At 48.2% G+C, this 284894-nt stretch overlaps 7 protein-coding genes and 1 pseudogene across 12 annotated transcripts in view; 5 read left to right on the forward strand and 3 right to left on the reverse strand.

Moving 5' to 3' along the window:
• Nucleotides 1-14662: 14662 nt before the first annotated feature.
• On the reverse strand, nucleotides 14663-15140 carry LOC136119086 (large ribosomal subunit protein uL11-like; annotated as a pseudogene).
• A 13548-nt stretch (nucleotides 15141-28688) lies between these two features.
• On the forward strand, nucleotides 28689-80027 carry ARID3B (AT-rich interaction domain 3B). Of its 2 annotated transcripts, XM_065872282.1 has the most exons (9): nucleotides 28689-28780; nucleotides 31367-32013; nucleotides 60533-60604; nucleotides 60818-60890; nucleotides 73526-73709; nucleotides 74960-75234; nucleotides 75353-75607; nucleotides 77013-77111; nucleotides 79864-80027. In XM_065872282.1, exons 2-9 carry the CDS (start codon nucleotides 31444-31446, stop codon nucleotides 80025-80027), a joined length of 1692 nt encoding a protein of 563 aa, XP_065728354.1. In that variant the 5' UTR covers nucleotides 28689-28780; nucleotides 31367-31443. The 2 variants fall into 2 exon arrangements, with proteins under 2 accessions (XP_065728354.1, XP_065728353.1); XM_065872281.1 differs by lacking the exon at nucleotides 28689-28780 and having other exon boundaries at nucleotides 31444-32013; nucleotides 77010-77111.
• Nucleotides 80028-100844: 20817 nt separating this feature from the next.
• Nucleotides 100845-115359, forward strand: CLK3 (CDC like kinase 3). Of its 3 annotated transcripts, none has more exons than XM_065872374.1 (13): nucleotides 100845-101123; nucleotides 104747-104898; nucleotides 105599-105815; nucleotides 107700-107796; nucleotides 108074-108140; nucleotides 110419-110535; nucleotides 111186-111352; nucleotides 112618-112712; nucleotides 112804-112933; nucleotides 113187-113269; nucleotides 113839-113918; nucleotides 114110-114200; nucleotides 114868-115359. In XM_065872374.1, the coding sequence occupies exons 2-13, from the start codon at nucleotides 104747-104749 to the stop codon at nucleotides 115042-115044; spliced, it is 1473 nt and encodes a 490-aa protein (XP_065728446.1). In that variant the 5' UTR covers nucleotides 100845-101123; the 3' UTR covers nucleotides 115045-115359. The 3 variants fall into 3 exon arrangements, with proteins under 3 accessions (XP_065728446.1, XP_065728447.1, XP_065728448.1); XM_065872375.1 differs by having other exon boundaries at nucleotides 101094-101166; XM_065872376.1 differs by lacking the exons at nucleotides 100845-101123; nucleotides 108074-108140 and having other exon boundaries at nucleotides 110421-110535; nucleotides 114868-115044.
• Nucleotides 115360-115688: 329 nt separating this feature from the next.
• On the reverse strand, nucleotides 115689-165581 carry EDC3 (enhancer of mRNA decapping 3). Of its 2 annotated transcripts, none has more exons than XM_065872075.1 (7): nucleotides 165507-165581; nucleotides 150579-150789; nucleotides 147335-147651; nucleotides 137758-138093; nucleotides 124439-124592; nucleotides 120570-120787; nucleotides 115689-118112 (listed from the first exon to the last, which is right to left on the reverse strand). In XM_065872075.1, the coding sequence occupies exons 2-7, from the start codon at nucleotides 150740-150742 to the stop codon at nucleotides 117778-117780; spliced, it is 1524 nt and encodes a 507-aa protein (XP_065728147.1). In that variant the 5' UTR covers nucleotides 150743-150789; nucleotides 165507-165581; the 3' UTR covers nucleotides 115689-117777. The 2 variants fall into 2 exon arrangements, with proteins under 2 accessions (XP_065728147.1, XP_065728148.1); XM_065872076.1 differs by lacking the exon at nucleotides 165507-165581 and having other exon boundaries at nucleotides 117778-118112; nucleotides 147335-147427; nucleotides 147536-147651; nucleotides 150579-150742.
• Nucleotides 165582-197267: 31686 nt separating this feature from the next.
• Nucleotides 197268-204142, reverse strand: CYP1A1 (cytochrome P450 family 1 subfamily A member 1). Of its 2 annotated transcripts, XM_065900279.1 has the most exons (7): nucleotides 204035-204142; nucleotides 200344-201208; nucleotides 199662-199788; nucleotides 199484-199573; nucleotides 199267-199390; nucleotides 199035-199121; nucleotides 197268-198871 (listed from the first exon to the last, which is right to left on the reverse strand). In XM_065900279.1, the coding sequence occupies exons 2-7, from the start codon at nucleotides 201178-201180 to the stop codon at nucleotides 198586-198588; spliced, it is 1551 nt and encodes a 516-aa protein (XP_065756351.1). In that variant the 5' UTR covers nucleotides 201181-201208; nucleotides 204035-204142; the 3' UTR covers nucleotides 197268-198585. The 2 variants fall into 2 exon arrangements, with proteins under 2 accessions (XP_065756351.1, XP_065756356.1); XM_065900284.1 differs by lacking the exons at nucleotides 199035-199121; nucleotides 204035-204142 and having other exon boundaries at nucleotides 198586-198871; nucleotides 200344-201180.
• Nucleotides 204143-216805: 12663 nt separating this feature from the next.
• LOC136117874 (cytochrome P450 1A2) lies at nucleotides 216806-223502 on the forward strand. Its single transcript, XM_065870833.1, has 7 exons — nucleotides 216806-216881; nucleotides 218165-219004; nucleotides 219587-219707; nucleotides 220178-220267; nucleotides 220544-220667; nucleotides 221820-221906; nucleotides 222841-223502. Exons 2-7 carry the CDS (start codon nucleotides 218174-218176, stop codon nucleotides 223136-223138), a joined length of 1551 nt encoding a protein of 516 aa, XP_065726905.1. The 5' UTR covers nucleotides 216806-216881; nucleotides 218165-218173; the 3' UTR covers nucleotides 223139-223502.
• Nucleotides 223503-251670: 28168 nt separating this feature from the next.
• On the forward strand, nucleotides 251671-268918 carry CSK (C-terminal Src kinase). The gene is made up of 13 exons (XM_065900872.1): nucleotides 251671-252328; nucleotides 264198-264277; nucleotides 264622-264735; nucleotides 264840-264952; nucleotides 265301-265520; nucleotides 266331-266424; nucleotides 266610-266675; nucleotides 266764-266863; nucleotides 266953-267043; nucleotides 267534-267607; nucleotides 267694-267889; nucleotides 267998-268084; nucleotides 268331-268918. The coding sequence occupies exons 2-13, from the start codon at nucleotides 264263-264265 to the stop codon at nucleotides 268511-268513; spliced, it is 1353 nt and encodes a 450-aa protein (XP_065756944.1). The 5' UTR covers nucleotides 251671-252328; nucleotides 264198-264262; the 3' UTR covers nucleotides 268514-268918.
• A 5573-nt stretch (nucleotides 268919-274491) lies between these two features.
• Nucleotides 274492-284894, forward strand: part of LMAN1L (lectin, mannose binding 1 like) — an 11204-nt gene continuing 801 nt past the window's right edge. The window contains 13 exon segments of the mRNA XM_065871745.1: nucleotides 274492-274610; nucleotides 277196-277354; nucleotides 277450-277571; nucleotides 277663-277721; nucleotides 279131-279230; nucleotides 279598-279718; nucleotides 280302-280311; nucleotides 280313-280352; nucleotides 280978-281110; nucleotides 281419-281570; nucleotides 282530-282690; nucleotides 283615-283738; nucleotides 284393-284520. Coding sequence (XP_065727817.1) covers nucleotides 274586-274610; nucleotides 277196-277354; nucleotides 277450-277571; nucleotides 277663-277721; nucleotides 279131-279230; nucleotides 279598-279718; nucleotides 280302-280311; nucleotides 280313-280352; nucleotides 280978-281110; nucleotides 281419-281570; nucleotides 282530-282690; nucleotides 283615-283738; nucleotides 284393-284520 — 1334 coding nt within the window. The 5' untranslated portion in view covers nucleotides 274492-274585.

The raw sequence follows: 284894 nt of genomic DNA on the forward strand, positions 1-284894 counted from the left end.
TCCACCAGAATGAACTTTTATTACCTTCATCAGATCATGTTACTCCTCAGGAATCACTTTTCTTCTCACTCACAGTTAAAACCAAAGTCCTCACTATGCCCCAACACAACTACCCCTTACTCACTCACTGGGCTTCTTGCTCTTCCTCTGATCATATAACACACCAAGCATGCTCCTGCCCTTACGTTTGCTATCTCCTCTGACTGGAATGCATGGATCCCTCCTCACAGCGATACTCAAATGTCACCACATCACCTTATCACCCTAAATAGAAAAGCAACCCTCCTCCCAGCATTCTATATCCCTCTCAACTGGATTCTTTTTTTTTTTTTTTGGCGATAGCATTTAACACCATCTGATATATTACATATTTACTTGTGTTATGTATTATATATTTGTTTATTACCTGTCTCCCCCTACTAGAATGCAAACTGCAAAAGGCAAGGACCTTGTCTGTTTTGTTCACAGTTGTATCCCCAGCATCTAGAATAGTGCTTAGCATGTAGTAGGTGGTCAACAAAAGTATATGTTGGATAAAGAGATGAAACAAGATCTGAACAATGAACAGGCATTGAATGCCTTCATTGTTTCATTCTTGGGTATGTCACACAAAGGTCAACTTTACAAATTTATGTAAAATTAATAAAATTCCTATATAATCCCCACATATTTCTTTTTAATTGGATTAAATTATCCTAAAATTCATTTGGAAAGAATAAAGTACCTGTGAATAGCCATTAAATGTAGGAAGAAGTACGCTAAAGGTGCACTTGGCTTACCAGATATCAGAAGACACTATAAAGTTACCATAAAAAAATCCATATGATAGGGATAGACAAATGAACCAGTGTAACAGACTAGAAAATCCAGGAACAGATATCTGATTATAAGAATATAACATATGAAAGATGAATTTTTAATTCAGTGACAAAATGATGATTAAATAATAAACAGTGCTGGGCTTCCCTGGTGGCGCAGTGGTTGAGAGTCCGCCTGCCGATGCAGGGGACGCGGGTTCGTGCCCCGGTCCGGGAAGATCCCACATGCCGCGGAGAGGCTGGGCCCGTGAGTCATGGCCGTTGAGCCTGCGCGTCCGGAGCCTGTGCTCCGTAACGGGAGAGGCCACAGCAGTGAAAGGCCCATGTACCGCAAAAAAAAAAATAATAAACAGTGCTGATACTATTTACCAGCAAAAAAAACTAGACCCCCATTTTATACCATTTACAAAAATAAGTGTCAAGTAGAGTGTAAGAGCTCAAGAGGAGTGAAGGGAGAGCCCATGGTGGGGAGAGGAATACCAGACGTAGTCAGGAGTGAGGTACTGGAGTCCAAGCATGAGGAAGGTTTCTACAGGGCAATGGGGATGTGGCAGCAGCCCAGCTGGGAATGTCAGAGCCCAAGCCAGGTGAGGAGAGAGCTCATGAAGGGGCTGGACGGTGGTGACACAGAAGATACAAAGGGATTGATCAAATAAGTAAATGTCTTTAGGATAATGGGAGCCACTATCAAAAATGAAAGGACAAACAATAAAGTCCTACTGTATAGCACAGGGAACTATATTAAATATCCTGTGATAAACCATAATAGAGAAGAATATGAAAAAGAATGTATATTTATGTATAACTGAGTCACTTTGCTGTACAGCAGAAATTAACACAACATTGTAAATCAAATATACTTCAATAAAATTTTTTTTAATGAAAGGACAAATATTTTAATGGAGAAACTAGAAAAACCCTGTGGTGTTGGATTGGAATTGGAATGGTTTTCATTTAATACAAATAGGTAACAATGTATGTGTATGTATGTGTATATAAAACATTTTCCCTAGGTTTATCCACAGAGAGGGACTGGGGGTGGCAACGTCCCAAAGCAAGGAGCCCACTTAGCAACCAGATCTTAGATTCTGAGTGCTAAGAAATCTGGCGGAGACCATCATCGTAAAACGAATCAAGTAAACAAAGTTAACATCACAAGGAATGCAACACATTGAAATTGTGCACCCCCCGATAGGATGCAGTAGGAAGAACACAGCATCCCTTGCACGATATTCTTGCCAAAATGCATCACTTGAATCTAGACATCAGACAAACCCCGATCAAGGGCCATTCTACAAAATAACTGGCCTGTTATCATCAAAAGTGGTCACGAAGGTCAAGGAAAGACTGAGGAAATGTTCCAGACTAAAGGTAACTAAAGAGGGATGAAAAATCAAAAGCAAGGTATGATCCTGGGTTGGATTCTTTTGCAAGGACATTGTTGGGACAATTGTCAAAACTTGAATGGGCTCTGTAGGTTAGATTGTAGTGAAGTATCATTGTCAATGTGCCGGTTCGAATGGTTGTGTTGTACTTCTTGCAGTAGAATATTGTGGTTTGTAGGAAATACACACCATAAAGTACAGGGCATATTGCTGGCAACATACTCTTAAATAGCTCAGGACAAACAAAGTTCTGTGTGCTAGTCTTGTAATTTTTCTGTCAGTTTAAAATTAGCTCAAAATTAAAAGAAAGGAAAAATATCTTGTCTTAACCCCTGATCCAATGGGGGGTAAAGAGAAATGTAAAACAAAACTGCACAGGGGGCTTCCCTAGTGGCACAGTGGTTGAGAGTCTGCCTGCCAGTGCAGGGGACACGGGTTCGTGCCCCGGTCCGGGAGGATCCCACATGCTGCGGAGCAGCTGGGCCCGTGGGCCGTGGCCGCTGGGCCTGCGCGTCCAGAGTCTGTGCTCCACAGCGGGAGGGGCCACAACGGTGAGAGGCCCGCGTACCGCAAAAACAAAAACAAAACTGCACAGGTACAATTTTTTAAAAATATTTATTTGGTTGCACCCAGTCTTGGTTGCGGCAGGCAGGCTCCTTAGCTGTGACATGCAAACTCTTGGTTGCAACATGCATGTGGGATCTAGTTCCCTGACAAGAGATCGAACGTGGGCTCCCTGCCTTGGGAGCGCGGGGTCCTAACCACTGCGCCACCAGGGAAGTCCCCAAGGTACAATCTGAATTTACGTTTTTGTGTACCTGTATACATACTTCAATACAAAATAATTGTAAACTAGAAAGAATGATTTGATGTATTTCTAGAAAGAAAGGAGTGTTGGGCACGGAGAGTCAATCTATGATCACCGATACCCATAATCTAGATTACCCATTCTAGCAGAATCCCAGACACCTGTGGCACACCACTGTTATATTGATCCAATGCATGTTCTGCATCCCGGAGAGCAGCACCCCATCTTTGCAGAGTATTGCCTCTGCTCCAGCTGTGCCTTCAGCAGGCTGCCCCAAGCATCTTCTTGCATCAGGCACAGCGTAGGACATGACCATTAATACCACGGTCATGGGCTAACCCTCATAGCTCCTTTGCTGCCACGTGGGCCCTGATCTGATACAGTTATGTGGGATCCTAGGACAGTGGATCAAATCCTCGATAAGCCCTGGTTAGTGGCGCTGGCTGAGACCCTGTGGGAAGTAAAGGCAAACCCATACCTGGAATACATGTCTGTTCCTGTGAGGATGAGCCACTGGCCCTTCTGGGATGGACGGGATGCAATGTGCTCTGGGCCTGCTTTACGCCTCACTCAAAGCTGTCTGCCTTTTTTTTTTTTTTTTTACCATAGACTGGAGCTGTATCCCTGGGTGTATAATGTGCTGACACTAAAACCTGAAGAGGCCCACCAGGCGGTGTGCTTCCTTCTGTGGTACATGTAAGATGCCAATAATTTGTCTTTTATTTTGGAGGAGAGTCATCACGCCCTTGATGACTGGATTCTTAAAAATTTTATACACGTAGAAGACCGTGAATCTTCACAGCTCCCTCTGGAGTGCATGTGTCTTACCAAGGCCTCCAGGGTACTATCCACTCTTGTTCATCTGGCCTATCATAATGCCATAATGTGATGCATCTGTGTGATGCTCTGCAGTATCTCCTGATATTCGAATCTCTTCAGGCTATATTATAACATAGGGTAAGAGACATAACCCTGGGGGAAAACACTAAGTGTATATACTTGTCCATTCCATATAAATGCAATTGTTTTGTCTTTTTTTTTTTTCTGATTGGCCAAATCAACGGTTGCATAGCACACACCTGAGGCCAATGTAATACGCTCTAGTAAATTTACCACCTCTGGTACAGCAGCTGCAATCAGGGCTGTAGTACCTGGTTGAGTTCGTGGTAGTCTATGGTCACCCTCTAGGATTCATCTAGGCTCTGCAGGGGTAAGAATGGTGAATTAAACAGATATGATGGAAAACCAGCATCCCTGCATCCTTTGTATGCTTAAGAATGGAACTAATCCCCACTCTCATCACTCTTCTGTGTTGACCCTCAGGAGAACGCCAGTCTCAATTATACACACAGGGAAATGACGCTTGAGTGGGTCCAAGAACCCAGTAGACCCAATGTAAGTCAAACCTAAGACAGGATGTCACTTATTACCTGGCCTCTATGTGCCTCCCCAGCCCTAATGGGGAGGGGGAAGATAATACTTGAGATCTCCATTATCAATGTGAACACAGACCCTGTGTCCAACAGACCTTGATATGCTGTATTCCCCCTTTCCCAGTGCAGTTACACAAGTAAATGGCCATAGGTCTCTTTGGGAAAAGACTGGTGGAATCATGTATTCTTGCTACAGTGTTGAGGGTCCTTCCTCCTAGGGACTCACTACCTCTTCAGTCATGGTCTGAAAATTGGCTCAAGTCTGGACACTGGGCAAGGGATTGCAACTTTTTCTTGTGGCTATTGCCTTTAGTCTTCCAGCCATCTCTCCTTAATTTCTTCAGCTGGTATAAGCTGGTGCAGGAGGTAGTACCCTTGAAAATTGCCCATCTATTCTGCCTCTAGGGATGCTTTGCTCTATTAACCATCTCCATAACTCTCTGGGCCAGGTTCTCCTGACTGCCACTCCAATCTTACCAGCCATTATGATAATTGCTATTCCCTAGTTTCTGGAAGTTAAGCACTGTTGCTTGGCCTTTATTGTTTCAGGGTCCAATGATTCCCATTGCTATCGGTGAACCAAGTTCTGTAACAATACCTTCGGGACTTCCCTGGTGGTGCAGTGGTTGAGAGTCCGCCTGCCGGTGCAGGGGACACGGGTTCGTGCCCCGGTCCGGGAAGATCCCACATGCCGCGGAGCGGCTGGGCCCGTGAGCCATGGCCGCTGAGCCTGCGCGTCCAGAGCCTGTGCTCCGCAACGGGAGAGGCCACAACAGTGAGAGGCCCGTGTACCGCAAAAAAAAAAAAAGAATCCGCCTGCCATTGCAGGGGACATGGGTTCGAGCCCTGGTCTAGGAAGATCCCACATGCTGCAGAGCAACTAAGTCCGTGCGCCACAACTGCTGAGCCTGCGCGCCTAGAGCCCGTGCTCTGCAACAAGAGAAGGCACCGTAATGAGAAGCCCACGCGCCGCAACGAAGAGTAGCCCCCGCTCGTGGCAACTAGAGAAAGCCCGCGCACAGCAATGAAGACCCAGTGCAGCCAAAAATAAATAAATTAAGAAGCAAACCAGGGCTTCCCTGGTGGCGCTGTGGTTGAGAGTCCGCCTGCCGATGCAGGGGACGCAGGTTCGTGTCCCAGCCTACGAAGATATCACATGCCGCGAAGCGGCTAGGCCCGTGAGCCATGGCCACTGAGCCTGCGCGTCCGGAGCCTGTGCCCCGCAACGGGAGGGGCCACAACAGTGAGAGGCCCGCGTGTTGCAAAACAAAAAACCAATTTCTTCTTTCATCAGCCCTGGTATACAGAGGAGAGCTACCACTTAACTTTTTAAGAGATTCTGGTAGCCTCTCACCAGCAAATTTTTTATGGCCTTGGTAAATAATGTGTCTTTGGGTTCTTTTCATAGAACATAATTATCTGGCAGGTCTAGTTATCCATAGTCTATTCAGCATTCTCACTTATCTGAGCCTTTTAACCCAACCTCCATCAACTTCCACAGCACTCCTAACTTTAAGCTTCCTTTAGCATGGGTCATCGCTTTTTCCATGCTTCTAGGATCCATCCTAGTGGTGAGTTTGCACCATCTCCTGGTTTTTGCCAGGACATTGAATCTTGTAACTCAAGAGAGGGATCCCAAGTCAATGAACTCTTCCATTTCCAATTTTATGTTGCTTCCCCCTTCATCAAGTACTGTCAGAATCCAGTTCCATATCTATCCTCTCTGGCTCCCGGGTACATGCTGGCTAGACCTTGCTGTTCCTATGGGTCACGATTCCTTTCTTCCCTTATCAGGCTCAGCACTTCCATAGCTCGGTTATGCTGCCGCTAACCTAGTATAGGCCAAGTGGCTAGGAAGGGAGTAGGGGCAGATCATGACAGGGGTACTCGCTGCTTTGTGAGGGAGGGGCATCTGTACTGTCTCTCAGCAGAAAGGGAATGTTGGCTCTTACTAGAGAGAAGTGGGCCACTTCTGCAGGCTCAGAAGATTCAAAGGAATTCGTGGAGTTAAAATCTTTAGGGACATCCACCTTGATATCTCCATTCCATGTGCCAGAATTTCAGGTTTTTCCAACCAGGATCCTGACTTTAGCATGATGTGCACATCCAGTTGGATTAACAATAGCCATCCAATCCATCATCCATATAGCACTATTCCCTCCACACATCTCAAGCATCTGGTACATTGTGCCCTCTATTCCATTGGACAGAGCATTCCATTCTATCATTTCACCCTCCCAATTCACCCCTGGTTGTGCTCCACCTACCTCCAGTAATGGGGTCCTCCTTGTCAGATGGGTGGTCATCAGTTTCCAAAACCCCATCTTGTCATCAGCTTTCTCATCCACTTCTGGTACCAACTGTCAAAGGTCAAGTTCTCAAGAAAGAGATGCTGAGATAGAGTTTGGGGTGTAAAATGCTTATTAGAGATCTACACCTGTGAAAGGAAGGGAGTGAGAGCAGGATTGGCAGAGGGAAAGTCAACCTGTGCTGCAGACTCAGAAGAGTCTCAGCCAATCAGCAGCTCACTCTGGAGCGAGAAATCCCATCAGATTTGTCTAGCATCAAGTCTAAATTGTTGGACCTTTATACCCCTACTTTGCTCAGTCACTAGACTCAGGCTGCCCAGGAAGGGGGTGACCTCAGGCAAGGCGGCCGTCTGTAGGCTCTGAGAGAATTAACAGCTGGAGACTCTCTGCTGACCACTCTCGCTGCAGCTGGGCAGCAGGTCCTTCCTCGCAGGGCGATCTGGACAACACACCACCATGCATGCCACAATAATATACATACATAAAATTGCATAAATCCCAAGTGAACTCACCCAGGTGACCATCACCCAGCTCAAGAAACAGAAATTTCCAGCACAACAGAAGCCCCATTTATCTCTCCTTTCAGTCAGTCTCTCCCCCAAGGTAGCCACTGTCCTTCTATCACCATAGACTCATTTATCTGCCTTTTGTTTTTTTAAGTGTGGTCATACACGTAACATAAAATTTACCATCTTAACCATTTTTAAGTGTATAGTTCAGTAGGGTTCAGTACATTCACAGTCTTGTGCAACCAATCTCCAGAACTCTTCATCTTCCCGAACTAAAACAACCGATTAAACAACTCCCCATTCCTCCCTCCCCCGCAGCCCCTGGCAACCACCATTCTACTTACTGCTTCAATGACTTTAATTACTTTAGACCTCATGTAAGTGGAATCATATAGTATTTGTCTTTTTGTGATTGGCTTATTTCACTTAGCATAATATCCTCAAAGTTCATCCATGTTGTAGCATATGTCAGAATTTCCTTCCGTTTTAAGCCTGAGTGATTTCATTGTATGTGGACACCACATTTTGTTTATCCATTTCTCTGTTACTAGACCCTTGGGTTGCTTCCACCTTTTGGCTGTTGTGAATAACACTGCTATGAGTATGAGTGTACTCATTTACCTGTGTTTGAGCTTTATATAAATGCAATGAGTTACAGCATGTGTATCCTTTTGTGGCTGGTTTCTTTCTCTTGACATTATGTGTGTGAAGTTCATCTATTTTGTTGTGTATAGTAATAATTTCTTCTCTCTCAGTGATATATAGTATTTTGTTGTATGATCACAACTCAATTTTCTTATCCATTCTACCACTGATGGACACTTAGGTTGTTTCCAGGTCTTAGCTATTATGAAAAGCACTGCTATTCACGTTCTTATTCGTGTCTTCTACCGTACACATGTATGCCTGTCTGAGGACACATACCTAAGAGTTAAATCGCCGAGTCATAGACATATTTAGTTTTACTAGGTACTGCCAAATAGTTTTCCAAGTGGCTGTACCAGTTTACCCTTTTAGAAGCACTGAATGAGTGTTCCACTTGTTTCACATCCTCAGCAGCACTTGATATCATCAGTCATTTTAATTTTAGCCATTCTCATTGGCATAAAGTGGTATCTCATTGTGGTTTTAATTTGCATTTCCCTGATGACTAATGAGGCTGAAAACTTTTCATGTTTGTCAGTCAATTGCATATCCTCATTTGTGAAGTATTCATGTACTTTGCCCTTTTCTTAATCGAGTTGTCTAGTTTTGTTCTTACTGATTTTTTGTATAGTAGCATGTGTGTATATTTTTCAAAGGGCGTTTAATTCTCCACTGCAGATGGCATGGGTTTGCTCTAGAACCCCAAGGACCCTTCTTGGCTTGCCACAAATTACATGATTACAGCATCTTCTCCCATCTTCCCCCCACCCCCACCCCATGCATGTATACGTATTGGGGTGTGTGTGTGTATGCACGTGCCCTTGGTGTCTGTTGTCAGATATATGTATTGCATATACATATATGCAATATATGGCTTGCCTTTTTGCTCACTTAATGGAGTCTTTGATGAATAATAATTCTTCATTTTAATAAGCTTGAATTATCAGTTTTTTCTTTATGCTTAGTGGTCTCTGTGTTCCTCTTACAATTTATTTTTTAAATATATACATAAGAATAAACATGTCTTTACTGAAATAAAAATATACATTTGTGACCCACCTAAGGTTAAATTGTGTAACATCATTCCTTCTCACACAGCATGACGTTGCTAACCCACAACCCTGCCTTTGTATCAGCAGTTCTGGAATCAGCAGCGTGTCAGGGACCAATGCAAAAATTCCTTCTCCTCTTTCCCACCAGAGCCCCGATTTTGTTCAGGTGCCGCCTCCCTCCATGTAGCCCTGTGCTTCAAGGGGAGATGGCCCCACTCCGAGCTCCAGGAGGGGCATCGTGATTGCTTAATCAAATCATGGCTCCACATACCTCCTGCCATGGACATGGGAGGCTAAGGAAATGTGAGGGGCTCCTGGGAAAGTAATTTTTGCTCCCTTCAGAGAGAACAGGAGAAGTTGGCCCATTTCATACATTGGCTGTTATGGAGCCTGAGGGCAAATCCCATACACTGAGCATAGAGATTTGCCTCAATGAACCCGGGCCTTTGATGACTTCAAGTGCCATTGTTCATGCTATGCCTGAAGAACAACCTGCCATCTACATTTCCTTATGACTGAAGCCGTTTTGAATCAGGGTTCCAGGCCCTTTCAACTGAAAGTACCTAGTGACCTTGGGTGAACGAAGGAATGTGGACATCCTTGGCGGATTGTGTGTGCAGGGCCAGTTTCGTGGGTTAGTGGCTTCTGCTGTCACATGAAGCCCCATGCTCAGTAGGATCCCCTGCTTGGTATAATGTTCTGCTGTTACTGTTTTGAAATTCTTAATAACTTATGAACAAGGGGCCCTGAATTTTCTTTTCACAATGGGCCCCCCAAATTATGTAGCTGGTCCTGGTAATGTGACATTTCTCATCTCTTTGTTTTTCTTTATTTGCCCTCTCAATCTTTGAATCTTCACAGCTTCATCTTCAAGACTCTAGTCTAGATACCTCATCTGCATAACCCACCAGCTTAACTAAAATGAGGAGGTTGGACCATTCATCAGCTGATCCCTAAGGAGACTACCAGCACTGCTAAGAATTCAGCTTCCCCCATCCCATTTTTTTAAGCAACGACTTTTCAGTATCCCAAAAGTGACTTTTACAAGGCAAAATCCAAGCCCCCTTGCCTGGCATTCCGTATCCTTTTCTTTTCTTTAAATTTAATTTTATGTATCTATTTATTTATTTATTTTTATTTTTTTTGGCTGTGCCATGTGGCTTGTGGGATCCTAGTTCCCTGACCAGGGATCGAACCCAGGTCCCCTGCAGTGGAAGCTCGGAGTCCGAATCACTGGACCGCCAGGGAAGTCTCATCGGTACCTTTTTCAAAATCAAAAGATTTTGTCTTTTTCTCGTGTCACTCTTTCAACCTCAACCTCTATTACTCTCCAGTAGGAATCACCCACTTCAGCCAAAATGAAAATAATAATAATAATGAAAATAATGTATTCACACATAAACAATGCAATAATGACAACAGACTGTATTTATACATATTACAACATTTGATCCTCACCATAAGTCTGTGAGATATAATTTTGAAATAATTACTCTGCACCTTTATTCTATTACAAATACAATTTGATGATCAGCACTATATTTAGAAGTCACAAACTTAATAAGTGTAGTTAGTTACTGGTCACTTTTACAAACGTTTTATTTTTAAAGAATTTCAGACTTACAGAACGGATGCATGAAATGTACAAAGACCTCCCATATACCTTTTATTCAGATTCTCAAAATGTTAACGTTTTACCACATTTGCTTTATTGTTCTTTCTTTCTTTCTCTCTCTCACATATATATGTATGTACGTTTATGTGTATATAAGTATATACATATATATATATATAATATATAACTACTTCCTGAACCATTTGACCATTTGAGAGTAAATTGCAGATATGATGCCCTTTCACCCCTAAACACTTGAGTGTATGTTTCCTAAAACAAGGACATTCTCTTATATAACAATAGCACAATTATAAAATCATAAAAATATCATTGTGACAATAATACCATCTAACCTACAGACTTCATTCAGATATCATTAATTGTCTCAATAATGTCCTTTGTAGCAACGAGGAAAATAGTATTTTTCTGGTTCAGAATCCGATCCAGGGTTACATATTGCATTTAGTTGACTAGTCCCTTTAGTCCCTTCAGTCTAGATTCATTCCTCAGTCTTTCTTTGCCTTTCATTACCTTGTCACTTGAAGAATACAGGCAAGATACTTTGTATAAAGTCCTTCAATTTAAGTTTATCTGTTTTTTCCTCATGATTAAGTTCAGGCTATGCATTTTTGGCAGGAATATCACAAAAATGATGCTGTGTTTTTCTCAGTTCATGAAATCAGGAGGCACAAGGTATCTATCTGTCCCATTACTGGTGATGTTATTTAACTTTTGATCCTGGGGAGATATTTTTATACTATACCTTATTCCTCATAAAACTAGTTTCAGTATCCCTTGATGCTAAAGTTAATAATTCCTTGCATTGAAAAAGTATACATGACCCAATGGTTAAAAAAAATCCAAATAACACACATACTTAATATACAGTGAATATAGTAAATAGTACTGTGAAAAGTAAGTCTTCTGATTTCAGATCCTCAGATTCCCTCCTCCTGTTACCTTTTTGTGTATGTGTCCTGTGGCAGAGACAACGTCAACATGACATTGAAACCCATTTTATTTTCTTCTTCCTGGGCATGAAGAATGACAATATTTCCTACCCTGCCTTGTAGTGGGGCAGGGCTCATGAGACTAGTTCTACTTCAAGAACTACAAACAGAAGTGATATGTGCCCTGCTGAGCCAAAGCATTTAGTGCCAATGTGTGACTCTCCAGCTCTCTCTCCCCATGCTGCAGCAATTGTGGAGGCCATGCCTTTAGGTGAGGAAGCCACAAGATGGAAACAGCCTGGATCCCTGAGTTACCACATGGGGAACAGCTGCCCTAAAAGAGTTGCCTGTCTCTCAATGGACACGTGTATGCACCAGAAATATAAACCTTTCCTGTGGTAAACAACTGAGATTTCAAGTTTAACATGTTGCTACAACATAATTTAGTCTATTCCAATAAAATTACTCTGGAAATGTTTCTCATGTATTAAAAAACATGTAATTATGTGTAATTTTATTGTATGTAAATAGGTACATTATGAAATGTTCTGTATCTTCCTTAACAACATCTTTGAGATATTTCTACATCAGAATTTTTAGCTCATTCTTCTTAAGAGTTGGAAAGTGCTCTATTGCAGGAATGTACTTCAATATACATTTAGAAGATTAATTTCTTAAATAGGTACTACATATATATATATAGTTTAAAATTAAAACAGTTCAAAAGAGTATATGTGAAAAATTCTCCCTCCCACAGCTTCCCTGTGCCAACAAATTTCCCTCCAAAGGTAATGAATATTTTCTGTTCCATCTGTATACTTCCAGAGATATGTATAGATAAGATGCTTAAATGAACCTCACTTAGTCTCAGATTTGGCTGAGACCCCAAAACAATAAGGTCATATTCAAAGTTAGATGCAAATTCACCAACACAGGATTTGCAGAGGGAGAGTGTAGAAAACCAGTTTTTTACTCTTAGTTCACCACCTACCTCCAGCTTACAAAAGGCATTGGAGAGGCTGAAAAAAAAGATAGGAGAGTCAAGGTTTTCAGAGGAAGCTGTTGTACTTTGTACTGAGTCATTGCCACCATCCTCAACCTCATCCTGAGGTGTGTATGCCCTTTGCCTCACTCACACTGATGTAAGGAATTTTGCTGGGAACACACAGCAATATGTAATATTGCTTCCAATCTGAGAGACATGGTGGCTGATGTCTGAGTTACATTTGGGATATATAAAAGGTAAAGGACTGGCTCAGGCATCCTGTGGGGTAGAGATGAGTCTATGGTTTGGAATATAACAGAACTGCCAACAATAGGTCAAGTGAGCATGTTTTCTCTAGTCCAAATGTGGTACATACATGCAAGAGTTCTGGAGAAGCATTGTCTTGGATCCTGCTCAAGAAAGCTGCCAAAAGAAGTGAGTGGACTTCAGCAGAAGGAAGGTGCAGTCGTATCACCAGATGCCTGGGGTCTCAAGAAAGAATTGTAAACAAACAACCACAAAAGCAATGTACTCATCTATGCAAAAGAAAGTACAGAGATGAGATCCCCAAAGATGGAATGATGGAGCTTTAAAGAACTCAGACATACAACCTGCAAAACAAAAGAGTAAGCCTTAGACCTCTGTGAACCCCAGAGAATGTAGATGCCATTCATGACAGTACTGGTCAAGTACAAACATTACAGTCTCCCTTGTGACTTCCTCCATATGTTCCAACCTTAACAGGCTTCATGGTTGTGTAAGTTATTCGTTGAAAATGGCACCTGACTGTAGGTGCTAATGGGGGCTGAAATCCAGCCTGCTTTCCACTCTCCAAACCATATGCCCTGGCACGGGGTTGTGTCTACTTGGAGGAAGAGTTGCCTTTTTCTACTTCACACAGAGGTGCAGTTCTCTCACCATGGGGTTGCATTCACCCAGAAGGGGGAACATTTTCTAATCTATCCAAAGACACCAGACGAACTAGCAGCCACCCAGCTTGGAAGGATTAGAGACAGTAGCAACAAGATGAGGAAAGTGGAAGCATTGAATGAAAAAAGAATGAAACTTGATCGCACACTCCTTCTCCATAGGAGATGACTCACATCCTAGAGGCCCACGCTGGGAGAGAGGAAGAAGCCTCAGTCTTAAATCAGTTTTAGAGTGATGACTATTAGAGGGGGCTGGGCATTTCTGTTACTTAACTGATGTTGTTTGGGAGACTAGCATTTCAGGAGGAATTTTAATACATAAGCGTAATTAGCAAAGTTGATGGATTTGACCAAGGTGAAAGGGGCAAGGGAAAACCAGCCATAGAGAATAAACTAAAGGGCCAGTGGAAGACAAAAATTAAGATGCTTTCTGATTTACACCCTGTAATGGAGACCTCTAGCTCCCTACTTATATACATTCTGTCCTTTACAATTTGATATAACCTCTAGACTAAATTCTCTCTAATGGGATGTAAGATGGATTAAGGTGTAATCGATGGGTGCCACTTCCAGGACTGCTCCCCCCATACCCACACACAATGAAACTCTTTCTTTCCTCTCCTCCCAGCTGGATGCAAGTGGTAACAGAGCCATGAAAGATGACAGACAGAGGAATCTTGGTCCATGAATGACAGGGAGGATGAGAGCTGCCCCACCAAGCTGAACACCTGTTCAAGACTGCTAGGTGAGCAGAATCTAAACTTCTATTTTGTTAATTCGTTGCATTTTAGGTTTGCTTGTATTAAAGGAATCACAATTCTTTCAAATCTAGAAAGAAAAACAAACACACAAAATTATTTATTTAAGAAATTATTTGTTTCCAGGCAAGGGAGAACTGTAAGGAGACAGATAATCTCTGTGAACAAAGTAAAAGATAGGGTTCATATAGGGCTTGAGGGAAATGTGGGGTTTAGGTTAAATATGAATGATTGGCTATGACTGGCTCAAAATGGAGTGGGGTTAGTCGTTGATTAGGTGGATTTCAAGAGCAGACCTATTGTAGCAGGGTTTGGTTGTCTGTGGGTGATTCAGCCCAAGACTGATATTGAATGGTCTTTCCTTTTCCCGTTTAAATACCTGAGGACATGAGTAACGTTCTTCAGGCAAGAGTAGAATTTTCTTCTTTTTGGTTGTCAAATAACCCTTTATTTTTCTTTGCAGTTCTTAACTAGTTGGGCATTCCACTGCACCACTGTTGATGTCATCTATGATGTCGTGAGGGTGGCGGCCATCAACATTGCAGCCCACAGACTGGGTGGCGCCCAGGATCTCTTTAATGGTTCCAGAGAGTTCTCTAGCTAAAGATCGATACCGCATCTGTCAGGCAATGTTGACAATCTCATCAAAAGTGATGTTTCCACTGTGCTTAATGTTTTTCTGCTTCCTTCTGTCTCTTGGCCGTTCCTTGGGGCCTTGATGATCAATCCTCAACCCGGGCTTGTCTGTTCTGAATGGTCAGTTTCACAGTAAGCCTCAGACCCTTCCAATCACCAGTTGCCTTGGCGATGTCATCACCAACCTTTTTTGGAGACAGACCCAGGGGGCCAGTCTTGGGGGCCAGGGCAGATGTGGCACCGACTTCCCCGCTGGTGCACCTCAGGTGCACGACTTTGATCTTGTTGGGGTCAAACTTAGGCAACATGGTGGCAGCTGGTGTCGGATGAACCCGGATTCGGGACAACTGAAGAAAGTTGCACCTTGGCCTCCTCTGAGCCAAAAGCTGGAAGTCTTTTTTTTTTTTTTTTTTTTAATTTTTCTTGAAGTATAGTTGATTTACAATGCTGTGTTAGTTTCAGGTGTACAGCAAAGTGATTCAGTTATACATATACATGTATCCGCTCTTTTTTAGATTCTTTTCCCATATCGGCCATTACAGAGTATTGAGTAGGGTTCCCTTGCGCTATATAGTAGGTCCTTGTTAGTTATCTATTTTATATATAGCAGTGTGTATATGTCAATCCCAATCTCCCAATTTATCTCTCCCCCCACCCTCACCCTGGGTTAACCATAAGTTTGTTTTCTACATATGTAACACTATTTCTGTTTTGTAGGTAAGTTCATTTGTACCCTTTTTTTAGATTCTACATATAAGTGATATCATATGATATCTGTCTTTCTCTGTCTGACTTACTTCACTCCGTGTGACAATCTCTAGGTCCAAGCATGTTGCTGTAAATGGCATTATTTCGTTCTTTTTTATGGCTGAGTAATATTCCATTGTATATATGTACCATATCTTCTATATCCATTCCTCTGTTGATGGACATTTAGGTTGCTTCCATATCCTGGCTATTGTAAATAGTGCTGCAATGAACATTGGGGTGCATGTATCTTTTTGAATTATGGTTTTCTCTGGTTATATGCCCAGAAGTGGGATTGCTGGATCATATGGTAGCTCTGTTTTTAGCTTTTTAAGCAACCTCCATACTGTTCTCCACAGTGCTGTACAATTTACATTCCCATCAAGTGTAGGAGGGTTCCCTATTCTCCACACCCACTCCAGCATTTATTGTTTGTAGACTGATAATGGCCATTCTGACCAGTGTAAGGTGATACCTCATTGCAGTTGTTTTTTTGTTTGTTTGGTTTTGGTTTTTTTTGCAGCTGTTTTTTAAAATAAATTTATTTATTTTAGTTTTGGCTGCATTGGGTCTTTGCTGCTGTGCGTGGGCTTTTCTCTAGTTGTGGTTCTCGGGGACTGCTCTTTGTTGTGATGTGCAGGCTTCTCATTGCGGTGGCTTCTCTAGCTGCGGAGCACGGGCTCTAGGCGCACGGGCTTCAGTAGTTGTGGCTTGCGGGCTTATTTGCTCCGCAGCATGTGGGATCTTCCCGCGCCAGGGCTCGAACCCATGTCCCCTGCATTGGCAGGTGGATTCTTGACCACTGTGCCACCAGGGAAGCCCCTCATTGCAGTTTTGATCTGCACTTCTCTAGTAATTAGTGATGTTGAGCATCTTTTCTTGTGCTTTTTAGCCATCTGTACGTCTTCTTTGGAGAAACGTCTATTTAGATCTTCTGCCTATTTTTTGATTGGGTTTCTTTTCTTTTTTTTTTTTTTGATATTGAGATGCATGAGCTCTTCATATATTTTGGAGATTAATCCCTTGTTGGTTGCTTCGTTTGCAAATATTTTCTCCCATTCTGAGTGTTGTCCTTTCGTTTTGCTTATGGTTTCGTTTGCTGTGCAAAAGATTTTAAGTTTAATTAGTTCCCACTTGTTTAGTTTTGGTTTTATTTTCATTACTCTAGGAGGTGGATTGAAAAAGATCTTGCTATGATTTATGTCAAAGAGTGTTCTGCCTGTGTTTTCCTCTAAGACTTTAATAGTATCCAGCCTTACATTTAGGCCTTTAATCCATTTTGAGTTTATTTTTATGTATGGTGTTAGGGAGTGTTCTAATTTCATTCGTTTACATGTAGCTGTCCAGTTTTCCCAGCACCGCTTAAGAGACGGTCTTTTCTCCATTGTATATTCTTGCCTTCTTTGTCATAGATTAGGTAACCATAGGTTCGTGAGTTTATCTCTGGACTTTCTATCCTGTTCCATTGATCTATATTTCTGCTTTTGTGCCAGTACCATACTGCTTTTTTTTTGTTTTTTTAATTTTATTTATTTATTTTTGGCTGCGTTGGGTCTTCGTTGCTGTGCGAGCTTTCTCTAGTTGTGGCGAGCAGGGGCTACTCTTCATTGTGGTGCACAGGCTTCTCATTGAGGTGGCTTTTGTTGAGGAGCACAGGCACTAGGCACACGGGCTTCAGTAGTTGTGGCACGTGGACTCAGTAGTTGTGGCTCATGGGCTGTAGAGCGCAGGCTCAGTAGTTGTGGCGCACGGGCTTAGTTGCTCCGCAGCATGTGGGATCTTCCTGCACCAGGGCTCGAACCCGTAACCCCTGTATTGGCAGGCGTATTCTTAACCACTGAGCCACCAGGAAAGCCCCATACTGTTTTGATTACTGTAGCTTTGTAGTGTAAAGAGTGGAATTTTCCAGTCTCAGCTCCTTTTTGGTCCTCATTGACAGATCATGGAAGAGGCTATTAAATATTGTGTAGAACAAGAATGGGCAATTTTTTAAAAAGGTACAAATGAACTTATTTACAAAACAGAAAGAGACTCACAGACATAGAAAACAAAAGTATGGTTACCCAAGGGAAAGGGGGGTGGGGAGTGATATATTAAGAGGTTGGGATTAACATACACACACTACTATATATAAAATAGATAACCAACAATGACTTACTGTATAGCACAGGGAACTATACTCAATATTTTGTAAAACTGATAATAGAAAAGAATCTGAAAAAGAATATACATATATACATGTATAACTGAATCACTCTGCTGTACACCTGAAACTAACACATTGTAAATCAACTATACTCCAATTTTAAAAAGGATATTAAAAAAAGAATGTTAAAATAATATGTGCACAGATAGGATAGGACACATTTTAGTAAAAATCAGAAAAAAAGAATGGGCAATTATTTTTCCTGCAAAGGACCAGAAGGTAAATATTTTAGGCTTTGCAAGCCATCCGGTCTCCATTGCAGGTACTCAGCTCTGCTGTTATAGCACAGAAGCATCATGGACAATATGTAAACACATAAGTGTGGTCATGTTCAAATAAAACTTTATTTACAAAAACAGGTAGTTGGCCAGATTTGATCCACAGGTCATAGTTTGCTGACCCCTAGTCTAGAATTCTAGATCTGATCGATCTAGGTTAGATATGGTTTTGGTTTTCCCTGCTGGGTGAAGTGGTGGTTGTAGTGATCATCATGATTCCATTTTGGTTTTGATCCAGGATCATCTGTTGCCCTATCTGATGGGGCAGCCACCACATAGCAGAGTTTAATTCCGACACCAACTGCATAGAATACGACTGCAACATAAATAGACAACTAGTAGAATAAGGAGGGACTGGAAAGTTCACCGAAGTCATAATTCACATTTTCACAGATTAAACCGCCAGATAAGATCTTCTTCTTCTTTTTTTAAAAAATATTTATTTATTTATTTTTATTTTGGTTGCGCTGGGTCTTAGTTGTGGCACTCGGGATCTTTGCTGAGGCATGCGGGATCTTTAGTTTTAGCATGTGGGATCTTTCTTTCTTTCTTTTTTTTTTTTTAGTTGCGGCATGCAGTCTTCTTAGTTGCAGCATGCATGCGGGATCTAGTTCCCCGACCAGGATAGAACCCAGGCCCCCTGCATTGGGAGAGCAGAGTCTTACTCACTGGACCACCAGAGAAGTCCCAAGATCCTCTTCTTGACCTAAGTTATGGTAATAAGACAAGGAGTATAGACCAGTTTGTTACCTTCTGAAATTTTTTGAAGTTTCTCTCACTTTTTTGATAATGTTAAAAGCTGTCTGAGAGAACTTTGGGAATATAAGTTGCTTCAAAGCAAATAGATCTGAAGTTTCTGAGGGAACTGTATTGCCAAAAAACCCCACAAGCCTGGCCTGAATAAATAAGTAAAGTCATAAAACAACACTTGGGTCTCCAACCCTGCACCATCAGGAAGCAGGCTGTCAAAGCTGTATAGTCCCCAAGGAAGGCATGCTCCCATTTCACGTACAGCCAGGGAGAAAAATGGCTGAGGGAGGACTTGCCAGAGGGCAGAACCAGGGTAGAAGGAAAACAATGACAAGAGAATTCTTCTTCAAGAGCAAAATTGGGTCTAATCTGAGAACTTCCTTCACTGCCCAGAAAGGGTGTCTTTTTCTACCCGCCCCCATTTAACTTTCTGTTTTCATTGAAGTATAATTGACCTACAACACTGTGTTAGTTCCAGGTGCACAACATGGTGATTTGATATTTCTATACATTACGAGATGATCACCACAATAAGTCTAGTTACTATCTGTCACCATGCAAAGATATTACATAATTATTGACTATACTCTCCCTGCTGTTCATTTTCTCTGTGACTCATTTATTTTGTAACTGAAAGATTGTACCTCTTAATCTCACCACCCATTTCATTTATTCCCCCCACCCCACCCCCCGGCAACCACCTGTTTGCTCTCAGTATCTATGAGTCTGTTTCCATTTTGTTGTTTGTTCATTTGTTGTGTTATTTTTTAGATTCCATATATAAGTGAGATCATACAGTATTTGTCTTCCTCTGATTTATTTCACTTAGCACTATACCCTCTAAGTCCATTCATGCTGTTACAAATGGCAAGATTTCATTATTTTTTAGGCCGACTAACATTACATTGTGTGTGTTTATGTGGGAGGAGATATATATGGATAGATAGATAGATAGATAGATAGATAGATATAGACAAATAGATCCAAAACACGACTCAGCAAAATAGTTTATTTCTCATTCACCTAATAGTCCTGAACAGATATGATTGATTTACAATGTTGTGTTAGTTGTCTTTTGATAATACCTATTCTGACAGGTATGAGGTGATACCTCAGTGTGGGTTTTTTTTTTTTAACTATTAAACTCATGGTGGTTTTGATTTGCATTTCCTTAATGATTGAGCATCTTTTCATGTGTTTCATCCAGGCTAATTAGAAAAGACTGTGATCCAGATATTGATATGAAATTCAATAATTGAATGGGACTTTTGTCTTCTCCCTTGGGGGAAGGGTGAATATATTTGGTGACCAGAGAGGCTGACTGTAACAGAGACCTTGTCTGTCTACCGAGAGCTATTAGTCTCTGGGACTACTAGAGTAGTTTCCCATATTCCCATTCAATTTGGGTGTAGCCATATGACCAAATTTTCTCCAATGTAATGTGAGTGGAAGCAATATCTACCGCTTTCTGGGGATGGTAGACCACAAGATGAACAGATCCAAGGACCCTGAATGACAGCAATGTAGGAAAGCTTCCTCCCTGACCTGAATATCTGTCCAGGACTATTAGGTGAGCGAGAAATAAACTATTTTGCCGAGTCGTGTTTTGGATCTATTTGTTGCAGTAGTTTAGCCTGCATTAACTGATATACACCCCATGAGTCATGCTTGTTCAACATAATGATTATATATATGCATCCTCTTTAAACATAATTATTAATAGTATCAAACTAAACATCCTGTAACGAGCCTTGCTTTTTTCATTTAATGTCTCAGAAAGTGTTCCATATTAGTACATTAAAAACTTCATTTTTATATTCTTTCCTTTTTGCTTTTTGACAGCTTAAGTACAATGTTACTTAACCAGTTCCCTACTAATGGACATCTAGGCTTTTTCTAACCTATAGCTAGTGTTCTATGTTGCAGTTCTTTCAGCTGGTACTCTGCAAATGCAAGGCACAGTTCAGCTTCAGGTCCAGCAGTGTCTGGTTTTACTCTCTGAATTAGGACTTTACTTGGTTTCTTTTAGACAAATTACAAAGCTAATATTTGACCATACTGATTCTCTGTGGCGTACTGTTGTAAAATTCAAATGGTTACAAATTCAAATACTTACATTGATGGGAAGAATATAGCACGGTGGTTAGCAGCACGAATTACAGTCAGACAGCCCTGGGTTCAAATCCCAGCTCTGCTACGTGTAACATGTAACTTAACCTTGGGCAAGTTGCTTAACTACTATAAGCATTAGTTTTCTTACCAGTAAAATGGGGGTTATTTTGAGGATTAAACGATAATGTAAGGGAAGTGCCTAGCGCATGATAACCATCAGTTAATAAGCACTGTAGAATTTTCCTTAATGTACAATTTTTTTCTAACTACCAAAGCAAGCAAAAATTAAACCTGAGTCTAAGGTTAGGACATGTATCATAACTATCTTTATTGTTAAGATGGGAAATTGTTTTTTAAAAGATTACATCATTTTTTCTTTTTCAAAATGATTCTATTTTACATACTTTTCTGTAACTTGCTAGTCTCTTTTTCAATTCTACAACTGACAACTTCCTATGTCAGCAGAAATGTACTGACTTCATTCTTTTTAAAGACTGTAATTTGTGGGGTGGGGGATGATTCATTTTTATTGAGGAGAGAGCCCTCAAATCTTGTGACTATTCATTTGAATTTTGTATCAAACTGTCAGGGTTAGATTGTATTGGGTCCAGGCTGATTCTGTATTGCAGGTTCAGGAAATTCAGTCATTGCAGATGCCATAATTAATGTTAAAGCAAACAACACAGAGGCTTCATCGAGTTGGGGAGTGAGAGGGAAGTAGCTACAGAAAACATACACAAACGTAAATGCCATTCTCCTAGCACTTGAATTCCAGAAGTGAAACTGTCCATATTAGGAAATGACTGGTTGCTCGATGACCACAGTGTTAAGCTAAGTATTTTGCCCTATTTATTGTGAGGGTAGGAGGAGGCATGAAAGGGAATTGGTCAGGAGGACATTATTAGTAAATCAGTTTTAGTAAAACTAACAATCTTATAACCACTCTATTCTCTTCCAACCTAATCTCAGTGCAGTTATAGGCATTATCAAATCAAACTTTCACTTTAAGTGGAGAGACTGAAAACCGAGCTCAGTTCTTTTTTTTTTTTTTTTTTTTTTTTTGCGTTACGCGGGCCTCTCACTGTTGTGGCCCCTCCCATTGCGGAGCACAGCCTCCGGACGCGCAGGCTCAGCGGCCATGGCTCACGGGCCCAGCCGCTCCGCGGCATGTGGGATCTTCCCGGAGCGGGGCACGAACCCGTGTCCCCTGCATCGGCAGGCGGACTCCCAACCACTGCGCCACCAGGGAAGCCCCCGAGCTCAGTTCTTTAAGACGAAGTTTCTGAAACAGATTCCCAAATGGGGTTATCTCCTATTCCCTGAAATTGCAGCAGAGTTAAGAACCTGTGTTAAGATTGGTTTGAATCCATCAAAGCCTTCAACATGTGCTCTTGCCATAAAGTAGCAAACGAAGGCATGGAGAACAGACAACCTTTTCAACTTCTCTGGCACTGAATATATTTCACCTTAATAAAATGTCAGGAACTCCCATTAAACTATACTTGGTTTCCTTTAGCTCAGATTCAGGATTAACTAGCATTAAGCTTGCAACAGAAACACAAGTGTGGGAGCAATAAAGACATGATGAACCCGGTGCCCAAACATCACAAAAGCAAGTGCTCCCCTCCCTATATTTGGGAAATTTCTTTTCCACCGAAGTTTCTTCAGTATACCTTGCATCTTCTGAGCTCATGTTTCCAAGATCCTTGCCTAGTCTCCTCCATAACATCTGTACACTTGTCTTGACTTTTTTTCTTTTAACATGGAAAGGACAAGAGTCCTGGCCAACCTTGACAATAGAAAAATGTATATTACTATTCTTGAGAACTCAACCTTCAGTGCAGGTGCTTGGGAGTAAAGATTTTTGATGGACTAAAGCCCCCGGGCATGTGTAGGTGTCTGTGGACACATTTACAGGAACCAGTTGAACCCACAATTCTCCCAGCCAACCAGCCTCACTGGCCGGCCAACTTCAGCTTGGGCACCCTCTCCTCTTAGTCTCACCAGCACTTGATGGTGTCTGGTTTATAACAGCTCTGTCGGATGGGGGGGCCACATGGCTCCCAAAGAGCCCTGACGAGAGGCACAGACCTGAGACCAGATGTCTCGTTCTAGGACAGATGGCTTGAACGGCCTCCTGTTCCCTTTTGCTCTGCAAGTCTACAGGACTGCTGAGTGCCAGGGCCACCACAGAAATCTGGGTGGAGCTTTGCAAAGACAGCTTTCAATTCAGTGTCAACAAGAGCGAAATGATCCAATGTTTTCAAAGATGAACCAATTGCCTTAGTGGTCTGACCTCTTCTATTCCCAGGTGAGGGAAAGAACAACATAGTCCAGTTCACCAAAATGTTGGCAAATCCCAGAATCACAGGGTTGGAAAGGACCTTCGTGGTGAGAGCAGGCTGAAAGGGAATGTGGCAAGAGAGCTGCTTCCTGAAGGGGAAGGCTGGCTGCCCCCGCCAGGAGTCCTCAATAACCAGGTGCTGGCAGTTCCTCAGCGCTGCCTGGCTCGTGGAGGCTGACACATCACAACTCGAGACACCAGACACCAAATACCAACTATCTGGTTTAAAAGATGAACAACAACAAAAATACAAACAGTTCTGTGAAATAAGGGACCCAGGAGTCAGCCTGATGGGCATATGTCCCTCTGTAGGAAAACACATTGGAAGCCCAATCAGGCTGCAGGTAACGTTACTGGTACATCCACCACCACGACAGCAAGGTCCCCTCATGAGTGTGTGGACTGGATATACCTGCCTTCAGCCCCCTGGCCTTGGACTGTCACATTCTTTCCTTACACACAGTTAATACCATTTACTCTTCAGAGGCTTTACATGTGCTAATTGAGGTTCCTGAGGCTATACCTTGATCTCAGAACAAGAAGAATCTTAATCTATCTGTTACATTTTAATTTCCTATTACAGTAAAATGTATAGTAACTGCCTCACTGCCCTTCTTCTGCCTTACCTGAAAAACCTCTTGTAGGGCCAATGCAAGTCGAAAACGTAATCACTGTTAATTTCAATGGGAAAACATTTTATACGTTTCAAGTCCCCAAACTGAGATCCATTCATGTGAAAACACCAGATCTCTTTAAGACGGACACAATTACATCAATAATTAACATTGCTTATCATAAACACATAAAGGCATTTTCTCTTCATTAATTATTACTAATTACACTATTATTCTATCATATGGCCATTTACCTGTTGTTTCTTAGCTTTTATGCCCTGTACTATTTTTTTTTTTAATTTTATTTATTTTTTTAATTTATATTTGACTGTGTTGGGTCTTCGTTTCTGTGCGAGGGCTTTCTCTAGTTGTGGCAAGTGTGGGCCTCTCACTATCGCGGCCTCTCTTGTTGCGGAGCACAGGCTCCAGACACGCAGGCTCAGTAATTGTGGCTTATGGGGCCAGCTGCTCCACGGCATGTGGGATCTTCCCAGACCAGGGCTCGAACCCATGTCCCCTGCATTGGCAGGCAGATTCTCAACCACTGCGCCACCAGGGAAGCCCTGCCCTGTACTATTTAAGACTAAATTTATAACAAAACATACATACAAATGATACCCAATATTTATACAATTCAACTTTTATTTTTAACAAGAGAAATAAAATCAATGAAAACCATGCAAATGATATCACCTTTATCGAACAGTTGAAATAAAAGAGACATGATGTAAGATTATCCCTGCTATATTTAAGCAAAACACTAAGAAATGTGATGGGAGAACCTAAGGTAACATGGGCCAGCTATGTGAAGAAGATACACAGTGACTCTCTTCTTCAGCTCTAAGAATTACACCAAGTAAATCCAACCTGATAGATGCAAAGAAATGCCTTGGGTATCAGTTATCTTTTATTGCAAAACAAACCACCTCAAAAGTTATTGGTTTAACTTTAAAACAATCAACCTAATTTTTCACTGGTCTATGGGTTTGTCGATGGGCTTCTTCTGGTCTGGGCCAACAAAGCTGGGCCTAGATGGTCTACAATGGCCTGGCTCACATGTCTGATGGTTGGCAGGCTAGTTGGTCTATGGAGCCACACTCATATGTCTGGCAGTTGCTTAGATGTCAGTTGGGGTGATGACCACATGTCTTTCATCATTCATCAGGTTAGCCAGGAGTTTTTCACAAGGTGGTGGAAGAGTTCTCAGCAGCAAGACAGAGCAAGCTATAATTGTAAGCACTTTTCAAGACTTCTAGTATCAGAAGACTGCTAATATCCCATAAACAAAGCAAGTCACATAGCCAAGCCTAGATTCATAAAATGGAGAAACAGACTCCACCTCTCGATGGGAGAAGTTGAAAATCCTATGGCTATTCTGTTCAATGTACCACACCTTGGAAGCCAAAGTAGCGAGATTAAATGATATTCCTTGTAACCAGAATGGGTGAATATCTCAGGATTTAAACACATTACTATGAAAGGGGAGGGAGGTGTTTCTGTTTCAACTACTGAGGTTATCTAGTAAGGCTGCCCTCTTGGGTCCTCTACTACATGTGAGGCAAGGAAATAAAACCAAAGAGGTAGGCAGAGGCTAGGGCTCTGCAGGCCACATGATGGAATTTAGGTCTTGATCCCAAGAGTAATGGGAAGCCATAGAGCATTTTAAGGAGAGAGATAAGATCACTTGGGCTGCAAAGAGGGCAGTAATTCTAGAAGCTTTGCCAGGAAGGGGAATCTTGAGATAAGGCTTTAGTCACAGAATATGAGGTCAAAGGAAAGGGTTTTTTTTTGTTTTGTTTTTTCAAAGCAAAAGATGGTTGAAACTGATGGAAGGATCCAATACTGCAAGAGGTTAAAGGGAGAACCCTGAGAATTGGGAAAGGAAACTTAAGCACGCATGGAAAGTTTGGTTTAAAAAAATTATCATACAATTGATTGTATTTTTCTTATACAGTTCTATGGACTTTAACACATGTATAGACTCATGTAACTACCACCACAGTCAGAATACAGAAGAGTTCCATCACCCCAAAACCCTTCTTTTTGCTATCCCTTTATAGTCACTCCTCCATCCCTAATTCCTGGCAACCACTGACTTATTCTCCATCACTATAGTTTTAATATTTTCAAGATTTTCATTTTGAGACTAGCTTCCTTCATTCAGCATAATGCCTTTATTGTTATGTTGTTATAACACCAAGTTGTTGGGTGTATCAATACTTCTTTCCTTTTTATTGCTAAGTAGTATTCCATTGGGGTCAGCTTCTGATAGAATTCCCCAGGTAGTAGTGATATCACTATTCTACCAGTTACTTGGGGCAAAAACCTTGATCACCCTTGACTCTCTTCTCTAACCTATACATAATCCATTAGTAAATCCTGTGGCTTTACTTTCAAAATACACCTGAAATCTGACCAGTTCTTCCCACCTCCAATGCTGTCATCTAGTTCAGGCCACCATCACCTTCTGCCAGGACTAGTGCTTCCACTCTTACTTCACTACCCTCATTGTCTATTCTCCGTACGACAGCTAGAATGAAACTTTTATTTTTTCATTGATTTATTTTTGGCCATGTGGCATGCGGGATCTTAGTTCCCCAACCAGGGATCAAACCCATCCCCCCTGCAGTGGAAGCTCCGAGCCCTAACCACTGGACTGCCAGGGAATTCCCTCAAATGAAACTTTTAGAGACAAATCTGATCAAGTTAGTCTTGTGCTCAAAACTCTTCAGTGGTTTAAGTGGTAACGATCCGAAGTTGCCACCATGGCCTACAAAGTCCCACATGACTGGGCCCCTGGCTACCTCTCTGATGTCATCTTCTACCACTCTCCCCCCACTCACTCTGTATCAGCTATAGTGGTCTCCTTGCTAATTCTATAGCATGTCAAGCACGCTCCTGCCTCAGAGCATTTGAATTTGCTGTCTCCTCTGTCTGGAACATGCTTTCCCTAGTTATCCACATGGCTTACCCCCATCAAGTCAGTTCCAGTTTCTGCTTAAGTGTCCCTTATCAATGAGTCTTTCTCTGACTAATGTCTAAAATGGCAGCCACCTGAGACCAATGTCTAACCCTTACCCTGCTTTGTTCTTCTTAGAATACATATATATATACACATATGTATAAAAACAAATATATATGTATTGTTTTTCTGTCTCCCCACATTAGGAAGATCCTTGAAGACAAGGAATTTTTTTTGTTTATTGCTGAACAAGCACCTAGATGAGTACATGAGTGCCTCATCTGGCATACAGTGGGAGTTCAATGAATTTTTTTTTTTTGGCCGCACCGCACAGCATGAAGGATCTTAGTTCCCCGACCAGGGATGGAACCCGTGCCCTCTGCAGTGGAAGCATGGATTCTTAACCACTGGACTGCCAGCGAAGTCCCTCAATGAATAGTTTTGATTGAGTAACTTATAGGAGGAAAGGACAGATGGGAACATATGTAGATTTCTAGATTTTAGGGCATTCTACATTTTCTATTACTTATACAGTAAGATAATCAGGGGAAGGGGTACGGGAAGCATAGGGGATTAGAGACTTGCCGATAGTGGAGGGCAGGTTAACTAGAAAAATATAATCAGATTTCCAGACACTGTTCAAAGCCCATTTAAGGCTAACATTATTATATTTAGTGATGCCAATCTATTCAGCAGGACAATTTACTATGACAAGGTACAGGCATTGAGAAGCATGTTAGTCCACCCGGGGTGGAGGACATAGTTGGGGAAAAGAGGAGTGTTGGGGCAGGCTTAAGAGTAAGTAAGAGGGGGATTGTAATGATGTACCATTGAATCTAAGATGGATAAGGAGGGAACTGAAGAATGAGAATTAAGTAGAAGCTTTCAACAGATTGGAGGTTCTGATAAAGTAAAAAAGACAGTTATGGTGAAGTTCTTAAGCAGTCAAGCTAAAGGTTATCAGGCTGTAGTTGGACAGAGGGATGTTCAAACTACTGATTCATAACAAGATAGGGTTTCTAGGGACAAGGTACAGGTTTTTGACTGGGATTGGGAGGTTGATGTAAGGGATGAGGCCTGCATGTTAAAATGAGTTGTCCACAGTGACTCTGAATTTATCAAGATGGAAGATGGTTAGAGAAGAGAAAGTAAGACAAGGACCTGGATGCACATATTAGCAGATCATCTCTACAGAGGCGGTTAAATGGGCGGCAAAGTCTTACAAGTAAGCGTCAGAGAAGCAAGGGTTTTTACAAGAGGTGACAGTATATGGCACCTTGCCCCCACTTTTGGAACCTGGGAAGCGAGAATACTGACCCATGTGAGGGAGCTCCAGGGGACGCAGCATTCTCAGAGAACAGAGAAAAGCTGATCTGGAAGCGGGAATCTCAGAGGAAGATCGGTTTGAAGGTAGGAGGTTGGGGAGGCGACCGAAGCAGCAGAAAACCCTGACACTCCTTGTCCTTTATTTACCTTCCTCCCAACCTACCGCCCGCCCACGCTACACCAACCTCCACAACTAGAAAACACTCAGAAAATAGTGTAAGCAGACCGGCTCTTTTCAACTCCCCGCGGAAGTACTCACACCGGAACTCCTCCATGTCTGCGCTTCCCCATTGGCGGAAGCTTCCGCCAGCTTCTACTCACTTCCGCCCACGACTCAGTTGGGCGGGGCTTTCCCTAGAAGTCACTTCCGCCCGACCCCGCCCCTCGTTCCCTTTTTGGCCGTTTCCGGCCTCAGGCCCCGCCCCATAGCGTGTGACCCCGCCCCCTTCCCGCCCCGGGCCGGCAACCCGGCCCCGCGGCGCCGCTTCCGGTGCGGGCCCCGCCCCGGCTGTGGCCCCCGGCTGCGGAGAAGTCCGAAACGCAGCTGCCGCGCCGGGGCCTGAGTGGCTGCCTCTTCCACCGCTGGCGGATCCGGAGCGCCCCGTACAGGTAAGCCGCGCGGTGCCCAGCTCCCTCAGCCTTGGCGGGAGCGAGGGCTGTGGCAGGTGGAGGGGACGGCGTAGTAGGAGAGGCAGGTGTGTAGGGGAAGACGTGAAGACGCGGGCCAGTGGAGCACGGGGGCCAAGGAGGAAAAGTGAGAGCGCTGGGAGGAGCCCGGAGGCGCCCTCGCCCATTAGGGTGATATGAGATAAAGGGATGGGAAGAGTTAGGGGCCCCTGGGAACTGAGAGGGCTAGAATAGGTGGGGTTGGGACAATCTAAGAAGAGCCGGCGGATTGGCTGGGAGGGCTCAGTAGAGGTAAAAGTGATAGAGTTGGGTTGTGGGGGTATAAAGAATTTCGGGGGGTGGAGGTGTGGGGCTTAAAGGGGGCTGAGGCCAGAGGGATCCGGCAGCGAAGGTAGAGGGAATGGTGGGCGAGGCCGGCTTCAAAGCTGCAAGGAGTCCGTTGCGCCGGGCTTAGAGGTTCGGGAACTTTAGGAGAAATGAGGGAGGGAGCCGTGTGAAAAGATGGAGTGGATTTAGATTTCTGAGACCCAAGTTTTCTAAAAGTAGGCAGGTGGTATTGTTGTTTGGATCAACTAGCTGCTTAGGGACAGGGGAAAGATAGGCTCTTTGGGGGAGGGTGTGTGTATCGAGTTGTAGAACTGAGTCATCTCAGTCTTAACTAAAGAGGCTGTGAGACACCACCCCCTCTGCTGGGGACAGCATACAGAGAAGATGGTGCCACAAGATGAGAAGCAGTTGTTCAATGACTGGCAGGACTTGCATGAAAAATTATCCCGCTTGTGATTGATTGATGTTATAATGTTGTAAGGAGAATTAAAATGACCACCGAATTATTTTCTTTATTCTTTGGTTTACTTTTCTTTGACGCAAATTGTTTTTATTTTAAATGAACACTTTTGGCAACTGGATTTAATGTGGGTGTAAATCTTTGCATGCTTTGTTACACTATAAAAAGGGCTATAGCAGAATGAAAGTATTGCTTCCGGCATAACTCACTTTCTAAAGTGCCAAGAGAGGAAGTAAAGGGAGTAAGAGGCAAATTGGAATTTGAATCTTTCACAGAATGCAAAAGACAAAAGCAGTGCTTCTAAGATTAAACAGAAAATGAGAATTTTTAAATTTCTACTTTTTTGCCTAACTTTAAAAGTCCTACCATTTTTCTCTAACCCGGTTTTTTAAAAATGCCTAAATCCAAACAGTTTTTATTGCTAGGAGTGTGATTACTTCCCCATGAATTTTTGAAGATACCTAGATATTTAAGATTTTGGGTTTTTTTTTTTTTAATTTTTCTACCCAGTCCTAAAACAGTGGAACAACGCAAATATCAAGTCCCAACCTGTGCAGTGCAGCTTCTTCTTTCATGTGATGACAACGTTGTACGCCACGTTGCAAGTCCTGTTAACCTAAAATTTGCCCATGCATAGTAATCCATTCAGTTATGGAGACTTGCTGAGGAAGCGTAACTCAAGTGAGGTTTGCTGGGGATGGGGGCCTGGAAAGGAGGAAGGGAAGGGGGGTTGGTTAGAGGAGGAGAGGGTGTGAAAGGGGTGTGTGTTTGGAGACTGATTGGTAAGAATGCTGATAAACCTGCCCCCAGAATACTTTTGGCCTGAAAGCCTTTTCTTTTTGTATTCGTCATAGAATGTCATAGAAGTGAATCAGAAAGAAAGGGGATGTGAAGAGATTTACTAGGCTGTTTATAAAAAGAAGCTTTGCCTCCTTTACGCAATATTGATACCTGTTTCCAATTAATTACCTTAAAAATCTCCAGAGGAATTCCCCCCTGTTTGTTTTTTGAGTGCCCATTGCAATTTGAAACTCTTGCCTCCTTGCGTGTTTCCTTCTCTCATGTTGTTGAAATTGGATTCTTTTTGAGGCTATAATGTCTGGTTAGCATTGGCTCAGCCCACTCAAAAAGCAGGCTTGGCAGTTTGATCTGGGAAATTTTAAAAGTTTAAACCTAAGAGCAGTTTGCTAGGTTCTGCTTTTCTATGAGAGAAATCTTGCCATCTGCCTGTTAGCTCTGTGTCTTGCTTAGATGGTAATACCTTTCTCTGATGGGCCTGGGAACCTAAGCAATATTCTCTTTCTTGTAGGCAGGCCCTTCTTTCCCTTTTTTTAAATTATGGTTTTCATACTCGCAACCTCTGTACAGTGTAAACCCAGTTGCTTTTTCAGTAATAAACAGATTAATGTTTGATAATGTTGAGGAAGAGAGATCAGAACACAGATGTTTGCAGACTCAATGTCATCTGGATTTACTTCGTTTTAAACCCACAGTAGTCCACTGCAGCTGAGATTCATCCTGTATTTCTCCTCTTAAATCCTGTTCCTCTTCTGCATACTTTTCCTTACCCAACTCCCACCACCCCCTACCCTGCCCTACCCCCACCTCAAACTCCCACCACTTACTCATCTTAAAACTCAGGTTTACGGGCATATGTTTAATGCTCAGAACTCATACCCTTTACTGGAGAAAAGAAAACCTTTTTATACCTGCTTTACATTGTTGGTTTTTTCTTCCTTTTTCTTTTCTCCTTCTTTGTGGTTTCTATTAATCACTTAGAGGTTTACACCCAGTGTGCCTGCCGGGCTGTGCCCAGGTTCAGAGCCATGCCAATCGGTGGGTGAAGCTTGAGGCAGTGATGGAGCCACTGCAGCCTCAGCAGAAGCAGCAGCCGCCGCCGCAGCAGCCACCGCCGCCGCCACAGCCACCACACCTGGCTCCTCTGCAGATGGATGCCAGAGAGAAGCAGGTTCAGCAGATGAGAGAAACCCCGTTCTTGTATGCCCAGAAGCTGGTCACACAGCAGACTCACCTTTCTGCCACACCTGGGAGGCCTTCTGGCAGCCCTGCCCTGGGTCCCTTAGCCAGAGTTCCACCAGCCCCAGCAGTGGCCCGAGTGTTTGAACGGAGCAAGGTGAACTCAGAGCCTGTGAAAGAGGAAGGAGGTTTGGAAGATGAGGGTGGGGATGATGAAGTTGCAGAGGTGGCTGAGAAAGAGACCCAGGCTGCTTCAAAATATTTTCACGTGCAGAAGGTGGCTCGCCAAGACCCCAGAGCCGCACCCGTATCTGGTCTGCTTCCAGCACCAGAGCTCCCACCACATGGACAGCAAGCTAAAGAAGACCATACCAAAGATGCTCCTAAGGCCTCAGCTTCAGTCTCCACAGCAGGGCAGCCGGGCTGGAATCTGGATGAGCGGCTCAAGCAGGTCAGTCTTTCTGGTATGGGGGCATTATTCGTTCTCCCTAAAGACTAGCCAGGGAGAGGTACTGGACTGCCAGGGTCTGTGCCAGTCTGTGCCTTCTCAGCCTACTTCAGTGACCAGCAGCCTAGACGTGAATAGACTGAGTTTTTTCCTCATAGTTGTTTTCTTGATTAGAGCGGTGAAATGTGTGAGTTGCTCCTAATATAGATTGTTCCAAGTTTAATATGGAAGACCAAGTACAGTCTTCTTTTGTTCAAAGGAAGAATGAGGTTGCAGCAGTGTTACGAGGGATATCTAAAAATGAGACGTGTGGCTCTAATTTCAGTTTTTCTAATAGTAGTTTGATAAGAGAACAGTCTTGCCTAGCACAGTGTCTTAGCTCCAGGCTAACCCAGGATCATGCTTTTTAAGGTCAGTTTTGTTGTTTTGCTCCTAAACATAACTGATGAGAACCTTTTGCATTGTGTATATTTTCCAGCAAAGAGTCTTTAGACATGATTTCATTTCACCCTTATATCACCTCCTTTGAAACAGGGCAGGGTAGACCTCACAATTCCCTTTTTATTTTTTTACTTTTTTTTTGCTGTGCTCTGCGGCTTGCAGGATCTTAGTTCCCTGACCAGGGATTGAACCCAGGCAGTGAAAGTGCAGACTCCTAACCACTAGACCTCCAGGGAATCCCTCACAATTCCCTTTTGAGCCAAGGCAAGCTTCAGTGATTCCCAAACATGGCAGAGCATCAGAGTCATCTAGGGAGTTTTTAAAAATATAGATTCCAGGGTCCTAATGAATTATCCTAGGGGGTAGGGCCTAAGGAATCTGTGCTCTTTGCCTTCTAATTCTTCTTGTGTTTCTGCCTTGCCATGCCGCTTTTCTTCACCCAAAGAATGGGACTGATGATCAGTTCTTCCAGGCTAAGTGACTTGTTGGTGATTAGGCAGGGAGTTCATAATAAAGCTGGTAATATTTGGGTACTCCCCATAAGCACATACACTCCATGTGGTCCAGTGGTGCTGTTGAGAAATTAGTTGTGAAGGGCTATGGACTTACACAGGGCATCCGAGAAGTCATATGAGAAAGGTCCTTTGCAAACTGAAAACTCAGCATCTTTCTGTCAAGGCGCCCTGCCTATGCAGTTGTTTGCAGTAGATCCAAGAGCCAGCAAGGTGGGGTTCAAATCCCATCTCTTCCATCTATTACCCTTGTGATCCTTTGGTAGGGCTCAATTCCTTTGAGCCCTCTGTGAAATCAAGATAACGAAGCCTGCCTCCAAGGATGTTGTGAGGATTAACAGAACCAGCATGTGGTGGGTAGTAGTGCTCCAGGTGCTCTTTCATGCAAACAGTGCCATCCTCTGCTGCATCCACACAGACATGCTCGGAAGCAGGGGAGACGCTGAGATGCACAGAGGTTTTCCCTCAGATCACCAGGGAGGTAGTGGCAGAGCTCGGACTAGGATCAGAGAATGCCAGCTTCCCCGACAGCAGCAGCCTGGCCGCCAGCCCAGATCCGCCTCCCGGCTGATTGCTTTGGTTTAGCAAAACATCTGTGACTTGCCGGCAGCCCCCGCACTGCTGTGTGGTTGGCAGAGTTCCATGCTGGCCGCTGAGTCAGCTCCTAGTGGGATCCCGCCCTGACAGCACTGGGAAAGTTCAGGCCCGAGGTGGCTGGGCTGCCCCCGCCTTGGCAGCTGGCCAGCCTCTGCGTGTGTGCGGTCGTTCCTAGAAAGTACAGCCTCGTGCGAGGAACAAGTGGAGCTCCAGAGCCTGTCTGTCTTCAGGAAGTGCAGCAGGTGTTGAGGTCAAGCCATTAGAGCTTTGAAAAAAGACACTCTGCAGAAGTGGCGTGTGTGTGCACACACGTGTGCGCCATGCAGGCACCCAACACTGGTTCTAGACAGCATCAGCCCCGTAGCTCACAGCTCAGTGCTTGGGAGGCTGGCTGTTGGTTTCTGAAACCCTTTAAGTTCATTTTAAGTTTCCGAGGCATACTCACTAATTATAGACTGCCTGGCAGAGCACCTGCCAGAATGTTTTTAAATGCCAGCATAGCTGAGGCCTAATCTCGCACCCTAAATTTACCCTCCCCCTGGATTTGGTGATCAAGAGCTGGGTTAGGGGGTCACTGGGTAACAATGACTTTAAACCTTAGATGTGTACCTTCTTTTCTCCTTTTGAATTTAAGTTTTCAAGATTGATTTGGTCTGTGCCCTCCTCCTTTATCTAATCCTTCTCCTAACAGTGGTAAATAATGTGCTTGGGGATTTTTTAAATGTTTTAGTTGTGCTTTGGAAGGGGGACTAAAAAAAATATATCCTAACGGAGAGCCTTTAGAAACTACTACAAACTGTGAGACTAGCTTTTCTTAAAAATTATTCAAAGTCTTTTGTTTCTTATGCAGTTAACTTACAGAGAGCAGAAAAAGATCTTATTAATGGGTGACGGTGTCCATTTTGTTCTTTTACATAACAAACTTTTATCGAGGCTTCTTTAGGCCAGGTCTCTGCTCCAGGGGCTAAGGCATGCTTCTCCCTTGAAGAGCTCACCAGCTAGGTTTAGCAGAGGCAGTGTGGGAACTCAAGGGGGATTGAGTCTTGGGTTGCAACAATTCTGCTCTGTCCTGACTCAGTTAAAGCCCAACTGTCCAGTCTGAGCTATGCTGCAGATATTTTAAAACAGAGTTTTGTTTCAGATATTCATACACCAAGATGAAGTTGATTTTGTCTACAGCATAGCTAACATAGCTTGGTAAATCAACAGAAATACTCAAAAGTATTTACAAGATTTGGGGCTGGTGTGGGGGCCGCAGCGGGCATCTGCCAACTGCAAAGCAAAATTTGGAACACTTAAGGGCTCCACAGATTATCTTTTGTTTCTGATATCACATTCTTATAACATGTAAAGTCAAAATTATTTCATGTTTTCTCCTTGAAGAAACTCTTAGAAAGTAATTTGCTTCTCAAGGCCTGGATTGTTAGAGTGTGGCATCCTCTGACACCAGAGTGATGGGAAGATGGATAATGCCATTGAGCCAAGCTTCTAAAACCCATCAGATTTCGATGGGCAGAGTAAGTAATTGTAAAACAAGACAGCAGAGAGCTGAGTGTCCCTTCTCTCAAGGGAGATCAGTAGAAGCCTGTCAACATACAACCAGCTAGGGGTGTTGCTGGCCTGTTAGGGGTGGTCTTCTGTCCTGGAAAGAGAGCAGTTCAGGCAGTGCCGGCTTTGTCTGTCTTGAGCCCATTAATGGAGCCAGTTTTCCAGAAGGGCATAGACTCCTTCCCATAGGATAGGAAGGAAGATGAATGATGGCTTAATGGGCATATGAGAGCCAGAGAGTGTGTCTGATTTTTCTGTATATGTTGGCAGTCTCTTGGATTACTGAGTGTGAGAAGGAGGAAGGTTGACTGACTGCTTGGTCTCCAGAATCCATTACCAAGAGTTCCTCTAGGTAGTGAGGTGTGGTCTCTCGGGCTAGGCCTACTTTTCTGGGTACGCACTGCATGTCTTTGGAACATTTGATGCTTTTAGTAAAGATTGTGCAGACTATTACCTGAAAATAAATAAGATCATGAGCTTTCTCCACTTTCTTTGTAGGTCACTTTGCATGGCCTTAGCTCCGATATTCATAGTGGAATCCATCTAGATCAGTGTTTCTCAATTGGAGGTGATCTCCCCAACCCCTCCTTCTCACAAGGGATGTTTGGCAAAGTCGAGAGATATGTTTAGTTGTCATGACTGGGGCAGGTGGAGCTGTACTGCTGACATCGCGTGGGTGGAGGCCAGGGATACTACTAAACGTCCTGCAATGCACAGGACAGTCCCCCACAACAAAGAATTATCTGGCCCCCAAATGTCAGTAGCGCCAAGGTTGAGAAACCCTGCTTTAGACTGTGTAATTGGAACGAGAACATATGCTGTGCTTTCAGACACTGCCCTAGACTCTTCCTTTGTGTTTTGGTCCTGGGAACTGAAGTGTTTGGCAACCTTGAGTTTTCTTCACTTCTGTTTTCAGTATCCGTGCTGAGTTTGTGTCTTCTGTCGTCATCTGGGTGAGCAGACTGTCCATCACTTGGGGGAGGATTGGGACCTAGAACTTGCGCTCTCTTATTTGGCTCTGTCAGTGGCTCTTCAGCCTGGTGTTCCATGATATCTAAGATGTCAGTGGTGATTTGTGAGAGCGCTCGGTCGCCCTTCTAGACTTTAACCCCAAAAGGTCAAGGCATAAATACTCAGCAAACTTGTTATGTAGTAAAAGATGTAATTATTAAGTCAGCATTGGTTTTGGAGCCAAAAGATGTGGATTTAGATCCTAACTCCACCATTTGCTTGCTATAGTGCTTGGCACAGATGTCCTACCCTACCTTTCTGAGCCCATGCATACATCTCTCCCAGAGGATGATAATCCTCTCTTGCCATCCTCAGGGAGCAATTTTAAAGATATTACAAAGATGGAAGAAGAAAATGAGTGTGAAAGATCTTTGTAAAATTTATACCATTAGGCAAAGATTAGGTTGAATTGTCATTAGCACCTAAATACTTTTTGTAGCTGTAATTTTTCAATTTTTACTATCTTTGTAGGGTAAGATGTTCCATAAATCTTAGTGCTCTAAAGCAAGTCCTTTTCAAATTTTCTAGAACTGTGACCAAACTCTAGTATTCTAGGGTTCTCTGAAGCATTTCAGGATTATGTGAGTTAAAGCCATTGCACTCTTGAAGCTGCTTCTTTCCATATTAAAATAGGGATATTTCTCCTTTAGGTAGAAGTAAGCTTTGTTTATGTTGAATTCTTATAAATACATGATTAGGGACTTAACTTGGGTCTTTATCTTTCTTAGCAAAGACTAATCCCTCCATGTGTGTCCCAGATCCCATCCCCTCCTAATTTTCAGGGGCCTGCTTCATCAGTGAACCCATTTCCCTGACTCTTGGAACTCTCTTCTGAAGTTCATTCCACACTAACACATGTTCTGCTATCCCCAAATTAAAAAAAAAAAAGTCTCCTTTTAATCAGTAAATCTGCCTGATTTGATTGCTACCAGGAAATGAGAAGTCACTTTTTATTTTTTTTATTTTAATTTTATTTTTTTTGGCCATGACACTTGGCTTGTGGGATCTTAGTTCCCTGACCAGGGATCAAACCTGGACCTTCTGCAGTGAAAGTGTGGAGTCCTAACCACTGGACTGCCAGGAAATTCCCGAGAAATCACTTTTTAAAAATTTTCCCTTGACTGCACGTCTCTTTCCAACATGTGCTGTAGTCCTGACTATCCACGCACTTACCACAACAAAGCCTCTCGGAAATCGTTTGCACTCCGTACCTCCACTTTGTCACCTTCTGCTCACCCTCAACACACTTCAGTCTGGCCTCTCTCTCTTCCATATCCCTGAAGTTCCTCTTGGTAAGGCCTCCTAGTGATCACCATGTTTCCAAGCCCCGCCTGCTCTCACCTCATTTGATTTCTCTGTAGTATTGAATTCAGTAGACACCTCTCCTTGAAACATTTCCGTTTCTTCCTTTCTGTAGCCTCTCCATTGGCTTATTTTCTTTAACCTCTTTCTCTTCTTCTATCTAACCTCTAGAACTCAGAACTCAGTTTTAAACCCTCTTCTTTATATGCTTTCCCTGGGCAATTTCTTTAAGTACTATCCACAAGCCACTGACTCAATGTGCATTGTTTGAGCCCATGTTTCCATTCTGAGTTCAATGGATATATTCCCAACTACCTTCTTGGGATGTTTTACTTAGATGTTTTACTGGCACCTCACGTTTAATACATGTAACTCTTAATTTCCAACCTACTCCCACGCAATTATTTCCTCTATTTTCCTTCTCTGTAAAGGGCATTTCTACCCACTTGGTCATTCATATCAGAAACCTTAGAGCTGACTATCTTTGTATACCTCCTACTCTGTCACTCCATCTGGTAATGCCCAGGTTATCACCAATTCTTATCAGTTCTTCCATCTAAATATCTAGAATCCTGCCACTTCTCTTCTCCACCATCACCTACTTGACCCACGCTTCTTACCTACTGTTGTAACTATCAACAAGTTTCTGTGTCTTCCCTCCTCCATTCTCATTCTCCACACAGCAGCTAGAGTGATCTTCTAAAAACCAGATCAGATTATGTCACTACTTTAGTGCCCTCGAAGTTTGTCATCAGTTGCTCTAATTGTAAAACCCCAAATCTGCATAATCTGATCCCTGCCTGCTTCTCCAGCCTTATTTTTGCCAGTATCCTGACCTGTCACTGTATTCCAGTCACCCTGGCCTTTGCAATGCTAGTCGTTCTGCCTAAAACACTCCTTCAGGCTCTTACCCCAGCTTCCGTTTTCACCTTAAACATCACTTTCTCAGAGGCACTGTCTTAATCTTTAGTGTAGGTCATGTTACAGGCGTACCTTGGAGATACGGCGGATTCGGTTGTGTATATCACAATAAAGGAAGTCACATGAATTTTTTGGTTTCCCAGTGCATATAAAAGTTATGTTTACATTATACTGTAGTCTAGTAAGTGTGCAATAGCATTATATCTAGAAAAACAGTGTACATACCTTAATTTAAAAATGCTTTATGGATAAAGCATACTAACCATTATCTGAGCCTTCAGCAAATTGTAATCTTTTTGTGATAGTAACATCAGAGATCACTGATCACAGATCACCATAACAAATATAATAATAATGAAAAAGTTTGAAATATTTCAAGAATTACCAAAATGTGACACAGAGACATGAAAGTGAGCAGATGCTACTGGAAAAATAGCACCAATAGGTGTGCTCCAGGGAGGTCCGCTCGGTGCTTTGTGACGGCCTAGAGGGGTGGGACAAGGAGGGTGGGAGGGAGGCTCAAGAGGGAGGGGATGTGGGGATGTATGTATACTTATAGCTGATTCACTTCGTTGTACAGCAGAAACTAACACAACATTGTAAAACAAGTATACTCCAATAAAGATAAAAATTTTAAAAACTGGTGTGCTCAACGCAGGGTTATCACAAACCTTCAGTTTCTAAAAACAATGGAGTACCTGCAAAGCGCAGTAAAGCAAAGCACAATAAAATGAGGTATGCCTGTATATGTTGTCACTGAACATTATACTTTGTGTGGTTTGTTTGTTATGAGTCCTGTAATAGATGGTAAGCTCTAAGAGGACGGGGACCTTGTCTGTTTTGCTTATCATTGTGTCCCAGCACCCAGCAGAATAATGTCAGATAATAGGCGCTGCATAAATATTTGTTTCCTCTGCTTTCTTTTAATTTGCCCTGGTTGGTTTTTTTTTTTTATGTGAAGAGCACCATTTCATTTCTTTAAAAAAATGCTTTTTTATTTTAAGAGCAGTTTTAGGTCACAGCAAAATTGAGCAGAAACTGCAGTGATTTCCCATATACTCTCTGCCCCCACACATGCACTGCCTCCCCACTATCAAAATCTGCACCAGAGTGCTGCATTTGTTATAGTCGATGAACCAACACTGAACCATCATTATCACCCAAAGTCCATAGTTTACATTGGGGTTCACTCTGTGGGTTTTGACAAATGTACAATGACATGAATCTACCGTTATAGTAACATACAGAGCAGTTTGGTTGCCCTAAACATCCTCTGTGCTCCAGCTATTCATACCAACCTTTTCAGATTGGCTTCTTTCACTTAGTAATATGCACTTCAGTTTCCTCCATGTCTTTTCATGGCTTGATAGCTCATTTCTTTTTAGCACCAAATAATATTCCGTTGTCTGGATGTGCCACAGTCTGTTTATCCATTCAGCTACTGAAGGACATTTTGGTTGCTTCTAAGTTTTGGCATGTATGAATAAAGCTACCATAAACATCTGTGTACAGGTTTTTGTTAGACATAAGTTTTGAACCCATTTGTGTAAATAACAAGGAACATGATTTCTGGATTGTATTCAAAGAGTATGTTTCGTTTTATAAGAAACTGTCAAACTGTCTTACAGAGTGGCTGTACCATTTTGCATTCCTACCAACAGTGAATGAGAGTTCCTGTTACTCCACATCCTTGCCAGCATGTCGTGGTGTTAGTGTTGGGGATTTTGGTCATTTTGTTTAAATTGAATTTTCATTGAGATAATTGTATATTCACGTGCAGTTCTAAGAAATAATTTAGAGAGATTCCTGTACACTTTGTCCAGTTTTCCCCCAATGGTAACATTTCATAAAACTGTAGTATACTGTGACAGCCTGGATATTGACATTGATATGATCCACTGATCTTATTTAGATTTCGTAAGTTTTACTTGTACTCTGTGTGTCTGTCCTGTTTTTAAGCCTATTTAGTTGTATGTTTAACACATCTGAAATTCTTTTTACTTAACAAATGCGTTTGAAGCTGCAGATTTCTCTCAAAGTTGCTCTTTTGCTGTATCCCACAAGTTTTGATATGCAGTGCTTCCATTAGTTAGTACTAAACGTTTCAAAATTTCAGTTGTGATTGATTCTTTAACCCACGAGTTGTTCGAAAGTATTTTTTAGTTTTCAAATACGTAGGTTTTATCTTTTTAAAAAACATTATGGCTTATAATTAAGCTCTAACCATCGTTGTTAGAGAACTGGTGCATTATCAGTTTTCTGGGATTTGTTGTGATATCCTTTGTGTTGGCCTTGTGTATGATTAGTTTCTATAAATTCTCCATATGTGCTCGGAAAGAATGTATATTCTATATTTAATAGAGGTGGGGTTGTATAGCTGTATGTTGGATCAAGCTTTTTAATTGTGTTATTCAGATCTTCCTTATCCTTACTAAGTTTGTGTGATCACTTTCAGAAAGAGGTGAATTTAAATATTCCGGTGTAAGACTGGCTTTCTTTCTTTCTTTTTTTTTTTTTTTTTTTTTTTTTTTTTGCAGTACGCGGGCCTCTCACTGTTGTGGCCTCTCCCGTTGTGGAGCACAGGCTCCGGACGCGCAGGCTCAGCAGCCATGGCTCACGGGCCCAGCCGCTCCACGGCATGTGGGATCTTCCCGGACTGGGGCATGAACCCATGTCCCCTGCCTCGGCAGGTGGACTCTCAACCACTGCGCCACCAGGGAAACCCGTGACTGGCTTTCTTTTGATTAGTATTAGTGCATTTTTTCCTTGTACATTCCAGTCTTTATATTTTGAGACCACATACAAAAGACCTATAATCTGTCTTTTTTATTAGGTTAGTTTAATTTAATCCATGTAGTTATTAGAACTGGTGATACATTTGGACCTATTTCTGCCCTCTAACTTTGGATTTCCAGTTTAACCATACTTTTTCTTTGCTTCTTGTTTTCTCCTTTCCTGTCTTTTGTTCGCTTGATTGAATATTCTTTTCTTTTTATTTTAAATTAATGAATTTATTTATTTTTGGCTGTGTCGGGTCTTCGTTGCCGTGCGCAGGCTTTCTCTAGTTGGGGCGAGCGGGGGCTACTCTTCTTTGTGGTGCACAGGCTTCTCACTGTGGTGGCTTCTCTTGTTGCGGAGCACAGGCTCTAGGTGCACGGGCTTCAGTAGTTGTGGCACGCAGGCTCAGTAGTTGTGTCTCACAGACTCTAGAGTGCAGGCTGAGTTGTTGTGGTGCAGCAGGCTTAGTTGTTCCACAGCATGTGGGATCCTCCTGAACCAGGGCTCGAACCCGTGTCCCCTGCATTGGCAGGTGGATTCTTAACCACTGTCTTTTTCTCCTTTACTGGCTTAGAAGTTCTATTCTTTTGTTGATTAGATTTAGACTTTCATTACTGACTTTTATACTGCTTTCTTTTTTATTAATTAATTAATTTATTTATTTATTTGGCTGCACGGGGTCTTAATTGTGGCACTCGGGTTCTTTGTTGCTGTGTGTGGGATCTTCGTTACGGCATGTGGAATCTTTAGTTGCAGCACGTAGGATCCAGTTCCCTGACCAGGGATTGAACGCAGGCCCCCTGCATTGGGAGTGTGGAGTTTTAACCACTGGACCACCAGGGAAGTCCCCTACACTACTTTTAAACAATATTAGGATCTCAGAAATTCTAATGTAGCTTCTGCCTCTCCACTTCCATCATCTAATATTCCAATTTGTTTTACCCCCACCCCCAAATTAGGGTTTTTTTTTTTCCCCTACCAGTCAATAGTTATTTAAACTTCCCAACAAGTTTATCCATCTTTTTTTTCACCATTACTTCTTATATCCCATTCTTTCCCTTTGGGTTCAGTCTTCCTTTTTTAGTAACTCTTTTAGCAGAGATTTGTATATAGTAAACTCAGTCTTGGTATGCCTGAAAAATTTTTTTTAAATGTATGTCTTTCTTGGGACTTCCCTGGTGGTGCAATGGTTAAGAATCTGCCTGCCAGTGCAGGGGACACAGGTTCAGTCCCTTGTCTGGGAAGATCCCACGTGTCACGGAGCAGCTTAGGCCGTGTGCCACAACTACTGAGCCTGTGCTCTAGAGCCTGCGAGCCACAACTCCTGAGCCCACGTGCCTAGAGCCCGTGCTCCGCAACAGCAGAAGCCACTGCAATGAGAAACCCGTGCACCACAACGAAGGGTAGCCCCTGCTTGCCACAACTAGAGAAAGCTCTTGAGCAGCAACAAAGACCCAGTGCAGCCAATAAATAAAACTAATAGAAAATAAAAATAAATGTATGTCTTTCTTTATCTTGCCCTTATTCTTGTACAATTGTTCACAGCTTTAGATTCTAGATTGACCATTATTCATCTTAACGCTTTGAGGATATGATCCCATTTGTCTCCTAGCAACTATTTTTGCTGTTGAGAAGTCTATTATCAGTTTAATTGTCACTGTTGTGAATCTTTTTTTCCTCTTTCGTGGCTTTAAAATTTTTACTGACTCTGCTATTTTGCACTTGTACTAGTGTTCTGGGTTTGAACATATTTTTATTTACCCCACTTGGGCCTTGATCTGCTCCTTCAACCTGGTTTGTGTCATTTTTTTTTCTTGGCTGCTATTTTTCCTTGACCACTATTCCTTTTTTTTTCTTTTTAAAAAGTATTTATTTATTTGGCTGTGTTGGGCCTTAGTTGCGGCACATGGGCTCTTCATTGCGGCACGCAGGCCTCTCTCTAGTTGTGGTGTGTGCGGTCTCCAGAGTGCGTGGGCTCAGGAGTTGCACCCTGTGGGCTTAGTTGTCCCGCAGCATGTGGGATCTTAGTTCCCTGACCAGGGATCAAACCCATGTCCCCTGCACTGGAAGGCGGACTCTTAACCACTGGACCACCAGGGAAGTCCCTTGACCACTATTGTAATAGAAGTATTTGAACCTTCTCATTTAGCCTTATTTGTATCCTTTCTTTTATAACCTTATCTCTTTATGTCTTTCTCCTGCATTCTGGAATATTTTCACATTCTGTTTTCCAGTTTCTAATTCTCTCTTCAGCTCTGTCTATACTACTTAATCACTTTAAAAAAAGTTTATCTTAATATTGTGTTTTAATATCAGTTCTTTTTTAGTTTTAAAAAATCTGCCTCTTCTTACCATGTGGTTTCTATTTCTTCCTTTAGCTCTTTGAACATCTTTAACTTTTTTTTTTTTTTTTTTTGCGGTACGCAGGCCTCTCACTGTTGTGGCCCCTCCCATTGTGGAGCACAGGCTCCGGACGTGCAGGCTCCGTGGGCATGGCCCACGGGCCCAGCCGCTCTGTGGCATGTGGGATCTTCCCGGACTGGGGCACAAACTCGTGTCCCCTGCATCGGCAGGGGGACTCTCAACCACTGCGCCACCAGGGAAGCCCTGAACATCTTTAACTTTTAAAAAACTTTATATGGACTTGTTAAAACTCTTTATTATGGGAATTTCATCTATACAAAAGAAGAGAATGGTAACGAACCACCTGTGTCCTTTGCCCAGCTTTTAGCAGTTACCAACCAACATTCTGCCATTGTTTAAACATGCTTGTTTTTGTTTTTTTTTAATAAATTTATTTAATTTATTTATTTATTTTTGGCTGTGTCGGGTCTTTGTTGCTGTGCGCGGGCTTTCTCTAGTTGCGGCGAGCAGGGGCTATTCTTCATTGCAGTGCACAGGCTTCTCGTCGCGGTGGCTTCTCTTGTTGCAGAGCACGGGCTCTAGGTGCGTGGGCTTCGGTAGTTGTAGCATGTGGGCTCAGTAGTTATGGCTTGCGGGCTCTAGAGCACAGGCTCTGTAGTTGTGGCACACGGGCTTAGTTGCTCCACGGCATGTCGGATCTTGCCAGACCATGGCTCAAACCTGTGTCCCCTGCATTGGCAGGTGGATTCTTAACCACTGAGCCACCAGGGAAGCCCTAAACATGCTTGTTTTTTATTTATTTATTTATTTTATTTTTTGCGGTACACGGGCCTCGCACTGTTGTGACCTCTCCCGTTGCGGAGCACAGGCTCCAGACGCCCAGGCTCAGCGGCCATGGCTCACGGGCCCAGCCACTCCGCGGCATGTGGGATCCTCCCGGACCAGGGCACAAATCTGTGTCCCCTGCATTGGCAGGTGGACTCTCAACCACTGCGCCACCAGGGAAGCCCCAACATGCTTGTTTTAAAGATGCTTTTAGAATGTCTGTATGTGTATAGGTGAGTCACTTTGCTGTACAGTAGAGATTGGCACAACATTGTAAATCAACTATACTTTGATAAAAAAAACATTAAAGGTGCTTTTCGATTATTTTATTATTACCTCTAATTCTTGGGGTGCAAGTTTTCCTTGTGTCATGTTACTCTCCCCTTTGATGGTTTGTTTCCTCTTGCAGTGGTTTGTTTTTGTTTCTGTTTTTCAGTGTAATCCTATTTTGAGTTGGGATTTGTTTCCATGGGAGTCCCATGTGTTTTGGATTATGGAAGCATTCCTAAGGGGAGCTTTGTTTTCTCCCCTGCTGGGGCCCTACAAGTTTAGCTGGTTGCCATTGGTTTGGGGTATGAATTTGGAGTTTACATTTGTACCTGGTGAGAGCCTGGGTTTCCATTTCTTATGGACCCTCTTTTTCCATGTGGACCCTAGCAGATGGCAATGTTCGTCACTTCTTCTCCAGGTTGGTGGGCAGTTTTTTAGGCCCTAGTTCATGGGAGGGTGGAAGCGTAGTCCTTCCTGGCCTCTGGCTTTATGCATTTATCTCAGCTCTGGTTCCTGGCATGCAGGAGGCCTGCAGCCTGGACTCTTCTCCCGTAGGGGTGATTAAATCCCCAGTACTCAGCCCTCAGCTGTTAAAAACTATATCTAGGTCCCTTTTCCCTTGAGCCCTTCAGCTTCGGTGCCTGCTCACTGCTCTCTGATTCCTTCCTTTTTGTTTCTGGCACTGTGCGCTCTTGGTTTCAAGCTTAGCTATGTGTGTAAGGGGTGTGGAGTGTTAAATTTTATCTAGCATGTCTATGAGGTTTTCTTTGGAGACGGGGAGGTGGTAGAGTTGCTCCACATCAGACTATCCTCGCTCATGATTCTGTTTGCTACTTTGGTTTTTTGCTTGTTTGTTTTTGATTTTTAATAGCTTGGACTTTTTAAAATCTCTCCTGTGCTGGATATTTGCCTTATTTCAATGAGTTGTGTGAAGTAAGCCCTGATATTATCCCCCCTTTACATGTTTGTTTTATTTTACAGATGAGGAAAGAAGGGTGAAATGGGCTGCTTGTGATCTTGGAGTTGGGAAGCTGGGCTATGAACACAGGTGGTCCGACTTCTGCCTCCATGCCTCTCCTCTTCCTATTCCAGAGAGAGCAGGGCAAGGATACTCTTTTCTCAGTGGTTTCATTACTCTAAAAGTAACTTTATTTTTTCTGATTTTCCAAGTAATTCACACTCATTTTAGAGAATATAAAAATTTGTAAAGAAGAAAATATAATCACCACAACCATTATAACTTAGGTATAAATGTAAACATTTTCTTGTATTTCCTTTGTGTTTTGTTTTAAATGCCTATTACAGGCATATTTTTCTGGTTTTATTTTTGTGCCCAACCTTTATTACCTAACAGCCCATGAGCAATTTTTATAAAATGTTTATTATTTTAAAGTGTTATTTTAAAATAGTTTAATTTTTAAAAAACATATTACCGAAGTTATATTGACTCAAATAATTTTTAAAGTACAGAAATGTGTAAAGTAAAGGTCGGCCTTACTTTCCACAGGTCATTGTTGTTAACAGTTTGGCCTATACCTTTTTAGAGCTTTTTCTCTTCACAAATACATTTGCTTGTTTTTAACAACTTACTTTTTATTCAGGAGTTTTACAACTTTTTTACTCAGTATTATGACTGTACTTTGATGCGTGTTTATAAAGATTTATTTATTAATGTTTTTATAATCATATCTCAAAATTATATAAGTAATGTGAATAGATGCTCATGAAAAATTGAAACAATATAGGAAAATACAGAGTGAAAACTTATAGTTTTAAAACATATTGTAGTGTTCTGTTGCCTACTCTGCTCCCTCCCATCCCAGAGAAGGCCACAGTTTGGCATGAATCAGCTTCTGTGGCTGTTTCTGTATATTTACCTATTTAATGTGTAGTCACAGAATGTGTGAGAGTATGTGTGTTTAGTATAAATACAAACTATCTTTGTAGATGCCGTTTGACCCTTTGCCCTTCTGTCTTTATTTCTGTGGTAGGATAGATTATTCTAGAAGTTGAATTTGCTGCATCAGAGGGTATATGTATATTACTATCTTTTCATATGTTTATTTGCCTTTTGTATTTGTTCTGTGACTTACCCTGCTTGTAGCCTTTGCCCATTTTTCTTTCTTTTTTTAACTGTGAAAAGCACATGAGATTTACTCTAACAAATTTTTAAGTGTATAGTTCACAGTATTAACTGTAAGCATAAGGTTGTACAGTAGATCTTTAGAACTTTTCCATTTTGCATGACTGAAACTTATACCCATTGAACAGCAGCTTCCCATTTCCCATTCTTCTCCCCTCAGCCCCTGGCAACCACCATTATACTTACTGCTTCAGTGAGTTTAGCTACTTTAGATACTTCATATAAATGGGAGTGGCTTATTTCACTTTGTTTACATTTATTTAAATTTTTATTGACATGTTTACATTATTTAGCATAATGCCCTCCAGGTTCATCCATGTTATCACATATTGCAGAATGTCCTTTTTTGTGACTGAATAATATTCCATAGTGTGTATAAACCACGTTTTCTTTATCCATTCATCCATTGATGGACGCTTAGGTTGATTCTGTATCTTGATTATTGTGAATGGTGCTGCAATGAGCATGAGAGTACAGATATCTCTTCAAGATCCTGACTCCAGTTCTTTTGATTAAATACCCAGAAGTGAATATTGCTGTATCATATGGTAGTTCTATTTTTTATTTTTTCAGAAATCTCTATACTCTTTCCCACCAACAGTGTACAAGGATTCCAGTTTCTCCACATCCTCTTCAATACTTGTTAATTTCTGGCTTTTTGGTTGTTTGTTTTTTATAATGGCCATCCTAGCAGATGCAAGGTGATATCTTGTGCTTTCAGTTTGCATTTCCCTGATGATTAGTGATGTTAAGCATCTTTTCATATACATATTGGCTATTTATGTGTCTTCTTTGGACAAATATCTATTCAAGTCTTTTGCCCACTTTTTACTTGGGTTATTGGTTTTGGAGGAGTTGTCAAGTTGTAGGAGTTCCTTATATCTTTTGGATATTAATCCCTTATCAGTTGTATGGTTTGCAGATATTTTATCCCACTCTCTAGGTTTCCTTTTCACTCTGTCTCCTTTATCTCCTTTACTGTGCAAAAGCTCTTTACTTTGATGTAGTCCCATTTGTCTATTTTTGCTTTTGTTGGCTGTACTTTTGGTGTCATATCTAAGAGATCGTTGCCAAAACTAATGTCATGAAGCTTTCATCCTATATTTTCTTCCAGGAGCTTTACAGTTTCAGGTCTTACATCTAAGTCTTTAATCTTTTTTTTTTTTTTAAGATTTTTTGATGTGGACCATTTTTTTAAGTCTTTATTGAATTTGTTACAATATTGCTTCTGTTTTATATGTTGGTTTTTTGGCCGTGAGGCATGTGGGATCTTAGCTCCCCGACCAGGGATCAAACCCACACCCCACACGTTGGAAGGCAAGGTCTTAATCACTGGACCGCCAGGAAAGTCCCAAGTCTTTAATCATTTTGACTTGATTTTTTATGTGTGGTGTAAAATAGGATCCATTTTCATTCTTTGCATGTGGATATCCAGTCTTCCCAACACCATTTGTTGAAGAGACTGTCATTTCCCCATTGCGTATTCTTGGCATCCTGTCAAAGATCAGCTGACTGTATGTACGTAGGTTTATTGCTGGGTTCCGTATGCTATTCCATTGGTCTATTTGTCTGTCTTTATGCCAATACCATGCTGTTTTGATTACTGTAGCTTTGTAATATGCTTTGAAATCAGAACGTGTGAGGCATCAGATTTGTTCATCTTTCTCAAGATTGTTTTAGCTATTGGGGATCCTTTATGGTTCCATAAGAATTTTAGAATTGTTTTTTCTCTTTCTGTTAAGAAGTGCCCTTGGGATTTTGGTAGGGATTGCATTGAATCTATAGATCAGTTTTGGGTAGCATGGATATTCTAACAATATTCAGTTCCTCCAATCTATGAACACAGGATGTCTTTCCATTTATCTGTATCTTCTTTGTTTTCTTTCAGTAATGTTTTGTAGTTTTCAGTGTACAAATCTTCCATTTCCTAAGTTAGATTTATTCCTAGGTATTTTGTTCTATTTGATTCTATTGTAAATGGGATTGTTTTTCCTAATTTTCTTCTCAGGTTGTTTGTTGTTAATGTACAGAAACAAAACTGATTTTTGTATGTTGATTTTGTATCCTGTAACTTTCTGGAATTCGTTTATTAGATCTAACAGTTTGTGTGTATGTTGTGTGTGTGTAATCTTTAAAGTTTTCTACATATAAGAGCATATCATCTGCCAACAGAGGTAATTTTATTTTTTCCTTTCCAGTTTGGATGCTTTTTTACTTCTTTTTTTGCCTAATTGCTCTAGCTAGGGCTTCCAGTACTATGTTGAATAGAAGTGGTAAGAGTAGGCATCCTTGCCTTGTTCCTGTTCTTAGAGGAAGAGCTTTTAGTTTTTCACCATTGAGTATGATGTTAGCTGAAGACTTTTCATACATGGCCTTTAAAATGTTGAGGCCATGCATTCGTTTCCTGGTTTGTTGAGTATTTTTATCATGGAAGGGTGTTAAATTTTGTCAGATTCTTTTTCTGCATCTATTGAGATAATTGTGATTTTTATCCTTTGTTCTGTTAATGTGGTATAGCACATTGATTGATTTTTGTATGTTGAATCATCCTTGCATCCCAGGGATCAGTCCTGCTTGGTCATGGTATATGATCCTTTTAATGTGCTCTCAAATGTGGTTTGCTAATAGTTTATTAAGGATTTTACATCTGTATTCATCGGGTAGTTTTCTTGTAGTGGCATTTTTTGGCTTTGGTATCAGGGTAGTGCTGGCCTCATAAAATAAGTTTAGAAGTATTCCCTCCTCTTCAATTTTTGGGAAGAGTTTGGGAAGGATTGGTGTTTTAATTCTTTAAATGTTTGGCAGAATTTACTTGTGAAGCCATCTGTTCCAGGGCTTTTCTTTGTTGTGGGGTTTTTGATTACTGATTCAGTCTCCTTACTAGTTATAGGTCTCTTCAGATTTTCTGTTTCTTCATGATTCGGTCTTGGTAGGTTGTAAGTTTCTGAGAATTATCCATTTCTTCTAGACTATCCAGTTTGCTTGCATATAATTGTTCACAGTAGTCTCTTATAATCCTTTTTATTTCTGTGGCATTGTTGTAATGTTTCCTCTTTCATTTCCGAATTTGTCTTCTCTTTTTTATCTTAGTTTAGCTAAAGGTTTGTCAATTTTGTTCATCTCTTCAAACAACCAACTGTTAGTTTCGTTGATGTTTTTCTGTTCTCTGTTTTGTTTATTTCTGCTCTAATCTTTATTATTTCCTTCCTTCTGCTAACTTTGGGCTTAGTTTGTTCTTCTTTTTCTAGTTCCTTGAAGTATAGTTAGGTTGTTTATTTGACATCTTTCTTGTTTTTTAATGTAGACTTTTATTACTACTATAAACTTCTCTCCTAATACTGCTTTTGCTGCATTCCATGAGTTTTGGTATGTTGTGTTTTTGTTGCCTTTACCTGGCTTTCTATTCTGTTATCCTTTTCTTATTGATATGTAGTAGCTCTTTTGCATAGATCCTTGTCTTTGTGTTTCAAGTATTTTTCACACTTGTTGGTCTTTCAACTTGATTGTAGTTCTTTCATCAGGTAGTTTAAATTTTAAATTTTTGATGTTGCTAAATCTATTGATTTTTTTCCCTTGATGGTTTCTGTCATACTTAAAAAGGCCCTCCCATCCCCAATATTATAAAATATATATAGTTATTATTTTATGGTTGTATTTTTTATATGTAGATATTAACTGCATCTTGAATTAATGGGAAGGATGTGAAGTAGGGATCAAACTCCTTTAAAAGGCAGTGTTAAATGGCTGCAGTGTTCTGTCATGTGGATAGCACCTTCATGTGTTGCCTGTGCCCTTATTGTCACACCTTTAGGCTATTGTAAGTTTTTCCTATTATTAAAAATACAATCGTACTATATTTCTAGTTGCTTCTTTCAGGTAGATTCATAGAACAGAATTACAAGATCAGGAGAGACTAAGAAAGTAAGGCAGTTACAAGCAGGGAGTTGAAGGTGCACTGCCTGCATTTGATTCTCAACTTGACACTCTTGGATCACTTTGCAGCCTTCTTCAGGTCACTTCCTTGTGTGTTCCTTGTTCCTTGGTTTTCTCATCTGAAAAATGAGGGTAATAATAGTACCCAGCTCAGAGCATTGTGCTGAGGTTTTAACTGTTTAATGCACATAAAAACACGGGATAGGTCCTGGCACGTGGTTAAGTATTCAGTTATTACTGGTTGTTGCTGCTGCTGTTGTTTTTATTGTGATGGGTATTTTAAGGCAAGTGACTTTCAGAAAAGGTCATGGTATTTTAATATTTCCCTATGGGAATATAGGAGATCCCATTGCCCCAATCCTTGTTATCATTGAATATTGTCATTTTTGTAAAGCTTTTCTAATTTTACGTATGAATAACGGGCTCCTTCTTTGCCAGCCCGGGGAGGGGGTGCACTCTCCTCTGTGTATCCTCTTGAACCTCAACATTAAACTGTTTTCTTTAGGAAATGGCTTATATTGCCTTCTAGATCCCTTTTATGGAGTTGTATTTTAGAACTTGAAGTCCACCTGCTTTTCAGTATGTGATTTTTTTTTTCCCCCCCAAATTCATCAGTCAGCCCGCAGCAGTTCTCCTAAGTTCATTCCTGTGGCTTGTTCTTCAGGTACTGATATTTATTTGAGCCCCTACCATCTGCCAGGCCCTGTGCCAGGTGCACAAGCCTCACAGAGGAGTAAGTTACTGTCTCTGTATGAGAGAGACTTAGCCTGGGTGAGGCAGCGGGCAGCAGAGGGGCAGCTGGCCTCAGAGTTGGAATGTGTATACCGTAGTGCTGTCCCCCAGGGTGTGGGGCTGTGGGGTTGGGAGAAGCCCTAGGAGATGCTCTCAAAGTTGTAAACGGGGCTGACTCGAAACACAAAGTGCACCTGTGTGTTCTGCCTGAGGAGACCTTCTCTGTGGAATCCCACACTTGAAAAATTATTTCTACTTTATAAAATAATTCATCATAGCATTTTTTTTTTTTTTCGGTACGTGGGCCTCTCACTGTTGTGGCCTCTCCCGTTGCGGGGCACAGGCTCCGGACGCGCAGGCTCAGCGGCCATGGCTCACTCACCCAGCCGCTCCGTGGCATGTGGGATCCTCCCGGACCGGGGCACGAACCCGCGTCCTCTGCATCGGCAGGCGGACTCTCAACCGCTGCGCCACCAGGGAAGCACCATCATAGCATTTTTAAAAAACGTGTTCCCCGGTCCGGGAGGATCCCACATGCCGCGGAGCGGCTGGGCCCGTGAGCCATGGCCGCTGAGCCTGTGCGTCTGGAGCCTGTGCCCCGCAACGGGAGAGGCCACAACAGTGAGAGGCCCACGTACCGAAAAAAAAAAAAAAAAGTGTCCTTCCTATACATTTAAAATATGTAGTTTGAAGAAAAAAGTTTGATGACACTTTTCTGAAGCACCAACTTCTGGCAGGTTTCTTGACTTCTGTTCTCAGACGAAGGTCAGATGAGGTGTTCTCCCACTCAGCTCAGCTGTGGCTGAGCTGAGCTCTCCAGCTCTGGCTTTCTGAGCTCTGTGGTGTGAAGTGATGTCAGCAACCATTATGGATGTTCATGTGGTAGGTAGTTCACGGGCTGTAATAAGCAGTGCTGCCAGCTCGAATTCTGCAGATAAAAGGAGCTGGGACTTTCCTCTGTGGCGCTCAGACTTAGACTTGGCTGGGCCACTTCACTCTTTGGCATAGAGGTGTCCTCATCACCAACAGTGCATTTTAGTTTTTCTTCCTCCTTTTGTAGAAACACCCCATTTCTGGGCAGTCTTCTTGATTATTGCATGGAGTGATTATATGCCTAGATGGAAAGGTTGGACTGCCACCCTCTCTCCCCTCCCCCACCCTTCCTCCTTTCTACTGCTTAATCAGAAAAGTGTCCCTTGGCTCTTTCCAAGCCACCGAGTTTGAATTGATCTTTGTTGCTTGTAAGAGGTGGGGAGGCACTTTCTGGTTCCTGCTAAAGTTACCTGACAGCGGAAGGTGTGCATCTGATAATTATAACTCTAGTGCTTCCAAGGCCTGAGCGATTGAGCTAAGAGCAGTAATCCTGATCTTATCAGGAGGGTTTTGTAGTCCAACAGTGTTGCTTATAACAGTATCTGTTTTACTTCCTGGGGCTCCCCTCTCCTTTTAGGATTCTCCTATAATCCTGCCCATTACCCCCTTGTGCATGTCTCATTACCTCCTGGGATCAGTTAAAACTGGGGGGGAGGGCAGAGATGTTTTTCTTTTCTTCCTCCTGAGATCTGGAAATTGGACTTTTAACATTACAACATCATCAACCCGCCCAGTAGTAGGATAGTCACAAATGTGGTATAGATAATACCTACAGAGCCACAGGTGTAGCCAAAGAAAAGGTAGTTTATGTGTTGCTTATTAAAAAAATTATAACAATACTAACAACAGCACTATTCAGCCTGAATACTTTTGTTACACATCGTATTTCAAAGTTATTAACTGATATCCATGAGCTTGGGATCAGCCCTTTGAAGTCTAGTGATTTAGCTAATGACTGCTTTGAGGTTCAAGTCCCAGGAATTTGCCCAGATCCGAACCTTGGGTGGGATACAGAATCTATTAGATTCTGGAGAGTAGACGGAAAGGAAACACATGAATGTTTGTGTCTTCAGAGAACACTCAAAAATCTCTATAAAAGTTGTGGTGTGTGTGATGGTGTTCTAAGGATGGGGCAGTTTCTGAGAGGTTTCAGAATATGGGGAGCTCAAGTGAAGAGTTAGTAGCTTAGCCTCTGCGCTTTAAACCTGAAGGAAGGGGTTAACTCTTGCCTTGGGGAGGAGTGAGGAATGGGAACTAAAATTGCTTTGGACATCTGAGCTGTGCTTTAATAAGATATTCCAGGTGGTCAAGGAGTAATCCTAAAATAGCCTAGATACTTAATTGCTTTTAAAGTCAGGCGCTCCTGTCTCTGGGGAGGTACAGCTCTAAGGAATGCAGTACTGGCTCCTAAGATCTTAGAGGCGTGGTCTGGTTGGGCTTTTTTTTTCAAATCCCAGTAAAAAAGCCCAAGGTACCTTTCTTGGGTCAGGAGATGCTGGTTAAATGCCTCTCTTCTCACTGGAAGTTTGGCAATGAGCCTTTGGCTCTTGCTGCTGCCAGCTGCCATAACCTGGCGTCCTCCAGGTCTGTGGGATTGTTCTTGTCACCCCCGACGCAACCCCGGAGACAGTGGTCTGTTTTCATTAGTGCTCAAAGACCTCCTGCTTGATCCCCTGCCCAGCGTCTCTCCATTTTCATCAGAACATACCTTTCTCATGATAAGATTCAGATTCATCCTTCTCTTTCTCTTTCATCCCCTCAGTCCAGATCCGGTTGATTCTCTGACTTGGCTGCTTCTTAAGACAGTCATTTCTCCCTGGTTCTACTGCTTTCCCCACCCCCAACCCAGATTATCAGCGTGGGCTACTGCATAGCTGGCCAGCCCCAGTTCTGGCTTTCCCTCTCAAATCTTCCATACCGTTTACAAAAGTAATATGTTAACGTCGTAAATCATTACTGAGGAGCATTAAAAATATATTTTATTAAATGAAGAGTCATATTGCTCTCATATTGTGATTGTGTCAGTTCACTAAATTATTCTGTAATTTCAATGCAGTCCGAATTTTCTTTGTTGCAGGGGGTGGGGAAGAAGCCAGTGATGGGTCTTGACAAATGATTCAGACGTTAATCTAGAAAAAATAAACAGTTTTTTAAATCATCTCTCTCTCCCTCTCCATTAGACTATAACTTCCAAGAAGTCAGAGGTTCTTATCTGTCTTGTTCTTTTTCCCTCAGAACCTTTCACAGTATCTAGTATATCCTAGTGATCAGATGTTTGTATGTGAATGAATGTAATGAAAAAATTGAAAAGTGAAAATCCCCCAGGATTCCAATCCGATTGGGGCCTGTATACATTTGTATGTGTATATTATGTATTTTCCAACAAAAATGGGTCATTAAAATCATCTAAAGCACTGATTTAATCATTTATTTTTCTGTTCAGAAAACATCCACCGCCTCCCCCCTCTTCACAGTTCAGAGTTTAAATTTCCTCCTGGTATTCAAGGCATTTCACAGCCCGTTTCCACGTTAACTATTCAGACTTGCATCCTCCCTGCCAAAACATGCCTTGTTTATCCCCCACTCCATGCTCATTGAGACTGTAAATCTCTCAGCCCATTCTTCCAGGCCAGCTTCATCTCCACCTCTGGGCCGCCTCCTTTCTTCCACCTCCTGGGCACTTTGTGTTTTGGTACTTTGACTTGCTCTATTAAGTGCTGTGTGTGTTCAGCTTGTTTTTCCAACTCTGTGGTAAAACTCCTGGTGGTGGGAACCACTTTTTGGGGAGAGTGGGTAATTCTTCTCAGCAGCTTGCACAATGCTCTAACTGGGGTGGGTTCTCAGGAAATCAGCGTTGAATGAATTTATCCTAGGCTCTTTGCTTCTCAGGACAGAAAGGGCCCCTAGGGGCCCTCTCATCCAGTCCTATCTCATGTTGGAATCCACACCATGACATCCCAGACAGATGGTCATCTAGGGACAGGAAGCTGCCCACCTCCTGCGAAGTCCCACTCCATTATTGGGCAGTTCTGATAGTTAGAAGTCTTTCTTCTAATCGACCTGAAATCTTCTCCCTGTTAACTTTTGCTCAGTGACTCTAGTTCTGCCCTCTGGGGCTTTAGAGAAAAAAGGAAAAGGGGAAAAAAAAAAAAAGACAACCCTGCTTCCTCTTCTACAAGGCAGCCTTTTAGATTTTCAAGGGTAGTGACTACATTTCCCCTTCCAGGGTTGAGGTGTTGAGGAAGCACTATTTAAATTTTGAGTTGCAGTCAGATTAGACTTTGATTTGTTGTTTTTTCAAGGCCTTTTATTTGCATGCTGGCCGTGCTAGGTGCCATATTCTTCTAGTCCCCTCAGAGGCATAACCCACTTGTCTGTCTGTCTGTCTGTCTGTCTCTCTCCTGAGAGGAATGTGGGGGCTTCTCTTAGCCAGGATGTTCTGTTTTGGAGGTAGTGGTAAAAGGTTAGCAGTTTTTGTTTTTGTTTTTCTTTGCTGTACGCGGACCTCTCACTGTTGTGGCCTCTCCCGTTGCGGAGCACAGGCTCAGTGGCCGTGGCTCACGGGCCCAGCCGCTACGCAGCATGTGGGATCTTCCCGGACCGGGGCACAAACCCGTGTCCCCTGCATCGGCAGGCGGACTCTCAACCACTACGCCACCAGGGAAGCCCAAAGGTTAGCAGTTCTTATTCCAGTAGCCCCAGATAAGTCTCCTGGGCAGATGCTGTGTGAGGGCTGGTGTTCTGTTTGGCTGCACCTCCCAGATGAAGCCAGTGAGAAAAACCAAGGAGCAAAAGAATCTCCCATTGATAGAGCCGTCCAAGGCCAAGACTTGGCATTTGTAGACATTCTGTGTACAGAGGACATTATTCTTCTTTTCCTCCCTTTCTCCCTTCCTGATGTCCCCACCCAGAACAGTAGTTCTTTCCATCCACGAGGCAGGGTGGTATAACAGAGAGCCAGGCAGACCTGGGTTTTAATGCTGACGCAACCACTTGGGAGCTCTGAGACTGTAGGAAAGGTAACTAACCTACTCTTTGAGCCTTTGTTTTCCTATCTCCAAATAAGCACCTCTACATTGTAGAATTAAGGGAGAAAATGCTTGGGAAGCTCCCAGTCTAGTCCTTGTTACACAGAAGATGCACAAACACTAGCTTCCTGCTCCGCTTTCTTCTTTCCCCAGCCTTCTTTCACTACCAATTTTGAGAGATTTATAGGCAAAACACCCGGTGGCCTCCCTGGGGAAAATGAGCTGAATGTGGGTATGGTAGCCAAAGCTAGCCTTGGGTGGGTATTTGGGAACAAACTGTCAGTTTCCTGTGAGCTCCTGGTGAGATCAAAGCCGTTAAATCTAGCTCTCAAGTAGGAGAGGCTGAGAAGGTGGTAAATGGCAGTGAGCGGCCGCTCTGGCTACTGTTGATCCCACACGTTTCTCAGCTGTTGAATGCTGCTGCCTGCTGCCCACAGGGAACAAAGCCTCTTCCCCCGGCTGGTGGACTTGCACATGGCGACCCTTCAACTGAAACGCTTGTCTTGGGGATCCCTCTTGATCTCTAAACTGTTGAGTGGGGTGCGTTTTCCCCACACTTGCTTCTACCCCTCCCTCCTTTCCTCCACCACTACAGTCTCAATCAGGCACATTCTACATTCAAGAAATTCAATCATTTCTGAGCTGATAACTTTCTAGCAGGCACGCCCACACCCCGCTGATAGGCCAAGAAACCTGCACATAAACTTGAAGTGCATAAGTGAGCTGTGTTTTACAGCAGTTGATCAGAGTTAAGAGCCAAGAAAATAACTGCTGAAGCCTGTAATCCTCCCAATGAAAGGAGGAGGGGAAAATAGGAGTTGTGGGGTTGGAGGTCCCATGGGGGAGCCCATCCCTGTCTCTGAGCAGATGTGTCAGTCTTTTTGTGTGCTGGGGGCTGGGGATACCCTGACAGGATGCTTACAGACTGGGGACACAAGCAGGAGCACAATAACCAGAACATGAGGTGACACAGCCCAGAGGAGAAAGACACTGGTGGGCAGAGAGGCTGCACGGAGGAAACAGCATTCCAGCTAGACGGTGACGGGTGCGCAGGGCTTAGGAACTACTCTCACCTCAGCCAGAAAATCCTGTGAATCAGGGTTGAAGTTTAATTGCCTCAAAACAAAGTAATGCAAAGAGAGTGGACATTTCCCCATCAGCCCCATCTGAATGTTTTAAATTGTATAATGGCCCAATTTTGCCTTGGACAAAAGAAAACACCTCCACTCCTGGGCAGCTCTTTTCCTGTGTTTTCTTTAAATAGTAGCTGACACTCCTATCTGTGTAATGGGTCACACAGTGGGATTGCTCAAAGAATGTCGTGTCCTATTTCCGTCCTGTTCTGACAAGTCTCCCTGTCCTCTGTGGTCACTGACGTAGTGCGTGTCAAGCTAAAATCCTGTCTCTAAGCAGATTTTGAATCTGAGTGGTTCTTACTTAGTGGGCCGTGGCTAGTACGGTCTGACCATCCCACTGCTCGGACTCTGCTGAGATTTGGGCAGAGCTGGTGAAAGCCACGGGGCCACGACGACCCCCATCCCCACCCTACAAGGCATTCTCCTCCGTTCCGGAGCTGAGCCCTCACACTCGGGTGTTCATTTTCACACGTAGTCGTACCCGTGGTGGCACTGGCACTGGTGTGCTTGTTTTTACACTCCCTTACTGCTGTGGAAAGCCCTGTCTGAGATTCTAGGCTGTGGATTCCATCCTCCCCACCCAACTGAGTGTTAAATAGTTTCTGAGTGAGCATTCAGAATGCCTAGAAGTTACTGTGATTAGGAAAAAACTGTGTTTTCATCCCTCTTGGTGACCGATAAAGAATCCTCCTGTGAACAGAATCAGCTTCAGATCTCCAGCTAGAGAGTTGGGAATTGAGCTGCCACAGTAAACAGCTGACATAACAGAAGCAGCAATGATCCCCCATTAAATGTCTTTCAGCTGATAGGGGCCCCAGGGATAATTGACTTTCCAGCAGGAATTACTGGCTCAAACAAAATCACTGGGCATTAGGGTGACCTACTGCAGCCTTTGAAAGGGGACTGTAACTCTGTCTGGTTTTGCTGAGCTGACAGGCATAATTCATCTTGATTATTCATTGTGCTAGTTGCCAGCAGATGACACCAGATTTCTGTTGACTGTAATTACGTGGGGGTGGGTTTTAGCTTTTTTTTTTTTTTTTTTTTTTTTTTTTTAAATAGTGTTCCTCCTGCTTGGTTGTTGGCCTCCCTGAGCTGAAGGTGCTATAGGAAGATTTCTACAGCATCTGCCTGGGGAGATGATGTGTGCACAGTCAGATAGCATTTCCTGAGCACTTCCGTACACACGTCTTTTACTAGATAAGCAGGGAAACAATTTGATGTAGCCTGTTTCGTGTCAGCTGACAGGGTGTCACTTCTCCTTGGTTATACTTACCTGTGTGTGCGCTAAATTGCTGCTTTCAGAAAGTGGGTCTACATCTCAGAGCCCACTTTGAGTAGGGGAAGCAAAGTATGGCCCCAGAATTTAACTGAATAACCTGAATACCCTCCTGCTTTCAGGCAAGCTTTACTAAAGAGAGAGGACGGAATTAGAGCACGCTTTCATTTACTGGCATGATTTTACGAGATCCTTAAGCAATCCAAAGAATGTCCTCCCAAGAAACCTGCTCCCCAACCCCAGATGTCTCTCCCCAGCCACTTACACACCCCAGCCAGCTGTGTGGCACACGTGTGTGCTTGTGCCTATGGGCACCTTTGCTCCTGGGGGAGAAATGAGAGAGTGATGGTCTCAGTGTGTCCATTCCCATCCCTGGGTCCTCCACTGACAGGTGGGATGAGGTGAACAGGCGACTTCTGCTCTGACATTTCATACTCCCCACTAGCAGAGGGCCTTTTGGACTCTTCTGTATGATATATATGTCTGGGTTTTTTTTGTTGTTGTTGTTGTTGTTTGCGGTACGCGGGCCTCTCGCTGTTGTGGCCTCTCCCGTTGCGGAGCACGGGCTCCGGACGGGCAGGCTCCAGCAGCCATGGCTCACGGGCCCAGCCGCTCCGCGGCATGTGGGATCTTCCCAGACCAGGGCACAAACACGCGTCCCCTGCATCGGCAGGCGGACTCTCAACCACTGCGCCACCAGGGAAGCCCTGTCTCTGTATTTTTTGAAGAGCTGCTTAATTGGTTCAAAAAAAAGGTTAATGCCTTTTAACAGTGATTATAGTTCATCAGGTATTCACTGGAGCCTTATAAGTGTCAGGCAGTGTGCTGCGTGCTAAAGGTACAAAGGTGAATAAGACACTGCTCTCAAGGAGCCTACAATATGTGGGGATGACAAATAATTCCAAAATAATATGTGAAATTCTAAGCTCGAAATGTACAGAGAGTCCTTCCAGAGTACTTGTGCAGCTGGGTGTGAAGGGAAGGCTTCCCATAGAAGATGATGCCTGATCTGAGAAATGAGAGTTGCCCAACTGAATAAAAGTGGGAAGCAGATTTCAAGAACATAAACGAAAGCATATTTGCCATTTCCTCCTGTTCAGTTGAATGGTGTTGGTTTGACCTAATCAAGTGAATTAGGTTTAGGTTTTCATTACTTCTCTAATGAAAATGAACTTCACCCTAGTGTCACAGAGTCTCTGTGCCTTGGGAATAATCTCAGGCCCTGAGGGCCCTCATATCACTAGGCAGTTCTAATCGCTAGAGTTAGGCTTTCTGGTGGTGAGGCTTGGCTGAGAGACCACAGGATCTTCGAGATCTTCGAGATCTTTGTCTTGCTCCCTTTGACCCTTTATCTTCCACTTAGAGTGTTGTGTGGGAGGCCAGGCTAGGTATCTTCACAACATACCATATAATGTACAAACACATCATAAAACATACAAACATATGCCATATAGAACCTGCAGGAAAGTGGTGCATCTCAGAGTGATGGCTCCCAGAAGATGAGCTAGGTTTGAGCAGGCTCTCAGAAAACTGGGCCTTTGTGTCCTCCTTCTCCAAGATTATCAGGTATAAGTAACACCCACCCCCCTCCAACAAATGGAGATGATTCTTCCACGTGACTCCCTCTGGTTTTGGAACCATAATTGAAAGCATAACAATAAGATGTCCCTGTTAGGGTGGCAGGGACAGTTACTCGAGCCGTCAGTCTTTCAGTGTGAGCCAGGAAAGCACAGTTGCTAAGGGTTCTCATCTGCACCCTAAACGATTGCCTTCCCCTCTCTCACTCTCTTCCTACTCCCTTCTGAACGCTGTGCTTTGTTCCCCTTTAGAATGGTGGTTTGGCCTGGAGTGATGATGCAGATGGAGGCCGGGGAAGAGAGATCTCCCGTGATTTTGCCAAGGTCTGTAATGTTTCCTTTGTGATAACGAAAGGGGCAGTTCTGCAGTGGGTCGTTTTATCTGATCCCCAAGGAATAAGGATAGAGGTGGCCTATGAGTCACATTTGTAGTCATTCAGATAGATGGTTGTGTATCACTGGTGTAAGACTTCCTGCATAAGATGGAATTTTTCACTGTGGTGTTTTTTTTCTCCCCTGGGGGCTTTGGGATTGCAGCTGTATGAACTGGACAGTGATCCAGAAAGGAAAGAGTTCCTGGATGACCTCTTCGTCTTTATGCAGAAGAGAGGTGAGTGTTCAGTCTACTCATCGTTTCAATTCACTGAATATTTACTGAGTGCCTACTGTGTGCAGGTCACTGTTAGCCATCCTCCCTGCAGAGTGCCAGCATCTTAGCCCAGGAGGACGAGAGCCACTTACTGCCAGTTGGTCCCATACTTATCAGAATAATAGACAACCAGGTTGAAGGGGGCAAAGAGGGCCTGGGTAGAAAATGAATGGAATGATCATCCAGATTTGGTCCTGCTTTATTTTTGTCACTGTTCTGATTAACTGGTCTCTGGAGTCATTTCAAATTCAATTATACTTTTTTCTTAGCCTTATAGCAGTCCTGGATGTCACTTAAACTGGTATATGGGGCTTCCTGCTGTTGCGTCTAGCTTAATAGAGTCTTAGGAGGGCCAGTGAAAGAATAGAGGCCCTTCAGGATTTGTTGGGAGGATCTGAAATGATCCACGAAAAGGAAAAGCTAACTCTTTTTTTCTTATCCATTGGCTCTTTGATTTTTGCATTCACTGGCTTGGTTGGGGTGTTCCTGCAGTTTAAGTATAGGGCACATGGGCATCTGCCTTAAAATGCACCTTCCCACTTCCCTGTCCTTCTCTCCTTCTCACTCTTACCCACCCACCCACCCCCAGCCATCTCCTCTTTGGACGATGGCATGTCTGAGTCTTGAGCCCAGTGACTCAACTTCCTGGCTTTGTATCCTGTCACAGCAATGGGTTCACCAGCTGGGTCAGCCCTCAGGAAGCATGGGCAGAACCCCAGCCTCTCTAGGAGATGATCCTCTGCAACCTGTGTAGCTCCATCTTCTTCACCTCAGGACAAAGCTGTAAGGGAGAGCTGCTCCTGCCAGCATGTTCCCTGGGATACTGCCTGATCATGTATCCCTTGGTTTCTGTGTCAGCTCCTTTATTGAGACCTGGGAATGAAATCCTCCTCTTTATCCTGGGCTGAGCTATAATGACAGCCCCCAGCAACTAAATATGCTGAGTTAACTCCTCTCCCTCCCTCTTCCTCTCCCCACCAGCCCCATCCCTCTTTCTCTCCCCCTCCTTCCCCTTCCTTTACCTTCCAAAGCCTTATTGCCTTCTTAGTAGCTCGCCTATTATTGCTGGTTTGCTTACAAAGGCAATCGAAAGTTTTGAGTCTCCGTTTTCCCCCATCCCCAAGCCTATCAAAGCAGTCTAAGCAGCTCTAATTAGTTTACTCCTCCAACTGTTATCTGGAGCTGCATGTGTCAGTAAAAAACAAGAATATAATCCCGAAAGATAATGTAACTGGCAGCAATGAAACTCCCTGGTTGCCCTGAGAGAGAGAAATCCACTTAATACTTTGGTCTCCCCCTCCAATTACCTTTTAATTATTTACAAGCTCCACAAGCCCAGCTGGTGCAAACCCGGGAGCTGATCTCATCTCAGAGGGGCTGCTATAACAATATAGATTTTAATCAGCAGTGTGGCTCCACTGCTTTATAGTCTATTGATACTTTATTGTTTTTCTCCCTTCCCAAAAGGATTTTTAGTTATATCAGCCTAGCCAAGAGTGAAGATCAGTAATTGTTTGTTTATTTCTATATGTCCCCACTAGACGAGGCGCTCCTTGAGGACAGCCACTTTGTCATTTCTCCAAGTCCCCAGTGCTAGCACAGGGCCAGACCTGGAGGCGGGTGCTGCTCAGGACGTGTTCGCTGTAGGAGCAGTCCTGTTGGTTTTCCTAACTCAGCTGCCCCACGCAGGGAAGCTGAGCTTCCCCTCCCCCACCTCACTCCCACCCACAGTTAGACAGCGGCCCGTGATTGGAGGTCAGCAGTAGAGAGCAGTGTGTGCTGAGCGTCCCACTATTGCACAGCGCTGGGGCTACCAGACTGCCACCTAGTCTATTCCACCCAAAGCAGGAGTAAGAAACTCTCTTTGATCATGTCAGTTTATGGTTATTCAGGCCCTGAGTAAATCTTTTTTCTGTCTTCAGCACTTATGTTAGGTATTTCACTATTTGCTGGCATCAGCAGTAGAAGGGAGATAGTCAAGTCAGTTTTGCTACTTGTTAATTACTCTAGTATAAGGTTTCTCAGCTCCAGCATATTGACTTTGGGGATTGGATAGTCCTTTGTTGGGGGTGGCACCCCCCAGTCTTGATAACCAAAAATGTCTGCAGATATTGTAAATGTCCCCTGGGAGACAAAACTGTCCCCCTGATGAGAACCACTGCCATAGAAGGATAGGAAAGAAGGTGAAGATCAAAAATTTCCTCTGCAGAGAAACTCTTCAGGGAAATCATCTTATCTCCACTCAGGTAGCAATGTTGAGGGCGGCAGGGCCTGTGTCGGGCAATAGGATGAACTCCCCGTCCGTGGCTGAATGCCAAAGGAATGGGTGCTGGGGCCCTATCCTAGGCTGGAGTGTAGGGACCTGAGAGCTGCTGTAGCTCCAGCATAGGGAGAGTGGAGGCAGAAACGCGGGGCACGCGTGGTGTACGTGGTCCAGGCACGGCTGAAAGAACCCTTGTCTGTGGCCTGGATGAATCAGCTGGCACCAGACTGTGAAGAGCCGTGTTTGGCCAAGAAGTTAGCACTCCTGTCTGTGACATAGCTGAGTTATTGAAGTTAACATATGAGAAGTATCGCCAGAGCTGTGCTTTCAGGAGGTTTGCTGTGGCAAACAGTGTATAGTTGGGCTGAAGAGGGAAGGCTGAGGCAGGGAGACTGTGGAGGTTGTTCCCTTTAAAATCACAGTGTTCTCCTCCCTGGAAAACTCACGGTTGATGGTCTAAATTAGAATGGGCAGTTCAAGGGGACTGGGGGCAGTTTGCGCTTCTAACCATGGGAAGCTTGCTGTCTTTACTCTTCGCAGAATGGGGAGACCGAGGGCCCCCGGACATTTGCGACTTATTTGTCACTCCCAAATTGAAGTGTCTGGGGCACTCAGGAGCCCAATCTTGTTAGCTGGCTGGGTGCAAGGAAAAGCCTCACAGACCCTGGCAGTGGGTCAGCAGCTCATCCTCCAGAGCTAATATGAAGGGTAAGCAGTAGATTTCAAAGGAACCACTGAAAGCAACCTGAGTTTGAAAGGCCCGGTGACGCCCACCTGGGCTGTGAGTGGGCCGGGCAGCTTTGACGTGGAAGGCTCCACTGCAGAGGAAGTGGACCGGGCTCCAAGGGTGGCAGGACACAGCAGGCGGCCCCAAATGACTGCAGCTGCAGGTGATAAAACGGCTGTCCAGTGGGAGAGGGGCCCAGCCGTAACCGCTGCTTTGTGCTGGGTCTCTCTGGCTTGTTAACATGTTCGGGTGAATTGACTACAGCAGATGGGCCTTTCAGCTCGAGGCACCTTGGTTTCTAGGCCAGACCGGGTGACTTGCACCTCGCGACCCCTCCCCCACCCGCAGAACAACCCGGCCCAGAAGGCGCCTGAGAAGAGGCCGAGGCAGTGCCCAGTCGGGCTCCCTGTGTCCTGCCTGCCTCAGGAACGGCTGCTGCAGCCTGTCGGGAGGCATGCGGAGGGGGAAAGAGCTCTGGACTGAGGAGTGTGAAGCCAGTGCTGACATCCCACCCTTTTCCACGATCCTGAGCAAATCCTTCCTCTTCTGGGGGCCACAGTTTCCTTATCTATAAAATGCGCAGGTTCAGTTAGAATCAATCTGGAAGTTTCTTCCAAGTTCTCTGTTCTTTGTTATGTGTCCCTGATTGTGTCTGTTGCGCTACAAAACAGATAATGAGCCACCCTAGATAATCAAAATAGAAGAAAAGCCCCTTGAGCAATTTTCTGTCAAAATAATTGTGTAAAAACTACACCAGGGACCCCCAGAACCAAATGCTTCACTCCTTTCCTTGGTGAATCATGTGTTCCTTTGGCTGACTGAAGACAAACTGAATTAAACAAGTTTCCTTTGATTGTGCTTCCCCGACAAATGTTTCTGTAGAAAGATGGGTTAGATCTCAGAACACCCATGCCTCTTTTTCCTCACCTTTTACCATGTGCACGGGCACGTTTTTGCGTGCCCGTGCACACACACACACACACACACACACACACACACACACCCCTTTCTTTGTCCAAAAAACAAAGCCAAACATTTGTAAATAAAATTCTTTGTCTAATTTAACTCACGGTGGGTGATTCCTGAAGTATCATTCCCTGGTAGATTTTCCAGGGGGTACGGAGAGGGGGCGGTGCTAGTTTGGAAGTCTCATAAGCAAAGGCTTGTAAACAATTCCATTCTTCCTTCATCACTAAGGAAGAAGAGCTTGTTCTCTTGTTCCCCAGGCAGTGAAACAGAAGTGTGGTTTCATCAAAGAGGAGGGAGATGATTTTGCTGTTAATTTTATTATTGTTACCCCATGTACTTTACAGAACCCTTTCAACCCACTATCTGATCTGCTGCTCCCCACAGCCCCAGCTCTGTGGGGTGGAGAGAGCAAAGGTTATCACGTTAGCCATGAAGACCTGAGGCTACAGAGCCAATTTAGCACTTGGTCTCCTAATCCCCAGGCCAGGACTTTTTCTCCTCGCCTGCACTGCCCTTGAGAAACTTGGCCCCTGGCACCAGCAGCTCCATCACTTCCCACTGGGGCAGTGGACAAGCCTCATCTCTCCTTCAGCCTTCTGAGCCCCAGAGACAGTGGCCCGCCTCCACAGGTCGGTCTCCAGTAGGGTCTGACAGCATCTAACTGATTAACACGAGGTAGAACTCTTCATGCAAGAAGAGTCTTCATCTCAGGGTAAGGCGGCTTATCTCTCAGGGAAGGGCAGGTGTGACAGTTCACAGTGGCTGGCACAGAAGCTGCCATCTGTCAAGGCAGGTTGGGGTTGGGGGCACGGGAGACAGAAGCCCTAACGGTAGCATCTTGCGCACACCCGGAGTGCCCACAAGCAAGGATCTCCCCTCCAGCCCCCGTCCCAGCTCGGCACACCAGGCTAAGGACCTGCTTGGTCATGTGGAAGACAAGTTTTGTCAAGACCTCACCGGAGAACTGCCGTCCCTCCCCCACCAGTTCTGTTCAGGGCTGCAAACTGACCTTGGTTTTCCCAAATGGATTGTTGGATCTGTTTTTGATGTGTATATACAAAGAATTTACTGTGGGAAAAGGGCTTGGTCTGCCTCGAAGTGCAATTTGAGTGTTTTTCCTTCTGTTGTGTGCTTATCTATCCATCTCAGGCAAGGAAATGTTCGTGACATATATTGCTTTGCCTTTTGGTGGAGGGAGTTTCTTGTATATTCTTTGTATCTTGCTGTAAATGGTCTGTGCCATGGCCACTCTTCCTGATAGACTAAAATATGTTTGTCTTTGTCAGATAAAATAGGCTTCGGGGCTTCATATTCTAACTTTACCCACAAATGAAAGTCCAAAATGCAAATCTTTGTCTTAGGCCAGATCCTTTTCTCTCCCCAGGTGATACAACCGCTGTTCAAGTACTGGGGTTCCCCCCCCCCGACTTTTAATAGTCATTTAAATACCTTATAAGTACCCAGTTATCCATGATAATGAGAAGAGACCCTGGTTTTTGAAAGGTGTGATTAATTTGAATAGCTCACTTTTGTCTTTAAATTCAACCTCTTCCCCTTCAAGGTCATTTATTGGTACTTCTAGCACTTCGTAAAATGGGGTTGATAGTTTTGCCTCCTTTTTTCCAAGGTGAGCCAATATTCAATAAATCGTCCTAAGGTTGGCGTAGGGAAAGTTTGAAGGGAGAGTTTGACCCAGTTACACTGTGGGAAAATCTACTAGGTCTTGAGAGGGAGGGGCATGGATTGGCAATGGAAGCTCAGACACCCATGCACTGCTCAGGCCAGAACACCCCTGAGTTGTTGCACCTCTCCCCGGCCAGCCTTCCACCCCCTCTCCTGGAGACTCGGGCCAGGTCTGTTGACCAGCAGCAGGCGAAGCAGAGATGACCCGACGGTCCACCTCCTTCTAACTCCTTAGCCTGCTTCTCTGAATGTAGTTTTTATGGAAGGAAACAGCACAGCCATAACCATAATTTTATTTTATTATTGGCCACAGTGCACATACTGTTGAACTTCACCTAAAGCAATTAGTCTGCACTAGAGTATCAAGAAGGGTAATGGGTTTAAAATTAGCCTCTCAGGTTCGGTGCCTCCAGAACTCCCATGCATTGCTGGTGGGAATATAAATGGGCATAACCACTGGAAATCTGTTTGGTAATATTTACTAAAGCTAAACATATGCCAACCCTATTACCCAGCAATTTCCCTTCTAGGTGTATCCCCAGTAGAAATGAGAGCTTACGTTCACTGAAAGACACATGCGAGAATTTTCGTAGCAACACCATTCATTATAGCCAAAGAGTGGAAAGAACTCAAATTTCCATTGGTAGTAGAATGTATGACTGAATGCTGGCATAGTCCTGTAGTGGAATACCGCACAGCGATAACGAAGAATGAATTCTTGCTGTACCCAACTGGGATGACTCTCACAGGCCTAACGTGGAACAAAAGAAGCCAGACACAGAAGACTGTATACTGCATTCTTCCATTTATGTAAAGTTCAAGAAGTCACCTATAGTGATACATGTCAGGATAATAGTTATCTCCTGTCGGGGGGGATAGGGGATGGATATTGATTGGGAATGGTAATGGAAGAGTTTTCTGGGGCGCTGGAAACGTTCTGTATTTTGATCTGAGGAGTGGATACAGGGGTATGCACAGCAGTAAAGATCTGGTGGGCTGTATACTTAAGATTAGTGCACTAGGCTCTGTCAGTTAGACACCCCCCTCAGTGGGAAATCGGAGGTAGAGGGCTGAAGCACGCGTGTTGGTATTAGGATATTTGCGCATCCTTGCCTCTGCCCTGACCTGTGGAACAGTCATCTACTCACTGCATGGCACACCACCAGAGCCTGCTGCCCAGTTTCCCGGTGGGAGGTATTTTCTACATGAACAAGTCAGGGGGAAAAAAATCACCAGTCATTCCTCTGCTTGTTGCTGGGGAGCAGGACTGGAGCAGGGCGGGAATTAATATGCAGAGGAATAAGCAGGAGGCCTGCCTGCCTGTCTGCCTATGCACATTCCCTGCTTAACGTGGGACTTAACTCTTCTAGGCTCCCTGGTCAGCCGCCCAGCTCTCTTGACAGGCTATGGAAATGATTAATGATCTTGTTCAAAGTCAGGAAAAAGCAGCGAGGGTCCTTGGCAGGGCCACGCCCTGGGTCCTGGGCCCTCACCCCTGACCATTAGGCAGGAAGGCAGCCATGCGACTCTGTCTTGGGTCCCTGCCCCCTGATTGCTTCTGGTCTTGACTGGAATGTGCCCATTCTCTGTGGTGGGGAGGAAGTGGCCCTCCCCCCAACATTCCTGCCATCTCCCATCTTTGTCTCTAGTGCCAGAGGAGGCTGTCTCCCCGCTCTGCCCTCACCCCCACTAAGCTCTGTCTCCACGGTCTGAGTGCTGGGCAGACGAAGACGAGCCAAGTGCCAGGGAGCAGCTTTTGTTCAGCTCCATCTTCTCTGAAAGCTCCCGATCACGGCTTTGGCCTGCGAGCGCCAGTGCCCAGCGGCATTCCCACCTCCAAGGGTTAAAGCCCCAGGAGCCCCCACAGCTTCCCTGGGTCCCGGCCTCATAAAAGCCTTTTCCACATCTCCCTCGGGCTGCCTCAGGCTCCCCCGCTGAAATCTGATAAGGGGCCTCTTTGTTGGAACTGTCAGTCTCCTTTATTGAGGAGGGAACTGGAGACCAGCGGCATTTCTTGGGGTACAGATAAGGCCCTGGATTGCTGTCAGAGGGAGCATGATTAATTACCCTCAATCCTAGCTCCTGCTTTGATAGCAGTGACTGACAGTCCACAGGCTTCCCCATCAGGTGCTCCCGCCCCCTCTGGGAGGTGTGATGGGGGCGGAGATTCGGCCTCCTGCAGGGGCAACACTGGTGACCCACCAAGAGCTCCCTGCAGTGGCTGCTGGCCTCCTTCCTGGTTCTCTGCAGGTTGCATTTGCATTTATTGTGGACTGAGGCCTGTCCCCTCTCAGGTGAAGAGCCTCTTTAGAGGAAGATGTAATCCAGCCCAGAGAATAGGCCAGAGACTCCCCCACTTCCCCACAAGGCTAGAGAAAGAGCCATTGCTTATGGACTTGAACTTCACAGACCTGGTCCTAAGCCACACAGGAGCCCTTCATTGGAGAAGATCCCAAACCATCCATCTCAAGGTCACCTGGCAACATTATTTTGTAATTCAGGCAAGCTCCTAAAATCAAGTTACCTCCCTTGGTAGTAGTCACAACTATCAATTTTTTAAAATTAAATTTAATTAAAATTTTTTATACAGCAGGTTCTTATTAGTTGTCCATTTTATACATATTGGTGTATATATGTCCATCCCAATCTCCCAATTCATCGCACCACCACCACCACCACCCCCCCAAACTATCAATTTTTGTTTTTAAGTTTTTATTCATAGACTCATAGGACTTTAGAACTGGAAGTCATCTGGAAGCAAATTCCTTGCTTCAGACTGACAGGGAAACTGAGGCCTGAATATTGTCGATTCCCCCCCCCATCCCCACCCCCAGCGTGATGTATTGGTTTTCTTTCTTGTTCAGGTAGGGAAACTCAGCTAAAAGGCCTTCTCCCCTTCTCTTCATAGTTGAGTCTCCTTGGGACAAGGGAGGTGGCTACCAGGCCCACTAAGCACAGAGTAGACTGCAGAGAGAGACCAGCCTGAGGGCCCTGCCTCTCTCTTAGTTGTCAAAAGAATGGAAGCCAAGGCAGGTTTTGTGTCTGGATTGGCTGCATAATGTGAGAAAACCATGATGTCATCTAGAGCTGGGTCTCAGAATAGCTTCAGCTTTGTTTCTGAGGGTACTGAGGGGCCCGCCTGCACTGGGAGCTACTTTTAGCAGTTTCGTGGAGGACCAGCCATGAGGAAGAAAATGCCCATTCCCCTTACCCACTGATCCTGGAACCGGGGTGCCTGGCCAGGCCATAGGGGCCCTGATGAGAGAAGTTATGACCCCCCACATGCCTAGAGTGGGGCTGGGTTACAGAGCAGCCCTGGCCTGTGTTTTCTCTCCAGCGGTGCTGGGAAGAGGTCACTCTGGGGACTTGAAATGCCACTTTGCTCCTTCCTTGTCTTCTCAGGTCCAGTATCTACCTGTTTCCCTTGCCCCTGAGCAGTTCCCAGCCTAATGCAGCCACTCTGTGTGTGACTATAAAAAAGGCTAATTTTTAATGAAATTTCTACATCTATGACATTGTTGTCTTTGAAAGAAGCCATCTCAAATGACTAGCCATTTAGTCTAGTGACTACTCTGGGCAAATCTATAATTCCTCTCTGGGGAGCTGCCTTCAGAGGCAGTTTGAGCCACACTAGATAATCTGTCATGGTTTATGGCCACACCTCATCTTCACACAAAATCAGTATAAACAGCCTGGTCACTTCATCCTATTTTCCTGGCTTGTTTCCATGAATGACCATTTCTAAAAGTAAAACGCACCCTTTACATTTGAAGATTTACCGCCCTTGGAGAGAATCAAATGAGAATAGTGTAAACTCTGAAAGCTCTTCACAAACGGAGCGGTAGCTGGCTCTCCAAGGTGACAGTTCTGAAGGACAGCACTCCCCTGGCTGGGCATGCCCTGCTTGGCGGTCACTCACTCAGCCACGCCTGTTCTGTGGGCATCACAAACCCAGCCCGCTTGCCCTCTTTAACACCTGTCTCCCCTTCTCTTTGGCCCCACTGAATGAAGTCATGGTTTCTTTACCTTCTCGGAATCCCCAGCTCTCCATCCATGCCTGTGCCGCCAGTCCTCTTATTGTATGACTCAGACACAAAGGGCTTAACCACTCTGGGCCTCGGTTCCCCAGTCTGTTTAATAAGGGTCGTGACCCCCCTAATGAACCTGCCAGGACCTGAGAGGAGAGGGTGACTTCTGTTCAGGGCTGTCAGCAATTAGACGCTTCGAGTTAGTGACAGACCCTGGTGGGCACACCACAGCAGGAAGGAAGGAAATGCGTTTAATATTCCCAGTTGGGTTAACACAGAGCTGGTTGCTTTGACTCTGAGAAGCAGGTTGGTTGGTTGGTTGGTTGGTTTAATCTGCATGGTAGTTTAGCTTATTAAACATTCTAATATTCAAGACATGATGAAGGAGAAACAATCCCTGCCTTCATTGAGCTTACAATCCTCCTGGGATACCAGACGAACATACGTGAGACAAGTGGAACTATTTGCTGAACTTGTAGTGGTTATAATAGAAATTCTGAGAGGAAAGAAATCCATGTGAACTGGGGTAGTTGGAAATTTCTTCCTGGAGGGAGTGAACGTTGAAGGCCAGTGTAGAGAGGATTTGAGCGCAGACGGGTCATTTTAGGCTTGATGAGGAGGGACAGTAAAAACAAAAAGTAGAGGAGAGAGGAGCTTGGCTTTAGGGGTGAGGGTGAGAAGACCCAACTGATTGGAGTGAGAGTGAGTTGTTGGGACACGCTTAAAATACATCGTACGTAATCTTCTAAGGAGTGTTGGGGAACCCGAGTCATGCGATTGAACATGTGAGGTGGACTGGGTCGGCAATAAGAGTCATTGTGGGTTTTTAAACTAGGAAGCGAGTAATGGCGTGAAAGTGGTGTTTTCATTAGATGGTCTGGCAGCAGCGTGCAGGTTGAGCATGTGGATTCAAAGCTGCTAGGGGCATCTGACGGTGAGCCGGTGAGGGCCTGGCCCAGGGTGGTGGCTGAGGGCTGGAGAGGAAGATGGCTTTGAGAGGGGCCTCAAAGCAGTAATCGGTGAGCCTCCCGACAGCCTAAAGGTGGGTGAGAGAGGAGGGAGAGGAGCCATTGCTGCCTCGGAGGTTCCTACCCAAGACCTCAAAGAATGATGGTGCTGCTGGAAGAAGAGGAAGTGATGGGAAAAGGGAGCTGACCTAGGGGATGAAGGTGAGCTCACTGTGGACATCTGACCTGGAAGTGAACAGGTCACATGTGTAAAGATGTTCTGGAAGCTTCTGGAATTGAGAGCTTCGGGGACTTGTGTGAGGGGGCCTCGGGAGTGGTCCTCCCAGACTCTCCAGGTGATGCCCTGAGGGTATGAACTCACCAAGGCCATGAGCGTGCTCGGGCAGACAGGCCTGCAAAGAAGGGAGACCTTAGCCCTGTCCTGCCAGGAGACCAGTTCTGCGGCATGAGACTCCTGTGCTTGTGACAGGAATAAGGTCTACTGTCCAGAGCAGCACGGGGAGAGGTAGTTAACCAGCGCGCGAGCTGTCGTGCCAGCAGTCCTCTGATATTTTACCGGTGAATCTTTGAACTTAACTTATGGCCCCTTTGTCCTTGACCCTCCAAAGACCAGCTGGTCAATACAAAGGTCTTCAAGACCTCTAGCTCCCTCCCCACACTGAGAAAAGAGGCCCAGTCCCACCATAGCAGTGCCACGTGTTCGTGCTCACGCTACTTCCTCCTCATAAACGTGGCACCCTTCACTCCACTCTGGCTTGAATTACTCTATAAAAGAGTTGGTGAGGCCAGTGTTCTAGAGCTGAGAAGAAAATGCCATTCCTTCAGGGGGAAGAAGCAGGAGGAGCTGAAACAAACAGCCCTTCTCTAATCAAGCTGGCATAACTCCACCAGGCAGGCAGTGAGACCTCAACAAGCCTTGGGGGGGGGGGGCGGTGCGGCCGCGGCACAGGAGGAACAGCCGGTGTACAGTAAAAGGACTTGCCATCAAAAGGCAACAAGTCTCATACCCTGCCCTGGACGGTGACCCTTCCTGCTGGAATTCTCCCCTCTGACCTCCAGATCATTAATCCCGAGGCTGCCAAGTGACAGTCATCCATCACGCCTCCTGACGAGCATCCCAGCCGCCCGAGAAAGGAGCCTGGCCCCGCCCTCCCTGCCGTCCCCCGGTGCTCATTAGTGGGCCTTCCTGCTCGGTGCCAGGTTTCCTAATCAAGTCCCTGGCTCCTCTCACTTCCCTTCGGGGCCAGTGGGCGGAAGCGGCTCTGACCCTCCCTCTTTCAGAGGCCAGGGAGGGGTTGGAGTGAATTGTTGAGTGGCTTTTCATCCCCCTGGAGACCTGTGTGCCCAGCAGCTCCTTTGACATGGTGGGTACACAGGAGAGAAAAAACCATTTCTCTGCCCTGTAGCAGGAGAAGAGATGAAGAGAAAACAGGCAGTATGCAAATAAAAACACGGTTATAAACTGCACTGAGAGCTGCAGAAGAGAAGCCAAGGAAGCTCTCCAGGTGGACAATGGGGCAGGACCTCACCTGTCTTGGGAGTCAGGGAAAGACTTCCCTGAGGAGGCAGCTGAACAGCTTCTGAAGGCTCCAGAGGACTGAGTTGCCAAGTCATTAGGAAAGAATCTGGAATCATACTGCTAGCAAAAAAAAAAAAAAAATCTTTGAAGTCATTTAGTCTGGCCCTCTTATTTACAGGTGGGAAACAGACCCAGAGACGCTGTGTGTTTTACCCAAGGCCACACAGCCTGTGAGTTGGACCTATCTTTCTGTTCTTCCTAAGGAGAACTGGCAGCTAGTCTGATAGCTTCCAGGCTTTGAGAGTTCGAGTCAAATTATACTTGTAAGCAGATTTATGAACATATTTCCAACTCTGCAAAAGGGTGGGCATCCACAGATGTCTTCTTTCTCTGCATGGTAATGACGCAACCCTCTGTTTCTCTCTTTGCACAATCACAGGGACCCCCATCAACCGAATCCCCATCATGGCCAAGCAGATCCTGGACCTGTATATGCTGTATAAGCTGGTGACGGAGAAGGGGGGCCTGGTGGAGATCATCAACAAGAAGATCTGGAGGGAGATCACCAAAGGCCTGAACCTGCCCACGTCCATCACCAGCGCCGCCTTCACCCTGAGGACCCAGTGAGTGGCCAGAGCCTTGGGGAAAGGAAGCTAAGGCTGGAGAAAGGGGATGCTTTAACCTAGAGGAGAGGAAGGAAGGAAATTCCACTGTATAGTGAACAAGATGGGCGGAATTCCTGAAAGGGCCTGGAGCTTTCTGAGATGAATCCCTCCCTAACCTAAGTAATCCTGAGAGCGCCCCTTCCCAAGCATCTCCTGTGTGCTGCTGCCTCACCGTTCTGTTTCATTCACACCTCACCAGCAACCCCGTCAGGAAGGTTTTTGCCCCTGTTTCCCAGACAGCAAGAACTAAGTCTCAGAGGTTAGATCGTTTGGTCAGAGCCATACCAGCTAGTAAGTGGTCAGGCTGAAGAGTCACGCCTGGGCTTCTGTCTCTGAAATCCACGCCTTTTCCAGGACGTCATCTCCCACACAGCACCCCTACCGTAAGCCTGGCCCTTCCTACCTGACAGCTTGCCCAGCAACAGCGGACCCAGAGGAAGGCAGGCACTGGGATCCCACTGGGATCGGCCACCTGTTTTTCTACCCATTTGAGTTAATTATAAGGGTGATAGAAGCAGTGAGAACAGGAGGAGCACTGGCGAATCAGGGCCAGAGGGGAATCTGTTCTTTCGGAACTCTGGACGTTGTTCTGTGAAAAATACGGAAAGATCAGCCATGTATAGGTTAGGTGACATGTTAAGGCCTTGTCGAAACTGTTCCAGGAGAAGTTGGGAACAGAGCAATATCCAGCATAGCAGTCCTTCTCCCAAGGTTCTTGGGTAGCGAATTGCTTCTTGGGGCATCTGACACAAAGAGGGACAGCACTTCTAGGTCCACACACAGTGGGAAGAATTGCTCCTGTCTGACCAGCCTGACTCAGAATGGTTAGGAGATCAAGGAGCCAGAAAGACATTGCAAAACATGGCATTTCTCATTTCTCCCAGGACACTAGAAAGGCGCCACAAAAACGTGAAACGTTAGCGAAAGTATCTATCTCCGTAGTGAACCGCGCCTCCACTTTGAGCTGCGTTTAGAATTGGGTAGCAGTTAGAGGGCCTGGGGTGGGGCATCGCTGTCCGGGAGGTTCCTCTTCCATCTTCTTCGTCCTCATCCTCTTCCATCACAAAGGAGCAGGTTGTGCTCCTTTGTCCTAGAGGACAGAGCCTGCCCCACAGAGCCCGCTTCCAGAGGCCCATCGACTTAAACTGGGCAGCCCTTGTGCCATATTTTGGATGACTCTGGAAGCTTCCTTCCTTCCTTCCCTCCAGGTATATGAAGTATCTCTACGCCTACGAGTGCGAGAAGAAAGCCTTGAGCTCCCCGGCCGAGCTCCAGGCAGCCATTGACGGCAACCGGAGGGAGGGCCGCCGGCCCAGCTACAGCTCCTCCCTCTTTGGCTACTCGCCCGCTGCTGCCTCTGCCGCTGGGGCCCCTGCCCTCCTCTCCCCACCCAAGATCCGCTTCCCCATCCTCGGGCTGGGCTCCGGCAGTGGCACCAATGCCAGTGGCCCTCGGATATCCCCAGCAACCACTCTCAGGAAAGGTCTGCAGGGCCCTTGTGAGGAGGAAGGGCAGGGAGGAAGGGCGCCAAGTTCCCTGGGTCCAAGACCCAGGTGGGAGGGTGGGTTATGGGTTGGGTCCAGCTCTGGTGCCGTTGTCAGGTGATGGAGTCCCAGTGACAACCGTGCCCGTGCCAAATCGCCTGGCTGTGCCCGTGACCTTGGCCAGCCAGCAGGCCGGTACCCGGACGGCCACGCTGGAGCAGCTGCGGGAGCGGCTGGAGTCGGGGGAGCCGCCTGAGAAGAAGGCATCCAGGCTGTCAGAGGAGGAGCAGCGCCTGGTGCAGCAGGCCTTCCAGCGCAACTTCTTCAGCATGGCACGGCAGCTGCCCATGAAGATCAGGATCAACGGCAGGGGTGAGCGCCGGGCCCGGGCGCCAAACCCCGGCTCCATTCGAGGGCCCGTTTACGTCCCGGGGACTGGGGTGGAGCCCCTCCAGGTTCTGCCCCCCTGGCCCCCAGAAGGATCTAGAGGCCAAAGGGCCACCTGAGGCTTTGGTGGCCACGGAGGTCTCAGTTCAGCAAAGCTGAAGTCATTTTGCAGGGGACCTGCAGTTGCCCTGTTCTCTAGCAAAGAGGAGAAGCAGTTGTTCAAGGAGGAGCAGGAGGCCTTGAGGGACAGCTGCCGTGTCTTCCCTGTCCCCTCCTGCCTTTTGATCTGTCTCAATTAAAGGGCTCGCCCTTCACCCCAGTGCCTCACCATCTGGGAGAAAGACAGCACCTCCTTTCCGGAGGCTCAGTGAGGGGCCAGAGCTGCCTCAGGCCAGGCTGCCAGTGACCCCCGGGAGAGAGGGGAGGAGGAAATACAAGTTTGGCAGCATAACTGGCATCTTTTCCCTTCCCCTCCACATTTTTCAGGTGCCCCACCTTCTCCCCGCCCCCTCCCCCACACCCCTCCCCCCCGCAGCCACGCACTCCACATCCCTTGTTCCCCTTTTCCCCTTTCCCCCTCACACACATTTTCTTTGCCATTCTTGACTCTATCTCAGAGCAAACATGAGCGGGCTCGTGTTGGGAAGAAATCAGGTGTGAAGAGAGCTGTGCATGTTCCCAGGCAGCCCCTCCCCGTCCCACTCCCCCCTGGCGAGGAGCCGAAGGGAACTGGAGGTGACAGCCCGGACAGCAGGGCTCTGCCCTCTTGACCCACTCAGGCCAGGTGCCCCCGGCCCTGCACAAGCCACAGGCTAATAGATGAGGCAGCTCATCTGGAAGAATTCTTGGCTCTCAACATCATGAAAGGGCAGAGTCTCGGGTGAGCCAGGCAGAGGCCCTGTATGCCAGCGCCTGCAGCCTTCCACAAACCACGGAGGGCTCAGATTGAGAGGGAGTGCCAGGTGCTGGGCAGGTAGACCCTCTCCTTGAGGACCTCCCAGCCTGGTTAAGGGGAGGAGGAAGCAAGCCAAATCCTCAGAGGAAGGGGCTGGGTCTTAGTGACCTCTGACGCCCCACCCGGTGGGTAGTGGGTGCTCAGGGTTTGCTGAATCGTGTTGAAAGCATCAGTGCGCAGCTGCGAGCTGAGGTCAGCCTCCTTGCCTATGTGATGCCTCTTCTCTGAGAGCAGAGGGAGTTGGGAAGGTGAAGTGGTTCAGTGGAGAAAGCAAGCCGTAGGACGTTCACCAGCCTGGTTCTCCTGCCACACCTTACACTCGGCAGAAGGTTATCCAGGTGCTTTCTAACTCTGGGAGGGTGGGAGAGCCTTGAAGGGAACGACAGAAATGCCGGAGGGCTTGACTGGGCCTGCTGTCTCCCTTGTCCCCAGCAGAGGACAGAGCAGAGGCCTCGGCTGCAGCAGTGAACCTGACCACGAGCAGCATTGGGAGCATCAACATGTCTGTGGACATCGACGGCACCACTTATGCAGGTGAGGCTCTTGGGGCTCTGAAGGAGGCGGCAGGGTGGCAGCCACCCTCAGTACAGCTCCCTGCAAGACCCCCTTGTCCCCTTCTGTCTGAACATCTTCCCAGGGGTGGCTTCCTTTCAAGGTTCCAAAGGTAAAGTCGTTTTTCCGGATGAGGAGGGCTGAGGATGGCTAATAGGATGACAGATCCCCCTCCACCATTTTTTTTTTTTTTTTTGCGGTATGCAGGCCTCTCACCGTTGTGGCCTTTGCCGTCGCGGAGCACAGGCTCCGGATGCGCAGGCTCAGCGGCCATGGCTCACGGGCCCAGTCGCTCCGGGGCACGTGGGATCTTCCCGGACCGGGGCACAAACCCGTGTCCCCTGCATCGGCAGGCGGACTGTGAACCACTGCGCCACCAGGGAAGCCCCACCACCACCACCTTTGACAAAGTGATGGAGACCCCTTGTCTAACCCTTTTTCGACCAATGGTTGGCTCGTTATTTGAAAAAGTCATTTAACGTAAAGAATCATAATCAACTCTATCCACACCTTTAACATTGTATTATAAGTTAAGTCAGTGTCCACCATTACAGTCTTTCAATGCACGTGTCTCCTTTCTTTGACTGGTTCAGCTCTTCTCTTCCTGGACATGATCTGTCATGGTCCAAGAACTGACACAGGCAAAGGAATCTGAGCACAGCAGAATCAGCCTATATTTTCATGATTTTCCCCCCAGTCTTTTACAGTTGTCTCTTCCCAGATCTAATTTGGTTGGTTGGTTGGTTTAGCACCTTTACGAAGACTTGACAAGGTGTTCAACTTAGTTTTCATAGAAACAGCAATCCGTTTCCCACTCCCATTTTGTTAGTGTAGAGATGAGTTTGGGGATAAAGCCAGCTGACTGGTTGTTGTTTTGTTTTTTTTTTTTTGGCTGCATTGGGTCTTTGTTGCTGCGCACGGGCTTCCTCTAGTTGCGGCAAGCGGGCTTCCTCTAGTTGCGGCAAGCAGGGGCTACTCTTCGTTGCGGTGCGCGGGCTTCTCGTTGCAGTGGCTTCTCTTGTTGCGGAGCACGGGCTCTAGGCCCGCGGGCTTCAGTAGTTGCAGCGCGTGGGCTTCAGTAGTTGCAGCACACGGGCTTCAGTAGTTGTGGTGTGTGGGCTCAGTAGTTGTTTGCTCCACGGCATGTGGGATCTTCCCAGAGTAGGGATTGAACCTGTGTCCCCTGCATTGGCAGGCGGATTCTTGACCACTGTACCACCAGGTAAGTCCCTCCAGCTGACTCTTGTTAAGCACAGCTTGATGAGTGGGGGCCCCAGAGCACGGGCACACTGGCCAGTGGCCTCCTGCTGGGAGCCTGGGCATCAGTCACCTGTGTTAGAGGGGGCATGGGGAGGTGCCCAGTGGAGGGGGGTTAGAGCTGCACCTTCTATCAAAACCAGGGGCATTTCCACAGGGCATGCTTTGAGTGCTCCTGCTCTGGGGACTGGGGCCAAGGCCGCTCTGGATCTCTGCCGGGCCGCTTGCTGGGGGCGTCACGCTTGGGGCCAGGGAAGGGGCAGAGTTCCTGGAAGCAGCCTGCAGAGAAGCAGGGATGCCAAGTTGCCTAGCCACTCACCACAGAGTCAGTGCTTCAGAGACCACGCCACGTTCAAAGGTCTCTGCCTAACACAGACCCCTCAAGGAGACTGGGCGAGCCGGCGGCTAGGGCCTGGATGCCCTTTGCCTTCTGGTGGTGCCGTGTGGTCGAGGAGGTTTGGGGGTTGGGAGTGGGTCTGTGTGGAAAGCAGGGAAGGGGGAGATCAGTGCCTGGCTCTCCATCTCCTCTCATCCTTTCTCAGGAGAGAGGAGGATATGCCTCCTCTCCCTCAGCATGGGGAGCAGTCAGAAGAGAGTTGAAGGCTCCCCAAACCTCACCTGCCTCAATCCTGTCCCACCTGTGTCCTTTCTCAGTGGCTGTGCAGTCACCCAGGCCCAGAGCTTGGAAGTCATTCCTGAGAGCCCCTCAGTCCCATCACCCCCCAGAGCTCAGCAGACGCCAGTGCTCTGCTGCGTCCCCGCTGCATGGCCCTGGTTCAGACCTCTCTTCTCCCCTGTTAGAGTAGCTCTGACTTGCAGGCTTCCATCCACCCACATCCTCCCAGCCCCACAGAGAGCTCTGAAATGCCCGTCTCGTGATGTCTGTCCCCTTCTTCCCCTTAAAACTTCAGGGGCTTCACAAGCCCCGCAGGGTACGACCCCGGCAGCCTAGAGACACGCAGGCCTCCATCTCCTGGCGCTGCCACCTCTCCAGCCTCCTGTGCCGCACGCCTGCCTTCAGCTCCCCCCGGGCCTCCCGCGCTGCTGCACCAGCCTCCAGCACGTTCGCCGCCTCTCTCTGTTCTTTGTTCTCTCAGATTTCCTCTGCCTGCCACACCGTCTCCTCCTCGTCGTGTGGCCACTTTTCCTAAAAAGTCCAGGCGTGCTCTCCCACCAGAGCTTCTCCTGACCCACTTTCCCCTGCCCTCCAAAGCCGCCTTTTTTCCCCACAACACACTGGGTACACTTCACCTAGAGCCTTTGTGACATTTCAGCAGAATGACTCTGCCCGTCCCCCTCACCAGCCTGTAGGCACCTGCAGGCAGGGCAGTGTCGGCACCTGGCGCAGCGTCCAGCATGGACCCTCCTCTCCCAGAGTTAGGCGGCAGTAGATACAGTGGAGTGAACTGAACCCCTGAACCTGTCCCTCCTCTCCCAGTGTGCTCACACTTGCTTCTCCCCACCCCCACTCGCTCAGGTGTGCTGTTTGCCCAGAAGCCTGTGGTCCACCTCATCGCAGGATCCGCTCCCCAGAGCATCGGCAGCAGCGCCAGCAGCAGCAGCAGTTCTCACTGCTCGCCAAGTCCTACCTCGTCCCGGGGCACCCCCAGTGCAGAGCCCTCCACCAGCTGGTCCCTCTGAGGGGCAGGACCCAGCTCCCAACTGCCTCCACCCTCCCCTCGAGAGTGGAGGAAGCTGATGCACAGAATTTACCTCATCTCATGGAGCCCACATCAAACACCATTTGGCCAGATGTTGAGAGTTTGGACCTGTCCGTCTGTCCAGGCTCCATCAGGTCCTGCTGTACTCTAGAGGCAAGGAGAGGCTGGAGGGGCCTGACGGGGCAGCGTTGTCCAATCAGGGATTGTCCTGGAGAGCTGGGCGGGGTCTGTGGGCGTCCAGCTTCCTCCAGGGCTCCCAGGCCACCTCCCATCCCGGGCACAGTGTATTGACAATCTGTAAGCTGACACAGGGCTGGAGGCCCTCCACATCCCTTCCCCTTTAATTTATTTCCCTTCCCCTGCCTTCTGCCGTGACCCCAGGGTCACTGGTCTCTTCCCCTGCTCAGTCCCCCAGTCTTTGACTCCAGTGTGGGGCTGCTAGGAGCCAAGAGCATGTCTTTGTGGCCCTTCTCTGCTGAGCATGGCATGGGGTCCTCCCAACCCACCTTGCGTCCCATGTTTGGTTCTTGGGGTGTGGGTCTCTCAAATTCAAGTCTTGAAGCAGTCCTCAGGGCCCCATATCCCCCTTTTAATGGTCCCAAGACAGGGATCATGAGGGCAGTCCTCAGGACCCAGGGCCTGCTGGGCATCTGCTGAGGGAGAGGCAGAGCCTCAGGGGCTGCCCAGGCAGGCCCTGGCACCCACTCCACTGACCCTTTTCTGACCCTGCCAGACCTCACGTCCCCACTCATCCCTGTTGGCCAGCTCTCCCAGGAAACAGCCCACTTGTCCCTTGGGCCCCTCTTCTTCTCGTGGGGCCCAAACCTGCCAATGTCAGGTTCACTGAAATACCTCAGATTTGTAACTGTTGATGTTTGATTCTTCAGGAAGTATTTGCATCTCTGAAATCTTTTTTATATGTGTTTGCTGACTTTTGTGTTTTTTTTTACTTAAAAATTTTTATTGTTGTTATTGTAGCACCAAAGAAATGAAAACAGATCACCCCAAAAGCCGAGCAAATGATTTGGTACCCCAGCCCCTCCGGCCCTTCCCTAAGACCCCAGTGAGGGTGCGAGCGAGGCAGCAGGAAAGATGACTCAGGGATCACAGTGGCAGGAGGAGGTGGAACGGAGAGGCCCGCTCTCACGCAGGTTGGATCGTGAAACCACACCGGTTCTCAAGATGGCCCTTGACCCATTTCCCACCAGAGCAGGGCAGTCCCAAACCCCAGCGCCCAGTTCACCAGGGTCGGGGCAGGGCATCTTCCCTTCACTCAACATTCCCACCTCAGGGCAGGAGTGGGCTGTGGAGGCCATGGACCTTGGAGAAGTTGAGCTGCCCCAGAGGGTGAGGAGATGCTGAAAGAGCTCTGTCTCTCCTCTTGGACCCTGGGGTGGAGTGGGCTGTTCCTGTGTCATAAAGAAGAGGTGATTCTCACACAAGGCTCGCCTCTCAATCGAGTAAGCCCTGCAGTGTTCAGTGGAACCCCACCTGCTGTGACATCGTCGCGCTGTGGTGGTGGGAGACCATGGTGGCACAAGCCCACGCACGACCAACGCTCAGTCCATCTAGGAAAGGAAAGGGAAATCATATGCTTGAGCATAAAACACGTACCTCAGCCCAGTGAGCTGCAGCCGCCCTGACTGCGTCTTCTCTCCCTTCCCTAGCCCTCCACACTGTCTCACACTCACACATACTCACACACAGCCCCATCCATTGGGGGCTGACCCTCTCCTGGCCTCACCAGGGCCTGTCAGAGAAGGGCGTCTGAGGTCTGTGTCAGGGAGGAGCCCGGCTGGCTGGCGCTGGGCCCACTTGAAGGCGTCGCAGACATTTGGCCAGTGTGTCTTTCTCAGGGCTTTGGTCACAAAGGATGGACTCTTCTCACCTGGAGGACACAGGGGTGGTGCACTGTGTCTTCCTGGTTGTTGGATCCTCTCCCTTTCCTCAGGCAGCTTGCCCAGCTTGCCCTCTCAGCAAGCCCTCGCTGCCCTCAAGGGCAACAGCAGGGTCTCAGCCTGAAAGCCCGAGGGTGGGAGCGCCGGCAGGTGCCCCCAGAATGGGGCCCTGGGCCAAGAGGAGCTCTCCTGACGTTGCAGGCCTGAGGTCACATGGCAGCCATTGGCCAGGGCCGCTCCGTCCCCTCCCCCTCCCCATCTTACTTGTATTTAACCAGGAAAAAATGTGATAGCACATGGGTAGCCTAGGCAGTGGATAAATACCTCAGAAGTCCCCTTGCAGCAAGTGTCTGTATATGTTGTGGTCATTTTCTATCTTACATGTTCTCGAATGTTTATATTTCAATAAACCTCTACCTCTTCACACAAGCAGGTCTCGCGGGCGCTTTCGGTGACTCTTTCATTAGACAGTACTAGGGAAGAGGCGAGGACCTTCAGAATGAAAGGGGCTAAGTGAACTACTCCTCTGATTCCTTGATTTTTTCCTAACCCTTCTCTTCGCTGCTCACCCATCGTTTTCCCAAAGCGCTTACTCTCAGCCTGTCTTCTGTATTAGCTGGGCACTGCTGACATTGCATGATCACCAAAACCGACTCCCCTGGTGTCACGTCAGGGTCCCAGCAGGCACAGGGCCAGGGGTCTCCTCCATGAGCAAGCCCTCTTTGAGCTCCTGCTGAATAAGTACAGACCCCACGCTCACAGAGCTCACACTCTTGTCTGGGAGGCACACACGACTCTAGACAAAAACCAAGTCTTTAGAATACAGCATGACTGGGACCAGTGGGGTAGATAAATGCTGGAGCAGCTCACTAGGGAATCTCTGGAAGGCTTCCCAGCAGCGGACATTTCAGCTAGAAGAATGAGGTGGCCAACTGGAGACGTGAGGAAGAGCAGAGGAAGTGATACATGTGGAAGCTCGGTGGCATCAAAGGACCTGGCGTTGGGGAACTGTGGGCAGTGCCTAGGGTTGGGGGGTGCTGGAAAAAAGTGTGGCTGGGGCCAGGATGGAGCCCAGGCTAAGGAATTTGGGCACCATCCTCTGAGCATCGGGACCCTGCTGTCATGTTTTAAGGAGGACGTAGGCTTAGAAAGAGGCTTTTCTAGAAGGGTGATCTGGAGCTGGGAGACATTCTAGGCATGGACACCCTGGGACACTGCCACTGAAACAGGCCTATACCCAGACTGCTCAGCCTTTTTCTCTGCCACGATATGCATCGTATGGGCACAACCTGGTTTTGGCAAAACCAAAAGAAATGGGCAGAGGGGTAAAGCACTGGGTGGGTTTGTGATTGCCCATCTCCATCCATGACAACATACACATCGCCTGTCTGCAACCTCTGAGGCATGGGGAAGGGGGTGTCTCTCTGCCATTTTGAAGTGCTAGAAAGTGAGGGTGACACTGGGACAGTCTTGAACCTCTCACTGACTTTTTAAAATCTTTTGAAAGAAATAACCAACCCTTTAGTACTTTAATTACTAAACCAATAGTTGGGATCACACGTCACAACCTTCTGTGACACACCAGGAGGCTGCCACATGGAGATTCAGTGGGCCTGGTATGGGAGGAGGCCCAGAGATGAGGAGAAGCAGGGTCCAGAGACATTTGAGTTAGAAGTATGGAGTGGATGTGAGGGGACGCTGAGGGAGAAGTGGCAGCTGAATAAGCCTCCTGATAGAGATGGAGAATCTGAGAAGACCAAGGCACTGAGCCACTGCAATTCCATCCCACTTTAAATTAACAGAAAAAAATACAGGAGAATATCTAAGACCTCGAGAAAAGGAAGAATTCCTCAGACTAGACCCTCCGAGAAAAGTTCATCAAAAGATACCATAAGATAAAAAGACAAACTGGGAGGAGGTGCTTGTAACACACAACTAGTCAGAATTTCTTTTCTTTTTTTTTTAAAATGCTTATTGGTTTTTTTTGTTTTTTTTTTTTGTTTTTTTTGCGTTACGCGGGCCTCTCACTGTTGTGGCCTCTCCCATTGCGGAGCACAGGCTCCGGACGCGCAGGCTCAGCGGCCATTAAATGCTTATTGTTAAGACAAAAGCAAAAAGAAGGATTGAGGAGAGGGGGCAAAGTCATGAACAGGTGTTTGGCAGAAGAGGAAATAAAATGGTCCTCATTAGTAATCAGGGAAATGCACAAAAATCCATTCCACACCATCAGATTGGCACAAACTGTAGTCTTAAAATACCAGGCCTTGGTGAGGATGGGCAGCAATGGGAACTCTCACAGATTGCTGGGGGGCGGGGGTAAATTAGCCTAACTCTGGAAAACACTTTGGCTGTACCTAGTAAAGTGGAACGTGCCCATGCCCTGGGGCCCAGCAATTCTGCTCTCAGGTTTGTACCCCAGAGGAACTCTGAACGTGTGCCCCAGGACATGGGATGGCACTGATGGTAATCAGGAGACTGTGAAATTACCAATTACTGAACACTGGTGTATGCCAGGTGTGGTTTAAGTTCTTTGCATGAATTAACTCGTTTGCTCCTCTACACATTTATGAGTTTGGAGGCGCAGAGAGGTTGAGTGAGTAGCATGAGGTCCCAGAGCTGTGAGAAGAGCAGTCGGTGGCTACGGAGTCCAGGATCTGCCCGAACCACGAGCGAGGCAAAGCACTCTGTGCTCAGTGTCTCATTTAATACTGCACCCATAGACCTGTGAGGCAGAGACTTCGTTCATTTTACAGATGAAGAAACTGAAGAGCAGAAATGTGCACGAGGTCACAAACGTAGTGAATGGCAGGGCTGGGAACGGACTCTAATGCAGCTGTCCAACTTCTCCCGCAGATGCCTCTTTTCAATTAGGGCAGAGGTAACCCGGCGCGGTTACGAGAGGGAGGCAGGACGCGGGGAGGGGAGTCTGATTATCCCACGTCTCGGCTCTGGCCCCACCCGACCCCCCAAGCCTCGCACAGCAGGGGGGGTCACCTGAGGGACGTGAGCATCTCCGGGACCAGCTTGCCCAGCCACGAGCCGCAGCTTCCCCCACCTCATTGGCCAGGGCTGGGCATGTGCCCTCCGCGCAGCCAATGGGGCGAGCGGGGGGTGGGGGACGGCTGGGAAGGGCCTGGGGCCGCGCGGCGCTTGGAGGGTCGGTCCGGCGCCGGCAGCGTCTCTGCCCGCCTCCCTATGAAATGAAGTGCCGGTTAACGCCCGGAAAGGAGGGGGAGTTGGTGGCTTGGGACTTATGAAAGAGAAGGTTTGTAATCACCACCGGAAGGAAAGGGAGAAGGAACCGACCAGACCAGCAGGACTGAGAAGAGTGGGAGCCCCTGCTGCGCTTGTAGACAGTGAGTACAAACCCCGTCAGCAGCTGGGACACAGGGACACACAAGAAGGCAAGGGGGTGGTGGGGTGGCCTTCTGTGCCAGGGGAACAAACCAGAGCCGGGTCTGAGATAAGCCGGTGGAGGGCAATGCTCCGCCTACCCGGAGGGCCTTTGGGACAGGGTGGGCAGCCATCTGGTTTGGAGGCATTCCCTCGTAAGGGACCCAAATCGCTCAGGCCCATATGAACAGACAGGAGGGGTATTTATTCTCCGACACCAGGGTATGTGGAGGAGCCCAAGGGCAATGGGACCTGGGGCTGGCCTCAGGAAGGGTCTGGAACCCAGAAGCGCTGCCCGTGGAAGGTATTCCTCCCCTCCTGAAGACCAGCTCAGCCTGACGCCTGAGCTACAGAGCAAGGTGAGATGACCATCCCAAAGGTCAAGTTTATGTCTTCTGCATGCATGAGACCCCCTGGGCTGAACCAAAATCTCTCCATCCCAATTTCAGTTTCTGGGAATCGTCAGCTCCATTTACTCTTACTGAAATACACCTTTTTCCGCAGAGAAAAACGGCGGTTGACAGCTCCCCAGTTTTATGTGTCCAGTTTTCAGCCCAGGAAAGATTACTCTTTTGTCCTAAGTCCAGTGACCCCCAGGAAGGAGACCATTGGTTCAGTTGGGTTCAGCACCCAGTGCTGGACCAATCAGTTGAGAACTTGGCAGCCCCCACAGTAGCCTGTATATGGCAGGGAGGGCAGAGAACATTTTGTGGAGGACGATGCTGGAGAAACAATCCCGAAGATGTTCTGTCCCATTGCCCTGCCAGAGTCCCCCTCTGCAAAACCCTGCTTCACTTAAGGCAGTAGATGGGGGGAGCGTTCAGTGACAGCATCGAGGATGGTTCTGGGGGGCATGTGGCCCAGCTGACAGAGCTCTGTAGGGGAAGGAAGCACAGAGGAGGGTGGGGAGGGAAGTTCAGAAAAAGAAAAATGGCCCGTTGACCTTGAGGGGGGATGTCAACCCTAAGCCGGCCTGGCCTGTGGCCATTAAAGATGGTCCTGCTATCAAGCTCAGAATAGGCAGTGTGAAATGAGAAACCACCTTTCTGGGACAGGTTAGGGAACCAGGGGGCTTAGCTGCTGTTTTGCTGTGTGACCTAGGGCAAGTTACTGCCCTTCTCTGGGCAGTTTCCTGTCTGTGAAATGGAAACTGTAGAGTGATTTGAATGAAGCACAAGTGAAATGAAAACTCACTTTGAAAAGCCTAAAGCCCAGTGCCTAAGGCCTTCACCAGTAAGACAGAGCAGAGGGTCCCAGCCATCACTCTGCTGGCACTGGGGCAATGAGTGGGCCAACCAAGCCCCACGAGGACCCCAGCATCCCCACTTGGCCACTCCCTGCCCAGCTCTACTCTGAGCCACAGGGTCCCCCTGGGAAAGAGCCAGGTGGCCTCAACCACTGAGAGTCAGGAACCCTGTGCCGGCGTGAGCATTTCAGGCCCTGTGGCAGGTGGGGGACAAGGACAGCCTCTTACTGCAGCCACCTGCAATAGGCCTGAGAGACTTTGGCCTTGGGGGCTAAAGGCATAGCTACAGGGGCCTCCCCTCTCCCCAAGAGTCTATTTCCCCACGTGGTTTCCCGAGGCCTATCGATCCAGGCCCTCTGTGCCAGGACTGCCCGGCTCCCTGGGGCTGGGCCAGGGGCTGACCTCAGTCTCTTGTGCTGCGGAGCGAGGCTGTGAATCTGTTCCCTCGTGGCTCTGGGCCTCAGTCTCCACGCCACCTTTCTTCCCCAGCCTGGGCACTGCCCCTGGCTGCTTCTCAGATGCTCCTTTCCTCTGGTTCCAGGGCTGTGGCTACGATCTGGAAGCAGATGAGGCAGAGGCTGACCCCCACAGAGGGCGCAGAGGCAGGGCAGGTACCAGGTATGCGGTAGCTCCAGCTCTGCCGGGGAAGGGTGGGCAGTTGAGGAATCCAGGAGAACCAGCAAAGGTCCAGGCTGGAGGGACCCTTCGAGCCTCTGTTTCCCCCTCCAACTTGTGGATGGGGAGACGAAGGCAGAGAGAGAAACTGGGCCTGGGTCCCACAGGGAGGCAGGGGTCACTCTGCCTGTCCCTCTGGAGAATCCCCAAATGCTACCTTCAGGATTTGAGAGGCGGATGGAGGCTCCTGTCCTCCCAGCGCTGGAGCCCTTGATGCTCGGAGCTGCACCAGCTCCTGTTCCCTGTGGAGACAGTTCCCAGCCTGAGGGTCCACTGACAGATCTGCCCCGCTTCCCTCGGGATCCCCAGAGAGCAGCTGAGGCAAAAGACAGGATCCCCCACCCTGTCCAGCTCCTCCACGTAGGGTCATAAAGATGAGGCCCTTGGTCAGAGTGAAACAGGATCCAAGCACTAACAGTATTCAAGCTCCTGGTTGTGGGCATTGCCTATCACTGGTGGCTGCACATTATATCAGATTGTTTCCTGAACTTAATAAGAAGTGTAGACAATGCCTTGTTGGTGGAACAGTGGATAGACTTTGTGACTGAAGCCCCATACACAGTTGGTCTTGGGCACATCTCTGTGGTTTTATGGCTTTAATACTGACTCACCCAAACTGGACCCCAGGTATCAGGAAGCTTAGGGGGACTGGAAGCAGGCACTGTGCTCCATGCACTGTCTCGTGTAATCCTCACATCGTCCTTTGAGGTAGGCACTGTCAGTACCCCCATTTTGCAGATGAGGAAACTGAGGCTAAGGCTCACCTAGTTGGTTGGTGGAGAAGCTGACTCCAGCACAGGACTTTTCAGCTCTGAAGGCCACTCTCCTTCAATCTCTGACGCCAGGCCCAGGAACCCAGACATCCTGACTCCCTGTGCCCCCAGAACCCACCTAGCCACGCTCCCTCCTGCTTCTTCCCCTAGATTCCCCTCTTCAGAGAGGAGAAGGCAGACAGGGCGATACATCAGGCCCCAGGCCCGGCACTATCCCCCGAGGGGATGAGAGGGCTCACTTAACAGCATGTCCCCAAACGCCCCCTGCCACCTGCCCCAGATTCTCAGGGGGAAGAGCTGTGGGGCCTGGTGAACACCTCTGTGAGGGAGGGGGGTTTCTCCCCCAGAGCCCCTCAGATCTGGGTGCCCCTCACCCCCCATGGTCCTCACTTTCCCACCAGCTCCTGCTCCAGCCTCAGCTTCTCAGCAAGGCTCTCTGCCACCTTGAAGGGGAGTGGGGAGAGGCAGTGAGCACATTCGAGGGCTTCAGCCCTGTCGGAAAGGGGGCAGTGAGGGCTTGGGAGGGACTTGACTAGGGAGTCGAGGAAGGGAAAGCCAGTGGCCACAGTGTGACCAGGAATGGGCAGGGGAGACTGTGGGTCCCTCGTTGGGCATGCAGGCCTGGCAGCGGTACAGAGGTGGGGGTGAGTTGAGGCCCTGGTTCTGGGCACCCTCCAGGGCTAGCTGCTGAGCCTCCAGCTCTGAGGCTTGAGCTTTCAGAACGTCCCAGGCTTTCTCGAGCTTAGGCCGCATCTGGGTCAGCTCGGAGCCCACCTCCTGCAGCGAAGTCTGCAGGAACTGGGGGTGGGGGGACGGTCGTTGACTCCTATCTCAATCTGGTGCTTCCCCAAGGACATCACCCCACTCCATTCTCACAGGGGCCTGCCTGGGACTACGCCTTGACCCAGAGCAGGGACAGCTGACTATCAGGTGCTGGGAGAAGCTGATGGAACAGCACTAGGGGGAAGGAGCAAGATGGCCTCTTTCTTCTCCTCCTAATTTTTAGGTGACTAAAAATTTCCCTCAGTCCAGAAATACTGATGGGTGAAACTCCCTCAGTGCTCCCTGTATGACTAATTCCTTCCAGCCTGAGAGCTTCCTGAGGGCAGGCCCCGGTCTCCAAATCCCCCTCTGTCTCCAGATCCTCCCCTCTCTCCCTGCACTGGGTCCCTGTGCACCAGGCCGGGCCCACAGAGCCTTGACCGTGATGCACTTGCTTTGTGTTGACTCGTGAGCCCACCCTGCCAAGAAGTGAGTGCCTGGTCCCCACCCAGGGCCACCCCGAGACCATGCAAGAGCAGGGCAGCCTGGGGTCCAGCCTGCAGTGGGTCTAGGCTCAGCTCTCAGCCCTCAGAGGAGACATCCTGATCCCGATTCACTGGTTCCAACAAGCTTTCCCCTCCCCGCCTCCGGAGTTCACCCTAGCTTCACCTCTCCAGGTGGCCTCGGCCTCAGTTTCCTGGTCACAAGGACCCAGCGTGGTCTTAGAGGGCCCGGTCCACATAGCTGCATCCTCTGCCTTGGAGGCCCTGTCCCCAGCCCTGAGGGAGGGCAGCCAGGACCAACCCAGGCCAGCTCTCACCTCCCAGTGGGGCTGCGGTGACTCTGCCCCTGCCTGCTCCCAAGCTTTCCCCTCTGCCCCTGGGGGGGCCCCCCTGGACACCCCTTAGGTTTCTCTGCAGGCCTCGGCTCTGGCAGCACCTGGGGCAGGCCTTGCCCACATCCCATTCTGAATGTCATTAGCCCCACCAAGGACAGTGGGCCACTCCACTGGGACACAGGCCCTAAAGATCTGGAGAGTATGACCCAGGGACAGCAACCTAATGGGTAAACCAAATAGGGTCATAGTATCACTGAGGGTCAAGAACCCCTCCTGAGTCCTGCCGACACCAGTCCCAGTGCACAGACGGGGACCTGAGCCCAGAGTCAGCAGAGGGTTTGTCCAAGGCCACCTGGCCACAACCCCATCTCTGTTTTCTTGGAAACCCTGCTGCCTGGGAGGCCCAGGGAGGATTCCACAGCGGCCTCCCCTGCAGACTGTGGGACTGGAGGCTGAGGGGAGTGGGCTTGACTGGTGCCCACTCAGTAAATGCCAGTCTGGTCCCCACAGAGAAGCCAAGCTGGGCCCAGACCTCTACAGGGGGCTGGGGATGGGGTGGAGCCCACCTTGCATGCACAGACTCGTAGCCTGCCTGGGGTCTCTGCCGGGGCCCACACCTATGGGAAGAGGGCGGGTGCCTAGGACTCGGGAACACCTGGGCGGCTGGCCTTCCTTCTCAGCCGGCTGGACTGTCCAGGTTCTCGTGTCCCTGTCCTGGCGTGTGGGCAGGCCCGGGCCACACTCACCCGAGGGCACCAACCCTTGCCCCTAGTAGCTCACGCTGCAGGTTCCGGTGCCAGCTGCACCCTGAGTCCTGCTCCTGCCCCCAGGCATCCAGCTCAGACTGGAGTGAGAGGCCCTTGTCCATTTGTGGACAGAAGGGCTGCCTTAGCCCAAGAGGCCCCACACCCTGGACCTGAGCCCCCAGGTCCTACAGGGGCCAGGACATGGAGTTTGGGACCCATTATACAGACAGGGAAGCTGAGGCCCCATGAGGGGAAGGGGCTAGTGCCTGTGACAGAGCCCGGGCTGCTTACTTTTTTGCACTAGGTCCCTGGTTTCAGGCTTGGGGAAAACTCTAGGGTCATCAGGAAGGGCTTCTGGGGGGCCCTGACCCAAGGTGGGCCCCAACTCCCCCAACCCCCGGCAGCCCCTAGCTCCTCCCACCTTCCACCTCTGGATCCTGGCAGTCATCTGGTGGTTTTTTCTCTCCAGAACCTGCGTCTTGCTCCTGTCACTGGCCAAAGCCAGGCAGTGAAGCACAGATTGCAGCCCCATCTGTGGGGAGCCCCACCCCCATCCTCTCATGCCCACAGACACCCCCACACAGGCTCTTGAGTCTGGGCAGGGCCCCGCCTGCAGAGAGGAGCCCGATTTCCAGCCTGGACCCCAGTCCGCCTCCCTCACCCGAGGTGCCTGGGGGCTCACTGAGCGGCCCCTCCCGTAGACACTCCAGCCCCTCTGCAGCTGTGCCAGGGTCCTGGGATTAAGGGAGGGGAAAAACAAGACAAAGAACAGCTGGGTCCCCAAGATCCCAAGTCACACCGAACCCACCCAACAAGAAGGTAGCAGGAAGCAAATTGGAGGTTGTTGTGGATTGAACTGTGTCCCCCACAAAAATAGGTATGTTTGCATTCTAACCTCCCATACCCCAGAATGGGACTTTATTTGGAGACAGGGTCTTTACAGAAGTAAATTTAAAATGAGCTCATTAGAGTGGGCCTTAATTCAGTATAACTGGTGTCTTTATAAATAGGGGAAACTTGAACACAGAAACATACACACAGGGAGAGTCCTTTGTGAATATGAAGGCAGAGACTGGGGTGATGCAAATGTCCAAGACTGTCAGCAACCACCAGAAGCTGGGGGAGAGGCAGGAACAGATGCTCTCTCACAGCCCTCAGAAGGAACCAACCCTGCCGACATCTTGATCTCAGACTCCAGCCTCCAGAACTTTGAGACAGTAAGTTTCTGTTGGTTAAGCCCCCCATTTTGTGGTCCTTGGTTATGGCAGCCCTAGCAAACTAACACAGAGGGTGAATGAGATCAAACCCCCATGGCAGCTCTTTGGCCCCAAAGGGACCCTAATTCAGAAGGGAGACTTTTGCCTGAAAGCGGCCAGGCCTCCAGCAGCATGAAGTGTGTAACGATAGCAGCTAACATTTCACGACTACGTGCCACGTGTCCAGCACAGCACTGAGCTTCTTACATGCTTGTCCAGTTTAACCCTCACAGCCAGCTGCTGGGGGAGGAAAGCTGTTACTGTTCTTGGTTTTTACAGATGAGGGCCAGAGAAATGGAGTAATTTGCCCAAGGGCACACAGCTAGTATAATGTGGAGTCAGTGGTCAGGCTCCAGAGCCCACAGTCTTAACCACTATTCTGGGGACAGTGAAGCCCACAGAATCCTGGGATTGAAGAGGAAGAAAGACTGAGGTAGAGACCCAGAGAGGGTCAGGGTGGAAGGAGCCTGAGGTGGGGGATGGGACTAGCGGTGCAGAGTGCTGGAGGCCCTGGGTGCCCCTCACGTCCCCTGCAGCCAGATGTTGATGCAGCATCAGACCCTATCCAGCTGCTGCCCCCTCTCCCTGCTGTGTTTGGCCCATTGGCTGCTCTACACAGGACCCCTGCCCATGATGTAGGGCCAACTTCTAGGTCACCTTCCCTGGACAAGCACAGGGCCTGGGGCACCCATTCACTCACAGGTGAGTCCTAGTCCTGGGAGGAGCTCCCAGGGACTGGAAAGAGGGAGATAGGGCAGGGCAGTCCCTGAGGGGCACGGAGCTGGGAGACCCTAGAGCTGGGGCTCACATCTGCCCTAGTTACGGGCCAACTGCATGGTGTTTGCATACGGCTCCCCTGGCACCACCTCCTGCCTTCCCGGAGCCTGAATCTGACCAGAGGGCCTGGCCCTTGGTCACTGAGTGCCCTACCTTCTCGCTGACATGATCCACTGCACACCCCATAAAGAACAGAGTCCCTCCAGGCCCCAGGGAGACAATCTCCGACCCTCAAGAGTCTGGGTTGAGAAACAGACAAAAACGAGATTTTCTGTGCAAATGTGCAGTTGCAGACTGTTACTGCAAATTTGCTTCCTTGAGGAACTAACAGCCCTCTCAGAGCCCAGCTCTGGACCCCAGTTTGAGGTTCACCAGTTTAGACCAACTCCACCTTCTGTGAGGCCTGGGCCAGCTAAGCACTGCTGCTGAGACCCCTCTCCCTGTGCTTCCAGCCATAGCAACAGATCACCTCTGGTTGGGGTCCTGCTGCACAGCGTGGACCCCGTCCAGGTCCTTACAGCTCTCCATCACTGTGGCTCCGAGCCATCTCCTCGGTGTCTGTATCTATTTCTCTGTCTCTGTGTGGGCACATCTGGGAGCATGTGCACGTGTCTCTGGGTGAGTGTCTGATGTATATCTTGGTGTGTGTGTGTGTCCAACTGTCTGTCTGCCCGTGCACACAGGCATTTGGCCAGGAGACTAAGGGAGGGTGCTGGCCAGCAGAAGGCCTCCTCCAGGAGGAGCTAGAGGTGAAGTCGGGTGGACAGGGCCTGGGACCCCCGAGCCCTTGCTGTGGCCCCCACACTTCACAGCAACTCCTCACCTCCTCCACTTCTCATTTGGGTCAGGGACTATTCACAACACCCCCGCCTCCATGCCTCTCCTCTCTGGGCCTTTGCATGAGCTCTTCCCTCTTGTTGAAATGCCCTTTTTTCTTTTGTTCCTTGAAGATGCCTGTTCATCCCTCAGCGAAAATTTCGAGGCTCAGAAGCCCCCTCTCTGGGGAGGACTCTGCTATCTGCCGCCCCGCCCATAGCTTTTATAGTGCCTCTCCCCTCATTAGGCACATTAAATTATAATTGCCTGCTTGATTCTCCCCCCCCACCCCCAATACCAGAAGCATTTGGGGACAGGGAGTGGTCAGCTCCTACTTCGGTTCTACTGTGTACAGAAGAGGGCCAGACATGTAGTTGGTGGTTTGTAAATGCATGCTGAATGAATGAGTGGAGAATGACGGAGCATGAGGAAGAGGCAGACGGGAAAGAAGTGGAGGACAAAGCCGGGACATCCTAAGAAGGGGGAAGAGATTCATTGGCATGCAGGAGGAAGGACAGGGCGGTGGGGAAGAGAACGGGGAGGGAGAGGAAAGGGGTGGACAGAATGCACTAACTTGGGGAGGTCAGGCCTCATTCTGCTTCTGAAGTCTCTGTAGTTCTTCCTCTGAATTTCAGAGCAACTGCTACCTGGTGCCAGCATGCCTTCCAGTACTCAGCCACCTTCTCATGAAGCCTGGCATGTGATTCTTTCTCCTCCAGCTCTTTCCCGAGGGGCACTGGTACCTCGTGGACCTTGAATGTGCTACTAGAAATGGGGTGGTCTGGGCACAGCATGGACCTCAGATCACCCGCACCTTTTTTCATACATTTTCAATGACTCTTTTCCAAGTTGCATGGGTGTCCTCACTATGTCCTGATGGCAGGGATGGGGACTGGGCGAGAGGACGCCCCTTCACGGCTCCCTGTACACATAAAACCCTCTGTCCTGAGCACTTCCACTCCCAAGCATCCTGACTTGAGCTCAGCAACTAAGGTTATCTCACCTCCCCTGAGCCTGGCCCTGGGCCAGCAGGAGGGGCTCAGCCATGTGTCAGGGAGACAGGACTTGTTGAAGCTGACATATTTCCCACATGCTCCCATAAATGAGCCAGAATGTGACAACCAGGCGTGTTGATACCTGGGGAAGGGAGTCTGGCCTTGGCCACATGATTTAGGGATTGGGGTTTGGGGCTCCTCTCCTTTACTGGCTGTGACAGAGGCTGGCCCACCTCCTGCCCAGAGGCCATCTCACCCAGTGTGAGAAAGGGACCCCCCCCCCCCAGCCCAGCTTGAGCACTGAGGGGTGGGCCCGAGCAGCCATTTACCAGGCCTCCTGGCCCAGGGCTGCCAGCACCGACTTCTCCCCGAGCAGCCAGACGCGCTCTGCCTCCAGGGCCTGCACGTGGCACTCCAACACCGTCTTCTCTCCTTGCAGCTGCTGCAGCTGCTCCAAGCAGGCCCCTAGCTGCTGGTGGCTCTGGCCCAGCTCTTCTGAGTCTCTTGTTCACCTGTGAAGACCCCGCTCCATCCTGAGTCATGGCTCAGCCACCCCTGGCTGGGATCTGTCTGCTTGAGCTAGCCCGTGGGTCTTTACCCACGCAGCTCCCTCCTCCCGAGTTCCTGACCTCCGCATCCTCTGAGAGTCAACCCTTCCAGAAGCCCTTCTCTGACCACCCCAGCCCACAGAGGCTTCTCAGAACTCCAGGCTTCAACTCTGGACCAAATGATTTGAGGCTGGACAGTCCCTGGCTTCCCACCAGCAGAGGGTGCTGTTTTGGTGGACAAGGATGTGAACTGTGCTCACTGGAGTTGGGCTGTGTGGGGGCCCTGCTCCAAGCTGTCCCTCCTGGTCGTTCTCTTTTCCATGGTGTCCTTAGGGCCACTCAACCTCAGAATCCCCCAAGGACAGGGCTCAGGTTCCCCTGCTTCTCTGCTCCCTGGCACAGGTGGGCATAGCCTGGCTCATTTGGTACCCTGCAGGACTGACCATTTCCCTGTCTTGACCCACCTGGGTGAGCATCAGCAGCCGTTCCTGCAGGAAGGTTGTATCCTGAGCCTGTGCAGGGGTCTCAGCTACCGCCATCGAGAATCCACCTGGGCCCTGAAGCGCCTGGGCCCTGTTGCCATCCCAGCTCTGCTCCTGGCCTTGCAGGCCTGGCACCAGCATCTCCTGCAGGTATCCTCAGTCTAGGGGGCTCCTCCTAATCTTCAGACCACACTGTTATGACCCTGAACAAGCTTTTCCCTAACCATCTGGACTGTTTTCCCATCTGAACCGTGAGAGGAGTCAGCTGGATGATCGCAGGGTCTTCCCAAGTGTTTGGGAGAGGGGCGTCCCTCTTGGGCGGAACAGAAGCCCCTGCACTGGCCTCCTTCCCCAGCTACTGCTCCAAGAATGAAGACACGCGAGTGAAGTGTAGGGAGGGCCGAATGCGCAGGAGGGCCAGTGTTCAGGGCCCTGTCATGCACCCACGTGGATGGGGGGTTCTGGTCATCCCTACCTCAGGGGGCCCCAGGCTGAGCTCTGGGCCAAGAGACTGTCGGCCCATCTGGTCCAAACACTGCTGGGCCTTTTCCACTTCTGTCTGCAGTAAGTAGCAGGATCATGGGGGCAGAAGGGACTGTCTGCCCGTCCTCTGCCCCTCCCCCATCTCTAAGCACCCTCACTTGTCTTCTGCGTCCTGGTCTGGCCTCCTCCACTCCTTCTGTCTCTGGGAACCCCACAGCCTCTCCTGCTCCAGGCAGGCCACAGAGCATTTCACCTGCTGGGGGGAGAGCTGAAGGTAGCACAAGCCCCTGGAGAGGGCTGGCCCAGCCTCACGACACACATCCCCCACCCCCGGCAGGGCAGCATCTGCAGCCCCTGATAAAGCAGGCTCACTCCACAAGGCCCTGCCTGCTCCACCAGCTGTGATAAGCCCAGCTGGGGGCCCAGCATGGACCTGGAGCTGCACAGCTATTATCACTACCGGCTCTAGATGTAAAACCCTCCACCTCCAGCTGGACACAAGACACATCACCTTCTCCAGCCCAGCTCCTGATGGCTTTGGAGCTCCAAGCAAGAGTACAGGGGCTGGGACTTCCCTGGTGGCGCAGTGGTTAAGAATCCTCCTGCCAATGCAGGGGACACAGGTTCGAGCCCTGGTCCGCGAAGATTCCACATGTCGTGGAGTAACTAAGCCCATGCGCCACAGCTACTGAAGCCCGTGTGCCTAGAGCCCGTGCTCTGCAGCAAGAGAAGCCACCGCAGTGAGAAGTCGGCGCACTGCAACGAAGAGCAGCCCCCGCTCGCCGCAACTAGAGAAAGCCCGCCGGTGGCAACGAAGACCCAACACAGCCAAAAATAAGTAAATAAATATATTTTAAAAAAACAAACAAAAACAAGAGTACAGGGGCTGCTGCTGTGGAATGCTGGAGAGTGGGCAGGCATGTCAACTGGGTTCCCAGGGTCCTCCCTGGCTGGTAGGGAGCAGTGGCTCTAGGAGGGTCAGCTGTGGGCTGAGACCACCAGGTCACATAAAGGCTTAGGTATCTAGGCCATCACAGGGTGGCACTGTCCACACTCTCACATGCGGCAGGGATGCTGGGTACCTCCCCTAGAAGCCTCAGTGTGCATAACCCTCCCTCCCTCCCTGGGGACTGAAGCTTCACCAGGGGTGATGGGCTTCTGAGGAAACTCCTCTGTCCACTGAGCTAAAACCAGCCACCTCCTTCCCTCTTATTCTACTTGGGAGGGGAAGGGCAGAGGTTCCCTGGTCCTTCCTTTGCCTCTATCCACTGCTCCCAGCCACACCAGGCAATGCACTGCACACCTCCAGGGGGTGCCATTCACAGAGATGACACTTTCAACATGGTAGCCCTGTTGGGGACTCACGGGGAGAGGACCAGAGCCTCACTTTCTGCTTCGGAGCCAGCAGCTCACACTGGGTCCTGCCGAGTCCCAGCCTGCGTCCCTGCTTCTGCAGCACCTGTGCTTGCTCAGACAGGGCCTCCAGGGCTGCCCGCAGGCGGCCAGCCAGCTCAGCCCGCTGCTACCTGCTCTCTGCCAGCCACACCCGCAGGTTCTTCTCTGACCACTCCCAGCCTCCCTCAGAGGCCCCGTCAGAGCACCTGCCAGGAAAAGGGCAGTCAGGCTTCGGCCCAGGCCCCAGGGACTGCCATGCCCAGCTTCCCCACACTCCCCTGCATCCTTCAGTGGGGCTCAGTGGGTAAGCGCAGTCCAGTAGCTAGGGGTGATGGGAGTGCCAGGAACAGCAGGCAGCACCAGGCGTCAGGCCCATGGGGCTCTGACTCGGTGGGTCCTGACAGCAGGATAGAGGGGAGACCCTGGAGCTGGGGCACGCCTGCCCTCCCAGAGCACCAGCCTCTGAGGCCTTGCCTCAGATGTGGAAACAGGTCCTGGGGCTGAGTGGGCACTTAAACCCTTCAACCCCAAACTTTTGCCCAGGATTCTCCCTGGTGATTCGGATTTCAAATAAACACCAGCCTCAACCTCGCTAAACAGTTCTGAGTTCCAACAGATTCCATGATCTGTGGGTGCTATGGCCCAGCTACTTGCTGAACAAACACGGGTTCATTTGATCCTCCCGGGTTTGAGGTGGGGGGACTGAAGTTCAGAGGGGAAATCAGTTGCCCCGAGTCACGCAGGTAGTCAGTCCACTGCAAACTGGGCCCACATGCCTCCATCCTGCTGCTCTCCTTCCCAGTGTGGGAGCCTAGAAATGGCCGGGGCCAGGGAACATCTGGGGAGACGCTGTATTTTAGCTCTGATGTAGAGGGTCAGAAGCCCTCAAATCACATCACTGCTCCAGCACCTCTCTGGCTTTCAGAGCTTCAGCTGTAAGGTGGGGGCCCTGACCCGTAACTGACCTGCCTACTCCTCACATTCCCAGACCCGTCCCTGCTCAGGATTGTAGCACCACCCACCAGGCCCTCTCCCTTCTGGACACCTTGAGTCTCTCCTCTCCCCTGACTCCAGGCTCAGGTTACTGTAGCTCCCTCCTGAGCTGTCTCCCTCCATTTTACCAGCACACAAGGCCTCTCCAAAATGGACCGTGAGGACCAGTCCCTGCCCCCCTCCTTCCACACCCTGCATAGCACCCACAATTTCACACTGGCTGGGTGCTCTGTCTTTCCCACTTAGAGGCAGGGGTTCGCTATGGGCAGCCCCCAGCCCTTACTGAGACTCTGAGCTTGCCTGGCTTGGTTTGCTGGGGGCGCTCATGGTCTACCGGAGTGGGGAGTGGTACAGGTCAGGCTGTTGAGCTTGTGGAGCCAGCGCAGAGGGAAGCACAGCCACCAAGTGCCATGGCAGCAGAGAGAAGGGAGTCTGACCCTTCCTTGGGGCTCCCAGAAAGGCTTTCCAGGGTGACCCTTGGGCTAAGGCCTGAAGGTGAGTTAACTGCCCTGGAAAGGGCAAAGATGGATGTGGCAGATAGAAGAGAGCAAGGGCAGGAGGACAAGGAGGGGATCAGAGAAGGTGGGGCCTGGGGGGAGAGGTGAGCTGAGCCAAGAGCACAGGGGGGCAAAAGGGAGATCAAGGGGGCCATAGTTGCTGTGGGGCTCAGGTGGCTGGTGGCAGGGCACAGGGCAGAGGCATCTCCTTGGTGTCCTCAACCAGCACAGAAAAGACTTGGCGGGCACATGGGTTGAGGCCCAGAGAAAGAGCGTGGACCTGAGGGGCGGAGGATGTGAGCAAACCTTCTCTGAAGGTGGTCCAGGCCCTTGACCTCCCCAGCCACCAGTTGCCAAGGTCTCAGCCATCCAGCACTGGAGGAATGAGGGAGGTGGGGTGGGGTGAACTGGGGGTGGGGGAGTTACCCATACTTCACTTTTCTCAAGTGCCTCTCTTCTAGGTGTGAGTTCTTTTAGGAACAAAGAGACAAAAGAATGAGGCTCTAAGGTAGAATTTCAGGCAGGACAGCCGCTGGACTGAAGATTTTAGAGGGGGAGCTGGGAGATGCGCCTATCCTACTTCTAAAAAAGAAAGCTCCGCTTCTTTACTGGGAGGCGGGGACTCCTGTGTTCTCGATGCTGGGAGGGCTAGCGGGAAGAGGGCCCGACTTACCCCCTCAGAGCCTGGCGCCCAGGTCAGGGCTAGGGACAGGAGCCTCTCTGAGCTCCTCCACCCTCAGCTGCTGACGCGATCGCGGCTTCCAGGAGCCATGGAAACTGCGGGCAACACCAAGCGGTGGGAGGAGGAGACACCAGAGTCCTCCCACCTCGTCTGAGTGGATGAAACCCATAGATGAAACTCGGCTGGTACGGCTGCGGGCCATAGGCCAAGCTTTCGGGCCCAGGAAAGAATGGCAACTCAGAAGCTCCGACCCTTGAGGCAGGAGCCTAAAGGGGCGGAATCTAGGGGTACAAACAGCCGGGCTCTTGGTCATCAACTCCACACTAGAAGCGGCTGCTGAATTTCTATACTGGGGGGGGGGGGGAATGGGTGCATTTGGTTGGAGGGGGACCGGGAGCCGGTTTTGAGGCTGCAGTAGTGTAGCAAACATCCCGTTTTTACCTAACTTCTGTTGTTTATTTCCGGTAGGGGTGGTGGAACTAACGGAGATTTCGGGGGAACCAAGCACCCGCTCAAGCCACGCCGTCAGACCCCAGTTTAAGGGGGAGCCAGAGGCTAGAGACTGGAGAGCCCTCCCTAACTCCCGAGGGGGCGGCTCCGCTCAGACAGCGCCTGGGTGGCTGGGAGGTGACGACTCGCAACAGGGGCGTGCCCAGCCTCATTGGGGAGGGGCCGGGGGCGGGGCCGGGGAGAGGGATGGCTGGCGGCCAGGCCCCGCGGTGCTGTCCCGGGGAGGGGTGGGGTCTGGAGGGCTGCTCTGTCCCCGGCGTGGCGCGAGGGCAGTTAGAGGACGCTCCCACCCGCTTTGCTAGGCGACGCCAACTAGAGCCCGGGGGCGGGGAGTGTGGGGACCTCACAAACAGTGAAGTCTTCCAAAGGACCCGACCTAGGTTTTCTCATCTGGAAACAGGGCCTCGTTATTCCGCTCTGACCACGCGCGGGGCAAGTAGGTGGGCGGGGCTTTGGTGAGCCCACGCTCGCGGCCTGGGCATAGGGGTCGCCGAGTGACTCCGGGGAGAAATGGCAGCCGGGTCAGCCCGCGGCGGGGCACAGGGCTTTTGTTTGGCGGGGGTTTACAAACTGAGAAACAATGCTGGTCCGCTTAGTGCCGTCCTCCAAGGATGCTCAAGGGAAAGGAGACACCCCCCCCTCCTCTCTTCCAGACCCCATCCCTCCAGAGACCCCGCCTACGTGACTCTCCGGTATCTTCTCAGAAACTGCTGTGCACCTACGGCTTGCCGCCACGGCTTAAAAAAACCTCCACACAAAGAGAATAAGGTCTCATTTGCTTCTTCCACGTAACTGGGAGTCGGGACAGCCTTCCCGAGCCTTCCGTGATCTTTAGCGCCCTCCTGGGCCCCGGAGCCAGGCGGGCGTGAAGGCCCGCCAGGTTTTCACTGGGGCGACAGCGAAACAATGCCCTCCTCCCGGCACGCAGGAAAGGGACAGACAGGCACAGGCGGGGCTGGGGCTCCACCTTTGGGCTTCCGGCGCCGTCGGCGGGGACACCCCCGTCGCCTCTTTGGGGCCTACGTGCGACGCGACACGGGGGTAGGCGGGCCGCGACCGGGGACTTCCTCTCGGCCCTCCCGGAACCAGGCTCCGCAGTTGCCTCACCGACCTGCGCTGAGAAGGCGGGTCCTCCAGAGCCTTCGAGTCGAAGGCTAGAGCGGCCAGGCCGCCGAGCCGGGTCGAGCCCGGGCTGGCGACGGCTGCGTCACGCGAGGGGCGGGGCTGCCACGGGCGGAGGCCGGAGCCGGAAGCGGAAGAGGCGCTCGGAGCGGGGAGTGGGGCCTAGCTGCAGCCGGAGCCTGGGAGACGGTGAGTATGGGGTCCGGGGCCGCGACGGGAGCGGTGGCGGGCGGTGAGTCGGAGGGGTGGGCGCGCTGAGTGTGGATCCCAGGGCTCCCGGTTCGATCTCGGGCTACTCTTTCGTTTTCTTATCGGTCTACTTCAGGCCGCGGACCCGACCTCTCACCCCTGACCCGTCGCTTTTCCCCCAGAGGGCGGTCACCGCAGACCCCGACCTCTCGATCCCGCGTGTCGGAGTCCGAGCCTAAGAGGCCTCTGAGGCCCCTGCAGGGATACTGTTTGGGCCCTGCACCTGCCCGCGGAATGGGATCGGGGTCCTACCTGGGATAACCTGGAGGGGCTTTCAGACCCCTACCCTATCCCCGGATCGAGGCTTAGTTCGCACACTCCTCTTCCCCGCGCGGCTTGGAGTTTGATTCCGGCCCAAGCTGGCCTTCCCCTCCCCTCCCTCCCCCTCCCCCAGGTCTCCCTTCGCCTCCACTGGCGGCGGTTACGGGGGACGGGGCTCTGAGATCTCTGGAGAGGCGTCAGGAGGGGACGCGAGCGAGGACCTCAGGTCCCCTGCGTGTTTTGTTGTGATGCTGGATCCGCTCCAGCCCGGAGGAGGGGCCAGGCCAAGCTGACAGTACAGATGCCCGGGCTGCTCCTCGGTCCGGGAATCTCTGTCCTTTAGTTCCGGGTGCGGGTGTCCTGGTGTGGAGCTGGGGTGGGAATCGCCTGAGCCAGGGCTCCGTCGAGGCGGAGTTGGCGGCCTTCCAGCTTCCCTCCTCCATGCCCTTGAAAAGGAGGAGCGTTTCACCCGATGGTGGCGGCTTGCAAGGTGGCAGGTTTGAGGTTGCAGCGGTGGGGCAGCGTCAGCCAAAAATAACCATGGGGCGCTGGGGTGGCTGGAATCCGGGAGGGCAGCCACTGACCTGGCTGGCTGCTCTTCTTGTCAGCCCAGTTCTCTGGCCAGGACCAGCAAATGAGAAGACGACTAGGCCCGTGCTCAGAGAAAAGCTGGCATCCTCCGCCTGGTTTCCTTCACCTTACCTTTTTCTTCATTGTGCAGAGGCAGAGCCTTCCAGAGCATATCTTAACAACCTGTTTTCTGAGGTCTCAGAGAATCAGAGATAATTGATGAGAAATGGGCCCTAGAGCCCTAGCTGGGAAGATAATGAGGAGCATCTGGTATTCCCAATATTTCACTTGCCTAGAATGTGTTAAAGGAGAAGTTATATCCTCTATGATTGCTTTGTGTGTGATGTCTTTATAGCTTTCATACTTATCATCTCCTTTGCCAAGTTGGCTGGGAGGTCGTGTCATCTCCATTTTCCAGGTATGGTAACCAAGGCCCAGTGTATAAGGTCACGAGGCCAGTAAGGCAGCACTGGGATTTCGTTCAGGGTTTTCTGCCCGGATCTCTCTCTCCTCTGGTCCCTTGGAAGGGACTTAAAAATGTCCTTAATACCCTTAGGGCATTTAACACAGACCCCGAGTTGTTTCCTGGAACCTTTTTTTTTTTTTGCGGTACGTGGGCTTCTCACCGTTGTGGCCTCTCCCGTTGTGGAGCACAGGCTCTGGATGCGCAGGCTCAGTGGCCATGGCTCACGGGCCCAGCCACTCCACGGCATGTGGGATCTTCCCGGACTGGGGCACGAACCCGTGTCCCCTGCATCGGCAGGCGGACTCTCAACCACTGTGCCACCAGGGAAGCCCCCTGGAACCTTTTTAATGTTGTTGATGAAAAGCTGCCTTCAGTACCTCTTGTGGGCCCAGACCTGTGCTAGGCCTTTGACCTAAAGGCATGTACTAGGCATGTTACTTAAAGGAGTGATATAATTTAATCTGCACAGAGTCCTGTAAGAGATTATTATCCCCTTGTTGCAAGAGGAAGTTGAAGGTTAGACTTGTTTAATAACTTGCTTAAAGGCACAAGCTAGAAGTGGCAGTGCCAGGATTCAGATTGACATCTGAAGCTGTGCTTTTTCCAGTTGCATGAGCATATATAAGAATCTTCTAGGTCCCAGGAGAGAGTCTTTGGCCTGCTGTAGACTAGACCATGTCTTCCAGGTCTGGTGCTTTGCCCAGTGAGGATGGGCAGGGCCTTTGTCCTGGCCATTGGAACATCTTCCTTGTCACTTACTGAGATGTGAGATACTGCCTTCATTCCATCGCTTAGGCACCTGACCCAGCCATAATTGCAGGGAAACAGTGAAATATTAGTCAAAACAGAACAGCTCTTGAGGAGCTGTTACAGAGTATTTATCTCCAAGGGTTGCTGTGGCCTGGGCTTCCAGGTAGAGGGCAGAAGACAGCTGCTAGCGGGGAGATTGAGGGCAGTGACTTTCTCAGGATTGCAGACAAGCTCCCAGGGGTTTTGTCAGATATGCCTCACTGACCTGCTCGTTGAAGGAGAGCCATTCCATTCTGTTCTCCTCCAGACAGACCCTTCTTACAGGATGAGACAGCCTCAGTGGATTTGTCCAAAATGTGCTTGATCAGGCAAGCCTAGGACTGACCATTGGTTGGCTATGGCCAAGTGAAAGGTTGGGAGGAAGGCTGGCTACGGTCTCTGGCCCAGCCCTCCTGTGGAGGCAGTGTCAGGGTTTGGGGTTTGGGTGAAACAGGGAGCTGGCCTCACATAGCCATCTTTCTCAGCTGATGGCTGATCCAACCTGGCAATTTTCTGTGGTGGGTGTAAGCCCCTACTGAACCAGGAATAGTGAGATGGGGCCCTTTTGGCCTGCCTCCCCGAGCCCAAAGCCTGCCAGACAGCCAGCCTTCTGACTTCTCCTGAGATGGGCACAGAAGAGGATACTGGAGCAGGGAATCTAGAAGAGGGCACAGTAATGGTACTGTTGGAGGTGAGGCACTGCCTGGCATGGCACCAGTGGCAGGGGGTCTGCGGGTGCTAAATAGGCCTCGGGCAAGTGACTTGGTTGCTCTGAAGACCCTGGCATCTTTACAGATACTAGGACTGACTGTAGACCAACAAGGGCTGGATAGATCCCCATGTCTGCTTGGCCAGACCCTCGGGTAGGCTAGGGAATGTTTGTGGGACCCTCTTTGTCCAAGGGCTGGTCTTCTCGATTCTGCTTGTGGCTCCTCACACTGATTTGTGGTCCTTGAGCAGAGTACAGTTCAGGGCCTCAGCCAGGCAACTTGGCTTCTCAAACTCGAGGGCCTTCACCCCTTGCTCCTGTGTGTTGGCTCCCTGCCGGCAGCCTTTTGACTCTGGCCTCTGGCTCGACAGAACAGGCACTTCATAGGACCCTACAGACAGGCAGGAGGGAATTGAGCACAGGAGGCTCCCTTTCTTCTTGGCCTTGGTCTCCTGTGATGGTGCTCACCAGCCCCTCCCTGCATTCTGCCTCGGCACCTGTCCTGGCTCTCCAGGTTCCCTGAGTGCTCAGGCCACCAGGCCAATGACGCTGTGCTGGGGAGGCAGCTGCTTGTTTGTTCTCTGGTGAAGGGTGTTACCCATTGTCTGCTGTTTGACCAGTGTGACCTCAGAGTTCTTCACTTCATAAACCCCTGGGAGGGGCTGCCCCCAGACAGAACAATGGGCCTCTTCTTCAGGAGCCTAGGCTGCCTGGGCAGCCGTGTGGCTGGCTGCGTGCTTAGCAGGGCGTTTATTTCTCGTGGCCTAGATGCACCACTGTAAGCGATACCGCTCCCCCGAGCCAGACCCGTACCTGAGCTACCGGTGGAAGAGGAGGAGGTCTTACAGTCGGGAGCACGAGGGGAGACTGCGATACCCCGCTCGAAGGGAGCCTCCGCCCCGGAGATCTCGGTCTAGAAGGTGAGAGGGAACTAGGTCGGAAGAAAGGATTCCTTTCCACTTCCGGGCTAGGGAGACAGCCTGGAGGCTTGTGGCAGCCCTGGGCCTCTTCAGGTGACTGCCGCCTCTGCCCGGCTGCACATTGATCACTGCCCTGTCCTCTTCAGGCTCTTCCCCTGATCCCCCTGCAATTCCCCTGCATTCCCAGGCCTCAGTTCACCACCATCCATGCCACCCCTTCTTTCTCTATCCTTGAGTCTTCCTTCTCCTGACACATTCCCCCGTTTTCTAGGCCAGCATCTCCCCTGCTAACCTCTGAGCCTTCCTCATTTTGGATTGGGAACATAACCTCAGCCCTTTCCAGATATTGGTGCCTGGTCTTATCTCAGTCCCCAGACCAAAATAACAGTCTCTGCAGGTCACAGAGAGCTCTGGGATGGGGGACCCTCAGAGGTCCTCCACCATGCTCACCTTTCCCAGTGCTCTGCCTCCTGTGGCGCTGGAGGGGTGCTGTCAGGAGCTGGGGTTCTGGAGGTTGGATTTCACACACACATGCCCACCCCCCCAGCCCCCGCACTTCCCCTAGTCTGGACGCCTCTGCTCCCACAGGCTACCCTCGTGAGCCCTTTGCAGGGGCCCCACCACATGAGTCTTGATTAGTAGCAGGAGCCCGGTTGGTGGGAGGAAGCTCTGACCAGTGTCCCTATCCCGGTCTTGGCAGCCATGACCGCCTGCCCTACCAGAGGAGATACCGGGAGCACCGTGACAGTGACACGTACCGGTGTGAAGAGCGGAGCCCATCCTTTGGAGAGGACTACTATGGATCTTCACGTTGCCATCATCGTCGGCGGTCGCGGGAAAGGGAGCCATACCGGACCCGCAAGCATGCCCACCACTGCCACAAACGCCGCACCAGGTCTTGTAGCAGCGCCTCCTCGGTGAGTGGTGGCCAGAGTGTGCTGGCTGGGGCTTAAAGGCCTCGTCTCTTTCTAGCCTTCTCTCAGGCTGGCTGGTCTGGGTGAGTACTGCCAGCCCTGCGCACGTGCATTTGGTGTGCCTGCATGTGTGTGTGTATGTGTTGTCTGGTCCAGGTGCAGGGCTGGGCAGGGGCCCGGCTCCTCTATCTTCTGGCCCATGGGCAGTGGCAACTTAAGGGCTCTGGTTCCGGCGCTGGCTGGTCCCCAGCCTATCTGTGTCTCCACACCGCTCCAGGACAGGCCACATGCGCAAGTAGCCAGAGACACTTCTTCAGAATCCTTAATAGGGTTGCTGGTACGTGGTCTGGGGCTGTATGGCCTGGTCTTCCCCACCCAGAGATTGCCCCCCACACACAGCTGAGTGCTCCGACTGGTATGGACTGCATCCACCTCTGCAGTCTCTTCTCCGTGCCCCTCACCAAAGGCCTGGAGGCTGGAGTGCCCACAGGTAGGGGAGGGCCCGTCAATTAGCATGGACTGGGACCTTCCCTCTGACCTCCAGTCAGGTCCTCTGCAGCCTAGCCTCTTCACGTGAGGGGCAGTCAAGGCAAGGGGGAAGAGCTGCCTGTGTGGTGGGGCATGTGAAGAAATGGCAGAAAGGCCCGCAGCTCCAGGCCTTGTCCAGCTGCAGGCCACATGCCCAGAGCAGGGCCTGGAAACATCCTTAATGTGAAGGGTTGTACAGAAGGGTCTCTGCTGAGACCAGGAAACCGCACTGTGCTCAGACCTCTGGGAAGGAAGGCCAGTTGTGTATCTCTGAGGGTGTATGCTGTCTTCTCTTCTCTTCCCCAGCTCTCTTCCCTCCCTCCCTCGCTCCCGGCCGTGAGGCCCCTGAGGAGTAGTGGTGCAACAGTGGAGGGGGGCCAGGCGTCTTCTCTGCCGAGCTTTCCCGTGGTTCTTTGAGTGGCCCCGGGTTGAGGTTGACTGGGCACCCGGCATGGCCCGGTGGCCTCTCTGCACACTGCCACAGGATGGTAGTGCAGGTCTGTGGCTCTGCTTCTTCTCTTTTTGGTGCCCTCTGTCGTCATGAGGCTCAGGATGGGCCGGGCCGGGCCGGGCCTGTGAGTAGCATAGGTGCCAAGGCCAGGGCAGGAGCTGGCTTGGGGCCTGTGTGGGCCATCGTGGTGGTAGGCCTTGGAGAGTCGACTGGCCCAGAGGATCCAGGGCTCCTTCCCTGCTCAAGGCTGGTGGCACAAGGGCTGCTGACGGAAGGCCGTTTCTGCTGGTGATGTTAATTAAGTCTGGCCACGGATGCCGTCTAGGGACAGGTGGCAGCTGTCGGGCATGTGCAGGACTGCGTGGGCGAACAGAGGCAGGCAAGGACAGGCTGGGCGTTCTGCAGCTGAAGCCAGCCAGAGTGGCCTCTGACCATTCTGGATGATCGGACCCAGGCTGGGCCAGCCATCTTCTTGCGCCGTTCTCACTGCGTCTCCACCCTGGCCGAAGCCATCATGGGAGGGCCCGGGAGGGGGAGACTCAGTGGAGGAGGGAGTCAGGCCTGTGACTCTCTACTCGGCAGCCCCTCAGCAGCAGAGGCTGGTTGTCTTTCTGAGCATTTGCGGCGCCCTTCTTTTAGATAATGTCCGAGTTTTCTTTACATACCTGTAGCTGTTTTTACTTTTCTGTTTTTGAAGTCAGTTTGTGTCTTGACGTGTCCCTTGCAATATCCCTATCGTTATATATGCTGTGTGCCTTATGAAATGCTGGGATCTGGAAAATCCAATCAACCAACCCACCGGCTCCTCACCGTCTCCACCTCTGCCTTTGACTGACACCTCAATCTGTCAATCGGAACCGCCTACCATGCGATTGGTCGGATGGCGTTTCGGGGGGCGGTGCATGCAGAGAAGCCAACAGAGCAGTAAGCGCAGCAGCCGGAGTGTGGAAGATGACAAGGAGGGCCACCTGGTGTGCCGGATCGGCGATTGGCTCCAAGAGCGATGTACAGCCACCTTTCGTAAAACTTTACCTCTCTACTTTCTATCCCCCTTGTTAGACGAGACCTCTCCTGCCTGGAGGGGCCTCTAGTGCGCGTGGCGCCTTAGCGGGGCCACCAGTAATTGCCTGAATGACACAGACGCTAGCAACTTCCGTTTTTAAGAGTGTAGCAGTGAGAGAGAAACCTTTTTTGTTTTTGAGAATTTGAATGCTGTGAACTTGCAGGAGCTGCCGGTCCTCTGTCCTCCGGATCCTCATGCCCTGTTTCTTTTCTCTCCTAGATGAGATCGTGGGGAACCTGGGTGAAGGCACCTTTGGCAAGGTGGTGGAGTGCTTGGACCATGCCAGGTGAGCCATATTCCTGGGAAGAGTTGGCCTGAGGTTCTTGAAGGTGGTGGCAGAGCTTAACCTCTTTCTTTTTGAAGGGTAGCACCAAAGCAGAGTTCTGACCTGTGCATATTGGGGTTGTGCTGATCCCCTGAATTAGGGAGAAATTCTTGGGATTCCATAGGCATGTGGCATCTCTGCCCAAGAACTGCTGGTCAGTGAATGGCGCTGCCCCAGTTTCCCCACTTCCCCAGGACTGTGGTTGCGGATATCAGAACAGGGCAAGGCCCTGGCTCCTCCGTGGTCTGGATCTGCTTCCTGTCATCTCTTAGGGTCTGGGCTTGGCAGGGGGTTGAGAGTACTGCTGAGCCCGACTCAAGCATGAGCCCTCACCCTCTGGAGGTCTGCCTGAGAGGCCGTGCAGGCCCCCGCTGAGAGAAGACCCTGGGCTTTCTCACCAGGCAGGCTGCTGCCTTCTCCAGTGTGGCTAGGGTTGGGCCTCTTTGAGTGTGCCGAGGTAGAGCAGGGGTGTACCCGTGTGTGTAGGGATGCTCCAGGGGGTACCTTGCTCCCTTCTAGACTGAGCAGTGAAAAACATTTCTGTCCCCTTGCCATTCCTCAAGACCAGAAGCCTTGCCTCCTCTACCTTAGGCTGGGAGGCTACCTCCTGGGAGCCCACTGCCTTCCCGCCTTAATGGCCCTCTCTTTGGTTTGGCGCTTTGACAAGAAAGTGCTTGTGTCCTTGCTGTCTCATTTGAGCCACGTGCTGCCCGTATGTGACTTGCGCTATTTTAGAGATGAAGAAACACGCTTGGGGTCTGACTGCATCCCCCAGCTGTTGAATGGATGAGCCGGGTACCGCTGTGCTCAGTTCAGAGGGCTGCTTGGAGAGGACCGCTAGGCCCAGCAGTCCAGCCAGCCATGCGGCCCCAATTTAAGGTAGTGCTTATCACTGAGGAAGCCTCCCTGGGCGCCCAGTTCCCATTTAAACACCCCTCAGACCCCGTGTGGCCCAAGAGGTTAGGGCCGGGACCAGTGGGCATAGGGACATGTAGACGATGCAGTGACGAGAGAGAGAGATGGGGCAGATCTGAGAGCTGTGCCACACGAGGGCTCTCTGGGCTGTGTCACTCTGAGTAGCTAGATGGAAAGGAGCCTTTGAAGTCACTAATGGGTAGGCACAGGGCTTAGGGCACCTATAGAGAGTCCAGAGGGAGTTGGCCAGTGGGCTTCAGCTCAGCAAAAGGAAGGGCCGTCCAAGCCTGGCAGTAGTTGTGTGGAAGTGACGAGCTCCCTGTGTTGAGGGTCGGAATGCCCTTGAGGGATCCTGTTCTAGGAGGCTGAAGTGGTGGTTTTTCCTCTGAGGTCCTCTCCTGCCCTGAAAATCTGGGAAAATGGGATAGGGAGAGAAAAGCAGGGTGTTCTCTAGAAGATGCCTCTGCCCTGGAGCCTGTAAACCTTTCCTCAGGCACCAAGGCCAGCTTCCCAGAGGCTTCAAGGCCACACGTTGTGGGCCAGCGCTTATCACTCTAGTTTCCCCCTGGGCATCTGAACTCTGGCTTTTCCTTCCTGACAGCAGTTGGGCCTAGCAGGCTAACCTCAGCATATATTCTCTGCTGAGATTCTGTAAGTGGCATACAGGGCTGGTGCTGGGGGTAAGGGTGGAGCAGGAATTATTAAAATCCTCATGGACACTGAACAAAGGTTCCTGGCAGTCAGTGGTCTCTGATAAATGCTGTGGCTGGTAGGCAGGCAGGTGGGGCCAGGGTGGTGTGCTAAAGGGATCGGCCCTGGGGTTCCCAGGGAGAGGAGCCTGCTGCTGGGGCCCTTACCCTCTTGCCAGGCCCTCACTCCATCCTGGAATCCCAGGAGGAGCAGTTTGCCCAGACTTGTAGATGTGCTCTGGAAGGTCAGGAGGTGCCACAGACGGTTCTGAGTGGGACCGCCTGGCCAGGATCAACGGACTGGCCTACAGGGTGGGTTACTGAGTGAGCTCTAGGGCTGGCGCTGGTCAGCAGGATAGGGCTCTGCTCCTCTGCCTACGTCCCCAGGAGCTGGCAGTGGCGGAGATCATAAAAGCCTAAGACTGGCACGGATGCCAACAGCAACTTGTTGTTATGAGGGTAGAGGTCTAGTGTTACAGGGGGTAGGCTGGGCATCAAGAATCTGCTGTCTTCAGGGCAGGCCCTGTTCCTGGAGTCCTGAGTAGTGTTTGCCAGGAGTTGCTGGGTTGGGGCGGCGGGTGGGGGGAGGGCTGCACAGCTTCTCATGAGAAATTCTGCTTCCTTCCCTGGTCCAGAGGGAAGTCTCAGGTTGCCCTGAAGATCATCCGCAACGTGGGCAAGTACCGGGAGGCCGCCCGGCTAGAAATCAATGTTCTCAAAAAAATCAAGGAGAAGGACAAAGAGAACAAGTTGTGAGTGTCGGCAAGGAATGGGAGGGAAGCTTCCTAGGGGGCAGCGTCCACTCCGGCCCCAACTGCCTGGACCCACTGGGGCTGAGCAGTGCCCTTTCACCTGGTTGGCACGCCTTCTGCCGACAGAGCCAGGGGAGTTTGGCGAGTGAGTCTTGCTGGAAGGAACCTTTGGATTTCAGTCTAGGCTCCACCACAACCAGCTCTGTGTTCTGAGGCGGGCCTCCCCGCCCTGAGTTTGTGAATTGGGGGCTTCATTGGGTTGTGGTGGGCATTAGACAAGATACAAACCCAAAGCTGTTTGGTGCTCTCATGTAGTCAGAGATATCCAAAGGAGAGCCACCTTTGGCACACAGACACTGAGCATTCCCCCCGCCCAAGCGCTGTGCTGAGCCCTGCAGGATCTCAGGAAGCTCAGCTGAGGGAGTGGGAAAAAGCAATGCTTGTTCTGTGGAGTGTACTGGTGTTACTCCACCTCGTTCTCTGAGATGCAGGGATTGTGCCCATCATTTTCTTTCTCTATGTGTATCTGCATCCTGCGTGGGACCCAGCGGCCTGGGAGGGAGTGGGGACTGGCGTCACCTGAGGGGATGGGGTGAGGCAGCCAGCCCCCCCAGCACAGACCCTGAGCCCCATCCATCCTTCTCCTCCAGCCTGTGCGTCTTGATGTCTGACTGGTTCAACTTCCATGGTCACATGTGCATCGCCTTTGAGCTCCTGGGCAAGAACACCTTTGAGTTCCTAAAGGAGAATAACTTCCAGCCTTACCCTCTACCACATGTCCGGCACATGGCCTACCAGCTCTGCCACGCCCTTAGGTGTAAGTTTCCACCCTCAAATGGAGCATGGGTCGGCCACATGTCTGCAGCACAGTCACCTGGTGGTCCTGCTCTCCATCATTCGCTCTAGCACATCGTTAACTATTCTGCTGGGCCAGAGACACCAGGGCCCCTTTGGCTGAAAGGCCTTCAGGTAGGAATCTGTGAGGATGGAGAGGCTGCAGTCCCCTCCAGGGGGCCTCCTGGGGCCTCCTGAGCTGGGTCTGCCCCCAGGCACTCGGGAAAAATGAAAGAGCCGCTCTAGAATTAGCCCCTACCACCCCGGTTCCTACCCTCCTGCATAGGATGAAGAGGTCAGAGTCTGACCTGGCTGGTCCCACCCACAGGTCCTGTCAACATAGACACCCTCTGTCTCACCGTCATTTCCCATCTGTCTGCCAGCCTTAGAGAGCATATCTGGTGGTGCCTGTGCTCAGCACTGCAGGATTTGCAGTGGTTGGAACAGGTCGGGAAGGCTCGTTGGAGAGGAGGTGGATAGACCTAGAGCTAGGCTACAGGGTCTGCATAGATGATGGGACGGGAGTGTGTTCCAAGCTGGGTGAGCACTCAGCGACGGCCCAGAGCCTGGCATGTGCTGCAACTCTTTCTGGTGAAGAGAGGGCCCATGTTGGGAGAGATGGGCCACACCGTTGTGAGGGTCTTGAGTGCCAGATGGGAAAAGTGATGAGTGGCAGGGTACCACCATCGGTGGGACAGGAGTTGGAGGAAAAAGGCAGACTTCTCCGCGCTTGGGGCTGGGGATGAGGAGAGGCGGGACTGGCTTCATTGTTATGCTTCATAGGGGGCCCTGTGCTTGGTTTAATACTCTGCTGCTACCATCTTGAGATTCTTAACTTTTGAATAAGACGGCCTGCATTTTCATTTTGCCCTGGGCCTTGCAAATTACGTAGCTGGTGTTGGGGAGAGGGAACCACCCCAAGGCTGATGCTGCAGCTCTGGTGAGAGACAGGTTGAGGAGGCCTGGTCCCCTGCAGACAGGTGGAGGGAGGTTTTATAAATGGAAAAAGTCTCCCCTGCCCCCTCAAGAATCAGAACCTTCCAAGGCCCTAAGCACAGAGAACTCTAGAGAGGGAAGCCAGTACAGAGGCAGTTCAGTCTGCTCCCTTGGCCCACTGCTGAGGTTAGGGGCTGTGAGGGGCTCTGGCAGGCTGGCTTTGGAGGAGGGAGCTGGCCTAGCGCTGGCAGGTGCACCAGAGAGGAAGCCCAGGTTTTCAGTGTCTGCTTCCCTCCTCTCCTGCTTCCCCAGTTCTACATGAGAACCAACTGACCCACACAGACTTGAAGCCAGAGAACATCCTGTTTGTGAATTCTGAGTTTGAAACTCTCTACAATGAGCACAAGGTATTGGTGGGGGAAAAGATTGAGGCCCTGTTCCAGGGGTGTGTTACCCACCAGGACAGACTCGACCTGGCTCACCTTCCTTGCCCTTCAGAGCTGTGAGGAGAAGTCGGTGAAGAACACCAGCATCCGAGTGGCTGACTTTGGCAGTGCTACCTTTGACCACGAGCATCACACGACCATTGTGGCCACCCGTCACTATCGCCCGCCTGAGGTGATCCTGGGTGAGTGACTGTGTAGCTCCCAACCCTGATAAAGCGGGCAGTTGTTGGGAGGGTATAAACAGGGAGTGAGGTGCCTGTCCACCACCTGAGGCCAGTGTCCTGAGTCACTATGGCTGTTGACTTGGCCTTAGCAAGAAAGACTTCTACTGGCTTTGGGGCAGGAGCCTTGCCAGGCAGTGTGGTAGCTACACTGTGACCTCTAGGCTGGGAACACAGGGCTGAATCTCATAGCCTGTCCCATCTTGGCTTTCAGAGCTGGGCTGGGCACAGCCCTGCGACGTCTGGAGCATTGGCTGCATTCTCTTTGAGTACTACCGGGGCTTCACACTCTTCCAGGTAAGGCCTCTCCCACATCACCCCACTACCCTAAGCACTGCTACTCTGACAGGCTGCAGAGGCCTAGTGTGGGACCGCTGCCCACCAGTCAGCGTGTTGTGAGATTGTCTCCTGAGGGTTGTAGATGCTCAGGGGAAGGAAGAGGTCAGGGTAGCTGGAACACTCAGGGACTCTTGTGGTCGGCCATCAAGGATGGAGGATTGGGGTGGGAGAAGTGAGCATTCCAGGCAAGGGGCACCGCATGAGTGAGGGCATGGAGGTGGGCTGGGGCAGGGCACCTTCTGGGGAGAGAGTGAGGAACGTAGCCAAAAAGAGGTGTGTAGTTATGCAGTGCACCTGAAGGGTCAAGGAGTCTGACCGTGACCCTGAGAGAACAGGCTGGCCTCGTCCCTGGTCCCAGGCTGCCACCAGGTCAGAAAGGCTGGGACTGCTATTCCATTGGTGGGTTTGCATCTCCTGGGGCAGGAAGGGAAGTTGCCCATCTTTTTTGTCCTTTATTCCCTGAGGGACCCTAAGGGGGCAGAGGCTGGCACTGACCCCCCACTTGCTGTGTCCCTAACCTTCCACAGACGCACGAAAACCGAGAGCATTTGGTGATGATGGAGAAGATCCTAGGGCCCATCCCATCACACATGATCCACCGTACCAGGTAAGCAGTCCTGGTTGCTCCCGCAGGGCTGGCCTAGGGGCCTTTCCCATCTTGGAGTGACCTGGCAAACCTGTTGCCGAGACCTTCCTGCTGCGTCAGGCCAGGATCCCCTGCCTTGCTTTGCTGCCATTCCTCAGGCTGCCACTGTCTTTCCCATTTAAGACTTGACCCTTCCTGTCCTTTGTTTTCAGGAAGCAGAAATACTTTTACAAAGGGGGCCTGGTTTGGGATGAGAACAGCTCTGATGGCCGGTATGTGAAGGAGAACTGCAAACCTCTTAAGGTCAGTTTCTGGCTTCCCCCAGCTCAACTTATGCCAAGGAGACCCCAGGCACTGGGCAGACACACAGCAGAGAGACAGGCCAGGCAGTTACAGGCTGCCTCCTGGTTCCGGCCCTATGGGAGGCTGTGCCTAAGGTTGCTGGGTGCTGGCAGTGGGGCTTCTTGCAAACTGCCCCAGAGGGGCCCTTAGCTCTACCCCTTCCCCACAGGGTGGCTGTGAATGTAATTGGGGAACACCAGAAGAGCCAGATGTCAGAGACCGTGCTACTTCCTGCCCCATCTTCTCTCAATTTTGGGAAGAACTAGGCAGGACTGAGGTGAGGGGTAGGGAAGACCTAGACATGGCCAGGAAGCCTCTGTCAACTGCATTTGGTGCTTGGACAAGTGAATTCCACAGAGGTGATTTCTATCCACCTGTCAGAACTTTGCACGTGGGGGCAGAGTCACCAAGCCAGCAAGACACCCAGTAGCCTGACAAGTTCAGAGCAAACATTATTACAGGCACAAAAAGAAAAGAGCTGCTCATTGTCCAGGAGGGGAGAAGTAGTCCTCCAGGGAGGCGTCCCTGCCTCCTCAGCCACGCAGCAAGGCTTCCCAGAGGCGAGGGGACCTGCTGTGGCTTCCCACGACCCTGCCATCACACTGAGACACCTTGTGTCCCTGAGCAGAGTTATATGCTCCAAGACTCTCCGGAGCACGTGCAGCTGTTTGACCTGATGAGACGGATGTTAGAATTTGACCCTGCCCAGCGCATCACATTGGCGGAGGCCCTGCTGCATCCCTTCTTTGCTGGTCTGACCCCTGAGGAGCGGTCTTTACACACCAGCCGCAACCCAAGCAGATGACAGGTGCAGGCCACCACACTGGGAGATGGAGAGCAGAACTGGGCTGCCCGGCCCCTTGTCTCCAAGCTCTACCACCGGCCCCAGGGCCAGAGCCACCCAGTGAACAGTGCAATGTGAAGGAAGGCAGGAGCCTACAGGGGAGGAGACTTGATGCCCAGCTGCCAGAAAGCACAGATTTGACCCAAGCTATTTATATGTTGTAAAGTTATAATAAAGTGTTTCTTACTGTTTGTACCCCCTGGTACCAGTGTGTCCATCTCCAGGCTCCTTGCCTTCTCCCTTCCCCACCTTATTAATAAAGTCTTTCTTAGCAGTCCAGCTTGTGGAGAGCTAAGTGTGAACTGGGCCAGGCACAGAAGGGCTAGCCAGAAGCTCCGGTATCCCTCTGGGCCCAGAAGAGCAGTGGTAGGTCTGCTGAACAGTCCTAAAAGGGGACTGCAGGCCCCTGTACCTCTCAGCCCCAAGGAGTATAAGGGAGATGGCCCACTGGTTTTACCTATCCTTCCGGCCCTGTCTTTGGCTGGGACTTCCGACTGTTATGTGCCCATGACTTTAACGAAGTGTGAGAAGCGATGCAGGCTCCTCGGGCTGGGGATGCAGTACTTCACTGCAGCGTACCGAGCAGTTTACCACAGAGCACAGGACTCCGTCATTCAGCTTTATTTTCGTGCTGGTTTTTGGTTCCCCAAGAGCTGCAGGAGTGATCGTCTTGGCCACCTGACGGGGGCTCCCTAGGACTGGGCACTGTGGGCAGGTTGCCTCTGAAAAGAGCTGAAGAGAGAAGAATCGTGCTTATCTTTACCACCACTGGGGAAGGCCCAGGCTGAGGGCAGGAAGAGGCTCCAGGGCCACCTGGGGAGAAAACAGGGAGAGGCTTGGGCACCAACTCCCAGTGGCCCCTCAACACAAGGCCATCACCCCCAGGGTCACTGTGACTTACTGGAGCAAGCACAGTCTTCTGGGCCAGGGTTCTTCTAGCTCGTTTCTCACTGTACCCAATTAGGAGACCTCACTGCATCAACAGGCAGCCAGAACCTGTTTAATGGCTGCTTACTAAAATGCCTGTAATCCAGCACTGCTCCTCAGATTATGGCCCTGCCTCTAAAGAGAGGGCCCCATTATGGGAGCTCCTTGGCCCTGAGAGTGAGCAGAGGCTCAGGAAGGATACACAGCACGGGGTTCACAGTCGCTGGCCTTCCGCTGCTGGAGACAGTTTAACATCTGAGGGAAGATGACGGGAAAGGAGGGACCAGCCCTCTCTCCCCTGCCTCATCGGCTCCTGCCTATGCTCCTAGAAGAAAAGTGGTAAGTAGCCTGAAACCCATGGTACCAGGGCCTACCCTGTGTCCATGATCCACCCCCTTAACCAGAGTGGGTGGGCACAGCAGAAGGAAGCCTGAAGCCCTGAATCAGGCTTTAAAGCACAAGCCTTTTGCAAGGGCCCCTCTCAGGAACTTCAGGGCACGGCTCCTGTTCTACCAGCCTTCAGGGCCTGGGCCTGTGAACATCTGGGGGCTTAGTGCCTTAGGATCTGAGCAGCAGTGTGTTCCTAAGGCTGAGCCCCACCAGCTAGCTCATCCAGAACTAGCCTCATTTTGGCATCTTTGAGACAGGGTGCTGGCCCTGAGCCCACTCATCTAGAGAAAACAATCATAATGGGTTCAAGGCCCAGACTGTAAAAGCTGGGGTAGAGCCCACATGGGAGGGACGTGCGCCCTGCTCTGGGATCACAGCTGCTGGGGACTATTTCAGGGGAAGGGCAGAGGGGGCAGAAGAGCGTAGGGGGTGTGTGTGCAGGCAAGGAGGGGTGGGGAGTGGTGGCTTAGGACGGAAGCACCAGGGAGCCTCTTCTGGCTCAGCACCAGGCTCCCCCAGGGGCCTCCCCAATACTTAACATTAAAGCTGCACCCTGAGGGGTCTGGCCCCAGACCAGGCAAAGGCTCAGCCCCCAGCTATAGAGTATGGGGTTGGGGGGCACTGCTGGCAAGATGGGCACTGTGGTTCTACAGTAACATAACCTTATACTACCTGTGCTGAAGACAACAGAAAAACAGTAAAAAAAATCCCAATACAGTAACACCATTCTGATGCCATTCCCCTTCCCTGCCTCCCAGAGTGATGGAGTGAAAAAAAAAACCAGCATAAAACTTGGATCAGCTCAAGAGAAAGGGTCAAAAGCCCCCAAATCAACCTGTGGCGGGGCTGAGGGAAGGCCTCAAAGCCCTCAACGGAACGGAGACTGCAAGTCTGCCCTCTAGTGGACAACTGCAGTGCAGCCAGTTCCACGTGATCTGAGGAAGGGCCGCTTAGCTGGGGTTGTGAGGGAAGCAAGGGAGACAGAGCCACAAGCTCGGCACCAGAGCCAGCTCAGGCCCCAAACAGGGCTGCCCCACCCCTCGAGGCGCTCGCCCAGGCCCAGAGGCTGTAAACGTGACACACAGTCTGTGAGCTGCCTATGTCTGTAAACAAAGCCCCACCTGATCACACAGGGGGCCGAGTGTAGCAATGCCTGGAGCCACTGTGCACGGAGCCTGCCACTCGCCCCGCACACCCAGTAAGAAAGCTTTCCCTGGCTAAGGGCAGGTGACAGGTCTGTTTTAAATATGAGCTGTTCTCTCAAAGAAAGAAACCAAAAAGAGAAAAAACAACAAGGTCCATGAAGCTTCACATCCTTAAGGCGTTCGTTGGCAGGAGCAGCAGGGGACCGCAGGGTCCAGCCTGCCCAGAGCCCTTCTAGGCAGAGTGCAGTGGGATGACAAACTTGCAGCCAAAGGGTGAGTGGTAGCTGATGCCCACCTCCTGGAATACCTGCTGGGGAATGCCGATGTCGCACAAATAGACACGGCCTGCGTGCTCCCCCAGAGGCAGAGGTAAGCCCAGAGCCAGTGACCACTTGGCATCGATGCCCTGTTCGACTTCATGCACAGGAGGGTCTATGCTGAGTACTGGTGCCCGGTTCTGGTTGGCCCAGGCCACGGCTGCTTTGTACCAGGGCTGATCCCGCAGGAAGGCATTCTCGGGACAATCCAGGCAGTTGATCACCAGGTCCACAGGGCTGGTGGGCAGATCTGTAGGTGGAAAGAGTGCCATCTGAAAACCCCTATCAAGTAGCAGCCCAGGCTGGCACTAGAACCATGGTGGCCCCCAAGAGTGTCTTGTTCAGACACCACTCCAATGCCTCTCCAGAGAACAGCCTTCTCAAGGCTGGGTCAGTACTCAGGCCCCGGAAGTTCCAAGGCCTGGTTAGGCCGGGTGCTAGAGACCAAGGGCGTGTCAGCCCGATGGACCACTGTCCTCATGGAGCTCCCAGGCTGAAGCACTGTCCTGCTGGGTGTGCAGAGCTTCTCAGGACACAAGGCCCTTGCCTCCTCCGCATACCTGACTAACTCCCTGGTAAATTACAGGCTCTGGGAAGGTGGGCTCTACTGCCATGTCAGCCCTCGCAGGGAGACCGTGCCTCGGGCTCCGGAGAAATGGGCTGACTGCCATTTGCTGTCCGGCCCAAGAAGTGTGAGAGGCAAGGGCACGCTCATTCTACACCAGGCCGTCCTGCTTCAGACTGCCTGGCCCTGCGGCCCTCTCACTATCACGGTAATGAGTCCTTCTTGCGGCCCAACCTTAAGAACGGGGAAGGGATCTATCACTTCTCTCAGGGGTTTTAAAAGGCTTCTCTGCTCTAACCAGGCCTCTGGGACAGTGTAAGAACAGATATCTCAACAAGTATGTAAGCCTTGAGCAGCCCAAGAGGCTAAACTGAGACTAGTGGAAATCAGACCAAACTCAAAGGTGAGCATCCTCAGACTTGCCTCCTGGGGCAGTTGGGACAGAAAGGCTTGTGGGCAGCTAGACGAAGAACCAACTGCCTGGAAGAGGGCATCATGTTACAGATCTCAAGGGGGGAACCCACATACGAGAACCCCTCCCCAGGTCTCAGCCTTAAGTAATGACATATTGCAATTAGAGACTGATGGCTTCCTTACTCAGAACAGGCCACTACGGATGGAGGTGGTGGTGTCCCTGTGGGCCCTGAGGCTCTCAAGAGTGGGAGCGGCAGCTTATCTTCCGCATGCCCACAGGAGGAGCCTGGCCTGAGAGTAACGGCAACCTAGAATGGCTTGCTGACATAGCTGAACACACCGTTCTTTCTTTACTTGCCTTTCAGGTACCAGGCCCTCTGGGTTTTCCTTCTCCTTCACTGACCACTCTTTCCCTGTCTCCTTAGCTGGTCTCTCAAGTCCCTGACTTCTATACAAAGAACTCAGTCTAACAACTTCTCTATCTAATCTCTCTTCCTAGGAGACATCTTATCCAGGCTCATTATGGCTTTAAATACCACCCAGACACTTGTAACTCCAGACCAGATCCCTTAACTCCAGACTCTTCTCCATCAATCAACATTTCCACCTGCATATCCAACAGGCATCTCTAACTGAGCTTCTGCTCTTCTTCCCCAAACCTCCCCCACCCCCAGCTCTTCCCATCTCAGTGATGGGACCTCCATCCTTCCAGTTACTCAGGCCAAAAACCTTGGAGTCATTCTTAACCCTTCCCTTTCTCTTGTCCCTTACACCCAATCTGTAAACTCTTATCTTCAATATTGCTTCAGAAACTAACCACCTTTCATCACTTCCACGCTGTCTTAGCCACCAACATTTCTCTCTCCAGTTATCACAATAGCCTTAATAACTCTCTTTGTAAGCCTACAGTCTGCTCTCAAACAACAGCCATAATGATCATTTGGAACCCGATTTGGATTATATCTTTCTTCCACTAATTCCTCCAGTGACTCTCCATCTCACCCAGAGTAAAAATTCAAACCCTCACAGTGATCCACAGGCCCTTTATGACTGGACCCTGAAATGTCTAAGTCTGCTACCCTCCACCCAACCCTCCAACATTCCGTCTTCCTTCCCTGCCTGCTTTATTTGTCTCCATAACACTTACTGCCATGTGACCTGGAAGAGATATTACTTGTCATCTGTCCTAACCAGAATGTAAGCTCCACGGAAGCATGGATTAAGAAAAAAAATCTGGGACTTCCCTGGTGGCACGGTGGTTAAGACTCCATGCTCCCAATGCAGGGGGCCTGGGTTTGATCCCTGGTCTGGGAACTAGATCCCACATGCATGCCGCAACTAAGAGTTCGCATGCCACAACTAAGGAGCCCGCCTGCCACAGCTAAGACCCAATGCAACCAAATAAATAAATATTTTCTTAGAAAAAAAATCTATCGCCATATCCCCAGTGTCAAAAACAGTGCCCGTTCTGTAAATATCTGTGAAATGAATAAATAGGTCCCCACCTCTCCATTTGAGTAGTGGGAGAAGGAGGAGGGTGAAAGGGATAGGAAGTAGGCAAGTCGACACCAAAGGTATTTATTTCCTTAGACACTAAGACTACTTACGGGCAAAGCATTCTTTACCCTTGTGGTGCTTTTCCACCTGTCACCACTGGGCGGCGCCGCCAGACCAATGAAAGCACCGAGGACGGAGAGGGCCTCAGCCCAGCTCTGTGCAAGTGCTCACCTTTGAGGCTAGACACTTGTTGGCCCTGGGTCTTGCTGAAGAGAGACAGTTCGTTGGTAATGGATTCCAGCATCTTCACGAAGTTGGGCAGGAAGAGGATGACCTGGACATCATGGTTGGCTAGGTGCCTCCCACAGCTGATACCCTGAGCCCCCTTCACATGGGGCCCACATAGCAGGGCCACCGTAGGCCTCTGGTGAACATTTTTGGGATTCAACCTGGAACAGAAGGCAAAGCAGCGTTACCAGCTGCAGACTTGCCAATCCCTTGCATCATATACCAGGCAAGTGCCTCTCGGCACCTACTGCTCTCAGAGTTCTCGCTAGTCCCAGGTTCCAGAGGGGGATGGACAAAATCCACTGAAGGCCAGGTTTACAGGGTGGCACTCCCACTGTCCCACATACCGGTGTCATGTCATCTGCTGGGTCCTCTCATTAGGTAGTTCACCCAGATCTTGTTCCATATGACACTGTTGCCAGAACATTGCTTTCTGACCAAGAACACTTACTGTTCTCACCGTATGACCTATTAGGTCCAAACTCTTCTTAGAAAAGAGGCTTTTCTAACTCTGCAGCCTTCTTTGCTCTTCTTCCCCAACATGTCTGCTCCACTGCAGGAACACTGGTCTCATCAATCTCGGCTGCCCGTGTAAGGTTCTTTCTTGCTTCTGCTCAAACTATTTCCCCTGCCCAGAAACCCCTTCACTTGTGAAACTCTGACCCACCCCTTTTACGATTACTCTGCCTCAACTCCTAAGACACTCACAGCAAGTACCAAAGACGGTAGTTCTAAATCATCCTCAATCAGTTGCCAGTCCAAGTTCTCTTTACTGAGCTGCCAGTAAGCTAATAAGGGCAATGGTGTAGATACTAACAGTACCTATTTCATAGGACGCTGGGTGGATGAATGGATGTAAAGCACTTGTAACAGGAGCCGACACACAAAGTACTCAATCGATGCTGGCACTGTTACACTACTGGTCACAGAGGAGGCAGCAGGCAGGCTAGGGGCTTCCCGGCCTCCTAGGCTGGTAGCGGCCTTGGACACCCACTTCCTGATGAAGTCACTTCCAGCTTCCTGCCGTTCAAAGTTGAGACCTCTCTGGTCTCAGAAAAGCCACAAGTAAGGAGGTTTAGAGGATTAGCCCTAGAGCTGTGCCTGACTCAGTCTGCCCCCAGGGCAGGAAGGGAAGGGGAGATGAACAGCAAGAAAGAGGCTTAGGCCCCTGCTTAGGGGCGGAGCAGTGACAGTCACTTACTCTTTTTCCCCAAAGAGAGGAAGACAGATGTTGTCAAGCCAAAGAGGAAACCCCCACTCCCCAAATAAATTTGGGGCAATCTGGTAATGTACTTTACATATACACCGAGTCATTCATTTCCCTCACCATGTTTGCATCTTACGGAAATATGACGAGTACTTCTCCCTTCACGCAGATACTGTGGAGTTCTGGCATCTGACTCACCCGTGTCTGTTCCCTAAATGGACTCTCCCTCTCACAGAGGCATCCCCATCAGAGGACTCAAAACGGACCACGGCACCCACATACCCAACGGCAGGGTCAGAGTATAGGCACTGCAGACCTGGCCCCACCGTGAACCAGCAATGTCACGTGGGCCAAGTTTTTCTGCTCTCTGAGCCTTAGCTTTGCTCATCTTAAAACCTGGGTTACTATTTACCTTCGAGGTGAAGCTATGAGGATCAGATTAAATGCTGTTGTGAAAGCACAGTGCAAAAATGCATGGTACTTGACACACATGAAACTGATTACCGTGGTATCTTTCTCAAAGGAAAACCAGCAACTGCTGCAAACGACAGGAGATGGCCCTTCTGAGAGTTCAGACACTGAAAGAACAGACAGGCGCAAGGACAGCCAACTCCAAGAAGCTGACTAGAGGAATGTGACTTGGGGAGGACATTCAGATCCTGCCCCCAAACTGCTGGGAAGCCACTTAATGGCCTCAAATACTCCCAGGAAGAGGTTATTCCTCAAGTTGCCCCAATGGCTGCTCTGGGAGAAGGTTCAACGGTCATCAGACCCAAGGGCAGGATACTCCTTCAGAGAGCAGCTTGCACTACTTCCTCCTTTGCGGTCTCCAACTGGCTCTTTCCTGGCAGAGGAGAGGCCAGGGAACCAGGCTGGGAAGCAGGCCTAAATCAAGGGACAAGGAGGAATGAACACAATGCTACAGGGTGAGGGGAGAGGAGAAGCCAGGAGGGGAAATCTCACAGCCAGCGTGGATCACTTTAGACACCACTCTCCCGCAAGGCTACCAAAGTCCTCCTCTTTATTGACAAATACAGCAGATACCTGTCAACTCTAATTGTGCTTGCGCTCTCAGCATCGCCATTGCTGACCACCCCTTTATTCCTCAAACACCATTCCTTTGGTTCTTAAACACTACCCTCTTGGTTCTCTTACCTCTCGGGCTTTAAACTTTCTTAGCTAGTTTGGAAGGCTCCTCATCTCTTAACTCTGCTTTAATGCTAATGTTCCCCAGAATTCCACCCTGGGCCCTTTCCTCCCTTTACACCCTCTCCTTAGAGGAGCTTGCCTATTCTTATACCATGTATCAGATGATGACTTCCAGATCTTTATCTTCTGCTCAGACCTTTTTCTAAACTTCAGATCCCGACTGCCAATGGTTTACTGGATGTCTCACAGGCCTCCTAAACCCAACATATCCAAAACAAAATCCACCATCTCCCCCAAACCTGCTCCTCTTCCCACGTTCCTTATCACAGTGAATGCTATCACTAGCCAACCAGATGTCCATGCTAGAACGCTTTAAGTTCAGTGATCACCGACACTTCACTTTCTATCACCTTCCATATCCATTCAATACCCTGCCCTGCTGATCTTACCTTTAAAAATTCCCTCATCCACCCACTTCTCTGATCCCTACTTCCCTGCTTGGGGCCACCATCACCTGGCCCCTGGCTCAGTTTTCTAACTGGTCTCATGGCCCCAGTCTTGCCTCCTCCTTTAATCTACTTGGCCAAAGTCACCTTTTTGAAACACAAGACTAATCACGTTACAGCACTACTGAAATCCCTTTAGCAGCTCCCTGCCTCTCAGCTGTACCAAAGCCCTACTTTCCAGCCACACAAAATGACTTATGGATCCACGGTCTCCTGATCCTTTCTGCCCTCGGCACACGCTTGTTACTTTTCCCCCTTGCTCTGTAGGACTCAGTTTGGATGTCACTGCTCTAGGAAGGGTGAGTGGCTTCTCCAGCCTGGAGTAGAAATGTGGCTTCCTGGAGAGGCTTCTGTTTCCTCGACCACAGCACTGGACTTTCTGGAGACCTCACTAGGCTACTGGAGGACAGGAGCAGTATTTTCTTATTCTTTGTATCCCTAGCCCTAGCACAAGGTCTGGTACATGGTATCAGTAAACATCCACAAAACTAAGCACTGCCCCTGATATAGCAGCCTAAAAGGGCAAGTGGAAAGGTACCAAAGTCTAGCTCTTATACCCAGCTGTCAGGGTTATTCTAGAAGCTCTCAGATATGGAACTCAGGATTGATTTTCACCCCAGCCCTCTGAGTGAATGGCGAGTTCCAAAGGCTGGGTCTCTGAAGGTTCTTAGAAAGCAAGCCTCTGGTAGTCAGCAGGGGTCTGAGAGTCAGCTGTTACCACGAAGGAAGGATCAAAGGGTGGTTTGCTGGGAGAAGAATGAGGACTTCCAGGACAAGGGTGAGAGAGGCAAACAAAAACCTTGTAGCATCCCGGAAAGTGACTTCACAGAGGTACTCACGTTAGAGGAGCGGCCACGGTCTGATGAACTCTGTGCGCGACGCACGGTGGTGGTGCTGAGGCAGAGCCGCATCACCCCACACTCAGCCCCCACCGGTCTGGAGGCATTTACCTGTTGGGTCCTCCGAGTAGGGTCAGTGCCATCTGACTGGCACACACGCCTGTCATCTCCAGTCTCCGCTCCAGAGTCAAGCCATGCTTCTCAGCCACAGACAACAGCTTTTTATGCAGCTCATAGGAAATACTTGGGACAACCAGGCCAGAGTCTGCAGTTTGAAAGGAGGTGAGGAAAAAGGGCAAGTGACTACAGGAAACCAGCTCCACAAGTGGGTGTAGTTGATCTGTGAAAGCCAAGACTTTAAGACTGACCCTCCCCAGCCCACCTGCCTAATCTGGGACTTAGGCATGCTATGCAGCTCTCCACAGAGCTCCAGCAGTGCGTGGGGAACTGAGCAACAACCCGTTCAGGTTACCACAGAGCAGGGATGAACTTAAACTCTTAGAAGTGTAGCTTTAGACCACAAAGGCCAAATCCATGAAGATGTATTTGGTACTATCAAGAAAAGGCTGCAATCTATCAACCGCATTAGAAGAAAACATGCTTTTCTCAAAGTGGGGGAAATGCCATTCCCGGCAGTGAGGTTTTCCTCACAAGCAGACCCCTTATCCTTCCCCAGAGTGGAACAGACACTAGCTAACCCCTCCTGACCCTCTTGGTCCCTGCTGTTCAATTTCAAGGCAGGATGACTTGTTCATCCCATCTGCTCCCCACATCTTCTTCCTCCTACTGTCCTCTACTTAGCCCTTCCTTTTGGCTGAAGAAATTCAACTAGGAACTTGCTTTCTTAAATAATTTTGTCATTTTCTCCCCAATACTCTTACCACAGGGAAAGAGTACACGGAAAGTAACCTATGGCTTGCTTTAAGCTACTCAGAAGAATCTTCTACTCACCATAAACAAACAGAACTCTATAAAGGTTAGGGAGAATCACAGTCATTGAACGTACACCATGGAAAGTACTGATACCTGGTTTTACAAGGTCAAAGTCTGCAGCAGCTGGGTACACTTGAAGGAGTCCACAGTATTATACGTATCAGTAGCAAGGTGCCGTTTCAGGGCCCAGAAAACCAGGACAGGAAAGAAACAGCAAAGTCAAAAATTGTGATCTTTTGCCTTGACAACTAATGCCATCTTACAAAGGCTAAAGTCACTGGGCTGGCCCCAAGGGAGCAAACCCTCTGCCAAACAGCCCCATGCGGCCTCACTGGCAGACCAAGAAACACAGATTCCAATCAGCAAGTCATCGTGGGATTGCATGTAATTAGTTTTGTCTGGCTGGATCACATGCCTTTTCAGATCCTGTGTCCTCATCTATACTGGACTGCAAACTCCTCAAAGTAGGGAAATAAGCCTCTTACCTCCTCAGCCCCCACCTCAGTTATACTGTCCCAGCTGTAGTTATTTACCAATAGAGGCAAGTTCTCATCAGGTACTCAAACGTATAAATGATGCAAACCTACTGCTATTTGTAGTGTGGCTTACTTAACTCTAAGGCAGAAGTTTTCAGAAAGCGCGCCATCATCCTGTTGGTTCCAGAACCCTGTACAGAAAAACTTTTCTTCCTCACTGATCCTTTCGGGAGAAATTTCTTGAGGTTCTTTCTGTCAGATATCCAATCCTTCCTACGTGGATTCTTAAAACCACACAGAATTAGGCTGTGGCTATACATTTTAACAACAGAAATCCAAGGATAAAGACTGAACTTAAAGCACCCACGTCTGTATCCTTTCAAGGGAAGGCAAAATAATAATAACTTAATGTAATAATAAAATAAAAACCATCTCCATGTCAAAATTCACACTATCCTGTCGGTTAATTGACCCCTTCCACCTGTATGAGTCCTACTCCTGCCTGGGGCAGACAACGAACAGTGAGCTTTGCCTCTCCCCTCCCCCTTTGTGAAATGTCAGTCATTGATATCCCGGATGCTGATGCTGGAGGCTGTAGCCTCACCCTGACCTTGCTCTGATTAAAAGAGCCATTTCTTATGACCTGCTCCAGACATGCATACGTTATCAGAACTAATTAGGAACCACTGATAGCAGTGTGAAAAAGCTGAATGAATTCTCAGGAGTCCTAAGCCACTAACAACCCTAAACCTGTCAGACAAGTCATGCACCTGCCTACTTCAAACACCCTCTTCACCTGCAGAGTCACGCAAGGGAGAGCTTTCCCTCAAGTCCGTGCGTTTCTTCACCTACGTACTCCCTTCCTGGTGAATTTGAAACAGGTCAGGGCAGTGAGTCTTGGGCCTGCCACCCCACTAATCAAACTTTCTTTCTGGGACTAGGTCTTGTGCTGTGCGTATAGGCACCCCCTCTCTGGTTCTGAGGGCTCTCTGGGGGCAGGCTGAGTGTTTTCTGCTACCTTTCTCCTCAGTCTTAGGGGTACAAAACTCATGGCACAGGCGGAGAGTTGACTCCACTCTGGCTGGCTGAATGCTGCAGCTGGAAACTGTGTGTCTATTACAGCTCACTGATTTGTGCTGCATGGAAGGGGTCCTGTTGATGAACTGGCATGTTTGGTAGCCTAGGGAAAGGTATGGCCAGGAATCCTTTCTTCTTAGTCTGCCGGTCGCAGGGTCTAGGACTTCACTGTATTCTACTCTGTATCTCTGAAAGGAACATGCTAGCACCACAAAATGTTCCTTTTCAACATTTACACACAGAGTCCAACCAGTCAGACTGGCTTATCAGAAACAGGCAGAGGGAATAAAATAAACTCCAAAGGAAGGGAACCAAGAGCATAGCGTGTAAACTGCAAACAATAACATCGCCAAAGCCTGAACATGGGCCAAGCCCAATTATGTTTCGGTTGGAAGGTGGATCTTTATTGTTTGGGAACCAAGGCAGTAACATTAGTTGGTAGGGCTTCTCTTAATATTAATATGTACTTTAGAGCTGTCAGTGAAACAAGAGAGAGATATAATTATAGCCAGTTCGTGACAAGCAGAGCACTTCTTAGGATCTGATTAATCTTAGGATATCAAGGAAAACGGCTTAAGCACACCCAGTACAGGCCAAGAGAGAAGATGCCTCCTCCCCGCACAGCTCATTCCACAGCTTGAAGCAGGGCCACGGAGCCTCGTGTGCTGCCCCTTCTTCATGTCTTTGTCACTTCCGCACTGCTCCTTACAGTACATACTATTTGGGGCCTTTCCCTCCCTTACGGACACATATGCATGTCCTCACACCCTCCATCGCACTTGCCCACCCTCAAGACACCTTCTAGCACCATGTCTAAGCCTTCCCCCGCAGCCTCTGCATGTACATTCCCTCCCTGTCCTTCCTACCTCCCAGCCTTTCTGTTGTGTAACAAGGCTCCCACAACAAAGTGTCATCTCAAATCCAAACTCAGTCCTCACACTGGCATGGACTTTTAGTTGGAAAGGCTGTGCGTATCCTATGTCTTATCAATGAGGAGCACAGCCCATTACTGGGCATGGGGATTTCTCCAGGACTATGAATTCTGATTCCATTCTGTGGTGGTCACACAACTGGGTGGCGATATCAGACGAGTTCTTTTTTGGAGTATAAAACAACTGGTAAACTCATACCTTTAGACCCAATGTACAGCGAGCCCCTGTAGATTTATATTAAGGTTGCCACAAAATGCAATTTGGTGTCAAGAGTACCTTTGAAAGAAGAATTTATTACGAGAAACCTAAATACCCCTAGTACTCTTCACTGGGGTCCACAAGGCATCCCGTGATCTGGCCCCTGTGTACTTCAGCCCCTTTACCTCGGGCCTCAACCTGCACCACGCTCTGGGCATCGGGGCTGCCTTCTGGTTCCTCAGTACTCCAGGTTCCTCCCCGCCTCAGGAAGCACGTCCCCTCACGTGCTTTCCCTCTTCCGGCACTCTCTTCTCTCTTCCAATGCTCCCTGACACCACACATGGCAGGCTCCTCATTCTTCAGGTCTCAGTTTAAATATCCCTCAGTCTCAGCATGCTGCCTACCTGCTTCACTGTACTTAATACAACTTGTAAATAACTCTTAATACAACTTGTAAATAACTCTTTTTCCTTTTGGACTATCTACTCTGCTAAACTGTAAGCTCCCTGAGGGCAGTAACTGTGTCTGTCTTGTTCACTGCTGTATCTCCTTCCTCTCCACTGTGCCTTCAGTGCACAATGCCTAGTGGAGGGGCTACATAAATGTGTTGAATTAAAGAATGAATGTGAAGGAAACCTGTATAACAGCCTCAGGGCACTCCTCTCTGCAGCTGGGTAAGAGTCCAGCTATAACCAAAGGCAAGTGTGGGTAAGATGTTTCTGACTCTTTCCCCACTTCTTCCTTCCCCCATTAACAACTAGAACAACCTCCTATCCACACTGGACCTCATTCCCTCAGGTTAAAGCTCTACTGGAACAAGCTTTGGACTCAAGAGGTAAAGGACTTCCTGACAAGATTACTCACTAATTACAAAGGGGAAAAGTATCTTTACAAGGAAGAAAGCTGTTGGACAACACCTTACCGAGAGATCAAACTAGCCTCAGTGATGGGACAAAGTGACGCTGTGTACTGTATGATGTAATGCTCCAAGAGAGACAGAGTCCCACCAAAATCCTGGAAAAAAGGTTTAACGCGAATCACATCAAAAGGAAACAATCAATAAATCAAAACCAATGGTTATTCTGCAAATCAACTGGCCTAGACTCTTCACAAATGTCAATATCAAAAAAGACACCAAAAGTTGTGGGAACTGTCCTGGTTAAAGGAAATGAAAGAGATCTGACAACTACATGTAATATGCAATGGCTGATTAAAAATACAACTATAGGGACTTCCCTAGTGGCGCAGTGGTTAAGAATCTACCTGCCAATGCAGGGGACACGGGTTCGAGCCCTGGTCCGGGAAGATCCCACGTGCTGAGGAGCAGCTAAGCCCGTGTGCCACAACTACCGAGCCTGCGCTCCAGAGCCCGCGAGCCACAACTACTGAAGCCCGTGCACCTAGAGCCCGTGCTCTGCAACAAAAGAAGCCACTGCAATGAGAAGCCTGCACACCGCAACAGAGAGTAGCCCCCGCTCACTGCAGCTAGAGAAAGCCTGCGCACAGCAGTGAAGACCCAACGCAGCCAAAAAATAAATGAGTTAAAAAAAAAACAACAACAACTATAAAGGACGTGATTGGGACAACTGGAAAGCTCTGCATATGGAATTAAATAATACTTCTGTATTAATTTTAAATTTCCTGAGAGCAATCTTGCAGTGTGCCTGTAGAGAGCAACATCCTACCGCATACATACGGAAGTATTTAGGGGTGAGATGTAATGAGTGCATCTAAATCTCAAGTTGTTCAGGGGTGTGTGTGTGTGTGTGTGTGTGCATTTATATAAAGTAAATGTGGCAAAATGTTAACTGGTGAGTCTAAATGAAGGACATATGGTTGTTCATTATACTATTCTAGCACCTTTTCTGAAAGTTTGAATTTTTTTACTCAATATAAAAAGTTGGAGAGAAAAAAGAGTAAAGTGCCTCCAAATGTGATCAACAAATGTTTGCAGAGTAATAATACATCAAGCCAGTGGTGGTCGGGGGGAATGGCAGGAAACAGAATAAATAAAAAGAATATGAAAACAAACCACATTCCCAGTCTTACAACCTAGCTGGAAACAAAAAATACATATGTGCAAATATCAGAGAAAAAAACTGTGTTATCCTGAGCACAAGTGTAAAATAGGAATTTCAAACCAGGAGCTGCAGGTAGTGTCAGATCCTCAATCGGAACCATGCCTCGCAAGACAGACAGAATTACAGTCACAATGATAGAAAAGGGAGCACACTTGAGGTGGCGGAGGAACCATGAACAAAGTTACAGAGGCTGGAAGGGTGTGACATGAGCAGATGAAAACTACCCTGCTTGGAGCCCAGAGACTGACGTGAAGGATAGTTTAGAGTAGTGGGCAGGGCCAGACTTCAGAAGGCATTAAAAGCCAAGTTGAAAAAAAAAAAAAAAAAAGCCAAGTTGTTTTATACAGGATGAAGTTGACAGGGCTAGAAAATGAGGGCAGAAGGCCATGTAGAATTGATTTCAAGGGACAAAGGGAACCTGTGGTGTAGCATAAAAAAGTAAAAGGTCGGGCTTCCCTGGTGGTGCAGTGGTTAAGAATCCTCCTGCCAATGCAGGGGACATGGGTTTGAATCCTGGTCCGGGAGGATCCCGTGTGCCGCGGAGCAACTAAGCCCATGCGCCACAACTACTGAGCCTGCGCTCTAGAGCCCACAAGCCACAACTACTGAAGCCTGTGTGCCTAGAGCCTGTGCTCTGCAACAGGGGAGGCCACTGCGGTGGGAGGCCCGTGCACCGCAACGAGGAGTGGCCCCCGCTCGCCTCAGCTAGAGGGAGACTGCACGCAGCAACAAAGACCCAACGCAGCCAAAAATAAAATTAATTAATTAATTAAAAAAAAAAAAAAGTAAAAGGTCATGACAATTTTAAGGACCACTGAGGAAGAAGAGAATCCAGAGTCAGAATGAATACTGAGGATAAAGGAAAACTCCTTGTCAGAAGGAATCACTGTGTCATTAAATTAGAAAAAAAATGGCCTCCAGGGTTCTTTCTAGTCATGATTTTTTTTTTTTTTTTTTGGCTGCGTTGGGTCTCCATTGCTGCACGTGGACTTTCTCTAGTTGTGGCAAGCGGGGGCTACTCTTTGTTGCGGTGTGCAGGCTTCTCATTGCAGTGGCTTCTCTTGTTGTGGAGCACGGGCTCTAGGTATGCGGGCTTCAGTAGTTGTGGCACATGGGCTCAGTAGTTGTGGCTCGCAGGCTCTAGAGCACAGGCTCAGTAGTTGTGGCACACGGGCTTAGTTGCTCCGCAGCATGTGGGATCTTCCCGGACCAGAGCTCAAACCCGTGTCCCCCACATTGGCAGGCAGATTCTTAACCACTGAGCCACCAGGGAAGCCCTCCAGTCATGAATTTTTATGAGAAGTAAGAGGCAAAGATGGCCACAAAGTTTCATGCTGGACACTTTAAAAATGGTGATTCCACTGAAAGAAATGGGAATGCTAAGGAGTCAAAGATATGGGAGGGGGTGAATGACTGACTTAGCTTTGATATGTTGAATTTAAGGAGGATGACAGATACATTGAAATCAAACCCCTGCCTTGCTCTGGCCAGACGCCTGTGGCTGTGAAACGGCAAAGGGCACATAATAGCAAAAAAGTCACATTTGCAGAGACCAACTCAAGTTTCTAAAATGACCAATTGGTACCTTCATCAAAACTCAGGTGTCAGGCCATAATGTGCTGGCTCCAGATCCCCCAGTCCTTAGTTTGAGTTTAAATTCTTAAATTAAAAACCTCTGGCAGCAAGTTGCCATGAGACCTTTTCCAGTAGGGCTGTAGGAAGCACAAGTGTTCATTACTGGGGGAAGAGTCTAAGCCAAGACACCTGTCTCAACAGTACTGCTCTAAAACCTCATGAGTGCCAAGGACTACAACCAAGCCCTTCAGGCTGATGACACGTGTCCACCTGATTACCCAAGCCCAGAAACTCTGAAGGATTCCACATTAAAAGAACTTACTACTCCCTCCACTCCTGGCACTGGAGGATCTGCTAGAACCTGAGGATCCCAAAAATCAACCAAGTCACTGACAAGGAGGTCTGCCCGCAGAGACACAATTTCAGAAACCAGGCTCATCAGCTCTGCTCAATGAAAAGCTGTGGCGGCACTTGGTGCAGGAGCACAGGTATTGTTAATGTAGGTTTTCTGGTTCCAGAACACCTTCTAGAATTTACCTCCTCATGTCTCCCCTGTGGCTCTCTTAGGATAAGAAATGTAAAAGAGGTGCCTCCCTGGGAATGGCATCCCTGTAGCACATGGTCTAATCTGTAAACACAGGAAGGGGAATGAGGGTTGAAGGGAGATCAAGGAAGAACCCATGTGGGTTGGGTCAATGGCTTGAAAAAGCAGTGAGATCATGACCAGTTCCACTGCAGCAGACACTCGAGTCTCCGCGTGAGAAGGATCCTCATGAGCACGACAGCCACTGAGGGCAGTCTTCACTATCCTCAGGGTAAGATTCTTCAATGGCCACTTCGAAGCTCAAAGATTTCTTTCTTTCTGAATTCCTTTTGAACACATAAACAAACCCCAAACAGATTTCCTGATTACCTGTTCTTCAGGAGGTAAAAAACACTGCTCATCTTGAAAGCATCAGGACACATCTTGAGGGACTCTGGGGACAAGAAGTAGAGGAAGGCAGACAGGGCTCAGAGGCAGAAATGGAATGCCAGCTGTGGAAAACAACTGACAGCCTGGAATGGTGAAAGCAGAGCTTGTCCTGAGAGCAAGATACATCGCTACTGAAGCTCAAAGAGGAGAATAAAGAGGCAAGCCAGAAGCAGCAGAAACAAACCAACTGTGGCTTCACCAGCTACTCCCCTTCAGAATAGAACTAGAACTGCTTTTACTGAGAAAAATGAGTATGGGTAAGTGGTGCTGAACTAAGGGAGCGCAAACCAGAGTGCCTCACTCAAACTCTGACTTGATCCTTTTGCAAGACAGTAAGCAGTAACTCTACTTCAGGTCATCTTCATACACTTGCTACTCCCCAAACTTCAGCAGACACACAGGGTGGAGGCTGAGGAACATCCTTCAGGCAAAGCCGATGCGACAACTGTGGAGATTCAGTGCCTGTACCAATAGCACCCTGTTGCCTCCCATCCAGCTTCTATATACTTGAAGACAAAAGAAGGCTACACAGTGGAAAACAAATGGCAGAAATTAAATCAGAATTCTACCTAAAATGAAGGGGTCTTGAATAAATGAACCTGAGAAGAATTTATTAGAACCCAGGGAACGAAGAACTCTAGACACTTTAAAGTCATTCCTGGTGAAAGATTTAATGGAACACTTAACTCCAACAAAATGAGGATAATAACAAAAAGGGGATAACAATGCAACCTAATAGAGATGCCATGAAAATTAACTGTGATAAGCACGTGAAGTGCTTAGAACGGTGCCCAGGACATAGTAAATACCCGATGAACGTGCGCTATTATGACGGTGATCATAATGTTGTTTCTCCTGAACCAGGCACTTACCCTTCCTTTTCTGCCACCTCTAAATCTTGTACACACTTCCATTATTTGTCTGGTTACCCTATGTAAGGCCCCCGAGGTGATGGACAGTGACTTACCCAGAGCATCTAGAACGGTGCCCGGCACACAGTAAAAATTTTATAAATGTTGATGCTTTGAACTTTACTGAGACAGCCTTTGCACTTCACATTAAAGTCAAATATTGACTGAATAATAATTATAAGCCAGGCGTTGCACTAGCTGCTTTCCACATGATCTCATTTAATTGCCAAATATTATCCCACTTTACAGACAAGGAAACAGGCTCAGTAGTCCCCATGTGGCTACATAACTCAATTCTCTGACCCTACAGAAGCCTCCTCTTTGAAGCCTTTAATACTGAATAGTTAGTAAGTCCCTCAGTGTGGCAACTCTACTAATTGCTTTCTCTGGGCTCAGCCACAAAGCAATGCAAGAAGAAAATCACAAAAACTTGGCCCATTAAAACCTCATGCAATCTAACTACAACTGGACTCGCTGCCATTCTTCACACCCCACAGATTCAATGCCTTTGAATTGTTGTTCACTCAACCCTCTTCAACCTGTCTTCAATCATCAAATCCTATCAAAGTCCCCTTTGTCACTTCTCTCACATCTCTGTCTTCCTTTCCATTCAGAGGTCCAAACCCCTGGCATATTAGTTATGTCACCAGTCTAACTTATCTTCCTGCTCTGGTCTCTCTCCTCAAATTCTACCCTGAATTCTATCGTAAGACCAGTATTCCTAAAGACTAACAAATCTTCCTAAAGGAGATTTTGGATCATGTCTTCTTCAGAATCCTTCAGTTGCTCCTGATGGCCATAAAACAAGGGACAGCATTAGCACACAGGCTCTCTGTGCTCTGGTCTAAAGCTATTTTTGATTCCTGCTATTCCCCCACACAAAAACCTCTGCCCTGGCCAAACCAGACACTAGCCAATCTCCCACACAGCCCTTTATCACACTACACAGCACCTGCCCAGCCTACCCGTAAGTATCTTCCTCTTCCTCTCTGGTGAAATCCTGCCCATGCTTCAAGGCTTCTGTCCTGCTCCCTTTGTGAAGCCTTCCCTGATCAGCCCAGCCTTCAGGACCTCTCATGCCCCTCAACACCCAATGCATTTAATGTCCACACTCTCGCTGGACTCCAGGCATATATGGTATCTTTCCATTTCCTAGTACATCTTAATTACTTGGATGCAAGGACTGTCTTGAGTGACTTACATGTAGTAAGGACAGTGTTCCGACTGGCCCACACCGTCTTAAAAATTACTTTTAGAATATTATGTATGTTGAGCAAAGATTCTTCTCTGAAGCCTTACCACTCTCCTAACCGGTGTTCTTTGGGGACCTCTCACCTCCGAACACAGAGTGCTCACATGCATCTAGCATTTTATAGGCAAACTTAACCAACATGTATGCAACCACAGGATACAATTATTTAGCAGCATAGGTCCAAGCTGGAGGAATGTCTGACCATCTGTTGGAGATAGTAGCACTGTTAAAGGATCCAAAGGGGCCTTCCAGAGAGAAAAGATTTGGGTTAAACAAAGAGCTAAATTTAGCTGCTTCCTGAATGTGTTTTCCCAATCAATAGACCTTTTATAACACTGCCCCCGCTCCGTGCACACAGTTGGCAAAGAGTATTGCCAAGAGGAATACGAGCAATTAGAGAGTAACAGCTTAGAAACTGTTGACACCACTCAGCATGCAGTCAATGTGTAGGATACCAGCAGCAAGCTGCCAGAATCCTGAAACGCAGGCCATTACCAAGTGGGTAGTAAACATGTTGTCCTTTTGCTACTCTGGGAATTAGCAGAAAATAAGTATTTGGGGTTCTAGGACATGAATGTCACAAGGCTAGATTGGGGAGCCAGCCAAACCACTCTCTACAACTGCAGATCTAAGTTGGTCTATTCCTGAGGGAATACTAAAGAGAAAACACTATGTAGTCTAATTGCCATTAAACTGCCCTTCTCTTCTTATATCCTTCTTTCTCTTTAACATATCTGTATTCAGAAAAGGAAAGGAAATGTGATAGATAAGGTTTATAGAGACTTTACCTCTCTGGACCTCAGTGTTCTCAATCTGTTAAATGAGAAAATTATACTAGGTGATCAAGTAACCTAACACTAACATTTTTTTTTGTCCTAGCTTGTTTCCCCACATATTCCAGATAGCTTGCCTCATTCTGATACTAACGTTTGGATAGTAAATCCAACTGGAAAAGTGTCCCCAGCCAGGCACTACGTGAATAACACTGAGTAAAAACCTGCTTTGCGACTTGTGCCTTGGAGCTGGAGCAGAGACAAAATCACCTGTAGAAGCTGCTCAGCAAGATAACTGCTTGCTTGCTCTATTTCCAGCATAGATCCTGCTTGGCAAAAGGACTTCATTTCCACTCCTTATCACTGCTGAGAACAAAGAGAAAAACCAGATGGCATGAGGCTATAGGGCCTCTTGTACCCTCACTGTCATGCTTCAGTGAAATGCAACTGGTTGCTACACACCACAAGCCGCCACACCCGAGTTCTTGGCCAGTGCCTAGCACATGTGGTTTGTAGTATGTCTGTTAATGGCAATTCTGGAAAAATATGAGAGGAGGGAACTTTCACTTCTGTCATTAAACAAAATGCGAACATTAAGCTGGGGAGACAGAGTATGTAGGAAGAAAAAATTCCCACCTCTCCTGTTGTCTACTTTGGCAAATGTTTTCTTAGGCTCTTTTAGATCTGAGAATCTTTCCTGATTCTTAGTGCTATTCTCTCCCTGTTAGCCACTTCACTCCAAGGCAGGCTATAATCTCCCCAAGCTCAGGAATTTCAGGGAAATCACACACGGCACGACCCAACCACCTCAGCTTCCAGAGAATGACCTGTAAAGGCAGCTTATTTTGCCACTGAGGGCAGTAAAAAGGAGAACAGTCAAAAGTGGATGGACGGTGTATGTATAGCTGATTCACTTTGTTAAACTAACACACCACTGTAAAGCAATTATACTCCAATAAAGATGTTTAAAAAAAAAAAAAAAAGTGGATGGACAGCAGGATCTGAGTATACGACCAGACCTGATGGACAACAGCTGCCTTTGAAAAGCTTAAAACCTGGCAATTTAAATTAAGCCTGATTCTGAGCTAGGTTGTCTGCCTTAACATAGGTGATAAAAATCAAAGGAGTTCAGCAACTCACACTGTCAGTGTCACTTAAGGAAACTACCTTAGTAAAGAGGCGTGCCTGCCACAGTCTGATCGTGAAAGACAGAAATTAGTAGTCTTTCTTAACCTGACAATCTGTTTATTTCTTTTTTTTCATACAGAAGCTTTTACACTCAGCAAAACCAAATACAACAGAGCCCTACTGATGTTTACAAAAATGCCATGCCATATCTCTGATTTTCCCCCATATGTAACTAAGCTGTCTCCATAAATCTCCCTGTAACTGCTACTAGCATTCAAGGTTTATATTCCCTATAGTCAAGACTCCAAATGATTATTATACTCATTAAAATGATCGATTCCTCCTTTAGCTCCTAAGATCATTTAACAACAATAGTTTCAATCTGTAATCTAAGAAGCCCAGTTAATAATAAGTTTGGGGGGAAGGGACAGAGACAAGGATGAGGTAGACCACCTGTCCTACAGCTGCCTCAAATGCCATGTTTGAAGAAAAGATCCAAATGCTAAAAGAAAAAACAAAACCACAAAATTAAAAATCACTGAGTTAACAGATTAGGCTATCATACACAGTGACCTACCTAATTACCAAGGCACTACACCGTCACATAAGCATTATGACTAGCCAACCCTCAATGACCAGGGCTAGCAGGAGATGAGGACAGTGTAGTAAACAAATGTAATTTATTGAAACCCTAATTTTAGCCAATGGTTTCAACTACTCAGCTCTATTTCTTACCCCAGCAAACAACCAGTGAAACAGAGTTGAACTTCTGGTAAAATCTACAGGCAGTAACAGTGAAGCCAAAGTGAAAATAGAGCTGACTATGTCAATCTAGATAGTCAGCCTCTATGCCTTTAGTTGTTAACCATAACATACTTAACAGCAGACCAGATCCTGCCAGGTATAGGATATAAATGGACATGTAGAGAAATCAGCCCCCACGCTAACCTAGTGGTAGGTAGGATGGCCACAGTCTCTAAAAGACAATATAATGGGCCAACCACCATGCCCCTTGAGTTAATTCCTACTACAAGACTCTGACTCAGAATCTGGGTCATTCTGTTTCAAGTATTAAAAAAAAAAAAAGGAAGAGCAGCCAGTGGGACGTGGGGTTAACTTACCTGTGCAGAACTCCTTGCCCATGTTGTGAGGCACTGTGATCCGACGATAGACGATGGGCTCAGACTCCAGGATGTTCTCATCATGGCGGTACCGAGTAGGCCTCTCACTTGGGATGCCCCGGGAACGGGTACCACTTCTCCTCTCATAAGTATCAATCTCCTCAAACACAGCTGCTTTGTCAAAAAGGGCCAGGTTCCCTTCAAAATCAAAATCTGTATCTGGGATCTCCTCAATATCATCCCCAAAGCACTCGTCATCTTTATTCTTCATCTGGCCGTTCTTTAAGCCACTTTTCTTTGGAGTTGCCTGATTTGGGTGCCTGCTACTAGACGACCCTGGAGAAAAAAACAGGGACTAAAGTCAGTGTGCCCACAGAAAGTGCTCAGTATAAGTGGAAAATACATTAGTCCTTTGTGGACAGTGGTACAGGAATCAATGTGAAAATGGTATAAGGCAAAGCTATTCCTAAACCCATTAAGTAGAAAAAATTACCACAAATCTCATGGAATAATAGATTTCGTATATTACCCAACTAACAGTGAATATGAAATAAGCAGTACTCCTGGAAATCTTAAGCTCTGCTCTTCATAAGGGAATTGGTAATGACTGAGGCTTTTTTGACAACTGAATATATCAAAAAAGTGGAAGGGAAAGAATATAGCAGTCTCCTCCCACAGGTCTGGGTGGTTTGATTCTGAATGTCCAGCAGTTAATTAAGAGAGAAATACCCCCAGAGTAAAAGAAGGCCAAGTCCTCATAACCTGAAGCTCATAGGAAGATCTTACTCAAGTGGCTCTGAATTCCATGCTTACCAAGCAAGCAATCTTCTGATTTTTTAACTCAGTCTTAGGCTAGACCCCAGTAGGAGGGAATCCCTGGGTTTAGACAGATTCCAGACCTTGAGCCAGATATACATCTACCACTATAAGTTGATATATTTTGATTTATAGGCCTGTTTTTAGATCTTTTGGTTAATGTGATCTCTTTTCTCAAAATTTTACCACTTTTGGGTAAGCAATTTCTGAACCATCAAATGATGACAAGGACCATATTGACCTGATCCTGTAGAGGGCACACCAAGATGCATATTAACACCACAGCAGTCAGTCACTCTCTGTCTCTGAAACTCTATTTGGCCACCACATATCAGTCAACTACTCCTCTAGCAGCCAAGGCAGAAGACCCCACAGAATTCTCCAAACCATCCCTTCCCAGAGAATCCTGAACTGAGTTAATAGTTTGATCCCCATCTGATCATCCTGAAAGGATGGACCAGGTGACTGGTATGGTAAATGGAACTGCCAACATAGTCTGGATAAACATAATGTACTTCCTTTTGTGAGAACCAGCTCAATTATTGAAAATACTCAAGAAGAGGTTAGAATGATCATGAGCAAACCCCCTCACACATATCATCCCAACTATACTGCTCTAACTTTACTCTCAGCAACTCCCTTCTATCCAATGGACCATGAGTCACGAGACCTAGGATCTATTTGCATGCTGTATAATCTTATACCTATCACCCAACTTCTCAATTTCCTTGTATGTAAAACGATCACTGTGGTACCCCTAGCAGGGTTTCTAGTACATAGCAGTCAATAAATACTTCTTTAATGCTATCAATCAATATCAGCAAGATCAATTACAACAATTATTCTGAAAGATGAATACTGTGCAAAATATAACTCATGTCTAAGTCTTCCTAATGCCAAATATTGGTATGGAAAAGGGCTATACTGGCAGTTAGGATGAGATTTAGGCCTCTGAAAAAAACCTAAGGCTGACCAAAATTATGAAGGGGAGGAAGAGTTGGCTGAGTCACCATAAACAGCTGAGATTACGAACCACTGAGAAGCTTGTCAAAGTCTGGGTTAAGTTCTAGTTCCGATATTCTGATAAAAACATTTAGTGAGAGCATGCTGTGTGCCATAGCCAGGTACCAGGAATATAGTACATAACCAAGACATGCTACCCAAAAAGGAAGGAGGAGAGATATATAAGCAAATAACTAAAATACAATATAATGAGAATTATAATAGAAGTTTATATAAAGTGCTATAGAAATATGCATGAGAAACAGAGTTGGATTAGGAATGCGAGAGCAAGAATGAAAATACAAGGTCAGGATAACACCATTAGCGATGTATGCAGGCTAGGGAAGAACCAGAGAAAAAAGTCCAGTTTGCAAGATTATCAATGTACTGCCTCAATATTAAATCAATAGGGACATCCCTGGTGGCACAGTGGTTAAGAATCCACCTGCCAAAGCAGGGGACACGGGTTCAAGCCCTGGTCTGGGAAGATCCCACATACCGCGAAGCAACTAAGCCCGTACGCCACAACTACTGAGCCTGCGCTCTAGAGCCCATGTGCCACAACTAATGAAGCCCATGCACCTAGAGCCCATGCTCCACAACAAGAGAAGCCACCGCAATGAGAAGCCTGTGTATCGCAATTAAGGGTAGCCCCCGCTTGCCCCAACTAGAGAAAGCCAACGCACAGCAATGAAGACCCAACGCAGCCAAATAAATAAATTTATTTTAAAAAATAAAAAATATTAAATCAAGATTATTAGGAAATAGGTCTCTGGCCCAGGGGTCTCTCTCCAGTGGTTGTGTGCATACCCAGGAGTGCAAAGGATGATCCACTGGGATGCAGGGAGAAGATACTGAATATTTTATTTACTTTCTTTTAACTAGAAACAGGAAGAAATTAAGCCTTATGAACTTAATGTACAGATGGAAATTGGCACCCTTATGAGGTTTCATGCCACCCAATCACTGCCAGTATTTGAACTATCTGAGGAATGAATGATGTTCCATAACAAGAAGTGTGTCCATGCAAGTGGATTTACATCAGAATTTTTAAATTGTGGTAAAATATACATAACATACAATTTACCATTTAAAACCATTTTTAAGTGTACCGTTCGATGACATTAAGTACATTCACATTGAGCAACTATATACATTTTTAACTACTAAAGCGTACAAAAGTGAGTAAGCGGCTTTAAAGGATTCCTATAAAAAAGCTATGTATTGGGACTTCCTGGCGGTCCAGTGGTTAAGACTCCATGCTTCTAATGCAGGGGGTGCGGGTTCAATCCCTGGTTGGAAAACTAAGATCCCACATGCTGTGCAGTGCAACCAAAAAAAAAAAAAAGCAGCTATGTATTAAAGATAATACTAATAATGCAATTATAAGTGAACAAGAGAATGGCAGACATAACACTTCCTCTATTTCTCTTATAGGCTTCTTTAACCAGACTGTTTTAAAAATGTAATCTAATCAGATCTAAGAAGACAGCCTCCCAAATTAAAAAGTAATCAAGGTTATTCCAAACATGAATCCATATGGACTACCACTGATTAACTTCACCCTAAGTGTGTACTCTACATCATAGCCCTGGGGCCAAATCCAGCCCAAACACTGTCTGCTTCTGTAAATAAAGTTTTACTGGAACACAGTTACATTCATTTGTTTACATATTGTCTAAGGCTCCTTATGTGCTACAAAGACAAAGTTAAATGTTTGAAACAGAGATCTTATGGCCTGCAAGGCCTAAACTATTTAATATCCGATCCTTTACAGAAAAAGTTTGCTCAGTCTGCTCTACATCATGCCTCTCACAGGTATTCTCTCCAACTATAACTGCCATTAAAAGAAAAAAAAATTTTTAATTAACTGAATGTAACCAGAATTCTTTGAATCTCTGTTCTATTCAAGGTGTTAAGTGTGTCACTTGTCATTCAGACCTGTTAGCCAATACTATGCCTGGTCCACCATAAGTAAACAAGAATCTCTGCTGAATTATGAAATCAAAACAGCCATACCAAAAAACAAAACAAAACAAAAAAACCCCAAACAACAAAAGCCTCTAAAGAGGTTATAAAAAAAAAGACAACTTGAGACTGTGAGAAAGAAAGGGAACCATCAAAAACTATGCCAAGTGTGTTGCGTGACTGAAAAGGACAGGAAGATGAAGTCAACAATGATACAAGAGGGAGTATGACGCAAGGGCTTCACAGGAAATCAGTTCAGTCATGTCCATTATGAACTGACAATGAACTATCCTGGACCTATCAAAATGACAGATGAAGACAAGCAGTTTATCAATGGTAGAGAAGACAGTAAAAGAAGCAAAACGGGAAATCATTTTTGGCTTGGCCACAGACTCTACAAACATAACTTACAAACCCACAGTTCTGACTTTAGAAAGTATCAAGTATTTTCTCATGCTCCCTCTGACTAAAGATCTTCCATTCATTCATTTGACAAAGATACACTAAGGATCAGCTATGTTCCAAATACTGTCAGGAAAGCAGATAGTGAAAAAAATTTCCAAGAGGAAATACTGACACCATAGGTCAGCAAGAAAAAGGTAAGAGAATATAAAGTAAATGAAAGGCAGGCTAAAATTCTCAGTTGTCTCTTATTCTTCCCTTTCCTCATACTTTAAAACAAATATTGGGAAGTCCTGGGTGAATAAGCTGTCTCAATACTTGGCTTATTCAGCCCAAAGGGCCTGGCTCTGTATTAAACTGGCCTTTGGCCACTAGGAGAGAAAAGCACTTCCTCTGGAAAAGATAAACAATGCTTCCCAGATTTCTTTACCTTTCAATTACAAGGGCCAAGTGTGTGTTAAGACTAGAGGCTGGCTGCCTTCCTGTGCCATTTTGCTGCCAGCCTTTGGCACAGAGGCCCTTTGGCCAGGACAACTTATAACAAACCCATTGTTGTGTAACAGTGCCACTTATTTATTGGTTTTTGTCACACACATATTGTAAAGGGGAACTTTGTCCTGCACTTACAGCACGCTAAAGGGCACATGAAGGTCAAATTACAAATGTTTTAGTGTCGGACTCAATGGGCTTTGTGAGCAGGTTCCTGAGAGTATCTGGTACCTTCTTTTCAACTCCCAAATTCCAGGCCCTGGTAATCAGTCAACTTCTTGGGCCCCAGCAGCAGCACCAGGGTTTTCAAGTCTGGTGGATAAATGAAGCACATCCAAGGAGGTTAAGAAGTCACATTAGAACCGCAGAAGGATCATGAAAACTAAGCAAAAAATAACTTTAAGGCCTCAGATGGTGGGATCACTGTTACACTAAACAGACCATATAACAGGCCTCAGGAGGTTTCCCTCTGCTCCCTGGGACTGATGCTCCATTCATCCACTTGACAAATATTCTAAGTGGTCAGTTCAACGACCAAAGTCACCGGAACTACTCTTTATAACCACCCTCCCACCCCCCCCTTCTTTTACAATCTAAAAGAAGAGATTAAAATCTGCTTGTGCTAAAGCTCTCATCAGTGTTGGATTAGGTAACTAGAACCAACAAATCCGTCAACAACTTATTACTAACTCTGAAAGAACAATTAAAAGCCAGAATCAACGAGAGATTATATTCCTATAGCTTTATCAATCTACTAGTCTCAACATCAATGTACATATACCAGAGAAAATTTGATTTACAGATCTCTAATAAGAAAAAGACTTAATCTCCATTTCTCACTCATCCATGAAACAAACATTAATAATCTACATTACAACTGTGGTGGGAAGAAACCAATCTACCTCCTTGGAATCCTTAAAATGCTACATAAATGCTAAGTCAGTCAATCTCCGGCAGACCTTTCTACTTATCTTACAGGGTTCACGAATCAGATAAATAAGTGTAACTCTGTTTTCTATCACAAACCAATTCTGAGCCACATCACATCATCCAATTCCCAGGCCACAGACATCTTCCACACAAATCTGGATTCAAAAGAAATTCTCGAAAAGAGAGTCTAACAGTTTACTGCCCATGACCTTATTTACATGCACTTAATAATATAGGAAAGGGGAATGGATCAAACAGCGAAAGCAGAAGAAGCATCAACCAGAGCACACTTTTTAAAAAAACTTTTTAGTTTAATTTTATTTTTTTGGCTGCGTTGGGTCTTCGTTGCTGTGCGCGGGCTTTCTCTAGTTGTGGTGAGCGGGGGCTACTCTTTGTTACGGTGCACGGGCTTCTCATTGCAGTGGCTTCTCTTGTTGTGGAGCACGGGCTCTAGGCACACGGGCTTCAGTAGTTGTGGCGCATGGGCTTAGTTGCTCCACAGTATGTGGGATTTTCCCGGACCAGGGCTTGAACCCGTGTCCCCTGCATTGGCAGGTGGATTCTTAACCACTGCACCACCAGGGAAGCCCAACCAGAGTATACTTTTGAGAGTGACCCCACTTTTTACTATATCAGACTTGTTAAAGATCAAATAAATTACTTGTTTTGAAGTTAACTGTACTCTTTCAAGAGAGTTGCTATAATCATTAGTAACGGGGGAAGAAAAGAAAAAGAAACAAACTGACAAGTCTCACCATAACACCCAGCAATCACACCCCCTAGGTATTTACCCAACTCACCTAAAAACTTATGTCCACATAAAACCTGCACACAAATATTTACAGCAGCTTTATTCATAATCACCAAAAGCTGGAAGCCACCAAGATGTCCTGATATATCCATACAATGGAATATTATTCAGCAATAAAAGGAAATGGGCTACCAAGCCACAAAAAGACATGGATGAATCTTAAATACATATCAAGTGAAAGAAGCTAGTCTGAAAAGGCTACATACTACGTAATTTTAATTATGGGATATTCTGGAAAAGGCAAAACTACAGAGGTGGAGGGTAAAAAGATCAGTAGTTGCTGGGGGAGGGGGGCGGCGGGCGGTCCCTGAGAGAAAAGGGGAAGGACTGAATAGGCGAAACACAGGGGATTCTGCAGAGTACTGTAATGAGAGATACAAGATACTATGTACTTGTTAAAACCCACAGAACTTTAGAGCACAAAGAGTGAGCCTTAATGCATGCAAATTTTTTTAAAAAATCACTGAGGAGGTTGTAGGGTCCAAGGATGAAATGCTGAATGTAAGGAAACAATCTGTTACAAATACATGAAACAAGTCAACGAAGGGGGTGCGAGTATGGATTAGGGTTAGTAATTCTGATACTGTATATTGGAATTGAATAATTTAAGTCAATGGATGGCAGATGGTATGGGTTTCTCACAGTTGGAGGGAGAGGTTACAGATAAGGAGGAGGCTAGAATGATCCATGTGGTAATGGATTAGCCTTGCACACATCAGTATGAACTTATATTTAGCTTAATATTATAGTAGTGAAGGTTACATAAAGAAGTATCTACAGATATGTGTACATACACTGGTTGAGTATACACATATATATTTTCCTGCTGTCAGCTGAAGGGCGACACCCAGTAGCAATGAGCATATCTAGTGGCTAGACTGTGGTTTGTAATACCATTCTCCAGTAAAAGGAAACAGGGCTCCTTGGAGACATGGCTGATTCTAGGGCTGGGGCAGGAAATATAAAAGATAAACCTGGAGCACCTTGTAGTGCCAGAAAGTAAGGAAGTACTGGGGGAAAAAAAAACCCCACCCACAATGATGGGAGCATGTCAAAGGTACACAGTAGCCAACTGGAAGAGCTCTCAGCGTCCAAAGCTGAAACAATCTGAGTACCAAAATAAAGTGGTATTGAATTATAAGCCAAAGTATAAAATAAATACTTATAAGTCCATACTGATAAAAATAAATGATAAAAACAAATGAGAGAGAAGAGACAAATCTCTGGTGCAGAAGAATTCCAAGTAACTTATGTAGATACTCTGCATAAGTCTCCACTCCTTAGGTGTGGGCTGTACATACTGACTTCAGAGGAGAACTCTGACACACACTACCTTAGCCAGGCAATCAAGGTCAACATCAAAAGTCATAAACCACGGTGGCAGTACGTACTCTTGATATGACGTGATGAAAATGACACTTTCTCTCTGTGGTCTTCCTCCCAAAAGCATACAACCCCAGTCTAATCATGAGAAAAACATCAAATACCAATTGAGGAATATTCTACAAAACAGCTGACCAGTGCTCATCAAAACTGTCTAGGTTATCAAAAACAATGAAAGTCTGAGAAACCATCAGAGCCAAGAGAAGACATGACTACTAAATGTAATGTGGTATGCTGGATGAGAGCCTGTAACAAGGACATGAGGTAAAAACTATGGCAATCTGAATAAAATATAGACTTTGGTTAATGTATCAACACTGGTTCATTAAATGTAACAAATGTATCATAGTAATGTTAAGATGTTAATAAAGGGGAAAATATGTGTGAAAAATGTAATTTACAAATTGCTAATGAAGATTATCTACAAGTACATGAGAGATTATAAACTGCTTGAACATTCGAACTTAACAGAGAGTCAATTTTTTGGTAAAGAAAAAATGTTTTTTTTTTTTTTTTTTAAAGGGCAGGTACATCAACTTCGAAGCTCAGTACATTGGTTCTACCTTTCTATTTTTTTTTTTTTTTTGCAGTACACGGGCCTCTCACTGTTGTGGCCTCTCCCGTTGCAGAGCACAGGCTCCGGACGCGCAGGCTCAGCAGCCATGGCTCACGGGCCCAGCCGCTCTGCGGCATGTGGGATCCTCCCGGACGGGGACACGAACCCGCGTCCCCTGCATCGGCAGGCAGACTCTCAACCACTGCGCCACCAGGGAAGCCCCTTTTCTATTTATTTAGAAAAAAGTTTTTTTTTTTCTTAAAGAGAAAATAAAGCAAAGTACAGAAGGTTGAAGTCTAAATGGAAAAAGTCATTTTGTATCCAATAATTCTACAGTTTTTCAAAGGATACAGAAGAACTAACAACTCAATTTCAGTCTCAGATCTTCAATCACTGTCAATTCAGATAGTTATTTAAGAAGCACTGAAGGAAAAGTGCCTTGAAATACCTTTTTTTCCTTCAAAATTCCAATAGTTTAGTCACAGAATCAGGCATTTTCAAAACTTAAAAATGTTGGCTTCTGAAGGGCCACACAGATTCTAGTGAATCTTCTATAATTCACTATTATAACATTATTCTAGTAAATATTCAATATGTTAAAGAACATACCTGATTCTTGTGAATTAACTACAGTTCTATAATGAGCAAGCGACATTCAACAATTTGTCAGTACCAAACAAAACTGGGCATTAACACACACCAGTGTATGCCCTCCTTGGTGTGCCGGCCGGGACAGTGAACACAGCAAATTTAAAACTGTCCATCTGTCAGAAACTGTAAGATCACAGAGATGCCTAGGCCCATCCCTTCCTCTCCTCTGAGGATGGGAGTCAAATCACAAAAAGAGAAGTTATTCAAGAATCCCCAGAACAGCTTTAGTGCAGGTTCAACCCAGACTTCACTACTACCACCAGTCACCAGATTAAAAACAACATCACTTTTGTCTATGTGAACTCTAGGCAGATCACTGACTTTTTTAGAAGGAAGGGAAGAGGTGGGAGAGGGCAGGGAGCTGGTGTGAGTCTCTAACAGCTCATTTCCTTTCCCTTTAATATCTTGAGAAACTAGATCCAGAAGAAAAGAAACATGCTATATTTTTGCGAAGCTCTGCCAGCATCCTTTTTTTATTAGGGTAATAAATGACTTATTTAAAGAACAGAAGTGGATAAGTGGACAGGAAACATCAGGTTAAGAAGAAATATTAACTTGATCCAACTTACAAGAGTTGTGCCGACGACGGAAACTTTTGGACTGACTCAAGGATTCCATGTGCCTGTCCACATAGCTCTTTGAGCACTGCTGCTGGGGAGAGACTGCAACATCTTGGCTCTTCACATCTGTCCTCTTAGGGATGTTCTGAGGGGCACTGCTGGAAGAGGCTGGCTTCTTGACCAACTTGCCCGTGCCATTCTGATTGATACCTACTTGGCACCCAACACCAGAGGGGCCTAATTCTGTCTGATGAAGGTCTCCAAAATGTTGGTTTTCTCCAGGACCTGGTATCTCCAGAATTTTTAATTCCGTTATGTCACCTGCCCTGAAATATACAAAAGAGTCCAAGCCTCAAAACTATAATAGTGATAACAGAGATGAACTGGGATCAACAGCAACCAGCTACACCTTTGCAGGGCTGCATTTCAATGAGTCATCAGAGGCAAAACCTAGAAAAGGTAGTAGAGCACTTAAAGACAAGGCTCAGCCACTGACATTCAACTGACACAGCACTGGGGGAGGGGGAGTTGGGGAGGGGGAGGGATGGAGTGGGAGTTTGGGGTTAGGAGATACAAACTATTAGAATTTATGGACAAGGTCCTACTGTAAAGCACAGGGAACTATATTCAGTGTCCTGGGATAGACCATAATGGAGAATAATATAAAAAAGAATGTATACATATGTATAACCGAGTCACTCTGCTGTACAGCAGAAATTAGCACAACATTGTAAATCAACTATACTTCAGTAAAAAATATAGAGACCTATTGTTAATCACAAAACTATCATTAACATCTTAGATTTCTAGACTGCTTAATAGTTTTTTTTCATTCATTCACTCACCTGCTCATCCGATAGGTATACACAGAGTACTTACTATATGGTAAGCCCTGTACTAGAAGTGGGGTATATATAGCTATGAAAAGCATTACATGCCCACAAGGAACTCACAGTCTGGTCAGCAGAAAATTCAAGTAAGTAATCAAAAGTGTTAAATACTATGACAGAGGTATGTACAGGGGACTAGAGCTCCCCAAAGCAAAATACATGCGAGTCTGGCAGAGATGGTTGAAGCACTTAAGCTAAGTCTGGTGGGGGAAGGAAAATAAGAGTTGGCCAAGCAGAGTATGGTAGGGAGAGGGGCATCTTAGGCCAAGGCTCAGAGATTGAGAAAACGTGGGCCATTTGAGGACCTGCAAATGTCACAGTGTTACTAAAGAGTAGAATGCTTATGGAGGGCCATTAGGAGCTAAGGCTGTGGAGGAAATTAGGGATCAGATCATAATCACACTGGATTTTCCTGGTGGCTGTAAGGAAGGTGGAGAAACTAGACGCAGGGTTACCAGTTAGGAGATGAGGCAAGAAATAAGAGGGGATGAACAGGGCAAGTGACAGTGCAAAGAGAGAGGGGAGGACAGAACCAAATAACATTTGGAATCCACAGAATTTGGTAACTAACTGAACATGAGGATCAAGAGAAAGAATTTATTATGACTCCTAAGCTTCTAACTTGGGTGAAAGGTGTCGTTAGTCACTAATTAAGGGTACACCTTGGGAGGAAGAAATCTGCAGATAACATAATGAGCTCAGCTTTGAAAATCTTAAATTTAGGATATTCTGTGGGATATCCACCTGGAAATGACCAGTAGACAATTAAATTAAAGTGTATGTAATTCACATAATGGGTCTAAATTAAAGATTTGGGATCTCACTAATGTGTAAGAAGATACCCATGAGACTGTCTAAAGAGAATACAGACTGAGAAAAGAACCAAAGATAGAACTTTGACTAACCCCATCTTAAAAACTGAGAAGAAAAGGAATCTGGGGGTTGGGGGGGGAAGGTGTATAAAGGAATGGAGGAATACATGGCAAGAAAACCCAAAGGGTGACAAAGAAACTATAAGAAGAGGCCATTCCAACAGTTAGGGCACATTTGAATAAGATTAGCATTGAGACACTCCACTGAATTTGGCACTTGGCAAAAGCTACTTCAGCAAGATGGTAAAGTTGGAAAAAAGACAATGGTGGAGTAGGGAGGGCCTAGAGGGACTAGGCCACAAAGGGAATGAAAGCAGACTACAGTTGACCCTTGAACAACAGTTTGAACTGTGCAGGTCCACTTATACATGGATTTTTCTTTCCCACTAAACACATTCGATAGTACCACATGATCCATGGTTGGTTGAATCTGCAGAGACAGAACCATGGATACTGAGGGTCAAATGTAAAGTTATACCCAGACTGTCGATGGCGCAGGCAGTTGGCGCCCTAACCTCCTCATTTTTCAAGGGTCAACTGTATTTTGCTCTGAAAAGAATTATGAGTACAAAGAGAAGGGAAATGACAGGGCAATACCTAGTGGCAAATGCAAGGTGTGTGTGTAGGTGGGGCAGGGGGGAGTGTTTTTACTATGGGGGAGGCCTGGGAATGTTAGATAGCAAAGAGAAAAGTGACAGTATAAAGGTTGCAAGTGAGGACACAAAAGAAAAGGAGTAGGGCCTCAAAGGAGATAGAAAAGGATAGCACATAAAGCATACGTGCGATAAGGTTAGCCCTGAACACAAAGGATATTTCTTCCATGAAGACTTCAGAGGAGATAAGCAATAAGAATGGATACACCTACAGAAAAGGTTACATGTGGGTGTTGTTTAGGAAGTCAAGGAAGCTCTTGCCAGACAGTCTCTTTTTTAAAAAAAAAAAAAAGACATAAGAAAGGGAGGTTTCTGTCAAACTTGTGAAAAGAGGGATGTGGAGACATCTAAGGTTGAGATCTGTTAGCAAACACTAAGAAAAATACATTCCTGTAGCTAAGAACTTCAGCTACTGGCTACAGTGTGCCTCTGGAGATAAATCATAATATAAATCTACAAAGAGAGATATTTACATGGTGGGGTGGGGGGATCAATAAAGACCTTAGATGTAAGAAAGCACAAATAATACAAAACTGAGAAAGGAAATCTGAAACCAGAAAACAGAAATATTATTCTGAATTTGACGCATTTAAATATAATATTGCATGTTTGACAGAGATAAGAAAAATGTTTCACAAACCCTGAATCATTAGCTGAAAGCTAATTATGACACAAAGTCTCTGCGGAAACAGTAGAACTATAAGATCTAAGATTGCAAAATCTCACCGCTGATAAGACTCTACTCAAAAGTAGCCCTATGCAAGAGAATATTGGCAATGAGACCTAGGTCAAGCTCCACAGATCACCAGACTGGATTTGGAAGAATCAGGATACTCACCTGAAAGTGACTTCTGGAACAAGGCACTTCACTCCATTGTGGAAAGGCCGGGTGAGAGAAATGGTCTGGCTGACCTGATCCACTGCTGATACTCTTCCCTGATAGACACCCAAGCTATCTCCACAGTTGATGGACACAATACTGCCCAGCCAATCCGCAGCCATGTCTCAGATGTGAGACCACCGTGGAGAGAAGGAACAATGCAGTGTACCTTGAGAAAAAGATAAATCTTTAATAAAATTCACCAAACATTATACCAGGTCTGTATCAGGTGTTCTTAATAATATATATTCTATCATATCCTTAATTGAGGTAATAAAGCATAAAAAATAAAGCTTTTTTTTTAGTAGGAGTAAGCATACTAATGAATAAGCAATACCATTATATACATAGATCTTACAACTGCTTTAAACCACATGCACTGGATATTTACCTGCACATCAAATCACAAAAACAACCACCTGTTTATAACATTATATATATATTATATATATATATATTCAATCCCTGGTCTGGGAAGATCCCACATGACACGGGGGAAGATCCCACAGCTGGCGGAGCAACTAAGCCCGTGCACCACAACTACTGAGCCTGAGCTCTAGAGCCTGTGAGCTACAACTACTGAGCCCATGCGCCACAACTACTGAAGGCTGTGAGCCCTAGAGCCCAGACGCTGCAACTACTGAGCCCACGTGCCACAACTACTGAAGCCCGCATGCTACAACTACTGAGCTTGTGCACTTAGAGCCCATGCTCCGCAACAAGAGAAGCCACCACAACAAGCAGCTCACAGACTGCAACGAAGAGTAGCCCCCACTCGCCACAACTAGAGAAAGCCCCCGCACAGCAAAGACCCAATGCAGCCAAAAAATTTTTTTTTTAAATTCAAGAATAATTTTTTAAGTCAACAGAAGAGAATTAAGACAATCTTCTTTGATGACTCAAGCAGCAGAACATAAATATTTTTTAAAATAAAATAACATAGATACTTAGTTTAATAACTATATCAGGCTTCGTATCCTCCAGTGAAAGAATACAATTATACCTTGCTTTTGTTGTTAAAACAAACAAACAGTGATGGAATAAATGGATATCTATCAGTAGAAAATGAACACTGACCTAAATCTCTTAATTTATATATACGTTTACTCAAAATGGGTCATGGACTTAAATGTAAAATGTCAAACTATAAAACTTTTAGGAAAAGCATAAGAGAAGCCTTCAGGATCTAGGGTGAGGCAAAAAGTTCTTAGACTTGATCCATTAAAAGAGAAACTGATCAGATGGACTTCTTGAAAATTAAAAACTTTTGCTCTGCAAGAGGATCCTTGTTAGGAGGATAAAAAAGAAAAGTTACAGACTGGCAGAAAATATTTGCAAACTGCATTATCTGACAAGGACAAATGACTAGTATCTGGAATATATAAAGAACTCTCGGGACTTCCCTGGTGGTCCAGTGGCCAAGACTCCGTGTTCCCAATGCAGGGGGCCTAGGTTCGATTCCTAGTCAGGGAACTAGATGCATGCCACAACTAAGAGTTCGCATGCCGCAACTAAAGATCCCGCATGCTGCAACTAAAGATCCCACATGCCGCAACTAAAAATCCTGCATGCCGCAACTAAAGATCCCGCGTGCTGCAACTAAAGATCCCACATGCTGCAACGAAGATCCCGTGTGCCACAACTAAGACCCGGCACAGCCAAATAAATAAATAAATAAATATTTTTAAAAAAAGAACTCTCAAAACTCAATGGTAAAAAAACCCAAACAATCCAATCCATAATGGGCAAAAGACACAAAAAGACGTTTCAACAAAGAAGATATACAGATGGTAAATAAGTACATGAAAAGATATTCAACATCATTAACCATTAGGGAAATACAAACTAAAACCACAATGAGATATCACTACATATCCACCAGAATGGCTAAAATGAAAAACAGTAACACCAAGTGCGAGCAAGGATGTGGAAAAACTGGTTTACTCATACACTCACACATTGCTGACAGGACTACTAAATGGTGCAGCCATTCTGGAAAACAATTTGGCAATTTATAAAAAATCTAAACATGCAACTCCTACGTGACCCAGCAACTGCACGACTGGTCATTTATCTCAGAGAAAGGAAGACTTAAGTTCACATGAAAACCTGCACATGAATGTTCATATCAGGTTTACTCCTGATAGCCTCAAACTGGAACAGCCTAGATGACCTTCCATGTGTGAATAGTGAAACAAACTGTGGTATATTCATGCCAGGGAGAAAAAGTGAAAAAAAGCCAACCCCAAAAGATTACATTCTGTATGATTCCATTTGTGTAATATTCTTGAAAGAACAAACTATAGAAATGGAGAAGAGATTAGTGGTTCCCAGGGGTGAGGGAAGTGTTGGGAGGCAGGAAGAAAACAGGGATGATTATAAATGAGCAACATGAGGGATCCTTGTAGTAACGGAAACATTCTATACTTGACCATATCAATGTCAATATCCTGGTAGTGATATTGTACTATAGTTTTGCAAGACGTCACCAATGGGGAAAACCAGGTAGGGTATGTGGAATCTCTATTATTTCTTACAAGTGCATATGAATCTACAGTTATCTCAAATAAAAAGGTCAATTTTTAAAAAATATCAACCTCTTCTACCACATTAACAAAGTAAATGGGAAATCATGGATGGTCATGTCAATAAATGTAGAAAGATAATCTGACAAAATTCAACATCCATCCATGATATAAAAAAGGGGCAGTGGCATCTACAAAACAATTAAAGCTAACACCATACTAATGGTGAAACAATGAATTCTTTCCCCCGCATAACTGGGAGAAGGCAAGAATGTCCACTCTCGCCACTTCTGCTTCTTATTCAACACTATATTTAGGTCCTAGCCAGTGAAATAAAAAAAGAAAAAGAAATAAAAAGCATAAATATTGGAAAGGAAGATGTAAAGTTATCTTTATTTGTAAGCTGTATTATTGACTGTGCATGTAGAAAACCCTAAGGAATGTATCACCCCCCAAAATCCTACTAGTATGACTTTAGCAAGATCACAGGATACATGCTCAATATAAAATAAACAACTGTATTTTATATAATAGCAACAAACAACTGAAAATGAAATTTTAAAATACTATTTATAACAGTATTAAAAACCAAAATACTTAGGAATAAATCTAATGAAAAATGGGCAGGACCTCTATGATAAAAACCGAAAGACTGCTGAGAAAAATTAAAAGATCTAAATAAATGGAGAGATGTACCACATTCACAGACTGAAGAGCTTAAAGTTGTCAATTCTCCCCAAGTTGATCTGTGGATCAAATACAAATATTAATAAAAATCCCAGCTGGCCTTTTTGGAGAAACTGAAAAACTGGTCCTAAAATCTATATGGAAATGCAAAATACTTAGAGTAGCCAAAATAATCATATAAAAGAAAAACAGAGGTAGTTGTTTTACACTATCTTCTTTCAAGTTTTACTATAAAGCTATAGAAAATCAGTGTGGTATTGGTGCGAGTACAGACAACTAGATCAGCAGAACAGAGTCCAGAAATAGACCTACACACACATGGTCAACTGACTTCTGATCAAGGTACCAAGATAAATCAATGGAAAAATCAAAAAGTATTTTTCAATAAACGGTGCTAGAATAACTGGATATATATGAGAAAAAAATAACGGTCTAGTCTTATCCCACATAGATACAAAAAAATTAATTTGAAATAAACTATCTAAACATAAAAGCTAAAACTAAAGCTACTGGGAAAACAAAAAAATAGAATATTTTAGTGACCTTAGGGCAGAGAAAGATTTCTTAGCCAAAATACAAATAAGTACTAATCATAAAAGAAAAAATCTGATGAATTAGATTTCATCACAATTTTGAAGTCTTGCTCATCAAAAGTCATCATTAAAGAATACACGTTGGAAGAGGTATAAAAAAGATGCAGGAGACCAGCTGGGAGGCAACTAGAGCAGCCCATTTAAGAGATGGTGGTAAGCTGACATAGGCAGAAGCAATGAAGATGGAAAGAAGATGACAGATTCAAAACCTATATAGGTGATGGTTTGAATTTGGTGATGATTTAATATAGTAGGTAACAGAAAGGGGGGGGGGAATCACCATTAAGAAAACAAAAGGTGGGGCTTCCCTGGTGGCGCAGTGGTTGAGAGTCCGCCTGCTGATGCAGGGGACGCGGGTTCGTGCCCCGGTTCGGGAGGATCCCATATGCCGCGCAGCGGCTGGGCCCGTGAGCCATGGCCGCTGAGCCTGCGCGTCCGGAGCCTGTGCTCCGCAACAGGATAGACCGCAACAGTGAGAGGCCAGCGTACCGCAAAAAAAAAAACAAAAAAAAAACAAAAACAAAACAAAAGGTGAATGGAACACACATAATCCCACAGCCTTTATACACATACCATCATATTGTGTAACAGCAGCAGCAGCTAGCATTTATTGCACACTTACTATGTCTCAGGAATGAGCTAAGACTTTAGGGGCATTCTTTCCTTCAATCATCATGACAACCCTATGAGGCAGCTACTTTACTATCCCATTTTACAGATGGGGAATTTACAACAGAGAGATTATAATGGATATTTTACACACTTGTAACCAGAGCATAAAGGCAGCTTCTTAGTACAATGGCATATTTTCCATGCTGTACATATTCCACTGCATTCACATATCACAGTTTTTTTCTCAATGGGCATTTAGATAATTCCATTTTTCACAATTATAGTTAGTGCAGCAATGATCAATTTCATTCAGCGCTTGTCTTAAATAATTTTCTCAGGATAGAGCCTCAGTCAGTCAAAAGGTAAAGCCACCTAGCTTGCATTACAATACTCCAGAGCAGAAAACTCTTTTTTACAAACCAAATTATTTTCCACTTTTTTCCAAACCAAATCATTCTCTGGATGGGTTAAGACAGTCATAAATTTAAAACAAAGGTACTGTAATAAAATATTTAGGAAGTTATTCCATATAATCTAGTCCCATCTCAAAATCATTCCAATGAAGGCTACCTCCCTGGCAGCCAAGCATTTCAAGAAAACTCTCAAATTTTTGATGGCAAAAAGATGTTTCTGCCCTCTTCTGTTACAATCACCCCAAAACAAGAAAAGAAAAAAAGAAAAGGTAAGTCACAGTCAAGGAGAAAATATTCACAATAGATATATCTGATAAAGGACTTGTATCCAGAATATATAAGGAGTGCTTACAAATCAGGAATAAAAAGGAAACACCACATTTTTTTAAAAGTAGGCAAAAGAAGTTATATGAATAGCCAATAAACATATGAAAAGCTGTTCAATTATCATTAATTATCAGAGAAATGTAAATTAAAATACAATAAGGGACTTCCCTGGTCCAGTGGTTAAGATTCCGTGTTCCCAATGCAGGGGACCTGGGTTCGATCCCTGGTCAGGAAACTAGATCTCTTGCACGCCGCAACTAAAGATCCCGTAAGCCACAACTAAAGATCCCGCATGTGGCAATGAAGATCCCGCGTGCCACAACTAAGACCTGGTGCAGCCAAATAAATAAATATTAAACACACACACACACACACACGAGACAACCCAAACGTCCATGATGGACAAATGGATAAACAAAACACGCTATACACGTAAAATGGAATATCATTCAGTCTTAAAAAAGAAGTTAGTTCTGATATATGTTACAACACAGATAAACCTTGAAGACATTATACTAACTGAAATAAGACACAAAAGGCCAAATCTTGTATGATTCCACTTACATGACGAATTTAGAATAGTCAAACTCACAGAGACAGAAAGTAGAACAATGTATGCCAGGGGTTGGGGGAGCAGGAAACGGGGTGTTACTATTTAATGGGAACAGAGTTTCAGTTAGGTATGATGTAAAAGTTCTAGACATAGATGATGGTGATGGTTGCATAACAATGTGAGTGCACCTAATGTCACTGAACTGTACACTTAAAAATGGTTAAAATGATAAATTTTATGTATACTTCACCACAATAAAAAAATATTAAATTGGGAAAAAACCAACAGAGGATACTACACCCACTAGTATGGATCAAAATTGAAAGCACCAAATGTGTATGACAATGTGAAGCAACTGGAACTCTCTTACACTGCTGATCGTGTAAAATGATACAAGCACTTAGGAAAAGAGTTTGGCAGTTTTTTACAATATTAAACACACACCTATGACCCAAAACTTCATTCCTAGGATTTACACAGGAGAAATAAAAACATATATTCACAAAAAGACTTGTACACACATGTACAAAGTACATTATCACAATATCCGAAAACTGGAAACAAGGAGAAGAGAGGAAACAAACGATGGTGTAATTATACAACAGAACACTACTGGACAATAAAAAGGAACAAATTACTTATGCTACAACGTAGATGATTTTCAAAAACTGAAAGAAGTCATACAGATACATTTATATGAGTCTATTTATAAGAATTTCTACAAGAGGCACTACTTTATAGTGAGAAAAATCAGTAGTGTTTGCCTATAGGGTGGAAAACTGACTAGAAAGAGGCACAGAGGCCTCTTTCTGTGCCTCCTGAAATGAAAATGTTCTGTTTTTACTGATGCAGTAGTTACAAGGATGTACACATCTATCAAAACTCACTGAATTGGGCATTTAACATCTGTGCATTTTTATTGTATGTAAGCCATATCTCAATAAAAAAGGAGGAAAAGTATATGTAGCCAACATAAGCACTATATAATGCCACAGAATATTTAGCCATTCCTCCAATAAGATTAACTTCCTAGCAAGGTTTTCCATAAACATAAAGATGAAAACTCACACATTGGACAGTTCCTACAAAGATGTCTGTCAGGCATCTCATAAATGCCCAAAATAGAATTTTTGATTTCTTTAGCCCCACGCTCAACATCCCCCAATTTACTCCCTCCCAAGCTTTTCCCATCTTAATAAATGGCACCAATATCCACTACACCGCTTAGGCAAAAAAAGAAAAAAAAAAAGTCAGAAGTCATCCTTGATTCCTTTCTTGTCCTTCATCCCATACTTTCAATTCATCAACAAATCCTATTGTCACCACCTCAAAGATAGGTCTATTTCCAGCTCCACTACCACCTTCCTAGTCCAAGTCACCATCATCTCGTAATTACAGGAAACCTCTAACTAGTATCTCTGCTTCCACTTCTGCCCCTCCAATTCTTTCTCTACATAGCAGCCAGAGCAAATTTTAAAATGTAAATCACTTGTCACGATTCTGCTTAATAACTTCCTTTCCATGGACTGTAGGCCCTACATGATCTGATTTCTGCTAACCTCTACAGACAGCTTCATCTCTCACCACTCCCTTCCCCCTGTTCTCCAGACACACTAACCTTCTTACTTGTCCTCAAACATATCAAGTTTGTTCCCTCCAAAACTTTGTACCAGGTATTCTCAGAGCACTCTTGCCCCAGCTCTGTGAACAGCTAGTTCTATCTTTTCTTTCTGGTATCTGCTAAAATGTCACCACCCCAAAGAGGCCTTCCCTGGCTATCCAATTTAATGCAGCTACTCCCCATCACTCTCCAACACTTTCTGTTATGATTCCAAAATGACTCACCATATGAATTATCTTATTTGTTTATGTTGCATGTGTTACCCCACTAGAATGTAAGCTCCACCAGGGCAAGGGACCTTGTCTGTTTTGCTCTGCCTAGAATGGAAGAGGAACTCAATAAATATTAATCCAATCAATGAATGAATTAGATATAATAAATCTGACAGAGGTTAATCACTCAAAATCTAGAGTATCTAATACTCTAGATTTAAATGCCTTGGCTCTCCTTGGAAATGGTTCTAAAAATACAATATCCCTAAGCATATTCTATGCAAAATCCTATGTAAGATATGAAATCTAACACTGCCCTACACACAGAAGGAAGTCAGCAAACAGCAGATGAGTATATAAACATAACATACAACACCAAGTATAAAATGAAACACTGGCTTAGTGTTTCCCATGAAAAATAGAAAAGAAAGAGAATAGCGTTTTAAACAGTTTTCAAATATTAATTTCAGAAATATACCTACATAAAACAGAGCCTAAAAAAGGAAAAATAGCTATATATATATATATTTAAAGGAGCAAAAAAGGCACTCTTGTGGTTAAAAAAAAAAGTATGTCTCATTAGAAACACAAAAACCTAAAGACAAACTCAGGTAGTTCTCTAGTATTTAACTGAGCAAGTATCACAAAACTGTGCTGACAGAACAGAAAATATAAGAAACAATGCATTAGCAGGCTCATCCATAAATTTTTTTTTACATTTTATTATAGAAAATTTCAAACATATCCAAACATAGACAGAACAGCATAATGATCCCCACATACCCATCACTGAGTTGCAACAGTTATCAATATATCTCAAAGAATTTAAGAGATCAGGTGAACTTCTAATGCAACACAATTTCAACACTGATGATGGTAAAAGGCACATAAAACACATGTTTTATGCTTATTTTCCCCTTCCTGGTTGGCCTTTGTCTACTTAATGTCACAAAAGTATGGAGTTCCTTTCCTATCATTTATACTCCATCATAATCCTACTCTGATGCTTATTTTATTTTTGCCTTTTTCTTTTTTTTGGCCGCACCTCACAGCATGCCAGATCTTAGTTCCCCCACCAGGGATCAAACCCGTGCCCGCTGCAGTGGAAGTGTGGATTCTTAACCACTGGACTGCCAGGGAAGTCCCTGATGCTTATTTTAGATAGATGCAGAATGAAGAGCGGTAATAAGAATTTTAGAAATACCAGAAATTAATCAGATGTGAAAAGACTTTTTACTTCTTCATTCAACATATATCTTTAAGACACTGATATTAAACATTCAAGTTTATATTATGTTAATAATAACTAAATAGAATTTTAATAGTTTTAAAGAAAATTCCTTTATTAAATGAAAACAGTAAATCTAAAACAAGTGGAGGGGCTTCCCTGGTGGCGCAGTGGTTGGGAATCCGCCTGCCAACACAGGGGACACAGGTTTGAGCCCTGGTCTGGGAAGATCCCACGTGCCACGGAGCTACTAGGCCTGTGCGCCACAACTACTGAGCTTGCGTGCCTAGAGCCCATACTCCACAACAGGAGAGGCCACCGCAATGAGAAGCTCGCACACCGCAGCAAAGAGTGGCCCCTGCTTGCCACAGCTAGAGAAGGCCCGCATTCAGCAGTGAAGACCCAACACAGCCAAAAATTAATTGAAATAAACAAATAAATAAAACAAGTGGAATGCCAACGTCTGGGTTTCTAATCAGATGGACACACTAAGCGAGGAGGCTTCATCAATTACAGGGCTAACACCTTCATGTCAAAAGAAGAGCTACCACTGAAGATGATCTAGGAGCTACAAACAGACCAATCTTTTTCTTTTTTTAGACACACTGCGTGGCTTGCGGATTTTTATAGTGACCGGACCAGTGATCGAACCCTCGCCCTCAGCAGTTAAAGTGCAGAGTCCTAACCACTGGACCACCAGGGAATTCCCAAGCAGACCAATCTTTGTTTTTTATCTTCTACTTTTCTATCATGGTATTACACAGATAGTAAGTCTACATATTTTAAGTTTACAGCTCAATGAATTTTTACATATTAATTTACCCAAATAACCACCACTCAATCAAGACACAATATTTTGAACACTCCAGAAGATTCCACTGTGTTCCCACAAAGGCAGCCATTATTCTGATATCTACCACAAAAGATTCATTTAGCCTGTTTTTGAACTTCATACAAATGGAATCATAAAGGTTCTCTTTTAAAGTGTCTGGATTCTTTTGCTCAATATTACATCTGTGAGGTTCATCACTATGTAGTATTCTATTATATAACTATGCCTCAGTGATAGTTGGATTATTTCCAGTTTGGGGGCTATTATGAATAAAAAATTAAACATTTTTGTATATGTCTTTGTGGTGGACAAATGTACCCATTTATGCTGGGCATACCACACACAGAAGTAGATATGGGATGACTTTGCTCAAATGCTATCAGGATTTCCAGACTACCGAATGCCACACTATGAGACTTTACTGAATCATTTCTCTTCTAAGAAGCCTTTAGATAACATAAGTCAGGTAGACCTAAACGGTCTTCCACCCATTATGCAACTGAGGTAGTTGCCAAAATGATTCAAAGACAACTTGCCAATAACAGACCGACAAACTTCCGTCTCATCTGCCACATCACACAGAACTCACAGCACTCAGATCCAAGAAGCAATCCCTTGGTCTGCTAAGGACAATTAAATCAACAGTTACGGATGAGTGGTTAGTTACGGATTTCTGAAAAACTAGGTATTTTTCCACACATCTATGTAGAAAGGTGCTTGTAGAATCAAAAGCTTGGGAACAGCAGAGATCTTAAAAGAAAACATCTAGTACAACCCTAGTACTAGGCCCCTATCTGCCACAAAAGGCAACATAGTGAAAAGGGCATGGATTTCTGAAGTCAGACATTACAGGCCAGAATTACAAGCAAATTATCCTAATCTGAGTCTCAATCGTCTCAACTATAAAATGGGAATTACAGGTGACCCTGAACAACATGGGCTTGAATGGCACAAGGCCACTTAAACGCCAATTTTCTTTACTAAATACTACAGTACTACACGATGGGTGGTTGGTTGAATCTGAGATGCAGAACCGCAGATGCAGAAGAACCAGGTATATAGAGGGCCAACTATAGATTATACTCGAATTTTCAACTTTGCAGAGGGTTGGTGGCCCAATAGTTCAAGAGTCAACTGTATGCCAATTATACCACCACCTCACAGAACCACTGTGAAGATTAAATGAGGTAATCTATACAATTTCTCCGATACAGCAAATTTTATTTCAAATGTCTCTGTTTTTTTTTTTTTTGGGCGCAGCATGCATCTTAGTTCCCTGACCAGGGATCAAACCTGTGCCCCCTGCAGTGGAAGCGCAGAGTCTTAACCACTGGACCACTAAGGGAAGTCCCTCAGATATCTCCTTTTCATAGAAAGAATACTGGCCAGATAGGGGATTCGAGTTATGGTCCTAGAAAATCATACTGTGAGGGCCCCTCCCACCACACCTGAACAAAACTACAAATTGGAATACACATATCCTTAGGGGTACACAAAGATATGCAAGCAAGGGAATCCATTTCCACCTTACTCTTTCATAAACCTGATCTGCCTAGATAACTGGATTATCAAATAAGGTTTTCAGGCATAAAATTTATTATTTTAAAACAGGGGTCAGAAAACTACGGCCCACGTACCAAATCTGGCCCACTACCAATAAAGTTGTATTGGAACACAACCACGCACAGCTGTTTGCTTATGGTCTGTGGCTGTTTTTGCACTACAATGGGAGAACTTAGTAGTACTAACAGAGACCACATGGCCCACAAAGCCTACCACCAGGTCCTTTGCAGGAAAACTTTGCTGACTCCTGTTTTAGGATAAAACTCTGTGGGATAAATCGAATGGATACAAGTTCAAAAAGGAAAAGGAAAAATATGAAATGGACATTCCCAGAAGGATACAATTACCAAAACTGACTCAAAAAGTAATAGAAAATCCGGATAGACCTATACCAAGTAAAGACACTGATTTAGTAATTCCAAATCTTCCTACAAAGAAAAGCCCAGGCCCAGAGGACTTCACTGGTAAATTCTATAAAACACATAGAAAGAAATAATTAACAATTCTACATAAACTCTTTTAGAAAATAGAAGAAGAGGAACATTGCCCAACTCACTTTATGAGGGTAATTTTACTCTAATACTAAGGCCAGCCAAAGATATCATAAGAAAAGGAAACTTCAGACCAATATCCCTCATGAACATAGAGATGTTCACAAAAATTCTTTTTTTTTTTTAACATCTTTATTGGGGTATAATTGCTTTACAATGGTGTGTTAGTTTCTGCTTTATAACAAAGTGAATCAGTTATACATATACACATGTTCCCATATCTTTTCCCTCTTGCATCTTCCTCCCTCCCACCCTCCCTATCCCACCCCTCCAGGCGGTCACAAAGCACCGAGCTGATATCCCTGTGCTATGCGACAAAAATTCTTAATACTAGCAAATTGAATTCAGCAACATATAAAAAGTATTATACACCACGACTCAATGGGATTCATTCCAGGAACACAAGATTGGCTTAACATCTGAAAATCAAGTAATGTAAGACACCATTTATACATATCCATATCCTAGAGGGCTTTTTTAATATAAAAAAAGGTTATCTGAGGACTTCCCTGGTGGTCCAGTGGTTAAGACTCCACGCTCCCAATGCAGGGGGTCCGGGTTCGATCCCTGGTCAGGGAACTAGATCCCGCATGCCACAACCAAGAGCCCGCACGCCACAACTAAAGATCATGCATGCCGCAATGAAGATCCTGCGTGCCGCAACTAAGACCCAGCACAGCCAAATAAATAAATATTTTAAAAAATAAATATATCTGTATATTTTAAAAACATCAACTTGCTATTACATTTAGAAACTTTGTATTTATTTTTAAAAAGTCAATATTTACAACCTGTCAGAAATTACATCCTAGGGACTTCACTGGTGGTGCAGTGGTTAAGAATCTGCCTGCCAATGCAGCAGACATGGGTTCGATCCCTGGTCCGGGAAGATCCCACATGCCACAGAGCACTAAGCCTGTATGCCACAGAGCACTAAGCCTGTACGCCACAACTACTGAGCCTGCACTCTAGAGCCTGCAAGCCACAACTACTGAGTCCATGTGTCATAACTACTGAAGCCTGCGTGCCTAGAGCCCATGCTCCACAATGAGAAGCCACCACAATGAGAAGCCCACACACCACAACGAAGAGTAGCCCCCACTCGCCACAACTAGAGAAAGCCCGCGCACAGCAACAAAGACCCAACGCAGCCATAACTAAATAAATTTTAAAAAGAAAAACAAAGAACTTACATCCTAAACTATTTAAAATTTAAACTACTTAAATTTCTGATGACCCTTCCATTTCATTAGACTGCACTGGGCAAATCTTGAGAATACCCAGATGATACTTTCTCTCTTCACTTCATAAAGGCAACAAATTGATAAGCACACTCTCTAGATACGCCTTCAAATACACACTATGTATAAAGAAAGTCACAGAGCCTCAACACTGATCACCAAAATCCCAGCTGTAAGTCGTGCCCACAAATCAAATCCCTACAGACATAGATGCTCAAAGTCATGATGTCATCTAATTTTACCACTATATGGCAAATCCCCCCCCATCTCACCCACCAGGTCATCGGAAAAGACTCAAACACCTTGCCAAAATTCAGACACATTATCACTATGGATACTGCCCCCCTTTGAGATACAGATATGAATGTCCTGTCCTGTTGTTCTGGTGAAGAACTCTAGTAACCCTGCTCCTCTGGTTGATAAGAAGAGAAAAATGACATATTTTCCACCTTGCATTACTTACAGAATCTCAGGAATCTCAAGAATCTTAATTAAACATTTTCTAGTCCAATGTTTTTCAAACTACAGGTCTTTAGAAGTCAGACCCATTACAGGTCAGAGTCAATTTAGTGAGTTGCAATCAACTTTTTTTTTCTTTTAATGAAAAAGAAAATGTCAGAGGGCATCGTATATAGAAAGGGTAAACTTTTGTTTCCTGTGTGTGTACACACTCTGTGCATGCAGGGGTCACACAGGGTCAGCATGTAAAATACATTAACTGTGGGTCACAGGTCAAAAAGTTTGCGAGACACTCTGCTAGTCCCACAGCCCTGACCCCTCAAGAAAGCTCCACCAAAAACTTCTTAGCAATCAAAAAGTTATGTTATTGGGTGGGGGCGGGGGGAATGAACTGGGAGATTGGGATTGACATACATACACTAATATGTATAAAATAGTTAACTAATAAGAACCTGGTGTATAAAATAAAATTCAGAAATTCAAAAAGAAAATTTTTTTGTTATGTTATTTGTAACCATCTCCGTTTTATACAGAGAAACCAAAATATAGGAATTCTGTGTTCAGTACCCTTTATCTGCCACTCATAAAAAAAAGCCTAGAAAAACAGAATCCATCTGAGGTTTCCAGTTGAAACAGTGACCTGCTCAGGGACAGTCACTTACGTTTTGATGGGATTGAGACAGATCGCAGACTGAAATCAGTTTAGCCTGTGGCTAGGGAAGAGAACAAAAACCATTCTGGGTCTCGAGTTCCTCACCTGTAACCACAGGAGAGGACTGTTAAGACTCCTACCTCCAGAATTGGGAAGTTTACCGACAACCAACTGGCCAAGCAGGTGAAGACTATGCCTCCCACACACCAAAACACTTGAACTTGAACCATTCAACAAGTCAATTACTGATCAAGTCAACTAATATCGCACAAAGACTACCGATAATAAGAAGCTAAGACTTACACGAACTGCAGTAAACAATCAAGGGGAAGTCCCCAGGATTCAGCAGAAGCTGCACCCTAGCAGGTATCATTATTTCTCAGTCACCCTTCCCTCTCAGAGTCCAGTTCACCTCTGTCCTCCAGCTATCAGTCATGGATGTGGCACTCGCGCTCTTCCCTGCCACCGTACTTCACTGTGCAAAAGGAAACTGAAGCAGGGAGCAATGAGTGGGCGGGCTGCAGGAACCATCAGCAAGGCTAAACTAAGAGACTAGGCGGCTAATGCCTCACACCTCACACAATTCCTCGACTATTTAAAATCCCGCTCCCCTCGGCCTCCCACCTCAAACCATACCCCGGAGGCAAGCCTTAGTAATGGGGCCCCTGCGCACCCGAAGCGGCCCCCAGCTCGTGCCCGCCTCTAAAAAGGTCTGCAAGGCCTGGAACCACGAAGCCTAAAAGCAAACTCTCCTGGCAACGCCGGAAGCCCCCTCCCACGAGCGCCCACTAGTCACCCGCCTGCCCCTCGCTCCCACCTCCACGCCGCCGGGCCTGCGCCTCCTGCGCACACCACACCAACACGGCCCTGAAACACCGCAGGACCCAGAGACCACGGGGCTCCTCCACATCCACCCCGACAGCCGCGGCCGCCGCCGGAAGCGCCCGCGACCCCACGCCGCCTCCATGAGGTCACTTCCGGCGCGACGCCTCGGAAACCGGACGGCTGGTCGCTGAGGGGCGGGACGCCCGAGAAATTTGAGAGTTTGGAAAGAGCACTACTAGGGTCAACTCTATGGCCTTCGAGAACCGCACCTGCTCTCCATTTTGCATTCCCCGCCTTCTTATATCGGGGGGAGTCTGGGTTCGAGCTGGAGTCCTGTCCCCCGTCCTCGGCTCAGTTTCCTGGGGAGCTCCCCTCTCTCGCGTAGTCTTGATAAAAACCTCCGGCTTTCCCTCCAGTCCCTCTTGGGCTAATAGCCGAACCAGAGCGGAAGACTTCGGCGTGGAGGGCGCCTGGTCACGTGGCCCCCATCCTTGATCAGTTGCAGCTGTGGGGTGCAATTAGTAGGCACCCGTGATGGATTAAAGGAAACAAAAAATTCCCTTCGTGGTTGGTCTTCAAAGTTTATCAGCTTCAGCTCGTTTTTGGCCTAGTGTCAGCCAGTCTGAGCTTGGCTGCATTCCACCACCCCCACCCCCAGTACTCCATACACAGGAAAGTGCCACTCTCCTTCCCGTGGCATTTTAGAGTCTTGGTAGTCTTGATTTTGAAAAGAGCAGGCGTTTAGGGCCAAGACAGTGTAATGAGGAATTTTGGAGTTTGAGTTTGCAAGGTTATCTTGAAGCAAGTTGCAAGGTTATCTTGAAGCCTGACACCTGGTTTAGGAACCACGGCTTGGTCAGGCAGCATTGAGTAAGGCCGTGGTTCCAAATCTGGCTCTGCAAAATCAGTTTAAGAACTTTAAAATTTTTTTCTCTTTTCAGGAACTCTCCCTTCCCTTCCTCCATCAGTAGAGATTCCATTTTAGTAGGTCTGGGGGGGCCGTGGCATCTATTATTTTAAAGGTTCCTTCCAGTCAATTCTTAGCACACCCCAGGTTTGGGAACCATTGGTGTATCAGACTCAGAGTTGAATCCTTGCTCTGCCTTTTCTTTTTAGTTATTATTATTTTACAAACGAGCTGTGCAACTCTGGAGATAATAGCTAACAAAGTTGCTGTGAAATTAAATGAGATAATGTGCACCTGAGCATGATTGATAGTCCAAAAAAAGGTGGTTAGTTCTCTTATGCCTCCCTTTGGTTCTATCGTTCTATAGTCCACTCCAAATGATTTTTTAAACTCACAGGAGAGATTGGAGATCTTCAAGACGGCAGAGGAGTAAGACGTGGAGGTGAACTTCCTCCCCACAAACACATCGGAAATATACCTACATGTGGAACAACTCCTACAGAACACCTACTAAACGCTGGTGGAAGACCTCAGGCTTCCCAGAAGATATATATTTTTTTCCTTTTTCTCTTTTTCTGAGTGTGTATGTGTATGCTTCTCTGTGGGATTTTGTCTGTATTGCTTTGCTTTTACCATTTGTCCTAGGGTTCTGTCTGTCCTTTTTTTTAGTACAGTTTTTAGTGCTTGTTATTGTAAGGAACGGCACCAAGAAACGGAGGAGAGATTAAACAAGCTTTATTTGGGAACGCTCCCAGGCGAGGTTCACTGGTCCGAGAAAAAGGGACCAGAGAAGTCGCGCCCGGGTGTGGGCGCCAACAAAATTTATAGGGGAAGAAGGGAAAGGGGTGTGGTGAATCCGGGAGGGCGCAGGTTATTCCTTATTTGGTGGTCTCTTTGGGTATCGTGGCAATATCCGGTGCCGGTTGCATCAGTCTTGGGACCGTTAGTCCCGCACCTCGAAAGGCGGGAAGGCTGGGCCGGGTGGAAAGTCTCCAGGTCAGGTTCTGGAACTGGGTGGTCCGGAAAGTTTCAGTCTGATGCAACCTGTGAGTCTGATTGCGTTCCCCTGCCTCGGGCCAGTTGGCCTTACTCTTATCGTTGGTGGATTTGTTTTTTGGTTTGGTTGCCCTCTTCTTTTCTTTTTATTACTTTTTAATTTTTAATAATTTTTTATTTTAATAACTTTATTTTCTTTTTCTTTCTTTCTTTTTTTGTCCCTTTTCTTGTGAGCCATGTGGCTGACAAGGTCTTGGTGCTCTGGCCGGGTGTCAGGCCTGTGCCTCTGAGGTGGGAGAGCCAAGTTCAGGACATTGGTCCACCAGAGACCTCCTGGCTCCAAGTAATATCAAAAGGCAAAAGCTCTCCCAGAGAGCACCATCTCAACGCTAAGACCCAGCTCCACTCAAGGACCAGCAAGCTACAGTGCTGGACACCTTATGGCAGACAACTAGAAAGACAGGAACACAACCCCACCCATTAGCAGAGAGGTTCCTTAAAATCATAATAAGGTCACAGACACCCCAAAGCACACCACCGGACACAGTCCTGCTGACCAGAAAGACAAGATCCAGCCTCATCCATCAGAACACAGGCACTAGTTCCCTCCACCAGGAAGCCTACACAACCCACTGAACCAACCTTAGCCACTGCGTGCAGACACCAAAAACAACAGGAACTACGAACCTGCAGCCTGCAAACAGGAGACCCCCAAACACAGTAAGTTAAGCAAAATGAGAAGACAGAGAAACACACAGCAGATGAAGGAACAAGGTAAAAATCCACCAGACCAAACAAATGAAGAGTAAATAGGCAGTCTACCTGAAAAAGAATTCAGAATAATGATAGTAAAGATGATCCAAAATCTTGGGAATAGAATGGGGAAAATTCGAGAAACGTTTAACAAGGACCTAGAAGAACCAAAGAGCAAACAAACAATGATGAACAACACAGTAAATGAAATTAAAAGTTCTCTAGAAGGAATCAATAGCAGAATAACTGAGGCAGAAGAACGGATAAGTGACCTGGAAGATAAAATAGTGGAAATAACTACTGCAGAGCAGAATAAAGAAAAAAGAATGAAAAGACTTGAGGACAGTCTCAGAGACATCTGGGACAACATTAAATGCACCAACATTCGAATTATAGGGATCCCAGAAGAAAAGGAGAAAAAGAAAGGGACTGAGAAAATATTTGAAGAGACTATAGTTGAAAACTTTGCTAATATGGGAAAGGAAATAGTCAATCAAGTCCAGGAAGTGCAGAGAGTCCCATACAGGATAAATCCAAGGAGAAACATGGCAAGACATATTAATCAAACTATCAAAAATTAAATACAAAGAAAAAATATTAAAAGCAGCAAGGAAAAAACAAGTAACACACAAGGGACTCCCCATTAGGTTAATAGCTGATCTTTCAGCAGGAACTCTACAAGCCAGAAGGGAGTGGCAGGGCATATTTAAAGTGATGAAAGGGAAAAACCTACAACCAACATTACTCTGCCCAGCGAGGATCTCATTCAGATTCAACGGAGAAATTAAAACCTTTACAGACAAGCAAAAGCTAAGAGAATTCAGCACCACCAAACCAGCTCTACAACAAATGCTAAAGGAACTTCTCTAGGCAGGAAACACAAGGGAAGGAAAAGACCTACAATAACAAACCCAAAACAATTAAGAAAATGGTAATAGGAACATGCATATCGATAATTAACTTAAATGTAAATGGATTAAATGCTCCAACCAAAAGACATAGACTGGCTGAATGGATACAAAAATAAGACCCGTATATATGCTGTCTACAAGAGACCCACTTCAGACCTAGGGACACATAAAGACTGAAAGTGAGGGGATGGAAAAAGATATTCCATGCAAATGGAAATCAAAAGAAAGCTGGAGTAGCAATTCTCATATCAGACAAAATAGACTTTAAAATAGAGACTATTACAAGAGACAAAGAAGGACACTACATAATGATCCAAGAAGACGATATAACAATTGTAAATATGCACCCAACATAGGAGCACCTCAATACATAAGGCAAATGCTAACAGCCATAAAAGGGGAAATTGACAGTAACACAATCATAGTAGGGGACTTTAACACCCCACTTTCACCAATGGACAGATCAACCAAAATGAAAATAAATAAGGAAACACAAGCTTTAAATGATACATTACACAAGATGGACTTAATTGATATTTATAGGACATTCGATCCAAAAACAACAGAATACACTTTCTTCTCAAGTGCTCATGGAACATTCTCCAGTATAGATCATATCTTGGGTCACAAATCAAGCCTTGGTAAATTTAAGAAAGTTGAAATCGTATCAAGTATCTTTTCGAACAACAACGCTAGGAGACTAAATATCAATTACAGAAAAAAAATCTGTAAAAAATACAAACACATGGAGGCTAAACAATACACTACTAAATAACCAAGAGGTCACTGAAGAAATCAAAGAGGAAATTTAAAAATACCTAGAAACAAATGACAGTGAAAAGATGACAAACCAAAACTTATGGGATGCAGCAAAAGCAGTTCTAAGAGGGAAGTTTATAGCAATACAATCCTACCTCAAGAAACATCTCAGACAAATAACCTAAAGCAATTACACCTAAAGCAATTAGAGAAAGAACAAAAAAACTCCAAAGTTAGCAGAAGGAAAGAAATCATAAAGATCAGTTCAGAAATAAATGAAAAAGAAATGAAGGAAACAATAGCAAAGATCAATAAAACTAAAAGCTGGTTCTTTGAGAAGATAAACAAAGTTGATAAACCATTAGCCAGACTCATTATGGAAAAAATGGAGAAGACTCAAATCAATAGAATTAGAAATGAAAAAGGAGAAGTAACAACTGACACTGCAGAAATACAAAGGATCATGAGAGATTACTAAAAGCAACTACATGCCAATAAAATGGACAACCTGGAAGAAATGGACAAATTCTTAGAAAAGCACAACCTTCTGAGACTGAACCAGGAAGGAATAAAAAATATAAACAGACCAATCACAAGCACTGAAATTGAGACTGTGATTAAAAATCTTCCAACAAACAAAAACCCAGGACCGGATGGCTTCACAGGCGAATTCTATCAAACATTTAGAGAAGACCTAACACCTATCCTTCTCAAACTCTTCCAAAATATAGCAGAGGGAGGAACACTCCCAAATTCATTCTACGAGGCCACCATCACCCTGATACCAAAACCAGACAAAAATGTCACAAAGAAAGAAAACTACAGACCAATATCACTTATGAACATAGATGCAAAAATCCTCAACAAAATACTAACAAACAGAATCCAACAACACATTAAAAGGATGAGATAACATGAACAAGTGGGGTTTATCCCAGGAATGCAAGGATTCTTCAATATACGCAAATCAATCAATGTGATAAACCATATTAACAAACTGAAGGAGAAAAACCATGTGATCATCTCAATAGATGCAGAAAAAGCTTTTGACAAAATTCAACACCCATTTATGATAAAAACCCTCCAGAATGTAGGCATAGAGGGAACTTACTTCAACATAATAAAGGCCATATATGACAAACCCACAGCCAACCTCGTTCTCAATGGTGAAAAACTGAAACCATTTCCTCTAAGATCAGGAACAAGACAAGGTTGTCCACTCTCACCTCTATTATTCAATATAGTTTTGGAAGTTTTAGCCACAGCAATCAGAGAAGAAAAAGAAATAAAAGGAATCCAAATCAGAAAAGAATAAGTAAAGTTGTCACTGTTTGCAGATGACATGATACTATACATAGAGAATCCTAAAAATGCCACCAGAAAACTACTAGAGCTAATCAATGAATTTGGTAAAGTTACAGGATACAAAATTAATGCACAGAAATCTCTTGCATTCCTATACACTAATGATGAAAAACCTGAAAGAGAAATTAAGGAAACACTCCCATTTACCACTGCAACAAAAAGAATTAAATACCTAGGAATAAACCTACCTAGGGAGACAAAAGACCTGTATGCAGAAAACTATAAGACACTTATGAAAGAAATTAATGATGATACCAACAGATGGAGAGATATACCATGTTCTTGGATTGGAAGAATCAATATTGTGAAAATGACTATACTACCCAAAGCAATGTACAGATTCAGTGCAATCCCTATCAAATTACCAATGGCATTTTTTATGAAACTAGAACAAATAATCATAAAATTTGTATAGAGACAAAAAAGACCCTGAATAGCCAAAGCAGTCTTGAGGGAAAAAAACGGAGCTGGAAGAATTAGACTCCCTGACTTCAGAGTATTCTACAAAGCTACAGTAATCAAGACTGGTACTGGCACAAAAACAGAAACATAGATCAATGGAACAGGATAGAAAGCCCAGAGATAAACCCACGCACCTATGGTCAACTGACCTATGACAAAGGAGGCAAGGATATACAATGGAGAAAAGACAGTCTCTTCAATAAGTGGTGCTGGGAAAACTGGACAGCTACGTGTAAAAGAATGAAATTAGAACACTCCCTAACACCATACACAAAAATAAACTCAAAGTGGATTAGAGACCTAAATGTAAGACCGGACACTATAAAACTCTTAGAGGAAAACATAGGAAGAACACTCTTTGACATAAATCACAGCAAGATCTTTTTTGATCCACCTCCTAGAGTAATGGAAATAAAAACAAAAATAGACAAATGGGACCTAATGAAACTTCAAAGCTTTTGCACAACAAAGGAAACCATAAACAAGATGAAGAGACAATCCTCAGAATGGGAGAAAATATTTGCAAACGAATCAATGGGCAAAGGATTAATCTCCAAAATATATAAACAGCTCATGCAGCTCAATATTAAAGAAACAAACAACCCAATCCAAAAATGGGCAGAAGACCTAAATAGACATTTCTCCAAAGAAGACATACAGAAGGCCAAGAAGCACATGAAAAGCTGCTCAACATCACTAATTATTAGAGAAATGCAAATCAAAACTACAATGAGGTATCATCTCACACCAGTTAGAATGGGCATTATCAGAAAATCTAGAAACAACAAATGCTGGAGAGGGTGTGGAGAAAATGGAACCCTCTTGCACTGTTGGTGGGAATGTAAATTGATACAGCCACTATGGAGAACAGTACGGAGGTTCCTTAAAAAACGAAAACTAGAATTACCATATCCAGCAATCCCACTACTGGGCATATACCCAGAGAAAAACATAATTCAAAAAGACACATGCACCCCAATGTTCATTGCAGCATTATTTACAACCACCAGGTCATGGAAGCAACCTAAATGCCCATCGACAGACGAACGGATAAAGAAAATGTGGTACATATATACAATGGAATATTAGCCATAAAAAGGAAGGAAATTGAGTCATTTGTTGAGGCGTGGATGGGTCTAGAGACTGTCATACAGAGTGAGGTAAGTCAGAAAGAGAAAAACAAATATCGTATATTAACGCATGTATGTGGAACCTAGAAAAATGATACAGATGAACCGATTTGCAGGGCAGAAGTTGAGACACAGATATAGAGAACAAACGTATGGACACCAAGGGGGAAGAGCCGCGTGGGGTGGGGATGGATGGTGGTGTGATGAATTGGGTGATTGGGATTGACATGTATACACTGATGTGTATAAAATTGATGACTAATAAGAACCTGCTGTATAAAAAAAATTTTTTTTAATTAAAAAAAATAACGAAATTATGTACTTCACGTCCCATTGTATGGGTGAGGGCTTAGCAAATTAATGGTGGATTCAACACTGGGACTCAGGTCTCCATTACTTATATGTAGAGAGAACATATGTCCCAGTTTTCCTAAAACCGTCCCAGTTCACACCTGTTACTCATAGTAATTATTAGCACCTGCTTTTATTTATTTATTTTTAATTTTTCTTTTATGTGATCTCAAAGGTTTACGTGTCTTAAACTCTTACATGTCATCCTATGAGAGGTAACGTACATGAAAGCAGGTCCCAGACTATAAAATGCTAAACCAAGGTCAGGATTAAAAATAGTAATAACCTCGGATTAGGCAAGAGTTTCTTAAATATGACACGAAAAACACGAGCAACAGAAGAAAAAATAAATTGTACTTCGTCAAAATGAAAAATTTGGGGTCTTCAAAGGACATATCAAGAAAGTAAAAAGATGACCCATAGAATGGGAGAAAATATTTGCAAATCATATATCTGATAAGGATCTAGTATCCAGAATAAAGAACTCACACCTCAACACCAAGAAGATGAACAACTCAATTTAAAAATGGGCAAAGTACTTGATAGACACCATCAATTTTATCATGGAAGTTAATGGGGAAATGGATTTATCTCATAGAACCTTGCCCTGCCATCAAACTTGTTGCAGTTTTCTCATCCCATTAAACAAGAAATTTCCAAAGAAACGAACCCAGATTTGTCAAGGGATAGCTTTGCATTTTTGACTGAAATCATCTGAGAATTGCCTTCCCTTTGTATCTCATTTTGGTGAAATCGACTTGGGCATGAAACCGTAGTCTGTGCAGTAAGCAGGGCTCCTGAATCACTGCAGATGAGGTTGGACTTGAAGGGTCATCCCAAGGAGTCTGTGGTCCACCCAGCCACAGCAACAAACCTCTCTCCCTCAATGCAATGTCCTCTCTTCTCTTATACCTCTCCCACCACACCCTGTAATCTTTACCATGTCCTTGGTTTTCTCTTTCAAGCTTCTTTCCCAGTGTCTAAACTAGAGAGAATTATCTTAATTTTTTAAATGGGGCAGAGATAGATATTGAGCAAAGAACAAAGGGCACCTAGAACTGTGCTGGGTAATAGGGGAGGGTGTGTTGCCTGTCTGAAAAGATGTCCAAGGAGAGAACAGACGACAACTGTCACTGGCGTGGCAGCAGACTTGCCTCAGGTGTGAGGCCTCTCCCAGCTCCAGCCGCTCAGCCTTGGTGTCCTCCCTCTCCTTCCCCTCGGATACTCAGAGAGAAACCGGTTCAGCAACAATTAGGCTTTTCAGATGCTGCCTCTGAGTTGCCACTTCTTACTCCAGTCCTGGGACTTTAGTTTCAGGAATGTCAGCGTCACAACTCTCAGGTTCCCAGGCAAGCCTTAAGGGTTGCGTGCAGACACAGAAGCTCCTGATTTTCCTCAGCTGGACCTGCAAGCTAGCTATTAAAGTGTTCAGGAGAGGTGATCTCACTGTGCAGACACATAGGTGGACCAAACAGAAGCCCCGATGCTGGTGGGGAGAGGATTGGATAGGAAAGCCTCCTAGCTCACCATGGCTAATAGCCCAGAGCCTGGGCTCCCTTCCAGGTGCAGTGTGCTCCTGGGGACTTAGAAGCTAGGTGTCCTCCCCAAGCATATCTCAAGGGTCAGACTACTGTGCAAAATGTTTAGGAGTTCAGGACACTTGTGCATGTTCCCCACGGCCCAATTAAGTGAATACTGCAAGCTGGATCTCTCCTTGCTCCCTTGCTCTCCTCCTACACTACCACTCACCTTAGAGCCACATCCTGACATATCTGATGTTCCCCCTGCAAGAGAAGTGCTGAGGGCTTTCCTAGTGGCGCAGTGGTTAAGAATCCGACTGCCAATGCAGGGGACGCAGGTTTGAGCCCTAGTCTGGGAAGATCCCACATGCCGCGGAGCAACTAAGCCCGTGACCCACAACTACTGAGGCTGCGTGCCGCAACTACTGAAACCCACTCGCCTAGAGCCCGTGCTCCGCAACAAGAGAAGCCACCACAATGAGAAGCCCGCGACCACAACAAAGAGTAGCTCCCACTCGCCACAACTAGAGAAAGCCCGTGCGCAGCAATGAAGACCTAATGCTGCCAAAAATAAAAACAAATAAATTTATTTTTTAAAAAAAGAGAAGTGCTGGGAAAAGTGGGAAGTAAATGAATAATTTCACATACAGTGTAAAAACAAAGTGATAAACCCAAGAATGCTTTGGGCTGTTTTGCAAGTGTGCGTTTTCTTCTTCTCCTTCTTCTTCCTCTTCTTCCTCTTCTTCTTCTTCTTCTTCTTCTCCTTCTCCTTCTCCTTCTCCTCCTCCTCCTTCTTCTTCCTCTTCTTCTTCTTTTTCTTCTTCTCCTTCTTCTTCTTCTTCTTCTTCTTCTTCTTCTTCTTCTTCTTCTTCTTCTTCTTCTTCTTCTTCTGTTTTTAAATAGATTCAGAGTACTCTATGGAGGACCCACTAAGAGATGTTCAGGAAAAATCCCAACAGGTAAACATATCTTTATTTACTAATCATCAGATCCTTTGGAAAGATCAGACAGAGGTGTGAACAAGAGAAAAGTAAGCCCAGAGAGACAAACGAGATGCTCCAAGTCACCCATAATGTTATTAGGGAAGGCCTGATTAATCAACAAGTATTTATGGTATGCCAACAATGTGCTCAGCCCCAGTGCTAGAAGATGGGATGGAGGCAACAAAGAAATAGGCCTGCCGTTACTGTTCAACCAGGGAAACCAAATTAACACAGTGTATCAATTTTTTTATTGCTGTGTAACAAACTCTCCCAAAATTTAGTGACTTAAAATAACAAGCACTTATTTAGCTCATTACTCTTTGGGTTAGTTGGATCGTTCTGCTAGTTGGGCTAGGCCTGGCTGATCTTGGCTGGACTCACTCAAGGAAGGTTGACTAGGGTCTGGCTGCTTTAAGGTGACCTTGACCTGGTTAACTGCTTTCTGTTTCATATGGTCTTTTATCCTCCAGGAGGCTAACCCGGATTTGTTCTCATGGTGGTGACAGGATTCCAAGAGAGGACAGAAGTGTGCAAGGTTTCTTGAGGCCTGGGTATCACTTCCAATGCATTCTGTTGACCAAAGCTGGTCACAGACCAGCCTAGATTCAAGGACTGGAGAAATAGACTATATCTCTTTACAGGAGGAGACTTTATACAGTGTATAAAGTCACTTCATAAGGGAAATAGATATAGGAAGGAAAGAAAAATCGGACCACTGTTAACTGAAAACTCATAAGAAGTAACAAGCAAAACGAAACAGTAAATGGCTAAGGGCTACTCTGTGCTGGGGAAAGTTTACCAGGTCCCAGGCCTAGACCTGGACATGGCTTCTAGTCAGAAGTCAAAGTAGCAACCATTCATGTGCAGCTTCCCACTATTATGTTCATAGGGTCTTATTGCTATTGTCTGGGTGCTTTTATTGATTTATAACCCAGATGCCCAAAACAGCCAAATAAGCCATTGTTTCAGTCAAATTTGTTAAAATGCTAAGACCTACTTTTCAAGGGGGCACCCACTTGGAAAGGATACTCCAAGCTCTACATCTCAGTGAGCTCGAGAGCTCACTGCTGGAGGCCACATTGCCCCAGTCCAAGACCTCAAAGTTGGAGATGTCTTCATCTCCTGTGCCAGAGACAACTTCACCCCAGACACTAAAACCTCCACCCCAGCAAAGCTTATGGACTGCTTCTCCTAAAATTCATATTGGACACAGGACATTTCTGGTTTTCTTCCTTTGATATTAGAGATGCTATTATATTCCCAAGCTTTCTGTCTGCTTAGCCCATGATCCTGGTATATTCCTTGCCAAAACACACCCCTACAACTCTCAAGATGAAAGAGAAATCTGGTAGAAGTTAATACTATCTGTGCCATTCTAAAACTTAGTGGACATTATGGAGGCATGTGCCTTCGGTCAGTCAACCCCAGGGCCTCCCTGAGAAGAGGACTACTCCCTCTGCAGTACCTTCTCCTACTACTCTCCTCCAGCTTTCGACCACAGCCTTTCCACCACAGCCATCACAACTACTCCATCCCCTGGTTACACACAATACCACTAATCTTTATGTTTCCTTTCTAACTTATGAGTTCATATCCTCCAACAACATAACTGCCAGACCTACCACCCTGAACTGAGCATAGTTCTAACACACTCTATAATTCCACCAAGATATTGTTAGAAACTCCAAAAATTTCAGATCTATTTTCTTGGCTAATGCCATGCAAATGGGAAACTTAGTTATGGCCAGCCTACAAGGATTCCTTACACTTCTATTTGTGTTCCTCCTTTCTTATCCCCATAATAAAAGGCTTTCTATGCTGCTTAGGGCAACTCATGCCCTGCTCTCTAAAAGTCTCTGTTTTCATTACTGAAAATTTCCCTTAAAATGATGCCAAATAGGGCTTCCCTGGTGGCGCAGCGGTTGGGAGTCCGCCTGCCGATGCAGGGGACGCGGGTTCGTGCCCCGGTCTGGGAAGATCCCACATGCCGCGGAGCGGCTGGGCCCGTGAGCCATGGCCGCTGAGCCTGCGCGTCCGGAGCCTGTGCTCCGCAACGGGAGAGGCCACAACAGTGAGAGGCCCACATACCACAAAAAAAAAAAAAAAAAAAATGATGCCAAATAGCCACAGAGTCGATTGTTCTGTGTTTTCTTAGATTCTGTATCTTTCTATTTGGCATCCATTGGTTAATTACATTAATTATATTTTCTTATTTTTTTGTATCCTTTATGCTCTGACATTTATGAGCCTTACAGACCCTGGGAAATACTGCCCCTCCCAGGGCTAGTCAATTCTTACAGATAGCAAAGGGCTTGACCAAAGCGCACTTTTTACATACAAACCAACAAATCCAGAGTCTATATCCCACAACCAACTCCTTATCTAACTCTCACACACCAAGCAAGTATTTCTCCAGCCTTAAAGCATCCCAGGACCAGGTACTAGGCAACTGGAGAACACTTTATGCCTCAGAGCCTGCCAGAATTATTCAAACTGGGCATTCCTAAGATGTTTGCCTTGTCCTGACTTGTCTTTTCCCTGGAAACAAAAATAAAGCCTCTGGCCTAGGCTTTTCTCTTGTTTCTGTCTTCTGCACCTGACCAAAACCTGGCACTTCCCCTGTGGCCCTGCATGGCATGCAGTGACCCCCTCTCTGGGACCCATGGGGGGAAAACACTTATTTCTTTCAAGCCTTATTCTTGATTCCTCCTGTGACCTCACCAACTTTACCATACTATATCCAGTATGTACATTCTTAGAATAGGTAAGAAGAAATACCTCATTTTATAATTAAGAAAATGTGAACTGAGGGAGCTCATGTCACTTACTGAGGATCATATAGTAAATGAAGGAGCTGATGTTTGAACTCAATTCTCATGGTTAGGTCTTGGGAAAACCTTAAATTATGGTTTAGAGGTGCTTTTCACACCCTCCTTATAGCTCTAATTGGTATTTTTACCTCAGGGTCTTAAAAGCTACTGTACAGCCACTATTTTGAAAACTGATTCATCAATTGACAGTGCAGAGAAAGCAAATGGATGAGTTATGGCATCAAGTCAATTTAAACACCTGATGATCACCGGGACAGAAAGAAGGAATATACAGTGCTGTGAAGATCTGGGAACATGAATCAGAATATTGTGTTCCCTAGTGGTGCAGTGGTTAAGAATCCACCTGCCAATGCAGGAGACACAGGTTTGATCCCTCGTCAGGGAAGATCCCACGTGCCGTGGAGTAACTAAGCCTGTGCGCCACAACTACTGAGCCTGTGCTCTAGAGCCCACGAGCCACAACTACTGACCCCACACACCACAACTACTGAAGCCCGCGTGCCTAGAGCCCGTGCTCTGCAACAAAAGAAGCCACCACAATGAGAAGCCCGCGCACCACAACGAAGAGTAGCCCCTGCTCGCCGCAACTAGAGAAAGCCTGTGCGCAGCAACGAAGACCCAACACAGCCATAAATAAATAAAGAAAGAAAAGAAAAAAACTTATTAAAAAAAAGAATATTGTGTTCTTTTCTTATGTTAGATTTAAAAAGATCAAAAGGGAGATTTTAAGGGAATTCCCTGGCAGTCCAGTGGTTAGGACTCTGAGCTTCCATTGCCAGAGGCCCGGGTTTGATCCCTGGTCGGGGAACTAAGATCCCATAAGCCACATGTGGCCAAAAAAAAGTGTCGAGGGGGGGAGATTTTAAAAAGGACAAACGGGGTGCTTCTTCTGTTATGTGTATCAAGGGCATAATATTAGGAATCATGTTCACTGAAATCATATCCACATCAAGGACAGTGCTAAGGAATACTGTTCTTTTAAATAGTAAGACCCTGAGAAACTTGCTGTTTAAATCATATCGGGGAAAAAGAAGAATAAAGTTGGAGGAATTACACTTTCCAATTTCAACACTTACTACAAAACCACAATAATCAAAACAGTGTGGTGCTGTCATAAAGACAGGCATATAGGTCAATGGAATATAATTGAGAGTCCAGAAATAAGTCCATATATCTATAGTCAATTGATTTTCAACAAGGAATGGGGAGTGACTGCTTAATACAAGCAATGTATCTAAAATATTTGTCGAACTATTATAACTAGTTTTATTTCCTCAATTTAATCAACCTGTATGATGTACTTCTTTTTACATTAAAGTTATTAATTGTGCACCAGTCTGAAACAGAAATTAATTTCAATGAATGAGGCTAATCATAATTGCAGCTGGTGGCAACTTTAGTAGAATACACTAACAGAAGAGATCTCACCAGTATTCTTGGATACCCAAATGGGAAATCCAACAGTGAGTTAAATTTCCTGAGCTAAAAAAAAAAAAAAAAAAAAATTTCCTGAGCTAGCTAGTATTGAATCTAAAAAATGAGCTGTTTCTATATAAAAAGTTAGGTCTAGAATCAGGATGGTCAGAAAAATTAAAAATAGTTAAAAGAATTAAAAGGTAGATCAGTAGACCTACTCATAGGCATGATCTCGATTGAAAAGTCTTGGAGTTGAGCTGTCCACTTCCATGAAGTCCCTGCCTCTGGACTACACTGCAGGGGGCGTGGGCTTGGTCCCTGGTTGGGGAACTAAGATCCCACATGCCAGCAAGACTGAATGACTTTGGTTAATTTATTTTAATAATAACAAAACTAGTAATACAATACAATGAGGAAAGTGGACTCTCTGTTGAGAATAATACACATCAATCTATAAAGCTTTCATCAGTCATTTATAGCATCAAATGTTTTTATGATTGTTCCCAATAGAAACAGGTATTTAAACTTAGAAACAAAAATTGTTCATTAATTTGTGTACAGTTATTGTTTCAGTTGTTGTAGGTGAACATGAAAATGCCTATTCTCAAACTGTAAAAAGTACGTAGTCCGTGAAACATATTTATATTAATATCAAAACTGAACTTCTGATGCGTCAGATTTTAATTTCTTTTCATCATGGGTATGGAAAACAAAAGAATTTTCTCACTATGTTGAATTAAATAAAATATGGAAATTAGCAACAACCTAAAAAACCTATTATTCCTCCTTTCATGAGAAGAAGCAAATCTCTGTGGTTCCCCAGTGACCATCTGGGAAACCTCAAAGTCAGTTTAGATAGGAAAGACTCTTGTTCTTTTTTAATTGTGGTAAAATATATATAACATGAAGTCTACCATTTTAGCCTTTTTAAAGGGTTCAATTAAATGGCGTTAAGTGCATTCACAATGTTTTATAACCATCAATCACTATCCCAAAGACTTAATATTTCATTATTTTGAATTTTGGAAAGGCAATCTCAAAAAAGTCGTTAGAACAGATTAGCCACAAGAGCAAGGAATAAGTTGTTATCTTGGTTACCTCATTAATCAGAATGATAATAATGATATTTAAAATAAACATAATAAAAGTTTACATGATAATCATTAAGAATTTTAGTCCTTCCTGAAGTGAAGAATCCTTGTTGCTTTATTTTAAAAAACCCTAGGAGCATAGTAAGAGGCAGCATAGAAACACACAAAAAAGGTAGATTTTTGAGAATTGAGAGTATGCACATAGGTGAGACAAAATAAAATTTTGTTGTCTGAGTAGAGTATGCAGAGGACAAAGATTATTATTTATTTCTTCATATCTAGAACAAACTGTATATTCCAGGCCATAATATTTCTTTAGCTATAAGTCCCCTTTTCTTATCATATTTAAATTTTTTTTATCCTAACATTATTATATGAATACACTTAAAGATTTAGTCATATCCTACAATGTTGGATGACAATATTATTTAAAGTTTAAATTTTCAACTTAAAAATATAATTAATTTTATTAAATGTTGTTAGATAGTATATATCACATTGGCTTTGCTCTTTTATATTAAGCCCTATGTGAGATAAAGACTTTCCAAAACAAACAAAAGCTAGGGGAGTTCATCACTAGTCTTGCCTTACAAGAAGTGTTAAAAGAATTCTTCAAGCTAAAATAAAAAGATGCTAATTAGTAACATGAAAACATATGGAAATATACAACACACCGGTAAAGGGAAGCATATAGTAAAATGCAGAATATTCTAATACTGTAGTATGGTGGTGTGTTAAGAAAATTAACTCTAGTATAAAGGTTAAAGGACAAACAGATTAAAATAGTTAAAGAATACACAATATAAAGAGATGTAAATTTTGACGTCAAAAACATAAACGGGGGGTGGGGAGTAAAAGGGTAGAGTTTTTGTACGTGATCAAAGTTAAATTGTTATCAGCATAAAATAGACTGTTATAACTGCTTTGGGAGAGATCCCAGGTGTTCTCCTTACTTGCTGCAAGTGATAAATCCTTCTTTCTCCTGCAAATTAAAAAAAAAAAAAAAAAACTGCTATAAGATGCTTTATGTAAGCTGCATGGTAACCACTAAGCGAAAACCTACAGTAGATTCAGAGAAGATAAAGAGAATGGAATCAAAGCATACCACTATGGAAAATCATCAGTTCACAAAGGAAGGCAGCAAAAGAGGAAGAAAGGAAAAAGAAAAGCATAATAGCCAGAAAACAGTGAGCAAGATGGCATTAGCAAGTCCCCACCCTTCGACAATCATTCTAAATGCAAATGAATTGAATTCTCTAACCCAAAGACATAGAGTGAGTGGATGGTTAAAAACAAGACCCAACTACAAGAGACTTACTTCAGCTTTAAGGGTATACATAGGCTCAAAGTTAAGGGATGGAAAAAGATATTCCGTGGGTAGTTATCCTTATATCAGACAAATAGACTTTAAGCCAAAAACACTAACAAGAGACAAAGACAATCATTATATATTGATAAGTAGGTCAGTTCATCAAGGAGATACAATGATTATAACTATATATGCTCCCAACATCAGGGCACCTTAATATATTAAGCAAATACTAACAGATTTGAAGGGAGATATAGACAGCAATACAATAACAATCAAGGTTTTCAATACTCTCCTTTCAACAATGGATAGACCATCCAGAGAGAAAATCAACAAAGAAATATTGGACTTGAAGCATACTCTAAACCAAATAGACCTAACTAACGTATATAGAACCTTCCACCCAACAACAGCAGAATACACATTCTTCTCAAGTGCACATGGAACATTCTCCAAGATAGATCATATGATAAGTCACAAAACAAATCATGGCAAATTTAAGAATATTGAAATAACACCAAGTATCTTTTCCAACCACAATGGAATAAAACTGGAAATAATTAAAAACACGGAAGATGGAATATTCACAAATATGTGGCAATTAAACAACACACTCCTGAACAACCAACAGGTCAAAGAAGAAACCAAAAGGGAAATTTAAAAAAAAAATCTTGAAAGAAACAAAAATGGAACCACAACATATCAAAACCTATATGATGCTGCAAAAGCAGTTCTAAGAGGGACATTCACAGCAATAAACACCTACATCAAGAAAAAAGAAAGATCTCAAATAAACAACCTAACCTTATATCACAAGGAACTAGAAAAAAAGAACAAAATAAGCCCAAAGTTAGCAGAAGGAAATAAGAAAAATCAGAGCAGAAATAAATGAAACCAAGACCAGAAACACAATAGAAAAGATTAATGAAACTAAGAGCTGGGTTTTTCTTTTTTAAGATAAAATGGACAAACTCTTAGCTAGACTAAGAAAAATAAGAGAGAAGACTCAAATAAATAAAATCTGAAATGAAATAGGAGACAGGGAATTCCCTGGTGGTCCAGTAGTTAGGACTTGGCACTTTCACTGCTAGGGCCCAGGTTCCATCCCTGGTCAGGGAACTAAGATCCCACAAGCTGCATGGTGCAGCCAAAAAAAAAAAAAAAAAAAAAAGAGGAGACATTACAATTGATACCACAGAAATACAAAGGACCATAAGACACTACTGTGAAAAATAAGATGCCAACAAGTTGGATAACCTAGAAGAAATGGATAAATTCCTAGAAACATACAAACCACCATGACTGAATCATGAAGAAATAGAAAATCTGAACAGACCAATAATGAGTAAAGAGATAGAATCAGTAAACAAAAACCTCCCAAAAAATTAAAGCCCAGAACCGGAAGAATTCATAACTGAATTCTACCAAACATTTAAAGAAGAATTAATGCCCATCCTTCTCAAACTCTTCCAAAAAACTGAAGAGGAAAGAGCACTCCCAAACTCATTTTACGTGGCCAACATTACCCTGATACCTAAACCAGATGAGGACACTATAAGAAAAGCAAATTACAAACCAATATCCCTGCTGAACATGGATATAAACATTCTGAACAAAATACTAACAAACTGGATTCAACAGTATATTAAAAGTAACATAGGGAATTCCCGGGTGGTCCAGTAGTTAGGACTCGGCATTTTCACTGTCATGGGCCCAGTTTCGATCCCTGGTCAGGGAACAAAGATCCCAAAAGCCACATGCAATTAAAAAAAAGAAAAAGAAAAACAAAAACAAAACACAACAACAAAGTAACATACATCGTAGTCAAGTGGGATTTATCCCTGGGATTCAAGGATGGTTCAACATACACAAATCAAAAATATCCAGTTAGGGTTAGGGTTAGGGTTAACAAAACGAAGGATAAAAATCATATAATCATTTCAATAGATGCAGGAAAAGTATATGACAAAATACAACATCCTTTCATGATAAAAATGCTCAACAAATTGGGTATAGAAGGAACATGACTCAACTTAATAAAGGCCATATATGACAAGCCCATAGCTAATATCAAACTCAGTGGTGAAAGGTGAAAAACTTTTCATCTAAGATCAGGAGCAAGACAAGATGTCCACTCTCACCACTCCTACTCAACATCATACTGGAAGTCCTAAGCCAGAACAATCAGGAAAAAAAAAAAAAGAAAGAAAGAAAAAAAGGGCATTCAAATAGGAAAGGAAGAAGTAAAACTGTCTTTGTTTGCAGATGATATGATCTCATATACAGGCATAACTTGGAGATAAGTGGGTTCAGTTCCAGATTCACAATAAATCAAGTCACATGAATATTTTTGTTTCCCAGTGCATATAAAAGTTATGTTTACACTATACTGTAGTCTATTAAGTGTACAGTAGCATTATGCCTAAAAAAGCAATATACATACCTTAATTTTAAAATACTTTATTCCTAAAAATTGTTAACCATCAAGTCTTCAAGTCATAGTAGTAACATCAAAGATCACTGACCACAGATCACCATAACACATTTAATAATAATTTAAAAGTTTGAAATACTGCAAGAATTACCAAAATGGGACACAGAGACACAAAATGAGCAAATGCTGTTGGAAAAATGGCGCCAATAGACTTGCTGAAAGCAGGGTTGCCACAAACCTTTAATTTGTAAAAAACATAATATCTGTGAAGCTCAATAAAGAGAAGCACAGTGGGCTTCCCTGGTGGTGCAGTGGTTGAGAGTCTGCCTGCCGATGCAGGGGACGCGGGTTCGTGCCCCGGTCCGGGAGGATCCCACATGCTGCAGAGCAGCTGGGCCCGTGAGCCATGGTTGCTGAGCCTGCGCGTCCAGAGCCTGTGCTCCACAACGGGAGAGGCCACAACAGTGAGAGGCCCATGTACCACAAAAAAAAAAAAACCAAAAACAAAGAGAAGCACAATAAAACCAAGTATGACTGTACAGAATATTCTGAAGATTCCACCAAAAAACCATTAGAACTTATAAACAAAGTCAGTAAAGTTGCAGGATGCAAAATCAACCCACAGAAATCAGTTGCTTTTCTACACACTAACATCAAACAATCTGAGAAGAAAATAAGGAACACAATCCCATTCACAATAGCATCAAAAACAATAGGATACCTAGGAATAAATGTAACCAAGGAGATGAAAGAGCTTTACACTGAAAGCTCTAAGACTTTGATGAAAGAAATGGAAGAATACACAAACAAATTGAAAGATATCCCATGTACATGGATCAGAAGAATTAATATTTTTTAATGTCCATGCTACCCAAAGCCACCTATAGATTCAGTACAATCTTTATCAAAATTCCAGTGGCATTTTCCATAGAAATAAACAATCCTGTGACTTCCCTGATGGTCCAGTGGTAAAGAATCTGCTTTCCAATGCAGGGGACATGAGTTTGAAGCCTGGTTGGGGAGCTAAGATCCCACATGCCACAGGGCAACTAAGCCCGCGTGCCACAACTACCAAGCTTGCACGCCTCAACAAGACAGCCCGCAAACTACAGAACCCATGCACCCTGGAACCTGCGTGCCACAACTACAGAGCCCACACACCCTGGAGCCCACATGCCACAACTAGAGAGAGAAAACCCACACACAACTAGAGAGAAGCCCACATGCCACAACTAGGGAAAAGCCTGTGGACCATAATGAAGACCCCACACGCCATAACAAAAAAGATCCCACATGCCGCAACTAAGACCCAATGCAGCCAAAAAAAAATCCTAAAGCACACACAAACACACACACACACACACGCCCACACACAAAACACAAAAAAGCCAAAGCAATCTCGAGAAAGATGAACAAAGCTGGAGGCACCACAATTCCTGGTTTCAAACTATATCACAAAGCTATAATAATCAAAACAGTATGGTACCAGCATAAAAGCAAACACATAGACCAATGGAACAGAATTAAGAGTCCAGAAATAAACCCTCACATATCTGGTCAACTAATATTTGACAAAGGAGCCAAGAATTCTCAATGGGGAAATGATAGTCTTTTCAATAAATAGTGTTGGGAAAACTGGATAACTACATACAGGAGAATGGAATTGGACCCCTATTTACACCATTCACAAAAATTAACTCAATACTGGTTAAAAATGTAAACATCGGGGCTTCCCTGGTGGCGCAGTGGTTGAGAGTCCGCCTGCTGGTGCAGGGGACATTGGTTCGTGCCCCGGTCCGGGAAGATCCCACATGCCGTGGAGCGGCTGGGCCCGTGAGCCATGGCCACTGAGCCTGCGCGTCCGGAGCCTGTGCTTTGCAACGGGAGAGGCCACAACAGTGAGAGGTCCGCAAACCGCAAAAAAAAAAGTAAACATAAGAACTGAAACCATAAAACTTCTGGAAAAAAACAGGGGGAATGCTCCTTGACATTTGTCTCAGCAATTATTTTTTTGATGTAACACAATAAACACAAGTAACAAAAGCAAAAATAAACTAGTGAGACTACTGCACAGTGAAAGAAACAACGAATGAAAAGACAACCTACAGAATGCGAGAAAATATTTGTAAATCATATATCTGATATTTTGGTTAAAATACAAAGAACTCATACAACTCAATATCCATAAAACGAACAATATGATTTTAAAATGGGCAGAGAAACTGAATAGACATTTTTCCAAAGAAGACATACAAGTGGCCAACAGGTCATGAAAAGGTGCTTGACATCAATAGTCATCAGGGAAATGTAAATCAAAACCACAATGAGCTATCACCTCACACCTGTTAGAATGTCTATCACTAAAAATACAAGAGATAACAAGCGTTGACTAGCTTGTGGAGAAAAGAAAACAACTGTGCACTGTTGGTGAGAATGTAAATTGGTGCGGCCACTAAGGAAAACAGTACGGACGTTCCTCAAAAAATTAAAAATTGAGCTACTATATGATACGGCAATCCCACTTCTGGGTATATACCCAAAAGAAATTAAAACTGGATCTTGAAGAGATATCTGCACTCCTATGTTCATTGCAGCATTATTCACAATAGCCATTATTCACAATAGCCAAGACAACCTGTGTCTGTCAAACAGATGAATGGATAAAGATGTGATATATACATACAACGGAATATTATTTAGCCATGAGAAATAAGGAAATCCTGCATTTGTGACAACATGAAGTGGACCTTGAGGGCATTATGCTAAGTGAAATAAGTCAAACAAGGAAACACAAATACTGAAATATATCACATATATGAGGAATTTTAAAAAGCTAAACTCATAGAAACAGAGAGTAGAGTGGTGCTTACCAGGGGGTTGGGGGTGAGGGAAATGGGGAGATGTTGATCAAGGGTACAAATTTTCATTTATAAGATGAATAGGTTCTGGGGATCTACTGTAGAGCATGGTGATTATAGTTAATAATACTGTATTATATACTTGAAAGTTGCTAAGAGAGTAGATCTTAAATGTTCTTACCAGAAGAAACAAATGTTGATTATGTGATGTGATGGAAATGTTAGCTAATGCTATGTGGTAATGATTTTACAAAATATAAGTGTATTAAATCAACACATTGTACATCTTAAACTTACACTATAGGTCAGTTATATCTCAATAAAGCTGGAGAAAAAGGTTAAGCTTTATAAAGGATAACTGTATTTGTATGTAGCCAAAGGATAAGAAAAAGCTATCATCTTAACTCCATACATTTGTTCTCACTGTCCTATAAGTTCTAATTTCCTTAGGTTATTTTATACTTAAAAATTAATAACTTTCAAGAGCTCAAAGTTAGAGATCTTAAAAACTAAATTTTAGTTTAATTTAAAAACAATCAGTATTAATATAAAAAATTAACAGAAAAAAAGACATTTTAGCATTTACATAGAAAGCTCAAGTTTAGATTTAAACAATTTACAGTACTGTCTGAAGTTACAAAAGTCTATCTTTTTATGAAAACATTAGTTATCATCATTTAATTTAGTTGAACACATAGGTTTACAATTTTATTTTATTTTTTAACATCTTTATTGGAGTATAATTGCTTTACAATGGTGTGTTAGTTTCTGCTTTATAACAAAGTGAATCAACTATACATATACATATATCCCCATATCTCCTCCCTCTTGCGTCTCCCTCCCACCCTCCCTATCCCACCCCTTTAGGTGGTCACAAAGTACCGAGCTGGTCTCCCTGTGCCATGCGGCTGCTTCCCACTAGCTATCTATTCTACATTTGGTAGCGTATATATGTCCATGCCACTCTCTCACTTGGTCTACAATTTTATAAATAATAATGAAAGCAATATTAGCTTATCTGACCAGTAAATCTAGTATAGGAAACTTAAGAGATTCAAACTACAGTTATTAGGCTTTCTCTGAGAAATTAAAACATTTGCATCACCTAGAATAGTGCAAGAGTTTCTAAAATTGTGATAAAATCAGGGTTAAGTCATATTATCAAACCAGACTAATTTCCGAGGATTCATTTTAACTAGAAATACTGCTTTATTTTTTCCTTTTATGGTAATATTCCAATTATTAAATTACTTAAGTTGGTTAAAAGCTCTGAGTGACCTATATTGGTTTTTACCTTTCAACTTAGTAACCAAGGCCATTAACTTAATTCAATTATTCCTTTTTTTTCCCTAGACACACACACACACACACACACACACACACACACACACACACACAAAAGTCTTTAAAGAATCAGCATATTTAAAAAACTATAAGTTAAAATCATCTCTTTCTCTTAGAAATTCTTGAGTTTCCTTATTTTAAATTCACACAAGTCCTTAGCAAATAGCACAGAGACCTTACAGATTCTAAGGAACCTTACAGTAACCTGATTTAGTAGTTTTCTCTTTTTTTAATGTTAGATTTGTCTAAATGGATATTCCTAAAGTATACAAAAAATGAAAACCTTTATCACCAACAAAAAGACTGACTATTGTAGACTGAGTTTTTGTTTTCCTTTTTGCTCTAAAACATTGGGGAGGTATAAACTCATAAAATTTTAAAATTCCCCAAAGTTCCCTGAAATGGCCACTGTAACTCAAACTTGCTTTAATCAAAAACTGTTATTTTACCAAATGGGCTCAGGAATTAGGGTTACAAACAGAGAAACAATAGGAAGCAAGAATTCAACAAGGAGGAGTTTGAGGTTAGATGCTGACACACCCAAATAGATAAGAGAAGAAAATACCATGATTATAACAAGGTATGGAGGTTTGAACCAAACACACAGCTGGGCTGTACCACACTGATGCAGAGACCTCTGACTACACTTCCAGCAGCCACCATGTTATCCTACAGCAAGGCTGTGGAGGAGGAAATACCACACTCTTGCCACCGAGGCATTCCTTTCCTCCAGACAAGACATGGAATGCCCCGCACTATATGTCCACAAGTCTGATGGACCTACACCCATAAGGATTGCTATATTTAGCAAATAAGAATATAGGATGCCCAGTTAAATTTAGATTGCAGATAAACAATAAATTTTTAAAAATATAAGTATGACCCCAAAGTTATTAGAGCTCTCGAGGGCCAGTTTGGAAAGAGACTTATTAGGTCTGTGCCTCTATCTGTTCCTTAAAAAAAATGCTCCCTTGTAACAATCAGAACAAAAATTACCAAGGAATGGGGAAAAAAATCATTTGACAAGTCAATTAAAAGCAATAGAAGAGGGACTTCCCTGGTGGCACAGTGGTTAGGAATCTGCCTGCCAATGCAGGGGACATGGGTTCGAGCCCTGGTCTGGGAAGATCCCACATGCCACGGAGCAGCTAAGCCTGTGAGCCACAACTACTGAAGCCTGCACACCTAGAGCCCATGCTCCACAACAGAGAAGCCACTGGAATAAGAAGCCTGCGCACCACAACGAAAGTAGCCCAATCCCGCGCGCAGCAACAAAGACCCAACGCGGCCAAAAATAAATAAATAAAATAAATAAATTTTTTTAAAAAGTAATAAAAGACAAACAGGTTCAGTAAAGGATTGCCTAATGCTCTCCAAAGTATTAACCAAGAGAGGAACCATGGATATCCTAGGATATCCTAGGATAACAAAATACAGCAATGAGAACTCAACAGAAATACCTGAAGTTCAATATTGTCCTTGAGACATACCCAGCAGCAAACCGGAAGAAGGCCACACAACAGTTCAGAATTGAGCCCTTAAGATTTGAGGGTCCTGTGGGGTTGCCATGATGTGGGGTCTTTATTTTGATGAAACTTCCAAATTATTAAAAATAAGGAGACCAGCTAAAAGAGAAAGCTGAGTTTATTAAACCTGCCGAGCAATAGACACATGAATTCATTTGGAAATACAGTCTTTCCCAAATAATTCTTCAGCCGGGCTTCTATCTATTACACTGAATATGCAGAGAGAATTCTGATTGGCTCTAACAGAAGGGCGAAAGATCCTGATTGGCTCTTACACCAAATAGCAGCAGCTTCAACAGTCTATAAGACTGGTTTACTCTGGCCTCCTGGTCCCTGATGTGCTTTGTTAAATTGAGATATATGCAATATGTATACCATAATATTCACCCTTTAAAGTGGGCAATTCAGTGGCTTTTACTATATTCACAAAGTTGTGCAGCCATCACTGCTAATTCCAGAGTGTTTTCCTCACCCAAAAAGAAACCCTGTACCCATTGGCAGTCACTCCCCATTCCTCCCTCTCCTTAACCCCAGGCAACCACTAATCTGCTTTCTGTCTCCATGGATTTGCCTACTCTGGATATTTCACATAAATTGTATCATTTACTATGTGACCTGCATATAATGTGTGGTCTGGCTTCTTTCACTTAGCCTAATGTTTTCAAGGCACATTCATGTTACAGCACGCGTTAGTGCTTCATTCCTTTTTATGGCTGAATAATATGGATATATCACATTTTGTTATCCTTTCATAAATGATTAACATGTGGATTGTTTCCACTTTTTTGGCTACTATGTATAACACTGTTACGCACATTCATGTGCAAGTTTTTGTGTGATATTTTGTGTAATATTTTCACAACATTCATGTGAAAAATTTTGAGAATGTTAGGCATAACTAAGAATGGAATTTCTGGGTCATAACTATGTTTAACCTTTTGAAGAACTGTTTTCCAAAGCAGCCACATCATTGTACAGTTCCACAGCAATATATGAGTGTTTCTTTTTATGGACACTGAAGTATATCATGCTCCCTTAAAAAGACACGCAGAAGCCTCCAAAATGAGGCAAGCACAGATTATTCAGGAGAACTTCCAAGGGGAATAACTGAATTCCTCTTCATGCATACTCTGCCAACTACAATTCCTACAGTGGAAACAGTACAGCTAAAAAACGTTTAAAGCTTGTCTCTGACCTACCAGAAGTCATATAGGACCCCACTGCTCTGAAAGCCCACAAAGTACTCTAAATCCATTAACAAGAGTTGTCATGGACAATCATATAGCCCGTGATTTCCTCTAGTCCACCAAGTCAACATTGCTACAACTATGTAAATACGACAGGGCAAACAGAAAAAGCAACCCGACTCTATAAAATAGGCCCAGTTGGATTCTGGGACATGTTTTGATTGCATGTATTGAATAATCTAGGTCCTTGGCTTCCAGACCTATCGAAAGACTAATAGTCACTTTGATCCTGATAATTACCTATGTTACAATACGTACCAATACAGACTATCCAGAATCTAAGTACCATTGGGGCACTACTAGTAGGGCAGCCATTGTCACAACAGATGGTCCAATAACTCATCCTACAACAGAAACATAAAAGATTAATCCTGGTTCAATTATAGACTACATTCAGTGGATGGCCTTCTTAATCAGCAAATTGATCTTAATCAGCAAAACCTTAGCAATGATGAAAATCTGGATATAATGTATGAATGTCCTGAGACTTAACTTTGTTCTTTTTATTATTTTTTATTTTATTTTATTTTTTTGGCTGCATTGTCTTCGTTGCTGCATGTGAGCTTTTCTCTGGTTGCGGTGAGTGGGGGCTACTCTTTGTTGTGGTGCATGGGCTTTTCATTGTTGTGGCTTCTCTTGTCGCAGAGCACAGGTTCTAGGCTCACAGGCTTCAGTAGTTGTGGCACGTGGACTCAGTAGTTGTGTCTCTTGGGCTCTAGAGTGCAGGCTCAGTAGTTACGGTGCACATGCTTAGTTGCACCTGCGGCATGTGCGATCTTCCTGGACCAGGGCTCAAACCCGTGTCCCCTGTATTGGCAGATGGATTCTTAACCACTGCGCCACCAGGGAAGCCCTGACTTTGCCTGTTCTTGACCTGAAAGGAGGATGGAGAAAGAGCAGCTCCCGACAGCTGGAACTGATCTGGTGCTCACAGCTGAACCACAGTATTATTACAGGCTGTTCTGACGCTCATAGGCCATTTTGTTCTCCCCTTCTCTGGTTCTTTTCTCACAAAACACCAGCCCCACACAGGTTATTCTGAGAAGATGATAAAAATGAAACTCTTCATAGAGACAGAAGTAGAATGGCTGCATGAAGGAGAAAATAGGGAGTTATTGCTTAATGAGTACAGGGTTTCAGTGTTCCAGTGCTATGGATATGGATGGTGGTGATGATTGCCTAACATTGTGAGTGAATTTAATACCACTGAACTGTACACTAAAAATGGTTAAGATGGTAAATTTTATATTATGTATACTTTACCAACATTTTAAAATTTATTTTTAATATTTATTTATTTGGTTGCACCAGGTCTTAGTTGTGGCAGGCGGACTCCTTAGTTGCGGCATGTATGTGGGATCTAATTCCCTGACCATCAAACCCAGGCCCCCTGCATTGGGAACGCAGAGTCTTACCCACTGTGCCACCAGGGAGGTCCCTTATCAATGGCTTTTAAAATTTATTTATTTATCTATTTATTTATTTTGGCTGCTGTTGGGTTTTTGTTGCTGCACGCGGGCTTTCTCTAGTTGCAGCAAGCAGGGGCTACTCTTTGTTGCGGTGCTCAGGCTTCTCATTGTGGTGGCTTCTCTTGTTGTGGAGCACGGGCTCTAGACGCGTGGGCTTCATCAGTTGCAGCATGCAGGCTCAGTAGTTGTGGTGCACGGGCTTTGTTGCTCCGTGGCATGTGGGATCTTCCCAGACCAGGGCTCGAACCTGTGTCCCCTGCATTGGCAGGCGGATTCTTAACCACTGTGTCACCAGGGAAGCCCTCAATGGTTTTTAAACAGAAAAAAACAAGGCTAGTTTATAATTTTGTCTGAGCACAAATAAAAGCAAGGTCACAATGCTACCCACCAAATACCTTATCATACAATTGTCCCCACTTTCTGACAATGTCCAACCTAGAGCTAACCCTCCCCTGTATCACTCAGCCAAAGCCCAAATCATTTAAGTTCTTTCTGACATCCTCTTATTGAGACCCCTACAGTTCCCCATGGTGTGTGTTTTACCTTACTGCGATGAATAAGAAACCTAGCTTGTTTAACTACAGGTGTGTTCTTAGTGGTCTCTGACTGAAGGGCATTGACAACATATATAAATTATATCTCTAAAAAGCAATGAGCGATACAAGTTATTTCTGTTATTCCCTTCATTTTTATAAAATGAGTTTTCTTGAACCACACCCAGGTTAAGAAATAGAACTTTAGGCTCCCTGACTTCAGACTATACTACAAAGCTACAGTAATCAAGACAGTATGGTACTGGCACAAAAACAGAAATATAGATCAATGGAACAAGATAGAAAGCCCAGAGATAAACCCACGCACATATGGTCACCTTATCTTTGATAAAGGAGGCAAGAATATACAGTGGAAAAAAGACAGCCTCTTCAATAAGTGGTGCTGAGAAAACTGGACAGGTATGTGTAAAAGTATGAAATTAGAACACTCCCTAACACCATACACAAAAATAAACTCAAAATGGATTAAAGACCTGAATGTAAGGCCAGACACTATCAAATTCTTGGAGGAAAACATAGGCAGAACACTCTATGAAAAAAAAAAAAAAAAGAACACTCTATGACATAAATCACAGCAAGATCCTTTTTGACCCACCTCCTAGAGAAATCGAAATAAAAACAAAAATAAACAAATGGGACCTAATGAAACTTAAAAGCTTTTATACAGCAAAGGAAACCATAAACAAGACCAAAAGACAACCCTCAGAATGGGAGAAAATATTTGCAAGTGAAGCAACTGACAAAGGATTAATCTCCAAAATTTACAAGCAGCTCATGCAGCTCAATAACAAAAAACAACCAACCCAATCCAAAAATGGGCAGAAGACCTAAGTCGACATTTCTCCAAAGAAGATATACAGATTGCCAACAAACACATGAAAGAATGCTCAACATCACTAATCATTAGAGAAATGCGAATCAAAACTACAATGAGATATCATCTCACACCGGTCAGAATGACCATCATCAAAAAATCTAGAAACAATAAATGCTGGAGAGGGTGTAGAGAAAAGGGAACACTCTTGCACCGTTAGTGGGAATGTAAATTGATACAGCCACTATGGAGAACAGTATGGAGGTTCCCTCTTCCATTCAGCATGTTTCTTCATCCGCTGTATTACTGCAAATTGACAGCTGGATCCAGAGGCTCGGCCAGACTCTGGTTCAGTCCCTTTGGCAATACCGTGGGCAGTGTTGGCTTCTTTTATCATGGGGCACATATCTGGTTTTCTCCCTTTTTATGATGCTGGCGTTTGTTGGATGCAACGCCCAGATCCATTCATTTAGTGGTGGATACAAAATAGTGACATTCCAATTCTATTATTTCTTTTTCATTTATTAATTGGAATACTTTCATTAAGAGATGCTTCTTCTTATGTACTATTTGGTTATCTGTAAGTATAGTTCACATAGGGAAGGTAGGATGAATGCTTGCTTCTTTGCCTTTGTTTTTCATTTTTTAAGGTAGTGAATTGGTTTTTCTGAAGGTGAACAACAATTTAAATATATGTGTGTGTATATATATATTATATATATATAAACTCATGGATTCAAAGGTATTTGATAGGTTTTAATCAATGGCAATTATTATTATTGACAGTCAAGTTGTCCTATCTTTGGCCTCTTGGAGTCTCTTCAGTTGGGCTCCTGAATGGCTTGATCCACTCCTGGTGGTGTTTGTGGCTTCTTTGCTATCTCTTATGAGCAACTGTTCCAGGCTCATCTTTTATATTTTCTGCCCCAGTTCTGTAACCAGCATTTCTCCAAGAAGCCCTGGATGGTAATCTAGGCATTAGGGATGCTCATTGCTATGAGTTGGTCATTGTTTCTAACATTCAGAAAAATATATACATAATATATATTATATATAATATAATAATATACAATACATATCATATATATATATATACACAACATATTTTTTAACTCAAACTTTTATATGTTACATGTGTACCTCCTTTTTTCCACGCCAAAGATCCTGGTTCTCAAGGATATAGGGGATGATGAATTCGAATATTCTCATTATTAGTTGCTCTTTGTTTTAACCCACATTACTCTATAGTCTCAAAATAAAAATACTAATATTACCATTACCAATATGATTAGTGAGAACAGTTCCATAAATTGTTTTGCATATGCTGTCCCCATTCCTCCCTTTTTTTTAGAATAAAGATTGGCATACTTTTTTTTTCTACTGTTTTAACTATTTTAAACTGCATAATTCAGCGGGTTTTAGTATATTCACACATTTATATAACCATCACCACGATCTTATTCCAGAATATTTCCACCACCCCTAAAAGAAGGCCTGCGCCTTCCATTCTCTCTGCGCATATCCTCTGTCATCCACTAATCTACTTTCCATCTCTCCAGATTTGCATGTTCTAGACATTTCATATAAATGGAAGCATACAACATGTAGCGTTTTGTGTCTGGCTTCTTTCACTTAGCATGATGTTTTCAAGGCTCATCTATGTTATAGCATATAATACAAGTTATTTTTTAAGTCAGTACAGGAATGATTGGATGCCAAATTCCTCATCTTCCTATATAAACAGGGTTGCTCCAGCTGACTTCAGCTCTTTCCTTGCAGAGGCCTGAAACTCTTGGTGAGTGGGAGCTATCCACTCCTGCCAGAAAGCACAGTGCATGAATGGCAATTCCTGGCCACTGCACAATGCTTCAGGAGGAAAGGTGGGCTGTGGTCACAGTGCATCTCTCTTCAGTCCCTTAGCCGGAATAGCTCCTGACTATGTGGGTCCAGCCTCTGCCCCACCTTGGCACCACTACTCTGCCATCCCAGGTGGAGAGGGATGATTTCAATGTTGAAATCTGGGCAACAGTCGGCCTATGGGGCCTGATAATCAAACACTTTGTTCTCCATCTGTGACCAGTTCTGGGTTCTAATAGGGGTGCAGGACCTGAACCGGGCATGGCTAGTGAGGAGCAGACCATGACTTCTGAGTTGAGAACCTTTCCTCTCCCCCACACCATGACCAGAGTCCACCTGTTGGACCTGAGCATCTAATGCTGTGAGTCCCAAATGAGTCTGCCTCCCATCCTCCAAGGAGGGCCCCATGCAGATATCCCCAAGACCTAGTAACCTTTCCCAGCACCCACTCCCCGCCAACCCACCCAGCCCCCTCTGGCTCTGGGCTTCACCCTCCTGTATGTGTATCTGTCTGGTAGAGGCCTGACCACAATGAATTGGGTGATGTTTTCATGAGTTAGTTCCCCCAACTAGCTTGGGAAGCTCTTGAAGGAACCGTGTTTTATTCACTTTATCTCCCCCCGTGCCTGGTCCAGAGAATGTTCTTCATCAATGTGTGATGAGTTAGAGAAGGAGGAAGCCAGTGAAGTGATAGAGTCTTGTGTCCAGCCAGACCGTGAGCTGCCTGAGAGCAGCAGCTTCACCTCTCCACCGCCTCCTCCTCCCCTTCGTCCTCCCACAGTAAAACCCGACATGAGATTGGGCTCAGAGTGGGAACATAGATGAGTGATGGCTTCACTCAAGATTTTAAAACTCTCCACCTATACGACTTTTGGATAATATCTTTATTTAGCTCAGGTAGATGCTTCCCACACATTTCTGGATACTTGGGTTAGAACTTTTTCCATAGCACTCAATAAACTGTTCTTAAGCTCTCATATATGGTAAATGCAAACATACAAGTACAATACAGGCTAAAATAAAAAGGCCCTTGCATACAAACATTTTTAAAAGACGTTTTAACACAGGGCATAGGGAAAGGAGACCCAGTAGAAGGTGATTGAATTACTACCCCTTCCCTCCTGACCTGGTCCTGGTGCCTGGATTTGGGCACTCCCTCTGCTCTCTGCTCCCCTTAAACACAAGTCCCCAGCCCATCCTGGACAGGAACAGGGACCTTGCAAGGCCAGGAGGCAGACCTGTTCCTGCCTGCAGAGAGGAAGGCGATCTCCCAGGCACAGTGTCCCAGACCCTAGTGGTCAGATTGCTCAGCCTTGTATAAGCGGGGAGACCACCACTGTGTCGGTATCCTGGACTGCCTCTCCCTTTCACTCTTTTTTTTTTCCCTAATAAATTTATTTATTTATTTTTGGTTACTTTGGGTCTTTGTTGCTGCGTGCAGGCTTTCTTCAGTTATGGCGAGTGGGGGCTACTCTTCGTTGTGGTGCGCGGGCTTCTCATTACGGTGGATTCTCTTGTTGCGGAGCACGGGCTCTAGGCATGGGGGCTTCAGTAGTTGCAGGACGCAGGCTCAGTAGTTGTGGCTCATGGGCTCTAGAGTGCAGGCTCAGTAGCTGTGGTGCACGGGGTTAGTTGCTCTGTGGCATGTGGGATCTTCCTGGACCAGGGATCGAATCCGTGTCCCCTGCATTGGCAGGCGGATTCTTAACCACTGCGCCACCAGGGAAATCCCTCCCCTTCACTCTTGACGGCTCCCAATTGTCAAAGAGATTGGACAGGCCCTGGTGTTGCCTGCTCTAAATGTTTCTCAAGCCAGTCAGCCTGAACAGAGAGCCAGCCAGCTGGTGAGCCCAGGGGCTTCCAGAGAGCTCTTTAGAGGTTTCCAGAGGCCTGAGGACCCCCTATCCCTTCCAGGCCTCCTAGCTTAAGCACAACTTCGGAAGGGCTCCATCAGCTCCTGTGTGACCCCTGCTGTGTCCACTGTCTGTGGTCAGTGCACAGAAGGACAAGTCCAGGGTAGGGGGCAGGTATAATCTCTCAGGTTTGCCCACAGCTCAGACAGCAAAAAGTCAGCCAGACAATATCTGTGCGTTTAGGCCAAAGTTTAGACTCCCTGGGTCAGCCCCCTGGCCTGGCTGCCCAGACAGGCCAGTAGAGAGTCTAGGCTGCAGGGCTCTCCGTCCCCTAAGAGCGCATGTGCACCTGGAAGTGCTCACAGTGGGCATGCTTCATGGTCAGCCCGTAAATGGGGGTCATGTCCACCTTCACACCCGGGGTCACACGGAATTCCACCTGCTGCAGGAGGATGGCCAGGAAGAGAAAGACCTCCCAGCGGGCGATGGTCTCACCGATGCACTTCCGCTTGCCCAAACCGAAAAGAATCACCTTCTCACTGAGTGCTTTGTTAATGGTGCCATCAGCAGTGAGAAACCGTTCTGGCCAGAAGGCAGATGGATTATCCCACAGCTTCCTGTAATTGAAGAGAGGCAGCTGAAGTAGCAGCTTGGGGGCTCAGAACCATCAGGTGGGTTGAGCCCCAGCTCAGAAGAATAGGGTTTAGGCAAGTAGCTCAGGGACAGGAGAGTCTGAAGCTTAGGAGAGAGTGAAGCTTCCCCTGCCCCCTCTCAACTTACTGGTCATGGTTGATCTGCCACTGGTTTACAAAGACACAACGCCCCTTGGGGATGTAAAAGCCATTCAGACTTGTGTCTCTTGTGGTACTGGGGAGGGGGGAAGCTCAGTTAGGCTCAGGGCCACAAGGAGATCCCCCTGCCTCCCATACCGTGTCCCTCCCACCACCCTGATCAGGTACATGAACTGGAGTAAGGCCCAGCATCAGACAGCAGCGGACCCGTGGAGCCTCACCTGTGGGGGATGGTGAAGGGGACGAAAGAGGAATGTCGGAAGGTCTCCAGAATGAACGCCTCCAAATAGGGCAGCTGGGGTCTGTCAGAGAGCCGGGGCTGCCGTGCGCTGCCAATCACTGTGTCTGCAGAACAGAAAGGACCAGACAGATGAAGGGGCCACTCAGACCTTGGCCGGACCTCCTGCCTTGAGCACACTGAAGGAAGCCACCACCTACCCAGCTCCTCCTGAATCTTCTTCTGCACGCTGGGGCTTGTCACCAGGTACGTGAGGCTCCAGGAGATGGCAGTTGTGACTGTGTCAAACCCTGGCCAGGGGAGAATAGAGGGCAAAGTTAGGTGGTTGGCGGGTCAGGACAGCTGGGAAGAGGAAGGGCACAACGGGGTAGCTCATACCAGCTCCAAAGAGGTCCATGACGACATTAACGATCTTCTCATCTGACACCTGGATATTGGCATTCTCATCCAGTCTCTTGTCCTGACAGCGCTCAATCAGGCTGTCTGTGATGTCCCGAATGTGGCCCTGGGTAGGGAAGGCCCACGGGTGAGCAAGATCCCAAACCCAGACTTGCCTCTCATCCAGGCCTGGTCCCTTCCCATCCCTATAGCATCTTCCTTCAGCAGGTGACTGCCCCACGCCCGAGACTACCATTGCAGCTTCTCTTGCCTCTCCAAGGCTGTCTCCTGACTCAGGATACTTGCAGCCCCAACTCGAGGGCCACCTGACACAGAGTCCAGTACCATTACCACCTGGACATGTTTTTTACCCTTTTCTCTCCCATGAGGCCGGAAGACCAACTCTTTAACTCTTTCTGGTCCCCACAATAACTGGCCTAGGGTCCTGCATGGACAGGCTATTCAGTAAATATTGCTGTCTGATGGAAAGATAGAAGGGCTGGTCAAGAAAAAGTTCTATCTCCCTGCCAAGGATGGAGTCCCCTCCACTACTGGCTTCAAAATCCCAGGGTGAAGGCCTGCGAGAGCCTGCCAAACCCTATGCTGCTCCAGTTATCTCTGACCTCCTGACCCCTGACCCTACCCACTCCCTACCACTCATCTGCCCCTCCCGAGCCTGTACCTTCTCAAACGTTTTATAGTGTTCCTTGAGAATCTTCTGCATGAAAATGTAGAACCTCTGATTCAAGTCCTTGAAGACATCCAGGGCAGTGTTGGGCAGGTAACGGAGGATAGGGATGAAGTCGGCTGGGTTCCCAGAGGCAGCCACCTCCCCGAACTCATTACTCAGACTGACTACACTAAGCAGCTCTTGGCTGTCATGGTCATAGCGTCGGCCAAAGCACATGGCACAGATGACATTGGCCACTGACACCACTACATACCTGTAGGGGTCAAAGCGCCCAGACTCTGCCATCAGCTCCTGGAACTTGCTGATGAGGGCCTCAGCCTCCTTGCTCACGTGCTCTTCCAGGTAACAGGAGGATGAGGAAGCCGGGTCTGAGGCAACGGAGAAGGACTTGAGAGCATTCTGGGCCAGGCGTCGCCGGGCAGCCCACGCTGGTCCAGAGTCTGGGTTGAAGGTCATACTCTGGCCATCGGCGACTAAGGTGAAGCTGTAGAGGTCAGGCCGGCCCTTGAAATCATCACCCTGCCGCACCAGGGCCTGCCGGATGGTGTCCAGGCCGCTGAGCACCAGCACGGGTGTGCAGCCAATGCGGATCTGCAGCACGTCTCCATAGCGCTGGCTCAGCCGCGACAGGGCCAAGTGTGGGCTCTTCCCCAAGGTCAGCACGTGCCCGATCAGGGGCCAGCTCCAGGGCCCTGGTGGACTCTTCAGGCCTTTAGGGACCCGAGGCTGCCAGGCCCTGACCACCCAGAATACCAGGCAGAAGGTGGCAGAGGCCAGGAGAAGCTCTGTGGCCGAGATGGGGATGGAGAGTCCAAACACAGAGAACATGATCAGTGTAGAGATTCCAAGGTGGCCGCTGAGAGGTGGGATAGGAGGGAAAGATCAAGACATCAGATGGGGAGCTGGGAGGAGCCAGTGTCCTAAAGTGTCAGCACACTGGTCAAAGAAATGGAAAACCTTATCCAGAACTGTTCACTGGACATGAAGGGGAACAGGAGGTAGGAGAAGCTGTTTGTTGAGCTGCTACTATGTGCCAAGAATTTTAGCTATTCTTCATTCAGTCCTGGCCACAGCCTATGTGGTAGACTGCAGTGAGGCTCAGAGAAGATATGTAACTTGCCCAGGGTCACACAGCCAGGACGTATAGGATCCAAATCCCAATCCAAATTTGCCTAATTCCAGAGCACTTTCTCTTAACTGCTGCACCAATCTAAACATCAGCCTGTGATTTCCATAGAGCACCTATACTATTATGTACTTCATATTTTTCTAAAATCAACTTTAAATCCACACACTTAGCAGCATTCCAAACCATAATATCTGTGTGAAAGTACAGGTGTTTTTTCCCCTGACATATATTAAAATAAACACATAATCGATGTGTATCACCCAATTCCCCTTGAGTACTACCCACCCAACTAGGGAAAACACTGTCAGAGAGCAACGGATCATCCACTCCTTCAGCCTCGTTTCACATTTGGGGAAACTCACCTCCAGAGGAGGCACTGACTTGGCTAAAGCCACCCAGCACTCAGACAGAGCCAGGACTCAGACCTCTTAGGGAAAGTTCCCTGGGAAGTTTCCAGCTCCTGTCATAGGCACTTCCCTTGGAAGAGTGGTCAGATCAATTGATGAAAAGGGATTTTCCCAGAACCCTCAGTTCTCTATTGCTCAAACCCAGGGTCTAGGGAATCCTGCCAGACTCTGGGACAGGGTGGGGCAGGGACAGGGCACTGCCCCCTTACTTACTGTCCAAGCCACTCTGCCCTCATCCCCAGCTCTCTGAGTTCAACTGACCCACGGTTTAAAAGCAGCTGGAGGCCAGCTAGATTGAGGCTCCCGGTCACAGAATTCCAGGCCAGGCTTTTCACTGGGCTCAATTCTCAATGAATGAATAGTCTGGGCCTCCCGCATTTGCCAGTCACAAGAGAGCTGTGAATAAATGGAAGGCTCCCACCAGGCAAAGGTTGCAAGAAAACTCCAGACTGGAATCTGGGAAACTAGGAATGGAGCTGAGTTTAACAGAGGCTGAGACAATACTTTCTCTCTAGGTTCGGTCTAGAAAGGGTGTACAAATTCATGGACTACTCTCTTCGAGGCATGGGGCTCAGACTGGGACATCTTACTGGTGCCCTGGACCGGTGGTCAGGACACCCAGTGTTCCAGGCTCTATGATGTGGCCTTGGATTAGTCGGTTCATTTTACCCTTTTCAGCTCCAGTCACATCACCTGAGAGAGGGAGTGCGACATGATCTCTGATTCAGGGTACCCAGCTGAGAAGAGAAAACCCAGATCTGACCTGGGGAAACTCACAGTCTGACTAGTGAGGTTTCCCCACAGAAGAGCCAGCCAAGATGGGGAGGTTATATGGTTCCTACCTCAACTACTATAGCCATCCGTCTAGGGAGGCTTCCTGGAGGAGCTGAATCCCAAAGCACACTTTAGTCCCAATTCCTTGAGTGAATTGGGGATACTGCTAGGGCTTGGTGTGCCATGGTTTTCCCTTCTGCACAGTGGGTGCCCCAAAGACCTCTAGCCTTCATAAGATGGTAGGAGGCCAATCATTTGATCAATTCTCCTTTGATTTGGATATGTTGAAGTTTTGTTGAGAAGGAGGTTAGAGAGTAGATTAGCAAAGTTCCAAGAGCAAAATTACAGTGTGTTAAAGTGTGTGGGGGAAATTAGTCTTATTTTTTCCCTACGTGGGACACAACACCGTGAAATTCAATCTTCAACTGAAGGCCCAGCAATTCTCCTAAAACACAGTTCTTTGTTTCTTTCCTTAACAAGGTTTAAGCTAGTGTTAATAAATTAAAAAGAGAAATTGCTTTTCTGTCCACTTCAGCTTTGTTTTATGCCCATTTCATATTGTTGTCTGTGTTGTAATTCATACTTTTATACCATTTCTGATGTGTAAAATTGGTTGTCTTGTAAATATCTTATAAAGAGTTCAATGGTAAATAAACTATTGTGGCTGTTAATTTTGAAAAAAAAAAGATGGTAGGAGGCCAAGAGAGGTGTGACTGCTGAGTTTTCAGGGTCAAGCTTTCTGCAGCGGGCAGTCTCTCACATTGACTGCCCCCAGCAGAGGACAGAGAAGACAGTCAGTCAATGGAACAGGGTAGGCCCCTCGGCAGTGCCCAGGACTCCCACTCAGATCAGCTTCCCATGTCGGGCCAGCACACCTCAGCACTGACAAGCTATGCCTTGGGAGGGTGTCTCCAGCCAGGGGTAGCTTTTAGATAAGTCAGGGTACAGCTAGTAAGAACCCAACCTGCCCCCTCCATCTACCCTGACCACCCAGGAGAAGCCCCCCTCACACAGCCTGAAGGAGGGCTGCACTGGCTCACCTGTGTCCTTATTCCAGCCTCCCAGGTGAGCCTCATGGGGAAGCCCCAAGGCATTCATGGAGTCAGTGGGAGATGGAGCTGGAGCCTGGGTCCTGGAGCCCTGAGAGGCGAGCGTCTGCATCTAGAGTTCTGATACTAGTCGTGGGACCTCGGGCAAGTCCTGCCCTTCCTCAGGCTTCAGTTTCCCCACTTAGTGGGGAAGCTAGACTGCTTCCTCACTAAGGACACTCTTAGCCTCCTTTTTTTGAGGTGCTAGACCAGAAAGACCTTGATGCATCAAAATTTTCCTTTGCGGGGAGGGAAGGGACAACCCAGAAGCCCCCAGCACTCACCTGCGTCTGCGGGGGGGCTGCAGAGCTGAGCTGGGAAGAGTGGTCCCTGGAGCCAGGGACCCCCGAAGAAGATGAGGGAAGGCTCCAAGGAACTGTTACCTTCAGGGTGAGCGTGAAGGCACTGCCACCTTTATAGGCGGCCTTCGCGTGTGGCCACGCCTCCTGGAGCGCTGGGATGGGGCGGGGGTGGGGGTGGGGTGCGGCTGGCGAATGGTCGCTCTAGGATGGAGAGAGGAGTGGGGAGACAGGACGCAAGGGGATAGGTAAGAACCCACTATGGGATGCCTCAACCAAGTGTCGGCACTTAAAGGGGTGTACCTGGGACCCCCAGTTCCGAGGTACCCCATGGATAGGGCAGAGCCCAGCTGAGAAGGTTTTGGGGAAGTAGTCCCATGATAGCCCGAAAGAGGGTATGGGGGTGTTCTATCCCCGGGCACAGGGACCCCTCTCCCTCATTTTTGCACCCATTGAACTTTGGGGGTGCAATTGCTTCCTCCTCACTACTAGCGGATGGGAGCCAGGCAGGCAGGGAGGGGCGGAGCTGCGGGTGATGACATCCTAACCCGGGTTATTGAGTCCATGCTCGCGTGAGAAGCACGACGACCCCAGCCCCGAGGTCACCGGGGCCGGAAGACCAGAGGCGCCGATGGGCTGGCCCCTTCCCCCAGAGCCCTCCACCCACCCACCCCAGAGCCCGGACGACTAGCAGAAGTCAGCGTTCCCTGACGGAGGGGCGGGAAGGGATGGAGAAAGTGCAGTATCGCCGAGCGCGCACTAGCGGGGACACGTTGAGGCGCCTCTAGGGCCACTTTGGAATGCTGCAAACCAAGGGTACTTCCAGCCAGGACCCACGGGCCCTCGAAGTTCCCAGGGTTGCTAGCGCTTTGGCATGGCAGAGAAATCGGGCAGCGAGTGGATCTCCTGGTGGCCGAGAAAAGGGTTAGAGGGAGGCGCTTGGGCGGGCAAGAGAGGGGACCCAGGGACTAAAGAGGGGTGCGCCCGGCGCACATGCCTCCCCAGGCTAGCGTGCATGAGTCTGGCACATCCCTCCAGGGGGCAGAGGTCACGCGGTCCATCCCGGCCCCACCTGGCTAGGGGCGCGGTGCCCAGAAGTTGCGTGAGAAGGACCCGGAGGCCCGCGCAGCCACCCAGCCGCCCAACTCCCGGGCCCGGCTCAGTCCCAGCACAGTCACGCGAGCGCGGGCGGAGGGTAGGGGGGTGGGGGGTGGGGGGAGGAGTCGGGAGCGGGGCTCTTAAAGGGCCAGTCTCTAGTGGAGCGTGGGGGTAGAGGTGGAGGGAGAGGAGCCGCCGAACCCTCGTAGGTGCGTGATTGGATGCGGCGGGCGGGGGAGGGGGCGTGCAAAGGGCCTAGGTTTGCGTGCATAGCTGGGCTTTTGCAAGCAAGCGGGCTCCTGAGTGTGTCCTTATTTTTGGTCCACGCCTGTGGCGGGACATGCAGCCCCAGCACAGCCCGGGTCGCCTGGCCGGCTGCCTCCGACACTGTCCTCGTCCCTGCCGAGGCTTCCCGATGTAGGGTGTCCAGGTGTATTTGCGTGTTTAGCTCAACGTGTCCCCAACTAACCACATCACCCGCCCTCGCCGCCGCGCTCCCCAACGCTACGAATAGCACTGCCATCCACTGGCCCAGACCAGGAAACGGAGCCTCATCCTGCCCCGTCACCTTCCACAGCAGTTGGATGCCACCTCGTGCACTGCACAGATAAATATTTACCAAGTGTCTACTATGTGCCAGACACAGTTCTGGACGCTGGTGATTGATATAGAGGTGAACAAAACTGACAACCTCCTGCTTTCCTGTCGCTTACATTGTGAGGCAAGGGGGGTGGGAGGTGGAGACAGAAAACGCAGAGTCTCAGAGGGTGAAAAGTGCTATAGAGAAAAATAAGGCAGAGAAGGGGTAGGAATCGTGTGGGGTCAGACTGCAATTCAAAAAAGGCTGGTTGGGGAAGGCCTCACTGAGAAAATGACACCCAGCCCAGGCAGGAGGGTGAAATCAAGAATCAAGGCAGATATCTGGAAGAAGAGTGCACCTGGCAGAAGGAACAGCAAGTTCAAAAGCCCTGCACAGCGGTCCTTGGGAGAAGGAGCAGTACCAGGGGCACTGGAAATATGCAGTGTCTTGTGACTGGGGAGTTCTCCTGGAATTTAGTGCCCCCAGGGAGTGGGATGTTGCGACGGGGGGGGGGGGGGGGGGGGGGGGGGGGGCACGGGAACCCTGCCCCAGGTGCAGGGAACACCTCACTGAGACACATGGGACTTTCTTTGTGTGAGATAGAGACATTGTGGGGTCTGAGTCAAGGAAGATCACCGGCTACTGTGCTGAGAACAGACTGAAGGGGTAAAGGACATATTTCTCCACTTTGGTATCTGTCCAGCCCCACTGCCACAACCTCATCCAGGCCCCCATCATTGCTCCCTAGAGTACTAACAGCCTCGAAGCCTGGGTACCATCTGCCTTTCACTCTCTCCAATTCCTTCTCCACCCTGTGGCATCTAAAGTGGTCTTTTCAAAAATGCAAAATCTCGGGCTTCCCTGGTGGCGCAGTGGTTGAGAGTCCGCCTGTCGATGCAGGGGACACGGGTTCGTGCCCCGGTCTGGGAAGATCCCACGTGCCGCGGAGCGGCTGGGCCCATGAGCCATGGCCGCTGAGCCTGCGCGTCCGGAGCCTGTGCTCCACAAAGGGAGCAGCCACAATAGTGAGAAGCCCGCGTATCGCAAAAAAAAAAAAAAAAAAAAAAAAAATGCAAAATCTCATTCTAACACCACCTTGCCCCTTCAGTAGCTCCCATCTGAATAGAAACCAGAATCGTTAGCAGAACCTACCAGGAATGCCCACCTCTACTTCTAATCTCCCCTACTTAAAGTCTCAGCTAAGACATCCCTTCCTCTGAGAAGACTTCCTGGATCCTTTCCACAGCAAGTTAGATTTCTCCTGGTCTGTTTCCAACACTATTCCATGGTAATTCCCAGGACATTTGACTCTTGCTAGCACCCCAACCCAACCTGTCACTCCATCCCCCATGTTCTAACACAGAAAACCAGCCTGTGGGAAATTGATCTAATAAGCCAAGTCCTTGCAAGATAAAGGACTTGGTAAAGGAGTTAAACCCAGCTGTATTACGAATGGGGCACATGACCAGGGTGTTGAGCCCAAAGTACTGATGATATAATGGTGGAATTTAGCTAACAGAACAAGCAGGAGGCAAGGGAGGTATTGCTGAGCTTCCATGCTGTCCGGCATCCTTCCATTCATTTCACCTTTGCATCTCTGGCTCAGCCTGAGAAACTCCATGGTACCCAAGAGAGGTCTGTCCTTTAATCCCAACTGGGGCTAGAGCCACAGAGAGTGGAAAAAACTTGTGTAGAAGCCATGGCAAGGAAGTGGGAAGCAAGGTACTCCCAAATCCATCACTGCTCTGTAGCCCAATCTCTCCCTTTGCACTCAGAGTCCCCACCAATGCCCTAGCTCTAGAGAATCATGGCAGCCTGCTCATCGTGGCTGGAAGACCATCTGATGGGGTTCCTGACCAGGACACAGAAAACCACTTCTCTTGGTAGAAGATACACTGCTTTTCTCACATTCTCCAAGGGGCTCTTAATCCCAAAGAAATTCATTAGCTAATTAAGCCAATTCCTCTCCCGCTTCTCAGCTGGAGAGACCGATGCCAGAAAGAAGAAGGCCCGAGGACAAATGACAAATCAAAGCAGAGCCCGGAACTCTAGCCCCTTGCTTCCAGGCCAGGGCTCTTCCTACCATGGTTTATTGTCCCAGACTACCAGCAAAGCCCCAGGGGGCAAAAGGTAGACAGGCTCAGCCTCTAGGTCAGGGCCCCCCATCGCCCCATCTTCCTGGACAAGAGTCTGGGGCACTGGGGTTATGGGAGGCCCTGCACTTCTCATCACCAAGCCCTGTCTTGGGGAACAGCTCTCAAGATAGGAGGGGACACTCAGGAGCATGGGGCAGAGAAAGAGGGAGACAGGCAGGAGGTTAGAGGACCTTGACCCGGAGCTGAACAGCCAATCCTGGGTCAAAGTTTGTATGCCTTTGCGTGAGAAGCCCTTTGGCTAGGATTCCCTAGCGATCGATACCAGGAACACAAAGGAAGGGGTGGGCAGGGCAGAAAGGAGAGGGCTCTGGGCTGGAGGGAGAGAGACAGCTGAGGGTTCTGGCCCAGCAGAGTGACCCAGCTTAGAGTCTTCAGTCAGCATTGCTGAGGGCTACATGGCAAGGGGATGAGGAGACAAGACCCAGAATAAAACCCCTACCCCATGGTGGAAGCAGGAAGCACGCTGAACAGAGCCTGTGCTAAATCTGGAAATGCTACAGGAGCTGTGAGAAGGCTGAGACCCCTGGGGGAGAGCAGAGGACTAGAGAAGGGTCCTGGTGTATGAGGAGTACAGGAAGGGCACACCTGGCATAAGGAGGGGCCATAACTTGAACAAGTGGGAGGTGGAGGTGAGGCAGTTTGAGAAGAGTGGAGTTTGAGTGGATGTGGAGAACTGGGACTTGTCTTCCAACGTGTCCTCACCCCACCAAGCCACCCTCCACCCCACCTGAGATCTGAGCCCTGAGCGCCTTCTCCTCTCCTACCTGTGCCCAGAGAGCCAGAGAGATTTGGTTTGCAGGATCCAAGGCTCAGATGGGACAGCCCCTGGCTCTCTGGCTCTTGGCTGCTATAGATATGGTGACAATACTTTCCTAGGATAGTCTTGGACTAAGCCTATTAAGTCTTGTCTATTAAAAGTACCCTCTGGGGGCTTCCTGGTGGCGCAGTGGTTGAGAGTCCGCCTGCCGATGCAGGGGACGCGGGTTCGTGCCCCGGTCCGGGAGGATCCCACATGCCGCGGAGCGGCTGGGCCCGTGAGCCATGGCTGCTGAGCCTGCGCGTCCGGAGCCTGTGCTCCGCAACGGGAGAGGCCACAGCAGTGAGAGGCCCGCGTACCGCAAAAAAAAAAAAAAAAAAAGCCCTCTTTCCTTCTCAAAAGTGTCCTGGCTTGGGCAATAAATTATATGGTCACACCAGTGATAGTCGACATGTGAGTGGTTTCGTGTGCCCAGCATCCATCCTCTCTTCTTGAAATACCACTTCAATTGTCCTTTGGGGACCACCCCACCCCTACTCTTAGCCAATAGGCTTGGTGGAACTAACCCTACCCCAGGCTACCAGGCTGACACATGACTCAGACCAAGCCACTGAGAACCCTGTGGGGTTTTAATGAAATTGTTGGAAAAGAAATGTTCTCTTTCTGCCAATGGTGGCTAAGCTGGTTAGAAAATAATTCTGGACCTACCAGTGGCCACTTTTTGAGAAACCCATTAGAGGAAAGAAGAACTGGGAGATGAGGGGAGGGAGGGAAAGAATTGATGACATTGAGCACCTAGATCCAGTTATTCCTGAAGCCAATGAAGTTCACCATAAAACATCTCCGTTATGTGAGTCAATAACATCACCACCTCCACCGTCTCCTCCTTTCCCCCTTCTTCCTTCTTCTTTACTGTTTCCTCTTTCTCTTCTTCTTTCTCCTCCTTCTCCTCCTCCTCATCTTTCTCTTCTAGTAGGAGTGGATTTGGGGATTTGCAACTGGAAGAATTATAACCAAAACCTGCAGGCCAGAGAGGCTTACCCAACAGCGTTCTCTGAGTGATTAAACCTCGGAACTTGAGACAGATCCAAAAAGGCCTGGGCAGGTTGGACAGAATCCTAAGAAGTTATTCCTATCTAATAGCTTCCCACTGGTTTGCCTCTGTGCCAACAATGCCACCATAAGCACCACTGTGAGCGGCTAGTTTTATCTCCAGAACACCCCATGGTGGAGGTGAGGAGTTGTTGGCTGGGAAGTGCCTGGAGAGAACCCACACTCGAGGCAGAGATCATCAGATGAGTCTGTGCCATCTCACTGCTCTGGGAGCAGAGTTCACACCCTGCTGGCTGGGATGCCCTGAGAAGGAAGGTGCCCCATTTGCACTCCCAGCTCCTAGCTGAGGAAGAGACCCCATCCTTTCCCCAAGTTGAAGTTTTCAGAAGGAAGTTTTTGAAGAATCTCAGAGGAAACAGTCCTTACAATGGCCTGCAGGGCCCTTCCAGATGTGGCTCCCATTATCCCTCTGACCTCCTCACCTGTTATTCCTGCTTCCCCGGCTCACTCCTCTCCAGGCACAAGAGTAGCCTGAGGTTCCTAAGACACACCAGGCAAGTCCCTCCCTGTATCTGTCAGGGTCAGCCCCTGCAGGAAACAGAGAGCCCTCTCAAACTAAGTCATTGAGGAGAATTTAATAAAGGGACCATTTACAAAGGTTCAGCGTTTAGGGAAATCAATAGGGACAATGCAGCAGTCCAGGGCTAGCAGCAGCAAGGCCAGAAGTGATGAGGGGAAAGAGCGGGACAGAACCCAGAGGAGGTGGCTGTGGAGAGGCTATAGAGAGGAGCTGTGGCCTTCAGTAGAGAGTTGCTGCTAGCATGCAAAGACCCTACAGGGAGAGAGCCTAATACTCTGATCTGGGACTTCTCTGATAGTGCAGTGGTTAAGAATCCACCTGCCAATGCAGGAGACACGGATTCGAACCCTGGTCCAGGAAGATCCCACATGCCGTGGAGCAACTAAGCCCGTGTGCCACACTACTGAGCCTGCGCTCTAGAGCCTGCAAGCCGCAACTACTGAGCCCACGTGCTTCAGCCACTGAAGCCCGTGCACCTACAGCCCGTGCTCTGCAACAAGAGAAGCCACCACAATGAGAAGCCCATGCAACACAACGAAGAGTAGCCCCCACTCACCGCAACTAGAGAAAGCCCACGCGCAGCAACGAAGACCCAACACAGCCTAATAATAAATAAATAAATTAATTTTTTAAAAAAGGGATGCATGACAAGAGATGCGCTCTTGTCCCTCTGGCCCTTGTCATGTCCGGATGTGATGGCTGGAACTGTAGCAGCCATATTGTGACCTTGGGGAAAGGCTGATATTCCGAGGATGGTGGAGCAGAAATTTGCAAAGAACCACTTTGTTATTCACGGTCCTTGCAAGAACAGAATCCATTCAAAACTGAATCATTGAGAAGAGTTTAATAAGGGGACTATTTACAAAGGTGTTGACAGGTTATAGAGAAACTAACACAGGATAGTGTGGTACCATATGACTAGTAACAGAGAGGAGCCCTTACTATCTTGAGCCTGAAGGAGCAAGAGGAAGGATCTGTTTCTGGAACCCAGAGAGAGAGAACTGTAAGGAGAGGAGAGCTGCCTGGCAGGAGCTGTGGCCTAGCATGGTGACTTTGCAGGGAGGGTCTGGAGAAAAAATACCCCAGACTCACTCTCCTCCCACCCTCCCATCTCATGCCCATGCCTCCCATTGACTGAACCCAACAAGTCACCAGAGGATGGGGAGCCCACTGACACAGTCTACTGAGGTCAGCCTCTCAGTGCATAGAGTGGGGTGGAGAAGTGGGGGAGTGGATGTGGAGGACAAAGAGGATTTTCAGAACAACCTGGGTCCGCAATGATCTCATTCATTGTTTGCTTGCTTGTTGTCAGTCTCCTCCACAAAGGCAAGGTCTGTCTTATTCACTGTTCTAAGTTTCCTCTGAGAACAGTGGCTGGCAACATAATTTATGCTCAAAGAATATGGCTGAACGTCCACTATGTGACAGGTACTGTACTAAAAACCGAGTAAATGAGAACATAGTTTGCTTCAAGTTGTTCGTGGTCTAGAGAGGGCAAAGGAAACCAAAGCAATATGCCACCGTGGTGTTTGTGCCACGGGAGAGCTATGCCCAAAGGAGGAGGATCTAAACCAGAGTAGGGGGTCAGGATACACCCCAGAGGAGGTGGACCTGGAGCAGAGTTTTGGAGGCTTTGCTTTAATGGAGAGATGAGAATGCTTTGTCATATATGCATCATAGTACTGCAATATAAGTAAGCATCTCTAACCTGGAAGCAATGCATTTCCATGAGAGTGTTTGTTGGATGGGGAAGAGGTGGTTGAGAGGAGGGTAGGGTGTTCCAAGCAGAGGGAACAACACGTCTGAATGCACAGAGGCAGAGAACTAGAAGAATTCTAAGAGTTCCTTCTGACTGGTGGGAAAGATGCATGAGAGGGAGGGAGTCATGGGAAACAAGGTGAGAGAAGTGAGTAGGAACTGGCTCACATGCTGAGCTAAGGAGTTTGGTTTGGTTTTTGAATGTCTTAAGAAATTAGTACTAAGGGATTTTACAAAGGGATATGGATTGCTCAGATTTGCAATTTCAGGAAGTTCGCTTGGGTGGCAGTGTGGAGCCCAGATTGGAGGGGTGGGATGGAGGGAGCCTAGAACTGTGCCATCCAATACAGTAGCCACTAGCCACATGCAGGTACTTACATTTAAAATTAAACAGAATTAAAAATTCAGTATTTCTGTTGTACCAGCTGTTTCAAATGCTCGGTAGCCACATGTGACTGGTGGCTACCTTATTGGATAGCACAGACTTAGAATACTTCCATCATCACAGAAAGTTCTACTGGGCAACACTGCCCTAGAGACAGTGATACCAGATAGGAGGTTCCTGCAAAAGTCCAGGTGGGAAGCGGCGCTGAGAGTCTTCTCCAGGCAGCGCCACAGTGATGGAGAAAGTGGTCAGACGCAAGAGGTATTTAGGTGGTAGAATCTTGAGAGTTTGGTGGGAGGTGAATAAGAGAAGGAGTCTTTGTGGATTCCCAGGTTTCTAGCTGGAGTGATGACTCAGAGGGAAGGTGTTTGGGCAGGGAGGTGACATCATCCATTTGGACATGTTGAGGAGGAAGGGGCAGGGGCCCTCTGGGTGGACACATGCAGTAGCGGGTGATTGGATGTCCAGGACTGAATCTCCCGGTCCTTATATGATAGATTGTGAGATACACACCTGACCCAGCTTTAATTATTTGCCTGTGCTTCCCACAGCACCTGTGTCCACCATGGTCCTTCCTCTCTGCCAGGTCTGGGCACAGAGATGAATGGGACTCAGCCTCTGTCTTCAAGGGACCCACAGTCTGATTTAGGGTTTAGTTTAGATGATGATCCAGCCCCAAACTACAGCTCTTTGTGGCTAGATCCACAACAGAGGTGAGAATGGAGTGATGAGGGGCACAGAGGAGGACTTGCCCCACAGAAGCAGGGAAGAGGCTGCCATTTACTGTGTTCTGACCACTGGCCAGGCTGGTGAATGTGCAGTAAATAAACCTGTTGAGTGACCCTCGCCCTAACCGTAGCCACACCCTGCCTCTCCCTGGGCTCCCCCCTGGATAGTCAACTCTCAATGTGCCTTCTCTCATGATAGCTTCCTGATTTGCCCACTCCCCTGCCCCGTGCCCACTGAACTGCTTTTCCCCGGTATTCTGGCTCTGGGGAAAATTACTTAACATCTTTAGGCTTTCATTTCATCAACTGTAAAATGAGGCCAATAATAGTACCCATCTCATAGCGCTGCTATGAAGCTCAAAGAGACGGCCAGTGTTAAACATACAGCACAGACCTTGGGGCATAGTGGGTACTCAATAAATTTCAACTGTAAGGATTATGACTTGTAATTTCTATAAAACCAACGCAGGAAAATGCTGAAAGCAGTCTTCGCGAAACTCTTAACACAGGCTAGCACTCTCACTTGTGAACGCTAATTGGTTCAACAAATCTTTTTCTAAATACATGCTGTGTGTCAGTCCCTGTGCTAGAGACTAGAGATCTGAAGAAAAGCAGAGGTTGCCTTGACCTTCAAGGATCTCACAGTACATGGGGGAAACAGCATGATGGGGGCTGTCGAGGAGGGCAGTCTGGGGCCTGTGGGATCTCAGAGGAGGGGCTCAGACCCAGCCAGCACGGTGGCAGCTGAGCAGCGTATAAAATGATGAGCAGGAGTTGGCCAGGGAACACAGGATGGGGTGCAGGTTTCCAGTAAAGGGATCAATATATGGAGAAAAACAGTGGAGGCGGGGCAAGTGGGATGTGGTGGCAACGAGGCCAGAGAGGTTAAGCAAGAGCTGCCGCAGAAGCCTTTGGGAGCCAAGCAAAGGAGTTCAGTTTTTATCTTGAAATCTAGGGGGAACATTGAGGGGTTTTCAAAAGGGAAGTAGTCAACAGACACTCAAGGATGGCTGAAGTCTAAAGATTAAAAACAATCCAATGGGGGCTTCCCTGGTGGCGCGGTGGTTGATCCACCTGCCGATGCAGGGAACACGGGTTCGTGCCCCGGTCTGGGAAGATCCCACATGCCGCGGAGCGGCTGGGCCCGTGAGCCATGGCCGCTGAGCCTGTGCGTCCGGAGCCTGTGCTCCGCAACGGGAGAGGCCACAACAGTGAGAGGCCCACGTACCTCAAAAAAAAAAAAAAAATGTTTGAAACAGTAAATTTTATATTTTACCACAATTTTTAAAAGTGAAAGAAAATTTATAGACCTGCATAACACAAAGAGTTCATCTTAATGCAAACTATGGACTTTAGTTGATAATATTGTATTAATATTCACTCACCAATTGTAATAAATGTATCACACTAATGCAAGATGTTAATAACAGGGGAAACTGATTGGGGGAGGAGGCATATGGGAGCTCTCTGTACTTTCATTTCATTTTTCTGTAAACCTAAAACTGCTATAAAAATGAAATCTATTAAATTTTTAAAGTTCCGTGCCAAAAAAAGTACACAGCATGATTTAATTTACATGAAAAACAAAAACTAACAAAACTAATTTATGCTATTAGAAGTTGGGGTCATTGTTATCCTTAGGGAGAGAGCGCGAGGGGTTTCTAGGGTGCTGGTAACATTGTGTCTTTTGATCTGAGGACTGGTTACAAGACTTTTGTTAAGTCTGTAAAAAAATTCATTGAACTCTACAGATTATCTGCACTTTTCTGTATGTATCTTGTAATTTAATAAAGTTTTAAGAAAATATTTAAAATAAAAAGATAACTCATCTCTTATGCAGAAGTCCAAATAATTTACACAGAGACTGTCCTCAAGGAGGGGAGCAGAACTCTCCATTTGTTGGTGTGGGCTGTACACGTGACTCCCTTCCAAGGAGCACAGTACAGAAAGGGGAAAAGAGTAACGTTCCCATGGAGAAACCTGAAAATCACTACTGCAGCCCAGCTGACCAACACCAACGTCAACCTTCCTGTCAAGTTGATAGTATGTACCCTTGATATGATATGATGCAAATGGCTCTTTACTCCTGTGGTCTTCCTACCAATAACCCATAACCCCTGTCTTACCATGAGAAAAACATCAGGCAAATCACGATAGTGGGACATTCTACAAAATACCTGACCAGTTCTGAAAAAAGAGTCTGAGAAATGTCTCAACCAAGGGGAACCTAAAGAGATATGGTGACTCAGTGTAATGTGGTGTCCTCCTTGATGGGATCCTGGAACAAGAAAGGACAAAAGGACGTTAGGCAAAAACGAAGAAAATCTGAACAAAGTACGACTTTAGGTAATTAGAGAGAGAGAGAGACAGAGAGGGAGAGAGAGAGGAAAAGACAGGAGGGGAGAGAGACAGAGAGAAACAGTTTTCTACAAAACCTACTCTAACTTCAAACCTTGACCTTTTTTATAGAGTGAGCTGAACCCAATGAAGGTACAGAGAGAAAACATCTTCCCTTTCCTCTCAGCCACAGTCTTCAAACAGGCCCTGTGGCTTTGCCAGATTCCCCAGCCTTGCCTTTTGTTTTTTGTTTGTTTGTTTTTTTAAGTATTTTAGAAATTTATTTATTTATTTTTGGCTGCGTTGTGTCTTCATTGCTGCGCGCGGGCTTTCTCTAGTTGCAGCGAGCAGGGGCTACTTTTCGTTGTGGTGATGGGGCTTCTCATTGCGGTGGCTTCTCTTGTTGCAGAGCATGGCCTCTAGGCGCATGGGCTTCAGTAGTTGTGGCACATGGGCTTCAGTAGCTGTGGCTCGCGGGCTGTAGAGCGCAGGCTCAGTAGTTGTGGTGCACAGGCTTATTTGCTCCGTGGCATGTGGGATCTTCCCGGACTGGGGCACGAACCCGTGTCCCCTGCATCGGCAGGCGGACTCTCAATCACTGCACCACCAGGGAAGCCCCAACGTTCACACATTTTTGGCATTTGGTTGTCTCTTTAGTCTCTTTGCTCTAGGAAAGGCCCTTGTCTTTTTTTTTTTCTTTCTTTCTTAATGACATTGACCACTTTGAAGATTCCAAGCCAGTTGCTATGCCCCCACAACATGAATTTTCTTCATTCACTTTTACCATCTCTCACCAAGAGGGAGGAGGCTGAGGGGGCCTCTCTTTACAATATAGGATCCTCATCATTTCTTGTTTTCAGATTAAGGACCAGGGCTGAAATTCAGAGGTGGTCAGAACATACCTATTTCTTATCTGGTTTCACAGGTTGTTGGAGGGGTATTACAGGGCACCTTTCTGGAGAGGAGCAGTGAGTCTCCCCCGCTGATCAGCCTGGACTGAGTGCCCCCAGACAGGGTCCCTCCTCGTGGGTACAATGGGAAAGTAGGTTGGACTAGCCCAGAGAACTTTCACTCCCAGCACCCTCCCTTGCCCTTGAGAGAAATAAGCATTACCTCCAGACTCTGGGTTCTGAAAGGAGCTGGACATTCCTCCCCGGGGACATAGTACCTATCCCCAGAAGAGCTGCCCCTGGGCCCTAGGAGGTAGGTGGAGCTGAGGGATCATGGCCCAAGGCCAAGAGCTGATCCTTTCAACTTTTTTTGGTGACTTTGATATCAGATGACCGGGACAGCAAGGCCAACCTGATTGGGGTGGTAGTTATGAAAGGCCACTCACCCAGAGCCAGAAGCTCTGTATCAGCTTCCACAATCCTACTGATCTCAAGCACCTGCCTCTACAGGTACCTATCTTGGGCTCATTTCTTAGCCCTTGGGATTCCCCATCAAATATCCTGGGAACCAGTGGAGATGGAGGGATAGGGGGGAACACCGGGTTAGGTGTAGGAGGTCTGAGTTCTGGTTTTTTTTTTTTTTTTGGTTGCATTGGGTCTTCATTGCTGCACGTGGGCTTTCTCTAGTTGCGGCGAGCGGGGCCTTCTCTTGTTGCGGAGCACAGGCTCTAGGCACTCGGGCTTCAGTAGTTGCATGTGGGCTCAGTAGTTACGGCTCACGAGCTCTAGAGCACAGGCTCAGTAGTTGTGGCGCATGGGCTTAGTTGCTCTGCGGCATGTGAGATCTTTCTGGACCACGGCTCAAACCCGTGTCCCCTGAAATGGCAAGTGGATTCTTAACCACTGTGCCACCAGGGAAGTCCTGAGTTCTAGTTCTTGCTGCCCAGCTCCAGACTTTGGTTTCCCCATTTTTAAATGAGAAGCTTGGACTGGGCCACCTCTAAGGACCCTTAGTGTGACTGGATTGAAGAGGTGGGTAGGGCTCCCCACCTGGCATGAGGGCAGCCCTGGCTCTGGCTGCAGCCCAACCTCAGCCTTCCAGACTGTGAGAGGATGGGGCTGGGGGCGGGGGGGTGGACTTCCCTGGTGGTCCAGTGGTTAGGACTCCACGCCTCCACTGCAGGGGGCACGGGTTTGATCACTGGTTTGGGAACTAAGATTCCCACATGCTGTGCCATGCAACCAAGAAAAAAAAAGACTCTGAGAGAATGGGGACTTGTCCTTGGAGGAGGTGTCCTGGTTGGTCTTGATAAAGAATGCCCTGGGGAAGGGGGTATCAGAAGCCATTTGCATCAGCCCTGGGACCTTGATCCCATCAGTGTTGCTAGCGGGGAGCAGTTCCCTGTTCCGAGGGTATGAGGAGGTATCAGCAGGAAGGATCCCCGCGGTACAATGCCCAGCATACACGCTGCACTGGGGTCCACAAGAGTGCTCCGTTTTGAAGTGATCACTTCAGCCTCAGAATTGGTAAGGGGATGGCCAGGGCTGGGATTTCAGACGCTCAAGCTGGGAATCTCAGGGCTCTTTTCCAGCGCTCAGATTCTGTGATACACCATGGGTGAGCTCCTGGGATGAAGGATCCATGTAATTTAGTGAATGCAACTTAGTCTTTCTGGTGTCCAGCTGGGAGCCAAGCACAGAATATGTACAAGTGCTTATTGACTGAGTAAATGAATGAATGAGTGGCTTTATCTCGTCCCTCAGTCTGGCTCCTCCGTTCTCTTCCCCTGTAGTTGGTACAAATGGCATTGTCCCAGGCCACTCCCTTCTCAGCCACAGAGCTTCTCCTGGCCTCTGCCACCTTCTGCCTGGTATTCTGGGTGGTCAGGGCCTGGCAGCCTCGGGTCCCTAAAGGCCTGAAGAGTCCACCAGGGCCCTGGAGCTGGCCCCTGATCGGGCACGTGCTGACCTTGGGGAAGAGCCCACACTTGGCCCTGTCGCGGCTGAGCCAGCGCTATGGAGACGTGCTGCAGATCCGCATTGGCTGCACACCCGTGCTGGTGCTCAGCGGCCTGGACACCATCCGGCAGGCCCTGGTGCGGCAGGGTGATGATTTCAAGGGCCGGCCTGACCTCTACAGCTTCACCTTAGTCGCCGATGGCCAGAGTATGACCTTCAACCCAGACTCTGGACCAGCGTGGGCTGCCCGGCGACGCCTGGTCCAGAATGCTCTCAAGTCCTTCTCCGTTGCCTCAGACCCGGCTTCCTCATCCTCCTGTTACCTGGAGATGCATGTGCGCAAGGAGGCTGAGGCCCTCATCAGCAAGTTCCAGGAGCTGATGGCAGGACCTGGGCACTTTGACCCCTATGACCACGTGGTGGTGTCCGTGGCCAAGGTCATTGGTGCCATGTGCTTCGGGCAGCACTTCCCCCAGAGCAGTGAGGAGATGGTCAGTCTTGTGACGAACACCCATGATTTCGTGGAGACTGCCTCCTCCGGGAGCCCCGTGGACTTCTTCCCCATCCTTAAATACCTGCCCAACCCTGCTCTGCAAAAGTACAAGAGCTTCAACCAGAGGTTCCTGCAGTTCCTGCAGAAAATGGTCCAGGAGTGCTATCAGGACTTTGACAAGGTAAGCCCAGGGTACGGGAAGTGTGAGGGCACCCAAGAGTCTGTGTGTGGCCCCGCTTACCCAGCTCCAAGGTACCCACACCTGGTGTGCTGCCAAGGCCTAGGAAGGCTCTGGGACATCTCAGATCACCTGTGTGACCTGGAGCCAAGCCCTCTCCCTCTCTGGCCTCAGTTTCTTCATGCCTATAGCCTCCCTCTCAGGGCTGCTCCGAGCCCCAGGGAGATAAGGTCGTGAATGGGGCCCTGGCAGAGCCCTGTAATGTGGGGTGCTGTTATCATGAGAAGGCTTTTTTTCTGCTGGAAACTGAACCCAGACAGAGACTAATTCCCAGCTCGGGTGTCACTTTACTTCCCTGTACTCACCCCAACCTCCTTCTCTGAAATTGGACCCCTGGGGTTATTGGGAGGAAGAGTCAACGGGGCATGAAATGATACTTTAAGTCCTACCTTGGGCTGCTACCAGCTCCTGTCGTGAGCTCAACCCACTGCCCAGAGGCCAGCTGGCAGTGCCAGATGGGATGGGGCAAGGTCCAGACTTCCACCCCAGAAGTGCTGGGGTGCTCCTAAGCTTGTGCCCCCACAGAACAGAGTCCAGGACATCGTAGGTGCCCTGCTCAAGCACTACGAGGATAACTCCAGAGCTAGTGGGGGCCTCATACCCCAGAAGAAGACTGTCAACCTTGTCAACGACATCTTTGGAGCCGGTAGGAGCCAGACCCCTGCCCCTCCATCCCTCAGTGCCTGCTGTTCACACACAGCCTTGCCCAGCCCCGGGGTCCATCAGATAACTCACCAACTACGTGTCAGATGGTGCAGGACACAGAGACCAGGCCCAGGCTCAAGGTTTGAGCCCAGGCTGTACCACCAACTCCCAGTGAAAACTCAGCCAAGTCCCTCTCCTCCTCTGGGCCTCAGTTTCCCCAACTAAACAATAAAGGTTCTCTGGGCTGTAAGTCTAGGCCCTTGTAATTCCAGCAACTAATCATGAAAGCAGTGACTCAAGTTCGTGCTGAGGTGATTCCACCTCTGCCCTTAGAAAATTCAGGGTGAGGGGCTTTGGGGGAAAAGGAGGCAGAGAAAGACAATGTTTGCTACATACGTGGTGGGTGCTTGGTAAATGCTGCCTTCTTGTTCCTGTCTTCCTTTTTTCCTAACCTTGCCCCATGCTGCCCAGGGTTTGATCCGATCACAACAGCCATCTCCTGGAGCCTTCTGTACCTTGTGACAAATCCTGAGATACAGAGGAAGATCCAGGAGGAGCTGGGTATGTAGTGAGCCCTAACCCTCTGGTGGAGAGAAGCCTTGGGGTCCCAGGTCATCTGTTCAATCTATATATAGCTGTTATGTACCTACTAAGTACAAGCCCTGGGCATACAATGGTGCCCACCCTTGCCTAGATGATACTGGGTGGGTCAGTGTGTCTCAGACCTGTAAACAGACATAGTACCAGATAGAGTGACACCTGGTATGATTGTGGATGCAGATGCCATGGAGCAGTCTGGACAACCCCTAAGCCTTGTCCATCCTCTGTGTTCTGCAGACACAGTGATTGGCAGGGCGCGGCGGCCCCGGCTCTCCGACAGATCCCAGCTGCCTTATTTGGAGGCCTTCATCCTGGAGACCTTCCGACACTCCTCCTTCGTCCCCTTCACCATCCCCCACAGGTGAGGCCTGCCTATTCTGCCCTCCCACCTCTGAAATCATTGCCATGTTTTCTCCCCAGCTTCTCAGCCCTGGCCCTGGTCAGACCTCAGCAACTTCTTCCTGACCATGACACCAGATTCCTCACAGACCTTGGCCTCTACTCTGCCCCCATCCAGTCCAAACATGATCAGAGTACCCGGCTCTCAGGAGAAAAACCACACTTCTGACCTCAGCTCTCATTCACCTCTGCTCACATTCCCTCCCTACAGGTACTCTCAACCCTGCCAGGCTGGCCTCACCACCCCTTACAAGCATGAACCAGCCAGTCTCCAATTTTGCTTATGTTGGACCTTCTGCTTGGAAGGTCTACAGTCTTCTCTGGCTACCAGAATCCTATCCTACCTTATCCTGACACAAACTTCCCCTCCCCTAGAAGCCTTTCTCGATTCATCCAGCTGGCATAACTTCATTCTGATATTTTGTAGGACTTACAGCCATTGGTCCTTGATTAGGTCCTGGGATTTTAACAATGTCAGGAGAGTTAGTGAACATTTACTTCAGCCCATATTTTGGTCTAGTTATACCCAGAGGAAGGGGCCTGATGCCTCAGCCAAGCTGGGAACTCCCCAGGACTGGCCCAGACTGCCTGCTTCTTGGCTCCAGAGAATGGCCAAGGGCACAGCTGGGTACAGAGAAAAGTTTAGTAAACCTTTGTTGAAGAACAGGATCTGAGAAAGGGGAAGAATAATTTCAACCCTTCCTTGCCCCTGCCATTCCCTCCTAGTGTACGGTATAGAAACCATGGTGGACAGGCTATTGGAGTGGGGTGAAGGAGCAAGAACCTCTGTGGGGGGGTATAAATCAGGAGTTTGGGATTAATATATACACAACTACTATATATAAATTAGATAAACAACAAAAACCTACTGTATAGCACAGGGAACTATAGTCGATATCTTGTAATAACCTATAATGGAAAAAACCTGAAAAAGAATATATAGGTATATATATGGCTGAATCACTTTGCTGTACATCTGAAACTAACACAACATTGTAAATTAACTATAGTCAACTTTTTTTTTAATTGTTAAAAAGAAAAAAAAAACAACCTCCCAGAGACACACTCCAGTTTTCCAGCCCCTGAGCCTGACAGAGCCCTCTTCCCTCCTTAGCACAATAAAGGACACAACACTGAACGGCTTCTACATCCCCAAGGAACGCTGTGTCTTCATAAACCAGTGGCAGGTCAATCATGACCCGTGAGTACATATCCCCCACTGAAAAATGTGTGAAGTTCAGCAGTCAGGAAGGCTGTTTGTGCCCCTAGGAACTGGTTATACAATAAGGGAATGGTGCCTCGATGGCTCTGCAGCCTGCTCTAAGGGACAAAATTCAGGTCCATGTTTCTCAAACTTTAATGCATTGACCAGGAAGTTGGTTTTAGATTTCGGTGCCCAGTCCCCCGAGAATCCTCTTCGGTAGGTAAGGTGGAGTATCTCAGGTGATTCTGATGTGAATGGCTTAGGGACCTCTTTGGAAAATCTCACTTTATAGATAGGAGGATCATATAATTTACCATCCAAACTAGGGCACTTCTGTGTGTGAAAAAGGATGCTGTAAATAATTACTCCAAAACAATAAGCATAAACCAGGATGGATGGTTGATTCCCCTTGTATATTGAGTAGGATAGAGATGGACATGTGTTCCTTCTTTTAATTTCTTTTAGTTAAAGTATTATTTCTTTAAAATAAAAAATTAATATTAGGGCTTCCCTGGTGGCGCAGTGGTTGAGAGTCCGCCTGCTGATGCAGGGGACACAGGCTCGTGTCCCAGTCCGGGAAGATCCCACATGCCGTGGAGCGTCTGGGCCTGTGGGCCGTGGCCGCTGAGCCTGCGCGTCCGGAGCCTGTGCTCCGCAATGGGAGAGGCCACAACAGTGAGAGGCCCGCGTACAGCAAAAATAATAATAATAATAAATAAATAAATAAATAATATTAGAAAGCACTATTTTCAAGGCTGGTGATTTTAGAGAGAGCTATGTAAAAGAAATAAACATCAAAATACAGTTTGGCCCCTTTCCCCACTCTCCTTTCATTGCGCTAGATCTATTCTAACACAGATGTCCCCCACCCAGGCCTTTCCCAAAGGGCCTCCCCAGCCCAGAGATACCACTTCCTCTGTTCATCTCGCAGGAAGCTGTGGGGGGACCCATCTGAGTTCCGGCCGGAGAGATTCCTCACTGCCCATGACACCACCATCAGCAAGACCTTGAGTGAGAAAATGATGCTCTTCGGCATGGGCAAGCGCCGGTGCATAGGGGAGGTCCTGGCCAAGTGGGAGATCTTCCTCTTCCTGGCCATCTTGCTTCAGCAGCTGGAGTTCAGTGTGCCACCAGGTGTGAAAGTGGACCTAACCCCTACCTACGGGCTGACCATGAAGCCTGCCCGCTGCAAGCATGTCCAGGCACGGCTGCGCTTCCCCATCAAGTGAAGAAGTTACAAGCATTCTGAGGCAGAGGGAAGGGTGGAGGTCACTGAGGAATCTTTGTTTCTTTTCTTTTCTTTTTTTTTTAACTAATAGCTTTATAGAGATATAATTCATAGACCATATAATTCACCTCCTTAAAGTATACGATCCAATGGCTTTTAGTATATCACAGAGTTGTGCTATCACACCACAATCAATCTTAGAACCTTCTCATCACCCAGTAAAGAAACCCATACCCCTCAGCAGTCACTCCCCATCTCCCCCTAACCCACCTTCCCTACCCCGTTAGCGCTAGAAAACTACTAATCTACTTTCTGTGTGTTCAGATTTGCCTGCTCTGGGCATTTCATATAAATGCAATTATACAATAAATGGTCTTTTGTGACTGGCTTCTTCACTTAGCATGATGTTTTCAAAGTTCATCCATGTTGTAGTATGTGTCAGTAAGCCCTATTTTCTTGAGTCCTGAGACTAGGCTCAGTTCACTATTCTTACTTCTTTCCTGTATGATTCACGTCTTGGAACACTTGAAGGGAACAGAGAAGAAGGGACCCAGCCTTGTAGGCCAAACCCAGATGGGTGAAGGGGGATCCCTCATGTCCTATCCTCAAAAGGTAGAGAACATCTGACCTCTCACAATGTTCTGATTTGTTCATCCATAGCTAGGGGAAGATAAGCCCCCCAGAAATGCTTGGGTTACCTGCAAAAAGCGCAGGTCCCATCAAAAGGGGACTATCAAAAGAGTGAAAAGAGGGCTTCCCTGGTGGCGCAGTGGTTGAGAGTCCACCTGCCAATGCAGGGGACACGGGTTCGTGCCCCGGTCCGGGAAGATGCCACATGCCGCGGAGCGGCTGGGCCCGTGAGCCATGGCCGCTGAGCCTGCGCGTCCGGAGCCTGTGCTCTGCAACAGGAGAGGCCACAACAGTGAGAGGCCTGCGTACCGCAAAAAAAAAAAAAAAAAAAAGAGTGAAAAGATAAGCCACAGAATGGGAGAAAATATTTGCAATTCACATATCTGTAAAGGATTAATATCCAAAATATATAAGGAACTCCTACAAATCAACAACAAAAAAACCAAACAACCCAATTTTTAAAATGGGCAAAAAAGTGGTGATCGTTTTGCAATGTATAGAAATATCGAATCACTACGTTGGGCATCAGGGACTAACATAGTTTTGTAGGTCAGTTATACTTCAAAGAAACAAACAAACAAACTCATAGAAAAAGAGATTAGATTTGTGGTTACCAGAGATAGGGGGAGGGCAGGGGAATTTGAATGAAGGTGGTCAAAAGGCACAAATTTCCAGTTATAAGATAAATAAATAAGTACTAAGAATGTAATGTGCAATGTGATTAATATAATTAACACTGCTCTACATTATATATGAAAGTTGTTAAGAGAGTAAATCCTAAAAGTTCTCATCACAAGAAAACTTTTTTTCTATTTCTTTAATTTTTTTGTATCTATACAAGATGATAGATGCTCACTAAACTTACTGTGATAATCATTTCATGATGTTTGTATGTCACGTCATTATGCTGTACACCTTAAACTTATATCATGCTGTATGTCAATCATATCTCAACAAAACTAAAAGGAAAAAAGACAAACAGAAATGGGCAAAAGACTTGGATAAACAGTTCTCTAAAGAAGATATGCAAATGGACAAGTACATGAAAAAACACTCAAAGTTATTAGGGACATGCAAATCAAAACCACAATGAGGTACCATTTCACACCTACTAGAATGGCTACAATAAAAATTAAAAACAAGGGACTTCCCTGGTGACGCAGAGGTTAAGAATCTGCCTGCCAATGCAGGAGACATGGGCTCGAGCCCTGGTCCAAGAAGATCCCACATGCCGCGGAGCAACTAAGCCCGAGCGTCACAACTACTGAAGCCCACGCTCCTAGAGCCGGTTCTCCGCAACAAGAGAAGCTACCGCAGTGAGAAGTCCGCGAACCGCAACGATAAATAAATAAATAAATAAAAATTAAAAACTAGAGAGCTATTTGGGAATGCCCTGGCGGTCCAGTGGTTAGGACTCCACGCTTCCACTGCAGGGGGCCCACGTTCTATCCCTGGTTGGGGAACTAAGATCCCGCAAGCCACGTGGTGTAGCCAAAAACGAAAAACAAACCAACAAAAAAACCCGCTAGACTGTGATCATATGATCACCTCAATAGATGCAGAAAAAGCATTTGACAAAATTCAACATCCATTTATGATAAAAACAAAAACCCTCCCAACAAAGTGGATATAGCGGGGATGTACCTTAACATAATAAAGGCCATATATGATAAGCTCACAGTTAACATCATACTCAGTGGTGAAAGCTAAAAGCTTTCTTCTAAGATCAGGAACAAGACAAGGATGCCCACTATCACCACTTTTATTCAACATAGTATTGGAAGCCCTAGCTAGATCATTTAGGCAAGAAAAAGAAATAAAAAAGCATCCAAATTGGAAAGGAAGAAGTAAAACTGTCCTATTTGCAGATGACATGATATATATAGAAAACCCTAGACTCCACTAAAAAATTTGTTAGAGGGCTTCCCTGGTGACGCAGTGGTTGAGAGTCCGCCTGCCGATGCAGGGGACACGGGTTCATGCCCCGGTCCGGGAAGATCCCACATGCCACGGAGCGGCTGGGCCCGTGAGCCATGGCCGCTGGGCCTGCGCGTCCGGAGCCTATGCTCCGCAACGGGAGAGGCCACAACAGTGAGAGGTCCACGTACTGCAAAAAAAAAAAAAAAAATTTGTTAGAAATTATAAACAAATTCAGTAAAATTTCAGGATACAAAATCAATATATAAATATCTGTTGCATTTCTATACACTGATAACAAACTATGGGAAAGAGAAATTAAGAAAACAATCTCATTGCTTCAAAAAGAATAAAATATCTACAAATAAATTTAACTAAGGAGGTAAAAGACCCATACACTGAAAACTATATGACACTGGTGAAAGAAATTGAAGAAGACAAATAAATGGAAAGATTTTCTGTGCTCATGGATTGGAAGAATTAATATTGTAAAATGTCCATACTGTCCAAAGCAATCTACAGATTCAAGACAATCCCTATCAAAATTTCAATGGCATTTTTCACAGCTATAGAACAAACAATCCTAAAATTTGCATGGAAGCATAAAAAACATCCCGAATGACCAAAGCAATCTTGAGAAGGAAGAATACAGCTGGAGGCATCACGATCCCTGATTTCAAACTGTATTACAAAGCTATAGTAATCAAAAGAGTAAGGTATTGGCATAAAAACAGACACATGGATCAATGGAACAGAATAGAGAGCCCAGAAATAAATCCATGCATTTATGGTCAATCAATTTATTACAAAGGAGCCACAAATATCCAATGCGGAAAGGATAGCCTCTTCAACAACTGGTGTTGGGAACACTGGACAGCCACATGCAAACGAATGAAACTGGACCACTATCTCACACAATACACAAAAATTAATTCAAAATGGATCAAAGATTTGTCCATAAGGCCTGAAGCCATAAAACTCCTAAAAGGAAACACAAGTGGTAAGCTTCTTGACATCGATCTTGGTAATGATTTTTTGGGTTTGATACCAAAGGCAAAGGCAGCAAAAGCAAAGATAAACAAATAGGACTACATCAAACTAAAAACCTTTTGCATAGTAAAGGAAACCATCAACAAAATAAAAAGGCAACTGACAGAATAGGAGGAAATATTTGCAAATCCTATATCTGATATTTTGGTTAATATCCAAAATATATAAAAACTCACACAATGCAGTAGCAAAACCCCCAAACAGTCCAATTTAAAAATGGGCAGAGGAACTGAATAGACATTTTTCCAAAGAAGACATACAGATAGCCAACAGATAAATGAAAGGTGCTCAATACCACCAATCACCAGGGAAATACAAATCAAAGCCACAATGAGATATCACCTCACATCTGTCAGAATGGCTATTAACCATCCATCCAACGGTCCATCAACGGATAAATGAAGAAAATATGGGATATATATATTATGATTATATATATTTATAATTCAGCCATAAAAAAGGAAGTCTTGCAATTTGCAACAACATGAATGAATCTTGAGGGCATTCTGCTAAGTGAAATAAGTCAGGCGGAGAAAGCCAAATACCATACCAACTCACTTATATGTGAAATCCAAAAACAAACAAACAAAAACCCCCAACACCCCCAAACAAACAAAAAGACCAAGCTCACAGGTATAGAGAACAAATTGGTGGTTGCCAGAGGTTTGGGTGAGGGCAGGGGGTGCAAAATGGGTCAAGGGTGTTTAAAAGTACAAACTTCCAGATATAAAATAAATAAGTAATGGGAATGTAATATACAGCATGGTGACTAGTGTTAACAATATTATACTGAATATTTGAAACTTGTTAAGAGAGTAAATCTTAAAAGTTCTCATCACAAGAAAAAAATTGTAACTATGCATGGTGGCTGATGTTAACTAGATTTATTGTGGTGATCATTTTGCAATATATACAAGTATTGAATTATTATGTTTTACACCTGACACTAATATAATGTTATACGTCAATTATATCTCAATTAAAAAAATGGACATTAATGTGTTGGTGAGGACATGGAAAAATTGTGACCCTTGTGCATTACAAGTGGGAATACAAAATGGTACAGTCCCTGTGGAAAATGCTTTGGTAGTTCCTCAAAAAGTTAAGCATATAGGGGCTTGCCTGGTGGCGCAGTGGTTGAGCGTCTGCCTGCTGATGCAGGGGACACGAGTTCGTGCCCCAGTCCGGGAAGATCCCACATGCCGCAGAGCGGCTGGGCCCGTGAGCCATGGCCGCTGAGCCTGTGCATCTGGAGACTGTGCTCCGCAACGGGAGAGGCTACAACAGTGAGAGGCCCGCATACCACAAAAAAAAAAAAAAAAGTTAAGCATATAATTACGTATAACCCAACAAGTTCACTCCTAGGTGTCTACCCAAAAGAATTGAAAACAGGTGTTCAAACAAAAACTGGCACAGGAATGCTCATAGCAGCATTATTCTCAATAATCAAAAGGTGGAAACAAGTGTCCAGCAACAGATATATGGATAAATAAAATGTAGCCTAGACATACAATGGAATATTATTCAGCCATAAAAAGGAATGGCATTCTACAACACGGGTAAACTTTGAAAACATTATACCAAGTGAAATAAGCCAGGTACAAAAGGACAAATATTATATGATTCCACTTACATGAGGTATCTAGATTAGGCAAATTTACAGAGAAAGAAAGTATTATAGAGGTTACCAGGGCTGAGGCAGGTGGGGTGGGGAGGGAAGAATACAGAGTTATTGTTTAATGAGTGCAGGGTTTCTGTTTGGGACAATGAAAAAGTTCTAGAAATGAATAGTAGTGATAGTGGTACAGCATTGTGAATATACTTCATGCCACTGAATTATACACTTAAAAGTGGTTAAAATGGTAAATTTTATGTATATTTTACCACAAATTTTTTTTTTTTTATCTTTTGGCCCCACCACACAGCATATGGGATCTTATTTCCCTGACCAGGAATCGAACCTGCGCCCCCTTCATTGGCAGCATGGAGTCTTAACCACTGGACTGCCAGGGAAGTTCCTTACTACAATTTATTTTTTTTTTTGTACATCTTTATTGGAGTATAATTGCTTTACAATGGCGTGTTAGTTTCTGCTTTATAACAAAGTGAATCAGTTATACATATACATATGTTCCCATATCTATTCCCTCTTGCGTCTCCATCCCTCCCACCCTCCCTATCCCACCCCTCTAGGTGGTCACAAAGCACCGAGCTGATCTCCCTGTGCTATGTGGCTGCTTCCCACTAGCTATCTATTTTACGTTTGGTAGTGTATATATGTCCATGCCACTCTCTCACTTTGTCCCAGCTTACCCTTCCCCCTCCCCATATCCTCAAGTCCATTCCCTAGTAGGTCTGTGTCTTTATTCCCGTCTTACCCCTAGGTTCTTCATGACATTTTTTTTTTCTTAGATTCCATATATATGTGTTAGCATACGGTATATGTCTTTCTCTTTCTGACTTACTTCACTCTGTATGACAGACTCTAGGTCCTTCCAACCTTACCACAATTTTTAAAGGCAAGTAACACAATAAAACATTGTGTACAATGAAAAGAAACAAGCGTCAAAACCACAAAAAGACATGGAGGAACTTTAAATACATATTGCTAAGTGAAAGAAGCCAATCTGAAAAGGTTACCTATTTTATGAATCCAACTATATGACATCCTGGAAAAGGCAAAACTATGGAGACCATCAGTGGTTGCCAGGATTTCAGGGGTGAGGGGGTGGGTGGGAGGAGGGGGAGATGAACAGGTGGAGCACAGAGAGTTTTTAGGGCAGTGAGACGATTCTGTATAATACTGTAATGGTGGGTACACAGCATTATACATTTGTCAAAACCCAAGGAATGTACAACATGGGCTTCCCTGGTGGCGCAGTGGTTGAGAGTCCACCTGCTGATGCAGGGGACGTGGGTTCGTGCACCGGTCCGGGAAGATCCCACATGCCGCGGAGCGGCTGGGCCCGTGAGCCATGGCCGCTGAGCCTGCGCGTCCGGAGCCTGTGCTCCGCAACGGGAGAGGCCGCAACAGTGAGAGGCCCGCGTACCGCAAAAAAAAAAAAGAAAAAAAGAATGTACAACACGAAGAGTGAACCCTAATGTAAACTATGGACTCTAGTTAATAAAAGTGTATCAATACTGGTTCATCAATTGTAAAATAATTACCTACTAATGCAAGATGTTAATAACAGGGAAAACTGGGAGCAGGGAGAGCAGGTACATGCCCACTCTCGGTACCTTCTGCTCATTTTTCTATAACCTACAACTGCTCCAAAACTAAAGTCTATCAATCAAAAACACAAAAGGCAAGTAATCCAATAAAATATTGGCAAAACATTAGGGAAAAAAGGCCCAGGCCTTACCCTCTCTTCACATAGCCCTGGGGGTTGGAGCAGTCACTGTGCTCACTTCCTTAGTGCCAGAGGCCCCTTTTCTGCTCCGAAGCTCCCTAATTTCACCTCTAGTGTTTCCACCTGAAAAATGGAGGCAAAGAGTTGAATTAGTTTATCTCATAAGAGCCCTCGATTCTAAGTGCATAATAAGTTTGCTTTGGTCTTCACAAAATGAAAGACCTGTTCATTATGCTTTATATGCATGAGCAAGGCCCTTCACCACTGAAAAAAATGGATACAGAGAAACAGAGCTTGAGGACGCTGAGATTTGGGCTTTGTCCCTTCCCACACACACCTGAACTGACCACTGCTTCCTTATTGTCCCTCCAGCCCAAGGCTCTTTCCAAGGACATACCTTTATGCCTGGAGGGATCACCTGGGTATAGTGTGACTCCAAAGTACCCACCCTGGGTGTTAGGGATAAAGGAAGGAAAATGATGGAGGAATTCTCAGGGAGGGTCCTAGAAGGAGATAGAAGAGAATGACACAGAAAGAATGGCTGTGCCTGCACATCTATCCTGATGCCCTGTTTTCTGGAATAGCCTCATCCAGCCACATGGGCAGTAGAGCGGATCTCTGCAAAGTGAATCCTATTTTCCTATTGCCTTTTTTTTTTTTTCCCCGATACGCGGGCCTCTCACTGTTGTGGCCTCTCCCGTTGCGGAGCACAGGCTCCGGACGTGCAGGCTCAGCGGCCATGGCTCACGGGCCCAGCCGCTCCATGGCATGTGGGATCCTCCCGGACCTGGGCACGAACCCGTGTCCCCTGCATCGGCAGGCGGTCTCTCAACCACTGCGTCACTAGGGAAGCCCCATTTCTGTTTTTTTAAAGGGAACTTTATTATTTGTTTCTTTTTTTATTTTTGGCTGCATTGGGTCTTCATTGCTGCACGCAGGCTTTTTTTAGTTGGCGGCGAGCCGGGGCTACTCTTTGTTGTCGTGTGCGGGCTTCTCATTGTGGTGACTTCTCTTGTTGCAGAGTATGGGCTCTAGGCACGCGGGCTTCAGTAGTTGTGGCATGCGGGCCCAGTAGTTGTGGCATGCGGGCTCAGTAGTTGTGGCTCGCGGGCTCTAGAGCGCAGGCTCAGTAGTTGCGATGCACGGGCTTAGTTGCCCTGTGACATGTGGGATCTTCTGGGGCAAGGGCTCGAACCCGTGTCCCCTGCATTGGCAGGCGGATTCTTAACCACTGTGCCACCAGGGAAGCCCCGTCAGTTTGTTTTTGCCTTCTCTATTACTAATCAAGACTCGGCCTTATCTGTCCTACAAATTATGATTTTCTGAAATGAGATGAAAATGAGCCAGACCTCATTTTCAAAGGGTTCATCCAGTGGCAGAATTGCCTCAACATTCTGGAAATAATCACGGCTGTCTGTGACTTTGAAGAAAATAAAAAATTTAAGAATAAAATCAGCCGGATTCTGTGCTAAAGTCCTGGAGGGAGGAAGCACCTCACCTGAGCTCCACTTGTCTGTCCTCAAACCCAAAGCAAACTCCTCAAGGAACCCCTTGAGGAAACTCAGCTCACCTGTCAGACAAAGGAGGCTCAGCTCTGCCCTAGGGAACTCCAGTCTGAGGGGAAGATAGTCCTGTCCTGGGAGCCTGAGGGTGAGCAGGACGTAACCCTGTCCTGCACGTCACAAGCGGAGCAGGGAGACACAGGCCTACCTGGGGGCTCCAGTCTGAGGGGGAAATGAACCTGCTCTAAAAGTCCCAGTCTGATGAGGGGGATGCAGCTCATCCCCCGGAATCTCAGGAAACATGGACCTGTCTGAGGAAGGAGACAAACACTTGTTCTGGGAGCTCCAGTCTGTCGGGGACATGGTGCTATCCTTCAGAGCCCCTAACTAGTGGAAAATTCCATCGAAGCACCCTAGTGGCACACGTAAAGACCCCCAACAAGCAACAAACAGACACTGCCATACTTCGTCAATCCAAGACTCAGCAGAGGCCCAGCTCCCTGGGGAATTTCAGGCCCAGTGGTCACTCAGGGTCACTGCCCTGTCTGGCTCCCTGTAGTCAGGAACTGGCCTGAGCCTTCTCACGCACACCTGGCCAATCTTTAACTCACTTGGGCTGGCTTAGGGCTCCCCTCTGGTCAGAGCCAAAGGAGGAGAAACTGGACATGGAGACTTTGCCCCCCACAGCAGGCTGGAGGTAGACTGCAACGGTTCTGTCCTGCCCCTCCCTGGGTAGGTCCCGGACACACACCATCCCAGGCTGTTCTCACGACAACCTCAGGAGGCAGACACCACTATAGCCCCTTTTGAGATAAGGAACACAAGGCTCAGAAGCCTGAGCTGGGAAGTGGTTGGGGAGGGACTCAGGGCTGTGTCTCTTATACCCTGTGCAGGGTCTCTTCTCCTGCCTCACCCACATAGCCAGGACTGTTCGGATAGAACAGGGCAGCTCAGAAAGGCAACACGACCATTGAACCATGTGCAGAGTTGGAAAGAACACTGGGCTGGAGGATTAGGAGTCCTAAGCTCAGGTTTTACCTGTGGGTGACCTTGGACAAGTCCCTTCCTCTCTCTGGGCCTCAGCTCCCCCATCTTCAGCCACCTCTGAGGTCTTCTCCAGCTCCATAAACCTGAAGATCAGGCCACTGGCAATGACCCCTGGTCTTCCAGCCTCACTTAAGGCTGTGGGCGAAATCCCGTGAGAATCTGGCAAACTGTGGGGTGCAGTGCACTGGGAAGGGGTAATTTGGTTAAGATGAAATGATGGGAAAAGCCCTGGGTTGGGAATCCCATGAAATGGTGGGAAAAGCCCTGGGCTGAGAATCCCATGTCAGCCTCACAGGGAAAATTAAGTGATTTCCCTAAGTCTCCCAGCTTGTTCAGTTCAGTCTCTCAACTCCTTTTATCTCAAGCATCCACCACTAACCAGCTCTTTGCTTTACTTAACTCAGTTCAGGTTCTTGAGAAAGGAGTTTGATTGAACCAGGCCATGTGTCAGTCAGTGTTGAGTCCCCTTGGAGCAACATCTGTGTCTGGTCCAAGTAGTCACAGCACACACGCCACCTTGGCAGGTGGACCCTGCACACCAGGCCCAGGAAAGACAGTGGCACAGGAGAAAGCTTACGGAGCCACACAAAAGACTCCATTTGTTATTTTCTCCTGCCCTGCCCACCCCTCCCCATATCTTCAGTACAAAGCAATCTTGCCCTCATTCCCAGTCCTCCCTGAGACCTCAAAAGTTTAGGTTTCTTGACAAATTACCGAAAAAAAATCACTATTCTTATTTTGGCCCAGCTCATCCTTTTTCTGATAGGGACTGTGACACTGGGGTAGGTGGTCCTGCTTGGCTCCTTTTTTCCTCAGGGTGAAGGTGACCTCCTCCCAGGATCCCCTTGGTCCCTATGCAAATGAACCCAGTCACTGGGGACACCCCCCAGATCTGCCCAGATAAGTCTTAGTCCAAAGGCAACTTGCTCCCCAAGTAAGGATTTTCCAAGTGACAAATGACTCTGAGGAGGGAGCAGACTTCTGAAAGAAGGGTGGTGAGTGCACCATCTGGCTGGGGGAAACCAGAGGCTGGATTTTCTTAGTCCAAAGTTTATATGGTTCAAAGACGCAATCCATGAGTCAGCCCTCCACTTTATCCCTGTCATTGGCTCCTGTCCCTGAGAGGGGGCTGCCACCAGAGGTCATCACACCCTGAGCCAAGTCCCCCATCCCTTAATGATCCCCTCTCTCAAAATTTGCCCCCCAAGATCCTGCACTCTGGTTACCCCTGTACCACGACATAACACCAGGTTCGCAGGATGCCCCTGGAATTGGGGCCGTGATTCAAGGTTGTGCAACTGTAGCAGCAGCTCTCAGGTTGTGCAGGGGAGGGGGCATTTTTGGATAGGGAGCCTACCCAACAGCCCTCAACCTGCACTGATGAGGGAGGCAGCCTCTGGTCTCCACTGAGGCCACCTGCGTGCTCCCTGCCAGCCCTGCGTGCCAGCAGATGTTTCTAGTATTAGAAGGACGACATGGTGATACTTGATATGCTTCCCCAAACCACCCCCTCACCTGTGCACCCTCTATGCTATCCTGGGTCAGTAATTAATGATAAGAGTCTAATCCCCAGCAGGGCCTGGGAAAGGGAAAGGGGATAAGTAGGAGGCTGGCTCACAAAGAGAGGTCTAAATCCCAGCTCGCCCACTAATGCTGGGCCAGTTGCATAACCTCCCTGAGTCTAGATTTTCTCAGCTTGCAACTGGGGATGATAATCCTACCCCACAGGGTTGGGGAGGGCCTAATGAGATGGAGTGTGTAAAGTGTCAGGTATTAAATCAATGCTACACACACTCACACATACACACACACACACACAGATGCATGCACACCAGGAATGCTGGGAAAGGTGGTCTGGGGGCAGGACTGAACCCGGGACATGGGCATGGCATGTGCAGCTGTGCATATACCAGGTCTGTGTGTGAGCCAGCATTCCCAGGACCCCACACCCTCTCACTGGGGTCTTGCCAGGGCCTGGGCTCAGCCTACTTCCTTCCACTGCTCCCCCCACCCAGCAGCTGGGGAGGGCTGGGGGTGCTGGCGTGACAGGGAACAATGGGCCCCCAACCCCTTCCGGACCATTGCGTGAGAAGGAGCTGCCGGAAGGAAACTCACCTCCCTGTGGGACAGGCCACCACCCCCCTGATGACTGCCCCAGGGAAGACTGGAGACCCCCCATGCTGCTCAAGGGGAGGGCCTGTGCACTCTAGGACTCTCATTCTTGGTACATTCTGTCCTTGAACCTAGACTGGCCTCCCCCACCTCCTTTCAGAGGCATCCCTGACCCCCTCTCCAGGGGCTGGGCTGGGTCCTCCTGCAAGAGTCCAGGGCCCTGTTCTCATTCATCTCTGTGGCCCCAGAGTGGCCTGGCCAGAGCAGTCCCAATTGATGAGTGCTGACCAACTGAGTAAATAAGAAGCCAGTCCAGGGATGGTCAGGGCCCAGGGGCTGAGCCAGGAAAGATGAGAGAGAGGGAAGGATCCATCTCAGGGCTGAGCCAAAACTCCTACACTGCAGATAGGGATGAGGTCAGAGCCCCAGAAATCCCCCCAGAGAGCACAGGGCACACTGCTGGGGGACCGAGGATGTTCTCCCCACAGAAGTCCTTCCGGTACTCAGGGTTTCACTTATGTAGCAGCATCTTCACCTACACCCCCAGCTTCCTCTCTCATGCACAATCACCCTCACTCCAGGTGGGTCCAGCGCCTCCACCCTCAGACGGGGAGCCCTCTGATGTGGGGGGAGGGGGCTCTTCCACTGTGCCTGTCCACACCCAGCAGGATGTCTCGGAGGGTTCACCCCTGGTGGGCTGGTGAGCAGAGGTTCTGGACAAGATGCACCCTGTCTGGGCCTCAGTTTCCCCACGTGGCAGCCTGTGTGGGGAGTGGACCGGGTAGGACCATCCCCGTAGCTGGGCCCTCCTGGCCTGGCTGCCCAGTGCACAGCTCTGTCTGATCTGCATCTCTCTCCGCTACCCTTTTTCAACACCACAACCCCCCAAAGCTCTGGGCAGGGTCTCAGCTCGCCCTGTCCAGGCAGATGGCGTCACCAGGTCCAGGTCTCCAGGCTCTCAGGTGTGACAATCGTCAGCGAGAGGGAGGAGCAGAGACATGCTCCACAAACCTGACTGGTTACCCCACCGGCCGCCTCCCCACCTCCACCCCCACCTTGGAGGACGTGCTAACCTGGGGCCTGAGAGATTCCTCAATTCCCACGGCAAGAAGGACTCTCAGGCACGCGAGCAAGCAGCTCCCGTGGCCCTGAGGGCACAGGAGACAGCAGGCACACCTGCAAACACACGCCTGGCTGCAAGCACGCACATACCTGGCTGGCATGCTGACCCACCTGAACGCACACCTGGCAGGCTCACGCACAGGTATACACCTGACCACGCCAGGCTCATGCTTGCCCATGTGCACGCACGCACAGAGAGAGGGTGCCCCACATCTGCGGGCTTATCCAACCCCCAGGACTAGCCTTGACATGAATGCCCACCCCCACCCCACTCCCCACCAGCCCACTGGTACTCTTGGCTGGGCCACCCCACAGGAACGCCACCTGCCTTTTTTCTTAACTTTTATTTATCTTTTTTTTTTTTTAATGGCTGCGTTGGGTCTTCATTGCTGCACGCAGGCTTTCCCTAGTTGCGGCGAGTGGGAGCTACTCTTCGATGTCGTGCGCGGGCTTCTCGTCGCGGTGGCTTCTCTAGGTGCGCGGGCTTCAGTAGTTGTGGCTCACGGGCTCTAGAGCGCAGGCTCAGTAGTTGTGGCTCACGGGCCCTGCTGCTCCGCGGCGTGTGGGATCTTCCCAGACCGGAGCTCGAACCCGTGTCCCCTGCATTAGCAGGCGGATTCTTAACCACTGCTCCAACAGGGAAGCCCTCCATCTTCTTATGGACCCACACCATGTCCACTTTGGCAGTTCAGAGGATACTAGGGGTATGGCAGGGCTTTGGACATGAACCCCAGGCAGGGCCCACGGGTAACAATGGGGTCTAGTGCTGTGTAACAAATGATAGAGCAGTGAGTTTTTGTGCCCAGAAATGCTACCGATTCGTTCATTCATTCATATAAGTTTTTACTAAAAGGTAACATTTCAAATCAATGGGGCAAAGATATGTTACTGAATAAATCATGTTGAAAATAATTGAAAAGATCGATCCTACTACATAAAAGTAAATCATTTCTACATTTAAAAGAATCGTAAAGTCAAAAGACATACAACAGGGCTTCCCTGGTGGCGCAGTGGTTGAGAATCTGCCTGCCAATGCAGGGGACATGGGTTCGAGCCCTGGTCTGGGAAGATCCCACATGCCGCGGAGCAACTAGGCCCACGAGCCACAACTACTGAGCCTGCGCATCTGGAGCTTGTGCTCCGCAACAAGAGAGGCCGCGACAGTAAGAGGCCCGCGCACCGCAATGAAGAGTGGCCCCCGCTCGCCACAACTAGAGAAAGCCCTCGCACAGAAACGAAGATCCAACACAGCCAAAAATAAATAAATAAATAAATAAATAAATATTAAAAAAAAAAAAAAAAAGACATACAACAAATGTGTGCTGATCTCTTCCATTTTGCCCCTCCAGATCCCCTCTCTACCCTTGTCTACCCTGCTCTCTGTCTTGTGAAGCTGGCCTGCAGGGGCCTCAGCCACAGGCACCCTTGCCCCCTGGTTTCTATTTGGTTTCCTGGAACCTAATCTCTAATGGGAGATGGGAAAGGTGACCTCTCAGGCATCCCTCCGGCGGAGCTCTTTCCCTGGGGGTCTAGTAACAGCTCCCTCTAGTGGCATCCTTCAGGCAACTGAACTACCCCGAGAGCCCCCACTACTCCCTGCCTATATAGCCTTGTAAATAATCCCTTATTAACCCTTCTCCAAATTAACCTGAATTGAGAATTCCATCAGTTTCCTGCTGGAATGCTGCGTGATACACAGATAAAAGAATAATGTCCTTAATATGCAAAGAGGTCCAACCAGAAAACAGCAATCCAATAAAAAACGGACAAAAAACATGATTAACAGAAGAGGAAAATACAAATAAATTTTAAACTATAAAGAGGTACTTATACAATATTGTACATCAACTATACCTTAATAAAAAACAAAACAAAAGAGAGAGATGCTTGACCTCGCTTATAATAAAAGAAATATAAACGATATACAATTTTTCACTAATCAGATCGGCAAAGATGAAATGTCTGCTAACACACTGTGATGGAAAGGGTGTTGAAAACAGGCACTCATATTCATTTTGGTGAAGCTGCATTTAAGTTAAAAAGTAAACCTCTAAAAAATGAATCTGATAGTATTCATCAAAATTTTCAAAGTACATACTCTTTGACCCAGCAATTCCACTTCTAGAAATTGATCCTTCAGTTAAGCTTACACAAATGACAATAATATGTTCAAGGATCTTTGCTGCAGCATTACATTATTTCCAATAATCTGGAAATGACTAAGTAAATTATGATAGATCCATACAAAATAATATGTATGATATGGAAGATTCTCCAGAACAAAGTATCTAGTTTTGTTACCATTTATGTTTTTAAACACACTATACTAATACATGCAGAGAAGATCCTGCAAGGATGTATAAGAAAAAGTAAGTCTCTTCTCTAAAGAAAGTAACGGATGTCCAGAGGACACGTTTGAGAGAGATTTTATCCTTTTGTAACTTTTGAATTTTGTATCATGTGTATAGACTTCCTATGCCAAAAAAGGAATTTACGGGCTTCCCTAGTGGCACAGTGGTTGGGAGTCCGCCTGCCGATGCAAGGGACACGGGTTCGTGCCCCGGTCCGGGAAGATCCCACATGCCACGGAGCGGCTGGGCCCGTAAGCCATGGCCGCTGAGACTGCACATCCGGAGCCTGTGCTCCGCAACGGGAGAGGCCACAACAGTGAGAGGCCCGCGTATCACGAAAAAAAAAAAAAGGAATTTACATCATATTGATTGAATATCTACTATGTACTAGGTTCTGTGCTGGCTGGTGGAGACATAGCTGTGAACAAGATCAGCATATGGTTATTTCTGCTCCCATAGAGCTTAAAGTCTAGTGAAGAAACAGACTAAAAAAAGTAAACATAAATGTAAATACCCAATTACAAATTGTAATGAGATTTCTGAAGAAGAAGCAAAAGTGTAATAAAGAGACAAACAAGGATGATGGCTTTAGATGGTTGGATCAAGGCAGGCTTCTCCCAGGAGGAAGAATTAAATAGGAAGGGAAGAGGAAAAAAGAGTTCTGGGCAGAGGGAGCAATGTGCGCAAAGGTCCTGAGGCAGGAAGGGGCTTACTGTGTGCCCAGGGCAAATCATCGCCCTTCTCAGGGAAGCACAGCCTCACAAGTGAAATAACTCCATTTAAGAGATGGAGAGACAGAGCCTCAGACAGGGAAGACGGCTTCCCCAGGAAAGTTGACGAGGCAGGACCAACACCTGTATCTTTTGAGTCCATGAACTCAGAGCTATTCTCAGTTCATTTGGGGACTTTTTGCAGGATCACAGAGACCAGGAGCAGAGGTAAAGAGGGGAAAAGTTGGCCATTCCCCTGGCTCTTTCCACCATCTCAGGGCCTGAGGGAGGGGGAAATCAGAGGCTTCGTGCATGTGCAAGTGTGTACACACACACACCATTGAGCACCAACCACACCCCGGACAGCTGAGCTGCTAACCTACCATGGTCATCTCAGGCCTGAAGTCAGATACGCCCTCTACTTTGCCCCAGACTTTGAAATGTGCCTCTTTTAAAAAAAATTTTTTTTTAATATTTATTTATTTATTTGGCTATGCTGGGTCTTAGTTGCAGCACATGGGATCTTTTTCAGTTGCGGCATGCAGGATCTTTAGCTGCAGCATGCAAACTCTTAGTTGCAGCATGTGGGATCTAGTTCCCTGACCAGGGATCGAACCCGGGCCCCCTGCATTGGGAGCATGGAATCTTAGCCACTGGACCACCAGGGAAGTCTCGAAAGGTGCCTCTTTTAGAATGCTGCTTCTTTTGTGTACAAACCTCAGGGCATGCAAGTATGTGTGTCCTTATGTATCTGCAAGCTTATGTGTGAGTATTCTCAGTGTGTTTACACTGAGCGTTTCCCAAGAACAGCATCCAGTTCCCATTTTCCTCGTTGTGTAATAATAATTTAATCAACAATCCTATGGGGCACACACTATTATTCACCCCTTTTTACAGATGAGGAAACTGAGGCCCAGATCATCACATAAGTTGTCCAGCAAGTAAGTGGCAAAGACTCAGACCCAGGAGTGTGGGATGGCAAAGCCCCTGCCCTTAGCTCAACACTAGATAAACATGCAATGAATAAATGAATGAGTGAGCCTCATGGCATACATGGGGAAACTGAGATCTAGATAGGAACCTAGCAAGCTGACGTAGGCAAGGCTAAAACCCCAGCCTTCATTCTTCCCAGGCGGGCCCCCTCCCAGAAGCCACCCTCCTCAGGACTGCAAGATCCTGTCCTCCTCCTGCCGGGCTCCCACACAGCTGGGCAGGCAGGCAGTAGATGGGAATGGGCAGGATATCCTCTTTGCCATCCTGGGATGTAGCTGAACTCTCTGGCCCCTGCCCTGTACCCCCAACATGCAGCCCGAGGGAGTACTGGCCTTCTCTGCCCTGCACCCCCAGGGATGCACCGGATGATGAGTGAGTGTGACAAGGGGCTGCCTTCTCCCTAGGCTACTCCCTCACCCTATCTTCTCACCCAGAGAGGGCCCCAGGCCCCACTCTGAGGGCAGGTGGAAGTCCTTTGCTTACCCACAGCTGTGCCTGTGCTAAGCCCATGCAGAGCCCAGGGGAGCAGCTGACCTGGGAGGAGGCCAGGAGCTCTGAAATGGGCATACTCATTACACACAGGCCTGCTCCCTCCCACACCAGAGCCCCCCTTTAGCCTCCTTTCCCTGCAAGGTCTGTTTCCCTGGAGGGATGTGCAAGCCCAGGATACTGGAAAGCCTGCACCACAGTCTGCCCTCCCAGGGGATGATGAGAGGTACTCCAGGAAGGGCTATAGCCCACAGCTCGCCACCCACCATGCCTCCCACCTGGGGTCAGCACTGCCCTCGGGGCTCCTCTCCTCCTGTGCTCTAGGCCCCCTCCTCCCTCCTCTCAGCAGCCATATGCTTACATTCTCCTTGCCCCAGAGGAGGGGGAATCTGTCCCTAGAGTGCCCCGCCCCTGCAGCTGTTCAATTCTGTGCCCCTCTTCCTGCCTCCAGATCTCAGATCAGGATCTGCCCCCATCCTCCTTCCTCCTGCTTGGAGCTGGAGCAGCGATAATGCAGTCTGGGCTGCCCCCTCGTGACCACTCAGAGAAGCACATGCTTCCCGAAGCCACTGACCCATCACCTGCAGCCCCGGGAAACCCATGCCAAATAAACAGACAATCTAAGGAAAAGTGAGTTTATTTCGCAAGTGCAGCTTCAAGACAACTCTCAAGTCCTTCCTTCCCAGAAATTGTGGAGAAGCCACTAAGAATGGCCAGAGGACTCTCCTCCCAACCCCTTCCCCATCATTCCCTGGCCTGGTCTTCAGAGACACACCTAAAGTAGAAATTCCCTGTCCAGCTTCCTGATAGGCGTTCACTTCCATTCTCTTACTTCCAGAGACAGGGAACTCGCCCAAGGGTGTCCCATCATCTTTTCTGTTCTGGGGCACCAGGAGCACTGACAATGTAGACCCACCCCTGATCTCCTAGGACTCACACTGCTCAGGTAAGCAAACAAGGGCCTCAGGTGCACTGATCAGCACAGAGATGGGCGTGGCCAGTGCTACAAGGACCTACACATTCACCTACCTCTTCTCAGGGGTCTTTTTGTGGTTATTTTGGCTGCGTTGGGTCTTCGTTGCTGCGTGTGGGCTTTCTCTAGCTGCAGCGAGCTGGGACTACTCTTCGCTGTGGTGCTCGGGCTTCTCATTGCAGTGGCTTCTCTTGCAGCGGAACACGGGCTCCAGGTGCGCAGGCTTCAGCAGTTGTGGCACACAGGCTCAGTAGTTGTGGCGCACGGGGGCCTAGCCGCTCCGTGCCGTGTGAGATCCTCCTGGACCAGGGCTCGAACCCGTGTCCCCTGCATTGGCAGGTGGATTCTTAACCACTGCGCCACCAGGGAAGCCCTTCTCAGGGGTCTTGTAGTCAGGAATTTAGCCCTGGAATCTTGAAGATATCTGGAGGCTAACTGCCCCCTTAATTCTGCTTGAGAATCAGCCAGAGTCCCCTGAGCACTTGCTCTCTGCCAGGTCCCTCCTGGTACTTTGCCCCACTTAGTCCTCACAACACTGTAAGGGCAGTGCACTCGTGTCTGCTGGGCAGATGGGGATGGGGTGCAGAGCGGGAGATCACCCACCCAGGATGTCATGGCTAGTCATTTGCAGAGTTGGACTTGACCTCAGCCTTGCTGGTGGCTCCTGCAGCTTGTGCAGACTACCTTGCCCCAATGCATGACGTCTGGGCCCAAGTCAGACCTGCTGAGAAGGTTCAGGGTGGACTCTGAAGCCAGAAGTTTGATCCCAGCCTGCCCCCTCATGCCCCTCCCTTCCAGCTCTGTCTCCACCAGTGCCCCCACCTTGAGGCCCGGGGCCATTCCAACCAGACCCTCCTGCCCTGCACCAGCAGCTCCTCTATACCTCGAGGGAGAACTGGCAGGCGGGATATAAACATCCTCCCCACAGCTCACTGTCCCTTCACTGCCAAGCAAACCTATGGCCTGGGGACTCTGGAACTGCCGTCTGAGACCAACCTGATGGGGCAGGAGAGAGAGCCCAGGCTTCGAGGTGGTTCTGCAGATCACCTTCTGTGGACCTCCCTGGCCATACAGATAAGATCTAGATGCTACTGTTTTCCTTGATGGACAGTGATCAAATGAAATCCAATGTACAAACACCCAGCACACAGTAGGTACTCAACAAAGCATGCCTTCCTTCTCGACCTTGCCTTGTTATTCGGAAGAATACCAGGAGAATCAGCAATGCTCAGGCCAGTCAGGCACCTGGGACCAGTGTGGTAATGGCCTTGGAATCAGAGAACAGTCCAAGGTGGGGGACCCTGGGGAATTCTGGCAGCCAGGACAGATCTGGCTGTCCCCCACCAGCATCCCATGAGGAAAAGCCCTTCCAGAGCCAGACAACAGCCACTGGGGGTGGTTTCTGGAACAGCTGGATTCTGCCCCTCTGTAAAGGGATGACCAATCCACCCATGATTTCCAGAAGTGGTCTTATCTTCTCCCCTTCTAGCTGCCCTGGGTTCTCTGTCCTCATCTACCCTGGCCAGCCCTGCTCAGAACCCGCCCCGTGGCACTCTCAGTTGGTGAGGGTCAGCTCTGGCTCTGGCCCTCGTTGAGCCCTGGACAGGGTCCTGCCCAGGCTTCTAGAAGCCAACTTTTTCAGAGCAGACACCTGCTCTACAGGTGAGGCCCTGGGACTGCTGGCCAGGACCTTGAGACTGCCTTGCCTCCAGCCCCATCACGTTCCCTTCCCCTTGGGATCTGCACTCTGGCCACCAGGAGGCGCTGTTCCCCCTCAGACCCGATGAGACCACAAGCCTCATCGTTAAATGAGACCAAATTCTAAGAGACAGCAAAAGGCAAGTCATAGCGGAGACTGCAAGGGGAAGACAATGGCCTTTGTCTGATCGCTGCTATGAATCTGGCACTTCCCACGCAGGACCGTACCTCATCCTCCAGCCGCCACAATGGGGGTGGGGTCGGGGGCACGGGGTGGGGTTCTGAGTCACAAACAACAGAAACCGACCTCTGGCTAACAAGCAGAAACTAAATGTGCTGTTCACCAAAAAAACAGAAAAGATAGTCACTCAAAGAAGACAGCCAACATCAGGCCTCCAGTGCGGTTTGAAGAGGATGCTGCTCCCAGCTGCAACTGAAAATAATCAAGGGTCCCTAGAGTTCGTGGCACTGCTTTCCTCTGTTACACACCCTCACCCTCGCTGACTTGAAGCTTCATGTTCCCTTGCACCACGAGCTCAGGGAAGCAACCAGCTCCTCCCAAGTTTTGGTCCTATCACCCCAATCTTCATCCTTCACTCATATCAACATCAGGCACCTAGGACCCAGTCCCCAGACTCAGGCAGGCCCGCCTTTCCTCTGAGGCTGCCACCCTCACTGCTGACTGGCCACACAGTTGAGGGCCAGTGGGAGGGGGGGAAGGCTGGCTGCACTAGGTGTACCTGAAACTGGAGTTGCTCGGCCCCAGGGATGGGTGGGGCGCAGGTCTTTGGAGATAAGAGGACCACCTCTACAACCAGAACTGGCTTTGGCTGGAGAGAGATGTGACCTGGACCTCTATGTCAGGAGAGCACTTCTGGAGACCCAGTGGTTAAGAGCAGGGGTCTAAGAAGATGGGCTGGGGGAAAGACAACAGGGAGGCAGGCAAGGTCCTTTTCCTTGAGATGGGAGCCCTGAGACCTATGGCAAGAATGGCAGCCAGAGACCCCAAGGAGAATTCGGTTGCTCACTTATTCACTCAATACACGTTTACTGCTACAGGCTCTGTTTGCCCCATGGAGAGACAATCCCTCTCCTCTCCACCCAGGCACCCGCTCTTCAGAACTAAACTCTGAGGGCCTTAAAAACCAAAGGGAAGGGACATGTCCCTCCAGGTGCCCATCCCTGTCTCAGGCAGCTTCTAAAACCTCCTCAGCTCACGGAGGATCTCCTCCCTGCGCGGTTTCAGCCCACTCTTCCAAAAGCTCCCCTGATCTCAGACACAGACACACAAGTTTATTCACAGGTACAACACCTGGGCAAGAGGATTTGCATGTGATTTGCAAAAGCTCGGCCTGAGGCGTAGCAGCACCCAGCTGTTCTCCCTTTGCAGCCCAAGCCAGGTAAACCTCCTGCTTCTTCTCCTTGCCCACCCCCATCCTAGGCCAAGTGTCCAACTTTTGTACCGTGAAGAACCCAGAACCCCTTTTCGGCTTTCCCCCAAACAGTTCCCATGAGAAAGGCAGAACAACACCAACTGGGTTTCCAATCTATGCAGCTGAGCCCGGGGACTTCTGGGTGGAGGCTGGTCCAGCTCAAAGATGGCACGCAGCAGGATACGGTCTCCAGGCAGCCTTGAGGGGGAAGCATCAAACTTTCAGAAGCTTTCCGAGCCCAGGACTCCGGGTACCAAGAACCAAGGAAGCTCGGGCTCTGCCTAACCCCAGGGGCTCTGGTGCCTGGGAAGTAGTACACATGCCCTCAATATTTGGGGAATGGATGGAGGAGGGTTACTGTTCACGAGCCATTGTGAAACTGTAGGCTCAGGAACAGACAAAAGCCTCAGGAAGCTGGACTTAGAGGACAGCAGGGGAGAGCCAGTACTACACAGCCTGTTTCAGGAGTCAGAGAAAAAATATTCGTCTCACTGCCAGTGAGTTCAAGTGTGCCTGGGGCCAAAGCACTGTGCTAAGTGATTAGCTTTTCTTCTTCTCTGTTTAGCATCACAAGTGAGGTGAACCTCTCATTTTAGAGATCAGGAAACTGAGGCTCAGAAAGTTATATGACCTTTACTTAAGGTCACACAGCTGGGCAGGAGTGAGGCCAGGACTCAAACCCAGAAGCTGTTAAAATAAATTGGGTGAGAATGATACAATGGCACCCTGAATCCTTCCTCTCCTACGCAGGGTCTGGTGGCTGATTTCCCTCATGGAATCCCCTTCAGTTCCTTTTCTGCAAAATGGAGAGAATAATGATACATACCTTGGAAATATATTACAAGGATTAAATGACACTTAAGACATGTAAAGTGCTTAGGACAGTGTCTGGCATATGGTAAAGCCTATATCGGTGTTAACTATTGTTATTATTATTATTAATTAAAATTCACATCACTCAGTCATTCAACCAACATCTGAACACCATGTTTCAGCCTCCAGTGGCAGACCAGGAAACTTGCACAAAGCAGGTAGTCAATGCTACAAAGCTGAGAAGAGGGCCCACTGAGGGGCACTGCAGAGGGGAGTGGTCTAGCCTGGGGATTTGGGAAAGGCCATTGCAGCTTCCTGGAGGACAAAAAGCCAGTCAATTCTCCATCAACAGGAAGAAGTGATCTTTTAAAAATGCAAACACAGGGCTTCCCTGGTAGCGCACTGGTTGAGAGTCCGCCTGCCGATGCCGGGGACACGGGTTCGTGCCCTGGTCCAGGAAGATCCCACATGCCGCGGCGGGACGGCTAGGCCCATGAGCCATGGCCGCTGGGCCTGCGCGTCCAGAGCGCAATGGGAGAGGCCACAACAGTGAGAGGCCCACGTACTACAAAAAAAAAGCAAACACAGGGACTTCCCTGGTGGCACAGTGGTTAAGAATCTGCCTGCCAACGCAGGGGACACAGGTTTGATCCCTGGTCCGGGAAGATCCCACATGCACAGAGCAACTAAACCCGTGCGCCACAACTACTGAGCCTGTGCTCTAGAGCCCGCAAGCCGCAGCTACTGAGCCTGTGCGCCACAACTACTGATGCGCGTGCACCTTGATCCTGTGCTCCACAACAAGAGAAGCCACTGCAACGCAAAGCCCCCACACCGCAATGAAGAGTAGCCCCTGCTCGCCTCAACTAGAGAAGGCCTGCGTGCAGCAGCGAAGACCCAACGCAGCCAAAAAATAAATATTTTTTTAAAAATGCAAACACACAGCTGAGGCATTGGCGAAACCCTCAAAGAGCAGGGTCCCTCTGCCCTGAGGTGGACACAGGAGGCCCTGCAGGCTCTGGTCACTGACCTCTGCTCCCAAGACTGCCCCCCACGCCCTGCACCTCAGCCCATCCTAGCCTCTTTCTGCTTCTCCCAAAGCTCAACCCCTTCCAGCTCCAGGGCCTCTGCTCCTATTATTCCAGGTATCTCTCCTCCTGCAGGGTCTGAGCACTCAGGTGAGGAGGGCTCCTCTGCTGAGCACCTGCATCGCACCTGCACATCCCTCCTAGTAACTCTCATCACGCCGTTGAACATCTGTGCCCCACCAGACAGAACACTGCAAGACCAAGGACCAAGGAGGAAAGAAATATGTGCTACCTTACTGGAGGAAATATGCCTTCCTGGAGGAAGGCACCAGATAGTTCGCAGGGATCCCAGGTTCCTTGACCAATTCACGTCATGAACTTCGTTCTGCATCTGCCTGCTCCAGAGAGATTCTGAATTGCGAAGCCCAGACCCATGACCTTCAAGGTCAGGAGACCAGCCAATTAACCCCTGTGGTGTGGTCGAGGAAGCCCTATGTACCGGCTGCCTCAAGCCACAAGAGTGAGGTCCTCCAGCTCTCAATGGCCTCTCGGTTGCGTCACCACCACCGCTAACACCACAAAAGCCAAAAAGCCACCAAGCCATCAGCACCAAGACTTCGGCCACCGTCATGGTGGAAACAAACAAGCTTCCTTAGAAATCCCCTTAGAGCAAACTGTTGTGGTAAAGAGAAGAGACTTTAATCTGACATTAAAAATGTTTGTGCCTAGTAAGTGTCCAGTAAATATCAGTATCATCATCAATAATAATAATAAAGTATCGGGCACGTAGCAGGTGCTCAGTAAATGGTAGTTCCCTGGTCCCAGGGGGACAGAAGTTGGAGTTCGTTGACAGCTGCCCACCCTCCCCATGCCCAGGGCCTCCACCTGTGCACACGAAGTCAGAGCTGCAGGAGATCACCAGATGCAACCCTTCGGTACACAGGAGGGGAAACTGAGGCCTGGATGGGGAGGACTTGCCCCAAATCAGAAGCCAGTCTGTCCCTAGAACCTGGGTCTCCCAGGCCAATGCCTTGTCCTCGTGATAAATTCAGCCACCCAAGAAGGGAGGTTTCCAATGCATGATGCCTCTGGATGCAGGTGTCCTCCCAAGGACAGCTTTGTGAGGGTGGGGTCTCAGGCCCCTTGAGGAGAACACAGGGCTAATCTGGAAGGTCACGGCTTTGCCTCTGAATGAGGCAGGCGTAGCTTCTTGCCTTGACGGAGCCCACGGAAGCCAGCTCTCCTGCGGGTCAGGAAGGGAAAGAGATCACGGGGGAGGCCCATGCTGGCCCCTGGTTCCCTGAGACTTTAGCAGCTGTGGATATCAGCTTGGCCACTCCGCCGAGTGGTCCCTGATGTTGAGATGGCCACTGTGGCCACTTGCTTTCTCCTGCTTCTGCCCTCCCCTAGGCCTCCCAGGCCCCAGCACTGGTCCAGTCTCACCGGCTACCTTCCCTGAAGCCCCCGTTTGCATTGCTCCTACCCCTCGACCCACTCCCACAGGTCAGTGAGACCCTACAGCAAGAAGTGGCATTCACACCCGGGCTGAACGATTCCAAAGCCCATGCCCTCTCCGCCTGGCCTCACTGCCTCCTAGGTGTCCCCAGGTGCTGTTTCCTGTTGGTGCTTCCTTCCACCTTCCACAGCCTCTCTCTCCAGGAGGCTCATTCCCCCAAGGGCCTGGCAGGAGCTTCCTGTGGGGGTGGTGATGACGAGGTTGAAGAACAGCTCCTAAAGCAGGAGAGCCGGCCTCTGCAGAGCCACCCAGAGGTGCTGTCAGCGAGGGAAGCTGCCCACAGTCAGCTCAGCCTGAGCACCTGCTCTGCAGGAAGTAGAAGGGGACTTTGCTGGAAATCTGCCTTTAATCTTGGCTTCCTGTTTTCTGCCCTGAGGGACTGCCCAGACATCTGAGTTTCAAACTATTTCACACCAGTTTCTCTAAACTGTCATTTCAGAGCAAAGAGGCTGGGGGAGAGGAGGAGGCAGCATGGCGGGAAGTCCTTTCCTTCCCTGGGGACCCTGGGATCAGAGCTCAGTCCACCCATAAAGGTGCTTAAGCTCTGGATTTCTGGCTACCAGCCCAACTTTTTATCGAGCTACTGCAGTGGCATTGTGTCATCAAATGCAGTCAGAAGTCCTAAGCCCTGTTCCCACATCCAGGGGTCTCAAGCCTCCCCTCTTTTCTCCATTCCCCCAAGGTGGGGACAACAGCTCAGCCTGGGAAAGCTAGCACTTGAGCCTCCCTAGCAGGGAGGGGCTCCTCTTAAATTTCCTCCCCTATCCTAGAACCCGAAGACTCTTCTCTGATGATTTCCTTTCCTAGGGTCTGCTGAGAGGGGAGGCTGTTTGGTGCCCCAGGCTTTGGAGGTCCTCAGATTGGAACCCCCATTCTGGGAGTGGGACTCTGGGAAAGTTCTGAGTGCTTCAAGCCTCAGTGGCCTTGTCCGTAAAACGTGGCTCCACACGCCATCTTGACATCTCCCTGTCTCACAGGTGTCTTAACCTTAGCTTGTCCAAAGTACAGCTCCTGAGCGCTACCCCCAGCCTGCCCCTCTCCCAGGTCCTCCCTACCTCAGCAAAAAGCACCAGCATTTCCCCATGTTCCAGCTGTACCTAAGGATCAGGCCCCCTTTCTCCTGGGGCCTCACTCCCCCAAACAGCCCATCACCCAGAGCTGCCACGTGGCTCCCTTTTGTCCACTGGGGTCCATGCCCATCATCACTGGCCATAATATGCAAAGTCTCCTCACTGGTCTCTTGACCTCTGCTCAATCGTGTCACTCCCCTGCTTAAAAATCCTTCAGCGGCTCCCCAGCACTCATGTAATAAGATCCAAACTCACGTAATAAAACCCCCGCCCCATAACACCCTACCAGATCCAGCCCCTTCCTCTCATACTACTCCCCCTCGCTTGCTGGTCTTGTCACCTTGGCCTTCTGGCTGTCCCTTAAGCTGCTGGGCCCTCTGTGTCTTTTCCCCGTCCCGCGCTCTCCTCCGTCAAGCATTCACTGCCCCCATGCCACAGTGTCTGATTGCCCTGCTTATTTATTTATCCCATGAGGGGATAACCACATGGTTATCCACAGTGGTCTTTCTCGCCCTTTCAACTCCTGCATCCAGGATAGTGCCAGGCACTTAGTAGGTGCTCAGTAAGTATTTGAGTGAGGGAATGAATGAATGAATGAATGAATGGTGGTGAGGTTGGAAGTTCATTGGCTCTTCCACTGGAGGATAGCTCTGTGGGGCAGGACCCTTTATTGATTTGTCCCCTGTGCCTGGGGTTCAGGGAAGTTAACAAATTTATTGCATTCTACCGTAAAGAGGTGGCACCAGGAGGCAAATACAAGTCTATTTGACTCCAAAGTTCACACTTAGGCCACAGCAAACCCAGGGGAAAACGTCAAACACGTTTCGGGGGGGTAAAGGAAAATGCATTGGTGAAAAACTGGGACAGGGATTAGAGCATTTTCCACATATCCCCACAGCCCTTTCCCATTTTGCCAGCTGATTCAGTCAGGGGAGAGGAGATATCAACTTGGCCCTTCCAGAAGCCTTTGCAGAGCTGCTGAAGTGCTTTCCTTCAGGCTGAGAGATGGCCCCATCCGGTCCCACTTTATCATTCCATCTTGACCTCAGCAGAAAGAAAGGGAAACCAGCCAAGCTGAACACCCTCCCCACCTCGCCCACCCCTAGGCCATTATCTTGCTTCATCTGCACCATCTCTTGTGAGACAGCTGCATTTAAGCTTGATCTTACAGAGGAGGAAACTGAGCTCAGGGACGTTAAGTAACTAGCCCAAGATCACACAACTAGGAAGTGGCCCAGCTGAAATTTAACTTTACAATTTGAATCCCAAATCCATGCTTTTTCCCGTTACACCATAGCTATCTCCGAGACTTACTGGATGTCTCCTCAAAGGGCAGTGGTGTGACTACCACTTCCCTCCTTGAAGGGCTGGCTCCTTTCTGGAAACTGGCCAAGGGGTGCATTGGGTCAGAGGGCCATCCTGCAGTTTGTCTGGGGAGGCACACCCAACTTCTGCTCTTTGCAATGTACAGCCACGCTGCCTTCTCAACTCACTCTCCTCCAGGACCCTAGTCCCTCACTTATTTTGAATTTCAAGACTTTGCCTGTACACCTCATTTTCCCCACCACAGAATGCCCCACCAATCCTGACCCTTCCTTCAGGGCCCAGTCCCTAGGGAGTAGCCTGCCTCCTTGTACCCACACTGGAGTCTCTGGTCTCTCCTCCATCATTGCCCCCGCCCCCAACTCTATGCTCCCCCCTCACACTCACACACTCACACACACACACACACACACACACACACACACACACACACTGTCTGCTCCTGAGCTCAGAGCAGATCACGCCCTGCTCCTCGTTAACAGTAATATATAATAACAGGCGATACTTAGCTAAGGGCTAACCATGTGCCGCCCACTGCACGCTAAGCCCTTTAAGCGTATTAACTCATTTCCTCCCCACAAAACCTTAAGAAGTTGGTGCTATTACTTCCCCCATTTGGTAAACTAGAGCACAGAGAGGTTAAGTAACTTTCCCAAAATCACATAGCTACTGACAACTTCCTCACTGCTGCCAAGCTGAAAACAAAGTCCAGGAAAGTTCCATAAGGCCCTTTGGATCTCTCTTGTCTCTGGGGCTTGCAGGGACCCCATCTCCCACTACTTTCCTGGACCCACACTGCAAACTGCGGCCGTACTGAGCTATTTATAGTTCCCAGAGCCATCAAGTGCTCTCACCTCTCCCTACCTTTGTCCATGCTGTTCCTTCTGCCTAAGGTCCCAGCTCTGTGAAGTCTCATTAGGCCTTCCCTCTTTTCTGCTTCCTGTGGACCTTGTACACCACTTCTTCACTTTTATCAGTTATCTCTTGGCGCTTGTCTGTTGGCCTGTCAGTACTGGGAACTCCTTGACGGTAACGAAGTGGTCCTACTAGTAGACTCCTGAATTGTCACATTCTCAGCGCCAGGTAAATGCTTGTGAATCTATAAATGCTGCTGTGAGTGAGGCCCACTCTCGACAAACAGATCCGAGGAGAGGGGACCAGGCCTGGCCTCAATCGCTTCTACATCGGGGGAGCCGCGCCCGAGGAAGGCTTGGAGGTTGCTCCAAGGCGGGCTGGTCGGCCCTCGGTGAGGGGGCCTTCAGGATCCTTCAGCGCCAGTGGGCAGGTGGGGGCAGGGCGTGGGCGCGGACACACCCCCCCGCAGTGCCCCCGGCGCCCGGCAGGGGGCGCCGCCCCGCCGGCCCACGCCCCGCGGCGCGCCGGGCCGGCTCCCTCGCGCAGGCGCGCTGCCGCGGGCGGAGGATCCGGGCCGCGCTTCCTCTCGCCAGGCCTGCGAGCTTCCTCCCAGCGGAGCCCAGGGCGAGCCGAGCTTGGCCGCCGCCACTGAGACCACCGTCGCCCTCTAGCTCTCGCCCCACCCCGCACCCTGCCCGGAGGTCTTGCCGGGGTGGGGTCCGAGCGGGGCGATCGCCCGGCCGCGCCGCCGTCGGGGCCATCCCCCGGCCAGCGGTCCCTCCCGCCCCAGCCAGCCTGTGGCCGCCGGAGCCTCCGGGACGTGGAACGCGGGGACCCCCTGCGGCCCCGATCCAGGGTCCAGGGCAGCCCCGGGCAGCCGGCGCGACGTCCCAAAATCGAACCTCTGTGGCGGCTTTCGGAAGCGGAACTCTACCGGGGCCGCGCCGGCTACATTGTTTCCTCCCCCCGACTCCCTCCCGCCCCCCTTCCCCCGCCTTTCTTCCCTCCCCGACCCGGGCCGAGAGGCCATCCCCCTGCCTCTGTCTGGCCGTCCCTCCTCCCCCTCCTTTCGCACCCAGACCTCTTTGTACCGCACCACCCGGGGACCCCTGCGCCCCTCCCCTCCCCCCTGGCCGCATGGACTGCCCCGCAGGCCGCTGATGCCGCCCGCAGCGAGGTGGCCCGGACCGCAGTGCCCCGAGAGAGGTGAGTGCCTGACAGACCTGGAGGAGGTGGGCGTCCGAGTGCTTACCGGCGGGAGGTGGGTGGAGGTCGCTCGTCCCGCTTCTGTTGCTTCTGTTGCAGCTGCCGTGGCGTCCACACCCATCCCCCACCTCCCTTACACCCTCCTTCCCGGGTTCGAAATCTCCCGGGAGTCACTGTCAGCCCAGCCCGACTGGGACGGGAGCGCAGGAGGGAGGTACTACCTTTCGAGCCCCACAGACTTGTCTGTGGCCACCCCGAGTCTGTCCTCCCCCTCTTGGGGGGGCTGGCTGGAGCCTGGAGGGAGGGGGTCGGCGTGGGCCAGGGCCCAGGAGAATGGGCGGTTTTCCATTCCCGGCCCAGGGCCTCCCTGCAGGTTCCTTGGCCTGCCTGGTTCTGACCCCTCCCGCATTCCCCTGCGGAGCCCCTGCCGTCTCCAGGAAGCCCAGGGCCCAGCCACCTCCCTTGAGCCTGCCAGAGGTTGAGCCTGTCACCCTCGGCCTCCCAGAAGACCAGGCCTAAGCCAAGGGACCTCTGACCCTAGGGTGGGGAAACTGGGCTGGGCCTCTGTCCTGGTGGAGGTGACACTGGGCATTAGGACCATGCCCCACCTCCTGGCAGCCTTGTCAGCCCCTTTTCCCAGGCTCCTCAGGGCCCAGCCAGGTGTCAGGAAGGGGCGTGTCCAGCCACTAGATTCTTGGAGCTTAACTAGGGGTTTATCTTCTCTCCTGTTTTGTAGACCGGGGGACTGAGGCTTAAAGGGGGAGTTGCTATCCCAGGCCTCTGGCAGAGTTAGGCTGTCTGTCCTTTCATCCCCCCGGCCCTGCAGAGCTGGACTGCTGTGGGCAGGGAGAAACCAGCCAGGTGCCTTTACCCACCAGGGACATAAGCCCCCAGCTTGGCCCATGGGTCCTTGTGGGGTGAGCACGTGCTCCCCTACAGAGGGCTAGAGAGAAGGGAGAGGGCTTCCGGCCCCGGCTCTGCCTGGGTCTGGGCTCGGGCAGTATTGGCACTGCCCGTGGGATTTCCCCCTGGTGCCTGAGGCTGGGTCCCACTGAGGGATGCGGTGAGTGTGTGGGGCACCCATGGGGTGCAGCCCTGGTGCTGAGCTGAAGCAGCCTGGTGGTCATTCCTGACCCCTCCCTCCTATACACCTTTGGCTCAGCTGGTGAATGGGATCTGGATGGGGAAGGCGAGAGCCCTGTTTCCACAAGGAGCACCCTTCAGCCTTGGCATGGGAACATTGTCAGAGTGGGGACACCCAGGGTGTCTCTTCCAAGCTCCCTACACCCTGGTGTTCCCAGTGTCTTTCTTGGTGGGGCCCCAGCAGGAGCAGGGTGAAGGCAGCAGGAAGGAGGCTGGGACTGTGGCAGGATCCTTTTGCTGCTGGAAGTGTGGGAGGTTCCCTGGAGGATACTTAGCCGTGTCTGGGGCCCCTTGGGGCTGCTAGCAGTTTTGTCCCACTCAGGCCTCTGCCCTTGATTTAGAGTTGTTTCCGGTTGCCCTGACATGCACAGTGGAGGGGACACAGATGTGTTGGGCCTGTGAGGCTCCCCTCACCCAGCCCTAACTTCCTTGCCAGCCTGAGGGCCTGGGGCTGAAGCCTGACATGGTTGGACGCCTGTGAGCTGTTGGGTGCAGGCCGGGGCCCCAAGACCCTTGTAGAAAGGGGTCTGGCTTCAGGCAAGCATGTGTGCAGGGCTTCACTTTTTATGTGGCGAGCTTGGTGTCTTCCTCCCTGCTCTTCTCTCTGCCTTGGGTCTGGGACAGAGAAGGACCAGAAGACGGTCCCCAGCACTGCTGCAGAGGGCACCAGGCCCCAAGGGGTTGAGCCATCACAGAGCAGACCAGAGTACAGGCAGAGACAGAGGCCCAGGGCTCACAGTGTGACGTGGCTGCCCCAACAAGCCTGATCTGGCAGGACGGCTTGGGTCCAGTCCTGAGCTTGTTCTTTGGGAGGTTTTGAACCTCACTGGCCCCAAAGGTGTTTGGTCTGGGAACAAGAAGGTAGGGAAGCACCCTCATGTGTCTGAGGGGCTGTCCCAAATCAGAAAGGCCATCCCTTGATGTCCCAGACACCAGGACCAGAGCTGGGTGGCAGGTGGGTCCCCAGGAAGCAAATCTGAGCTCAGAAAACTACGTATGTAGGTAAATAGTATTAGGGTTCTTAATTTAGAAAGTAACAAAACAGCACTACAGAAAATTTAGAGCACAGAAAATTCACCCACTGTTTCTTCACCGGCACAGTGACTGTTAGTATCTTGGAGCTCCCAGCCAGTCTTTTCCTGATCTTTTTTGCTTTGTCGCTGTTTTCATTTGGGTATGCGTGCCATCACACTTTTTTTCATTTAATACCATATCTGGGCATTTTCTCATGTTGCTACACAATCTGTGCAACTTTGCTCCTAAAAAGCTACAAAATATTCCCGAAAGCTCTGCCGCAGCAACCTTACCCCAACCCTCTTACCAAGCTTGTGCATTGTTGTTTCCCGTCTGTTGCTGTTGTAATTGTTGTTACTGCAGGCCCCCAAAGCAGCTGAGGGTATTGGAGAGAGTGGGCAGCTTGGCACCCAACCAACGTGATTCCAGGCCCAGCTGTGCCATTTAGGCCAGGGAAGAGGGACCTTGGACAGGTCATCCTTTGAGCCAGAGTTCCTTTATATACACAACAGGGACGGTGATACCTACTTCAGAGGGGAGTGTGCGGACACGGAACTAACTAACCAAGGTACTAGAAGGTGCCTGGCACACCCCCTGGCATCCACTAGGCGCTCTGTGAGAAGGCGTAGGCTTTGCTGAAGGAGTGCCCACTGCAGGCTGCCTCAGCGTGTGCAGAGGACACCTGGGCCAGGGCTGGCTGATGGCTTACCTAGCCAAGGGTGGTCTCTGCCCAGGGAGCCCTTCAGAAACCCTGTGTTCAGAAACTGCTCTGGCCAGTATCCTGTCCCCCATCTCTGCCTTCCCCCGTCCCCATCACCATGTGGAAGGTGGGCTACTGGTTGGTTTCTGGGGCCTGGCCCTACCCATTCTCCCTCTGTTCTTTCAGCATCAGAGCTGAATGGACAAGGCTTTTTCTCTGAGAGCCTGGCTGCCTCCTGTCCCCCAGCTTCAACTACTTCCTAGGCCAGCCCCACATTTCCCCAGTGGAGATAGAGGCCTACTTTTCCTGGGAAAACTGAGTCTTAGCAAGGAACCCCGGCATCCGGAGCCCCAAGCCAGGGACAGCCATGCCAGCCTCATCCTCCTGCCCAGTGGCTGGGGAAGGGAAGAAAGTTGGGGTCAGAGGCAGAGATTCTAGAGCCTCCCAGCTGGGAGTTGAAGGGCAACATAGATGGTCCACAAATCACTAGGGAAGTCTTGTGTGTTAGTGTCCTTCTCTTCAGCAGGTGCTCCCCAGGTGTAATCTGAGCGTGTACTGCTGTGACATCGCTTACTTCCTCTTGTTCCACGTCTGTGGAGATCAGAGAACTGGGAGTGCCCTGCTAGGGTCAGCCCATGGACAGTAGGAGGAAAACAGTCTCAGCTTGTCACTCCCAGGGCCTAGGAGACCATAGCCCCAGCTGACCCTGGTATGGCTCAGGACTAACCTAGGTAGAGGGTCCTCCCCAATGTGGCCCATTCATTGCAGAGGGCTCCCAGGCACATGACCTCGGACTCCGGCCACCAGACTTTTGCCTTTGGAGTGTCCCCCTCGTCCCTGGTCTTGGCGCAGGGGAGGCGGGCATTACAACTGCCCTCCTGTCCCACAGCTCGGGCTGGGATGAGGTCACAGGGTGCGGTCCTCTCCAAGATGCTGGCCTGGCTGGGGTGAGCACTTTGGGAGTTTCTCAGTGCCCCCCCTCCTTGGTTGGGGACAGGATGGGTGGAGGAGGCAGGCCACCCTCCACACCAGGCAGGGAGCACTGCCTCCCCTCCTCCTCTCCTCTGGGTCCCTTCATCCAAGGGCTGGAAATAGAACCCGCTAAGTAATGATTAAAGTCAAATTCAGACCTAAAAATAAAGAGCTGGTGAGGAAGAGCTAGCGTGCTCCCTGCGTGGCTGAGGGGAGAAGCAGGCAGGGCGAGGCTCGCTTCGGGGGGCCAAGCCCTGCTACCCGGGAGAGGCCAGAGCCTGCTGGGGGACCAGGAGTACTCCACTAACTGGGGGGCGTCTCTTGTGTCAGGCATGATGCAGCCCGTACCAATCAGGGTCAGACTGGCAGGACCAGGGAGAGAATCCCATTTTTCCCGTGGAGAAACTGAGGCCTGGGAGGGACAAGTGGTTTGTCCAGCGACTGTCCAAAGAGCTCCCCTTGGCAGGCCCCCAGGGACCTGAGGGCCCCATGCAGCCCAGCTCGCCCTTCTGCCAGCTCAGTTTCTCTTCCTGGTTTTGAGGTACTGTGATGAGGGTAGCTTCTCATCACACACCAGCTCTGTACGCCTCAGTGGGACTGGGCCTCCAACCGCAGCTTCCCTCCGCCTCCCCCTCCCCCTCCCCTTCCGTGGTCTAGGCCCCTAGAAGCAGGAGAGGCTGCCTGGTGCCCCCCTCCTCCCCGCGGGTCCTCCTCTGCACAGTCGGAAGCCTTGTGGGTGGGTAAAAACCTGGGTGTCATCTGACGCCTGCACACCCAGGCTGCTGCTTCTCAGCCCTGCCCAGCCCAGTTGCTTGCTCCCCAGCCGGCCGGACGTCTGTGGCCCATGCTGTCAGGGAGGCTGGAGGGGAGAGGAGAGAAGGAACCCTGAGGCCCCCCTGCCGACCAATAGCAGAGGCCAGAGTCAGAGAGGAGTCAGTCAGTAGGGAGAGGCCTGTGGTTCCAACTTCCTGGCAGGGCTCCGGGGAGCTCAGAAGCTGGGGATCTGCGTAGGCTGGAGCAGCCAGGAGGGCTTCCTGGAGAGGAAGGGCCATGAAAATCAAGAAGCGTTTGAGAAACAGACAGGGTAGGGGCAGAGGTCCTTGCTTAGAGCTCCTCCACTCTCTAGGGCTGCTGGCTTCTCTAGTTGCTGTGCGAGGCACGGTATGGCACATACTCTGTGCGAGGCACGGTATGGCACAGATGTGACCCATCCTTCCCAGGGCAGGAGGGCCGATCTCTGGGTGGACCTCCTCTCAGCTGCCCACTCGCACCTCTCTGTCCAGGGTGTCATCTGTCTTGCCCAAGGAAAGGGTGGAGGGGTTTTCTCCCGACCAGGTTCAGACAAATCTGAGCTGAAATCTTTGCTCTACCCCTTGGAAGCTGGGTGATCCTCCTCAGCCTGGCTCCTCCTCTGTCAAACAGATCAGCAGTAAAACCTCATGGGGTTTTTTGGAGGATTAAGTAACTAAGGCAGGATTGGGTCAGTAGGCTCTCACTCTTCATGCTTTCATTTTTACAGTCCATCCCGTGGGGCGAGGGTGTTGGTAACCCTTCTCCCTACACTGGGTAGCAAGACTGTACGTCCTTTGAGTTGGGCCCCCTCAGCTTTACCTTCTGAGCCATGTGTTCTCGGGGTCCCAGTTCTGAGATGGGGAGACCAGGAATCTGGTGGCCAGCTCACCGGCCTCTGGGCCGCAATCTCCCCACCTGTAACGTGCCTAGGGGACTTTGGGGTGAGGGACAAGGACGCTCTGGTTTTGAAGGGTTCGTTGGAGGTGGTTTTTAAGGGTTCATTGGAGGTCAGTGCTGAGAGGCTGTATGTAAATGTAGGCAAATGAAGATGCAAAGACCACAGCCTGTGCTGAGGTGGGTGGCGGAACAGAGGCTTGGAGTCCCCACTGCCCAGTGCATGTAGGTAATTAGGCTCCTGAGCGGTAATTAGAAACCTTTCTGGGCCAGGAGTGTCAGCCTCAGGCTGCAGCAGCGCCTGGGGAAGGCGGCTCCCCTTACTAGCCTCCTCTAGCTCCAGGCCCCCCCCCCCCCCCGAGCCATTGGGGGGCAGGAAAAAAGCCAGTGAGTTGCTGTAATTTGGTTTTTAACACTTTGCAGCCATTAAACTCACCCCTCCCCTTAGGGCAGGGGTGCTGGATGCTGAGGGAACCCTGGGGGTGAGGGTGGGGCAGCTCACACTGGAGACAAAGTGGGACCGTCCATCCTTCCAGCCCTCTCCTGACCCCCGGGGAGGTTCAGGCCTCTCCAAGGGTCTTGTGCCCAATTCTGCAGCTGCCCAGCTGAGGGCTCTGGGACCACCCATCTGGCTCAGTGGGAACCAGCCTCCAGCCCATGGCCTGGTGTGTCGCCAGGGGCATCACAGTGCCGTCAGCCTGGGTGCCCTGTGCTTCTAGAACCAGAGGTGGGGCTGATTTTACTGCTGCCAAACCAGCCCAGCTGCTGTTGGTGCCCCGCCCTCCTCAGGTGTCTTTCGGAGGGGCGTGGCCAATCAGAAACGCAGAGCTGTGTGCCAGACTGCCTGGGTTCAGAGCCTCTGTTGACCCTCACCCGCCTCACCCTGAGCCTCCTCCAGCCTTCATTAACTCTCTCTGTACCACGGTTTGAAATCCTAATCCTGGCCGGATCTAGCACAGTCGCTTCTACCTGAGATCCTCCCCTCCCCTCCCCCTCTTCCTGGAAGCCTTCCCCAGCGGCCTTTGTCTGTCTCCTCTGCCGAGGCACCAAGCACACCTGGCCCTGGCTGACCAGCTGGTAGCCAGGAGGGCTGGAGCAGGGCTGGGCACAGAGGAGAGATGCCGAGTAGCATTCCTGGGGTCCCAGGGGCAGGACCTCCTGGGCCCTTCCCCCCTCCTGTCCCTCCTGGCCACCACACATGGAGCTGGGCTCACAGGGAGACTCTTGAAACAGTGGCTCAAAGAATAAGAGGGCAAGGTGGACCTGCTTGTTGCCTCTGGGGGCTGCCCTGCCCCGCAGAGGCTCCAGCTGGGTCCTGTGGCAGGACCAGAGTCTCTGGGGGCCATGGCCCCCAGAGTTCCCCCAGGTCTCTTGTGCACTTCCCTTTTCAGTGGCTATTTTTAGCTGGGTGTAAACAGTTACTGAAGGCTCCCACGCCCCATTAGGCAGTGGAGTTTTGGTGAGGGGGGCAGGGCAGGAGCCCCTTAACCTACACTGGCCCTCAGCACGTGCTAGGCTGTGAGGGTCTACAGCTTCCCCAAGGCAGGGAAAGGGCAGTTGCTGGGCTTCCCCCCTGCCTGCCAGCCTGGGCTCCCAAGAAAGGCCTGCCTGAGGCTGTGGTCACTGACCTCAGCGCTTGGGCACAATGCCCAGCCTGTTCCTGGGACCCCAGCACAAGAACTCCTGGGAGCAGGGTTTGGGGCAGGAAGTCGGAGTGAAAGCCCCCTGTCCCCCAGCCCTGTGGGGGTGGGGTGGCAGCCGCTGTCCCTTTGGGGTTAAGTATAGTCCTGTCGGTTATGGGACCGCAGTGTGGTGCAGCCAGCCTAGCTCCCCCTGTTGTTTGTTGGTTCATTCATTCATTCAGCACTAACGTGCTGAGCAGCCGCCCTGGGCCCGGCTGTCCTCCTGCAGGGGCTCCCGGGCCAGGGTCAGTGAGCTTCTCGCTGGAGCAGGGGGCATGAGAGGCTCTGGAGGCCCGGAGCAGCCACCACAGCTGGGGAGCCACGGAAGGCTCCTGGCACAAGTGGTTTTCAAAAAGTTATTGATTTTCTTACTAATCTTATTTTTAGGGAGAAGGTAATAGATGCATGTGGTTAAAAAAACAAAAGTTAAAAGAACAAAATAGCAAATATACAACGAACAGTAAGTTTCCCTTGAACTTGATACTTACTACTCCTTCCCATTCCCAGAGACAACCTCTGTTATCAGTTTCTTCTATCTTTCAGAGATAATCCGTGCATATCTAAGGTTAGGGGTGAATGGTATGTCCTTTTAAAAAACAGTAATTTGTAAAATACCATGGGTGATGTCCTGCACCCTGCTTTTTCTTCGGTCTTTGAGTATTTCAGACCTACCAAAAAGCTGAAATAATGGTATAATGAACACCCATGTATACTTTACCCAGCTTCACCAGTTCTTAAGATTTTGCCACATTCGCTTTACCTCCTCTTTTATATACATGGACATATGTGTATACGTATTTTTTTTTTGCTGATTTATTTGAGTGTTAGTTGCAGGCATCGTACCTTTCTCTCCTGAGTACTTTATCGTGTATCTCTTACATAATCACAGTACCATGATCACACCTAAGAAAATTAACATTAATTCCATAACATTATCTAACATTTTCATTTCCCCAGTTGTCCCCAAATGATCTTTACAGCTATTTTTTCCCTCTGATCCAGAATCTTATTCAGAATCACTCATGGAATCTTGCTGTCATGTGTCTTTTCTTTTCTTTTTTTCTTTTGCAGCTTTGTTGAGATATAATTGCGATTTAATGTTGTGTAAGTTTAAGGTATACAGTGTGACGATTTGATATATGTGCATATTGTGAAACGATTACCACAGTGAGGTTACTTAACACTTCACCTCACATAATTACCATTTTGTTGTTGTGTCATGTTTCTTTTGTGTCTTGTTTAATCCAGAACATTCCCCAGCCTTTGTTTGTTTTGTCTTTTATGACATTGACTCTAAGAGTCCAGGCCGGTTATTTGGTCTCTGCCTGCCTACGTCTTCCTGATTGGAGTCAGGTTAAGCAACTCTGCGGGGCCCATCGCACAGAGGATGCTGTGCCCTCCTTAGTGCAGGAGGCACGCGGTGTGCGCCTCTCATTATTGGTGATGCTTAATTTGATCACTCGGTTAACGAGGTATCTGCCACATCTCCCTGTGGTGGAGGTGCTTTTTCCTCTCTCTGATTAATCTGGAGGGTGGTACTTAGATGCCATGTCACTGTCCTATTCCCCCAGCAACGTTTCCTTCGTGACTTGAGCTGGCTTTTTGCCATTTCTACTTACTCTATCATGGGGAGGTTTCTGTATCAGCACCCGGAGATCCGTCCTGGCCCCATAACAGCTGGAGTTGTGTTGTTGCCTTTTCAGGCTATCTGGTCACATATTTACTTGGTTCTTTATTAACGGACATAAAGGTTGTCTCCCAATCTCTTGCTACAACAAACAGTACTGCAGGGACTGTCCTACTACATTTTCTTAGGCACACGTGCAACCCCTGAAGGTTGAGTGGAGGTTCCTTGGGTAGAGAAGGGGGAAGGAGTGGAGAGGGAATGCCAAGGCGGGAAGGTGGGTGGGGTACCAGGGTCCTAGGAGCAGCGGGTGAGAAGGGGATCTGGTTCAGGTGCTGGAGAGCCAGTGAGTCCCAGAAGGGTCAAGGGACTTTCCCAAGGTCACACAACAAGTTGGTGGCAGAGCCAGGAACAGGACTCAGAGCCCTTGACTCCCGGGACAATGTTCCTGCACTTCTTCCACAAAGTGGCCTGAAACAAGGTTCACATAACCCTGGAAGGGCCCCTCTGTGCCTAATCAAGGCCTGACTAGAGGCCTAGGTTCGCAGTAGCCCCTCCCAGCCACTCTGACTCTTGGCCTCTGACCTGGAAGGGGATAGCCCAGCTGGACCCTCAGAGCCCTAAGGACGGGACCTTCCTGGCCTCGTGACTTCGCCAGGGAGGAGCCATCAGAGAGGGTCTGCAGCTCCTGCTGGCAGGATTTCTGTGGGAAGAAAGCAGGCTTCAGAACAGCCCTGGGAGCTGTAGGGCTGTCACCAGCCCATTGTACAGATGGGGAAACTGAGTCCTGAAGTCATAGCCGGTAGAGCAAAGGGGAGAGTCTAGCTCCTCCCTCTCGTTTCCACATCTGTCAAAACCCAGACCCTCAAGGAAGGCCACCCTGACCCTCCTGGCCTTGCCCCTTCCTCTGAGCACTGCTTGATTCTCCCTCTTCCCTTGCACTCTCTTCTCGAGGCCAGTGTGGTCCCCGCCTGCTGGCAGCCCCCGCATGGTGCGTGCACATAAGGCAGGAGGCACCAGGGCTGGGGGTCCAACTGGCCTGCTGGCTCAGGCACATGACATCTGCGTGGGGCAGGATGCTCACTGGAGGTGTAGCCTCAGGTGAGGCCACTTGCCTCTCAGCCTGGCTCATCTGTAAAATGGGGATAATAATAGCCTCTCCCTCTCAGTTGTCAGAGGATTTGATGAGCCATAACGTGCCAAGGACAGGGCGCAGCACAGAGTAAGTGCTCAGCAAACAGGACCTATTATTATTTTTGTTATTATCATCTAGTCAGTGGGGAGGCGGCAGCAGCAGCAGCTGCAGGCCTGCAGGGGAGGGAGTGTTTGCAAACTGACAGCTGGGAGGGTGACTAATGGTGCCTCAGCCTCCTCGCCCTCTCTCCCTTGGTGGTGGTGAATCTTGCGAGGGAGGGGGAGGCGAGGGGATGTGGAGAGCTGGCAGAGCCCCTATTCAGAAGGTCTTGAAGGTTGGGGACCCAGCCAGCCACAGAGGGACCCCAGTTCAAGTTCCGGACCATCGCCCCTAACTAGCTGTGCGACGTAGGGCAAGTTGTTCAAACCTCATGAGCCTCAGTTTCCATTTCTACAAAATGGGGGCAAGAGGAGCTCACGGCTCCCACATGTGGTTCTTGGGAGCCTGGAGGTGCTTCCTATACTCATGGTGGCTCAGTCGTGTCAATGTATGTGTGTGTAGGGGAGTCCGGGCTCATCCTTCTTGTGCCCCAGGCTCCCTGCCCAGATGGCAGAGGTTGACGGGCTGCCCTTGGGACAGGAAGCACTATGTATGCCGGGAGGAAGGGAAGCCTGGAAGTGGGGCCTGGATGCAGTGGTGCTTCTCCCCACCTCTGTTCTCCCCGACTCCTTCTGGTCTCCAAGACCACATACTCCCCTGCTGAGGCCCACAGACCCCATGGCCCTCAGAAGCAAACCCTGTTTCCTCACGTCAGCGTTTGAAGCCCCCGCATCCCTGCAAGTTTTGTGCCAGGCGGACCCAGTACACACGGTCTCCTGCCGCAGACTGACAGGGTGCTCAGACCGTCAGGGTCTGTTTCCCGCCCTCCTCACCATGGGCTTCCAGCCTGGGATGCCCCTGCCTTTTTTAGCCCTCTAGCCTTCAGGGCTCAGCTCCAGCGCTCCTTCCTCCAGGAAGCCCACCTAAGCTCTGCAGTCCTCACTCACCTCACACCCCTAGGCACTTGCCCCCTTCCAGTCACTGCATCCTCCAAGGGGAGTCGCCATCCTGCACTGGAAAATCCCCTGACTGTGGAGTTTATACAAATGGAATCACAAGGCATGTGTGCTTTCTGTCTGGCGTCTTGGTTAGCATGTTCAGATGCATCAGTGTTGTTTCCTAGCTGTAGTTTATTCATGTTTACTGCTGGCCAGTACTCAGTGAATGTACACAGTTTAGCCATCTCACTCCTCATGGGCGTCTGGGCAGTTCCCAGTGTGAGGTTTGCTACAGACCGTGCTGCTGTGTGTGCTCTTGTACCTGTGTCAGCAGTGCCTGCCCTGTTCTCTCTTGGGTGTGTGCTGGGAAGTAGGGCTGCCAGGCCATGGGGTTGGCATACATTTGGCTTCAGAGATACTGCCTGGGTGAGTTTTTATAGGTGACAGAACTAAGAGGCCCACAGAGGACAAGGGACTTTCCCAAGGTCCCAAGCACCTTCCCCAGGTTCACAGCTGCCCTGTGGTCCCCCACAGACCACTTAGCTGATATCCAGCCATGGGGGGCTGGTGGGGCAGGCACTACTCACCCACTACGCTTTGTAGCCTCTGTTGGTCACTCCAAGGGCTGTAAGGCCACGATGGGCTCAGGGTTGACGGCCCTCTGTCCTTGGGGGTCCTCAGCCCTCATCCCCTGCCTCCTCCCCTGCCCCGTGCCCTCAGCCTGCTGAGACTGGAAAGGACAGCCCTTGCCCCAGGTCCCAGCTCTGGAAGCCTCTGGCATCTGTTCGCATTGCTATGGGGAAGGAGTAGGGTCTCAGTGATGGAGGGAACCATCTCCTCTCACAGCCTTCCCTCAATCTTCCCCTCTCCCCACAGCTCTCATGGTACCAAGTGACAGGTTGGCCTTCCTGTGACACGGGGATACCAGATCTTCTGAGAAGATGTCGGCAATTCAGGTACTGCAGGGGCAGGGGTCTAGGGCAGTGGAGTATCCCCACCACCACCACGGGGGTGCTGAGAAGAGTGAGAATGAGGATTCAGGTCGATTCATTCCCCTTTTCCCCAGTCCTGGCTTTCAGCAAAATGGAATTCCAGGGCCCACTGTCAGATGCACGGCCCTCAAGATGGGAGCACAGGTCTGGGGGCCGTGGGGAAGTCTCAGCTAGAAGACACCCAGAGCTCTCCAGGGGGAGGGCACCTCACCCAGACTCAAGGAGGCCAGCCGAGAGGCTGTGACCTTGAGGGCTTGCAGGTGGGTGGGGCCCCAGGCTTCTCCGCCCACGTGTCGCCTGCCCTGCAGGCTGCCTGGCCATCCGGTACAGAATGTATTGCCAAGTACAACTTTCACGGCACTGCTGAGCAGGACCTTCCCTTCTGCAAAGGAGACGTGCTCACCATTGTAGCTGTCACCAAGGTAACCAGGGACTTCACACCCCTACCCACTTCCTACCTCTGGGTTTTGTCTCCCCTGCACGGGAGGGTGAGCCTGAGAGCGTGTCTGGGCTCCCCTCTCCCCAGGACCCCAACTGGTACAAAGCCAAGAACAAGGTGGGCCGTGAGGGCATCATCCCAGCCAACTACGTCCAGAAGCGGGAGGGCGTGAAGGCAGGCACCAAGCTCAGCCTCATGCCGTGAGTACCTCTGGGTACGGTTGGGAATTCCCAGTCTGGGAGGAAGGAGGACGGGGAGCCCTGTTACCCCTAGAAGAGAGTCCGGAGAGCAGGGAGGCGAGAGTGAGGGGCTGGGATGTCTGTGAGGGCCTCTCGAGACGAGGGCAAGGGCATGGGTGCCGGACCTCAAAGGGGAGGACGGAGCTAGGAGAGCTGAAGAAAGAAGGGCAGGAGGCAGAGGATGAGGGCCTCCAGAGCCTGTCTGAGCCCTGAACTGTGGAGTGGTGCCAGCCAGAGGGAGGGCCTTCGGGAAGTGGAGCCTGGCAGTGCCCTTGGGCCACCATGACCCCAGGCCTGGCCTCCCCGCAGCTGGTTCCATGGCAAGATCACGCGGGAGCAGGCAGAGCGGCTCCTGTGCCCACCAGAGACAGGCCTGTTCCTGGTGCGGGAGAGCACCAACTACCCCGGGGACTACACTCTGTGCGTGAGCTGCGACGGCAAGGTGGAGCACTACCGCATCATATACCACGCCAGCAAGCTTAGCATCGACGAGGAGGTGTACTTTGAGAACCTCATGCAGCTGGTGGAGGTGAGCGGAGCGCGCCGGCCCTGGTTCCGGCTACAGTCCCACCACTCTAGCTGGATGACCTTGGGCACGTCCTGCAGCCTCTGCGAGCCCACGTTTCCTCATGCCTCGATAGAGCCCGTGCTGTGTGCCAGCGTTGAGCTCTGACCCCACAATGCCTGCCCAGGGAGGTGGTACCCCAGTTCATAGGCCAGGAAACAGAGGTTCAGAGCGGTTAAGAGACCTGCCTCTGGTCACACAGCTGTGACTTGGAGGCGCCAGGACTAGAATCTGAGTATTCTGATCCCAGAACTAGCTTCCTTCCAGCCACTCATAGAGCTGTATGCCCAGCTGTGCGTACGTAAACATGTCCTCCTGAGCTTCACCTTGATGGCCCACATGTCCCTGCAGCTCCCAAGGCCATCTCTACCCCAGGCAGCCTCCAGATGCCTCCTGTACTCACTCTCAGCACCTTCCCCCTGTTGGCCTGGCTTGGCCTATGACAGGGGAGGGTCCTGTGCACACCTGGCTAGAGGCTGGTATTAGACTGAGCCAGGGCTTGTCCTCTGCTTTGGGATGCTGGTGAGGCCCAGAGTGATCACAACAACCCGGTATCCGTCCAGCACCTGGGTGTGGGGTGGCATGGGAGATGGACCATGTGTCTGGGGCCTCCCTAACCCCTGCTAGAAATGGAGAGCCCTCCTGACCCAAAGCAACTCTGGGCTGGGTGGGACCGGCCTCTGCTGCCATCTGGTGGTCAGACCAGGGCAGTGCACGGGAGCCGCGGGTGGTACACAGGGGGCTGGCCCTGATCGCCTGCCCTGCCCTCTACAGCACTACACCTCAGACGCAGATGGACTCTGTACTCGCCTCATCAAGCCAAAGGTCATGGAGGGCACCGTGGCGGCCCAGGATGAGTTCTTCCGCAGTGAGTGCCACCCCCCCCCACGCCCACTCCTCACTTGCCCACCCGCCTCCTCCCACCCGGGCTTCCTGGCACTACCCCCTCCTGGAGGCTCTGGGAACCCCACATAAGTCACAGTCCAGTCTGCTTCTGCTGTGACCCTCGCTCTGGCTTCAGCACCCCTCACTCACCACCCACTCCCCCCACAGGCGGCTGGGCGCTGAACATGAAGGACCTGAAGCTGCTGCAGCCCATTGGGAAGGGGGAGTTTGGAGGTGAGCCAGAGAGAGTGGGGGCCCTCGGAGAGGCTGATGACGGGGGGAGGGAGGGTCCAGGAAACGACCCCCAACTCTCTTGCCCCAGACGTGATGCTAGGTGACTACCGAGGGAACAAAGTCGCCGTCAAGTGCATTAAGAACGACGCCACTGCCCAGGCCTTCCTGGCTGAAGCCTCGGTCATGACGTGAGTTGGGGCAGGGGGTGGGGAGGTCACCCGGGGCCAAGAGGTGATGGGGAGGCTTGGCAGGCTCTGACCACCCCGTCCTGCCCCAGGCAACTTCGGCATAGCAACCTGGTACAGCTTCTGGGCGTGATCGTAGAGGAGAAAGGTGGGCTCTACATCGTCACCGAGTACATGGCCAAGGTGTGTGCCTGCCCCGCGATCCAGCTGCCAGCCTGGAGCTAAACACTGGGGCTCGAGCCTTCCAGCTGCCCCAAGCCCCCCACCATACCCTTGGGCCCCTGCTCCCTCAGTCCCTTCTCTCCAACTGGTCTTTGAAGTCACCAGGGCTTGGCTTTTGTCTTGACTCATCATTTATTCACTACGACCTTGGAAAAGTTGTGTCACCCCTCCAAACCTCAGGTCCTCATCTGTGAATGGAGGTAGTAACAAAGTTTACCTCAGAGATTTATGAAGATTAAGAGATAATGCATGATAATTGCTGAGCACAGCGTCCAGTGTCCAGACTCTGATATTCCTTCAGTAGTGACGTCCTGACCTCTCCCCTGCCCCTCCCCTCTCCTGACACCTCCCTTGAGTGTCGCCATTTACCCAGCCCCAGGCCCACTGTTCCCAGGGTCTAGAGGGCAAGTCTGACTTATAGGGCCTGTTGGTCTGTCTGTCCTGCCCCCAGGGGAGTCTGGTGGACTACCTGCGGTCTCGGGGTCGGTCGGTGCTGGGCGGAGACTGTCTCCTCAAGTTCTCACTGTGAGTGAAGCAATGCCTGATTGGGGGCGGGGGGTGGCTGCTATGGGATCCCTGTCTGAGAGGACGTGTGGCTGGCTCGCCCCCAGAGATGTCTGCGAGGCCATGGAATACCTGGAGGGCAACAACTTCGTGCACCGGGACCTGGCAGCCCGCAACGTGCTGGTGTCCGAGGACAACGTGGCCAAGGTCAGCGACTTCGGCCTCACCAAGGAAGCTTCCAGCACCCAGGACACGGGCAAGCTGCCAGTCAAGTGGACAGCCCCCGAGGCCCTGAGAGAGAAGGTGGGCGCGCCTCTCCTCAGGGCCTGAGCAGTGGTGGGTGGGGTTCCCGGGTCACCTGCACCCCCCAGTTCCCAGGACCTGACACTGCCTCTCCCATCCACGTGGCAGAAATTCTCCACCAAGTCTGACGTGTGGAGTTTTGGGATCCTCCTCTGGGAAATCTACTCTTTCGGGCGAGTGCCTTATCCAAGAATTGTGAGTGTGGGCGCTGGGGCTGGGTGGGGCTTGGAGCAAGGGAGGGGGTGACAGGGAGGGGGACCGGCTGATCCCCACCTCCCCGGCCTGAGGCCTAGAAGCTGCAGACCTGCCCTCGGGACCTTCCAGGCGCTCCCCTGGCCGGGGCTGAGGCGGAACTAGGGGGGTTCTTGGAGAGCAACGCTGAGTGGGGGGTCCCCTCGGGGTCAGGCCTTACACCGATGCGTACCACCCACCTGCCCGCAGCCCCTGAAGGACGTTGTCCCGCGGGTGGAGAAGGGCTACAAGATGGACGCCCCCGATGGCTGCCCACCTGCAGTCTACGAGGTCATGAAGAACTGCTGGCACCTGGACGCCGCCATGCGGCCCTCCTTCCTGCAGCTCCGTGAGCAGCTGGAGCACATCAAAACCCACGAGCTGCACCTGTGACTGCCGGCCTCCGCCCAGGTCGGGGGCCTGTGGGGACTGAACCCAGAGAGATTGCGGACCTGGTGCCCCACTCGCTGGGCCCAAACCCGAACTGAGCCCAGCAGGACCGTGGGCCTCTTTTCTCTGTCGCAGCCTGCGCCCCTTCTGGCCCCCGGAGACCCCGCCTAGGCCTGGCACCTTCTCTCATGGACCCACCTGTGGGGCTTTGGGAACCCCGCCCAAGGGCCAAGAAGGGAGGAGGCTGAGGAGCCCTACTGGGGTCAGGCTCCCCCTGGCCTCCCGTATCTCGCCTTCTTAGAGTTTTATCCCTTTCCTTTTTTGAGATTTTTTTCCGTGTGTTTATTTTTTATTATTTTTCAAGATAAGGAGAAAGAAAGTACCCAGCAAATGGGCATTTTACAAGAAGTACGAATCTTATTTTTCCTGTCCTGCCCACAAGGGTTGGGGAGACCAGGCCCCTCTCTAGGGACACATCGCCCCAGCCTCGTTCCCCACCCCGTGTTCCTTGTCCGTGTTGCCTCGGTCGCCCCGTGTCTGCGCTTGACCATGTTGCACTGTTTGCATGCGCCCGAGGCAGACGTCTGTCAGGGGCTTGGAGTCCGTGTGCCGCTGCCGCCCGCCCACCCGCCGGCCTTGTGAGATGGAATCGTAATAAACCACTCCATGAGGACCCCGCCGCCCAGTCTCGGCGCTTCCTCCGCCGAGCCTGCCTGTCCCACCCGGCCTCCCATCCCCGTGCCATCTTGTCCATCCCCCTGTCTCTGTGAGTGAGGCTGTGCTTGCCCTGTGAGTGGGGCGGGGTGGGGAGCACCGCGGGCAGATGTAGCCGCCGCCTTATGTCAGCTGCACGAGCGAGTGTCCTGTGTCTGCCATGGGAGAGCTCTCACTACCCGCCTCTCCCAGTGTCCCGCTGCCAGGCAGGTTTGGCCCTGAGGCCGCCCCGGGCTTGGGTCCCGTCCACAGGGTGATGCCTGGGCATCCCGGCCGCCTCTCCTGCCGTGTTGTTCAGGCCCTCAGCACGAGGAGGGCTGGAGCCACGGACGGGGGAGAAAGCCAGGCCTGACCAGCTGGAGATGGGCTCCCCTTGGTAGGAGGCAGGATAAACGTCTGGTGCTTCAGAGGAGATGGTGACCTGGAGTGGGAGGGGGAAGGGGAGACTCTGATACGCTGGTGGTTCTCACAGTCTGCCTAAGATGTAGCACTGCCGCCCCGTCCCCAGCCCTGTGTGTGCCCAGCCCCGTGCCTGAGGACACAAAGGTGGGGGGGGTCTTCCCCACCGCACCTTGTGGGGCACAGATGGAGAACGCGGACCAGCCATGGGGTTTTCTCCTCTCGGGTTCCCCAGGGCCAGTGGTCAGTGTGGAACCTCTGAGGGCAGGCTCACCTCATTCACTGAGACAGGCAGCAGGGGTGGGGTTCCCCTTGTTGTTGGCACTCCGCGCCCGCCTTTCCTAGCCAGCAAACCCTGAAATCCAGGCAGTTCTGACCTGGCAGTACGCCTCGCGTCTGCAGCTCCTCGGCCCACCGTGGTCCAGCACCATCACCTCCCACAGCCCAGTGTTGCCACTCCTCACCTCCCCGAGTCCGTTCTGTCTGCACACAGCCAGACTCATTTTTTTAAAACTAGACTTCATTCAACAACAAATATTTGGATACCTGCTGTGTGTAGGACTGGGGTTCAGCAGTGAGCAAAACAGACCCCGTGGAGTTCACAGTTGGGAAGACAATCACATAGACAATTACAAACTGATAAGTGCTGTGAAAGAAACATACATCCTGGGAATCGGGCCTTGACTGTAGATCAGGGAGGGCTTCCCAGAAGATGCAGCGTTAGAAGGATGAACGGGAGGGTAAGGGAGTGGGTAGCAGCATACCAAGAGGGAGGAGCCAGCTGGTCCCTGCTTCCCAGAAATCACTGGAGAGGGGAACTGAGCCTGCCATAGGTGTTAGCCACAAGGAGGTTGCTGGTGACTTTAGCAAGACCTGAGCTTGCTGGGGGTGGATTCCAGATCACAACGGCTAGAGGAGGTGCGAGGAATGCGGGAAGGTAGGCAGTCTTTGGAGGAGCCTGGCCGTAATGAAGAGGAGAGGGGGTGAGAGGATATTTAAGACAGCAGAGGCTTGAGCAAATCTGACCGCCAAAGGGAAGGACGTTTACCTTGGTATAGCGTCCACATACTGAGAGGGAGGCGGAAAATATAGAGGGGAGGTCGTGGTAGTGATTGAAGGTGGAACCTTCCCTAGAGCAAGGTCGGGCAGCTGGAATCCAGACCGTAAGGGGCAGTGGGTCTGCGATGGGAGAGGGACTGTCCTGGTGAGACTGCCAAGGAGAGGGAATCACGCAGTGGTAAATGTCTGACACTCAGTTCTAGGGCAGGTGTGGGGGAAGGGAGCTCTGATGTATAGTGTGCCGGTGTCCATGGTGTACCCTCTGCCAGGGTAGATTTCATGCTACCAACCTGACTTCACTGAAAGCAGGGATCAGGGCGGACTCTGACAATTGGCTCTCACTAGCTGGTCTGGAAGCCAGTTCAGGTTCAGAAACATGCAAAGATGCCTGTGGCCATGAGGCCACAAGGGGGGCCAGGCAGGCGTCATAATGGAGAACTGCACCAAGTGTGACAAGCAAGAATAAAGGGGCGGGCTTCCCTGGTGGCGCAGTGGTTGAGAGTCCGCCTGCCGATGCAGGGGACACGGGTTTGTGCCCCGGTCCGGGAAGATCCCACATGCCGCGGAGCGGCTGGGCCCGTGAGCCATGGCCGCTGAGCCTGCGCGTCCGGAGCCTGTGCTCCGCGACGGGAGAGGCCACAGCAGTGAGAGGCCCGCGTACCGAAAAAAAAAAAAAAAAAAAAGAATAAAGGGGCAAGTTCCGGCTGATGGGGCGCTGCGGGAATGCAGGCGCAGGTACCGGGATGTTCCTTCTACCTGGTGGCATGTGAGCCCCCCTCCTGCTCCCATTCCTTCATTACTTCTCCCCTCTCTCCCTTGGTTTATGGTTTTTTATTTTCCCCCTCTTTCTTCTCTCATCCTCCCTTTGTGCTCTACTGGCAACTACTGGCAACTGGCATGTCATAGATGAGCGAGACAGAATTCTCACCCAAGGAGCTTACAGACCTGGGGGAATCCGCTCAGGGCTCAGCTCGGTGCCCAGAAATCTGGTGGATGTTGCCCACCGCCAGCACCAAGCCTGTGAGGCAGAGGACGGAGGCGTGGGGCGGCTTCTCAGACGTGTGGAGAGCAGTCAGGGACGGGGTGGGGCGATCCTGGCAAGGGAAGGGCACTGACTGGGCAAAGGCGGTGAGGTGCTTAAGTGTGGCCGGGATAAGGTGCCAAGGGGTGTAGTTTGGGAGCAAGTGAGGCTGAAGAGAAATCAGGGCCCAGACCCCACCTGGCTTTGCAGGCCCCTCAAGGAGTTTAACTTTACACAAAGATGACCAAGAGCAATTGAAGGATTTAGGGCGGAGTGACATAGATCACTTTAGAAAGATCATTCTGGCTGCAGTCTGGCTAGAGGAGGTTGTTGCCAAGATCTTGGCTCTCTGTGCACCGCTGCCGAACGGAAATACGGAGACAGAGTTATAGAGGAGAAAGAGAGAGTGGCTTTATTTCTTTGCCAGGCAAAGAGGTAACACAGTAGTCTAGCGCCTCAGGAACTAGGAGCCGCTCTCTCTTTCTCCTCCATAACTCTGTCTCCGTATTTCTGTTCGGCATCAGTGCACAGAGAGCCAAGATTTTGGCAACAGGGTGGTGGTGTCCGGAGTGGAGACAGGGAGATGGTGGGGAGGCTGAGAGGCCAGACAGGAGGTGACTGATGGTGGCCTGGACTAGGGAAGCTGGTAGGAAGTGGAGAGGAAGACGAACACGGTGTTTTACTGAGCTGAGTTCTGTCACGCCTTGTTCTGATGGATGTAGTATCTCACGTAACCCTCCAAACAACTCTTGGAGATATACGCTATTATTATCTCCGTTTTACAGGTAAGGAAAGTGAGGCTTGGAGAGATTAAAGCATCCGGTAACAGTATGAGAGTGGCAGGAGCAAATTGAAGAGCTTGCTGATGGCTGATGCGAGGATGAGGCAGAGGAAGGGATCTGGGGGGGGTTTCAGTCTCCAGCTTGATAAGGTGGGTGGTGCCACCCATTTCCCCTCAGCCCTGGAGGAGGATGTGCTGGGGGTTGGAGAAGAGGAGTTTGGTTTGGACGTGTTGTCTGGGGGCCTTTGAGACATCCAAGCAGAGAGGTCTACTCCAGGGTTAGACATTCATTGGGGGCTGTGGCTGCAGGAGAAGCCAGGCTGAAAGTAGAGATTTGGGGATCATGGGCACAGCAATGGTGCTTGAAGCCATGGACGTGAACGAGCTTGGCCAGGTAGCACGTGGAGCCTGAGGAGAGACGTGACCCGTAAGGGGCCAGGGAGGGAGAAGAGTGACCCAGAAGCAGCTCCTGGGATGGCCCAGGGCAGCAGAGAGGCAGGTGAGCCCTGGGGCAGGGGTTCTCAGAGCAGGGGGAAGAGAGGGGGTGTCCACAGCATTTCACGTTGCAGAGACCGTGTTGAGAATTGTCTGCTAGGCACAGAGAACGGGCATCGTCAGGCCTTGCTGGAGCAGTTTTCCTGGGAGGCGGAGGTGGGGAGGGCAGGAGCTGGAAGGTCTTAGGGGGAGGCGAGGAAGTAGGGCTGGAGGGGAGCCCACCTTTCCGCAGCTTGGCTGTGAAGGTGAAGCGGGAGAGCATGTGGAGGTAGCTGAGGGCTTAGTGTAGAGAAATGAAGTTCTTCTTTTAGCGTGTCCTAAAATTTTCCATTTACAGCCTTGGTTTTAATTACTTTGTGGAGCTTCAGAATCTTAATCCTACTGGGGGTTTACAAAGTACAGTAAAACTTCAGCTACCCAGAAATCTTGGCAAACGAGCTACACTGGAAAACCAAAATGTACTTGGATGAAAATATTTGAAATATAGGATTTCTTACTTTTTAAAAACTTTTTTTATTATGGAAATTATCAAACAGATAAAAGTAGAGAGAAGAATATAAGCAAGCCTCACGTCCCCACAACCCAACTTTATCAGTTATTAGCTCAAGGTCAATCCTGTACCATGCACACGCTGTTCCCCTCAAGCTCTGGGATATTTGGAAGCAAATCCTAGATGTTACATCAGTTCATCTGTAAAGCTTTAGTATGTTTCTCCAGAAGACATAAGAAAAAAAAACAAAACACTACCACAATACCATTATTACTCCTAAAAATTCTAACAAGAATTCCTTAATTTAATCAAATATCCATTGTGCAAATTTCCCCAATTGTCTCATTTTTCCCACATTTAGTTGGTTAAAATTAGGCTCCAAACAAAGTTATGCATTGCATTTATTTACTCTGTCTCTTAAGGCTCCCTTTCTATTTTCATATACTTTATTTGTTGAGGAAACTAGGTTGCTTGGAGGCATGAGTGTTTGGGAATATGGCAGAGAGCGGAGTATTGCAGCAGGGAGAGCAGGATAGGGAAGGATGGGGTGGGTAGGTAATGGCCAGACAGTGGGGACATCCATCTGTGGGAAGGAGGCAGGCTGTAGGGGCCCATCCCAGGCAGGGAAGAAAGACAGAGCTGCGGAGGGTGGCCCATCCCAGTGACCCCTGAGGCCCTGCAGCCGCTGGGGCAGAAGGGAGGTAGAAGGATGACCTGAGACGAGGAGCAGGGACAGAGCTCAGGTTGGCAAGAGGTCAGGCTGCCCATCAGGCTGGAGGTGAAGTGACGGGCAGGGCCTGAGGTCAGGCCTGGAAGGAACAGGATGTCTGTGCTGGGCAGGTGGGGAGAGGACAGTGCCAAAACCCAGCTCCTGGCCCATCCCGGCTCCTCCCCACCTGGCCCCATCCCAGGAGGCCCTCCCTGGCCTCCCAGCTGCAAATCCACCCTTAGGCCCAGATACCAGATCCTTTCACAATGCTGGTGGTCCGTGGCCTGGATCCCTTGCTCTGCCTCTCCTCCTCTTCTTACTCCTGGACCCTCACAGCCCTGAGTGGGGCCATCCTCCTCAGCGAAGGTTTGATTACAAGCTCAGCTTCAGAGGCGCCTGGGGCTGGAATGCCCTTCTGGAGCCATCACGGAGGTAAGGGGGCCAGCCATGCCCAGGGTGGAACACTGGAGGGGCTGACCAGCTCTGGGTGGCTGTGACTTGGTGAGGAGCAGGCCTGCCAGTACCAGCCACTGCCCAAGATGGGGCCAGGCCTGGGCAGCCAGTGCCAGGGGCCCAGGACCCCTCCCAGACCTGTCTGCTGCTCCACGACAGCCCCACCCCCACCCAGCAGCCTCAGTTTCTCCTCTCTGCTTCTCCTCTTCTTTGCCCTGGGGCTTCTCTCTTCTCTCTTTATTTTTTTATTTTTATTTTTTGCAGTACGCGGGCCTCTCACTGTTGTAGCCTCTCCCGTTGCGGAGCCCAGGCTCCGGACGCGCAGGCTCAACGGCCATGGCTCACGGGCCCAGCCGCTCCGCGGCATGTGGGATCTTCCCGGACTGGGACACGAACCCGTGTCCGCTGCATCGGCAGGCGGACTCTCAACCACTGTGCCACCAGGGAAGCCCTCTCTTCTCTTTTTACCCCTCCTTGGAGGACCCCTCACCCTGCCTCTTGGACCTGTGAACACACACACACACACACACACACACACACACACACACACGTTCATAGGATGAGTCCCAGACACACAGACACCAGGCAACTTGGACCAGCAGCAACCTACACTTTGGCTCCACGCTGTTGGGTCTGTGGCTGTCCAAGAGAACTAGGGGGCTGCCTGGAGGGAGGCATCCCCATGGCCAGCTGTTTTGCCAGAGAGGGCCCCAGCCCTGCCCTGTATGTTTGTTGGGTGGAAGCAAGCATGAGAGCATCTTTGCCCATACTTTGTATCCAGGGCCTTCTAAATCCAGACCTACGAAGAATCTGTCTTCTGCCTGGTCTTGTCCTAAAAAGATTCTGGAGGACTTATAAGGGCCTATGCAATAGAGAGAAGTTTAAATTAGGAGTGAGCAAGAAGAATAAGACTTAGGGTTGAGGCCTGAAATGAGTCCAAGAATGTGGCTTGTTGCCAAAACATATGCTGTGAAGTCTGCCTACCCTTCAGAGTTGGGCCGTGGATCTGGTTCAGAGCCTCCTAGCAGACAAACCAAAGAGAGAAAGCAGATCCATTGTGTATTTCCGTGTCTGTGAGATGAAATTTCTGAAAAACAGCATGATTCCTAACTGAGGCCAGAACAAATATCCCTTTAAGAAGACCGGCCCTCTCGGCAGGGTTTAGGCCCAGTCCTCCCTCGCAGAGACACAGGAGGTAAGCAAAGGAGGGGGCTGTTCCTCATAGCCCGGAGCCAGGCCCTGCCCCGGGGCCAGGATGCCTGAGGGCCAGGATGGCAAGGCCCATACCACACTCACGCTCTGGGCCATGCCAAGTCTGGGGTGTCCCAGGCCATATAGGGTAGCAGAGGTATATTCTTCAAGGCCACCCAGTGATATGCTCACTGTCCATTCATTCATTCCTCCTTGTATCAGACTCACCCCATGCCCTGTGTGCCCAGCCCAGAGCCACGGGGCTGAGTCTGGTTCAAGGAGCCCACAGTCTAGGGGGAGGTCCCATGAGCCCACAGTCTAGGGGGAGGTCCCATGAACAATCCACCTGAGGCAGAGCACAGAAGGGTGGCAGGTGTGGGCGATCTCTGCCTCCTGCCTGCCACTCCAGAGGCAGTGGTGGCTCCCAAGGGCTCCAGCACTCCTGGCCTTGCAGCCTCTGAGCCTCCCTGCCCCCAGCTCTGGCCTTTGCCAAGCAAACAGGCTGGATTATCAGTCTCTAGAACGGCCGGCAGGGACTGGGCCCTGGGCCAGGTTCCAGGCTGGCAGGCCGCAGAGGAGGGGAGCCAGCAGGGGCGGGGCCTCTGATCACCCTTCTCCTTTTCCTGCCAAGCCTGCCTCAGTTTCTCACCCCTTTCTTCCCTCCTCCCCCACCCCGCCCGCACCAGTGGTAATTCTCACACTCACTCCATCCCTCACCCTTTCCTCAGTCCCGCAGACCAGTTCCCACCTTCGCTTTCATACTTTCCCCACCTTGAGATGTCCCCTAGGTGCCCCCATCAGGAAGGCCCAGCTCGTCTGGACACACCCAAGTGTCTGTTCAGGGTCTAGAGTTCTGACCGTCCACGTGGTTATTCTCTCCAGGTGATCCCCTGTGTTCTGTGGTCTCAGGCATGTCCTTTCCCTCATAGGGCCTCTGTTTCCTCATCTGAGAAACACAAAGGGTTGGACACAAATCTGTCTCATGGCGGAAAAAGCTTGTACTCTGGAGTCAGACAGAGCTGAGTTCCAGTTCACTTAGTTCCTTAACTTTTCTGAGCCTCAGCTTCCTCATCTATAAAAGGGGGTCTTATAAAAGCAGGCTACACAGACCTGTGGTGAGGCTTACACGAGAACTCGGGGAAAGTGCTCTGTGTGGCTTTGGCCTCCGTTGCCCTCCCCTGGCAAAGGCCCATCCAGCCGCGCTGGGGTCTCACTTCTTCGGTAGATTCCTGTGTCGGACTAGCCAGCCTGTTATCTAGTGGCTGTGATGTTACCTTCTTCCTCCTCCTGGAGCCCAGCCTTGACCAATGAGAGAGAATGATGGGGGAGCAGGGGCTGGTGGGGCCCAGGCCCTGCGCTGCCCTGGTCCGCAGATGTCATCCCTGGCCTGGAGGAGGTACAGCTGGCCCCAGCCATGCGGAACCGGAATGGTGCCGTGTGGAGCAGGAACCGTGTCCTCTTCTCTGCCTGGGAGGTGGAAATGCAAATGAGGGTGACTGGGCTGGGGTGCCGGGGAGCCCAGGGCATGATGAGTGGCCCCACCAAGGTCCAGTAGAGGGGGTGAGTCAGCGGGGCTGGTGGTGAGCCCAGGGTTCCAGTGTCCTGCAGGGACCCTTGAGCTGAGCAGCTGGGGACCCGCAGGCCGTGTGGTACACCCAGGACAGGGGCCAAGTAGGCTCTGTCCTGGGGGCGCCGGACTCGGGGGACGGCATTGGGACCCTCTTCGACTCCTCGGCTGAGGACACCCAGGTGAGTCATGGTCTCCTGCCCGCCGTCCCGCCCACACCCTCACCCTCCTCCCTGTGCCCGTGGCCCAGGCTGCTTGTCACCTCCCACACAGAACAGCCCTGCCATCCGTGTGCTGCCCGGTGATGGGCACAACCCCTACGAGGCGCTTGGGTAAGGCCCCGCCTGGCCTGCCCCACACGCCATTCCTGCGCTGCTAGTGGCTTGGCGGTTACCCGCTCTGCCCACCACGCCCCTGCCCTGGCCTCTGGTGAGGAGCCCCCCTCCTAGGGCGGTGCCCTCCTTTCTGGTCTCTCATCTAAGCTGATGGCACTGCCCTGGGACTCCATCCCACTCGGTCCCAGAGGTGCCTCCTCCTCCGGGGCCTGGGACCAGAGTTCGCTTGCTGTTCCTGGGAACCCCCCACTGAGTCCGCAACTCATTCAACCCAACAGCCCCAGGCAGCGGGAGCAGAGAAATGATGCGAGGTGGGGCCCGTGCTCGGTGTTTTCACTCACATCATCTCCTATTGACACTCTTGAGAAGTGGGGATCATTCGTGCCCAGTTACAGGTGAGGACACTGAGGCCCAGAGAGGGGAAGTGATTTGCCCCAGGTCACACCGTTGTGCACAGGGCTGAGATACGAGGGCAGATTTGCCCATGGAGCGTCCACGCCTTTCCCGCACCAGCTGCCTGCCTGCACCGTCTCTTTCTCTCAGATGACGTGGCTGCCCATCCCTCCTGAGCCAGGCTGCCTCCTCAGTAGCTGGGCCAGTTCGTCAGTGTCTCTCGGCAGGCATCCCCTAGCTCGTAACAATTAGAATAATTGCTAACGTTTATGACCTGAGCTTACTGTACGCCAGGCACAGCGCCAAGTACTTCACATTCATTACTTGGTTGACCCTCATAACAATGTTATGAGGGAATCTCAATTATTATCTTCATTTTAAAGGTGGGGAAACTAGCGTTTGGAAAGCTGAGGTAACTTGCCCCAGGTCACACGGCTCCTCCCCTGCCCCGCGCCACCTCCCTCTTGGCTGAAGGCAGTGGTGACAGGCTCTCTGGTGTGAGAGCTTCTGTGTGTCCATGAGCCCAGAGAGACTCAGGACGTCAACTCCTAACAAACACCCAGAGCTAGCGGCACCGCCCCTGCGGGGGAGGCAGGCTGGTCATACTGTCCTTGGCTGCTAGGATGAGTCTCGTGTTGTCTGTCCTGCTGCAGGCCAAGCTTGGCAGAAGGGAGAGGAAAGAGAAGCCGTACCCAGAGGGAAGCCCGTGGGACGAGGCCCAGGGGACTGGGGGTGGAAACCCCACTGTTGGTCCAGGCTCTGCCCCCTAGGGAGGAGTCCCAGGGAGGGCCAAGTCCCAGCATTCCGCCAGGCAAGGCCTGCTTCCCCGCTCCCCTCTCTTCCGCTACAGGAGCAGAAGACAGCAAGGGAGGCTCGAGCTAGACAGCAAGGACAGGTCCTGCACCAGTGCGGGTGGCTGGCACTGCAGGCCTGGGAAGAACGGCCTCTGGGACCACACCTGCTGGTTAGGCCTTTGGTCCTGTGTGGCCTGGCTGGATTCCAAGTGCCCACAGGGATGGAGCCAGCCGGGTGCTGGGCTCCTGCCACCAGGACTTCCGGAACCGGCCTTACCCCTTCAGGGCACAGATCACCTACTGGGGGCAGAGGCTGCGTGTGAGTCTCCCCTCCTGCTTTTGTGGGACCACCAGGCAGGGAGTGCAGATGACAGGGCTCGAGCTTTATGAACGCCCATGACCCCACAGACATACCTGTGACACCACACAGTGTCCCTGGTCCATGCAGGCAGCACCCCAGGGATCCTCCTCCCTACACAGACTCCTAACTGGCCCTGAGCACGTGCTTGGGAGGGCTGGCGTGAGACCGGGTGTGCGAGCCCCTCTGCACCACTCTGACACCAAGCTGCTGCCCGCCTTCCGGGCCAGGGGAGCCAGTGAGTCAGGTGGGGACGATCCCCTTGCCGGGGTCAGGGGAGAGGAGTGGGCTCCCTCTGCAAGGGGCCCATGCCCTCTGTGCCCCTCAGGTGTCCTTGAACAGTGACCTCACTCCCAGCGACCCGGATGAGGTCTGTGTCGATGTGGGGCCCCTGCTTTTGGCCCCTGGAGGTTTCTTTGGGGTCTCGGCAGCCACCAGCACCCTGGCAGGTGAGGGCCCCTAGCTGGGAGCTGTGTGGCAAGAGGAAGAGGGACAGCCGCAAGGGACATTTAGAGAAATGGAGCAAAAGGATGTGATATAACAGAGAACCCGTGGAGGAACTCAGCTGGGAAGCAGGGAGCAACCAGAGGTGGGAGTCCTGGAATGACAGGGCTTTGGTCTTTACACTCTGGGTGCTGGGGAGCCACGGAAGGTTTCTGAGGAGGACAGTGACGTGGTCAGAGCCACGCGGAGGAGGTGGCCTCTGTGTGGTGGCTCCCGCCAGCGGCAGCCAGGCTCTGGGCCTGAGGGTGCTGCTCGGCCTGTGGTCATGGCTCTAGGTCAGGACTGTCCAGTTTTCTCGCTCACTGGCGGTCCCCCTCTGGCTCTGTGTGTGGGTCAACCCTCACAGCCCACCCATCTGCTGGTCTGATCCTCACACCTTTCCCATGAAGTGAACAAGACAAGGGTCAGAGCTGCCCAAAGTCACCCAGATCTCTTGCCTGCCAGGAACATAATGGAGGCTGGGGAGAGAGGGCTGAGTGGGTGAGTTGCCAGGTGGGAGCTACCTTCCCTCTCTACCCCCCGTTCCAGATGACCATGATGTCCTTCCTGGCCTTCAGTCTGCGTGAGCCAGGTGCAGAGGTAGCGCTGGCCCTGGGCCTTCCCTGGGGGTAGGGCTGGGGGAGAGGCAGCCCAGGGATCCCTTCCCTCCCCAGATGCTCTTCTCATGTCCAGCTACCAGACCTGTCATTCCAACCCTTATCTCTACCGGCTCATGGAGCTCTGCTCAGGCCAAGTCTTGTGCTGGGCAGTGCTGGGGACCAGAGGTGACCCAGAGCCAGGCCCTGTCTGTCCTCAAGGACCTCCCAGCCTGACTAGGAGCTATGGGAGCACAGAGGGGTCCTAACCAGCCAGGAGAGCAGGGAAGACCGCATGGCAAAGATGAGCTTGAAAGAACACAGGGAGTGGCATGGACAAAGGCCTGAGGCCTGAGAGAGCTGCTGGGGTCTGGGCTGCAGCAGGAGAGAAGGGTGTGAGGGTCGGCAGTGCAGTGGGGCTGGGAGGACTGGAAAGTTCTGGGCCTGGTGGCAGAAGGAGAACCAGCTGTATGGGAAAGAGACCCAGCGGGGTGGGGGTGTCTTCCCATCCTGGGGTGAATGTTTGGTCAGGGAGGGGGACTGGGCTTGTGGGAGGCCCTGTGAGGAGACTCCCCGGCCCCCAGATCTCCCATGGGTTTGGGGCCTAAGTTTTCATCTTCTTCCTCCAGCCTCCCCCGCAGCCCTTCCTGGAGACAGAGCAGCTCCGCCTGGCAAGGCAGCTGGAAAGGCTGCGGGCAAGGCTGGCCCTGGGCACCAAGGAGGACATGATTCCAAAGCCGAACTGTGAAGTCCAGGAAGAGGGTAGGGACCCAGGGAATGGGCAGGTGGGGCAAGGGCTCGATTGAGGGTCACAGGATCCTCTTCCCTTCGAACCAGGAGTCCTTTAACCAGTGGGGACACGGAGGCCTGAGGAGGCCATATGCAAGCAGGCTCTGGGGCCCAGGTGATGTGTCCTGTCCCTGCCCCACCACCCAAACACCTCTTTCCAGGGGAGAGTCTTGGAGGCAGAAGCCACACCTTTCTGGCCCTCCAAGAAGCCTTTGAAAGATAGGATCTGTTGCCCCACCCCAGCTGCCAGCTGCCTATCCCAGCTCTGCCCCTATCCCCAGGGGGAAGAAGCTTTGCCCTGGAGGAGACACTGCACAGACACAGCCAGATTCTGCAGGATCTCCAGGGTCTCTCCAAGCACTTGGCACAGGCTGAGAGGCAATGGAAGAAGCAGCTGGTGTCCCCAGACCAGGCCAGGCCGGAGGAAGCCTGGGTGAGTGGCCCCTCAGGCAACCAAGGGTCTGCCTGCAGGCCTGGAGAAGCCGAGCCCCACAGGCACTGGGTCTGATGGCACCAGTGCGCCCCCTCTGTCCAGAAAGAGGAGCAAGCACCGCATTTGGGAACTAGTCTCCCCCAAGGTCTGGAGGGAACGGAGGGCAGGGGTGAAATGCTGCATTTCACCTGGATGGGGTGGACCTGCCAGGCAGGGGAATGGGCAGGAGGGCGGCTCTGCACAAGCAAAGGCTCACAGAGCCCCACGGCTGGGGCTGGGGAAATGAGTTGCCACGTATTTAGATGTGGGTCTCCAGACAAGTGACAGAAATAGACCGGGTGTTTATTTGCATGTAGCTCCACGTGTGATTTGATTCACATACGTTTGCTTAATGCTCAGAATCCTCATTTCCCCTCCACTGCCATCCTGGCTTCTCCCCTTGGGAGTCATGTCCCATGGCAGACCCAGCCTGGGGCCTGAGAGCTGAGCTCAGTCAAGATGTTAGATGCTGGGCAGAAGAGGCCAGCGGCTCCTGTGAGCTTTGCTGGGCTCTGGCAGCTCTAGGTTTGAATCATGTCCTCAGGACAGAGCAGCTGAGGCTGGGCTGCTGGAGTGGGGCAGAGGGGAGGGAGGCCACACTCCAAGGCCAGGCCCAGGACTCCCCCTGCCAGGTTCTACCCACCCCTGAAAGAGGTGGCCAACGACCCAAGCACCGGGAGTTGACTGTGCCCTAGGGGAAGTGGGGAGGAGAGGACTGGCCTCCTTTTGGGGCAGAACCACTTCTGGAAAGGGGAGGAACTTTGAGAAAGCTCCCAATTGGCCACTGTCAAGGGGGAAGCCACCATCCTCAAGGAAAGGCTTTGAGAGGAGGCGGGAGTCAGAAGCCCAGGTGGAGAGGGTTAGATAAACCTAATGTATCCCAAATGAGGAGGGCCCAGGTAATGGTGTAAGGCCTCTAGAAGGAAGAGGGCTGCAAATCCCTGGGGAAGGTGAACTCTGAAAAGAGATGGGCTGTGCCCTGGGCCCTAGAGAAGAGGCTGGCACTCCTGCAGGACTCAGCTAAGGTCAGTGCCCTACTCCGTGGACAGCAGACTCTGCTCCAAGACCTGCAAGAGATGAGGTAAGGGCACAGGGGGATGAGGATCCTGGGGGAGAGGAAGGAGAAGTCCCCATCCACCAACTTGGCTTCTCTGCCTGAAGACCGCCCCCCATTAGTCCTTTATTCCTTTCATCGTTTCTCGAGCACCCAGCACAAAGTCTGGAGCATAGCGAGGGGCTAGGGGCCAAGTTAGGTTTGTTGAACTGACCTGAAATGAACTGAATCAAGTTAAAATTTTGAAACTCCTAGTTTAAGCACAACTCCCTGAGACATTCTTACCCCAAGAGGGTTAGTAAATTTGAGCCTTCCTTCAGTGATAGCTTCTGGAAGGAGGGAAGTTTTTTTTTGACCACTCCACGCGGCATGCGGGATCGAACCCGCGCCCCTTGCACTGGCAGCATGGAGTCTTAACCACTGGACTGCCAGGGAAGTCCCAGCGGGGAACATTTTGATGGGGTTCTTGGAGGGAGCACAACCAAAATCAGGCCCAGCTGGGGAGTGGGCAGTCCATGACTTCATTTTACCCTCCTCCGGCCTCCCCAGCAGCCCTCTCTAGGCCAGGCCTCTGGAGTTACCCATGGAGCCCCGGGGGCAGGGGGTCACCTTGATGCCATGGGAGGAGGATGGCTTCAGGTTGTATGCTGTGGCTGCACCCCAACCCCAGCCCTCCTCCTTACATCTAGATGCCTGGGGGCCAGAGACTGAAGGCAGAGCCCAGGGAGCCTGGGGTTGAGACAGACAGCTTTAGAGAGATGCTTCTCTGAGCTAAAGCTGTCTTGAGGAGAAGCTCTGGGGTAAAAAGACCAGTCCCCAAAAGGAGCCATATGGATGGTGTCTGTTTCTCACCCAGGTGCTGCCTTTGGGGATTATGAGAAATGGTTAGGCAGTTTGGGTGCAATCAGAGGGGATAATGAGCTCTTTCCCTTGGTTTCCACCCTGCACCAGGGATGCAGCTGCTCACATGGCCTCAAGAGCCCAGGTCTTCTATCTGCCTGTGGGCACCAAGCATCATTTCTTAGAGCTGGCCCAGATCCTGAGCCTTCTGCAGAAGGACCTGCGGGGTCCAGTGGTGAGGGGCAAGGAAGGGGGGGGCCGTGGGGCTCAGCCCCCTTCTTCCAGCACTTCTGCAGCCCCAGGCGCCTCCTGCTTTTGCCCTCCCCTCCTGGGACTCCTGTCAGGCACACCTGTGTCTGTGTCTGTGTGTGCACACAGGCATGCAGGCACACAGATCTCATCTTCTCTCTGCCTTCTCTGCTCTCTGGAGAGTCCCACAGACTCAGTACCAGCAGGGCCCTGGAGACCACTTGGCCCAGCTTCCACAATGACCAGAAGATAAACGGGAATAGGCTGTGCCCAAGATCATTCAAAGCTTCATGGTGAAGTCCACTCTTCCTTGTGCCCCACCCCATCTTGCTCTTTTCCTTGCCCTCTCCATCACTCTGTCTTTTGCTCTCTACTTCTCTCTCTTGCTTATCTCTAGAGACTTCGGCCCCCTGGAGATCCCAGGCCCCAGGCCCTCCCAGCTGTTCCCACAGATGGAGCCATGGGATCTGGGGTGGGGAGGCAGCTTTGTACTCTGCCCTCTCTCCAAGTTCCCTGGATGAGAGTCAGGGTACCCCAACACTGGGAGAGGGAAACAAAGCCAACAGTGGCCCAGATTCTAGGTCCCCTCCCTCCTTCTGGGTAAGAAGCTGATGCAGGGTCTTAGAACATCTCCTTTCAGAAAGCGGCAGCCAAGGACTCCTGCCCACCTGGTCAGCCCCCAGGGGTTTCCTCGTGTCTGCAGCCTGGAATCTTCCTGTTCTTCCTCCTCATCCAGACTGCAGGCTTCTTCTGCTATGTACACTTCAGGTGGGCCTTCCCATGGCAGGACTTCCCACACCTAACTAGCATCTCTTGGGTCTGGGCCATAGCCATTCAATTTGAGAGAGGGGATACTGAGGCCCAGCGGGGGACCTGCATGGTCCCCCAGCTGGCAAGAAGCAGCACCCAAGTTAGGACCTTTTTTTCAATAGAGACTAATGACTGCTCATCTGCTGGTCCCATCTAGGTCCTACCCTCACAGAACTCACTCTAATGTGAGAAACTGACAAGTAACTGACAGTCACATCCTTTGTGGTCAATGCCATGATGGCAAGAAGCTCAGGGGCTATAAGAGTGCAGGAAAAAGTACTTGAGCCAGCTTGGGGAGATCAGGGAATCACCTGGAAGGGACATTTGCTATG

The sequence above is a fragment of the Phocoena phocoena genome, chromosome 2 (genome assembly GCF_963924675.1).
Source record: "Phocoena phocoena chromosome 2, mPhoPho1.1, whole genome shotgun sequence".
NCBI lineage: Eukaryota > Metazoa > Chordata > Mammalia > Artiodactyla > Phocoenidae > Phocoena > Phocoena phocoena.

Bases quoted from the DNA above. Each gene is read 5' to 3' on its own strand.
- ARID3B (XM_065872281.1), top strand. From the start codon at position 31,444: ATGGAGCCACTGCAGCCTCAGCAGAAGCAGCAGCCGCCGCCGCAGCAG. The intron at 60,605-60,817 runs GTCTGTAATGTT...TTGGGATTGCAG, and splicing joins TCTCCCGTGATTTTGCCAAG to CTGTATGAACTGGACAGTGA. The intron at 75,608-77,009 runs GTGAGCGCCGGG...CCTTGTCCCCAG, and splicing joins GATCAGGATCAACGGCAGGG to CAGAGGACAGAGCAGAGGCC.
- CLK3 (XM_065872374.1), top strand. From the start codon at position 104,747: ATGCACCACTGTAAGCGATACCGCTCCCCCGAGCCAGACCCGTACCTG. The intron at 112,934-113,186 runs GTGAGTGACTGT...CTTGGCTTTCAG, and splicing joins CCCGCCTGAGGTGATCCTGG to AGCTGGGCTGGGCACAGCCC. The intron at 113,919-114,109 runs GTAAGCAGTCCT...CTTTGTTTTCAG, and splicing joins CACATGATCCACCGTACCAG to GAAGCAGAAATACTTTTACA.
- EDC3 (XM_065872075.1), bottom strand. From the start codon at position 150,742: ATGGCTGCGGATTGGCTGGGCAGTATTGTGTCCATCAACTGTGGAGAT. The intron at 138,094-147,334 runs GTAAGTTGGATC...TTTTTTCTCCAG, and splicing joins CCGTCGTCGGCACAACTCTT to GGTCGTCTAGTAGCAGGCAC. The intron at 120,788-124,438 runs GTAAATGCCTCC...CTTCTGTTCCAG, and splicing joins CTACTCGGAGGACCCAACAG to GTTGAATCCCAAAAATGTTC.
- CYP1A1 (XM_065900279.1), bottom strand. From the start codon at position 201,180: ATGTTCTCTGTGTTTGGACTCTCCATCCCCATCTCGGCCACAGAGCTT. The intron at 199,789-200,343 runs GTACAGGCTCGG...TTCCCTACCCAG, and splicing joins ACTATAAAACGTTTGAGAAG to GGCCACATTCGGGACATCAC. The intron at 199,122-199,266 runs GTGAGGCTCCAC...CCCCCTCCCCAG, and splicing joins CCCTTCACCATCCCCCACAG to TACCACAAGAGACACAAGTC.
- LOC136117874 (XM_065870833.1), top strand. From the start codon at position 218,174: ATGGCATTGTCCCAGGCCACTCCCTTCTCAGCCACAGAGCTTCTCCTG. The intron at 220,268-220,543 runs GTATGTAGTGAG...TGTGTTCTGCAG, and splicing joins GAAGATCCAGGAGGAGCTGG to ACACAGTGATTGGCAGGGCG. The intron at 220,668-221,819 runs GTGAGGCCTGCC...TTCCCTCCTTAG, and splicing joins CCCTTCACCATCCCCCACAG to CACAATAAAGGACACAACAC.
- CSK (XM_065900872.1), top strand. The intron at 266,676-266,763 runs GTGAGCCAGAGA...CTCTTGCCCCAG, and splicing joins TGGGAAGGGGGAGTTTGGAG to ACGTGATGCTAGGTGACTAC. The intron at 266,864-266,952 runs GTGAGTTGGGGC...GTCCTGCCCCAG, and splicing joins GCTGAAGCCTCGGTCATGAC to GCAACTTCGGCATAGCAACC.